The sequence below is a fragment of the Rhinolophus sinicus genome, chromosome 4 (genome assembly GCF_057876585.1).
Source record: "Rhinolophus sinicus isolate RSI-liver-muscle chromosome 4, RSI-T2T, whole genome shotgun sequence".
Lineage (NCBI taxonomy): Eukaryota > Metazoa > Chordata > Mammalia > Chiroptera > Rhinolophidae > Rhinolophus > Rhinolophus sinicus.
In genome coordinates, this window is record NC_142504.1 from 80561991 (window position 1) to 80830773 (window position 268783).

General features: G+C 40.6%; 1 protein-coding gene, 1 long non-coding RNA gene and 1 pseudogene across 5 annotated transcripts; 2 read left to right on the forward strand and 1 right to left on the reverse strand.

Annotated features, from left to right (window-relative positions):
* Window positions 1-38180: 38180 nt before the first annotated feature.
* KCTD1 (potassium channel tetramerization domain containing 1) lies at window positions 38181-206760 on the reverse strand. Of its 4 annotated transcripts, none has more exons than XM_074340207.2 (5): window positions 206604-206760; window positions 78868-79046; window positions 55770-55914; window positions 42802-43107; window positions 38181-39147 (listed from the first exon to the last, which is right to left on the reverse strand). In XM_074340207.2, the coding sequence occupies exons 1-5, from the start codon at window positions 206610-206612 to the stop codon at window positions 38989-38991; spliced, it is 798 nt and encodes a 265-aa protein (XP_074196308.1). In that variant the 5' UTR covers window positions 206613-206760; the 3' UTR covers window positions 38181-38988. The 4 variants fall into 4 exon arrangements, with proteins under 4 accessions (XP_074196308.1, XP_074196310.1, XP_074196309.1 ...); XM_074340209.2 differs by lacking the exon at window positions 206604-206760 and adding an exon at window positions 126179-126199; XM_074340208.2 differs by lacking the exon at window positions 206604-206760 and adding an exon at window positions 124155-124619.
* Window positions 104091-104174, forward strand: LOC141567039 (U4 spliceosomal RNA; annotated as a pseudogene).
* Window positions 123113-178738, forward strand: LOC141573153 (uncharacterized). The gene is made up of 9 exons (XR_012498773.2): window positions 123113-123250; window positions 147094-148218; window positions 152028-152195; window positions 155053-155127; window positions 156381-158306; window positions 159816-159885; window positions 160918-161055; window positions 161453-163392; window positions 175442-178738. It is a non-coding gene; the product is annotated as an uncharacterized LOC141573153 (long non-coding RNA).
* Window positions 206761-268783: the final 62023 nt, after the last annotated feature.

The window sequence follows — 268783 nt, forward strand, 5'->3', positions numbered from 1 at the left end:
TATGGTGTTCATAACTTCTAGATTTGTTCAGTGCTTTTTTTGCGTTTTTCTTTTATTCTTGATATTTCAATTACTGGAACAGGTATAATAAATTATCCTGCCATAAGAGTAGATTTACTTATTTACCCTTGTAATTATGTATATTTTTGTATGTATATTTAGAAGCTATAAGTGTTACACATGTGTGAAGTTGCTATATTTCCACAGTGAACTAAAACTTTAATCACTGTGTAGTGATCCTGTTTATTTCTAGTAATGCTTCCTGCCTTGGTGTCTATTTTATCTGCTGTTAAGTACACCAAATTTTTGATTAACATTTGCCTAGAATATCATTTTCAGTTCTTTTACTTTCGACCTTTTATGTTCCTATGTTTTAAATGTGTTACTTATTAATAGTATATAGACAAAATTTTTTAAACTGAAACTTTGTCAATTTATTTTGATTATGATTACTGATATATTTTCCATTTTATTGAAAGCTTTCTATTCGTCTTACAACATGTATATTTTTCTCTCCTTAGTTGCCTTCTTTTATTTTTTTAGTATTTGTTTTCTTATTTTAACTTTTCATTATAGAAAATTTTAAACACATACGAAAATGGAGAAGTCATCTCTCAGCTTCACGAAAGATCAACATTTTTTTATTTTATTTTATTGGGGCATATTGGGGGACAGTATGTTTCTCCAGGATCTGTCAGCTCCAAGTCATTGTCCTTCAATCTAGTTGTGGAGGGCGCAGCTCAGATCCATGTCCAGTCGCTGTTTTTAATCTTAGTGGCAGGGGGCACAGCCCACTATCCCATGCGAGAATTGAACCAGCAACCTTGTTGTAGAGAGCTGGCGCTCTAACCAACTGAGCCATCCAGCCGCCCCTCCAGAAGCTCAGCAGCAGCTCGTTGACTTCAATCTAGTTGTGGAGGGTGCAGCTCACTGCCTATGTAGTAATCGAACCGGCAACCCTGTTGCTCAGAGCTCACACTCTAACCAATTGAGCCATCTGGCCGCCCCAAAGATCAACACATTTTATCCATCCTCTATATCTTCCCCACAACCCAACACTGGATGGTTTTAAAGCAAAACCAAATCATCATATAATTTTGTTTATAAATTCTTCAGTGTATATCTATAATATTTAAGGTCTTTTATAAAACAAAACCACATTACCATTATTACACCTTTAAAAAATAGTAATTATCTAATATCACTGAATACCCAGTTAGTGTTCAAATTTTCCTAATTGTCTCATGCACATAGTTTTTTGTTTGTTTGCTTGTTTTTTTTTTTTTTTTTAAATTGGATCCAATAACTTCTACCCACTTATTCTTTTAGAAGAAACATTATTTTTCTTATCTTATTTCCCTGTTACTATCTTTGAAATTATACACTTAATTTCAATATTTTTATTATTATTCTAAAAATTCTAACTTACCAATTTGGTCTGAAGTTAATCAGTATTTTTTCTCCTCTTTTTGAACAGTATGTGATTTTCAGAACAATTTAAGTCCTACCAAGAAACCCCTCCTCTAATCTCATATTATATGTTACTGATGTCTTCTGTTTTGGTTTATTAATTCTCACTTTGATTGTATCCAATCAACTTTTTTTAAAAAGGAAGGAGTATTTTAATAGCTTTTCAATGTATTGGGGATATTCTTTTTTATTGTTTTATTGGAGAATATTGGGGAACAGTGTGTCTTTTCAGGGTCCATCACTCCAAGTCAAGTTGCCATCCTTCAATCTAGTTGTGGAAGGCACAGCTCAACTCCAAGTCCAGGTGCCATTTTTTGATCTTTAGTTGCCGGGGCACAGCCCACCATCCCATGAGGGAATTGAACCAGGAACTCTGTTGCTCAGAGCTCACGCTCTAACCAACTGAGCCATCCGGCTGCCCCTCCAATCTACTTTTAAACTCAACTACTGAGTTTCACATCTAATTATCATTTTCATTTTTTGAAGTTTTATTTGGTCCTTTTTCAAATATGGTCACGTATAGTCTCTTGCTCTTTACTCATATTTTAAATTTCTTATTTTATCTTTTAACAGATATTAAACATTTATTTCATATTCTAAATCTGATAATTCCGTGAATTTGATTCTCTGTTTGTTTGTTTTCCCCTGCTCGACTCATTTGTGCTTTGTTTACTTTTGTATTTCATGATTCTTTATTGTGAGCTCATATCTGTGGGAATTATTTGAGGCTTGGTTGATGAGTTTCTCTTAGATTTCTATTTGCCTTTCAGGAATCAGGTGGAACCTCCAATTATAGACATCTTTAAACTAAATATTCAACTTGAAGTTTTATCAGCCTCCTCAATTCAAGGTTCAAGGAGGCAAATTGTTTGCACCCCCTTGCTGGAAGCAGTAGGTGGGTCTATTTCTCAGTTCACTCTTACATGGAAGATAGAGCCCACTGGAGTTCTAACTTTATGCAAGTGGATCTTCAATTAGACTTCATACCGTTTTTTTTCCATTTAATTTTTTTAAAAAATTTAATTACAGTTGACATTCAATATTATGTTAGTTTCAGGTACACAGCATAGTGGTTAGATAATTATATAACTTATGAAGTGATCCCCCCTTATATATCTAGTACCCACTTGACACCATACATACCGTGTTTCCCTGAAAATAAACCAGGTCTTATATTAATTTTTGCTCCAAAAGATGCATTAGGGCTTATTTTCAGGGGATGTCATCCTGAAAAATCATGCTAGGGCTTGTTTTCCGGTTCGGTCTTATTTTCAGGGAAACACGGTAGTTATTACAATATTATTGGTTATATTCCCTTTATATCCCTGTGACTCTTTTGTAATTGCCAGTTTGTATTTCTTAATCCCTTCAACTTTCTCACCCAGCCCCCCAAATCCATCTGGCAACCATCAAGTTCTTCTCTATACCTATGAGTTTGTTTCTATTTTGTTTGTTCATTTATTTTGTTCTTTAGATTCCACATATAAATGAAATCATATGGTATTTGTCTTTGACTTATTTCACTTAGCATAATACCCTCTAGGCCCATCCATGTGTCACAAATGGCTGACTAATATTCTTTTTATGGCCAAGTAATATTCCATTGTATATATGTACCACATCTTCTTCAACCAATCCTCTATGGATGGACACTTAGGTTGCTTCCATATCTTGGCTATTTTAAATAATGTTGCAATGAACATAGAGATGCATATATCTTTTTGAATTAGTATTCGGGATTTTTTTCAGATAAATACATGTATCCAAAAGTGGAATTGATGAATCATATGGTAGTTCTATTTTTAAATTTTTGAGGAATCGCCAAAGTGTTTTCCATAGAGGCTGCATCAATTTGCAATTCCTCCAATAGTGCACAATCGTTCCCTTTTCTCCACATCCTCACCAACATTTGTTGTTTATTGATTTATTTATAATAGCCATTCTACCAGGTGTGAGGTGATATCTCATTGTAGTTTTAATTTGCATTTCTCTGATGATTTGTGTCATTAATCGTCTTTTCATATGTCTATGGGCCATCTGTATGTCCTCTTTGGAGAAATTTAGACTCCCCACCTTGATTGAGCCCAATTTCTTTCACCCAACAGAGCTGAGAAAATCAGAATTCAAGTTCACTGTTCTAGAGAATGTCATCAAGGTATAAGCTGGCTTTAGAATTTTGCTTATATCTCTGGGGGATTTTTATTTTTACTATCACTTAGTTTTCAATTTTGCCATTTTTCTGGCCAAATTCAACAGTGATTTTTATATCAGCATTGTTAATTGTTTTCAAAAGGAAGATATGCCAGTGTATCTTCTCCATCATGCTTCCAGAAATATGCTCCCAATATTTATTTACTAAAGTACTTACTACTCCAGTTCCTATTCCCAGAGTGCTAATTTTTGCTAGACAAAGATTTGGGAGTTTCTTACTTCAATAGACCAAGCCCATCTGGCTGCTTTGCAAATCCCTGTCTCCATCTCTTTCAAATTCACCTTTTAATTTTTTTCACTTTAACCCCTGACCTGCTACTTTCAAGGTTTCTGTGCTTGCCTGCATTACATAGTACAGTGAGATCATCAGATATGACTTCTCTCTCATACTCTGTCCACTCTGCTTTACAATATCTCGTTATCCTGTTTATTCTCCCTACCTATTCTTCCTCTAAGTCCCATTCAGAGAGTTGTTTCTCCTTCAAAGGCCAACTCTTCTTACTATGAATTCCAGCTTTGCAGATGGAATTCCTCCTCCATACTCACACCTCTGCATCTTTTACCAGTCATATGGTTGCTAATCTTCCAAGGCTGAATATGGTACTTCCTCTTCTGTGATGTCCCTTTTGAGATGTCCCTTCCTCTTTCATCCCAAATGTTCTCTCCGAACTTCAATAACACTTTATTGTTAACATGAACGTAGGGTTTCCACCACCATGTGATATTACTATTTGCATAACTATCATCTCTCCTACTAAACTGTGTGCTCCTCAGAAAAGGCACTGGTTTTGTTTTATTCTTATTATTTCATACTGTGCTGACCAAAATAGTTTGCTCGTTTAAGATGTTATCAATTTAACAAGTGACTCCATTCCTGACCTCTCTAGAAATCAGCATTTTACAACGATCTCTTTTTCTTACTTGGTCTCCATCTTCACCAGATCCCTCCCTCCTATGGTCAGACACACTCAAGTATTTCACTTTGAAGAGACATAAAAATATCTTTTATTAGTCCTGCTGTTCTCTTTTCTGTCTTTTCCTTTCTAAATATCTTAAATATATGGTCTATGACTTCTGTCTTCTTTCTTTGCCCGGAGTCTTTCTTTCCCCATCTGTAATCTGACTTCTACCTTCACCACTCTATTGAGATTACACTCCTGAAAATGAGTTTTCTTTCTGTTACCACCACATCCTCCATCAGCTTCTTGTACTGGATTCTGAGCACCCCTGCTGGGAAAGTGTTCTCTGCCCCAGGAGATGCTGCTGTGCTAGGTTCTCCTCCCGCCCTCTAACTGCTCTTCTTTTATGCCCACCCCTCCACCCAAGCCTGTTCTCAGCTTGAAGCTTTCCTCTCTGTACTGGAGGATCCCACTTCCTTCGTGACTTTAGCTTTTATTAATGTGGCTGCATTTCACATCTTGATTCTCTGTCCCTTATCTCTTTTCAATCTAAAATCTTGCACCCCTAAATTCTTCTCAGACATTTTCATTTAGTATCCCTATGCTCAAGGTGGCTCTCCTTCCTAAATATTTTTGCATTCATCTCTTCTATTACATCCTGGGTCATTTAGGCTCAAAATTCTCCATTTAGGTCCCTCCTAATTTCATACTCCACTCTCCCTCGCCGACTATCAAGTTGGTTCAACCCTCACAGTATCTTTTTCCCTTCCAGTTGCCATTTCTCTGGTTTAGGACCTCATCTTCCATATTAGTGTGCCAGGCTCCCTGCCCCTGCCTCTGCTATCCGTTTCTTTCTCAGCTATCTTGTACATCATTGCCTAGTATTCCAGAAATCTGCCTCCAGGATATTATGGAGGGCTATGGCAAAAGAGTATGGATTTTGGAATCAGACAAATCAGGACCTGAATCCCAACTCCACTGTGTCTTGGCTGGGTAGTGGCACTTTGTTACACTTCTATGAGGCTAATATCACCCATCTCATAGGATTTCACTGAGTATTAAATGAGATGATATAGTAATTTTTCTATATTTAAAAAAATGTTAACATATGAATAAGCAGTTTTAGAGCAATTAAATAATTTTCTTTATGTCACAGTCTGTAACGCAGAGCACAGTGTATAAAGAGATTTTTCACACATCTCACAGGTCAAGGTGACTGACTAAAGCCTTCATTGATCTCTATTAATGTGTGTATATTCCTAATGTCCAGAAACAAATTCTAGATCCATCTTCAGGATCCACCAAGACACTGACCGTGATGGGGCTGGAGCAGATCCAGATTGATATCAGAGGCTGAGAGCAGGGAGGGAAGACAAGGCCATGTGGGGATGGTGTGGAAGCCAACAGATGTGAACACTTGGAGGTGGACACAGTGAGGTGAGGGAAGGATGCCTGCCCAGCATGTCCCTGGAGAAGGAGAAAGGATGTGGAGTTCATTGTGTATTTTTATGATGTGGAGTGAATTTAATCCTGTTTTACCTACAGCAATTCACTCTTTATAAGGGTCGTGGGGATTTGGCCAATTGTGAGAATGTGGTGATATTAAAGCTCATTTTATGAGATTGGCAGCCCTAACTTTTAAACCATAAATATCATCCTTTAAAACAATGAGAATGATGGCTTTGAAAAATTCCATTTGATGATGGAAAGTGCAGTCATAGAAAACACGGAAAGGAAACTTGCGATCCCCACTTGTGCCTCAGTCCTGGATGTGGGCTGTGTTTAGGCATCCTGTGCCATGCGAGAGCCTGGAGCCTCCCACCTGGGAGCCTTTGTGATTGATGCTGCCGCCGAGCAACGAAAATACCCAGGGGCAGAAACTTTTAGAAGATGGGAGAGAAAAAGGAAGGGGAATGCACTTCAATTCATGACAACCCACCCTTTGCTTGTCTACATGGATCATGGGCCATGCGTCTCACTCCTTCAATATGGCGGCAATGTCGCCTCAACTTACTTGCCTTTTGCTTGTGTCCAGGAGCTGTGTCTTCTCCCTTTGCCTCACACCCCTAGATCGATGCTTGAGGAAGCCATTCATTCAGAGTTCCTCAAACAAAAGTATTTTGTGGTGGATTTTGTTTGGGAAATGCTGCATGTTGTTCTCCCCTTCTGGAGATTCACAGTGAACATCAGCAGTTGTTATTAAGACTCTGGAGTTGTTTTTTTTATTTTTGCTAATAACCTCCAGAGCCAGGGTGATAGTTCTTGGGTTGTTTCTAGGGCCCAAGTCACGCCCTATAGGAGTTGGGCTTAAGGAGTTACAGAAATTCTCACATCTCCAGAGATCTCCGTTATTTCTATTATTTTTTGGCAATAGCTCACTAGCAGGCTGGTCAGAGCACACTGTGGAAGGAGGAGCAGAGTCTCACCTCCAACCTGCTGAGGCCCAAGAGGTTTCAGTCATCCATTTCTAAAAATGCTTTAAATAATTTTCCCCCCGTTCATTTCTCTCTCTGGTAGAAGGGAGAAAACCCACTTTTCTGTGCGGATGGACATTCCGTTGCTAGTTTAAACTTGTAAAGTATGGTTCCGGGAGGTAAAACTTGAAGCAGTATTTTTGGGAGCTGCTTGCATTGTGATGGCAACTAAAGACATTTGCTGGTGTGCAGTGTGCATGGGGCAGCGGAGATGGTGGATAAGCTCAGGAGAATCAGGGGGAGGGCCATCCACTGCCATTACTAGAGGCCAAAGGACAGATAAATCCAGGACAGTGAGCTCACAGGGGAAAACTGGTGCTATTGGGTGGGCATCCCACAGGGGTTGTTAAAGGGGTAGTGAAGACAGTAATTTTATGAAAAATCAACTTTCCGTTCAGACCATTTCTAACTGCTTGACTGCTCTGAAGCCTCCAGATTGAGAATATTTGCTTTAGGGAATTGGGCAGAAATTGTAACAGCTCACTTTGATTAGACTCTCTCTGTGTGCCAGACACGGGGTTAGAAAATGCTTCATGTCCATCTTCCCACTTCATACTCATGACACCACTGTGACTCGTGGCAACAGAGTATTGTTATGCCCATTTTACAGATGAGGAAAGCGAGGCTTAGTGGAGCTAAGTGATACCCTCCCTGAAACCCAGACATGTTCTGCTTCAGGGTATAGTGGAGTCTTGTGTGGAAACTTCCTCACATTCCAGGCAGAAATGGGAGCACCAGAGAAATAAGAGCCTAATAAATTACATCTCTGTTCAAAAGGCTGCCTACTTATACTGTCCGCTTGGAGAGGGCCTGGCTCACTTCTCAGAAGGGTGGGAACAGGCAGAGTCTTCTCTTTGCTGGGCTTCCTGTGTGGAGAAGGGGAGACTGTGGGTCTGATCCTGAAACCTGATGGGATTCTGCAGGGCACACAGAGCAAAGGGGACTCAGGGTCAAAGGGGAGGTATGAGTGCTCCCAAAAAGAGGGTTCTCACCTACTCTTTTAAATGCAATTTCAATTCTACCTTCTCCCAGGGATGTAGTGAGAGAAATTCTTAGCGAGTTTCAGAATGAATTTGGCTGGTTTTCCTGTAAAATATGTAGAAGAAGAGTTTCAAAACTCTGCTGCTGCCAGAGCTCAGACTTTAGGTGTTGCTACACAAAACAATCAAGTCCACGCGGCCGCTGACCCTGGCAGGGAGCTGTGTGCAGGGCCCGCGGGGAACCTTGGATAACTTCCTTGGGCTGTGGCAGCGAGCCTCACCATCTGGAGAAGAGCGATTTCTGGAAAAATTGTCTCTGAAAGAAGTTTCTGTTAGTGTAATAATTTGTGTATTTATGACATGTAACATTAAAAAAAAGTCAATATCCCATAAAAGATTAAAATATATATATTTTAAGTCCTGTATTTGAAGAAAAACTAAAATAGCTATAATACAAAGAAAATACACATACACGTCCTCTTCTGGCCAAGACTGGAAATTGCCACCTGTTGGGGGTGGATTCGTGCACCCAGAACTGGCTTCCAGGAATGCGGCCTGGCCGGTCATGCTCAGGGCTCACACTCAGGACCCTGAAATTGGTTTAATACTCTCCTGTTGCAGTCTGGAAATTCTGGGCACTCTTTGGGCCCCCCACATTTTCACTTTGTACTGGGCCCCATGAGCTATGTAGCCGGTCCCCCCTCACTGGTTTCTGTCCTTGCAGAATGAAGTAGAAGCCTGTATAGCTCTTAACCCATCCCGAGCCCGCTTCCCCCACCGGGTCTCTCTGCTGCAGCAGGACCCAGGGCTGCTGGTTCCATGGGCAATTCCTGGCTCTCCCCACACAGTTTCTTGCCTCTGACTTTGCTCCTGGGCAGTCCTTTGACCCTGGCCTAGGCAGCCTCCCTTCCCACTCCACCCTCCTTAAGCATCCTTCCTCCCTGCTGCTGGCCTGGCTTGGGTGCTCACATCCCAGTGCAATCTCCCAGCATACCTGCTGTGTTACACCCCATTCTTGGCATCTGTGCCCCACTACCCAGTAGCCCCTCCAGGCAAGCACTGCCTCCCAACCATCCCACCCAAATATCAGGCAGTGCCTGATACGCCTCAGGAGTCAGCCTGTGCCTGAACGATTACAGCAGCTTCATTCTTTCAGGGGCATTTAATGGGAACACCACAGAGGGGCTTGTTCTCTGTCTAGGTAACATGGAAGTTCTATCATCCCCAAATATCCCTTATTCAAACTAAACTCATTTCCTAGCTAAAAACCATTGTCAAACACTAGGCTCTCACCTCTTAAAGTGTGTGTGTGTGTGTGTGTGTGTGTGTGTGTGTGTGTGTGTATGTGTGTGTGTGTGTTTACTAAAGCTACCAATAAATTCAAAACACTTTGCTTAAACCTACCTTCTCTCATTTCACATGGAGTTAGTCTTCTAGTGGAGCTTCAGTTTTTGTTAAAAGGAGGCCATCTCTAATTTCTTACTTCAGCACATGCAGACTTTTGCATGGAGGGTTCTTTTATTCACCCAACTTAACCTCTCAGGGGGATGGTTGGCTCAGTCCAAGGGGCAATGGGCTTTGGGCTGTGGGCATCGCCACCTCTTCAATTGTCCTAGTTTCAGAGCCAACTTATGCACTAGGTACACACACACAGGGTGTAGGACCCAAGAAAATGTTTTAATTTCTTTTGAAATCAGAAGAAAAACATGAATATAATACTATATAATATATAATATATAAATCCAGTCTGGATTATGTTTGTCTTCATGCCAGTGCAGTCAGAAAATACAACTTTTAATATTTTTTGTGTGAAGGAAGGGAGATAAAGGTGACTTGGGCCCCCCAAAAGCAGAATGCGGCTCTACGTGTTTGGCCTCACCTATGTTACCAGACACCTCACCACTTCTGCCTTCGGGGTCTAGCAGCAGCAAGAAGGTAAGACAGACAGTTTAGAGGTTTCATAAGAGTGGGTGGGAAAGTGTGCTGAGCTCCCTCTGCCCCCTACGGCAGCCCTAAGAGAACACTGTGTTATGATCGTGGCTTGAAGGAGGGAGGGCTGCTCTGATTGCTTATCCCGGACAAGCATGACGAGACGGCTCAGCACAGAGACAGAGGCTGGGCGTCGCTTCCTCTGAGCAAGCACCCGCCTAGTGAGGTGTGGAGCAGGGGGCACACTGCCCACTCTGCTTCCCTGGGATGAATGCCCTCTGGTATCCTGGGGACCCAGACAGCTCTCAGGAGTCTTTGCCGGAGTGGATGCTTATCGTGAAAGCTTAATTTGTGCATTTATTTTTTCAGGAAAATTTATTTTAACTCCTGGAGTTTTGAAGGATTGAGAAGCACGTGTTGAATAGAATTGATTCTCCATGCCTCGTGGGTAAAGCCCTTAGCTCCACTGTATCCTTGGGCAGCATGTGCCTTGGGACAGATGCCTATGGGTAAGTCAAAAAGCTACCCAGAGGTCAAGCACATGGAGCTGACAGTGCAGTGGACTTAGGGGGGCAGCCTTGGGTCACTGTAGCTGCTCTGGACCAGCACCTAGGCAATCTGACTGAGATGCCAGCTCCAGTACTTTTAGCTGTGGGCAGTGCATTTCCAAGCACTGAAAGTATGCCAGGTTTGGGGCAAAAGACTCTACATACACTTCCCACTTCAACCTCACCACATTCCTTTCAGGGAGGTGTTATTGTGCCCATTTTACAGATGAGGAAACTGAGATGTAGTGAGGATGTGGAGAGACAAGTGAATTTTTCAATGGATGACACTCAAGTTCCCTGGCAAAAGGTTCTCTGGTACCCGGTGCTCCTCTCCCTGAGGAAGGAGGGACTGTGTGCGGTCTTCAAGTGCTCGCTGTCTTCATGTCCCGGCCCTGGCATTTCCCATACCTCCCTGAAGAGCCTACATTTGTGTTCAAATTTCTGGTACCCTGGAATGATTTGGCCCTCACCCTCCAAGGCTGCTTGCATGCCCAGTAGGAAGGGAGAGCAGTCCTCCCCTGGAGTACAAACATGGCACTCGATGACCAGGGAACGCAGCACCCAGACCCCAGCTGACCCCTGGGAGTACCAGCCTGCTCTCCCCCACCCCATGCCTGCAGTTGCTTGTGTTCATTAGCATAATCGAGGTCAAGCAGAGTTCCCACGGTCACACAGATAGCACAGGGCAGAACCAGGACTTAAACCGGGCTGAGTGATTCTAGAACACGTGAGCTAAACCACGGCATTCTTTCTGCTTAGGCAGTTTCTTCATGAGAAACAACTTAAACAATCCTTGCCCTGGCTTTCTCACTAGGTTTTTGGAAAAGACAAATGAGATAATGTATGTGAAAGCGCTTTATACTCACCCTTCTTCATCTTCAAATTCCTCAGTCAACAGTTGGTTTTGTTGTCTCGATTGGAGCAGTAACAATTTCTGAAAAGCAAAGTTATTGATATGTGCAAGGTCAAAGTCCTTGAGGGGTTGCATTTCAGCCTGGTGTAGTGATAGGAAGACAGAAGGCAGATAGCAGGATATCTGATTTCTAGTCTTGGCAACTTATTTTCCACCTTTAAATGTGAGAACCACCCTGTCATTATGGAGTACTCTAACCGTATTCTGTGCAAGCACTGGGGGCACAGCAGAAATCACAGTTCTGGCCTTCGAGATGTTCGGCCTAGTCTTCCTGGCACTGTTTGGAGAAGTGTGGTAGCCATACTATTGTTTCCAATTAATTGCTGCCCTTCTTGTGAGAGGATGATTTTCTCTACCCTATTGACATTGCTTGGGCATATGACTTACACTGGTCAATGAGATGTGAGTGAACATGGCATATGCCACTTCTGAGCCACTGCATTTCACCACCAGTTCTCTTGTTCTTTTTTCCTTCCTTCCTTTCTTCCTTCCTTCCTTCCTTCCTTCCTTCCTTCCTTCCTTCCTTCCTTCCTTCCTTCCTTCCTCCTTCCCTTCCTCCTTCCCTCCCTTCCTCCCTACCTCCCTACTTTCTTTCTTTATCCTTTCTTCCATTTTTAAAATTCCAGCAAATATTTATTGAGCTCCTGTGATATTTCAAGGCACTGGGCACTAGAGTGACCACAGTGAACAAATCAATGGTTCCTCTCAAGGGGCTGGGGAAATGGTATGGAGTGAGTGGGCAGGGAGGACAACACCCACCTATTTTGGTGTTTTTTTTTATATATAGAAACCTGAAATATTGGTGTAATCTTCGTACTTTTTAGTTATTCTAAATGTAGACCTCTGATTGAAGATGAGATAACATGGAAAGATGAGGAGATGAAGGAGAAAAATGGTAACAGAAAGTCACTAATGGTTTCTCCTGAAAAATCTCTGTAGGTCTATCGGGCTGGGCCCTGGCATCTTCTGAAGGCTGGTGCTGCATGGGGATAAAACAGCATTAGATCCAGGACTCCCCAGACTTTCCACAAAGTGGCCCTAGGGGCACAGCAGAGTGAATCACTGCTCCTGAGGGAGACTTAGACTTAGCATGAAGCTGCCAGATACAAGAAAAATTTCTTTGAGGCATCTTCTGTGATTTAAAAATCGATGTAATTTTTGCATGCTTTTCATAGCACAATTGTTTGTTTTAATATAAAAAACTGTCCTCCCACAACCACATATTGTACGATTCCATTTATATGAAATGCCTAAAATAAGCAATTCTATAGAGACAGAAAGTAGATTAGTGGTTGCCTAGGACTGTGAGAACTGGGGGACATGGGAGGTGATGGCTCTAGGGTACAGGTTTCTTTTTCAGTGATGGAAATGATCTAACATTGTGTGATGGTTACACAATCTTTGAATATATTAAAAATCACTGCATGGTATGCTTAAATGGGTAGATTGTATGGGATATGAGTTACATCTCATAAAGCTGTTTTAAAAAATTGTCCCTCCCAATATTTAAATAAAATTGGAATTCTGGAAAGATGAATAACATAGCTTTTCACCACTGATTAAGCTGGGGTTAAATGCACCAATTTAGTAAGTAAGATTCTGGTCCAATTCCATCAATTTACAGATGTATAGAAACCTGAGGAGGTGACATGACTTGCCCAAAGCCACCCAGAGTAGGGAGCAGAGCCAGATTTCTTGAGTCCCTGCCCAGGACAACAGGGCAAGCCTCCAAATGTACTTTGCAGTGGACTTGCATTTGCCTTGTTTCCCGTTCCTAAACCACTTACTTACCAAGTTGGTTCAGCCACACATGTTCCCTGGTCCATGTTATTTGCCCTTCTCTGGCTATCCACATCCTAGGTGTTCCCAAAACAAGTGGCTAAGCTGCAGATCCCTCACCCCCACCTTCCACAGGGCTGGGTGGAAGTGGCAGGAGGAGGGGCCTCACGCATTTCTGCTTGGGCCCCACTGAGCCAAAGCCCAGCTCTGCCTTCCTTAGAGAAGCTATGGGAGTAGGATCCACTAGCTGTTTAATCATGGAAGAACCAATGGTACCTGGATGGAATCTCAGCCAGGACACTTTCATCCTAACCTGCCCGGCATTGGGCAAGCCGTGAAAGTGAACTGCTAAGATCAGATAGGAGGAGAGATCGTGTAATAACCTGCAATCCCCACGGCCTTGTGTTCTCCAGGTGACCTCATGCCCGGGGATCCATGGATGTGTCCAGAGCACAGACCCTTCCTGCAGGACCTTTTCACTGAGGGGCTGGCTCAGACGCTATTTGGTAACCGTGGGACCTCCCTTCTGTGTGGTTCTATATGCTTCTTGCATCCATTCTTTCATGAGACATTTACAAAGGTCCTGCAAGGTGGGCAAAGTGGATATTATTTACCTTCATTTTTCAGATGTGGCAATCAAGGCTTAAGAATGCAGATTACTTGTCCAAGGTTTTTAAGCCAACAAACGAAGGAGCTGGGTCTGCTCCATACGTCTAGTCCAAGGTTATTTCCACCAGGTCCTGAGCTCAGATTAGCCGCAGTCCTGGAGAAGAGTGAAAAGGTTGCCCATGGCCAAAGGACAGTGTGAGCATTAATCATCCTTTTGCATTTGAAGCCCACCTCTAGGATAGCTTTGTTTTAAATTCATGCCCAGGGCTGAAGTTGGATCGAAAGGATGTGAGAGATAACAGTCCTAAGTGTACTCAGAAGTTTTTCCTAATAACTAACTCTCTCTCCCCTTCTCCCTTTCTTGAATGCGAGAGGATAAAGAATGAGGGGTCATAGGCAGAAATGTCAGTGAGAGATATTTCACTGAGGAGGTGTTCCACCACTGTTTTTCTAGCAGGTTAGCAACTGGTCCTGGAGGTTACTCTAATAGAGAACTAACTAGTCCTTTTACACAGCCCCATGAAGCAAGTGTGGAAAGTTTGGAGTCTGGAATTCTGGGGCTGGGCTATCACACTTTCCCTGTCAGATGAGAACCCCCCCCCCCCCATCCCACTGATTGGAGTTCAGACATCTTACTATCTTTTAATTCAATTCATAGAATTAAACATTATCTGGTTATCTAGTCCAGAATTTTTAAAGCACTTTTAAAACTCTACAGAATCCCTTTTTTATTTTTTCAAAATAAATAAAACATTCATAAATCTGAGAAAAGGAGAGCTGGAAAAAGGAGGTGGGGTGAGCCAGACAATACAAAGTAATCCTAATAGTGTCTTCCAAGTTTGTTGACCATGCAAACTGGGAGTATAAAGTTATTAATAATGTTCCTCAAATGTAAGTCTATTTATTTTTAAATTACGTACATGTGTGTTTGTGCTATTCTACGTTATGTATATTTAAATCTATCCCCACGTAGAAAACGTTAAAGAATGAATTAAAATATATGCATAGAAATTCTACTATTTGTTTTTTTCTCTCCTCAGTTGCGATGTGTTATTGTGTTTCCCCGAAAATAAGACCAGGTCTTATATTAATTTTTGCTCCAAAAGATGCATTAGGGCTTATGTTCAGGGGATGTAATCCTGAAAAATTATGCTAGAACTTATTTTCAGTTAGGACTTATATTCAGGGAAACACGGTAGGAATAGACTTAAAGTGCTCATTTTGGAAAACTGTGGATCAGTCACTCTACAAGCTGGAAAACTTAAGAGCCCTGAGGTCAGATGTTCAGTTTTAGGTTAATTTTTGTTCTGAGCTGCAGCCCTCTCTTATAATATTATTACTTCATTCAATTTTTTATTGTGATAAAATATACATAACATAAAACTTACCATTGTTAAGTGTACAGTTCAGCGGCATTAAGTATATTTGCAGTGTTGTGTAAGCATCGTCACCATCCATCTCTAGAACTTTTTCATCTCCCCAAACTGAAACTCTGTGCTCATTAAACAATAACTCCCACTCCCTCAGGCCCTGATAACCACCCTTCTACTTTCTGCCTCTGCAATTTGACTACTCTAGGTCAGTAATTATTTGTAAGCTCCAATGTTGACTCAGGTGGTGGTTTGGCGCATGGGATTCAGTGGTGAGCAAATGAAGTTCCCGCCCTCTAACTGCCAGTCAAGTCTGCCTTAATTCAACTCACCGAACCTAGCACTGTTTTAGGTTAGTGTCTTTGGAGAGGCAAGGAGGTGGACTATATCCAAACTCGTGGCCAAGTGTGGTAGTCAGGGTAGATGAGATAAGAGCGGGAGATAAGTGTGGGAGAATGAGGCTGGAACTGAGGTAGATGTGACAGATGATTACCAGATAAAAGAGAAATACCTTCTTATGGAATTCCTTTAAAAAATTGGGAGAAAGGTGGGACTTCCTGCGTTATGTAGCTTGAGGCTGTATTTATTTTAATTCAATGCTTTAGGGAAAGGTGATCCCAAAAGGCTGGGGGACATGGAACAATAGGTGTCTCATTATCAGTAAACTTCCGATGACTCAGGCTTCAGGACTTAGGAAGAACAGGTTCCAGGTGTGGGAAGAACAGGCGAGGGACAGGGGCTGTACATCTCAGGGTAAAGCTTTGCTGTGTGGCTGAAAGCCTGGCCACATCTACTGGGTTCCGTATTCTGCCCTTCTTTACCTTACGATAAAATTATTCATTTCCAGGGTGGCCAGTTAGCTCAGTTGGTTAGAGCATGGTGCTGATAACACTCAGGTTGCCGGTTCGATCCCTGCATGGGCCACTGTGAGCTGTGAGCCTTCCTTAATAAATAAATAAAGACCTGCTAGTTCTGCTCTTACTAGAAAAAAAAAAATTATTCATTTCCAATTACAGGGCTGGTCAAAAATCAATACAAAGGTGGGAGAGAACAGATCATTTTTCTTGAGGAAGTAACAGTTTTCATTAATTTTTCATTAGTGCTGCCTTTGTTTTGCTATCCATCACTGGTGGACCTACAGCCTGCATTTCAGCAAGTGTGCGTGATTCTTGGATTCAGGAGATACTGGTTGATAAAGCCAGCAGGTTGCTGCCCAGGACTACTGCCTGTGGAACCAGGTTAGGTGATTATTTTAAGATCATCATCTTGGTTAAAACATGCTTAGAAGCATCTTATTTCTACTCACTGAAACTCAGTCCTAATTCTACTGTGGAAATTCTAGTCATAGAGTAAGTGTGTTTTGAGCTTCTGTCCATTTATTTTCAGGAGATAAGTCAGTCTCTCCCTGGGCACTCTTGGTGTGGATTGCTATGATAGGTACACTTGTCTGAGGGTTGCCAGCTTTATGCCTTTGGGATCTGTGGTCTCGAATGGGGAAGAGGGGAGGGCAGTTTCTTGTGGCTTTGCATATGTGCTTCCCTGCTTCCCTGTGCTTTTAATGCAGTTATTTTATTTTTAACATTTCTCCTCTGTTCCTTAACCTCAGCCTGCCCCATCGTGTCAGAAGCTTAAGCATCTTCTCTATGAAGCCTTCTCAGCTCCGCCCCTTAGCAGAATTGCTTGACTGGTAAACCTATCCCCTTGCCTTACAGTATTAAGCTCTTTCTACCATAGTGTACTGTCTGTTCACATGGGTCTTCCCTAACCAACCTTCAGTTATCTGAAGACAGGGGCAGTGCCCTTTTATTTTTTTGTTTTTAGCACCTAATAGCGCCTGGCCAATGGTAGGTGATCAATGAATGTTTATTAAATGGAAAAAAAAATGACTGAGTTATTCCTGGGTTTTGTAAGCAACAGTCCTCAATAGCAGTGGGAGGTGAAGCAAGCCTGACCCTACCTCCACTGATGTGAAAGAACTAAGTGCTAATCTTCGCTCTGTGGCTAATGAGCTGCGTAACAATAAGTTACCAGCACGGGGTCCGTATCTATAAAGAGGGGGGATTCTCTCCCAGCTCTAATATCCGTAACCCCAAGAACCTCTGCCCTTGGAAGAGAACTCTCCCCTGTGCTCACTCCTCCCGCTGTACGACACATGAGCCTCCTGATGCTGCCTTGCTGAGCTGGCCCCTGCCCAGGCCACTCTCCCTCCTTCTCAGGTCTCCAGACAAGCCTCGGGAGCTAAGCCTATCTCTGGTTGTTAACCCAGCCTCTCAGCCAGCTCCTCAGCCTTGCTTCATCAATTATCTCTGGACCCTTTTTTGTTTTCTAAAATCTATTTAGATATGACTACATGTGGGACAACCACCCTCATAGAAAACATTTTAATTACTCCAGAAAATTCCCTCGCGCCCCTGTCTAGCCACTAGCCCCCACCCCTCTCCTCCCTCCAATTGGGAACCACTATTCTGACTTCTATCGCTGGTGACTAGTGTTGCCAGTTCTGAAACTTCATAAGTGGAACCAAACAGCATGTATTCCTTTAGTTGCTCAGTTTTTCATTCAACATAATCTTGAGATTCATTCATGTTGTTGCAGGTGTCAGTTGTTCATTCTTTTTAATCAGTGAGTAGTAGTATGTTGTTTGAATAAACCACAATTTATTTACAGAGTCTCTTCTTGGAGGACATTTGGATTGTTTTTGAGTTAGGCCTTTTTGTGTTTTTAACTTCTTTTACATTTGGCCATTTCCCCTTTATTTCTAAATCTAATAAAGTCATTTAAAAATTCACCCACTTACTAGCTATGTGACCTTGAGCAGGGGACTTAGGCTCTCTGAACTACAGTTTCCTTACCTGTAAAATGGGAGGATAATAGTATCTTTGCATAAAATTGTGTGGGGCATTGTTTGGGGTAATAGTATCTTTTTTTATAAGATTGTTTTGTGTATTTTTTTCCTTTTTCATATTGCAATGTTTTCAAAGAGCGTCACATAAGAAAACAAAAAAATGTTATCCTCCCCTCATTCTAGAAGTAAATAAGAAGGGCATAAAATTTCTTTTTAAATTGTGACACTTGGAAGGTTAGCACCAGCATCCAAAATGAAAAAAAAAAGGGGGCGGAAATCATTTATTATATATTTCAGATTACTTTGTTTGGGATTCTCCCCATTAATATTTCTTCTTTCAATTCATATTACCATAAATATTCATATTTATATGAATATATACCCAAGTTATAGTTATTAGGTTCATATATTGAAGCACTTAGGATATTACCTAAAATATAGCAAAGATGATATAAATGTTTGCTATTATTATTGAGCTGTTGTGAACATTAAGTGGGTCATATCCTATTCATAGCAACATCCAAGAAGCATGGATTTTGAATCTCATTCTTATCACTTACATCCCTTCTTCTAAACATCAGGTAAGGTCACTTGTAAGTCTAGTATTAATTTTTTTTTCTGCAAGAATAAGAGATGATATGAACAGATACAGTTCTCAAATTTTTAAACTGAAAATCATTATGATCCAAACTTGCTGAGCCTGTACCCTCTGCAAAGACATTGTTAGGAATTGCTGGGGTAAAAAATATTTCTAGTAATTCTTGGTCTGTAGAATGTAGACAATAAAAACTATATGAAATGACTCATGTTAAGACATGCCATTTTAACAAAAGAAAAAGTTAAGAACAAACAAAAAAAGGATCTGTGTATTTCACTCTGCTATTCCTTCTGGCTACTTCCTTGGCCCTCTTTTCCTTCACAAGGTCTTAAAAGAATAGTCTGCAACCACTGTCTTTACCTCCTCGCCTCTGACTCCCTCTCAGTCTGCTGCGTCTGCCTCTGGATCTCAGCACCTCACAACTGCCTTCTCCAGGGTCGGCAATGGACCTCGTATTTGCCTAACATGATGGTTTCAGTCCTATTCTCATTTGACCTCTCTCCGACATTGGATACTTTCATTCTCTTTGAAATTCTCCCTCCACCTGAATTTCCCACCCCATTTCACCCTGGTTTTTCTCCTCTTTCTGGGCCCGTCCTTCTGGGTCTCCACCCATCTGTAAGAGTTGGTGGCCTCTCCAGGCCAGGACCATGCCTGCCTGTACACTCTCCCTGGCGCCATGGACAACCTCTTGCCAGTCACCACTCCAAAGCCACATGTTTAAGCTCAGTTCCTCTCCCGAGTGCCCAGGCTGACTGCCCCGTCTCTGGACCTCTCGTTGCCCATGGGCACATCCCCAGCCACAGGCTGAAAACTAAACCCTGTTGAGAGACCTTTTACCTGCCCTGCCAATGCAGGCTTCTTCCTGGCCTCCATTTCTTTTTTCTCTTAAGGGCTCCCCAACCATCTGGGAGCCTGAGGTAGAAACTTTGGAATCATTCTTGATTTTCTTTTCTCTCCTTCACCACCCACATCTAATTGCTCATCACATTCTGTTGTTTCTACCTTGGAAATACCTCATGAATTTACCCCCTCTCCCGCCTCCCAATTGCTTTCATTTATCATAGCTCCATGAGACAGCTGGAATAATCTCCTGATTTATCTCTTCAGTCTCTGTCTGCTCTACTTCCTACTCCATTCTGCCACAAAAATAGTGTTTCTTAAAAACAAATCTAGTTATATCATTCTTCTGCTTAAAAATGTCAATGATTTCTTGCTTCCTGTGGATGGTTTCTACACTGGGCCCACCTGGCTTCTGGGTCAACCTGGAGATGGAACTCCGGGGCCCACCTCGTGGATTCTGAGACAGGCCCTGGGGCCTGGATATCTGCAGTAAAAAGAGCTTGTCATGCAGGGGACCCTGCTAGCTGCGCCATGTGTCGTGCGGGGCAGCCTGCAGGGTCTCTGGTCCCGCTCCCCACATAAGAACACAGGATATGGTGAGGCCAAAAAGGAATACCCATGGAGCCATAGATGGGGGAGTCATAACACTATATTCTCGCTGGAAGCTGGGTTGGAGACACAGGAAGCAGGAGCCACACTGTCTGAAACCTGCTGTCCACTTCTCTGCAATCTGCAACCCGCACTCCACCATGCTAACTGCAGTCCGCGCTTGCCAGCCACCACCTTCTTGCTAGCCCCCATTTTCCTGCTAGCGTAGCCACAGCAGTTATATTAGTGACCAATGGCTCACTGGTTACAGCGGACGGCCAACTAGCCACAGCTGATGGCCATCCAATCACAGTTGATGGCCATTTACTAGCTGAGCCAGCACCTTTCCACATGAGGCCGAGAGCCTGGAAACTGCTTTCCGGGGCTCTGTCCCCACAGAGCTCCCTTCCTAACTTCCCCGGGATGGTCTCCAGCTCTCTTCCCTGCCCCTGCTTCTGTCCTGTGAGGAACTGGCTATTTTTAGTACACTGGCATCATGTTTGTTCGAACCTTTGTCCTTTGCCAGGCTATTGTCTCTACCTGCAACACCTCCTGCTTCCCACTCCCCTGCCTTTGTCTTCCTGGTGGGATCGTCCTACAAGATTTCACTCTTATCCTGTAATGCAGGGTCTTAGCTCCCACTCCCCGCACAAGAATGCAGGATATGGTGAGGCCAAAAAGGAACCGCAATAGAGCCATGGATAGGGAGTCATACCACTATACTCTCTCTGGCGGCTGGGTTGGAGATACAGGAAGCAGGCTCCACACGATGCACAATCCGCCGACACTTCTTTGCCAACCAACCCACCAACACCACTTGCTAGCTGCAATCTGCAGTCCACTTCTCTGCCAACCAACCAACCCCCCTAGCGTAGCCATTACAGTTACATTGGTGGCTAATGGCTGACCAGTAACAGCTGATGGCCAACTAGCTACAGCTGATGGCCATCTACTACCCGAGCCAGCACCTTTCCACTTGAGGCTGAGAGCCTGAAAACTGCTCTCTGGGACTCTGTCTCCACATATCTCCAGCTCTGTGAAGACTTCTTCTGGCTTCCCTAGGATGAATTAGTTGTTCCTTCCTCTGTGTTCCCAGGGCAGTCTGAACACACCCCCATCAGGGCATTTACCAACTCTGCTGACATACCACAAGGCCACCTACTTCCTCTTGCTGGGAGCGTCTTCCTTAAAGGCGGGACACCATCTCCTCCTGCCTGCGCCCTTGGTGTCTGGCACGGTGCTTGGCACGCCAGCCCCACTAAATGCTTGGCCAATGAGTTAATGAATGAACTTCCCTTTTTCCTTCTTATTTTAAGCACTGTTTGTCAGATGGCACCATTTGGAGGGTGCAGTGGAACATTCCAGGAATGAATTTTTCTTATCGGTGGGCTAGGTCATTTAACTTAGTAGTCAGCCTTGATTTTATTTTATTATTCACAAGAAAGCAGGAAGATCCCAAGGAAAAGTAAGAAATGTGAAAAATGACAAGAAGACTAAAAGTGAAGCATCCAAAACTGTAGGAATTTTGAACGCACACACCAAAGAAAGCTGTTTTAACTTTAGTCAAAATAGAAGAGAAAAAAATAATAGTGAAAATTTATCGAGCCCTGTCCTCTACGTGTATTAACTCATCTATCTAAATCCTCACAAGAGGCCTATGTGGTAGACATTGCCATTACCCCTAGTTTATAGATGAAAACTCAGAGGCACAGAGAGGTTGCCTAACTTTCTAAAGGTCACACAGCCAGTGAGCACAGGGCGGGGATCTAAACATATACTGGTATCCATTGCACACAGTGCTCCTCAAGAGAGGAAGGAGAGAGAGGCCTGCTGCTGAGATGAGTCAGTGCAATGTTATTTGTGGTGCATTTTGCTGCTGTGTTATTTCTGCCTTCCTGATCTCAGAGAAGGGACTTCAAATTGGAAGGAGGAGAACAAATACAGTAAGGAAGGAACTGGACTTTGGGATTGGTGCAGAATGCGGGCAGGCACCTGCAGCTTTACATGAATTTAAGTCTCTTGGTTCAGACGAAATACATTTCCAGATAAGGAAGGGACTTGTAGATGTGTTAACTAGTGAGATTTCCTAGAGAAAGGGGGTGAGGGTAAAAATTGAAAGTCAGTAAGTGTCCATTTATTAAAAAGGATCTAAAACCAGACTATTAATGGCACCTTTTCTGTATTATGTAGGATTTATAAATTGAAAATAACATAAACCAATTTAAGCAGTTTAAGTAAAATAGAGCTTATTATGAGGTTACAGAGCTGTCTCACAGAAATGAGAGGAGGGAGCCACCAGGCCTCAGGAGTGAACCAGAACCAGAGAATCACTTGCTGTCATTGCTGCTTCTACTGTACGTTCTCTGAATTTTCTCTGTGCTGCGAAGTTGGTGGCCCACAGAGCCCAGGTTGAGAGTTCCTCTTTCTGAGATCCTAGGCAAATTGAGACCAGATTCTCTTGGTGGACCCAATTATATATTGGAAGGTAAAGGACACTGGGCTGGTCAGTGGTGGGGAAGGTCCTGGGTAAACAGCTGCATCGCCTGTATTGAGGGTGGGGTGCAGAAAGGGTGCCTGTACGTGGTCAGTTTACAGGGTTATTGGGCAGGGAGGTAGGGAACTGTTCTCAGATGGGGGGTATCTAATCTGATACCCAAATGTCTCATAGACTAAATGTTTATAAATAGTTTATTCCAAAAAAGCAGACACCACCCCTAAACCCCTCAGAATAAAGTCATTTCCCTTTTGATGAACTTACAGATAGACAAGGAGAATGGTGTGGACATGATAATCAGGGTGATCTTGTGGAAAAGCTATAAGGGCACCCACTTCACCTTCTTTTTTGTCTTTGAGTGGCTGATGCATAGTGCAGTGCTGGTAGGTATTCAAGAACTGAATGAATGAATGAATGAATGAATGAATGAATGAATGAATGAACCGTGTTAAGTGATAGCACAGTCCTGTGAGGTCATAGCTGTTGAGACCGCCTGTCCCCACAGAATACTGATTAATGGACTGGTGTCATCCTGGAGAGAGAGCTTTGTGTGCTGCAGTTAGACAGTTACATCAGTGGCTTGAGGGAAAGACGGACAGGCCATGCTTACAGAATTCTCAGGCGACTCAAGACTTGAAGGAGACTGAATCATATCCCAGAGGAGAGATGCAAGATTCCCAAAGCACCCAAGAGGCAGGATGAAACATCAATTCTGTGTAACTTCACTGAGACGAGTGGCAAGTTCTTCATTTGGTTATAAATAATCAGTTGTTGTAGGGATACACGATAACTGGCTTGATGGAAGTTAAGCTCAGGGTGGTGTCTGCTTCTTGGGCTGCACTGAGTATACGGTTGACCTTTCACAACACAGGTTTGAACTGGGTGGGTCTACTTATCGAGGATTTCTTTTTCAATAAATATGCAGTCGGCCCTCCATATCCCCAGGTTTCAAATCTGCAGATTCAATTAACCGTGGATTGAAAGAGTATTTTCGGTCTGTGGCTGGGAATCTGCATATGCGGAGGGCTGACTTTATGCATTGTTCTATACCATTTTACATAAAGAATTTGAGCATCTTTGGATTTTGGTTTCAGCAGGGGGCCTGGAACTAATCCCCTGAGGATAGACGACAACTGTAGGTAAGTTTTTAGGAAGTAAAAAGTAGTAGTGGATTTTTTACTGTGGGGTGGGTAAATATTTGTAATGCCCGGGTTGTCCAGTGGTTAGCTGTAGTCAAGATCAAGGGCATTTTAGTTGAAGAAAATGGGGCTGTGGGGGGTGGGGGGTGGGAGATGAGGGTAAGGGGGATCGAATATATGGTGATGGAAGGAGAACTGACTCTGGGTGATGAACACACAATGGGATTTATAGATGATGTAATACAGAATTGTACACCTGAAATCTATGTAATTTTACTAACAATTTCACCTCAATAAATTTAATAAAAAAAAAAAAAAAGAAAATGGGGCTGTTCAATCTGGTGAAGAGAATATTAAGGGAGGATCCAATGCCTTTCTTCAAACAATACAGGCCAATAGACCAAGGGGAAGACAAGCAAATAACAAGGGCAAGTTGCCTTTGACAACAGCGAGCTCCCCATAATGGCAGCCATGGCTTATGTTTGTGCAGGACTTAGCTGTTAAACCTTCTCTTTCTTGTTTGTCCCCCACGCAGCCTTTGGGAAGACTGAGGCAGATGACAATGTGCTCTTATTATAGCTAAAGAAAATGTACAGCTAAAGAATGTTTAAGTGACCTGCCCAAGGTCACATAGAGCTCAGAAGTGGCAGAGCTTAGACTGGAACCCAGATGTTCTGCTTTCCAGCCTGAGGGACCCCCTGAGTTCCCAACGATCAGGGTGTTGAAGGAGAAGCTGGGAGACCATGGCAGTGAAGCCATGGAGGTGAGTGCGTCCTTGCTCCCGCTCTGAGTGTCTGTGATTGTGAGGATGCCCGTGTAGGATGTTAGGATGTCTGTGTTCCTGACTATGGTATGCAGATGATGAGAGGTTGGAAGCGATTGACGCCCCTCTCCCACCCCCACCCACTGCCAACACCAACATGGCTTGTGAGGGGAATGCTCACGATGAGGGCTGGAAGACAGCGATTTCCCTGACTTCAGGGTCCTGCACCATGTTTCAGGGAGTTATGTCATTTATTCAAAAGGATGATTTAATGAAAAAGGAACAATGTGTCTGATACCTGGGGCTTTACTTCAAGTGTTATTACTTCTAAATTAATTGCAAATGTAAGCTTTCATTTAACTGAAACTTCCTAATTGGTGGGAGTGGCAAATCAGACAGACTGAAAACCCACTTTTTATGGGTTAAAAAGTGCTGGGCAATATGACAATTAAATGCAATGTGTGGTCCTTGACTGGTTCCAAAGTCCACAAACAAAACAGTTGGGAGAATTTGAATTTTGACTCTGTGTGTGTGTGTGTGTGTGTGTGTGTGTGTGTGATATTATTGCATCAGTGTTAAATTTATTGGGACTTATGTACGAGTATGTTCTTTTTCTTAGGAGATTTCATGCTGAAGTACTTAGGGGTGGATTGTCATGATGGTTGCAATTTATTTTCAAATGGTTCAGCAAAAAAATACACACACAGAAGGGAGAGAGCAAATGTTAACAACTGATGAATCTAAGTGAAAAGTATATGGTATAATTTGTACTATTGTTTCAACATTTCTGTAGGTTTGAATATTTTCTAAAGAAAGTTGGGGCAAAAATGGTTAACACAGAAATAAAGGCAAATTTTAAGAAATGCATTTACTGTATTGTGTGCCTGAAAATGAAAAGCTCCAGTGGTAAGTAGGCAAGTTGAGGCAAACCATATTACCTCTTTTCTCAGCAGTGGAAAGCCAGTAAGCTACAGAATAAAACAAAGGCTATTTTGTGTGGTAGATGAACTCATTTATCAGCCGCATTCAGACTGGAGAGGCAGAAGGAGAGATCAGACTGTTTAATTTTCTTTTCTCCACCCCATCCCATCACTCTGATTAACCCTATAGTTACTTCTCCACACTTCTAAGAGGAGGCAGCCCTACCTAAAACTCGAATATAGCAGGATTTAAGTATGATGTTGCCACGCATAAAACATCTTTTAAATACAAGCCATAATCAGCTTTTGTATTTCTGGCAAACACTCATAGTTTTAAAAAAGTTCAGAATCTGAGAATCTATTTTTAAAAGATGTTTTAATGTTTAAATTCAGATAATTTGCAAGTAATATTTTTAAAATTTATTATAAATTTATTAATACAAATGCATCTAGAAAGTAATATTTTTTTTACAAAAAAAAACGTTGCTAAGAAGTGTTTGGGTTGCAAAAGTGTAATTTGGAACGTTATTAAACTTGTTAGAGACACTTTTATAGACCTAGGAAAAGTTACACAAGCAGCATCCAACGTGTTTGTCAATCTGGTGTACCTCTCTGAACCCCGAGATACCTGTGGGACATAAGTGTGATGGTTGGCCAGCCCTGGCTTAGACTCTGGTTTCCTTCACTGATTCACTGTTTAGCTCATCCGGGACACTACTATTTGTGTCCTCTCACTATTTTTACCTCATCAGTCTGGCTAGAGGTTTTCTGATTTTCTTAAAGAACCAACTTTTGATTTCATTGCTTTTGTCTATTGTTTTCTGTTTTTCTAGTTTATTGATTTCCATTCTTTATTATTTTTGTTCTTCTGTTTACTTTGGATTTCACTGGTTCTTCTTTTTCTAGTATCTTAAAGTGGAAAAAGCTGGGGTCATTGATTGGAAACCTCTCATCTTTTCTCATATAAATGTTTAGTACTCCAAATTTCCCCCTAAGTAATCCTTTGATAGAATCCCACACATTTTGATATGTTGTATTTTCATTTTCGTTCAGTTCAAAATACTTTCTAATTGCACTTTTGATTTAGTTTTCAAATATTTGGGAATTTTCCAGAAATCTTTTTGTTATTAATTTCTTTTTAACTTAATTCCATTGTGGTTAGAAAACATTCTTTGTATGACTTAACTCATTTCTTTTTTACATTATTATATAAGTCATCTATATCCTTACTGATTTTCTGTATACTTTTTCTATCAATTCTGGAGAGAGCTGTGTAAAAATCTCTGACAATAATTGTCATTTTCCTATATCTCCTTGCAATTTTATCAATTTTTAGTTCCCATCTTCTAATGCTCTGTTATTATGTGCCAAAAAAAAGCATGGTGTATATTTTCTTGACCTCTGTACAATTATAAAATGTCCTTTTCATCCTTAGTAATATTCTCTGCTCTGAACTCTGCTTTGTATTAGTATAGCAACTCTGACTTTATTTTGATTAGTGTTAGTTTAGTATATCTTTTTCCATCCTTTTACTTTTAACCCACATTTTATTCAAAGTGAGTTTCTTGTAGACAGCATATAGTTGGATGTTATATTTTCATCTGATCTGACAATCTTTGTCTCTCAATTGAGGTGTTAGGCCATTTACATTTAATGTGAGTATTGATATAGTTGGGTTTAATTCTAGCTGGATGCTCGTTTTTTTAACTTATTCTATTTCTATCATACTTTGTTTGCTTTTCTTCATTTTCTACCTTCTTTTGGATAAAATGAGTATTTTTTATGATTTCATTTTATCCCTATGTGCTTATCAGCTATAACTCTTTTCATGTCTGCTTTAGTGTTTATAGTATCATCTTTAACATATCACAGTCTGCCTTCAAGTGATATTACATCACTTGACATGTAATATGAGAACCTTCTACTTCCATTTCTCCCTTCCTTGTGCTATTGTCATATGTTTTACTTCTAAATCCACAATGCAGTGTTATTATTTTTCTTCAAATAGTCAATTCACTTATAAAAATATTTAAACAATGAGGACTAAAACCTTTTATGTTTACCCATGTAGTTATAATTTCTGGTGTTCTTCTTTCTTTGTATATATGCAGGTTTCCATCTGGTATCATTTTCCTTCTAGCTGAAGGATTTCCTTCAACATTTTTTGCAGAGAGGTCTGTTCGTGATGAATTCTTTTAGTCTTTGTATGTCTGGAACAGTCTTTATCTTGCCATTGTTTTTGGAAGCTGTTTTTAGTGAGTATAGAAATCTAGGTTGACAGTTTTTGTCTTTCAGTACTTTAATGTTGTTGTCCCAATGTCTTCTGGCTTGCATTGTTTCTGACCAGAAAGCTGCTGTTATTTTTGTCTTTCTTCCTCTGTTCATAATGTATCTTCCCTCTCCTATGGCTGCTTTTAAGATTTTTTTTCTGTATCACTGGTCTTAAGCAATTTGTTTTTCTTCATGTTTCTTTTGCTTAAAAAGTTCATTGAGCTTCTTGGATCTGTGCATTGATAGTCATCTTCAAATCTGGAAAATAGTCAACCATTGTTTCTTCAAATATAGTTCTGTTTCTCTCCCCATATTCCTTGAGAGAGACCCCAACTACATGTATATTTGGCTGCTTGAAGTTGTCCCACAGCTCACTGATGCTCTATTCATTTTGTTTCAGCCTTTTAAAAAAAAATCTGTCTCAGTTTAGATAATTTCTAATGCTTTATCTTCAAGTTCACTATTTTTGTTTCTTCCTTAATATGTACTCTGCTATAATCCTATGAGATGTGTTTTCAGACACTGTAATTTCCATTTCTAGAAATTTGATTTTGTTCTTTTTTTTATATTATCCATGTTACCATATAACATATTCATTCTTTACTTTAGCTCCTTAAACATATGGAATATACTTTAATAACTGTTTTAATGTCTTTGTCAACTAATTCTATCATCTCTATCATTTCTAGATTGGTTTATATTGATTGATTTTTCTTCTTAATATGGATTGTACTTTCCTGCTTCTTTGCCTGCCTGGTAAGTTTTTTTTTTAACATTTTCTATTTTTCATTTTTTTGTTGGGGAATATTGGGGAACAGTGTGTTTTTTCCAGGGCCCATCAGCTCAAAGTCAAGTCATTGTCCTTCAATCTAGTTGTAGAGAGCACAGCTCAGCTCCAAGTCCAGTTTTCATCTTAGTTGCAGGGGGCATAGCCCACCATCTCATGTGGGAATTGAACCAGCAACCTTGTTGGTAAGAGCTCATGCTCTAACCAACTGAGCCATCTGGCTGCCCCACTGGCCAGCAGGTCAGCGGCAGCTCGTTGTCTTCAATCTAGTTGTGGAGGGTGCAGCTCACTGGCCCATGTGGGAATCGAACTGGCAACCCTGTTGTTCAGAGCATGTGCTCTAACCAACTGAGCCATCCGGCCGCCCCTGTCTGGTAATTTTTTATTAGATGCCAGATATTGTGAATTTTATCTTTTAGGGTGATGGGTGTATTTGTATTCCTATAAATATTCTTGAACTTTGTTGTAGCATGAGGTTGAGTTACTGGGAAAGAGTTTCATCCTTTGGGATTTACTTCGAAGCTTTGTTAGGTGAGATCAGAGCTATGTTTAGTCTAGGGATAATTTTTCCCTACCACTGAAGCATTCTGAGTATTCTAGCCAATGACCCATTAATTATGAGGTTTTCTACTCTGGCTGGTGGAAATAGGAACTATTGCTGGCCCTGTGTGAGTTATAGGGATTGTTTTTTTAATTCTCCTACATACCTCTTTGCCTAGCCATGGGTAGGTTTCTCGGACACATGCACTAATCAGTACTCAGCTGAAGACTCCACAGATACACTCTTCAATTCTTTCGTCTTCTCTCTCAGAGCTCTCTCCTCTCCATTGCTGTAAATTCTGGCTGCCTTAGCTTCCTTAGACAGCAACCTCTGTCTCTTGCACTCAGGAAGACCACTGACCTCTGCCTGGATAACCATACCCTGCACCATCCCTGGAAACTTTCTCAAGGCAGTTAGGGAAACTGCAGGGCTCACCTTGCCAGTTATCCACCTCTCAGAGATCATTTGTCTCATGTTCAATGTCTTCAAAAGCATTGTTTCATGTATTTTGTCCAGTTTTTTAGTTGTTTCAGGTGGGAGAGTAAATCTGTTATTCCATATTAGTCAAATATTAAAGTTGTCTATGACTTTTAATTGGACAAAATCCAAGTAAATATTTAAAAACTCATAGTGCTTGAGGGACTTAATATTGCTAATTAACAATGCCCTATTATATGTTATTTTACATACATTTTAATTTAATCTAGTTCTTATGAGTACTAACAAGTTCTCCAAGTGATGGTGTTAGTAACATGAACCCATATTATGCTTTGTTCTAAAAATAATAGATTTCATTTGCTTATTTCATCTGTCATCAACAAACATTTCTTTAGCACCTATTAGGTGTGACATAAATATAAATAAGTTAGATTTCTCCCATTGAAGATCTTAAGTTTGGCCCTTAGATATAGACATGTAAATAGATATTTCAATATTATGCAGTAAGTGCAATAATAAAAGTATAAATGGGGTGATTTAGAATCACAGGAAAGGGTCAGCGAGCTGAGGGGCACATGGGAAGGTGGTAATAGGTGAAAGAGGACTTGAAGAATGAGTGTATGTGATTAAGCAAATAAGAGGACAAATAAATTCCAAAGCAGGGAGACTTAAAACAGTATGACATGTGGGGGAGCTAAAAGCATTAGGCAGGAGGTCAGGGGTGGCCACAGATGAGGTTGAGGGGTAGGTCGCGTTAGATGAAAAAAGGCCTTGGATGCCTCCTTAAGGAGACGAGATGATTCTGAAAGCATGAGTAGATATTTTGGGGCTTTTAACAGGGCAGTGAGTAAGCTATAACATGGGAGATGTGTTTTAGGGGCAACACTCCAATTCCCAACAGAAAAACTATTTAAGATCTTATGGAAACAGTCCACACAAGAGGAATGGATAGTATGACATTGGGAAGTGGTTGTAGAGATGCAGAGGAAGAGAAGGATTTGAGAAACATTTAAGAAATACTTTCTGTAGAACTTGGTGACTGATTATCGTGGGGAAGGCAGGAAATGGATTCCTGGTTTGGATGAAAGGAAGCATCTTGAACTGAGATAGGAAATCTAACAGGAGGAAGGAAAAGTCTCAAGGCCAAAGTAAGTTCAGGTCTGGATAGCCAAATGAAAACATGCTGCAGACTGTACACCTGTCATTGCTTTTTATACAATACAGTGAAATGATCTGATTATGTCTTAATCATCTGCCTCATTAAAAGTTGAATGGTAGGATGATGTCTTATTTTTCACTGTATCCCCATTGCTGGCTACTTTGCCTGAAGCTCTGGGAGAAGTCGGGCCTAAACCACAGGTGACAAGGAAGCCACTGATGGATGCCATCACCCAGGGAGACAGTAGATCGAGAAGAGCAGTGACACAGAAAAAGATGTCCATGCCGAGAATGTGAGAAATGAATGACCTGTGGCCTCTCATTGTCATGTGGCTCTTCCTTGGGCCCTGTGAAATGCCACCTAGATGCAGTCCTACTGCTTTGTCAGTGTTTTTTGACTTAGGTAAGGCATTCCCTTTGTGTATTTTAAATATTAACACAAAGGCTTTTAGTGATTGTGCAGAAATCATTTTGATTCATCACTTGACTAGCTTTACTTGGAAGGAAAGTTCCAAGTAGTGTGCATGGCTGTGAGTTGGGGGTGGAGGGCAGTTAGTGCAGACTGGACAGACACCGAAATCTATTGAAAGAAAGGATTGGGGGCCAGGGTATATGTAGTCTGCCCCTTGGCCCACAACTATGGGAAATAACTCTGATTGTAAAATTATATTGGCAGTAGGGGAAAGATTATAAGGTCAAAGTACCATTTTAGAAACACATCTATTCTGCTTAAAGTAAGAGGTATAACTGAATGATTTTCATGAATACACAACCTACTTCACATAATTCCATAATTTTAATTAAGAGACCGAACATTTTAGAATTTGACTCATAAGTAAACAATATTTTAAATAATAAAATAACATTTCAAATAAAGATTAATAATGGATGAAAAATATAAATTTTAGTGCTCTCACCATTTCCTCTTGCCAATCCACTTGTCCGTTACTGCTCACTAATAGAAAAACTAGCTCCATCAAATAGATTGTTTAAGTTTCAGGCCTTTAGATGATCCTTTAAGGCCTCCTCAGACAGGATTTAGTCAACTGTCCCTACTGGCCTTGCTTCTTTTCCAACTAATGTGATGCTTCCGTGACAAGGATTTGGTCTTCAGATTCCAGAACAGGCTTTCCAAGTCAAGTTCCAGTTTGAATGGAATGCACAGCAAATGTTTCTCTGGCTTTTTCAGTCCTGCTAATCACCAGCATGATTTAATATCTGTACTGTCTGCTCCTTATTCTGACAAGCGCAATCTAATAGATGGATTGGGAGGAGTGATGAAACACTGTGTTTCACACTGAGAGTGAAGGGGGAAAGGAGAAAGAGAGAGAGGGAATGAACTTGGAGTCATGTGAAATACAGTCAGATTGAGCTCTCTGAATCTAACATATCAAAGCGTTTGCAAAGGAGTTTTGTGGTAAATGGTAAGGGTTTTACACCTCTTATACACTTCTTCAAATTCTAAAGGTTTGAAATCATCATTTAAATTTCAAAGAAACTCACACAAATTAAAATAGGGGGAAAAGGGATTCCTGCACAGCTGTAGCAAGCTATACTTACAGGTGGTAGATGCTACTATAAGTATTTCGTATCTGTAAAGTTTCTGTTGATTCAAGTCTCTGATAGCTTCCTAAGAGGAGGTGAAAGAATTCCGTAGCTGGTGGATTATTTCCCGAGGATCAGGCGGTTCTCTACCTAAGTAGGAAAGGATGAAGGCTCTCAGGTTAAATTTCAAGTAAATACTTCCTCCTGCCCCCACTAACTCCACCTGAAGTGTTTAATCCGGCCTTCAAAAGAAGAGGAGAAGCCAGCTGTTATTTAATAAACATCGATGAAGTCATAAAAACGCATGTCACAAAAGTACCCTCAGAAGATTCTCATCTATGGTTCTTAGCCTAGGTTGATGGAGCACAATTATATTACCCAGTCTTTTCCACACTTGCCTCATCTTAGAGTTGCCTATGATGGGCATTGTTAAAATACAGATTCCCAGGTTCTTCCCTTAGAAGTTGAGATTCAGGACATCTATGGGGAAATGGAGTGAAGAGGATGGTGATGGACTAGAATTTATAACTTTAACAAGTGCCTTTTGTGTGTCTCACAAACAGGCAAGTTTAGGGAACCCTGATATAACCAATGTAAACTTTTATTGAGAAGAGCTGCTTGACAGTTTCAAAGTCAGAGACAACACATCTTCTCAGAGCTTTAGTCATGCATATTAATATTAGTTGGTTTTGAATGTTATTAGTAATTCCTATTCTATAACCAGTAAGTTACTGCAGTGGTATTTTTGTCTAGTGTCTTATAGTGAAGTACATTACAGTTGCCAATCGCAGAGTGTCATGCGGGGTGGCCTGCGGGGTCTCAGCTCCCGCTCCCCACACAAGAACACAGGATATGGTGAGGCCAAAAAGGAACACCCATGGAGCCGTAGGTAGGGGAGTCATACCCCTATAGTCTCACTGGAGGCTGCTGGATTCACACGTCGTGGGACCTGCTGTCTGCTTTTCTGCCAACCAACCGACTCCACTTGTAATCCACGCTTGCCAGCTCAGCCACCATCTTCTTACTAACCCCCATTTTCTGCTAGCGTAGCCACAGCAGTTATATTAGTGGCCAATGGCTCACTGGTTACAGCTGACGGCCAACTAGCCACAGCTGATGGCCATCCAATCACAGTTGATGGCCATTTACAACCTGAGCCAGCACCTGTCTATGTGAGGCCGAGAGCCTGGAAACTTCTCTCCTGGGTCTGTCCCCACACAGAGTAAAATCATTTTTTTTTTTTTGCATGAGTTAGGAAATCAGAAAGAGTGCAAGGTATTAATCTAACGTGTGTGTGTTGTTCCAAGTTTCTTTTGAACTTTGAAAAATTTTTGACTCACCAATGTTCTCATCTATAAAATTGGGCTAGTAATGAATGCCAACTTCCTAAGTTTCTATGAGGACTGAAGGAAAGAACACTTGTAAAGCTCTTAGCACAGTGCCTGGCACATGGTAAGCATTCAAGGAGGGTAGTTTATTGTTGATATTGTCAGTTATATACCAGGATTGAAATCTTTGCAATCAAATGGTAGTATGCCTAAAAGTTTGCCTCAATTTTTCATTTTTGTATAAAAGTTATGTCCTCAAACAATTTAGTTGTGCCATCACCTGTAATTCCACCCAAATAGGATTTTTCTAGAATGTCTAACCTGTTTTATTACTTCATAACTCTCAGAATTACAAACTCTGCGGACGCTTTGTTTGGTCTGTACATTGGAAAAAATGAATTGGTTTTAACATTTGCTTATCTAGAGAGTTCACACAAAAACCTCATCTCTAGTTTTTCTAGAATAACGAGGTTTAAGTGTTCAGAACCCCTTATTCTCCTGCAGGAGAACCTGTGGAGTTGAGTAGGGGCTGCCCCTTTGAATGGGGCACACATTCTCCTGCTTGCTTCTCTCCTAACTGATGTGACTCATCTGAACCTTGTAGATATCTGAGTTTGTCACCCATGGTGATGTCGTATTTTCTCATATATCTTTGGATTGTCAGCACTTAGACAGCTAAGTCATGATGGATGAATTGGAAAAACAGCCACTTAACTGCCCCTCACTCTACAGACTTTTTCCAGCCAATCAAGACAGCACACCCCAGGTGATTACGAGATATGACAATTAAGTTCGAGAACTTGTTGCTACAATGTTGCTAACCTTTCTTGATATCAGCGGGATTATTTGTTATGAATTTGTACCAACTGGACAAGCAGTTAACCAAGTTTACTATTTGGAAGTGCTGAAAAGACTGTGTGAAAAAGTTAGATGACCTGAACTTTTCACCAACAACTCATGGCTCTTGCATCATGACAATACACTAGTTCATATGGCACTGTCTGTGAGAGTTTTTAGCCAGTAAACAATAACTGTATTGGAACACCCTCCCTACCCACCTGATGTGGCCCCCAATAACTTCTTTCTTTACCCGAAGATAAAGGAAATACGGAAAGGAAGATGATCTTGATGACATTCAGGACATCAAGGGCAATATGACGACAGCTCTGATGGCCATTCCAGAAAAAGAGTTCCAAAATTGGTTAGAAGGGTGGACTAAGCACTGGCATCAGTGCATAGCTTCCCAAGGGGAGTATTTCACAGGTGACTGTAGTGATATTCAGCATTAAAGTATGTAGCACTTTTTATAGGATGAGTTCACGAACTTAATTGTCTGATCTCATATCTACCGAGCCCACCTTCTATGATTCTTCAACACCTCCTGACTGAAGTTGAATCCCTAGCCTGGCATTCAATTCCTCTCTCCAGTCCAATTCCACCTTCCTTTGCCCGCCATGTTCCACTCTTCCCCAATTAACGCAGCTGCAGCCCACCCCATGCTCTGAACCCACCTTATGCTTCCCCAGATCTGAGCCTCTGCCCTCCTTCTATAACCCTTCCTTGCAAAAGCTTACCCATCTTTTAAGTGCCACTTTCCCTATGATGCTTCTCTAATTTCCCCAAGCAGATGTAATCCCTTATCATTTAGCATTGCTATAATCTTTGGTTTATAAATATGAAATGGCACATATCCCATAGTACCTTGTACTATGTAATTCTCCTAATTCTGTCGCTTGATGCGCAGGTCCCTACCCACCCCGCAGTACCCTATGGCAAAAACCATGTCACGGTCATCATAGTACCACCAGACTGAGTGGCCAACGTATTGTTAGGGATGCTCAAAATATTTAAATACAGGAATACATTTCCATGCGGAGGAGAAAATGCTATTAATTCATAATCTACCTTCTTCCTAATCCTGTTACAACATGAAAATTTACTCTGTTTGTTTTGAGCCCTCCTGATAAAGCTTAAATGAACACTAGCCTTTATCATCTCATTTATTTGCTGTCTTAGAGTTTTAGTTTCTTTAACTGACAAATGGGGATAATACAACTTCTAGTGCGGTCAAAAGGATTCAATGAGTTAATGCAAATTAAGGTGCTTGGCACAGAGCAAACATTAAGTGCATAGCTGTTATTATTATTTCTATGTAGAAACTCACCTAATATTTAGAAACCAGTTTAGAAGTGGCTTGCTTTGTTCTATTTTTCTAAAATGCTTCTTAGAAAAGGGCAGATCAGAGGTTGATGTTTGTGTGCCCTAGACTAAGGAAATGTATTTTGCTAAAACAAAAATGGGTTGTTCTAAATACCAATGGTGCAGGCAACAGTAGCTTTTTTAAAAGTACACTTTTATAACCACCAGGGTAATGATTGATTCAGGAAAAGATTACCCATGAATGTTCAAATCATTAGGTGAAAGTGTGTCGAGGAACAGAATATTTGCACAGCCTCACGGATTTATCCCACAGATTACTTATTAATTACAAAGGGGAAAGCTACTTTTACATTGGAGAAATCTGGTGGCCGTTATTTCAACCAAGTGGTCAAAATTAGCATCACCAAAGAAAAACCGTAACTGACATGCAATAAAATTTACATTAGCAGAAAATAAAAATAGAAAAAAAATCACTGTCAGTATTATGGGCCAAACTGACCCTTGCGATGTGAGGCAATGAGAAGGACATAACATCACCTATGTTGTACACATATAAAAAAGAAAAAAAAAATTAACCTGACTACCAATGAGGGAACAGCCAGACAAATCCAGATTGACAACAAACTACAAAACAATTGACCTAGACTCTTCAAATAAATCAGTGCCATAGAAGACAAAAAAAAAAAAAAAAAAAAAAAAGGGAGGGTGGGGGGAATCTTTCTAATTTAGAGTCTAATAAATGCAACACATGGATCTTAATCAGATCCTCTAGAGGGAAAGTAAGCATAGCTGTAAAGATTCTTATTGGGACAACTGATGAAATTTGAATACGAGCTGTGTATTGGATAATAAAAGGTAGGGAAAAATACATCTGTGGCTCAATTATATTTTGATTGATCAGCTCTTTCTTGAAGTACTTTGGTATCTAGGAATCCATATGTTTGAAGACCTACAAATGTGAAAATTACATGTGATATGGTTGCTCCCTTGAATTGGATCAGAGTTTTTGTAGGATGTGTAGTTGGGTTATAGTTGTATAAATGGGCATAAGAACTTAGAAAAAAACAAAGTGGATTATAATAGCTAAGGCACGGAATTCGGTGAAATAATTTGTTGGGACAGTACTAAGTGCACACAGGGAATGCTGTGTAAATGTTAACCAAAGACAATAATCAGCAGAAAGTCCCCAAGTGGGGGCCCTTGCTTTGATTTTGGGAAATTCTGCCTAATGAGAATGGATTATAAGTAAAATCATATAGCAATTTCATTCTCTTTTCAGGACATGGATGACCAAGCAGGCGGTGGGAGCAGTCCTGGCTGTCTCCATCAAAGACAGTGCTGTATTAGTCTCAAATAAGGGGAAATTAAACAACTATGTGGAAGATTGGCTGGCAGTCATTAGAGTAATTCAGTATTTGGGCTGCTTCTGTGTTTCAGGGGGTGATAGGAGCTATTAACAGCTTACTTTTAGTTTCAGAAGCCAGAGATATTTTCATTACTAGTGTCCTCAGGCACAGACTTTTTAATTTAAAAAAAGAAAGGAAGCTCTGGATGGAAATAGCCCATCACCACAGGAACGTCTCCATAGCAGAAACACATTATAGTTTACCTGTCAATCTTATCATCGTGCCAGTTTGACTGTCTGGAATGAGGAAGTAGGGAAGAGAGGTGTTGGCAGGGCTGACAGAGGAGCCTCCAGAATCACTCAAGCTGTGAAAAAGCTGAGGGTTTAATTCCAGAGTGGTATTGAAATCTCAGGTTTCTTATCTCTTTGGCTAATAAGAAAGTGATCCTCTGGCCCTGAGATTTTCCCCTACTTCTTCCCAAGCCATAATGCACTACTTTTTGGATGTTTTGGACTGGTGTTATGGTAAGTTCAAGATGGCTAAAAATTCTTTGTCACTGTCTCCATCAGAAGGTGGTTATTATTTTCCCTCCCCTTGAATTTGGGCTGGCTCTGGGTCTATTGAACCAACAGAAGCTCACCTAGCCGTTCCAGGCCTAGCCTTTCAGAAGACTGCAGCTTCTGCTTCCTCCCTCTGGGAACACTTGCACTTGGGACACTCCCTCTTGGAACCTAGCTCCCATGCTGGGAGGGGCTCAAGCCACACACACCCAGAGGCCCACAGGCAGTATCAACTGGCAGCCCCGTGGGGAAGCCACCTTGAACATCCCAGCCAGTCACAGCCCAGATGACATCACAGCCCAGAAGCAGCTCAGTGAAGGCCAGTCCACAAGAGAACCACACTCACAAGAGAGAACAAAATGTTTTTTCAGCTGCAATCTTAGTGTGATTTGCACTGTAGCAATAGAGAACTTGAAATTGTAAACAAAAAGTTCACAAGAAGGAAGATTTATCTTGCTAACCAATGCAGAATACAACGCACATGAGAGAATACTTGTTGAATGGAAACAGAACTGTTCAGAACAGGTGACAACATCCTTATCCTTTAGTGGGTTTTGACCTCAAAACTGGCCTCAGCTTTTAGGCCTCTTTTGGACGTTCAGCACAGAACATTTTAAAGAGGAAAATTTCATTTTAATATAGCCTCACCCCAACATGTGTGTTTCACACAGACCTTGTTTTTTAAACAGAGTTTATTGTATTTAATACATTATAAAATTTGAAAAATTGTAGGAAAGCAGCAGACTCAAACTGGAGCAACTCTAACAAGTAATAATTCTGGCCCCTTTGCAAAACTGATCAGTTTAAAAACAAAGTAAAGTTCACATCTGTGAGGCGAACAAAAAGTGTGACTTCTGTACAAACTACATTTAAAATGTCATGTCTAACATCTTTTGAATGCAACGTGCTCATAAGAGTTTTTCTGACGTCCTGCCCGGTCCCTGCCTAAAGAGACATTAAAACCTCCATATGCAAAGAAACTCAATTCAAGGTATGTGTTTTTTTTAAAAAAAAAAAAAAAAAAAAGAAAGGAAAAAGAAAGACAAAAGAAAAAGAAACAATGGATGGCTGTTGGCAATGGAAACTGTAAGGAGATGCGTCCTCACTGCTCATGGCTTGTTTATTGGTCAGAGGCCTTGGGAGGCCCAGGACACTTCACGGCCATCACAGCACCAACTGTAGCTACCACCTTTTTTTTCTTTACTTTTTTTTTTTTTTTTTGCATTTCCTACCTTTTGACATATATATATATGTATATATATATATATTTATATATTTTTTACACCTTGAGGATATCACTATTCCAATTGTTCCCATGTGAATACAGGTGTGGTCTCTATTGGATACAAATGTGTCTTTTATTCAATTCTAGGTCCAGGACTTGGTTTGCTGTCCCAACTGCATGTAAATGTCCCTTTTTTGTTTTGTCCCCTGTTATTCGTTATGTATGGTTTTTCCTTTTTGCATAAGAAATATGTCCGTTTAGTCCAGAGGCTCTTGTTTTATCCGGATGACAGAGGGCCCACGGGGTGTTCGCCTCAGTTCCCGCCGCAGGACATATTCGCTGAACTGAGACGAGTCCACTCCTCCCCCACAGGAGCCCACGATTTCAAATCCTCTTTGCTGCAACCTCTCGAGGACCTGCGAGGGGCAAAGACAACCATCTGGTTAGGGGTGAGATATGCCCTTTGGCCACATAATCAACCCAAAGAACTGTCCCAACGTTTGAGATCATGTGCAGCTCTGGTTAAGCTTATCCAACCTCTAAATCTCTTTTGAGTTTCTGCTTTCAAATGAAGATTCTGGATTAAAGGGCAGGAGGGAAAGAGTAAATGTTTCTAATACCTAAATTGTGCCTATACATGCTAGCTTTCCACATGCCAAGTTCATTTAATCGTTACAAGCACTTGGCATAATGGGTGGCGTTAGCTCATTTTATAGATGAGAAAATTGAGGCTCACAGTTAGTAAGTGATGGAATTGGGTTTCCAACTCAGATCTGTTTGGCAATGTGTGACACTACCTTCTTTGCAAAAAAAAAAAAAAAAAAAAAAAAATGTTTCACATTTCAAAGCTCACTTACCACAAAAATATATTCTATGAGATGAAGGATATGGAAAGTCAGTGATATTATCTGAATTTACTAACCAGTGATTCACTCTCAACTCATCCACTCTTAACTCTGCCATTGTTCAAGTTTCCCAATACAGAGTTGATATATTTCAGCTTGGAAGATTGATGTCATTTCAAAGAGCAGAACAAATGGACTACTGGAGACAATGGAGGTTTATCTCCAGGTTTTCAAGTTTGTGACATTTGGAATAGATTTATTGCCTTGCATGCATTCAGTAAGGCAAGAATAAATGCAATGGTGATATATTAGAATATATATCCAAAATAAAGAAATTCTAAATGTTTCCTATAAACATAGGCCTAATCTATTCTTTAATTCTGAAATCAAATACCTAATGCCAGAAAGATCCCCGGGTTTGTCACTACACACTCTTAAATGCCGTAAACAGTTCCTACCTACATCTCTTAGATAAGCAAAATTAGAGGAAACTGAACTCCAGCATTCTGTTTCTTTAGGAATCCAACAAATATTAGACTTGCAAATATTCCCTGCCAGGATCTGAATATAATTAAATTACTTCTATACCCATCTAAAGGCAAGATGACAACCATAATTTTATAAAAATGTCTGCCTAATGTTTTTTTGAATGAAGTAAAATGTTATTAAGTAACTTTCAAAATGTAGTCAATGTAAAGTGAACCCTTACTGTTTTTTAAAATTATTATTCTTTTTTGGTCACCTACTTTTACATGGAGTATAATCTGTCTTGTAAAATCGGTTATCTATTGTAATAGATAAAATTAGATATAATATAATAGATAAGACTGGAAAGCAAGAGTATACTTTTGAAAATTAAAACTTCAACTGTTGGCAAATTAAAGCAGAAGTTCTCATGAGAACAAAATGAACCTTCTACCCTGCATGGTTCTGTTTCTGGAGATACAGTCACAGTGCATACCCATGCATACCAGTCAGGGGAAGGACGAAGAAGACACTCCCTAAGTTCAAAATCAGTATGTGCTTTGCTGAATAAAAAGGCAAAGAACAGCTCACTCTAAGATTTCCCCAGTAGAGGCAGGAATGTAGCCTGTCAGCAAGAAAAAGTCCAGTTTGTTTGGCCAAACCATCTTACTGGAAAGGATTCATTGCTGCGAAGAGGACAGGAATTACAAAGGTAGAGGAAGCTTTGAACGATAAAGAACTGAACTCTGATCATGTCTTTTAGTTATAGTTGCTAAATTGCTAATATAAGGAAATCTCTAAGCTTCCCTCCCCCAGGAGTTCAATATGCATAAGATAATTATTCAATATGATCCAATGTTACCTTGGATGTGGTCAAAGCTTATTCCAACAGAATGCAAATAGCTTATGCTCCTTGGCCATTATTTTTTTAAACATCTATAGCAAAGTTCCTTAATGATCATTGACAATATTAAAATCATTCCATGGGGTCTTGGGTCTCAGGTGCCTTATCTGGAAGTCTCTGAAAGCCTAGAGGACGGTGCCTATTGCTTGGCTGGTGGAGCAGGAAGCTAGAGTGGGTCATGGCTGTGTCATATGACAACGATAATCCATGTGAAAATTTCTACATCTCACCAGACTTGAATGATGAGGAAACTTGTCAGGCACATGAATTTATGTTAGTTATTCAGTGGCCTGAGGGGTGGGGCAGAGGCTTTCCGTATGAGAGATGGAGCCTCATAGTTCATCTCAGTGATGAACTGCTGTCCTGGCTCTGAATAGCTCGGCTCTGCCCCTTCCTCCGTGCAGAGGAGAGGAGAGGGGAAGGGCTGTCAGGGAGGTCTGACTCAGGAACACTGTATGGGTGCACTTCTGGACCTGGACACCCCCCAAGAGTGTGCCTTCCTCTGGCATGGCCCAGGCTTAGCTTCTGCCAACAGTTTCTGCTGTTCTGCTCTCAGACATCTGTTCATCAATTTAAAAAAGTATAAATAGTTGTGGACTACTCAAGAGGCAGAATGACAGAGTGGGTGCTTCTAGGCTTTGAAGTTTGGGAGAGGTTTTGCTGGGTCAATATTGATTGAACAAAGTCATGGGCCCATTCCAATTAAAAAGGGGGTGGAACCCCCATTCCATTGACTTCAAATCGTTTTGAGTCATGTAGACCTGGAGTCAAGACTCAAGTATGCCTCGTTTTCTCATCAGCAAGATAGAGGGATTAACAGTGTTCGCCTATCAGGGTTGTTATAAGGAGACAGTGCATGCACAACCCGGAGCCCAGGGCTGGCACACATTAGTTAAGATGATGGCCATGCCCACCAATGTCTGAGGCACGTGGCACCATACATGGTGTAAACCAAACTTCTGAATTCCACCCTTAAGTCTCCTTCTCCCATAGATTTCTCCATCTCGGAAAATGGCAATTCCATCTAGCTCCTCCATCAAAAATCTTAGCTTCCATCTCACAACTTGCAGCCATCATTAGAAAACTTTGTTAGTTCTATATTCAAGATATCCAGAATTGGACACTTCTCAACTCTTGCTTGGACCATCCCTTTCCAACTGGTCCCCTTGCTTGCACTGTCTTCCATATGCTGCTGGAATACTCATTTTCAAATCTGAGTTGCATCACGTGACTCTTTTGATCAAAATCCTCAAATGGCTTTCCATTTTACTCACGCCAGCAAATGAACCAAAACCCAAATAAACCCAAACCAAACATCCCAGAGTGCTTACCACCCTCTATGAGGCAATCCACAATCTGCCCCTGGCTGTCGCTGGCCTCTTGGCCCTTTCTGTCCCAGCTGCACTTTCTTCAAGCCACACTGGCTTTCCTGATATTCCTCAATATGCCAAACATACTCCTATCTCAGAGTCTTCAGAATGTGCTGGTCCCTCTGCCAGATACTCTATCCCAGATATCCTCTTCTCATGACCTAACATTTTTATGTTGGTTATTGTTTACCCCCACTCCATTCCCATAATGTAAGTTCCATGAAAATACAGCTGTTCTCTCTCTTTTTCTTTTCTCTATCTCCAGTGCTCATACCAGCAACCTGGAACATAGCAGATGTTCAATAAACATCTATGGAACAATTGAATGAATGCTGTAGAGGGGTGAATATGTGTATCTACCCAACAGAAGCATTACAACAACAGAGTTTTCCAGTTCTTTGAAGGAAAGATACCATGTGAAGGCAAGGTTAAGTAACAGCATTAAGAATGACATTCGATGACACACAATGTATGACAATGCTATACCTGGACTGAGTTGAGGTGACAGTAGCCATTCAGGGGAAATCTGATGACGTGCGTTGAGTCGTGATTCCAGCCTGCATTGACAGAGTTACACATCACGTCGCCGATCTCTGGAAACACTTCTTCTATCAAGGATTTGTCACCACTGAGTGTGATCCTTTCTCCGAGGTCTGGGGCAACACGTACCACGAGGCACTCACAGGGCCTTGAAAAGCGACCAGTTTCTCTGTCCTGCTTCCATCTTTCCATCTCCAATAACATGGGCTGAAGCTGAAAATATTTTGCCTCTTCATATAACAAAGTGTAGTCCTGAAAAAAAAACCCCACACATTTTACAGTGCAAAATACAAACAGAAAGTACTGAAAATGTCCACATATAAGAGGACATTGATATAACACCCCTGTTATATCAATAATCAAATCTAGGTGTAAATTTTTCACTTATAACACATTTGTACAGATTCAATTTTCATTCATTCATTCATTCAGTGATTATAAAAGGAACTAAGAGTATTAAGAGCCAAGTGGACCCTCTTTTAATTGCTTTACATGAATTAAGTCCTATAATCCCCATCTTTGCCCAGTGATTTGGGAACCATTATTATTCCTATTTTGCAGATGAGAAAACTGGGATGTGAAAGGATTCACCCAAGACTTTTCTCTTTTCGTAGGAAAATGCCTTTGGGTATTTAAAGGTTGGTCTCGGATGGAACCCAACATTGACTGAGGTGAAGGAGGGACAGCTGTGCTCTGTTCACTGGAAGCCTATACTCCAGGTCACCTTCAGGGGCAGCTCCCGAACTTCTCGCAGGAGAGTTGGGGGCGGCGTGAGGCGGCGGTGCGTGTATGCCTGGAGGGTACGCTGCTTTCACCTACACTTGGGAGTTGATCTGGCTGCTTTCACCTACACTTGGGAGTTGATCTGTGATGGTTTCACGGAGCCTGAAGGAGATATGGAGGCTGACACAACACCCTCAGCCACCTATTGGTGCCGCCCATCATGAAGTGAGAGAGGCAAACAACATTAGGCCTTGACTCCTATAAGACAGAGGTGCAGTAAAGGAAGCTAGTCCACTTCTGAAAGCGCCATCACCCAGTCTTTAGGCACGGTTTCTTTTTCTCTTGCCTTTAAGAAAAATCTATTGAATTAAAACAGAAATCTAACAAACAAGTATTAAGACACAAACAAGCCACTGAAGGGGAGGACAAAGCAGGATGGGGGGAGGCAGCCACCTAGGAACACTGTTATCAAGCAGGTCAACATTATGTCTACACGTAGCTATGGCCACAATCATCTCTGGGTGTGAGGTAAGTGGGTACTTGTCCAGACACGTCAACTGAGAACATTTTAATCAACTGACGTAGGCATTTCTGCCTTCGTTCCCCGGGCTGCAGTTGGCAGGCGGTGCCTGGTGGTTGCAGGAAGGCCAGTGCTGTAAACCCAGGGCGTAAGCACTGTCAGAGGCCTCTGCCTTTTGGAAGGGATGGAGCCTGGGGAGAGGATGACCACAGAACTGTTTTTATTTGGCACTTGGCTCTTTCTCTTGCAAATGAAGCAGCAACAGCAGCATTATTGAAGGCTTCCAGAGAAAACAGTGTGGAGAGGTGAGAGAGTACCAGCAGGCCTCTAGCTGGATCATCCACTTTCTATTGAGAAACCTGGGCCCAGCAGAAGACGCTATCATCGATACTCATCAGCGGAACGGGCTGCTTCTTTATTCTGTCCTCTCCTTGCAACTCCATCACTACAGGAGTCTTAGTTCCCTACAGGACAGCCTCCCATTGCTCTGAGCATCTTCATTTCACATATTTCTCCCTGCTTAGACTCCTGACCCACAGAGATACTGTTTGGTTTGAGGACTCAGAACGAGGCTGAGGGGTGGCCACTCTTAAGACAGGGCAGAACTGAGGTTCCCTAGCTCAGCCTGAGGACAGCAGTGGGGAGACTTCAGGTTCCTCCTGGTTGACCTGTGGCCCCCCACTATGGTGGCCTTGCCAACTTTGGAGTACACCAACATCTGGTATGTACCTGACTTTGTCAACTGTGAGATGCTGGCCTCAATACTGTACTTACTTCTCAAGATGACAGCTCTTAAAAAGATTTAAATGCTGCTTAGAACGTTACACAAGCAACAGAAGCGAGAACTCCTGCTACTGCTTTTTATTTTTCTATGAAATTTAATTACAAATTTCAGCACAAGGAAGATTTGGACTCCAGTGAAAATATGTATTGTCTTTTTAGAGTCATCAAGTCCTCAAATCTTAAAGATACTTAGAGCAGTCTTCTTGACCAGTCTTGACCCTATGGAGGAATCCTTTCTAATATCACCAAATAGTGACCATTCAGCCTCTGATTGATTGCTTTCAGTGATGGAAAGTCTCCTACCTAATAAGGCATAGCATTTACTCTGTAGCTCTGGTTGTTGTAAATGTCTTCGCTAAAATAATCTGAATTTACCTGTAACTGCAATTTATTTGTCCTAATTCTGCCCTCTGGGGTTTTAATGATTTTAATCTTCCCTTGACATGTTAATCCTTCAAACATTTGAAGACAACTGTTATGTCTCAATATTATTCAGGCTGAAAATACCCAATCTTTTCAGCTCCTTTTTATTTGTTATGACTTTGAAGTTTTTCAACATCTGGTATGTACTTGACTTTGTCAACATGTTTTCTGAACCCAAACCAGAACTGAACCTAATACTGTAGATGTGATCTAATGAGTGCATTGTACAACCTTTGCTGGGTTAGACACTCTAACCACTATTAATGCAGTCTGTATTAGTTTCCTATGGCTGCTATAATACTTACCACAAATTTATTGGCTTAAAACAACACAAATTTATTCTCTTACAGTTCTGGAAGCCAGAAGTCTAAAAAGGGGTTATTGAAGCTGTGTTTCTTCTGGAAGCTCTAGGGGAGAATCCATTTTCTTCTCTTTTCCAGCTTCCAGAGGCTGCCTGTATTCCTTGGCTTATGGTCCTGCATCAATCAGTCCTACCTCCGCTTCTGTTGCCACATCTCCTCTTACTTTGATCTTCCTGCCTTTTTTCATTCATAACAACCCTTGTGAGTACATTGAATCCACCTGGATTATCTGGGATAATCTTCCTCTCTCAAGATCCTTAATTTAGTCACATCTACAAAGTCCTTTTTGCCATGTAAAGTGGCATATTCATAGCTTCCAGGAATTAGGAAGTGGACATCTTTTGGGGGCCATTATTTTGCCTACCACACAGCATAAGGCTATATTAGCTTTCTTGGCAGTGCCATTACTCTATTCACATTTTGCTTACAGTGAAATCCCTATGCCTTTTTCACAAGAGCTGCTCTTGAGCTAGGTCTTCCTCATTCAAAACTTGTGAAAAATTTTAAATCCTCTATTATTTATCCCTCTTTGAATTGCATACTGTAGGTTCTGAATTGGTTCCAATGCACTGAGAAAATATGGATTCCCTTTCTCAATGTTCTAGGTCTCCCTCTCATTTTTGTGTCATTTTCAACTAGGTGTCCTGTTTCTATACATGAATCATTTCTTAAAGGACTGAGAGGACAGGCCTTTGGTCAGGTTGATGCTCAGGTAACAAATCATGACTCTGGCTTTTGACTGTTCAAGCAGTTATAAAACCTGTAAGTCTAAGATCATCCAGCCCATAATTGTGGCCTTTGCCAGAGTTTTGTTGAAATACCATGTGTTTAGGTGGGACTCCCGAGGGGGAAGGCTGGAGGTGTGAGAGGCCCAAGTCTCCAAATGGCCTAGATAGTCTCCTTGACTATTTAGGGCTCTAGCCTCCTTATCTGTAAAGTGTATTAAAGTAGCTGTCAGCCCTGATATTCTGTGAGTCTACGTCCACGGCAATCCCTGATCTACCAGTTTGTCTAGCATAATAACCCAAGGCACTGAGGCTACCAAGACTTAGGGCTACAAGTCCCTTTATGCTGACTCTGAATCTTCACCACCTTCTTGTTTCCTCTGAGTTCACAAACCACGTATGTAATAATACACTTGGAAATCTCACCATGGACTGACAGAGTGCCTCCCTACGTAATGTTGTTCATAGTCATCATTATGTACTCTTGGAAAACTAGAGAAACACTGGCCCTTATTAGACGTTTTGCCTTGCTCAGTGATTTCTTAAGGACTCTGTAGTGTTATTAAAGTGAAGGTTTAAAAAGGCTCCCCCCAAAGGTCATCTGGCACCTGGGACGTAATCTCATGGGCCTAACCTGGAAGTACTTCAAGTCACCAGGTGTTCGTTCTTTTACTCTCTTGACTACATGGGCTCCATTTCTTTACCACACTGTTCTGTCTAGTCTATGCTGGGGGGAGCGGACGCTAGAGAACAGCTGAGCACATGGGTTTCACTCCTCCATCAGCTTCTGGCGCTGAATTGCTTCCAAGCGTCGGCCAGCCCTAGAACTAAAAAGGTTCCCTTTTGTTGTTGTTACCATTTTCTGCACGGTTAAGTGCATGCTGGCCATTCATTTTCCTGGCAGGCTCCTTTGTATTTGTCTTTCTCCATTTCCCAACGTATGCTTCCAGCCTCGGCTCCTCCAAGTCCCTGCAGAGCAAACTCAGTCCCAAGGCTGCTTTCTTTAGAAACCTCATCCTCCTTTCCTTACTCAATCAGGATCATTTCACTTTATTATCTAAATCCCATATTTTTTAGGGTTTATCATGTTTCCTTTCAGATTTTCTAGTCTTGTGCTCATTTCCTTCTGGCCTCTGAATCTTTTGAAATCTTTTCTCAAGACTCTGTTCTTATCTGACAATGCCCACCATTCTTTTCTAGCCGACTCATTCTTTTATGCGCAAGGTACGAAGTGGAAGTGGGCAGGAATGTATGGGGCAGCAGCAGGTTCTGCCCCAGTTCTTCTTTTAAAGGAAATGAATCCAAAGCATCCACATTTACTTTCAGCAGCGCAACTCCAGAATGTTCTAAATGTCACTCTTCTCTGCTCCCATGCCAATTTTATCTTCTTTAATTAAGAAACCATCGTCCATATTTCTTGCTTAGCCTCATATCTAGTTAAAGGGAAATAGGTTATTCACAGATCTATTACGTATCATGGTTAAATAATTTTAAAATCTTAGAGTATATGTTTTAAAAATAATTATTCTTTGGGAATTTATAATAGTTTTTCAAGGCAGAAAGGTCAAGATCTCACTTTAGAGATGAATAAACTGGGCTTCCCTACGACCCTGGAGACAGGAGATTCAACCACACGTATTTGCAAATGTGATGTAATATGAAGTACACAATATCACTGGAGATATATTCTCCCCAAGATGTTTCACCCCAACAAGTTTTTAGATACAACTTACAGTTTACAGGACATAAGAGGATAGAGTAATGAGTTGAAGTGCATATGACAAGGCAACCAGACAAATCCAGATGGTGGGACATTCTGTAGGGCAACTGGCCCAGTTTCTTTAGCAAGTTAGCATCACATGAAAAGGGACTATGGTAGACAATAAAAGGAAGGGACCTAACTGGATTCAATATGTGATCTTGGATCAAATACCATCTTGGAAAAACCATCTGTAAAGGACATTTTGGGGTCAACAAGGGAAATTTGAATATGGTTGCAGTATTAAACGAAATGAAATTTTACTAAAATGGAAAGGTAGAGATTGTCTAAAATAAGCATAGAAAATTCAGAAGGCTGTGTACTAACGTTTTGTCACTGACAATCTCTGAGTGGTGGGAATATGCTATTTAAACTATTTTTTCCTTGTCTATTTTTTCAAATTTTCTACAATGTACGTATACTTCTTCTATAATATTAAAAGTTATTTAGGGGCCGGCCCGGTGGCTCAGGCAGTTGGAGCTCCATGCTCCTAACTCCGAAGGCTGCCTGTTCGATTCCCACATGGGCCAGTGGGCTCTCAACCACAAGTTTGCCAGTTCAATTCCTCGAGTCCCGCAAGGGGTGGTGGGCTCCGCCCCCTGCAACTAAGATTGAACACGGCACCTTGAGCTGAGCTGCCGCTGAGCTCCCGGATGGCTCAGTTGGTTGGAGCGCATCCTCTCAATCACAAGGTTACCAGTTCAATTCCTCAACTCCAGCAAGGGATGGTAGGCTCCGCCCCCTGCAACTAGCAACGGCAACTGGATCTGGAGCTGAGCTGCGCCCTCCACAACTAAGATTGAAAGGACAACAACCTGACTTGGAAAAAAGGCCTGGAAGTACACACTGTTCCCCAATAAAGTCCTGTTCCCCTTCCCCAATAAAATCTTTAAAAAAAAAAGTTATTTAAAAATAGGTAATAGACTTTTAACTTAAGCCAGGAATAGGTAAGTTGGGGGCTGCCTGCCAGCAAATTTTTCCATATCTAGGAAGGGTGGACATTCATCCAGAGACCACAAAAGATGTTAGCAACAGGGGGGAAAACTTACCAAAGATGTTCAAAATAAAAGGCTAGAGAGAGAATTTTGTGGTTCTCCATCAAAAAGGGAAACAGACATCTGGACTCCTGGTGCTACTGGGAATTAGAACTGTGTGTGTGTGCATGCGCGCATGCATAAGCAGAAAATAAAGCAACAATGAACAAATCAGTATAACTGGTGGGGAGGGGAAATTAAGGGAAGAGGGATAACAGTCATATCCATAATAAAACACTGCAGAGAAGTTCTATAACAGCTTTATCTAGAGAACAGATTCCAATAGCTTTCAGTGGGCGCAGAGCACAAGTGGCTGCCACTTAAGTAGTGTTCTGAAATACAAAATTCCCTAAATTTTGTATTTGTAAACGTCAAAATTCCCTACAAAATACAAAATTCCCTAATTTTGTATTTGTAAATGTCTCATGGGTATCTAGCTCAGTCAGCACATTTGCAGAATGAGATTTTTAAGGGGCATGCATTAGCTCAATCCAGCGTTGAACTGCTGGAGAGGAAAGCAGGTAATCGAGGAATGCTCTCCCTAGCAAATGTTGTAAAAGAAATCCTCTCCACATGCCAAATGCTATGTCCCTTTCCCAAGGTCAGGAAATAAACTCCGACGAGGAAGAAAGAACCTATGATATTGTTCTGGGACAGGCATGCGTGGGAAACTAAGAGCTCACCTGTGCACCTGTGATTCATACAGACTGACTGCAGTTGTTGGTGCAATTCTACCACCAGCCACAAGGGCTGAATGGCCACCTCAGATTCCATTCTCCTGCTGCTCCCTCCTGCAGGTTCCAGAACGCCCTGTAATTTATAGCCTGTCACCCAGAGGTTTCGTGGGAAACATTTCAGGGCCCTGGGATACGTGAGTTTCACTTGACATGCTTTTTATCTTTTTCCCGAAGCATGGGCTACAGCTAAATCCTCAGACAAGTAAAGGGTGTGTTCTGTACTTAGAATTGATGAAGAGCAGGTCTCTCAGGTCTCTGGGATCCTAAGGGAGTGAGAAAGGGTGACTGGGTGAGTCCTCAAGGGACTGTCCTCTGCAATCCACCACTGCTTAACTCCGGAAGTTCTTCCCTCCCCAGCATCTAACCTGAATGTCCTTGGAGGGAAAATAATGCCCGCCATATTTAAATGTATTTAAAATACCTAGCTCCCTTTCTGGAACATAATACAACTGAAAACAACTAAATACAACTGAAAGCTATTATCATTTTTCTAATTGTAATTCCCCACAAATTGCTTTGTATTCACTGGAGTCTGCATCTCTTTTAATTATGAGAATTATAAATTCATATATTACCCTGATAAGTCGCTTAAGATGATGATATTCTATACATACAAGTTTTATATTTTCCATTTAGTTCTGTATGACTTTAAGTAGAAGTGAAGTGCCTTATATTTAGCTTCTGGTCTATTATTCTTTTGATCCTTTTCTGCTGTGTTTAAAAATCACTTTTTCAGTCTCCTTTGCAGCTAGGGGAGGCTCAGTTCTGGCTAAGGAGCTATAAAGGGAAGTTTACTTGGGAGCTTCTGACGAGGACAAAGTATTATTGCCCCTATTACCCACCGTGAATGAGGATGTTATGCCTGGAGCTGTGGCAGTCACCTTATGACCTTGAGGTGACAAGCACGTGGCTAAAACATCCACATAGAAACCAAAAAACCAGAGTCCTAGACCTTGATAACATTACTGAGCAGGTATCACTGCCAACAACCACGGACCTCTGACTTCCTACGTGAGAAAAACAAATCTCCATTCGTTTAAGGCACTATCAACTATTCCAACACTTGTAGCTGAAAGCATTTGGAACTTACAGCTGGGTCTATAGTGTTAAACAACAGAGGTGAGTAATTACAAGTGTACTGTGTGTGACCACAGAGAATCAGGGGGATACAGGAAAACCTAAACTAGACTAGGCACAGGACGTCTCAGTAATGAATACAATGAGCCCTGAGTGACAAATAAAGGCCAGGGAAAGAGCATCAGGCAGATAGAACAGTCTGTTCTGAAGGGAGCAAAAAGATGGTGTGTTTGAGAAACCACGAAGTCCTATAAGGCACATGTGTAGGGTAAGAGTCAGGTGAGGTCGGCAGGGGCCAGAGCCTTCTGGACCTTGTGGGCTCTGACAAGGATACGCTGCTTTGCTCCATGAACAATGGGAAGCCCCTTATGAGTTTTAAGCAGGAGTGAGTCATGATGCATTATTGTTTTTAAAAAGTGTCCCTTGATGAGAGATGCGGTGGAAGATGGAGGAGCGGGAGAGGGAGGATGGTATGGCTATAAACGGGCAACAGGAGGGATCTTTGTGGTGATGGAAATGTCCTGTGCTTCCACTGTATCAATGTTAATATCCTGGTTGTGATGTTGTACTGTAATTTTTCAAGATGTTACTATTGGCGGGAACTGGGTAACAGGATCTCTCTGTTACTTGTTACAACTGCATGAGAATTTACAATGATCTCAAAATAAAAAGTTTAATGGAAAAAAGTGTCTCCCGGTTTCAACATGGAGAGTGGATGAGAGAGTTGGGGGAGGGGAGACCAACCATGAAGCGACTCTAGGTCACCCAGAGAGTGGCTGGGCCTTGGACTGGGGAGGTGGGATAAGGAGAGGATTGATTCGAGAAGTATCCTGAAGGTACTATGGGTAGTCTCACTGATGGACTGTACATGGGAGGTGAAGAAGAGGAAAAAGTGCAGAATGACTCCCAGGTTCCTGCCTGGAGCAGGTAGGTAGATTCTAGCATCTTTTACTGAGCTAGGACACAAAGGAAAGGACCAGGTTTCATGGTGGTGGCGGTGGGGAAGGGGAGGTGGGCATGGCCAGCTCATGTTTGGGCAGCGTAATTTAAGTAGCCCATGAACTATCCAGGTGGAGATTCTGAGTGGGCATTTGGAAATGCAATCACCTGAAAACAGAACTAAAAGTAAAATTTCCCTCCTTCACCCCCTTTCCCATTTCCACTGTCTTCCTTCCTGGAAAACATGAGCGAGTAAGAAAAAGTTCACCGCCCCCTTGCTGCTACATCACACCTTCAACCCTTCTCTCTCTACTCGCTTAATTGCTCTCCCACACAGGACAAACTTCACACCTGATTGGTGAACGCCTGTCATGGGTGGTCCCAGGTTTGATTCGTGGGGCTGAAGTCCGTGCCTCCATACAGCAGGCCCTCTCCAGACTCCTTCTTGTGCCCAGGGCAGGGCTCAGCCTCATGTGGGGTCAGTGCTTGTTTTCTAGAAGCAGTTTTGACTTCCTTCTTAGCCCTCTGTTGCACCTGCAGCTAGTGTGTGAAGCGGTCTGCTGTCCTCAACTATGCAGCTGATTATCCAAGCAGCCTTGGGGCCTGCTGTCTAAGCCCGGCCAGCTAGCTTTCTCTGTGGTCATGTCTGAGCATGTGTGTCCCCAGATTTAGACTGAGGGCTGGAGGAAGGAGACTTCACTTCGGCCTCTGCATAAGATGCTTGCCAGATGAAATGGCATGAGGGGAAGGCTGGTTTGAAAATTGTCATGGAAAGAAAGAGTATATACAGTACAGTACATTAAAGATTATCCTCGAAAACCTTCTAGGAGGGCGCTATATTAGAAATAGACTCTCAGTACGTTTTCCTTCCTAAGGCGGAAGCGATCATCATTGATGAAACAGCTGACTTTCATCTAGGAGCCATGCTGCACAAACCAACTTTATATATCTTTAAATCCTGGAATCACATTCAGCACCATTAGATGCACACTGTTTGAGAGGCTCTGGGACCTGCCATTGACTGAGAAGTAACAAGGTCTCAGGTCTTCCTCAGGCACATTCCAGGGCTGCAGGGGACTGCACACACTGGTTGCAATTATGACTCTTATTTCCCGCCCAATGTATATAGTTGTTTTCATGTACGATAAATGTGTACATGATATGACTTTTCCATTTGGCTGATCATCATTGGTACATGCCTTGTTGCTCAACATCCTGAAGGAGAAGATGGATGAGAGGTCCTCTGAACCCCTTATTAATTTGGGGTCTACTACATCTTTTTGTTTATACGTACATACACATAATATTTTACATAAATAAGCACATACAATACATATTCTGAACTTAACATTTTCACTGAACAACAAAATTTGGTGATTCCCCCCCCATACACACACATCAACAGATAGAGAACTACCACATTCTTTAAAACCAGTCCATAGTGTGGATATTCTATATTTGTAAGCACCTGCCATTGTTGGACATTTTTTTTTTAAGTTCTGTTCAGTGTTTAGTATTACAAATATGGCCACAATAAATATCCTATGCACCTATATCTTTGCATATTTATGTGACTATTTCTAGAAGATAAATCAATAGACATGGCATTGATAGATCAAAGAGTATGGATGTTTGAAAACGTAAATACTACTGCTGAATTGCCCTCCAAAAATGTTTAATAATTTTCAACTCCCAACCACAATGGATATTCCTCAAGATTGTATATTATCAATTTTTTAAAAAAAATTTGGACAATCTGTTGGATAAAAAGGAGTATCTCATTTAAGTTTTGTTTCTCTGATACTAGGAAGATTGAATATCTTTTCAAATGATTATAGGTAATTTCTATGTTTTTCTTTGGGAAATTCTTGCAGGTTGATTTTTAGGAGCTCTTTTATGATAGCTATTGATCTTCCATTGCAAATATTTTTCGAGTCTGACACGTATTGTTTATTTGCATATGGTATCTTTAATTCAAAAAAATTTAAAGGCTACCGTCTGGGTATTAAGTCTTGCTTCGGTAGGCCCTTTCTGCCTCAAAATTATAGTTTTAGAAATTCCTTTACATTTTTTCTATTACTTTTACAGCTTTAATTTTTATCCTTATTTCTGGAATATTTGTGAACTTGTGATATGAGATAGGGCCCTGGCTTTACATTTTCCCCAAATGTCTGAGCACTAATTATCTCAGTGCCAATTTCTGGTTATTCTTTTCCCACCTTTAGAACATATCAAATTCCTATACACACACACACACATCTGTCTCTGGACCTGGTTCTCCACTGGTCTATTTGTAAATTTTATTTTATTTTATTTTTCCCCTTCTTCTGCCTCCGCCCCCCAGCCCCCAACCCATTCCAGTTCAAGCCGTTGTTTCTCAGTCTAGTTGTGTAGGACACAGCTCCCTGGCCCATGCTGGTATTATGAGCCTTGCACCATCCCCCCTCCCCACTGAGGCAGTCGGTTGGTCGGCTGTCATCGGTTGGCTACAAATAGCAGCTCACGGCAGTTCTCGCCCGCTGCTGGCCACTCACACTGGCCACCGGCCACTCATGGCAGCACATGGTAACTCATGGCAGCACATGGTAACTCACGGCAGCACACTGCAGCCCAGCTCCAGGGAGAGCCGTTGTTCACAGTCTTAGCTATAGAGGGCGCAGCTCACTGGCCCATGTAGGAATCCAACCAGAGACCTCAGCAAACCACCTGAGCCACTGGGCTGGCCCCTATTTGTAAATTTTAGCACTGTCAGAATCACACTTTTTTATTACTATAATTTCATAGTATGTTTTGACGTCCAGAAGGACACATCTATCACTGTCCACCACTATTACAACCCACAATAATCTATTCAGCTATTCTTAAGCATTTTTTTCCTCTACACAAACTTTATAAATGGATCAAATTTCATTTTTTTAAAAACAATGTGTGATTAAAATGTGTTTGCATTGAATATGTAGAGCAATTTTGGGACAGCTGACAGCTTAACAATATTGAGGCTTCCTATGCAGGAACACAGAATGTCCCTTAATTTATTCAATTCTTCTTTTATAACTGTAGGTAGACATTCGCAGTTTTCTTAACCAGGCTTTACATTTTTCTTGTTATGTTTATTCCTAGGTGTTAAGAGTTTTTGTTACTGCTGTGAATGGTATATTTTCCATTATATCTTATTTTTCCATTATATCTTGCTATTCTATAGAAGCTATTGATTGTAATATACTGATCCTGAATTTAGATGCTTTAATGAGTACTTTATTAGTCCTAATAGTATTCAGTTGATTCCTTAGAATTTTCTTTTTAAAGAAGTATTAACAGCTCCAAAGATTACATTTTTGTATATTCCCTTCTAATATTAACACTTTCTATTGGCTCTTCTTATCTGATTCCATTGCCTCGACTTGCCAGCACAATGTGGGACTAACTTTAACATTTTTTACTAACTTGAAAGGGAACAATTCTAAAATTTTACTGTAAGTATGTTTCCTTTAAATTTCTGGGAGAAAAAAAGTCTCTATTGAGCTAAGGAAGTTTTATTCTCTACCTCACTAAGATGTGTCAGAAATAAGCTTTGGATTTAATCAACTTATTTTCAATGAATTAAAATGAATTGCAATTCAATTCTTTAACTAAAAAGTGGTCCTCTTGGGTAATATAAACCTTTAATGACCATGTACTCTATTTCATGAAGAAAGTATAATCATGTCAGAGACCTCTGATGCCACTCAAGTTGTTATATGTTAAAAATGTAAAACTAGAAATATTTTGAGGGGGAGCACATCAAAACAAATCATATATTTATGCTATTGGTAATTTAAAAAGAATCCCTCACCTTGAAATCATCGGGAATGAGGAGTTTTGATGTTCGTAGAAAATTCAAGATATATCTGAACATCTGTCCATCTCTGTCAATGAAATAGTGCTGTTTGAGACTGTCCAAAACAATGGGCTCTGTACCATCAAAAAGTCTTCCGATTCTGTGACAGAAAAGAGGGAACAGTGAAGACAATTAGAATCAATTGTTCGGCTACTAAAACTAAGAGCTACCATTTTGTATTACTGTCAAAGGTAGCAGTTTCGAAAAGGGAAGGCAGGAAAAATCACCCCTTAAGTAGTTATAGTTCTTTGAGAAGTACTGGTCCCTGCTCGATAAATATCTCAGGACCAGACAACTCAAAATAGTCTCAGGCTTTCTCAAGTAAATTCTTTTATTCACAGTCTTTTACCTTTAATGTTCCTGACATGATGATTATGGCCAAGTGCTGTCACTGTAATGGAAGACCATGTCTTCCCCTTGTGTTACTTAAAACAACCTTCTCTGCTATTTAAAAAATGTATTGCTCCAAAGTGTCTTTTAAATAGATTCTATGGAAAAAGCAATTTTGTTTTTAAGAAACCTGTTTTCTGAGCTTTTCCCACCCATGAATCCCAAACTTGCCAAATATAAATCAATGCCTATATGCTAACATCTACATTTAATTATAAAAAAGAATAAATGAAAATATCACTCATCTAGGAGAGTATGTTTTCCATCAACAATATACAGTCTAGTTTCTTAGGTCTCAACAAAAATCATTTGCAACTGCAGGCATCATTATAAAAAATACATATTTGACCATCCCCAAAATATGACCTAGTTCTGGAATATAAATGGCTATGCATAATTTTTAAAAACAGGAATCCATATGTTTTTCCCATGTATAGAGTAAACATTTGAACAGTGTGCTACAGTTAAATTATTTTGCATTCACTATCATTTAAACCTTTAAGGAAGGCTGAACCTAGACACTTTAGTATATATTTATCTAATAGAAAGCGGTCACATTTATACTATGAGCAAGTAAAGGGTTGGCTAATGACAAACAAATATCCTCTATCAAAAAATAGAATTTACACACTAGAAATCACTTCCTTTACCAAAAGGTGCCTTTTATTTTTTATTAACAGTGTAGGCAGGCAAATGGCTCCATGTTTTAATGAAAAGGTTTTGCAGAACTCGTAACAGCTGTATCTCTGATTTGGAACATCATTTTATTGCTTTGAAGATGATTTTAAAATCATACATTTTCTAATCTTATGTAGAAATGGGACAGATGTAATGGTAAATCAGTAATTTCACCCCTCTTAAAATACAACAAACAAACAAATAAGAAAGCTGCTCCCTTCCCTCTCAAAAAGAAAGGTATATGCATTTCTGTTTCAATAAAAACCTTTTAAAGATAATTAGAAAACTCCTGTCCTACTTTAAAGTAGTAAATGCAAAGAAGAAAGCAACTAATTATGGTCACGTCACATTTCTAAACTCAATATATTTTTCTCAGCTAATGTTTTAGTCCAACTTTCCATGAAGTGAGGTGATTAACCAGGGTGTGGATTGCAACCATCCTAGGATTGTTGCCCTGCATGCTACCTTGTCACTCATTTCTCATTAACACATCGATCAAATGGTAGGCTACAAACAAAAGAGACAGTGAAACTAAAATATACTTAGTCACTTATTTATAGTGTTTCCAGGATAGTTTGATGCACGATGGGAAAGAATGAGACTGGTTTGCCTATTATTAAAACATTTTACTCCTCACTGTGAATAACATGATAAATTTACAGTTGACGGGGAAGAAAAGGCAGCTATATTTATTAAGTGCTTTCGAGGTAACTTGCACTATCCTAAGCACTTTATATATGTAGCAAAACCATTATTCTCCTTTTAAAGATGAAGAATAGGCTTAAAATGATGACTAACTTGTCCAACTAGTTAAGTAGCATTGGAGGATTTGTGCACAGTCTGTTTGATCTTAAAGGGGCCTCCTTACAACGATTGGTATGAAAAGAATTACCACTACCTAATGAAAGCTTTTGGTCTAGTTTTTATTTCTATCTTATATTTGTTCAGCAAGAGCCTTACAATGAAGCCCAAATGTATATACTGATTATTTTTGTGGTTTGAAATAAATTAGTATCAAGGACTACAAATCACTTTAGCAAAGAGATGAAAAGTAAATATTTTATTCTTAAATAAATCCTATGCTTTTTATACTTAAGTGCTCATTTCCAAAATCTAGATGGATGTACCCTGGCACAAAGTGAGTGATTACTAAATCTCTATGGAGTGAATAAGTAAAGGAGTGACTGAGCAGGGGGTGGAATGAGGCTCAGCCAGTTACTAGTTGTAATCTGGGTGAGATGAATTCTCTGTGTCTCCATTTCTTTTATAAAATTGTGTTTGTTTTTTAAAATTGCACTAACTTATTCTCCGAGTTGGTGAGAAAATCAAATCGGGTCATGATATACTCAAAAACAGTACAGCAATGGAAGGTATCCCAAAATAGCAAACAAAAATTTCTATAAAACCAGTTTTTAGAAGGGTGAAGGCACTAAAAGGAACAAGATTTAAGGAGCAAAAGAGCAATCTTGGCTGAAGTGTATTGTCATAGACCTAAGATAGGAGAGACATATCATTTGAATGGTTAAAATACTAAAAAGACAAAACAAAAAACTACCTCTGGCAGATAGAGGAAATTTGGCATGGTTACAATCAGAAGCACCTTTACATCTGACTTAGACAAAATAGGAAAAGATGCAAAGGAAAAAGCAGGAGGGAAATCTGAAAGGAGGCCCAGTGCGGGAAGGGACTGGTGGCTACAGCCTCTGAATGAGGCAGTGGGAGAAATGGAGTGTCCAGGAGGAATCATTTGAGAAGCTGAGAAAAAAGACTGGACTCCACCACCAGGCAACTGAGAAACTCCAGTCAGACAGCGGTGCTGTGTGCGGAGCTGCGAGGGCCCGGAACCTGCAAGAGACCCCGGAACCTTCGTGGCGAGGTCGCACCAGGCGGGGAAGGGGCATCGTGACGGACCAGGAGGCCTGAAGATGGCGGGAAGTCCCTGCAGGCTTCCTGCTCAGGCAGAAACAGCTGCTGGGGGACCCCGGAGCTGAGAGGGTAGGGGCTGTGAAGAGAAGAGGGGAACGGCTTGGAGAGGAAGGGCCTGAGGACCTCGCCCGATGCACATTCCTGACCGAGGTGAAAGGCCTCTCAGAGAAGGAAGAGCCCCCGTGTTTGAAGCAACCGAGTGTTGGGAGTAATGAAAGTAAACACAGTGCTGCTCATTTTTGCTAACTTTAAAGGGAGGAACGTTTTGAATCGTGAAAACAATGTGTAAGGGACAAGGCCCTGCCAATGATCGTAAAATGGCGTCCCGGGGTGGGTTTTGAGATTGGGCTGAAGGTGCTGTTGAAACGCATTGTTTGGCTAAGCAAATAAAGGGGAAAATCGACACTGGCAGTATTTCTTATGGACATATGAATGGAGTTACAAATCAAAACTGCTGTGATTTGTAAACTCTGGTGCCTGAAAACTATGTGGAACTGATTACAGTTTACTAACCTTAGAGAACATTCCTGTTTTTCAACTGACCAAGACCAAGCTGGCTCCAGATGATGTATCACTGCTTTTTTTTTTTTTTTTTTTTTTTTAACACGCGTTGATGCAAGTGGCAATGCTGAAAAAACTTCCTTCCACAATTTTATTATTTTTATATTTATCTTTTAAAATTTTATTTTGGACCTTTTCAAACTTATGCCAAAGCAGAGAAAATAATATAATGAACCCCCTGTGTGTCCACCTAGCTTCAAAAGTTATCAACTCTTCGCCAATCTTGTTTCACTTATACCTGGATACCTCACTCTCCCCCACTGGGATTTTTGAAGTAAATGCCAAACATCCTGTCATTTTATCTGTAAATATTTCATTGACTAATAGTATTATAAAGGTTCATTAAAAATATGCATGCATTAACAAATATGGAAATAAAATACACTCCTCTTGCTTTTTAATATTAACATTCTGTTGATTACTCTTGTTTATAGAGCAAATAATGCAGGACCAATCTCCAAGGAAATTAATCTTCTTTCGGTGGAAAGTAAGTCTCGTTCCCCCCTATGGCTACTCCTCTCCCTGGCATTAAAGAATGGTCTTAAATGAAAGAGAGTACAGGGCTAGGACCTGATTTACCTGGCTTAGTATGAATCAGTCACTAAGAATGTATTTTTTCTTGTGCAGTCATTAATTTATAGAACCTGGTTTCTCTAATTTACTGTGACTCGGTTCCTTAAGAATTTCTCTTCCTTTCTTTATTGTGTAGTCATTCAGTTATTCAGTCATTCTTTTTGCCAATATTCACTGAGCCTGACTATGTGAAATACAGGGGATGCAGCAGTAAATAAGCCACACTCCTCGCTTTCATGGAATTTAACAGTCTGTGGGGTAGGAATACAGATCAAGTGCAGTGAGGTGGAGTGTCACTGGGTGTATAGAGAGCGCTATGGAAGTACACAAGAAGTGCACCCAACTAAGTTTTGGGGAGGCAGGGAAGAAAGAAAAAGTTCACTAGAGACCTGAGAGATAAGCAGAAGTTGGCTAAGTACAGGGGTGGGAGGTAAGGTTAGGTAAGAAAGGAAAGGGGTAAGGAAGCTACAAAGGCTTGCAGCTGAAAAAAACCTGGCCTGTGATTACTCTTCACTGGGGTATAGAGTCAGGCCCGCTTCTGAGGCTGGAGCAGCAAAAATCAAATCTTGAAGAGTTGTATAATTCAGGTCAATAAGTTTGGATTTGGTTTTGAGGGCAATGGGAACTGCAGTCAGGCTATGCCCTCGGCAATGTCAGGGAAAAGAGCAAATTTAGAAGTGAGAATTGAAATACTGTATCTGAAGTCACATCTCACAGATGCAATTTGTGGCTTATCCAGATTGTTGTCTCCTTTGCCTTGTTTTTTGACTGTGTCATTTGCATAGAGCAGTGGTTCTTAACCCTGGCTGCACAACTGAATCACCTGCTGGGCTTTTAAAAAACACGGGTGCCTGCCACCAGATATTCTGAGGTCATGGCTGCGGCCCAGGCATCTATCTGCATTTCTTAAAAAGCTCCCCACATAAGTCTAACGAACATTTGAGTTGAGAACCAGTGCAAAGGAGGGTGAGCAGAGAGACCGAAGAGGAGCAAGTCACTGTCGTCGACTTGAGATGCTTTCAGTTAGTCATTCTGTCACTTTGAACTGTCACAGCACTTCTTAAACAGCCCACTATACTTTTAGAAGCAAAGGATCTCCAGGACAACCTACTTCAGCCTCCCGTTTTACAAATGGAGAAAAAGACTTCCAAATATGTAATGCTCAAAGATGCACAGCTGGCTAGACACTGAACTGGCTCTAAACCTACCATGCTGCCCTTGGGGTGATGGACATAGGATGGTCACATTCAAGCCCATGGAGGGCAAATGCTGTCATGCGGGAGACCCTGCTCGCTGTGCCATGTGTCATGCGGGGAGTCATGCGGGGTCTCTGCTCCTGCTCCCCACATAAGAACGTAGGACACGGTGAGGCCAAAAAGGAACACCCACGGAGCCATAAGTAGGGGAGTCGTATCACTATATTCTCGCTGGTGGCATCCGCCTCTCTGCAATCCGCTCTTGTTAGCTCAGCCACCATCTTCTTGCTAGCCCCCATTTTTTGCCAGCGTAGCCACAGCAGTTATACCAGTGGCCAACGGCTCACTGGCTACATCCGACGGCCAACTAGCCACAGCCGATGGCCATACAATTGCAGTTGATGGCCATTTACTACCTGAGCCAGCACCTGTCTATGTGAGGCCAAGAGCCTGGAAACTACTTTTTGGGGCTCTGTCCCCACAAATGCTCTAATGATAGTTACTATTTATTGAATAGTATTATCTGCCAAAGAGTGAGCTGGCTATTTTATGGGCTTTATCTCATTTCATTCTTATAATGATCCTAGGGGGTGGCCATATTATTCCCATTTGACAGATGAGGAAATTGAAGCCCAGAATGGTTGTCACTTGGCTTAGGTTACAACCTAGGTCTTACGCTAAAGCCTGTATTCTTGACTACGAAATATATTACCTTTTCATTTATAATTTAAACACACACACACACACACAAACAAACAACAACAAAAAGACAACAACTGAATAACTTCCCTTGGGAAATGCACAATTTTTACTGTTCAGAAGAGTCTGCTAATAGTGTTGTATGTTATACAAGAAAGTTTGGTTATTATCAACCTTGTAAAGAAACTACTTAATAGCTGGGAAACAACAAGTTGAGGCTCAGGGGCTTGGTGTAGTTGAGGTCTGGGTATACTGAGAAGATACCCTAAACTGAAATGAACCAAACACCCCAAGACTTCAGAGGTTACTTTCAAACTGTTGGTACAACCTTGAAGCGGTATAATAAGGGATAGGAAAGTGAGGATTCTTAGTACAATGAAAACTTTTCTGAGAGGAATACACATGAGATTCCATCTCCATTTACCTTGCAGCTTTTGTGTTCTATTATGTGCTGTGTCCCTACATTTAATCCTGACAAATCCCTGTGGGATTTGACACTTCACGGCTAAGGAAATTTAACTTAAAGAGGTTTCCAACCCTTCTGAGACACCACACACCCAATCCTCCCTATGCTGCTCGGTGAACACAATGTCCTTGCCCACCCAGCACTGTGGCATGTAACACAACCGCAGGTCCTGCTTTACCAGAGGCAAGAGTTAATCCTTTCCACTATCCAGAACTGGAAATTACACAGGCAAGGGGGGTGGTAAGAGAAGGGCTCAGCTGCAGTGCCCCAGGGAGGGTGGAGAAGACCCGCCCAGGGGTGGGGTGGAGAATGAAAGCCAAAGACAGACTAAGGGATAAAGATGGTGAGAAAAGGGCAGGACAATGGTTGTTGGGCCTCTTCACCCATTTGGCACTTCTTGGCCAAGACGTACCTTTTTGCTTCACCTCTGGACTTTCAAGCCATGGAAAACATAGTTTGGACTTGAGGAAAACATTTAATTTAGTTTCTGGTCCAGATTTATTTTGCTAAGCAATTCAGAGGCAACCTCTAAATTACCTTTTTAGCATCAGTTTTTGGGGATAATTTTAAATTATAAAAGTAGTACTTCTTCATTGTTGAAAATTGGAAAAGTACATAGAATGAAGCAGCAAAACAGAAAAACAATCTTATGAGTCCAACCAGTAGAGCATTACTTAAACAAAAACATCCAATTTAAAGAGTATTTTTCTGTTGAATAATTTTGTTTTCAGAAGCAGCTATAACTTCTTATTTTTTTCTGTCTAATCCAAGTTAGTAGATTCCCAATCAAGTTTCTGTCCTAATATTTGAAACCTAAGAAAAATGGCAAATGGGGTAGAGGCCTGGGTGAGGATGTGTATGTTTGTGCATGCACAGCTGTGTGTGGGGTGGGTATGTTTGTGCATGCACAGCTGTGTGGGGGGTGGGTATGTTTGTGCATGCAGTCGTGTATGGGGGTGGGTATGTGTGCATGCACAGCTGTGTATGGGGGTGGGTATGTTTGTGCATGCAGTTGTATGTGGGTGTGGGTATGTGTGCATGCACAGCTGTGTGTGTAGGGTAGGTGTGTATGTGTGCATGAACGAGAGGTGTGTGCAGAGCTGTCACTGTAGGTGGAACATGGACTTAAATAGAAAAGCAGGGGAGGAAGGAGACAGGAATACAGGGATAGCAGTGCAACCAATGGGGACCTTTTCCTCTAAAGAGGAGAAGAAAACAAAGTAGGTAGACTGAAAGAGGAAAACTAGGTTGGTATCTGAAACGTTTTGAAATGTGGGGGTTCAATAATGTATTCTATTTTTGCATATATTTTTAAATGCCCATTGTAAAACGTTTTTATTTTTTTTAAAAAGGGAATGCTATGCTGGATGTTATAATGTAAAAGAATAAAAAGAAATCACCAGTTAACTTACTGTTTTAGAAGTCTGAATGATCATAAACAGCGTTTAATTTGCTTAAAGTATTATAACTGTTTAAAAGTCTTTATAATTCTTTATAATTTCCGCACTTGGGAAATTTCATCTATGTTTCATGAACACAGATAAAAATTAATTCAGAGCTTGTTACAGAGATGGATAGAAGTAATTTAAGAGAAGGAAGAACATACCTTCTTAGTAAAAACAAACAAAATAAATTATATCTACTTATGGGGAAGTAATGTTTCCAGTACATGTTCCCTGAGGCAGCATCATTTTCTTAAATGATACACCGAACTGAGGAACGTAAGGGAGAAAGGAAAGGCAAGTTTAAAATGTAAGAGAAAGTCTGAAGAGCAAAGCTAACTCAGGAACTCAGCATTTTGGAGAACTGCTCATGGATGGTGATGCTGATGGCGCAGGCAGAGCTCAAGGCCACTCCGGGGGCTGCTAATCCTTCAGGAAATCCATGAGTCTTACCCATGACTCTTTGGCTAGAAACATATTTTAAATTAGGAGAGTTACATTGACTGTTTACTATAAACAATGTATTATTGTAATTAACCTGATTAAAAAAACACACCAGGATTTACATACGTAGGCTTTTTATTTCTACATTTATTGAATGCTTACCATGTTCCTGGTGCTCTGCCAGGCCTCTTAAAATGAGCACCACACAGTCCCACTGGGAGCCATGGAAGGGCAAAAGGAGAGGGACCTAACCAGCCCTGAGGCAGGCAGGGAAGGCTTCCTGCAGGAGGCAGTGCCTGCGCACGGCTTCAACAATCACTAGGTGTAAGAAGAAGGGCACAGAGGCTTGGAAAAGGGATTTCGACAAGAAAGAAAATGATGGGTGAGATCCCCATCAGCAAGTGAAGAGCATCACTCTCAAAGAGCTGGCCTGAGCAGAGCCTCTGAGGGCACCATCATTCACAAGAGTTTGGGCACAGTGTTTTCAGTGATGTCTTAGGAGTCCCTGGCACATTCAGCTCTAAAACTCATAAACCTGGGTTTGAATCCTGGCTTTACCATCTTTAAGACTCAATCAGTTTGAGTTTTGAGTTCTTCATCTGAGAAATGGGTAATACTAGCCCAAAGACTTCTTATGAGGAATAAATGACTGTAATAAAAAGCTACATCTACTGAGTGTTCACTACATGCAGGGCACAGTACTAAGACTTCATAACAACATTGCCAGATAAATACTGTCACCCCCATTTTATAGGTGAGGATGCTGCAGCCAGCTGATCACCGTTGAGGCCAGCCCAGAGTCACTCCCTTATTGCCTGCTGTGCTCCTCAGTAAAGCGCTGGGCCTGCTGGCATGGGCTCAGTAAACGCTGACCGATTTTCACCCTCTGAAGAGTATGTGCTATGCTAAAACAGGGTCTTGACTGTATATAGAATCCTATTGTGCATCTGGAATTGGAGGAAAACTTTTAAGATAACCTAGTCCTGCATTCTGGTTGAACACGTGCCTGCTTAAAAATGACTTCTAGGGCATAGGGCTATTTTTCTATGATCAGTCCAGGGTCAGACCATCGTAACCTCCCTTGGGAGCCCACTTTGGTGTTTTCAGCTCCAGTGGTTTCTGTTTAGGTTTTGTCTTGCTTTCTGTTTGGGCAGGCAAGCATGCACATGTACACATGAGCCTGCCCCCCACAGCCTGCCCCCCACCCTCTCCCAATAGTCTGCTCTGTATCTGGAGGAATTTCTGTCACATTCCATTTTTCTCTTGATTTCAAACTCTAGAATATGCTTTTCATTAATAATTACTATTTGGAAAAAAGTTATAATAACTTTTTGTTATAATAATATAATCATGTTATAATAATTTTGTTGTAAAATGTTACAATAGCTAATATTTTTTGAGTTTGTATTAGGCATTCTGCTTCCTTTATGGATGATCTGATTTAATCCTCACGACAACTATATAAAGTATTTACAGGTAACATTTTTTTCCGTCTTATTTTAAGGAGGGCGCAGCTCACAGCGGCCCATGCGGGGATCATTCCAGGTATTAGCACTACCCTCTAACCAACTGAGCTCACTGGCCACCCCTTACAGGTAACATTTTGAATTTACTGATGGAAAAGAAGGCACTGAGCCGTCAGGTAACTTGCCAAAGGTTGCTGAGCTATACAGTCTCTCTTCCCCAAAAAGTGAGGGCCAGCCCATCCTCCACGCCATCCCTCACTCTCAGTGTCCATCTGTGCCAGAACGTCCAGCTCCTTTCCTGCCTTGGCACCTCCTGCCAATCTTTCTTCATCTTGCAGTTGCACTCGTTTTCTAGTTACACAAGCACACTCTTTTGCATGTGTTCCCAATGAATTGACTCTGTTTTTGAGTAATCGCTCTTATTCCTGGGCTTCTGAATATCAGCACCCCTACCTATTGAACTAGTGCATCCCTATCTGATGAACTGTTCCCGATTCTTCCATCTGCACCATCCATCTCTCTACTACATGGAATGGACTCTCGGCCCATCCCTTAAGATAACTGCTCTTCCAGTGGCCCCTCTCTGCCGTACTTTGACATTATCGGTGATAACAGGATATGGAATGGAACCTAGCCCCATTTCCTTTGGTATTTACTATTCCAGATGGTTGGAATTCACTTACAATGTCATAACAGTCACTTCAAATAAAAGCATCATATTAATTATATGACACTACGAGAGGACTATGGCAAAGCCAGCTGTCTCAATTTTCAATGTATCAGTTTCTTCCTACTGGTAATGGGGCCAGCAAAACAGCAGTCTACAATGAAGTATTTAAATCTTTTGCTTAATACCTATAAGTGAAAAAACCTCACGCTTAACACAGTGCTTAATAAAAAAGAAAGAACAAGAAAGATATAACTTACCTAGAGTCTAGGTAAATGCTTTTCAAAAACCTAACAGAAGATGTATGGAAGAAAATAAGTGAATCCACCCTGACTGCTTTCTACCCCTTCCCTTCATCCCCCACCCCCACACATTACTGATACCATTCAAGGTGTTACAACAGCAACAGAGAATCATACAAATACTCACGAGTATGGAAAGGTAGTTGGATGAACGAAAAATGAATGAATTATTCTGTCACTGTATGACTTCAGAATGACTAGCTAGCTTAAGAATGCTTTCAGAAACTAGGCTTTACGATGACAAAGCCAAAGGGAGGAGATAATAGCCTCAGGACTGTGAGTTACACCTCCTTAGAAGAAGGAAGGAAAGCTGAACATTGGCGAAGAGTCATATTTATACGGCTTCAAAAGTACATAAACATCTTAAGGAATATATAAAATGTCCATACCACCCTTGTGTTTGAAAAAATGTCTAATTGCTTCTTCAAATCATGATGGATGATGTGCCTGGTTGGCTTGAGAAGCTAAAGATTTCTAATTTATGTCGAAAGATTGCTTAATTAAATTGTCACCAAGTCAAAATGACATGTGCAAAATATTAAGTATATATCAGCTCATGATTCAAAGACAACATTCTCGGTGTGTGTGTGGTTGGGAAATAATGAAAGAGACTGCTGACAGCATTTTGCCTTTGGCAGCACCATGGCCAACAATACGCTGTCGTAGGTGTGTGTCTTGTGTAACTGTCTACACCCTTGTGGGGCTCAGGCTCGGTTTATCATAGTGCAAGAATTTACCCAGAGGCACCAAGCCAGTCTCTAGACACACTGGGCGGTAGGTGTATCTATTGATATTTCTCCCTATCCTTTCAACAAAAAACCCAAACCAAGCCCTAATCTGCAAAACAGTTAAAGCAACAAAAGTTTCCCAGCTAATAATAAGAATTCTTCCTTTTTTTTAATTCCTTTTTAGATGACCACATACATAAGTAGATAAGATTTAGTAGTCATTTGATATCATTATTTCCCATACTTATTATTCCTATAACTTTTCATTTGAAGTCCTGGGTGACAAATCTACTAAAATCAAGTATCATCTTCCAAATAAATACTTTTGCTAAATTTTAAAATCTACATAAAAGATTACAAATGGGCTGGCTCTTCAAGAGTCTGATAGGACGTGTACTTGGAAATATAAACTGCGTCATCACTGTTTGGTTTTCTAATCATCACAGACATCTTGCCATGGTGAAGAACGGAGCTTTGCTCATATTTAACATAGTTGCTAGGTTTGCTTGGTTGTTACAACCTTATTCCAGTCTATTTTAATGTCTCCAACATTTTTCTCTGAATTCCACCCTTCATGCCATCTTGTTCCTTCTGCAATGTATCATCAAAATGGTGATGTTTTGATGAAATACCTTCCTTAGGGCCCGAGATTATGGATCATGGGATACACTTACGAGATTCTTCTTTTTTCCTTTGATATTGACTGTTCGCACTGCTTTGAGACTAGAAGAGTTTTCATTTTTTAGGTAAGCTCTAAAGCCCTCAGGGCTTTCGAAGCTGTTGCTTAAAAAATCAATTTTCAGAGGGGTGGCAGGGGCCTAGCCAAGCCTAATGAGGCTGGGTGGGAGTTCTGGAATACAATTCAGCTCAAATCACGGAAACAAGTTTGGGCGAGCTCAGATTCACCTTTCAGTTATAAAGCTCCCTCAGTCTGGCAAGGTTTGCCACTGTTTGAAAGTGGTGGGTAGCTGTTATGCACAGTTGTAATTTATCTTCCGAATATGGGGAACACAATAAGAAAAGTTGCACAAGAGTAAAAATAATCATTACCACCAAAAAAGATAAACAGCAATATCATTATGAAGCAAACTGACACATGACATTTATGTAGCAAAGGGAAGCCATTATCCAGTGACAGTGTGATTTCCACTGACACTGCATCTTGATTAGATTAAGACAGTCCCAAATAGCCAATATAATTGTGGATCTGAACTGCAGATTTTTAAAACAACACTTTCTTTTGCAAATGGGATTGCCACCAGATTGGAGCATCTGGGTGTCTGCCTTTGGAATATGAATACGTGAAATGCGCACACCTTGAAAGAGTACAACTGATTTCTCATCCTCCACCGCCAATCACACTCCCTCGTTCTCCCACCAGGACCCCCTCTGGGCACATTCAGAAGACCGGCAGGTAAAGCACTGCACACCTACTACAGCACACTCTTTGGGGACGAGGTATTGCTACTTTGTATCTGCAGGCATCTTGAGAGTAATGTTCCAGAAGCTGGATATTGATAATTCATCTACTTGAGGCCATAAATCCTGCATTTGTAATGAAAAGAAATGGCATTTTAATGGATTACTTATATAATAATAGACTGAACTGTCTGGCAGGCGTAGTGAACTGGACTTTTCTATGAACACACCTCAGGTTTCAGCAGAGGGCATTTGTGTGTTCAGTGGAGCCATAAGGTATCCTTCAGTGTGACTTTCTGAATTTTGTTTTAAGTTCTCAAAATTCCAGTGCAAGTTACAGCATCATGGGTTTGGGGTGTGAATAAATGCTTCTTTTTGGAAATTAAGGAGGGAAGTTTATTTTCTGTGTTGGCTTAATAAAAAGAGATTCCCTCAACTTGAGAATAACTTGCACATTGTTTTATTCCAACAAGAATATACACAAAATGGACAGCTCACCGTGTCCTGATATAGGGGTGCTTCCTTTCCGATATAAGATTTCCTGTCTATATGCAGTAGATCATGGTGGGCTGGGGAGATGATAGCAGAGCTATACAGCAAACACGGCAGTAACGTTGTGGGGTGTAATTTTCCTGCCCACGAAGCTCTCTACATGGCCAAAGTGCAGTTTGTCTTTTGGAAATTCATCTAAAATGTTTTAGTGTTGGTCCTCATTCGCCATAAAGAAGCTCTCAAACAAAATGCTAATCCTGAATCAGAGTCATGTGACTGACAGAAACTCCAGGGTTTGAGGGGCCAAAGTTAATGGGATTTGTGAGGGGCTTGTATGAAACAACAATGCCAATTTTAAGCCCTTTTGACGATACTGGTCTCAAGAACACAGTAAAGTGGAGCATATTTTTCACACACTTTACCTTGTAAGAGGTCACTCGAATCTTCTATAAAATACCTCACTAATTCACTTTTCAGACAAGTAAATAGAACATACAGTTTATTATTATAAAAGTACTTCCTTGTGTGATGAGGGGAAGCACGACAATATGATTTAAAAAAAGAGCAAAGTGACCTTGGCCTTGCTCTATGACACTATTTATCATGATAGATCAAAATGAGTACAGCAGTATTATCGTCCCAAGGGATAAGAATCAAGTCACAATCAATAAGAAACGCTTCACTTTAAGAACCTGCCCCACCACACCAACATACTGCATGTAGACAAATTTATGTTTCATCACCCTTCTCTGAAGATCTGATGCCCAAACTCTGAGACGCAGGTGAATCGCCTGGTGTTGCAGATTTCCCTCACATCCTGAGATACAGATTATGTAAATGGTGGATAGAGCTTAGGAATCTGCATTTTTAAAGCATTTCCAGATGACCCTGATATGGAGGGATTAGGGACAGGGCATGAATTGGAGGAAAACATTCTGAAGGCAGGTGTCACCATTCTGTTCACCTGTTCCCTTGGTGTCTGGGTTGTAACAGGGTTAATTTATTCCCTTCTCCTTACTTTTTCCCTTCAGGGTAAATAGACTAGAAAATCCCCTTCTGGGCTCTGCCTTGAAGAAAAAAGGATGTAAATCTTTGTGGCCCAGATTGGACTAGGCCTGTCATTACGTCCCAAGGTCAGCCCAGCACCTGATGATTCAAAATGCTTGAGCTTCATGCTGCGTCAGCCCTGTGGTGTCTGAGTTGTTCTAGGTCATAGCAAAACTCATTCAACTAAACTAAGCAAACTCATTCAACATTCAACAAATATTTATCAAGCATTTGCTATGTGGCAGGTACAGAGTGCAAGGCATTAAAGACTATTGGTGGGTCTACTATTGTTTAAAAACCAAGGGGATGGCTTTAGAGAGCAAGTTTTAGAAATGAATTTTTAAAAATCTCTGTAATTTTTTTCTGATTGGTGCATCCATTGTTTTGTGCACAAGTGTGAACCCTCAGATAGTTTGCTGCGTTGGTGGACACTCTTGGGTCTGCAGTTCTGTTAGCAACAGGAGGGGAGGAGCCCAGCAGGCAGGGGGTGACTAACGCATCAAGAGCTCAGACACCCCCAATGTGGTGAGCAGCCCTCCCTATCCCAGTGTTACACTGTGTACCGTTCCTCTTGGTGGGCTCAGCCTGCTAGGGCCAAAGCTGGTCATTGACTCTTCTGCTAATGATTTTCTCTTCAAAGGTGTAACCAAGCAGCCATCCCCAAGTGGCAAGGTCACTGGTCCAAAGCTAACTTTGTCTCGTGCTGTAGGCAGACTTTGTACCCTGGACATAGGAGGCTGCAAAGAACTTCCTGAAACCCACAGGCAAATAAGAACAAGGCTTTATCCCATTGGCCATTTAAGGAGGTGCTTTTCATACTTTTTAAAGTTATGACACACATAGAAAATGACAGCACTGTATTTGTAAGATACTGGGGGAACAAGAGAAGGCTGCTTGTGGCCGGAGCTGACCAGCCTGGATGCACCAGGTACCTCAGGGGCTGAAGGGATATTAGGTGAAGGCCATTTTGAGAATACAGTGGCTTGAAATACCTGCTCTCTTGGCTAAAGACCACCTTGAGAACATAGTTCCAGAAGGTGGTAAGATAGACTACGCAGCTGAATATGGGAAGCATTAAAACATCCCATGGCCAGGCCCCGCCTTAGACCAATAAAGTTGGAATCTTTGTGGGCAGGGCCAGGCTTTTTTTCCTAAAGAGTCCCAGTGGATTCTAACATGCCGCTGGGGTTGGGAAGCAAGGCTATAAAAGAGGGGAAAACAAAGTTCCTGGAGTCAGAGTAGGAGTTGGAATCCTGGCTGTTTGCAGAATAAGCCTGAACACGGTTGCTTAACCTCTGTGTTCTCATTTGTAAGTGGGGCTAAAGAACAGCCCCGACCTATGAGGTTACTACAGCACATCAAATGAGATAACATGTAGGAACCCAGCCCAGCCTTTACACTTAACTTTCTATTTTGAATAGTTCTACTCAGATATTTACCCTTCATGGTTTTGAGGATCTGGCCTCTATCTACAATCTTTTACCCACTAATTAATTAGCATATTAAGCAAACTTTTGAATGCTCTCTCTGTGGCAGGTACAATACTAGGTACCAAGGATACAAGGATGAAAATGAAGTGAGAAAGAGGTCTCCAGGGAGAGGGTTTCTTTCTAAGTTGAGATCGAATTCTTGGTAAGTGAGAAGTTAATACAAATCAAGAACATGACCCACAGTCCTTCCCTGATTTGTTTTCATGCAAGATACCCAGTGTTGTCCCCACGGTCTCACCTTCTTCCTGCTCTAACCTAGGAGTGGGCGAAGGGATCAACCAGCCTGGTTATTACTGGCCTCCAAGGGGCTTCTGCCCACATTTATTTCAGCATCTTTTAACTCTATTTTGGTCAAAACCAAATATAACTTCAGTGACCAACAAATATAAAATTAAAGAAAATATACCAGAAATAGTATTGCGGTTAACGTACTAGGGAGGTGATCTGAAGATGATTTGGCCTTGAGCTGTTCCACATCCATGGAAAGATCACTATGAATTTCCCTCCCACTGAAATGCAGGGTGAATATATATGAATAGATTCACATATATTCGCCAAACATCAGGTAACGGGCGGTGAATAACAAAACAGGTAATTGATGATAGATTAGGGGTTACTTGTGACAAAAATCTGCTTCTAAATCTAAACTAAAATGTAAACTAGATTTTGTTTTGAAAATTCAGATGCACAAACAAAGACGTTCCCTGAAAAAAAAATAAAACGAAACATAGGAATGAAATTATCTTTAGGCTGACAATAAGGGGCAAACTACATCCCAAAGTGGGCCTGTTTATTCTGTTATTTTTTTCTTACTTCTTACTTCACTTGGTACTAACTCATATACTGAGTTTATTGATTGTTTACTTGTTGATTATCTGTCCTCCCCCTCCCCCACATATATGGCCTGGCTGATGGGGAGCACAGAATCAATCTGTTGAATGAATGAAAGAACACAACAGGGAAAAACTAAAGGCAACGGCGTACGGCTGCATTTTTCTTTGAATTATGCGCTAAGACAAGACTTTATGAGTTAGATTACTTGAAAAGCCAGGCTTATTTTCTCTCCAAGTGGCAAAGGAAGTTTGCTGAATCCTCTTGTAACTCAGTGTAAGTTACCAAAGGACTGGTTTTTCAGAACTAAACAGAAAATCCAGTTTCATCATTAGAAAAAAACAACATAAGTCTCTTGAAGTTGGTTTCATTTACTCTTTGTATAACTGAGGAATAATTTTAGGAAAGCAATATTGGAAGATGAACGGACAAGAAGAGGAAAGTTTCCCCTATTACCCAAGAGAAACTTTCCATTTTTCATTTGCTGGGTGCTTTTTCTCCTTTAAATCTCTCCATAAACGAATTTTCTTATTTTTAAGATCAACTGATCTTAACAATCAAAACTGTTTACATTAGGTAGACTGTGCTCATTTTACGCATTTCCAGAAGCGTTTTTCACAGCAGCAGGAATATGCCTTCCTTATCCACTTGTACTGAAACAATAGATTTCAGGTTGACTTCTACTCGTCTAAACCTATTCCCCCAATAACCTATTCCATGACTTTTTAACTTGATATAGACATTGAATTATAAATCATGCTGATCTCAGGAACAGGTTATAATGAAAAGACTTCTATTCAGTGCCATGCAATCATTCTGAAAGAAAGCTCAGGGAACTGTTTGGCAAATAGGATGCATTTCTTTTTTGGCATTTTTGTTGAGATCCTGAAATGTGGACCTGTGTGATGACGCTGCTGGACCTATGTCTAGGGATGGTAGTGTTATTTAGATCTGTGAAGTCATAAAGTCCCACATGGAATCCTCAACCCTAACACAGGATTACAGAAAGCTCCCTAGGCCAGCATATGACAATCACGTGGAAATCCAAATGTTAGAATTCAGTCGTCATGAGAGTGTGTGTACCAATCCCTTAATGTTGCTCTCATCCAACTTTCCTTTCAATGTAGCTCCACATAAACCATTCCTTAATGGCTGACACATCTGAGAGTGAAGGAAGCCAGAAGCCGGATCTCTGCTGGCAAAGCATCTCCATCCTCCAGCTCCAAATACACACAACCCCTTGGGTGGCCATGGGTGTCGACTGCAAGGCTGAAAGCTGAGTCTCTTGAATTTTGCAATTACCTACATATGCCAGTGTGCTTAGTAACTCTGCTACTATTTAGGAGAGACCAATTTAGCATAATCTACTTATGTGGGAGTTAACTCATGTACTGGGTTTAAAATATACAAAAGCTCTGTCAAGCTGTCAGATTGAATGGCTCAGGGGATTGTAACATGAGATCTTGTCTTTCACCTCTAGGTCTCTGGCTGGCAGTCAGCTCTTTCAGCCAAGACCCCTGCCTTATTACCACCCCATAGGTTTGGTTAATTAGCAGTATCAGCCCACTTTCTGGCTTTAAAAAATCCACATCTGAATAACCATCAATACAGCTACTATTAATATTGTTTTTGCTTGAGGTGACAATAAAGGATAAAATAGACCTAACTTTGTCAACAGATTTTAAGAAGACCATGTAATTTGGTACCAATCTTAATTACTTACGACAAATTATTCAGATACCTAGGTTGTTTGTTATCAATGATACGAAGAACGATGCCTTGGATTTTTGAATCAGATATATCAGACCTGTCCTTAAAATTTGCAGGGCCCAGGGCAAACGTACAAGTGAGGCCCACCTCCTCCCCATATGTCTAGATATTTACAACGTATAAATCAAGCTAACAAACTGTTAAATAAAATACATTCCATCTTCTTTGTATATCCACTTAAAATTTTTTCATGATGGTGATATATTTTTCTTGACTTTTTTTGTTTTATTTATTTAATGTAAAATTATTGCAGATCTGAAAGGGTTTTTTTCTTGGCAATTACAATTCAAAACAGCATCCAGAACTGGAGACTCATAGGCTCCTCTAAAAAGGAACAGTGTTTATCACTGAGGTGGTGTGGATCAGCCTCTGTCTCATAAACACCTCCAAAGAGCTGTTTTGCATCTTACACGAAACATTGGTAAAAACAGAGCACATCACTGATGTATGCAAAACCTCAGTTAATTTCAAAACATCAGTCCCTTTAGCGGGAAATAAAAACACCTGATGTGTGATTAACCTTGTGAGATGTAAAATTAACTTGCTTACTGAATCCCTACTCAGGGCTTACAAGCCAACAAAGACAATTTTTAAAAAGCACATGGTTACACATACATGGAACCAGGTAACATTGGTAATCAAAGAAATGAAGACCAAAGGTATTTTCTTTTGACAGAATGGTCATTATGATATAGAAGAACTATTCATGAGGAAGAGCCTTCTATTCGCTTGGCAGGACCATACATTTTAGTGTTGTTCAAAGCCAGATGGTGAAAATCAGGATCTCTTAGGAAAATCGCAGAGATTCCTATTTTATTTGTCTGGGGCAGGGCCTCGGATGGCCTTTAAATGCTTCCCAGGTGCTTCTAATGTTTAGCCATGAGGTCCACTGTACCACTTTCTGGGGAAGATGTTCTAAAGGTGGTCTTTAGCCAAGGGGGCAGCGCATAGAGACAGAATAAAAAGTCACCTATAGTATTTCAAAACGGAGTCAAAGCCCTTTGAAGGGCTTTTGAAATTGTAGAAAGACATTACATCTTTTAAGATCACTTATTATAAAGAAATGACACTACAATTCTGCCCTTGAAATCCTAGAAAACCAAACCAAGAAAAAGCCCTCTTCCCCTCTGGGCTACACCAAGGAAAAGGCAGGTGAGAGAGGAACCATGGTGCTCTTCAGGGGGTGGGATAAGGCAGGGTCCCATAGGGTGAAAAGGGTTCAATGTACCCTAGAATCTAGAGAATTCGAATTGGAGTCATTTGTAATTCTATGGTCATGGGCATTCTAACATCCTAGGATTTATCCCCAAAGGGTTGACGATGTGCAACAGATTTGTGCAGAAGTTAGAAGAAGCACCTGACATCTATGGGAAAAGCATGAAGAACTATTTCTTCCTGGTATGTTTGACTACTAATATTTGCATATGGATCCATTAAATTGATTGTTGCTTGGAAACGAACATTTAATTACTTACCAAAAACCAAAACCAAAATACCAAGAGGGAGCAAAGCAACACATAGTGGTCAATTAAATATCTCAACCTGTGTCATCTGCTCTAAGTGTAAGCAGACTTTACAAGGCTTGTTTCGAAGAGTCTTGGCATATGTTTCAAAAGATCTCCTAATGATAAGACGATCTGGGAATGCTCGGCAGTGCTGCGACAGGTGGGGGTATTTAGACAAAGGGCCAGAGGTGCAGGTGAGGAGTCCCTTGGCCTGTAGTAATTCAGGCAAGAATCCAGAAGTGAGGCTGTTTCCATAGTCTGGGAAGCAAAGGAATGAAATATATCTGGAATTTGGAGGCAGTTTGAAAAAAAGCAACTGCTGGGTTTGGCAGAAGATTAAGTACAAAGGTAATACTATGCGTTGGGCGCAGGGCCATGGCGTGCTTTTCGTAATCACATTTAATCCTCCCAATAACCTTGCAAGAAGTTACATTTGTGTCGACTTTACAAGAGAGAAGACAGGCACTCAGAAATTGGACCTATCCCTGGCCAAACAACTATCAGATAAATGGCAGCATCAACATTCAAACCCGGCACTAATGAACCACCAATTATGTTTGATGTAGCTCCCATGATACTGTGGCCTGTTGGTGACAAGAAAGCATAGGGAAAAGGAAGATAAACAATTTTATCTTGTCTCATTAAGTTGGCGAAGGGGATATTCAATTTATGATGCATATATGTATCAGGTTGGGGGAGGAATCGGCTTATTCTCTTTAAAAATCAGTGTATACTTCAGGACTTTCCAACAGAAATAAAAGGAAGACACATATGTCATTTTGTGTTTTCTAGTAGCCACATTAAACAAGTAAAAATAAACAGGTGAAATTAATTTTAATGACATATTTTATTTAACTCAATATATTATCATTCCAACATGAAATCAATATAAAAAAATATTGAGAGTTTACATTTATTTTTGTACTAAGTCTTTAAAATCCAGTGTATATTTTACACTTAGAGGACATTTCCGTTTGGACCAGCCACATTTGCAGTGCTCATTAGCTCACCTGACTAGTGGCTGTCATGAGACAGTGCAGGTACCAAGAGTACTGAGATGCATGGAATGTGATGCACGTCCCGAGGTAGGGCTAGTGAGGGTCACAAAGTAGTCTCTTAGAAATACCCATGGAGAGGTGGCCAGAGGAAGACTCTCCCAATGAGACCCTATTCAAGGTCTTTAATAATATGAAGCACCAGAATGATTAAAGTGGCAAATAATTTGAGAGAGAGGAACTGAATAAACAGAGTCTCTGACACTACCTTCTACCACTGCCAATGGGCCAAGTGATACCAGGGAGATTCCCCAAGGCCAAAAACCCCATAGGGCCTCAGTCAGTGGGAAGAGACCTACCTAGCTCCAATGAACACTAGAAGGAAACCTGCTGCTTACGTCACATGCAAATGGTGTCGTTATTAACTTCCCTCCTGTATGTATCAAAGTTTTAACATCAGATAGAAGCAAAAGGTCATCAGACCAGACCAGGGAATGTTGTTACAGATGAAGATTTACTTTTCAACTCTTATATATGTTTTCTGACTTGCCGCCTAGAATTAAGTGTTCACCTGAAGAGGCACAGTGATTTTCTATTATTGTTGCTGGTATTAGCAGGTTAGAAGAAATGGGAACAGACATTTAAAAAAAAGAACATTACTTATATAATGATATTCTTGCAAATTTTAGCTATCATGTAACATGATTTTGTAGCACCTACTACAATGCACTTAGGGAAGGTGGGGAATCAATGATACTAATAAGTGACTGATATGATCATTCCATTTAAGAATATATAGTTACTTTGGATAACTGAATAGATATCTATTTTTAAAAAATCATTTCATTTTGACTGTAGAAATTGAATCTGGAAATCGAGAGGGAAAATATTTCATCTTTTTTCTTCTCAACCTTCACATTCTCTCATAAAATATCAGGTAGTGGAATGAGATTAATCAAACAAAAACAAAACTCCAATCTTCATGCAGTTATCAAGATGACAGTGATTTTTATGTTAGTGCTATCTACTTAGGCTATAAGCTACCTGTCACTTCCTAAGAGGGTCCTGAAAATGCAATTGGTGCCCTTCTGAAGCCCAAGCGGTGTGCTTCCATTTCACATGAGCAGAAACAAGTACAGAAACACACTTTTTCCTGACACCAGGCCATGTGAGCTCATGCCGCCTACCCTATCCACCAGCAGAGCTGGTGAGGATAAATTCCCCTACAGGATCTGGGCATGGCCTCCAAATCTAGGCAGAACCAGAGGGGTTGTCCTGGGGTACAAAGTAAATTGTTTGCTTGGAACTCCTTTAGAAATGAGTGTGTGGGGGCATGGGAGGGGGTATTTCATAAGCATGGTGTATACTGCCTATTTGTAAACCAATCACCGTCTTCATACAGTTTCTATATTTACTTACCTGCCTTGAACTCTCGTGAGTTCCACTGCCCTTCATTTTTTTTTTTTTTTTAAAAACAAGACTATCTTGGCTTCCTGAACTTTTGAATACTGCTTTAAATATATTGTCTCACTGGTAAGTCTCTCTTACTTTTCTTTTTCTCTCTAGTTCACGAGATAGTAGGCCAAGTGACCTGTACAATTCTAAGAACTGATAAGAAAGTATGTTTTAGAAGAAGAGGACAGAGAAAAGGTACGGGGTAGCAATCACTGTCCTTTACGTACTACACTAAAAACATGTGAAGATCTTTGCAGAGTGAAATGTCCCAGAACTCCATTCTTACGTGACATTTTTACGTGTACTTGACTAAGTTATGAGTCAAGCCCTGACTCGTAGAAGGTTTACAGCATGTCCAGGAGCAGCCCTGGTAGCAGGGTGGCCCGCACGGTGCTTTCATGTCCTAAGCCTGGCCCTGGTGAGGCCAGGCTGCTATGCTGGTCAAAAGGAAAACAGTTAGGTCATCAAATACATGCACTCCTGAGCGTGACATTTCTGTTTTTTGGATTACCTTGATTCAGGGTATTTGGTGAGGGTGGCCAGGCTGCTGGTGTACATGTGGCCGCCCACATCGATGTGGACGGGCGCATTGGATTTTGTGAGTTGTGCTGGAGTAGGAATGCCTTGGTTGTTCAGCGGAGATGCAGGAGATCTAGTGATCAGAGGTCTTGACATATTGGGCCGACTGTCCTACAGAGAGACAAGCAAGTTAGACATGTTTTCTTTTTTCAGTGGAGAGAAAGGAAACACATACATCATCAAGAATAAGCCAGTGACTAAAGCTGATATTCATTTGGCAATAAAATCTGGAAAATCAGGAAGCTCTCACTTTTATTATAATGAATGTTAGAAAACCAAATTCTGTAACAAAGAAAAGGAAAACTTCTCATGCTCAGAATCAAGAAGCTGGACTAGTGTTCATTTCAAATCATCCTGAGTCCTATGGTGAATTTTACTAATGGATTCTCACACTTACCAACTGGCAAATGGCATGTAGAGAAGTACCATTCATTCCAAATGAAAAGGTAATCAACACTTAAAGCACATTTAAATAAAACACGTGCGCTTTATCCTTCTCTTTGAAAACTTCCTTATTGCAATGCAGTTGGAATACAGACTTTTCAACCCTCGTGTTCTACAAAATGTTTTCCTCGTTTTCTATTTTTCAAATCAGGAAAAAGTGGGGATGACTGGTCTAGCCATCAGCTCACACACGTAAAGCAGGCTTGTAAATAGATACCACAAGTTTCTAAGTCAAAAAATTAAAAAAAAAAATCTATCCACACTCTACCCATTAGTTCCCTGTTTCTCTCCCTGAAAGACTGTGGGTCTCGGGACGCTTTCAAAAGAGTGTATATTAGGACCGGCCTGGTGGCTCAGGCAGTTAGAGCTCCATGCTCCTAACTCCGAAGGCTGTTGGTTCGATTCCCACGTGGGCCAGTGGGCTCTGAACCACAAGGTTGCTGGTTCAACTCCTTGAGTCCCGCAAGGGATGGCGGGCTCCGCCCCTTGCAACTAAGATTGAACACAGCACCTTGAGTTGAGCTGCCTCTTGGATGGCTCAGTTGGTTGGAGCGCGGGCGCTCAACCACAGGTTGCCAGTTCGATTCCTCGACTCCCGCAAGGGATGGTGGGCAGCGCCCCCTGCAACTAAAATTGAACACGGCACCTTGAGCTGAGCTGCCGCTGAGCTCCCTGATGGCTCAGTTGGTTGGAGCACGTCCTCTCAACCACAAGGTTGCCGGTTTCGACTCCCGCAAGGGATGGTGGGCTGCACCCCCTGCAACTAGCAATGGCAAATGGACCTGGAGCTGAGCTGCGCCCTCCACAAACAACTTGAAGCTGAATGGCACCCTCCACAACTAAGATTGAAAGGACAACAACTTGACTTGGAAAAAAGGCCTGGAAGTACACACTGTTCCTCAATGAAGTCCTGTTCCCCTTCCCCAATAAAATAAAATAAAAAAGAGTATATAGTAGTCCCCCCTTATTCATGGTTTCACTTTCTGATGTTCCAATTACCCACAGTCAACCGCAATTTGAAAATATTACATGGAAAATTCCAGAAAGAAAGTTCATAAGTTTTAAACTGTGTGCCATTCTGAGTGGCGTGATGAAATCTGTTGCCATCCTGCTCTGTCGTAATGGGACGTGAATCATCCCTTCGTCCAAGGTATCCAGGCTCTAGATGTTCCCCACCTTTAGTCCCTTTATCAGATGGTCTATTATCAGATGGAGTTATGCGGTATGGCCATGCCCGCGTTCAAGTAATCCTCTTGTACTTAACAATGGCCCCAAAACACGAGAGTAGTTTAAACCTTATCATAGGTACGTGTGTATAGGAAAAACACCAGTACATATAAGGTTTGGTACTATCTGAGTTTTAGGTATCCTGCAGGTAAGTCTGTACCCTCTAATGATAAGTATGTGCTCATGAACCCCGAGCGAGCTGCTCTTCTGTATGCTGGACTTCTTGAAGACACCAAGTTCCCAAGTGGAGCTGAGGCAGATGTCAAGGTACAATGTTTCGTTCCACAGGCAAAGGTACAACGTGAGCCAACGGCAGGAGGAGGAGATCACATGCTGGCCGCAAGAACATGTGAAAGAAACCATACTCTTGAGAAAATGAAATATCACATCCTTCCCATGGACATAATATAAATATTTCAAATACTATCCAAATATAGTTGGCTGCTTCGAGAGCCCAAACCACAGACAAGCCAGGTCAGGTCTCCGGCACTCAGTGAAGGCGTCAAATATTTAGAATCCACAAGTGAGGAATAAGCTAAAATAGCCTTTATGACTGAATTCTGAACACCACAAATATATGCTCAGATTTATAACTTAGCCAGAGAATGTTTTCAAACATGCACACAACGTGTGCCAAAGCCAGTGATGAGGCAGAATAAAGGGATTTTGGAAAATGCCTTTGATGGAGATTACCAAGGGGAAGTCATCTAATTTTTGTGCATAAAACCCAGGACGATAAAATATAAATCTGCAAAACATCATAGATTTTATGATCTGAAACAGCTTTAGGAGTTACCTGGGGTACAACTGTTAGACTACTTAGCATTAGCCACATGTCCAGGCAAGACGGTGAATGCTACCGGGCTTTCTGAAACCCCGCATCTCCTGTGAATGGGGTGGTGTCTGGGTCTTTCCACAAAACGCTGACCATCTGTGTTGTACTTTTCTCCATGCTGAATTAAACAGAGCCCAGAAGCAGTCACAGAAAACGAGTTAAGATTTTATTTCTTCAACTGAGTGGTGGGTTCATGGGTGTTCAATATATTATTCTTTATATGTTCCTGTATATTTTAAACAATGGAAAATAGATATTGAAAAACACAAAGGGATATGTGCAACATAGAAAAACGAAGTCAAAGAGGTACTGGGTAGGGGGAAAGAACCGAAAAACAAAGACACCGTTGGTAGGAAACGTAAAACAGTTAAGGGTCAGAAATGTTAAAAGTTGCATTTTACAATGTGGATGACAGAAAACACGTATTTCCTTTGAAAAGGCAATCATATAACGTCTACTTTTAAGAGATACATACTACCTGACTTCCTTTTAGAAAATGATTTCCTGGCTAAAGACACACACCCCACACACATCACCCTCCGTTATAATTCAGCCCATCACAGCACTGCAGGGTCTGTACTAGTTGTTCAATTGGACGCATTCTATATCCTGCCTGAGGGTGCTTGGGCGAAAACGAACAGATTTGCAGGGTTAATAGTGTAGTTAGACTGTGACCTCATTCAGCACAGCTCTAACACTGCAAGGTCTATCTAGCGGAAAAAGCATAACTGATCAGTTGAAGGATTCCAGATTTGTCAGAATATACACCGTTTACATTGTAAATCATAAATGTATGGATATTGTTAAATTTAAAATCAAAGCAGTGTTTCTTTGGCTGGGGAGTGGGGATTAATCCTTAAGGGCAAGGAGGGAGTTTCATGATGGCTGGGCTCGGGCTGACTCTAGTAAGACTGTGAAGTATTAGAAATGGTCTCTGGTGAGCTTTCCCATCTCTTCTCCTAGACTCTCTCTTTCCATCCTAGTCTGTCTGCATCCCCTTAGTTCAGATCATTTCTAAGGCATTAACTGGTATTACCTAACAGAGTCAAGGGTTTCCCAATCATTATTTTCTGTATTGGGGTGGGCTGAAAGCACTTTTAAAATCCACAGGCTGGGGTTGGGGAGGCTATTTGGGGCTGGAAGGTCTTGGTGCTTATAGCAGCCACCTCAGTAGTTACTGCATCCACTCTAGATGCCTCGCTGAACACACTTCTGGAACCCCCTTCCCTCACCTGTGACTGGAGCTGACACTTTTCTTCATCTGGGCACTGAGGTCCCAGATGGGATGCCTGTTCCTGCAGCAGTCATGTCCCTACCAGCCGGAGGATGAGACCAACGCTCAGAATGGCTGACTGAGCATTGCAGAGAACCTGGGCTCTCAATGACGTTGTTGAGACACCGAAACAAGGGACTTGGAGCCTCCTAGTCTAGATTTCCTGTTGCTTGGGCAAATACATTTATTTTTAAAGTGAATTTGAGTTAGGATTCCTGTTACCTATTCTGAAAGAATACCCTGCCTTCCCATGGCTGCCTTTCTGTGAGATCACTTGGCTTGGTGAGACCTGGCCCGTGATGCCAAGGACAACTGCCTGATGATAGATGCAGCAGAACTTTCTATCATATTATCGCCATTCTTCAATTCTACTTTCCCATCTGTCCTTCCCTAGAATCACTCACCCCTTAGCATCTCAGTTTGCCTATGTCTTTCAGTATTACTTCTGATTAAATGAAAACCACGAACTTTAACCAGAAAGGGTGTGCAAACATCTTAGATGTGCCATCATCACTACGGAGGAAACTGCTCAGAGCACTGATGTATACTCTGAAAGGTGTCCAGACAGAAAGTCGTCTCTAATAAACCCCTTTCTGGAACAGACTCCACACTCAGGCGGGAGGAACCCTGCCCTAACACTAAACTACGGGGTTATTGCCCCTTCCTTGTGCAGCCCTTGGTTCCTTCCTTCCCCATTATTTATGAACAGCTCCTAAGTGCCAGGCACTGTACCACGGGGCGGACATACAACAGCGAGCATGTCAGATGGCTCCTTGGCCTTATCAGGCTTGCTGTTCAGTGTGAGAGAGAAGCCAGAAAACAAGCAACTACTAAGAAGCCGAGGAAGGCCAGGTTACTATGGTAGCTTAATTGAGAAAACACATAACCCAGGCTGGAGGTCAGGGCATGGAGGAGAGTGGGGCAGCTTTCCTGGAGATGGTCTGAGCTGAGATCTGATGGATGAGACGTCCGCACACAATGGGAAGCTGGAAGGAGAATTCCAAGCAGTCTTGCCAAAGCCCCAAAGTGAAAGAGCACGTGGAACATTCTAGAAATTAAAAGTTCAGCAGATTGTGAGAATGCTCCCACTTATTTTTTTCCCCAAGGGGGGGGGGCGGTGGCGGCTAATGCAGGGAACAGAAGCTTATAACATCATCTGAGAACCACAGAATTGCAGTTGATCTTTGAACAACACGGGTTTGAACTACACAGTTCCACTTATATGCAGATTTTTTTCAATAAATACCTGCACTGTGTTTGATCTGTGGCTAGGAGTCCGCAGATGCAGAGGGCCAACTGAATGCACTGATGTACGCCATTTTCTATCGGGGACTTGAGCATTCTCAAACTTTAGTATCTGTGGGGGATCCTGGAACCTACCCCCTATGGATACTAAGGGACAACTTAAGTTTTGGGGGGGTCAAAAGTTATACTAGTGTTTTTGACAGAGCAGGGGTCAATGCCCCTAACCCCGACCTTATTCAAGCCTCAGCTGTAAATGATAATTTACAGTGAAAAAATAAATAAAACACACCATAACATCCTTATGTCTGGAAAAGAGGAAGAAAAAGAGGAAGAGAGCTAACAGCCACCTTCCTAAATAGCACTGTCTAAGAGAACTTTCTGCAATAATGACAAAAACCTTCTATATGTGCGCCATTCAGTATGGTAACCATGAGCTATATGTGGCTCTCTGAGCATTTGAGGTATGGCTAGTGAAAGTGAGGAACTGAATTTTTAATTTAATTAATTTTAATTTTAATTTCAGTAGCCACATGTGGCTAGTGGCTATCATACTGGACAGTATGGTAAACTCTGCTTGAATTTTTGTTAATACATGGAAACCCAAGTGATGACAAATATGAACTGATCACTCGTGGAAATGGAGAGGCAGTGGGGTTTTAGAACTGAATACAAATGGTTTACGACCCCACAACACATGCATTTGCCTCTTTCCTTCCAACACTATTTCTCCTTCTTTACTGATTTTATGAAAATAAAAGAAATTAATAGCCACACAGTGAGGAAAAAGAATGATGTTGCACACACAACATCTATGGGTCTCACAGAGAGAGAGCTGGGACAAGACACCAGACCCAAAAGCACATTCTGTAGGGTTCCATTCACACAAAGTTCCAGACAGCAAAATGAATCTGATGACAAAACTCAGAACGCTGGCCACCTGTGGTGGGTAAGGAGCCTTCTGGAGAGCCAGAAAAGTTCTACATCTTGATCTGGGTGGTGACATAGTTGTATCCACATGGGCACCTAAGATGGATTTACCTTGTCTAAGTTCTTGTCTAAGTTCTACTGAAAAAGAAAATAAACCAAAAATAATCCTGGAAAAAAACTCCTCCAACAAAACATTTTACTGTTAAGATACTCATTTAAATTTGTGTGAAATGTTGACTTTTTTTAAAAGCCAAAAAGATGTTTATTATTTCCTCTCATAGGAGTCACCAAATGTGACTAAAATACTCTGACATGAAACAGTGCCTGAAATTTTATTTCTAATTCTTCTTTACCCCATTTCTATCCTGGATGGATTTTCCAGGCCTGTTGATCAGTTTACCTTTAACATTCCCATTTCCCAGCTGCCTTCAGTCTGTAGCTTCCTTGGAGCTTAATCATCCATCTCACCTACCTAACAGAGAGGCAATGATTTTTTTGGTAGGAGAATCCTTCCAGGGATTTGACTCCAGGCATCTTTCAAAGAAGCTAAGGAAAAAATTTGCCTCCTAAATCTAACCTAGCTGTGTGCTGTTCAAACAGGAGCCCCAGGGGCACTGCCTTGAACAAATGAGCTGAAGTTTGAACTGAAAGTCTTAATGACTTTATTTGTTAAGAATGTCTTACTACACGTCTTCACTATCAAGTTGAACTATATTACCTTTTTCGCTGGGAAAAGAAACAGATTTCTTAGGGATATTTCCAGAAAAGCACGTCAATAGTAAAATGCTTATGTATATTATTTTATATTGTAATTCATATCATTCAATACAGCAGCAAAGGAATTTAATATAAATCATACCTTTCCCACAAATTTCAACCTGGGTTTAAAACACATGTATTTATCTCTTTCTCTCCCCCCTCTGCCCCCACACCTCATACTCAAGTAGCGTCTATATAATTTGGAATGCTTGGAGAATGCAGTGTTCTGATTAATTATATTTTCTGATAGTAGGCCAACCATTTTTAGGGCATGCAAACTGTAATCAAAGTATCATAGGCCAGGATCCTGCTTCTTGGGATGGTAATTTGTGGTTGCCTTGGGAATGTTATTTTAGGACTGACACAATCCTATTGGACTCACAATAATGGCTCTTGTAGAAAAACATCACTATACTGACCAGTTACCTAATCGTATAACAAGACTCTCAACCACAATATCAATGTATTTTGTAAGAGGCCTCATTTGTTTCTTTATTCAAGTAATACTTATCGGGCTCCCATCATAAGTCAAGCTCTACGGTCTCTATTGACTAAATAGAATAATGACCCTGAAGAAAGAAAAAAAAATTTTCTTATAATTCCACGAATTAAAAAAAAAAAAAAAAAAAGCCCCAGCTGTGCTTCAAAATTGATGAGTACTGTACATATAATTTATTTAGAGAAGGGTTCCTGTCAACTCTGAAGTAAGCAGAGAATTAGAATGAAAAGTCTTCTGAGCATCCAAATTTGATATCTTCAATTCACTTTATTCACAGGAGCCCCCTTCAAACTCATAGAACCTACTTACTCTTAATTCATACATTCATAACAAGTGTGGTCATTGGTTTCCTAGGCCATACAAAACTCATCCAAAAGTAAGTCATTCCAAAACCAAACCCCAGACTAACAGATCAGAAAGTACATACCATAGAGAAGAAAGATTTCTGCCTGAAAATAGTAAAGCAAAACATTTTTTTTAAGGTAAGACAACTTTCACACTAGATAGCTGGAAAAGTCACCTATGCACAACACTCAGCGGGTACAGGAAAAGGAGCCCTGGTTTTTGGAATCTGAAGACCTGGTTTGAGCTCAGGATCAGCCTTGGCGTCATCCTCAAGAAGTTACCAAACCTATCGGACTTTAGTTTCCTCATCTCTAAGACAGGGATGAATCTTCCCACCCTACACAGAGGGAAAGCCGGCAGCTGGTAAGTTATTTCATTGTGGGGTATAGATAAATAAAAAGAAAATAGGACAGAGCCTAACAAGATGCTAGTTATGGGCTTTGGACAAAGTATGTGAAAGGAAGTAGAGGATGAAATCATTACAGCAGGTTCAGAAAATGAAATGGCGCTTGAACTGTATTGATCTTTCTTTTCAGGTCAAAATCTTAATTTCACAGCTCTGAAAAAAAAACCAAATAAAAAAATAGGTGGCTTTAAAGTTTCAAAATGACTAACAACTGTGTTAAATTAATCAGCAATTACTTCCTAATCTGAAATAGCAAAATGTTACTCTTCTTACTACTGTTTATCTATTTCAATGGACAGTCTCTGCCAGATCTGAAGTGAATGCCCTCAATGTGCCTTTTTGTTTTTATTTCTTTTTCATAATGAAATACGTATCTGAGAAGTTCCCTTATTCACTTACCAAGCTGAGACCATGAAAAGAACAACTATTTGCCAAAATGTCTCTGCTTTTATTCCCAAAAGGAAAGTGAACTTTAAAAAAGAGAACATTTTGATAGAATTTTGCTGTGTTTTCTGTAGCTGGGTTAATTTTTAAATTAGGTTTCTTGGATATTTTTAAATGCACTTAAAACATCACAAAATATTTTTAGATGCATACTACAGCCCAAGTATAAATGTTATTAATTTAAAAAAATTAAAACATTAAAGTGAAAACATGCTCTGTAAAAGTTCTATGATCCTTATAATGTGGAATTCCCAAATATGAAGTAAGTCTTATTTAAAAATAATGTGCCCTGGATTCATATACTGGTGCATTCCTGGCTATATCAAAGTATTATCTGCCTCCCCCTCCCAATGATTTGTTTAGAAGTGTTAATAAGTAGTTCTCAGAGCATTTAAGGCACAATTTGAGTTAAAAATTTTTTATTTACACAGGAAAAGGCCATTTTTGCAGAAGCATGAGTATGTACAATGAGAAATTCTGGAATTAGATGCCATCGAAATATTAAAAGGGCTAGGACTGGGTGATGATGTTACAGGTAAATTTTGGTTTTGTTTTTATTCTTTTGTATTTTATAATGTTGAATATTTATTACTTTTGAAATAAAAAATGCTATTTTAGAAAATGAAAAAACTTATTGCCCAATTAAATCAATTAGAACATACTCAGCATGCTGCTATATTTTACCTTCACAATCAGGATTTTTCTGGACATTTTTAAATGAAGGACTGAATGAAGAAATACAGAAATGGAACTGAACTTAGGGATAATGCTTTCTTTCCCTTAACTTTCTTTCCAGGGAGGAAATTGTGCAGAAAAGAAAATTAAATGGGCCTCAGGTCATGGTATGTTCATATTTAGCTGACACAGAAGTCTATTTAGTTTGATACTGAAAGAAAGGGGCAGGAGCCTATGGTTTCCACACTGTTGGGAACTATCCAGCCATCAGCCTCCTCCCCCCCCACCCCACCCCTAGCCTCAGGTCCCCTCCATTGCCAGATCTGAAACACAGCAAGAGCAAGATGATGAAAGCTGTACAGGTATACCTCCTGTGTTTCCAGAAGCCGATGTTCTGCATGTGCTCTCTTGGAGGAAGGTGCACATAGCAGCAACAGTTGGCAATGAAGCAGTCTCTAGAGCTCTCAGAGGGCCTTCTAGTCTGAAACCAGAAACCTCTGCACAATGTTAAGTATTATCACCATTTCACAGAGAAGGAAGTTGACGCTGAGGTCAAGTGGCTCAGCCTATAATTATCTCGTAATGAATTTACTGTGAGAGTTACATGCTAGCCATTGCGTACCAGGATAGGGTTACCACTCTCCATTACTAGGCTACCCGCGCTCTGGCTTTCACAAGAAAAGGGATAGATTTGCCTTGAATCATCCGCATTCTTTCACTCAGTCTGTTCTGAGATGAACCCAACTGGTTGGACGGTCACTGGTCAAGCAGAAGGCAGGAGCCAGCTGGCCCAGGAAGTGAGCTCCTCCCCACACCATGGACCCTTTATTTCCCCACCACAGAGAAGTGGCATTTTATTTACTCCCCTAACTGCTACTCCTAGATGTTAACAACAGGACACATCTGCCTCTAAATAAGACAATAAACTTGACTTATTGACTTCTTGGATGCGGTCGTAAAAATTCCTTATCCGACAGTGTCAACAGCTCAATTCCTTCTAACCTTAAGTGAGTCCCTGGGAACTTCCTCTTAGGGATTCTTAGATGTCTATTGGCCTGAACTTTTTGCATAAAAAAAAAAAAAAAATTAAGATACACAGGTTTGTAAATATACTGGCTGACTCTAACTTACACAGTAGCTGTGTTCAATAAGTTCATTTGCTGTGGTTCATTCATTTAGAAAATATTGGCTGGCTACACTATTTGGTGCTGGGCTGGACACTGCAGAAGTAAACTATTCCGGGAGTTGAGTCTAATTTGTTATTAGCCATACGCACAGGGAAATCCTGATGACAAGAGATCCCTATGTAAATAAAAAAAATAAATCAAATTATGCTTTAAATGCTCTGAGAACTACTTATTGACACTCCTAAGTGAATCATTTTGGAGGCAAACAATATTTTGGTATAGCCAGGAATGCACCCTTCTTGGTTATATGAATGCAGGACACATTATTTTTAAATAAGACCTACCTAAATTTGGGAATTCCACATTACAAGGATCATATTCCTAACTTTGACCCAATTACCTTTTAAAGAGGAAACTAGCTGCAGTGCTTCTCACAGTGTTGATATCAATAGAGGTTTCTAAATTCAGAAACGTTTTCCCCAGGATGTGAGAAGGCAGAGACCCAAGTTTTAGCTGGGGCCATGTCACTGATGAGTTATGTGGCCTTGGCAAATTATTTCATCTTTCACTGCAAGTTTTCCCATTTATAATATATGCAGTTGAATCAGTTGGTCTATAATGCTTTTTGCAGTCTGGATTTTTTTTTTTTTAATAATTCTGTGATTTTAAAAAGTTTAAATGATAGAGATTCAAATGTCTTAAGAAAGTTAGCATTTTAGGAGGTCTGCATTGGACTTTAAAATTCCTTTGTATGAAAGGAGAACTGGTCATGAAATGAAAGGCATTCCAAGAGTATGAGTGAAAAAAATAAAAAGATACCAACAAAGAGATACTTCTTAACAATCACAGCATTTTCTCTAGCTGATTAGGAAGATTAAATTTTAATCACTACTGCTTTTTATTAGCCTTCACTGACAAGAGGAAATGGCCAATAAAATATGGTACTTAATGAGCCTACTTCAGAGAGATTCTTTACTTAGTATTGTTTTATTGGAATATTATTTATTTATATTTTGCATTGTTCTAAAATACTATTGTGCTCTAAAAGCAGCTTATTTTAGATTCCCCTACGAAATAGAAAAAAAAAATGTTTTAGTGCTGAAAAAAAGGATGCTTTTTAAGAAAGTGAGAATCTCTTATAAGCAGACTCAGTGTCATCTTTTCAAAAAGACATATTAAGTAATAAAAAAAAATTGGGACGTCTGAGGGAAGTAGTCTCTGTTTGAGCACCAGTTCCAGTGGGTGGTGTGTCATGCTGAGCGGCATGCCAGAGGTCTAGTGGTTTGCCAAAAATGCTTCTCCTAGGTGAAATCTGGTGTTAGGTGGGATCTTTATCCTCATAGATGCAAACTGATTTTCTTCTGGCTCTTTGGGTCATCCTGGTTCTAAGTTACATTATTTCCAATTGAATTACATTATTCTCATTTGAACTGGTACTAAATAAAAGTGGAGGTAAATCAATGGGCCACTTTGGCTCTGCTCCTGACGTGGCCAAAGCTGGATCTGCCAGCAGTCATCTGTGGCCAGTGACCCTGGGTGCCCAACAGTGCCTGCAGCTGAACTGCTGGCCCTGGAATGAGCACAGTAGACTTGTTTCTCGGATTTTTTAGAAGGGACATTGATTGATGAAACTTCCTGCTTATAAACTGATGGGGGGAGGAGATAGCATTGAAAGCACAGATTAGGAAGAAGGCAAATGAGCAGTAAAGACAGCAGCGAGGCAATCATCCTCTTTGGTATTTTATTGCAATGAGCTATACTTTACAATTTTCACCCTGTAAAGGAGACATCTGTGTTCTTGGAGAAATATCTTAAAATACCAACAAGAGTGAAAAAACAAACCAACTTTTTAAAGATCAATCTGAATGGTGAGAAAAGGATGGTACAAAAAATGGAAATGCATTAGAAGAAAACCATACCTGGAATTTATATACCACACGCCACCTTACTGCATACGAAGTAGTTATCTATGCGATACCAGAATTCCGAAGACTTTATGAACAATCGTAACCATAGTCTTTTAAAAGGTCCAGAGAGGGAGGAGAGCAAGGAAAACACTGCCTTTTGCAAAAAAGGAAAACTGAGGCAGGAATATTTCGATTAATTGCCCAAGGTCAAAAAAGTTAGTTGATTTAAAGTGAGAAGGAAAATACCCAGGATCTCAGCCTGCATTCTCCTGTCTCAAATGTGCTGTCTGGGTGTGCGGCACTCAGGGAGTGTCTGACCCACTAGGGGTTGGATCACTCTGAAAACAGGCCTTTCATTTGCCCGTGGCAGCAGACGGCATTGCACTGAAGCATTTCCGCTCCAGGAAGTGAAATGTGCAGCAGAAGGCCTTTGGTATTCTTAAAAGCCCCAGCTTAATTTTATTAGATGGTTATTTAACCACAAGCCACGGTATATAATGCCACCATAATGGTGGGGGTGATGGGATGAGATGGGTAATGAAATTTTGTCTAAGGAGAAAAGCGGCCAGTGTTAGAGAAGCAAGAGAGGGACAGAAAACAGCCCAAGAACAGAGGCCAAGAAGAAATGAGAAGATAAAAAGGAGCAGAAGTGGGGCAGGAAGTGAGAAAAGGCCAGTAATGTGGGAGGGAGAAGGGAAGAGAAATTAATGGGAAGGAAAACACAGGAAAGACAAGAAGACAGACAGAAAGAAACGTGTGTGGGGTGGATCAGACTAGTTTTATCTCCTCATTTTCCAACCACCTGTCTACTTCCATACCCAGGAGGTCAGTTTCTAGTGCCTGTCAGCTTACCCATAGCTCCTTCTGTTTATTCTGCAGTAGAACCTTACGTGAGTAGGTAACCCTGAGAGAGGTTTGGGAAGAGGGCGTAAAGGGTTCCCCAGCTCTTGCCATTTGCTGTTGTCTTCTTGATAACAAGTCTGAATGATACCTGTATGGATTGCTTCCTTCTGAAGATCGTGGGGCTGAAGCCTAATTTTTAGAGAACCTTGACCTAGATGGAAAATGTGCCAGTAAATGAGCTCACATATAAATGGGTCTAGCCTGTAGAATGGAAGATCACAGGCATCAACTGAAAGCCTACAGATACAATCAGAATGAAATCCGGGGGTAAGCACTACTCAGTTATTCTTCCTCTCAACCCCCCACAGTACTTAATGAAATACTTTATTTTTGTACACAGTAGAAAATGAATAAACAGCCCTGATGATGACAAAGCCAAGTCTATAAGGCTCTATAATTGAGTGCTCTGATCTCCTTCCAGTAAATGAGCTCAGTGATTTTTTCCCTTAGGGCAGTGGGCCTCAAACGCCGTTTGTTACCTACCCATCCCGCCCATCAAATAAAAAGAAAAAACAAAACCCACAATCTCATGGCATTAATAGGCATAAATGTCAACTAAGGAAAAATTAGATTCTAGTGAAGTGAAAGAGATTTTGTGGAAATAAACGCCTAATACTTCCCAAGGCAGAAGCCCGACGCTGCCACACTGCACAGTAAAAACACCCATGCTGTGAGGAGCTAAGCCGTGCCAGGCTCGCCAAGGAAGCTCTGGGGTTCGCAGTCCACACCCTGAGAAGCAGGGAGGTCGGTAGGAGTGTTGGTGTTGCTGAGGTTTAGAAAAATGACAAGGTGGCGGTCACCCAGCCCTGTGGAGCTGACTGAATCCTGCAGCTCTGAGGGGCAGACGGGCGGTTGGTGGGGAGGGGGTGGTCAGCACCAGAGTCAAACTCCACCAAGTCCCAATCCAGAAGAAAGCATTTTCATGTACTCAGAATCACCCTTGGAAATCAACCAGGCTGCAGGCTCCGTGAGGATGGGAACTGTGTTTTGGTCACTGTATCCCCAGTCTCTGGCACAGAACCTGGCGTTTAGTAGGCACTCATAAACATTTGCGGAGTAACTTAACATTGAATTCCAGAAGCACATGGAAAAGGTGGGTGCACCGCAGCTCCCCTCTTCCCTTCCTTCACAGATTTCCTTCTCTTCTCTCCAATAACCATATAAGGTATTAGATACACTTTAGTGTAGGGACTAGGAGCAGAAGGGGAAACAAAAAACTAACCTGGGGCTGAAACAGGCAGAATACTTCATGTAACGTAATATAGCAATACAGCTGCCCATTATTTAAACACAGAGACGGCGAGAAATGTTACAAATAACTTAGGTGGACATTTATTCCAGTAATAAAAGTAATAACATTTTTAAATGAAGTATTTTATGGTACAATCTTATGAACTGACAACTACTCTTTATAAATTCTATTTGGGAACATGTTACTGACGCATTAGTAATGGTACACAGAGGCAAACCGGGATCATGAGCTCCAGGGCCACGGTGTTGGGCTTCAAGCCTAGTGCTACCATGTGCCTGCTGGGCGATTTAACCCCTCTGTGCCTCAGTTTCCCTATCTTTAAGATGGTCATAACGCCTTTTATGATTATTGTGAAAAATCAGTAATTCATGTAAAAAAGTAGAAACTTATGAAAAGCACGTACCTAGTGCCTGGAATAGAACTAAAAAATGTAAGCTATTATTTTTAATGATGGTTTTAAAGATTTAACAAATGATAATTTATTTTAAAGGATTTTAGTGATTATTTTTAAGGGATACTTAAAAAATACCAGCCTATACACATATCGCTTAGACAACCTTTCTTATCTCTTTATGTCCTCTGTTTTCCAGTGGTTCTGAACTTGCTGTGATATCCCCGCTTATTCTACGTAGTAGGTCGTGCTATACAAACACTGTTTGGCCCTCCTGTCCATGGGTTTCGCAGTTGGAAATGCACAGGTGTGGAGGGATGCCTGTGTACGTTATTCTACGCCATTTCATATATGGGACTTGAGCGTCTGCAGATTTCGGGAACCAATCCCCCACAGATAGAGGTGTACCCAGAAACTTGAACTTTACAAAGTATTACCTGATATACACAATGTGTATCAACAAACTGCTGATATTAAGCACCAAGAATAATAAGCAGTAAATTCATTTTTTTCCTGCTTTTCCTTTATTCTCAAATATGTTTAAGTACAACTTCCATCTCAATGAAGACAGTTGGTGGATGATAACTTGTCAGACTTTCACAAAAATGTTAAATCTCGTTAAGTAGTGTTTTTAACATGTCTTCAGAAACTCCTAACTCTAATGTGGCCTTAGGTGGCTACTACTTAAAGAATTCCCATGTGAATGCAGATGTCCTCAGAAATACCCAACACTCCTTCTTTCTGTAGTTCTTCTGTACGACAAATATGCACAAGATGAGACTCTGGCACACAAGTGATGTTGAAATATTAACTACTTTTTCTAAGTCAGTCCCGTATTTTATGGAAAAGCGTTTTATTGAAACAACAAAAATCTGTATCTTTACATTTGAAAATCAGCTGGTTTTCTAATGGAAATCCTAAACTAAAAGGTAAGCAAACGAAGTTAATAATAATGGCACTTAACTTTCCGGCTTGTTTATCACCATTTGGAGAAGGTGATCTGAGTATTAATATTCACTCAACCATTTATACAAACTAAGACTCAAAGGAAATTCCATCACTGGAATTATTTTATCTGCTAATAACGTACTTGATATACTGTTTCATGTAGTTGGGATAAGGAAATTAAAATGTTAAACAAATTATTCAGTGATTACCTCTTCTCTCTCTAAAGCTATCTTTGGTTGCATTAATATAATTTAGTTGAATGGTAATAAAGAAGGAGATAGGAAGAGGTAAGGAATTAGCATACTTGAAATGTAAAAATAATTGTGGAGAAGGACGGTAGCTGTTCTAGGTAAAAGTCTAATATTCGAAGCCAATTGCCATTTCTTACTCTTAATTTAAGAATCTGTAAGAAAGCATCAAAATCAATTCAATTCAGTCTTAATGAGACAGCTCCAGCAGGAGCCTATTCACTATACCTGTTCTAATTAGCATGAATATGTCCTCAATGTCAAATCTGACAATACGCTTAACTAAATTAATGTTAATCCCGTAACACAGGATCATACTTGAGTTAGCAGCTCTAAAACAGAATTTGCATATTAATATTTTGACAATGAATAGCAAATGAACTCAGGACTGGAAAAGAGCTGGTTCTTGACTGTTTCCCAAAAAAGGGAAACTGAGGCTCAGGGAGACTCGGGAGCCTGTGCAGGGCCCACAGCTGAGAAGCATGGCTTCAATGCATGAGTGTGCCCAGCCATTTTCTCTCTGCCATCTCTCCAGAGAGACCTGAAATCCTGTGTAACTTTGTAAGTAAAGGAAGTCAGATGATATCCCACCCTAAATTATTGATGACGAATAGTATTTGTTAGGACTCCACAACAGAAGACCTCAGGTACCCCCATGGAAGTTATTAAATATAATTCCTGCTTTTTAATTGCTACTTAAGCTGAAATTACTACCTCTTCAAGATTTATATGAAGATAATATGAAGATTTAGTTTGAGGTGGATGTCAGCACATACTAATTGACCTTCATTCACACGTTTCAAAAGTGATATGAAGGAAGGATAAAGAATGAGGAAAATACGGCAATTGGAACTAAAAACCCCCAAAACTAAAATAACTGCTAAAACAAAAGATGGTGCTAGACAATTCCATATCTTAGCTTTAAAATGTTTAATATGTTCCAAATAAGAAACTATAAAATGATTAACTTTCAATTTATTCCTATCAATGTTTACTCCAGCCTGGCTGGCACTGGAAATATTGAGATAGGTGAGACAGTCCCCGCTTTGAACTGGATGACATGAAAGCATCTCTATGTTGGGCTGGCATCTCCTGTGTCAATTTCCTAAAGGCTGGAAGTTTGGAGAGCTGGGTTCCAGTGCTCCTGGACACACTGGCTGTCCGAAGTCACTAAACCTTAACCTGCCATAAAATGAGGCATAACTGCTCTCAGGAATGCCCACGTTTGTTCATGTGGAATCTTCTTTTCAGGGAAAGCTTACAATTTAGTCGTAGATGAAAAGCATAAAAAGGCAGTGCTGCTGGGGGAGGGGGTTAAGGAGGTGGACAGGCCCACCCTCCCCTGCCAGACCCACCCCTCCTAGAGGAGGGCAGACTGTCCAGGGCGATGGCGGGTGAAGAGCTCCTATCTGGATGGTCACAGAGGGGTTCCAGTGGTGACAGCCTCTGAGTCCACCAGTAACAGTAATGACAAGTGGCATTTTGGGGACCCTTGCTAAGCACCATGCTGAACACCTGACTTGCATGATCTCATTGAACCTTTACAATAACCTGGTGACACTTCACTAAAAATACCATTACAGGCATATTCCAATATTATGAGGCTCTAATCTTGGCAAACGTTCAACTTTCCTCAATTAAACCCATTTTCCAGGTAGCAGTAATCAAAGACAAAAAAAAAAAAAAATAGCCCCAATAAACTGTTCTTTTTAAAAATGGGGAAAATAATATTTCACAAGGCTGATCTGAGGATTTAACGAGCGTATGAGGTGTCTAATATAGGACCACAGGCACAGTAAGGAAATGATAAATGTTTTTATAAAAGATCTGTCAAACCTATGCTCCCATCTAGCTACAGAATTCTAAGGGCTGGGTTTATAGTTACTAAAACTTCTATACTAGATTTCTGTGGATTAATGGTTTACTTTAAAAGCAGACACAAGCAAAAAAGAAAGCCAGCACAGAATATACGGGGGTGGCGAGGAGTGGGGAAGGCAAAAATATGTATATACATTTTAAGAGACGTTATCTATGTGTTACTTTTTGAAGTTGAATTGACTTATGGTAGCAATGTGTAGTACGACATTCGCTCAAAAGATGGTGTTAATCAAATGAATGCTACCCTGTTTCCCCCAAAATAAGACGTAGATGGAAAATCAGTTCTAATGCATCTTTTGGAGCAAAAATTAATATAAGACCCGGGATATTATATTAATTATATTAATTATATTATATATCTCTTATATTAATTTTTGCTCCAAAAGACGCATTAGAGCTGATTGTTCGGCTAGGTCTTATTTTCGGGGAAACACGATAGCATCACTATGCGACAGGCAGGACAGTCAAAGAAAATGGTGAAAGCATGGTTGTCGTTGGAGGAGCGCAAGACCATTTTGAAGTGGTATTTGAAATACGAGAACGTTGTAGAGGTACGACGACAATGGAGGCGTGAGTGTGCAACAGAACCTCCAACACACCTAACAATTGCACGCATTCGTGATAAATTTGAGACCCATGGTGCTGTGTGTGATGTGCACAAGGGAAGATCCGGGAGGCCTCGCACAGCAAGTCCTGCTTCTTCTGCTGTGGTGTTGGAACAGTTTATGCTGATGGTAACCACTTTGAGCACCTCTTGTAATCACAGAAGTCAAATGTGACTGGTATTCATCTTTTGTTATCGGTATATATTGAGTATTACAATTTTAATACCGTTTTTTCCTTTATTAAATTGTGTACACATTTTTTTTGGCACCCTCTCTAGATATACTGTATAATTTCATTTATACGAAATGCTAGAAAATGTACAACTACAACTAACTACAGAGGCAGGAAGAAGACCAGTGATTGTCATGGGAGGAGGGGTTGTCATGGGGAGGAACAGGAGAGAACTTTTAAAATGATAGAAATGATCTATAGTATTTTGATTGGAGTGATGCTTACATACGTCTATACATTTGTTAAAACTCACTGAACTGTACACTTAAAATGGATGCATTTTGCTGTATAAAGGTGATTGAAAAACTGAAAACAAATAATTCTAAGAAAAATAAAGCAAGCACAAAATTTCACAATTGGATGTTTAATCAAATCTCTTTTCTCTCATGTTCTTATGGGGATTGACGTACTATACTGCTGTTGTGGGTAGAATTGTGTCCCCCCCAAATATTCATATGCTAAAGTTCTAACCTTCAGTACCTCAAAATGTGACCTTACTTGGAAATAGGGACCTTGCAGATGTGATCAGGTAAGATGGTCACACTGAGTAGGGTGGGCCCTATTCCAATACAACTGGTGCCCTTCTCAAAAAGGGAAACTTGGACACAGAGCAGAGCAGCACACAGAGAGAACGCCACATGAAGGGCAAGGCAGAGAGCAGCGCAATGTGACTACAAGCCAAGGAACACCAAAGATTGCCAGCAAATCACCGGAAGCTAGAAGCAAGGTCTGGAAGAGACTCTCCCTCACAGCTCTCAGAAGGAACCAACACCTTGACTTCTGGCCTCCAGAGCTGAGAAACAATAAATTTCTGTTGTTTAAGCCACTTACACGTAGTCTGTGGTATGTTGTTATGGCAACCCTGGGGAACTAATACAACAGGGTACATTTTGTTTCTAGTTACATGAGGTTTGGACGCTTTAGCTAACTGTAATTTTCTCAAGTGTAATCACATCTAGATGGCCTCTATCCCCAAGACAAGAATCTACCACACTCTACTGAACAGCAAATCTGCATGGAGCTCATGAATAACACTTAGTGTTTTCTGAGCACTTACTATGCTCCAGGCACTGTGCCCAGTGCTTTGAGTCAACTCATTTAATCTCTGCAATAACTATAAAGTAAGAATGAATATAACTCCATTTTCCAATAGAGAGGCTGAGATTGACAGAGGCTAAGTAATTTGGCCAAGACACAAAGCCAGTAAGTGGCCGAGCCCTACAGTAGATTTCAAGCCTCTCTCGGGGGGCCCGTACACTGCTCCACAAATCTGAAAACAATACTGCTGGCTGACAGCCATGTGGGTAACTACTGCAGTTTCTAAATTATTAGAGCTAAAATTATTAGAGCTAAAATTATTTTGAGTAGTGCCAACAAACTTTTACAGAGATGCTTTATTTTTTAAAGTTACTAAAAAATTACATTTTTTCCTGGTGATGTTGTAGAGTTGTGTTTCCCAAAATGTTATGAGACATAGCACTGCTAGATATTACCGGGGGCAGGGGGGGGGGGGGCAGGAGGAAGGGGAAGGTGGCAAGTTAGTGATCAAATAAATTTGGAAAACACTGAGTTAAACAGGTTTCTTTACACAGAGTTCCCAGGATGATGGCATTGTTCCCCAAACTTACCAGACCCAGAAACCCTGTGTTTATAGATGCCTATTACTGCAGGACCCGTGTTTCCCCTCACTTACTTTGGGGAAAGTCAACTGCGCACAGTGACTTACTTTCTATTTGAACTTGCCATGGGGTTTGGCTATTGTAAGATCCAGTGTTTGCATCTATAAGATGTGGATCAATGTTTACTATCTCAAAAGGTCGTTGTAAGAAAAAAATAGGTAATATACATGAAAGGGTATTAAATCTGAAAAGCCTTGTGTAGTTTGTGAAAATCGTACTATTTTACATAGTTTTTGAGATTGGAAAAACAGTGATGGGGAGCTGCCCTTAACATATGCATATTGCTGACTCTTCTTTGTTCGTTTAAGAAAAGCTTCTAACATATTGGAAAATGCAATTTGTGGAATAAGGATTAAGATTTAAGTGACTGAACTCTGGCTGGAGCCATTCAGAACCACTGTCAGGCTCCGTGGTCTGAGCACCCTCACTAGAAAACCAGGCTGAGACCAGTGTGGCTCCAAGCAGAGAACAGACTAGAATCCACAGTGCAGGAACACCCTGACCAAACAGAATCTGAGGGCTTCAGGAGTGGCAGTAGACACAGGGTGTAGGGTAGGCAGGTGTTAACTCAAGGGCTTCTCAACTGTTACCCCTGTGGCTTCTAATGCAAATCCCTGAGGCCCCCTGCCTCCCTTGGGCATCCTGCCACTGCCCTGTTCAGGACGGTATGTCTAGGAGCCTGCCTTGAGGTGAGGCACTCACCCAACAACTGGATTAGGATGCTGGACCTCACCTGTGCAAACTACCTGCTGTCCAGCAGGGGGGCCTGCTTGTCGCTGGGGACAGCTCCCAGGACCATGTCAACCCTTACCCATGGACCACATTTGCCTGCTGGGAGTGCCAAGATGAAGGCGCTCACAGGCTTCCCTTATCAATTTTAGACTTTGGTAAGGGAGGAAGAAAGACACCAAAAGATTCCCGTAGAGTATAAATAACGAGAATGTTCTAGGTCCCATTGTATTTCCAAAACACTGTGTCTCTGCAGATAGAATTAACTACATGATTTTTATTTTTCCCTTGGCAATGATTTGTATTATTTATGTGAGGCCCCAAATTCACTCATGCTCAGGAATCAATATCACCATGACATGAGTCCATCTTCTTTCTATATTGTCCTATTCTTTCCAAACCTTTGAGCAGCTACCATACACCCACGCTTTTAAGAAAGCTCTACCTTTCAAAAATTAGGGAGGAAAATGGAGAAGTGGGGGTCAGAAGTAGGATGTAAGATTCTTTATGTTAAATTTTAGCACATACTGTATTAAATCACAAAACATTTTATACTAAAAAAAATCTAAAGGTACAAAACTACATATGCCCTTCTGGAGTTATTTGTTAGAGCCACAACTTTTATTTGTCCTCTAACAAAATGCCTTGATCTCACGTTTGTATGTACCGCCTGGATGAACTCCACCCAAAAGGTCCTCTGGAAAGGATGCTAAATATCAAGAGCTCATTTCCCTAAAAAAAATCTCTCCAATCTCTCAAAAGGCCCATCCCATCCCAGCCTTCCTTTGATGAGTCCAGCAAAGAACAGAATTACCCCAAAACCAGTTTCTATCATCTTGGCTTATTTCTCACATGCAACTCTCTTCCTACCAGTAAGGACTTTCCAGAAGGCCTTACGGGTTAAAAGGAAGAGACCGCGAGCTAATCTTCAGACTGTGTTGCAGTGTGCGAGGCATGATGCTCAGGGTGGTACAGACACCCCCCCACCCCCCTAACCCCCCTTGTGAGGCGGGGCTGCCAGTATGGCTACCTCGTAAATCAAACGTACTTAGGGTAAGTAACCTGCTTCAGGCCTCACAACAAAACACAACGACCCATGTGCTCCAGTGCGCTCTGCAATCTGCTTATTTCCAGGGCTGAATTCTGTGATAAGGTCTGTGTAAGCCAGTGTTCATAACTCATCACTCCCAGTGATATCCAAATGACTATTCCACCTCATTCCCTTCTTTGTGCCCCAGAGTTACCGTGTTTCCCCGAAAATAATACCGGGTCTTATATTAAGGTTTGCTCCAAAGACGTATTATGGCTTATGTTCAGGGGATGCCATCCTGAAAAAATCATGCTAGGGCTTATTTTCCAGCTAGGTAATATTTTCGGGGAAACAGGGTAGATTGAACTAACTTGGTATTTCCCAAAGACTTTCTAAAACTTTTGCACAAGCTGTCTCTTCTGCCTGGAATGTTCTTCCGAGGGTAGACCCCTTCATGTTTCTGAGATTTCTTTCCGGAATGCTGCATCTAAGCAGCCCGACTCGCCCATAACCACCTGTCATGTCCCCTTGTTTTCATTTTCTATAGAACATTTACTACTACTATGTTATATTTTCTCGCTGTTACCTAGTTCTCCTTTTTTTCCATCTTTCATCTCCTAGAATACAAGCTCTGAGAGGGCAGGGCCCGAAGTCAGTCTGGTAGATCACTGCCATTTCCAGAGCCTACACAGCATTTGTGTTAGGTGTTTACTGAAGAGTAGTTGAGAAATGTGGAAATTATTTAGCTATCTCTAACACCCCATCCTCCAGGCCAGGGGCTTACAGTCCTGGAGGCAGGAGGCCAGTCCTTCACAGCATTTTCCTCTGGGTGGAAAACAAAAATCCAAGGATGCACAAAATTGTGAGTTAGTTGAATGAGAGAAGAGACCAGCAAGGAAGCAGCCCTTCGCTGACATTTTCAGCACCCGGAGCCTGGAGACCACCTCTTGCATGCACAATGAACCTCTGGGCCTCAATCCATGACCTTCAGGACATCTGGGGGTTCCTTCTAGCTCTACAAGGCTGTGGTCTGGATAGGCATGCCCAAACAGCGGAGGTGCAGGATTATTTCAGGGACTCCACTGATGACTATTTTCTTATTTCTAAATAGTTATAATGAGCGTGTTTTAGTAAGTATTAGAAAATATAACTGTGCATCAAACGTGTCATTTCCCCTGGCTACTATCTCTGGGGATGAGTCAAAAATAGTGAATAGAAAGTACTAGGTATATATGAATACGGGCAACGCGGGAAAGAGCACAAGTCAGCACAGTGGTGCACAGTGACGTCGGAGGAGCAATTCCTGTGTTACTCCTGCTCCTCCAAGGCCTCCAGAGGGATGCTGGAGACAGAGGAGAGCTGGGAAAAGTCTGGTCCTGAGAACACTATGTAGCTAAAGAAGGTTCACGCCAGGGGCCCTTCCCTAAAGAACTGGTATTTTGGTCCAATTCACCCTGCACATTTCCCAACAACTTTTAAAGAGCACAATTTATAGTTACCAGTTTCCCTGGCTTTAAAGCAACATAGTTTCTGTACAGAGTAGCAATGAGTAAAAAGCAGAGCCCTGAACCTAGTGCTTTAACCCCTTAATCGCCAAACTACCTTTCTCTGTCTGTTTTAAGGTCTCTGGCAGGAATATTGGTCAGTACCTTTGAGAAGCCACAGCTTCTCTTCCTTGGCCTTTTAGGAACAGAAATCGACTCTGCAATACATAGGAGCGTCCCAGAACACATCTTCAGTTGGACGCCAAGGTCAAGGGAGGCTCTCTGCCCTCTCCTCCATCATCCAAAGAGGTAGGGAAAAAAAGCTTCCGGTGAAATGTTCACTACAGAGAAGTTACAAAGGGGGGAGGGGGCGGGGAATACTTACAGAGAGAAGAGTAACGCTGGAATTAGATGTCATTGGCTTTAAAGTCATAATTCCAGGTCAGTGACTGACTGCCTTTTCTTTTCTGTACAAAAGTACTCAAACCAAAACAAAGCTCTTATTAAGCTTCTATGGATATCTTTAGAAAGGAGAGACTGAAAAACAACTTTTTATGTTTACATGGAAGAGGATTACTGCAAACAAATAGAGGGAAGGGCGAGATGACTAGGGGGACAACAGAGGACTTCTGGGTCAGGGAAACAACTCTGTGTAATACTATTAATACAGTGGTAGACACAGGTCATTGTACATTTGTCAAAATCCATAGCATGCGCTACACCAAGAATGAACCCCAACGTAAACTATGGAGTTTGGGTGCTAAGGAGGGAGCAATGTAGGTTCATTCATTATAACAATGTACCACCTCTCTGTTGTGGGTATGTTGCTAGTAGGGGAGGATGAACCTGTTTGGGGACAGGATGTATATATGGGCACTCTCTGAATTTTCTGCTCCATTTTACTGTGAACCTGAAACTGCTCTAAAAAAAGAAAAAGTTTATTAATCAAGAAAAAAGTGAATTTTAAAAATCACAGTTGTTGCCAAGTGACAGTAATTTTTTTCCCCAGAAAAAGCCAACAAATAAAAGCCTATCTTTTTCCCTTCTGAGCACCTACTTTACTCAAGCCCAACTCAGACTGAAGTCTCTGCAAACTTGCAAGATACTTAAAATCAATTAAAGTGATGCTAACAAGAGCCTGTCGGAATTCCAAGAAACGCAAGACACAGCACATTCATTGCACAAAATTCAACTCGCTCTTCTCTCCCTGGTCGGAGAAACATTTTCAGACAGTGTTTCTAGCTTTTCTTTCAATGGGCCCCTATGTTGAATTTGCTCCTTGCTTTGTCACTGACTCCACTCAAATACAAAGAAAGGATGTTGTGTTCTCCTCCTTAAATGGGGAGGACTTGAATGAAGACAGCCCTTTAAATGGGAAGCAAGAGTCTCTTAGGACCATGAATTCAGACTCCCCAGGGAGCATGTCCAGTGGAAGTTAGAGGGGACTCTGAAGACCCCCCAGGGAGCTGAGGCTGCAGTGCTGTCTGGGTCTAACCTGAGTCTCTTTTCCTTCAGTGGTTTTATACAAGTACATAAAACACCCAAAGCCAGTCACTCACCTGTCATGCAGATCCTGCCACCACCTGTCCCTATTCTCTATTGTCTCTCTCCTCCCCACTGGCATGCAAACATGTCCGGGTCTCTCCCACCTTAAAAAAATATAAGCTTTGCGCAGTGGCAGTATCGCAGCCAATGAGGTTTATCCGAGGCGAGATTATTGCTAATTGAAAAAAATACAAAATCCCCCACAAACGCTTCTCCAGCCCCCACCTACCTCCAGCTGGCTCCTGCTCTCCTGCTCCCTCTTACTGTCAAACCTGAAAGAAGCCCCCTCCCTTTCTGCTGGCTCTTGTTTCCTCACCTCTCATTGTTCCCTCAACTCACTACAGTGTGGCTTCTGCCCCCTGCACGTCATCACCCCATGAAACTGCTCTGCGAAGACGACTAAAAGCTTCCCTGGAGAGAAGCCAGAGGACATACACTGAGGCCTCATCTTACTTGAAGTGTCAGCTGCATTAACAAAACCAACCACTCCCTTGGCTCCTGGTACACTGTACCCCATGAGTCCCCTCCTTCTCTTCTGGCCCCTGTTGTGGCTCTATGCCAGCAACTCCTCTGCCCTGCCTCTGAATATTCAACTTTCTTGGGGGTCTTCTTCTATTCTCCCATTAAAATTTCTTTCAAGCAAAACAATCCACCCCAAGGAGCTTCAATGATAATCTATAAACTGGTTAAAAATTCAACATCTCCAAAGCAGAACTCACCGTATGCTCCGGTGCTCCTCTAGCCGTGGCTCATTTCAAACAGCACCTCTTTCGTCTTTTCCACTGACAGAACACCTTCCATCCCCCCTACGTCAGTATCCAAGTCCTGTATATCTCACAACCATTTACTCCTCCCATCCCCACCGCGACCATCTTAGTCCTTACATACTACAACTTCCACCCTTGCTCTAGGATTCCTTTGCAATCCTTGGCCCACGTCTCAACTGAAGAGAACTTGTTTAAAAAAAAAGAAAAGAAAACACAAAAGCAAGTGGAATTCTGTCCTCATCTGCTAAAAGTCTTCCATAACTGCCCAGACCACAAGATTAGGTCTGAAACCTTTAATACGGTCGCGACACCACAGGGCCCTTGCTAAACCCTTTGGCTTTCTCTCTCACCACTTCCCCACCACTCTCTATGCACAAAGTCCACAGAGTTCCTTTCTGTTCTGGAATATTCCATACTTTTTTCTGTCTCTGGGCCCTTAGTGATGTACTTCCCTCTATTACCATGTCTCTCAGATCAGAAGCCTTCCTTTCTCTGTTCTCTCTGTACCCCCCGAAATGAAAAAAAAAAGTAAAGCCCCAAAGAGAATAAGAACCAAGAGGGTTAGACCGGTTGAAAAAAAAATTACCTAGAAGGAAAAACAGAAGGTAGGTTTATATCCTTTTCCAAACTGCACTTTGCCTTCTCAGACCATGTTCTTTAAGTTTAAAAGAAAATGTAACCCAAGGAGGTTGTGACTAAACCAGAACAGACCTAAGTTCCCAAACAGTATTAAATAACTGTGAGAGTACTGACTCTATTTTCCATAGCTGTGAACAATAAAAAAGGAGTCATGTCCATGATAGAATCTCATAAAAGTAGAATGCCATTAGTGTCAACAGTCATTGATGTTTCTCAATACTGTATATGATATATCCTATAGTAATAGAATTAACACAGGAGAGCAAGAAGAGGGCAAATAAAAACCAGAAAAACCCAAGGTAGACAGCTGGATAGGCAGAGACAAGTCAAAGGAACTCTTTTCTGTAAACTCAAATTATAACACTAACCCCCTAAATTTGGAGTTCCCTCCCTAAGAAATTCTCAGTTGTGCACTGTCAACTCTATAATTTGAGCAAATACTGTATATTGGATGATTCTGTGAAATCAAATGTATAACTTGTAAGACGGTTTCTCTTGGTTGTTATGGGGTTCGAGGTTGAGCCAGAGAAAGGCATAAGAGAAATACTGGTTATGGTGAAAGGAGAAAGAAAGAAAATCTGACTTAGGCTGGAGGTAGAGAGTGAAGAACGCTGGTGCAGACCTAAAATCCAGGTTTGGTGACCTCGGGGCATATCCATCTTAGTCTTGTCTCTCCCTCATCCACAGAGAACACGACCTCGCCAACTAGACCCACACCTCCACTAGGAGAGCGCTGCTATCATCACCACATTTAATGAGGCTGGTGATTTATCTGAATGTATATGATTCCCGCTGTCGCTAAGAAATCAACAGAAGAGAACAAATTAAATTTGGAACATATGCAATAGAGAACTTGCCTTAATCTTCAGGAGCACTGTCTTAAATCATCTGACCCTTCAGAGCATAGCGCAATGCCAGGCACACAGCAGGTGTGCAACAAATATTTAAGGTTTTCTTTTTCCTTATGTCCTATTGGAGGAACTTTTTATTTCTAACCTTCGTAACTAAGGAATTCATTTTCATTTTTTTCAAATGAGGGTGAAATATTAGATCCTTTCTGCTCAAAGGCTAGGTGGGTAAAGATTATAAATTAACTTTAAGATGTTATTATAAAACATCTGTATTTATTTCCACAAATACTTTTGAGCACCCAAAATGTGCCAACCACTGCGCCACGCACTGGGAACAGAGCAGTGAGCAAAAGAGGCGACGTCCCAGGAATGGACCTTATGTGAAAGGTAGAATGAATAAAAATCATGAAAATATTAACTCGCACTCTTAAAAATATTCAACCATTCGTTTTTAAAGGGCTACTTTGCATACAGCAAATAAAAGATAAAATAACCCTAAATCAATTAGAAAATTTCAACCACAAGTTGCAATACATTAAATCAGACACATCACTTTATATATATCACATTAAGTCAAATACTGCAAAAATAGCATAGAGTATATAGGTATACACATATACATAAATATCCTTAAAACATATCAATCCCAACCAGAAATGGCAACAGATACTGTAAGTATACCAAGGTACGTTTAACTTTAAACAGTCTGACCCAATATCATATCAAGGACAAACAAAGGCTCTAAAACAGAATTTCCCTCAGTGTATCTACACTGCGATCTAATTTGCAAACATTTGATTTGTAAAAAATTTGATTTGCAGATCTTTTTGCCAGAATAGAATCATAGGTTCTTTGGGTGGAAGGGATTCTAAAGGTGACCAGACCAGATATTCCTGTAATAGCTGTCTTATTGAGAATGGCTTCTTGCTAATTGGTTTGAGTTGGCCAGATTAATCCCCAGTGAGGTTAGGACACAGTTTAGCACTATTTAGCCAGCAGCAGGCATGCCAGCTGATCCCTCATTCTCAAATGCTAATCCTGCGATTCTTTAGCATCACAAATACAGACTGAGCATTTCACAAACAAGTACCTCCTTGTGCTAATATTTTCTTTTGATTCCATCAATAATACCTTAGCCACTTTCTTTTACTGGAGGTGGGGGAAAAAAGCATGGGTTTTCTGACAGACCTAGTAGGCAAGGCCGTTTGGGGAAGTGTGTACCCAAGAGAAAAAAGACCTCAGTCCTTTAGCCACTCATGCAGCATTTGATGGCGTGGGAGAACCATGCCCAAGATTAGAATCAAGACTGAAGCGATCTCATGGTAAAGGTTACACAAAACCTTGCAAGTGAGGAGAAGGGGCTTTGTTTGCCAGAAAAGACACATTTAGCCTGTGAATCGGGATCAGTTCCCAACTCGGGATCAGATTCTGCTACTCAGTCTCTCTCTGGGCTTCCAGTTCCTCCCCCCCACCTACCAAGTTGAGGTGGTCACTCTGAGTTTTTAAGAAAGGAACTATACTAACACCCATTCTATACAGTTTCCCCATCTTTCCACTAATATTTTAATCAGGGAAACTCTAAGTCTGATGTGGCTCTTCCAAAAGTGACCACCTTTCTCTAGAAGAGTGGAGAAGGCCAGTCACGGCTCAATCTGCCCTGGGTTCACGCAGAGCCTTGTCTGTGATGATGGCAGCAGGGCTAGTCGGGGTGTGTGGCCTGCTTCGTGGGACCCAGCTGAGGGAGGAAATGGCACATCAGGAGGAGGAAGGAGCCATCCCATCATTTCAGTCTACTTTAATGACAGTTTTGTTAGTTTTAATATCCATCATTTCCCCTTGAATGTCAAGTCCATGAGAAATGGGACCTTCTGTCTTGTTCTTTACTGGGCCATCGGTGACTAGCACATAGTAGGTGTTCAATAAATATTGGTTGAATGAACGGACACGTGAGAGACCTGGGATACAGTCCTGGGACTGGCTGCTGAATCTCTCTAGCCTATAAGAGTGTTATGAGGATTAGATGGAATTATGTGCACTGGGGATTGACGGGAACATGTTACATATTGTTGCAGCCCACGACAGGCCACCCCAAAATATCCCCCAGTGACATATTGATTACATCGAATTCAAGTTACTTAACCAACAGCCTGTGCCACAAGGGTACCTTGACCCTCCCTTGGCTCCTCGAATCCAGGAAATAAATCTTCCATATGAAAAGTGTCCTCCCTGCACCTGGAAGACACCCCTCATTGTTAAATACCTCCAAACCAAAAAGTGTGTGAGCAGATCTTAGTGCCTCTTTTCTAATTTACTACTTTGTTTAAATTCCCCACTAACAGATACCCAAACCTTGCTTAGATTCCTTTCTAATGAGCACTACCTTTTCTTTGTCCTGTCAATTTCTTACAAATTTATTGTTTCTTTGTCTAAAAAGTTTAAAAAGGTGCCAGTCTGATTCCTGCTTTGAGCCTCATTTTATGATATGAGCAACACATTGTGATTCTCCCATGTGCATATATGAAATTGATTTTTCCCGTTAATCTGGTTTTGTGTTCATTTTATTACTTCATTCCTAGTCCAGCCCTAAGAATTCAAGAAGGGTAAGAGAGGGGAATTCCCCCCCTCCCAGACAGTATCTACGTTAGCTATTGGACCAGGCGGAGTTCTTCGGAAGTGAGAGGTACAGCCCATACCAAGCAATGCATGGAAAGCTAACAATCTAATTAGAAGTCATACTTCATGGTGCAGATATTTACTGACTTTATTTTTAAACAAGTTGGTATAAACTAAGACCAAAATGCAAATTGTTTCATGATTTATGTCAGTTGAGGAAGTATTTTATTTGTCAAGAAGAAGAGAGTGAAGAGAATGACATAATCTCCCTCAAATTAGCACTTTAACACAAAGAGTACTACTGTCCCATGCAATCCACTGTCAGAAAGTTTCATACTCTTTATTGTATCTGGATGACATCTTTTCTGGTTGTAAATTGGCCATGAGAATGTTTTTAAAACTTATTTTTTTAAAAATCCCTGCAATTTATCATCTGGTCATACGTAATGCTTTTAATGATAGAAGTTTAAAAGATCCTAGTTGTATGTTCTATCCAATTAAGTATTTGTTTGTTCAAACAAATTATAATATGATTTGCTAGGATCACAACATTCTAATGAAAATTATAAAAATATCAATTTCTATAAATTCATTGCTTATAATTAGGAAAAATCAAATTTATATTTTTTAATGAAATGAATAATTTTGTTAACCATTGAAGACTTATGCTGTCGATATGTGTAAGTCATTTCAACTATTTTCTGTTTAAAACCTACTTAAAAGTTAATCCAAAATTAATCCTTTAAACATTTTATATAAAGGATATTTAAATTATCCTCTTCATGATATAACTGAGGAGAGAATAAAAGCTTGAGGATATAATTTTATTTTTATATTTTAGTGAGTTATACACTGGTTCAAACAGGGATACCTAGAATATGCATCTTTCTCAAACTGTAGTTTTCATTATTTGCTTTTCAATTACTGTTATTTTACTTTTACCATAGATGTGGGTTCTCCATCTGGTTTCTTTGCATATTTCCATTCTTGCACTTATTTTTATGAATTTTGGGGCTCCCGTCTTAGCTTTAAAAGAATATTGAAGATCACTTGTAAATTGTACATAATCCCTCTACTTTTCCTCTAGCCTGTCAATAATCTTTAACCAATAGAATTTTTTTTTTTAAAGTTTATTAGTTACGGAGCACTTACTATGGGCTTTTATTAATCACAACAGTCGTAATTCCCACTAACCCCACTTAACAGATGAGAAACTAAGTAACTTGCCTAAGGCCACTCAGGTTCATTATTCAAGTAACTTGAACTTGGTCTATCCTTTGGTGAGTCTAGTTAGAATGGACAGAGATTATGTTTTGCTCCAAACTTTGCATAACACTGGAGGTGCCTTAGTTCCTTACCTCCCCTTTCCTTTTGTTCCTACTGTCTTTTCCTCATTTTCCTTTTTGTTCCTGTGTCACCAGTGTCCTTTATCCCTTGTGTTAACTGTGTATCTGTGGTTGTCACTTCCCAAGGATGTGTTTGCAATAAGAAGTCAGGTAACCCCAGGACAACAGAATCAGCTTTGCTTGCCAGCTAGGCAAGTAATGCCTGCATCCAGGAAAAGCCTCTGCAGGAAGCCCTGTCATCCTGTGCCAAGGGGTAAAGCCTTGCCCCACAAAGCACCTTAGTATTATTAAACATATTCTATTTGTCAGGCATTTTATAGTCATTTTTATTGGCTCTTTTTACTAGTCATAACTCTGCATCAGAACTGTATTCACTTTTCTTTTAATTAAGTGCTCTGAGTGAAGTGGAAAAGACTGAAGGCCTTGGGGAGCAAGTCTTCAATTGCCAAACAGTCGGGGAGCAGATACAGAACCACAGAGACCTGCCACCTGCTCCCAGGGCGTGTCAGACCCAACCAGGAACCAGCAGGCACTCCACCACTGCAGAAAGGGCTCCCCACAGAGCTCAGCTTTATATTAAGAAAAGACCCTCAAATTACTATAGCTTTCAGCCACTGATGTCTTGAGCAGGTGCTGACATTGGGAAGACTGGGCCATCTATGTCATCCTAATCTAGAATGTTCCCTTTTCTTTTCCTGAAAAACCAAGAGCACAAAAACTCATGTCCTTTTTTTTTTTTAAATGCCTAACTACACTGCTTTTATAACTTTAATTATAGACTAAAGTTAAAAAAGTATCACTGTATAAGAAGGCTAGACCTGAAGTTGGAACTGGAACTTTTAACTTTGCTCCTCGGTAGTGAATTTGAGAAATTGCTTAACTTCTCATCAGTTTTTCTTATCTGTAGAATGCGTATAATCACAGTTACTATCCTTCCCCCTTCAGCTTGCTCATATTGTGTGTGTACAGAGTATCACAGGACTTACCCCACAGTCAGGGTTTATTCTTCAGGTTGCTTGTCTACCTGCCCACAAGACTGAGTGTGTCTCCAAGGGTGAGGATTATATGTATGTCTCCACCGTCTATCTATCCCAGTACCTGACACCAGGAAGTACCCTACAAAGTTTCCTTAGCATGAAATCACATACAAGAAAGCCCTTTGTAAACTGTAAAGTGTTATTCACAAGTACCTTAGTAATTGATTATTCACAGAATGGGCCCACAGACCAGAGATGTGGAAGAAATAATGCAGGGTATAAAAGGAGCCAGGCTTTCAATAATCATAAAAGCTACAATTAAAATGTAAACTGTGATACAATACCAGTTCTGAATTTCTTTGGGTTACTGCACAATATTCAATCATCCACTATGTAGATTAACAACAGTGAACATTTAGAGGGGGTGATATGTAGGAAGATGTGGCAGCCTACCTCATGCTGGGACACCTACAGTTGGAGAGCACTAAGGCTTTCCCAAGAGGTCTCAATGTGAGAGCAAAGAAAAGGCTTAAATTTTTGAGAAGGCAACACTTTATTTTTTTCCAAGTTTTCACATTCTCCTTACACACTTTTAAAGTTTAAATGTTTAGTCTTTCAGTTTGGTTCATCCGACTTTGGTCCCATTTCATAGGTAGTATACACACTGTTTACTCGCCAGGGTTTATTTGTGAGCTGTCATTAAACAGGATAAGACCCCCTTCTTCCTCTCCAACAGTCTTCTTTCTGGCATGCCCTAGGTATTCCCATGCAATTTCTCTAGGTCACCTCTGAACTATTTCTAAATTATTCCTTAGCTCCAAATTCCTACCGTGGTACACAGGAAGAGCTCAATAAACGGTTTTGTAAATGAATCCTGTGTTCAGAGTGTTTCTGTATAGGATTCTCCTTCACCTTGACTTTTCACTTCTTAGATCATCATTCACATCCCAAGAGGTGGTTCTAAAATAGCTCATTCGAGACAGTAGTTAAATGCCAGGCATAGAATCTATGATTCCGTGATTCTCTTCATAAGTTAAAACACACACACAAAAACCCTTAGAAACATACCTGGAACTTTACCACTTCCCCTCCCTTATAAAATAATCCTGAAAACACTAGCACTATGAATATCCTACTGCTAATTATAAAAAATTAACATGTTAATAAACACCAAGTTGAGGGGAAATGAAATGATGTCAGCATAATCAATTTTCTAATATTGTTGTTATACTTTTATTTAGGTCTGTGTGCTTCTGCAGCAGCATGTTTTTAAACTGCTACCTCGAACTACTGAAAAATAAATATTCTGAGTCATTTTTTCTAGAGTAAAAAAACAATGAGATATTTGTTCAACATGGAATGTCAAAAACCTATCTATATGTAATTGTCAAAAAGAATGTCACAAAATAGAAAATGACATTCCAGATACGCTGGCTTAATAAAATTAATACAATTATTAGTTATTAATTATTAACTCATAAAATTCTAAAAGCCCATGAACTTATCCTGTAAGGACTATGGTGGCTAAGTACTGTGAATATTTGAACGGCAAACTAAATTAGAGGTAATAAATCCTGCATCGTCATATCAATCATTTCTATTTTATAGGAACATCCTGTCAAACTAAAAACAAATTATAAGTGGCTAACTGGTCTGTAATGTTGCATCAAAACACCAACTAATTACTGATTCTGCAGTCTTTTGAAAACACATATTAGTACACATCAACTTGAAGTGGAACTTCTACTGATTTATACCGTCTCCAAGACGGTAGTCAAGTATTAGAAAATCATAGCCCAATTATGTATGCACCAGGGAAATACAAATACCACAGCATACGATCTAGCCAAATACAGGCCCTACTTCTAGAATACTTACATTAGAACTTACAAAAGTTATTGCTATAATGACCCTCATAATGTTTTAAGAATCCCAGTATTATGACCACTCTCCTAATCCCAAAATATTCCAGATAAAATCTAATCATTTGTGAAAAGCTGTTGATTTCATTCTAAGTCAACTTCCACGAATCCGCTGGAGTTTAGGCAGCAATTATGCCCATCAGAGCTCCCCTACCTCCTTTAGCACTTGAAATTTTCCAAGGCTCTGTAAAGAGAAATGGGAAAGGTCTGCAGAACAAACCTAGAAGCAGATGTGGACATAAATCCAGCCTGGGCCACAGCATATGCAAATCTTAAAGAAAAATAGAGGAGAGAAAACCAGGCTTTGGGGTAAATGGAGCATCTACATAGATGGGCTTTCTGAGGTAACAGTGAGAGGGAGGAGGGCCTGGGTAAGCCAGGATGCAAGAGGCCTCGGGAGATTTCCTAGCTACTAGGAGACCAGAGGAAGGGCTACTAAGTTGAGGCAATGGACGCCCCAGAAGAACCAGCAGAGAGGCCTTGCACAGCACCTGGATAAGATATTTATAAGAGAAAATGTGAAGACAGAAACTGGGACTTTATCATCAGATCGGTAGTTTCTCAAATGTAAAACATTCTGTGCTAAGATAATAAAATGACAGAAAATGTTTTTAGCACTTTTCATTTAGCAGTTCATTTAGCACTGAGGACCACAGACTCTACGAAGTAAGTATCACCACCATCCCCATCTGATGGAGGAGGAAACTGGAGCACAGGAGGTTCAGCGCCAAGCGGAGATCTGGCCCGGTAAGTCCGGCCTGCTCTTAACCACTGCAGGACAGGGCTTCTCAAAAGAGACTGATACAGTCTCCAGACTCAGTAAAGGCCAGAACCACATACAGCAAAACAGAAGCATTACATGCTGGTAATATATTTTTGTGTTCTCTGCTTTTTTTCTTGTCCTGTATTTTAACAAGTTCTCTCTTCTTACATGACTCTAGGAAAGTATCGAAGGTAGTGACATGAATCTAATGTTATATCACCTACTCTTTACTGGATTCTTTTGTTTGAACAGTTGATAAGAATTTGGGAATCAACAGACCACGGATTTAAGAGCAGAGACTCTGGAATCAGACAGGCCTGGATTCAAATCCCCACACGGTTACTTACCAGTTCCTAGACTTTAAGCAAGTTAATCAACCAACCCGTTAACCTTAGCTGCTTCCTTTGGAAAATGGAGATAACCATAACTCCTGGAAGGGCTGTGAGAGGATTAAGTGAGAGAACACAGACCTCGGCTCATCAGGATGTTCTGTGCATATCGATTGCCTGGGAATCTTGTCACAGGCAGGTGCTGATTCAACCGGACACACTGGTGAGAGCCTACATTTCTGATAAGCTCCCACGTGAGGTGGAGGCTGCCAATACGGGGACCCCTTTAAAGTCCTTGGTACATGTTGGCTATTACTAATGATTACACTCCACTTCATAACTCCAGAATCAGTGAGAGGACGGCGGAGTTGAGGACGGCAGAGTTGACACAAAAACGCTGCCAAGAAGGGAATCACGTTAATCTCTAGAGGCTGCAGCCCACTGAAATGAGCGCCTCATGGCCCCAACACTCCCTTCACTTGGATCTCCATTCCTGGCTGGATCGGGTCCAACTGTCCACTCACTGACTCAGAACAGCTAGGAAGCTAGGAATGATGACATAGTTCACACTTCTGAGTTATGTTCCTGAAAAGCTACATGGCAAAAACCATAACAAGTCCACAAGCTCAAGAAACTCACCCTGAACACTTATTTCTCAGACTACAAAATGAGGATTTTTCTCATGGATCAAATGTGTGTGTGTGTGTGTGTGTGTGTGTGTGTGTGTGTGTGTATGAATATATTACCCATGAGCATTTTATCTAAACAGAAGGGGAGGCAGAGAAATTTAATTATTAAGTTAGAATATATATTGTTTACTTACTAGCTTGGTCCCTGGCATGCTTCGGTGAAAAACGCCCAAGTGGATAATGGCGCTATAAATAATAGTTTCCTTTTTCTTGTGTTCAGATAGGAAGGAAGGGGATTAAATGATGGGACACCTGGCTAAACTGGGTTAACCTGGACGGGGGACATGGAGTAAAACTAGAAACTGATGATTACCATCTGCCAAACTAGTCCTGACATTCTAATTTGGTAACCGAATTACTCACAAAGGAAGTGACATTTATCTCTGTCATCCTTCAGCATTCCTTTCCAAATTCCTCTCCTTTTCCCCAGAAGGCTACCACCTAATGCTCTCTTAAATCTGTCAGCCCGTTCAGGTAAGCACATTTTCACCTCCTTCCTCATAGAAAGGCTCAAAATGCCCATCCTCCAGTGTTCACTGCCAGGTGATCAGGGAAAAGCAAGAATTAAAGGTGTGACAGAGTTGAGCTACTCCCAAGGAAAGGATTGCATTATAAAGATGATTTTTGAATGTCTATCTTTGGGTGGAAACGGAGCTGAAGGGGTGAGAGGCAGAGAATGAAGTCTCCCCAAGTTCCCTCAGTTTTCCAGAGTTACAAAATGGACTCAACATGGGAGCACTTCATCCTCACACTGCTCCTGCAGCACACTTTGGGACTTCTTTGTACCCCACATATTAAAGACAACCAAACTTACTGCCTGGCGAGCCAGCAGGAGCTGAACTGTTTAAATCACTAAACAGGAGTCACAAATCTTAGAATGTAGAGGGTTTTCAGAAAAAGGAAGTTCCCACTGGGGTTCCCACTGCAAACTGCTGTGATGAAAACTCCAATTAAAGCTCAGACATTCTGGACTTACAATACTGTAAGATATCTCCTACTTCCATTATTTCTGAAAAATCTGTTACCCAAGACTTGGGCAAAGTTAGGATGTGCTATGAATAAAAATATATCAGTCACTAATGAAAGTTTGCTGTCATATATAAATGTACCTTTTTTAGGGAGAAGAAAAAGGCTCTGTCAGGTTGTTAAAACACAACCTGAAAGGAGGAAGTCTGACTGTAAAGGAAGTGTTGAACAGAAGGATGTGGAGAATTACTGAAAACCTAAAACATGTCTAATTAGGTTAGGCCTCCTATAGTACTAAGGATATATTACTGTGGTCTGCTGTTTATAGCCATGAGCGTGAAACAATACAACCTCATATGCAGGTTTAATCTCAGCCCAGAGCCCTTGCTGTAGTGAAGTATCTCAAATGGCTTAAACACTCTTTTATTTCTAGACCATACAGAATAGAAGCTCATTCTCTGTTATAACTCGACACAATTCAGAGCCCACCCTCTCTCAAAGTTGAATAGGAGGCAAAGAGAAACTTCTGTAAATCTGAAAAACCACGGAGCCTAAAACTTTACAGAGCTTAAAACTTTAAAAGTGCATCTGTTTCCACTGTGATGATCATGCATCAAGCAGAGAAGCACTTCAGCTTGACGTCCATGAACTTGCCCATCCTCTGCAAACCCCTACTGAGGGCTAGCAGGGAATCCTGCTCCTCTTGGCAGCACTTTCAAGGTACAAAGAGACTCAAGTAACAGCGGTTGAATTGAATTCAGCATCTTTAGAACACCACTAGTGTTAAATTAAAAACTGAAAAAAAAAAAAAAAAATGCTTATCGGCACAATGCTTCAAATCCTGAAGTTGTATTTTCTTTCTTTTTAGTTTATCAAGGTCAATCAATATCCATTCTTGGACCAATTAATCCCCACTTCCCTATCGCCTACTTAAATTCCCTCAATGAAGTCTTTACAAAGGTATCCAGACTGATTGGTATAATGCAGTGAAAGATCAATCACAAGAAGTAAAATAGGCCCTAGAAAAATAAAAGTTTGAGCATATGACAGACCCACAGATTACTAGTGTATATGTTTAGTTTATATGTTTAGTTCTAAAATTTTCAACATAGGTAACCACAAAGCAACTCCTGTATCAATTTTCCTTTTGAAATGGCAGTTAAGATACATACGGAAAGATAACTTGAAACTGAACTTTCTTTTTTTTTTTGGTTTATAAAATGTAACTTTATTTCCTTATTCTGCTACTACGTAGGGCAAAACTGAGCTTTTTATTAAATAACTGAAGTGGAGTTTTGACTGGGCAAGGCCAAGGTGAGGCCCTGCCTAACTGGTCTCACATACAACTAGTGGCCCTATTAGATGAAGGGGCTCTTCTTACTAGAAATCCATTTTTGCAATGACAAGAAGATAGCCTTTTAGGTGACATTTGTTAGGGAAGCCAGATTTTAAAATCAGGGTGACAAAAAGATTTAAGTTTTAGATGAATGGGTTCCACTTTCTCTGTGGCAGCAAATACTTCTATTTCCTGGATCAGATTTAGTAGATAGTGAGCTGACATACATGTGGGTTTATATCAATTTAAAATAATACACCTGAGTACTGATTCCAATATAACATCCAAGAGTAAAAAGTACAGATTTCTTTCCCAAATGTGACTGTTGCAAAACACTGAGCGCATACCTTTTAACTTTCTTTATTTTGATCTAGTTTTAATACTTAATGAGGCCAAAATCTTGCCAGTGAGAGTACTTGCCAAGTGGAAAATAGATTAATTTATAGAGATTCCTAGTACAAGAGCCAAATTAGTAGGTGCTCAGTAATTGTTTCCTGAATGAATGAAAAAAGTTACATAGTTAATGTTAATGACATTTAGTTTCTCCACCAATTTGAACTTTCCATAAAGGAGAGCAAACATTCCTGCAGCAGAAAAAGGAATTTAGCCACACAATAACATTAAAAATCAGGAAAACATCCATTTTGAACAGAGCAGTTAATCCTAATAACTTCAGATAACCATTGCAAAAAAATGTTTTCTCACAACTGCTGTAGCTGTTAAACACACTACTCCATTCACATTTATAGTTTGTATCCATCTTTACGCAGAAAAGAGTATCCATCCTCCTAGTCTCCAAATGCAGAATAAGACTGGCGATTATTTCAATAATACATAAAACGCATGTTTTTTTTTCTATTATTAGGTTGGTGCAAAAGTAATTGCGGTTTAAAAGGTTAAAAATAATTGCAAAAACCGCAATTACTTTCGCATCAACCTAATAGAGAGATACAGTATTCCTTCTCCCTTCCCACACTGCAGCACCGGAATCTGAATGAAAGCTGGTTACTTAGTGCTATCAGCATCTGGCTTCCCCTGAAAGCAAGGTCATGAACAACTCTGTGTGCCCCACAGGGAAGCTGCTCCAATTGTCAGCTTGGAAACTGTTAAGGACCAACTCTGACTCCCCAGTGAAGACAATGAAACAGAAACAATGGATGTGCACCACTGACTCCAGAATCTTTCCACTAATAGATTTCCTACTTACAGAGTATATCTGGAAATAATCTGGGTTAGGGTCAAGGAAGTGAATTACTTGCAGCTTTGTCACTAGCTTACTAATGCTTCTATGTGTATTTTAGGGAGCTAATTTTCACTTTTTTTTTTTTTTTAAAGACGGTGCAGCTCACAGTGGCCCATGCGGGGATCAAATTGGCAACCTTGGTGTTACTAGCACCATGCTCTAACCAACTGAGCTACCCGGCCACCCCAATTTTCACATTTTTGTTTGGTACTGGAAAGAGGCACAATCTATAAAAACTTAAAGTAACAAACTATGATATTTAGAACCTAAATTCCAATAAAATATAGCATTCTCCTTTTGTGTAAATGATAAAAACCAAAGTTACAAATCTCTATCACCTACCTAGCTAAGCTGAAGTACTATTCTCTGAGGCAGGCAAAATGCTGCATTTTCATGCAAAGAGGCTAGCTATGAAGATGTAGGATAGGCCTACTACACCTCTTAAAATGATCTCCTCCTGTTGCACTAATAACTGGATCATCTTAGATCACAACAGCAACATGAGGAAAAAGGGAACTAAAACCACCCTTTACTTTGAAAGCCATTCAAGAGAATTAAAAAGTGAATCAATTAAAGCAACCATCTCTACCCCCAAAAACAAAAGCCACATACATCACATGAGTAAAAACACAAATTCCATAATATCTGTTAATCCTTGAGTGCATTCATTTTTAAATCCGTCCCATAAATGACACACTTATTAACACCCTCAAAAAGTAAAGAGTCAATGCATTTGAAGTAACAGGCTCCTCATTTTTTGAGAAACTTGCGATATTAGAACCATCACGGTGTGACTGTGTTATCAAGAAGTCTAGAATAATATGATCAATAGTGGAATTCAGTGTCACACCACTTTGATGAGGTCCAGTCAAAATTAAGGGTAGATAACCTATGTTTATAATTAAGTAATAATGACTGAAACTTGACATATACGTGGCATTTCCTGGGGATTAATGTCCAGCTAGAGGAATTGACAACGCAGGGCAATGCCCTGGGACAGTAACCCCAGCCATTAATCCCCAGGAAATGCCCTGGACCTCAGTTGTTACAGTGACTTTAGTAAATATAGGAACAAAAAGTTTAATATCAGCTTTCTACTTAAACATTTGTTTCATAATTAGAATGCTCACATTTCATAAAGTGAGTTCTACAGGAGTTACCAAAGAGTTCCTGTAACCTTCTGAATGCTGATTAAAAAAAAAAAAAATTTACCGGGCCAGCCTGGTGGCTCAGGTGGTTGGAACGCCATGCTCTTAATGCCACGGTCGCTGGTTCGATTCCCACATGGGGCAGTGAGCTGTGCCCTCTACAGCTAAGATTGTGAACAACAGCTCTCCCTGGAGCTAAGCTGCTGTGGGCTGCCAGGGGTTGCCAGGAACGGCCAGTGGCCATCGTGGGCTACTGTGTGCTGCCGTGAGTGGCCAGCAGCCATCGTGAGCAGCTGGCAGCAGGCAAGAGCTACTGTGAGTGGCCAACCAACGGATAGGCGAATGACTGCCTCAGCTGGCGGAGCACAAGCCTCATAATACCAGCATGGGCCAGGCAGCTGTGTCCTACACAACTAGACTTGAGAAACAACAGTTTGAACCAGAGTGTGGGGGTGGGAAGGCAGAAGAAGGGGGAAAAATTTACTCTAACATTAACTGAAAACATTAACTCTAACATTAAGCGAAAAGCTTGCTATTAAATAGGTGCAAAGAGAACAACTTTTTGTAGTATTTTTTTACAGGGGACTTAGCTAAGATAACCTTTGAGAGCTACAATAATAATGTAACCAACATATGGACACTCAAATCTATATTTAGCTTGGGAGTTAACTGACAACTCAAAAAAATAATAAAAGAATCAGCATTCAGGTTTATAGGACTGATTTATCTCATTCAGTTAAAATAAAACTGAGACAAAGTGATGGCATTACTTAGAACAAAACAAAACCAACAAAACAAACCCACAATCATTTTGTAGACTTTAAGTCATGATTCTATGTAACACTAGTGTCAAGAAACTAGCAGACAGATAGATGCCAGTTGACAAACTGTTTCATTGTTATTCTAAGTAGATATATACTTTAATAAACTTTCTTAGGCTTTTAATTCTTAATCAGATGCTATTCTGAACCGACATTTTAAGGGTTTTTACTTTAGCAAAAGAATGTGAATATTTTTGCTTTCAAAAGAAAAAACAAACCCAAATTCTCCAAAGAAGAGAAAAAATTTTCCTCTTCACCCTTTTAACTCCCTAAAGCAATCTCCTGGTCTGTCAGAAATGTACTACACACACTAGAAGTACAGAAAGGAAGACACAAAGCCTACAGGTCTTGTGTATTTTAGAGAACTTTGGTGTTTATATTACCATTCACAGCCCCTTTCTCAGTTGGCCTTGAGGCTTGCTGATTAGCTGGTAAACGTTTGAAAGGGTCAGTTTGTCCAGAACTGGAATTTCCACTTTGGAAAAAGCACAGAGGTACCTGACATCTGTTCCTTGAAGGGACTGCACTACACCTCCAGACTTACAGCTGAAATTCCTACTTCTGCTTGATGGCAGGGAGGTCACAATTGTAAAACCTCCAGTGGCTACTCCTGCCTGCAGAACAGAGCATACTCCCCCAAAACCTCTGGTTTCTGGCTCCTAGAGTATCCAAAAGATGAAGCATCCACTTAAGCCCTCAGTCTAGACCTAGAATTTGATACTGCTCAGAATAAACTAATTTTAATGTTGAAACAAGTTCCCTCATCTTTGATGAGGACACTGAAGCCCAGAGAGGTGAACTGATTTGCCCAAGGTGCCTCAGCTTCTGAGCTACTATTCTTACTTGTTCTTGCCACACTCCTGTGCTGTTTGTCTTAATTACCTATATTCCTAAGTCTTATCTGCCCCCTAGATGGTGAGCTCTGTAGGGCTAAGAGAAGACAGCAATGTTCAGTGCCCACAGTGCTGGGCACTACAGGGCATGCTCTAGTTTGGAGCCTGGCTGGTAGGGCAGATACCCTTTCCATCTAATGTTAACAACTGACTTAGTTTATGGAAGCTTCCCCCAAAATAACTTTACATTCAACTACATGTTACTGGCACTCAACTGCCAGTCTCCCCACTCCCCGCCCCCTTACAGGAAGTGGAATTGGCATGTTTTCTATTTAATAACTTATAACTGCTTTTCTAACTTCATAAATTATGGTGAATATGTAACAGAGTATTTTAATGGTTACTTTATTCAAATATATTTTAAGTAACTGCTTCCTTTATATGTGCCCTATTCCTGCACTCTTTGCTTTATAAAACTCATGCATTCAATGGAGAGAGGCTGCAAGGGCTGAGCTAACCCTTCTTGTTCTGCGAACTTTGAAGATTTTAGCGTTACTGCGCAGCCGTGATTGTTAGGGCGCTTGCCCTCTCACATCTTTTAAGGTGAGGAGTAAACTTTTCTGAAAAGCACCAAGAGAGTTAAGTTGCTAAGGGTGAAAGCGAATCCGATTCAGTATATTTGCTACTTTTTCAAACTTCCCCCAAACCCAGACCTGCATTAGCACAAGTTAGTCCCGAAGTGGTACCACAGAAACATTTCATGCATAGAGTTTAGTTTGGTTACCTGGGTGGGGGAAACAATGGCAGGTGAAACTACTGTGGGAGAATTGGTGCTTCTGTGCCCATTGGCTTCTGGAAGAAGAGGCAGGGGGTCGTGTTTCACGGAAACCACCACCACCGCATCCACAGGCTCCGAGGGGCGGATACAAAGTCTTTTGGGGGAAGAGGGACCGCAGATTTCCCCCGACCCGAACACCGACTCGTACAGGGCGCGCTTGGGCGCAGCCTCGGATTTAACGTCGGGCCCGATCTGGCTGTCTTTGGGGAGGATATAGGTGTTCCCCAGCGAGGGCGGCTGGGGGCGGTGGTGGTGGGAGGGATGTGTAGGGGGGTGGTGGGAGTGGTGTCGAGCCGCCCCATTCAGAGCCTCGGCATAGCAGCCCTGCGGGGGGGGCGAGCCCAGTTTGGTGCCGATGCCCGCGATGCTGTTGAGCGTGGCGATGGAGACGGCGCCGATGCAGTGGTTGGTGTAGGTCTTAGAGAGCTTGGCCGCCTTGGAGAGCATCTGCATCCTGGTGCCCAGCAAGTTCTTGCCGATGGCTTTGTTCTCGTACCAGGTCACATCGCCCTCGCTGCAGTGGTCCCGGGGCCGCTGGAAGAACGCCTTGCAGAGGGGGTTGCGCTTCGATAGGTACTTCACGAAGCTGGCGTAGGGGCAGAACTCGGTGCCGGTCTCGTACATGCGGGGCAAGTTCTCCTCGTCGCTGCTTTCGGCGCGCTTCTTGCTCCACGACGACGAGCGCGACTTGTGGTAGGGCCCGAGGGACTTAAAGTAGACGAACTTGCGGCCGTCCTCATCCATGGCCAGCCCAAAAGAGTCTTCCTCCAGCTCGCGCTGGTTCTCGCGGCCGCGCGTGCAGAAGTACATGCACGTCTCGAACCAGACCTTGTTGAGCAGCCCGAAGGGCGTGTTGGTGCTGAAGACGCTGGAGGTGTAGAGCTTGCGCAGGTCCGCGCGCGTGATGGCTTGCTTCTGCACCACCGGCCCGGCGCCCTGCTCCTCAAGCTTGCGGATGACTGCGGCCAGCGTCAGGTTGGCGCTGCGCAGCTCCGGGTCCTTGGTGAGGTCGAGCGTGCGGCAGTACGGGGGCTCGTTGAGGTAGCGGTTGAGGGAGCTGCGGATGCTGATGAGCGAGGACTTGCTGTAGAGCTGGCCGCTTTTGGAGCGGGCCTCGGCGTAGAAGGAGCGCAGCACGCGACACAGCGCCCCCTTGTCCATGGTCTCGAAGTCCGGGCTCTGCGCCTTCTCGCTCAGGTACTCCCGGAAGATGCGCACGGCGTAGCGGGTGGCCAGCCGGGTGTTCTCGCTCAGCCGGGCCCGCTCGGGGCGCTGCAGCACGTCGGGGTCCAGCTCGGCGCCGTCCCCGGGCGGCCCACCGCGGGCCCGGGGCGCCAGCAGTCGCGGCGGCGCCTCGGGCTCCAGCGCGGCGCTCTGGTCCATATTGATCATATGGACCGGCTCGGGCTCCAGCTCCTCCCCGGCCGAGTCCTCGGGCTCCAGGGGCTCATCCCAGTCCAGCCCCATCTCTTCCTCCTCCTCCTCGTCCTCCTCCAGCCCCCCACCTCCGTCCTCCTCCTCCTCGTCCCCCGTTATCTGCACCTCTTGGATCTCGTCGTCCTCCTCTTCCTCCTCCTCTTCCTCCTCCTCTCCCGCGCTGCAGTAGTGCGGGCGGCCGTGGCGGCGGCCGCGGCCCCCCGCTCCGCGCTCGCCCTCGCCCCGCTCCCCATTGTTCTCGGCGGCGGCAGCGGCGGCGGCGCTGGCGCTGCCGCCCGCGCTGGTGTTACAGTCCCCGCTGCCAGGCATTCTCGCCATATTGCCGTCTCTCTGCCAGTCCTCGGGCAGGGCGCATGCGCTATATTGGACCGCAGCGCTGAGAGCTTTTGTGTTTAATGACCTTCAGCTACCGGGAGGCAAAGCCGGGCTCTTAAAGGAGCCGCGCTCCAATTGTCAGTTCGGAGCGCTGCTCCAGAGGGGCAGCGACGCGCAGGGGATGGAGGGGAGGCGGGAAGAAGTTAGGCAGGGAGAGGGTAAGGACGGAGGCTGGCTGGACCCTCTTCCTCCCCCATCCCTCTCCCCACTCCTAAGAAAACTTGGAAGGGAAAAAAAAGGGGGGGCGGGAGGGAGAGCTGTCGGTGGGGGTGAAACACTCCCAACTTACCCTCTGGCTGAGTGGCGCGCGGGCCCGGGCGGGAGAGAGGGTGGGCCGGCGGGAGGGCGGGGCGGTCTCGCTTCTCTAAGTAATGCCCGAGGAGCAGTGCCCCTTCCACCGCCCCTTCATTGCCCCCCGGAGCCGGGGGTTCAGGGAGGCGGCTGCGCCTGGCGGGCCTCGGGTGTTGCTTTGAGAAGCCCGTGTCTGTGGCCGCCCGGAGCGGAGTGGAGCAGGCAGGTTAATGAGCAGGGTGGAGGAGGCACTGCGAGGCCCCGCACCCTCTCTGCGCCCGCGGCCAGGGCGCAGCGGGCGAGGCTTGGGAGCGGGATTGGGCTGGCGGCGGCGGCGGCTCCCCCACCTACTTGCTGGCGGCGAGGCGCGGGGGCCTGGGGCCAGCCGCACAGCTCCCAGCTCCCTTTCCGACTCTTGCAAAGGAGCGAAACACGCCCCACCTCAGCCTCTTCCCTTTCGACTTATCCAACAGCCACTTTTAAGCTGTCATTAAAGACCTGGGGCGCTCCCCGTAGGTTTGGGGCAAGTCCGCGCGGGTCCAGCCAGCCTGGGGAAGGAGCGAGAAAGAAAGACTTGGGAGGGGCGGGTGGGAGGGGAGACGCGGGGAGAGGCTCTCGGGACCCCAGGGACCCCTCCCCACCCGCCCAGGCCATCGCCCGCCCTGCCTCGGAGCAAATTCACACAACTCCCTCTAGCGAGGCGCTCCACCTGGTAGGAGCTAGAGCAATGCCGGTCCCTAAGGCCCGCGAGGCGGGCGGGCGGAAAAAGTGAACTTGGGTCTCGGCCGCCCCCGCTGCCGTCACAATTCCGGCAATTCGGATCACCAGCGCTCTCTCGTTCCAAGTTTGCCAACCGCCATTCGTTCGCCCTCCGGGCTGCGCTGCCTCCGGCGCGCGGGGGCGGGCACCTCCGAAACTGGAAAAGCAGCCAAAGAGCTCGCCGGGTCCCGCTTTCCCATAGGAGACACTGTCCCACTTCCAGCCAAACGCCCGCCTCCGGCGCGCCCAGGCTCTGCGCGCGTCCTCGCGTCGCCGCCTCCTGCTCTGCGGGCCCAGGGGCAGCGTCCCCAGAGACGCCAGAGATCTCGGCTGTTTACTTGGCGGCACAGCCCGGCCACCTCCGGAGCTCGCACTGCATCCTAACTTTCTCCTCTTTCGGGCAGCCTGGCGCGCGGGCCAGCTCCGAGCCTCAGAGACTAGGGGAACCGATGGAGTCAGGTCCCAACAGCGCGACCCCGGGCCGGGCGGCCCTTCTGGGAGGCAGCCTTGCCAGCACGTGTGCGTCCTCGGATTTGTCTCCCAGTCCGAATTCTCTGCAGTTCGTCTGTGGGAGTCTTGTCAAATGTCCATTTCCCTCTCCCCGGCCCTGTCTTGCTTTCCAGCAGTTTATAATTTTACGCATCAATAGAAACGCATCCGTCAATTTGTAATTTTTTTTAAAAAAAGGGAGGAAGGAGGACAGGTCTCCGGGCCGCGTGGGCGTCTAAGTGGGAGTTGATGGTGTGTTCCCCAGCTATCAGTCCTCGCCCTCCGCATGCCTCCAGGCCTTGGACGCCGAGGAGCGTTGGGGAAACAACGCCAGGTGAGAACAAGTTACAGCAAGTCCCTGCCTCGCGGGCCCCCTCCTGCTCCTCGGGGAAACACACACACACACACACACAGACTCCCTACTGCTCTGCGCAGAAAACCATCACGCGAGGCGAGGAATCCGGAGGTCACACTCCTCGGGAATCGTCCCCAAGGTGCAGCGGCTTTGTTCAAACTGCACTGCCCACCGCACCCCTCAAAATATGTAGAAAGGCGTGTTTTGTTTTGTTTTTTCCCCCCCGGAGCCCAGGGCAGTAGGCAGCTAAGTTACACATGCGGACCCGCGCACACGAGCTGGCACACACCAGTCGCACACGGATAGTTCTGGAGGGCTGGCCCTTTGTCCCGGGATGCGCCTAGGTTTTCTGGCCGCCGGAACGCTAGGGCGAGAATTTCAGCGAGAGAACTCCGGTGGGCGCCAGTCAAGTTACCTACCAGGGGCTGCTCCCCCGCGGCCCTCACCGCGAGCGCAGTGAACCAAGGGGCTGTGCTCCCAGCTCCGCCTGGGGACTCAGGCCCACGCTCCAGCCCAGGAGTTTGAAGCCGCTCCCCGGGTCTCCCCACTTCCGCGGGCAGTGGGAGTCCCTCCGTCCCCCAGCTCCCTCCCTGCCCCGAGAGCTGCTTTGAATTGCTCGCAGTTTGCCGGAGGCGGTGTGCTGGGTTGGACGCTCCGGGAAACAAAGCAACCAAAAACAGCTCCCAGTTGACGTCAACTTATTTCCAGAAAAGAAAATAGTTTTGTGCTCCCAGGACAAAATAACCCCCAGGGCAGGTCTCCACTGGAAAAAGTCAGGGGGCGGGGGTGGGGAATAGCAGAACAAGAAAACCCCAAGCATAGTAACTTTTTAACGGACTTGGAAAAACAACAGTTTCAGATGCAGCCTGAACAGTTTGCAAACCACCGGCGGGACCTCCGCTTACGTTAGATACGAAAAAAGCACCTTGGAAAGTGTGCCTCGGCCTGATTATAGGGCGACTGTGAATCTGTTTCGTGGCACCACCTCCTGCAACGCTACCAAAATTCTTTGCTCATGATGATACTTCATCAAATATTGGGAAAGACCTCTTCAGATTAATACCTACAGTATTTACCAGGAAGAACACTCAGGGGGAAAAAAAAAAAAAAAAGCAGTTCTCCGACCAAAAAAAAAAAAGTTGCTTAATTTTTAAAACACAATACAAAATTACAGTTGAGTTCATAAAGGTTTAATAAGTGATCCCTTGAAAACATCCTGTGGTTCCATAAACTCAATTCCAAACTAAAAGAAATCACAAAAAGCTTTCTTCTTATTTTATTAGAGAGGCACCATTGGTTGACTTCTGCCTATCAACCCCATCCAGGATTCCTTCACTTTGATTCTGCCCTATCATGAAGTCCATTCAGCCCACCACTTAACTGACAGCTGCCAGTCACACCTTTGTAAGGAAGCTTTCTTTATTTCTTGTGCAGAATGCAAAGCTTCTTTGTATAAAAAACAATTCCAGTACTGTATGGAACATTTATTGAATTTTTTTTAACTCTCAGAAGTCTTTAAGCTATGCTAAGATGTTTACAATTTCAACAGGATGCTGCACATTTTTTGTCTCTTTCGTCATTATAAAGTAGCCATTATATATGTGTGTTTCTTCATTTCTTAGATTACTTGAAAGTAGTGACATGGCTATTTTGGAAAGAAAAACTGCAAATGTTTCGTCCTCAGTTTATAACCCACCTACTCCCATTTTCAGGTTCACAATTTATTAAAGGTTATGCTCTCAAGAAACATTCAGTTCTTTCTCCTTTTGGCTTCCAATCTTCTGAGTATTATCTGTTATGTAATTGATACAGTTGCTTTTCATCTGCCTGTTTCCTGTACTAAACCAATATACCTTTGTGGTTTAGGCTGGTACCTGGGACCTGGTGAGCACTCCAGTTGTTTACCTTGAACAAATGAATGAACAGGATCTGTGTTTAGTGAAATCCTATATTTAGCAAGAAACTTTGTGTGTGTGTGTGAAAAACCTAAAATATCATGGATCTGAATTTCTATCTTAAAAATCAGGAAGCTACCAAAATTCTTGGACAAATATATGGTGATGGAAGAAGAACTGACTGGGTGGTGAACACACGATGTGATGTATAGATGATGTATTACAGAATTGTACACCTGAAACCTATATAACTTTACTAACCATTGTCATCCCAATAAACTTAAAAAAATTTTTTTAAAATAGAAAAAACTCAGAACAAAATCAGAACAAGGCAACATTATTGTTTGCAAGTGAAAATGAATGTGATGACTGCTTTGGTTTATATTTCCCTACCGTGAATTCTCTTTCTAGTAGTACACACTGTAGGAAATTATTGCAGAAACAGAGTGAGTGACCAGGGAATGGAGGTATCTATGTACTAAGAGAGGTGGGTAGGGGAGGATTTAAACTGATAAATTCAAGGAATTGAGTGGGTTGTGGGGAAAAAGCATTTAGTTCATCACTTTAAGTCCCTTTTTAGTTTATAACTTGTTTTTAGTTCATTACCTTTAAGTCAGGCTCTCTTGATCACTGAAAGATTCATAAAGTATTTTGGAGGTAAAATACGAATTCCAATTGAAGCTATTATGACATATCTTTGTTTCAGAGTTTCAGTACTAAATTGTTCAATACAGTTGAAGACCATCTTGAGTAGTTTTTCTGAACTCAGATGACAACAAAACCTATGTAATCTAATTCTACAAAGTGGAAGTAAACAAAACTCCACAAGAACAGAAACTGTGTCTTATTTATTACTGCACCTCTGATTCATTTCCAGTACAGTTCCTTAGCATATTTTAGCAGAGAGCTGGCACACAGTAGACACTCAATAAACCTACAGATGTTTATGTGTGGAGAGAGAGCCTTGGACGTGGAAAGGTATGTCCACAAAAGGTATGTTGCAGACTGGTTAAAAGCCGTCCTTGAAACCAGACTGCCTGGGTTTGACTCCTTGTTTGGTCTTACCCGCCACCCTCTTTTATATCTCACTTCTCTCATTATTTTATTATCTGGATGATAATAAGAACCCCTACATCATAGGATTGTTGTGAGAATTAAAAGGGTTAATATGAGTAAAGGACGTAATATAGTGTCTGGAACATTAGTAAGCATCCAATTGTTAGCCTTTCCTTTTTAAGGCTCTAGTATTTTCCAGGCTTGATTATAAACAAGCAACCCAAGGCCAGAAGGCTCACAAAGTTTAAGGCATTTGCCCAAGGTCTCCCAGACTACCCTCCCAGGTAAGGCAGGAAAGTTTGGCTCCATATCTCACGCTTGAGCCACTTACCCAACCACATTCAGCTTCTAGGAACCAAAGAATGAAAAAATAAAACAACAACAACAACAACAACAAAACAAGGGAACTATTTGCCATCTTTAAAATAGTTCTGTATGTCATTTGATTTGGGAATCTTGGAAAGCCAGAATAGTACTAAGATAAGGCCTTAGACTTGTGAGCACAGCAGAAATGGCCTAAGAAAGAGTGTCACCTTTGTCACTTGGCACCTGAAAACACTGGTACTGTTTTCCTGGACTATTGGAAGTAGGGACCCATTTGTGTCTTAAAAGAATGACAGTAAAGAGTTTAGAGGCAAAAGGAATACCCACAAACCCAACCAGACTAGAGGTGTTTTCTACTAAAATCCTGGGCTGTTCTGCCTAAATCTCCTGGGGGCAAGGAGGGTAATACCTATTTTTATCTTTGATGCTTTGTTAAAAAACAGGTCAGCTTGAACTTAACACAGTGATTGACAAGAGTAGAATTTTCAGTTTCTTATTGCTACCTGATAACTATAATTCTTGATCTTTTTACCTAATAATCACCTACCCACTCGCCTAGGTGTTTTGAAAACAAGTAATGTGTGAGGGGAATGTAGTTTTCCTAAGTCAATTGTGTTTTCGTGTAGCTTAAAAGTGTGCTATCTCTCTTTGTTATAATATTCTGATAATGAAACTTTACTTGGTTAGTAAAGAAGTCAAATGTGAAGGCTGTCAAAGTTAAATGTAAAATTAATAATGATAATGGTTTCTTTATCTCCTTGTCATGTATTTTTAAAGGGTATGTGGTATTAAAGCAGATGTTAGTCCTATTATTAAAGAGCATTTATTTCAATGCCATTACAATACTAATTAAGATGGGAAAGGAAATAAAGATATGTGCTAATGTCATGTAACAAATACATATATTTTAAATAATGGAGGAGACTCTTACAATTGTCTCAGAACATAAAATATTCCTGAAACTACCCGCTACATTTTTTTAAAGCCTATTAAGTTAGTAAAAGCAAATAAAACAAACAACAAAAATGTAAAAAAAACCCAACACTTTATATTCGAATAATGGTATGAAAATGCTATTCTCGTATATTTTTTTTGTTGTCAGTATCAAGTAAGGTAGCCTTTTAAGAAAGCAATAGGCAACATCTCAAAAACCATAAAAACATTCACATTCTATGACCCAGAAATTTGTTTCTGGAAATTCATCTTCTTAAGGAATATCTTATTTGTATTTTGGTAAAGTTTGGTTTATTGCATCTAGATAACTTTAACAAATGAGTTTTACAGTACACATCACACAGTGTGCTCTAGAACTACATTTCACAATGCCTTGGAGACCTAGCTTTGTTTACAAAAGTTTAGATTGTAAGTATTTGTTGGATGAAGGAAGGAGGAAGTTCAATTAGGGAGAGTCGTGTTGTATAGCAATGTCAAGTGCTCTTTGATGAATAGCGATAAATGATGGTGAAGATAAAAGGGCAAAATAAGATCCATTTTAAATCTCCTGTTTCAATATCTTCATGACTTTGAGAAAGCTTAAGGACCAGATTTTGAAGCTCTAGATATCAGAAATTAGTATCTAGGTATATCGTGGCAATTCACAGGATGTACTGACGAGTGGGTATGTACCTGCCCCGTGGCTATGTTTCTAAATGAACTAAAACAGAAAAAAAAAAAAAATCCCCTTTTAAATACCCAGAAGCACTAACCCACATTTTGAACTAATTGACTTACTTTTTCTTAGGAAAGCTTAATTTAACTGGTAGGGGCACATGGGTTTATCTGAATATTTAAAGAAGCCCTGGGATGGGTTTGTTCTATTTCTTTAATTTGATGCCGGAGATCCAGGCTTTGTACCTGATGGAAGAGGACAGCCTTGGAGTGGGGCAGAGAGCAGGACACATTGTGACCTATCCCCTCTATTTTGGGATCTAAATGTGCAAAGCCAGGGCACGGTTGATACCAATAGCACTCATAATTTTTTATGTTTACTCTTCCTACAGTCTTTGCTTTGATTAGGGTACCCTGAGGGTCACATGTTGTCATTACTCCAAATAAAAACAGACTCCCTTGACAGTGATTGCATCTATTTGTTTTCCTATCTTTTCTCTCTTTATGTCTTAGTCCCTAAAACATAAAAAGAAAAACAAGGAAAGCTGTGGTTTATCATTCTTTTCTGATTATAAAAGAAGTCAGTCTTCATTGCAGAAGGTTTGGAAAGTATAGAAATCTGGTGCATATATATATATATATATATATGCACCATATTTCTTACTTGTTAACATTTAGTGAGTACTTGCTGCGGGTCTGGTCTTTTATGTTAACACTCTTAAGTCATTCTCATGAGTATGTGTGAGGATTGTTCCTCTTTTCCAGATGAGTAGAAACCCTGAGAGATTAAATAACTTGCCCAACATCACACAGCTACTGAGGGTGGGACTCTAGAGCACATATTTTCTTAACCAGACAAGTCCTTCAGTTCTATTTCCACTGCCCAGGAGAAAACAAAAACAAAAACAACACTCTTTACATTCAAGTGTATTTCTATGAATTCCATCTCACATGATTTACTGTTTAAGTACTACATGTTTCAAAACCCATAATTCAAAATATGTAATCAGTGGATTTTTGGCAAACTCTGCGAAGCACATGCAAAGAGGCAGGAAGAGCCGAAGATTCTCTCCAGGAACACGCCTGGCCTGACTCCAGGGAGGGGTGAAATTTCAGTAGGTCCATGTGGTCAATAGTTTGCCTTCTGCCTTTCTCGTAGTTACCTTATTTCCATCTGCTACAGAAAAAACACATTAATCTCTTCTTCACCTCTAGGAAGTTGAGTTGAACTGTCAGAGTTTGAGGAATGAACCTCAATTCAGGTCCTTTTTGCTGTCCATATGGTAAGGCATATAGAATACAGCTTTAAATGGATGATCACTGAAATGCCAGGCAAGTGTTTGCTCGGGCTAATGTTCCCAGTTCTGTGGTATTTTGGTCATTGAAAGGCTTTTTGTGCCTCAGCTCCATGTTTTAGTGGCTCACATGCTTTCTAAATTCACTATTAATTTAGCTTTCCTGGAATTATTGGCTTTTTAGATTAAAGCCTGAGGCGGTTTGTGTACTTGAGAGTGCATCAGAACCAACCAGAGTCACCTAGGGAACTTCTTTTAAAATGCAGATTCTTAGGGGCCAGCTCCAGAGATTCTGATTTAGTAGGTCTAAGGTACAAGCCCAAGAATGTACATTTTTTAAACACACAGCTCAAACAGTTTCATACTAATCTGACAACGCACCCCGAGAAACGGTGCCTCAAAAGCTAATATAATTTAGCAAGCAATAAAATAGTTTCCTCTCTAGCAGTGATTGATTACTAAATCATTTGGGGGCCATGAATTATTTGAAAATTGAATGAAAGTTATGAAACCTCTTCCTCAGAAGATGCACAAGCACAATTTTGTCTACAATTTTGAGGGGGATCGGGGTCAACTTGCATTCTTAAAGTGCTGTTATGTGGTCTCCAACACCATTTTAATACTCTTCCTCCCCCGGTCAAAAAGTCACCACAGCTCCTTTCTTTAGTTTCAAGTGCAAATTCCCAGGCATCTTGGCCCCCATCTAATTTCCCAATGTTCTTCATTGCATCTTTCTAACAGGAATCCAGCCCTCTGTGGGAGTGGGCTCCAGAGGGAACAGTGCTGGAAAGGGCAGAAACATGGCTGGGAGTCCCCAGGACACTGATCCTCAAACTTGAGTGTGTATCAGAATCCCCTGGAGGGCTTGTCAAAACACAGTGCTGGGCCCCCAGGATGTCTGAAGCAGCAGGTCCAGAGTGGGACCTGCGAATGTGCAATCTCTCAGGTGATGGTGATGCTGCTAGTTCCTGGAACTCCACTTTGAAAACCACTGGCCTAGGAGAAAGATAAACATATCCAAAGGGAAGAATCAGCCCAGGAAAGGAGGAAAGATGAGGATAGAGGTTGAGAGCATGGAGTCCAGTGAGCCTCATTGAGTCAATTCAGTAGGACCAGGGGAAGGAATCTTTCATATGACTATGGCCGAGCCTGTGATGGAGGAGTTGTGAGGAGGCTTGAACCAGCCCTAACAACCAGCTTCCTTTCTGACTAGAACATGTCTCCTCTCCCCCCCCCGCCCCCAAATTGTGTTGATTCTTTAATGCCTAGCTTCATGAAGCTTCCTGTTTCTTCATGAAGCGTCCTCCCACCATTGCAGTGTGAAGCCAACTATCACTGCTTCTGACCCTCATGGCCAGGCCCTACTGTCAGTGTCATCCACAGGATGGGGCACTGACCTTTGTCGTTTGGTGGTAAGTGGCAAGTTCTCAGGTTGCATTTGACTTTTCTTCCTCTACTCTTCACCCCTGGTTTCCTTCTGTTTGCCAGGCTTCACACTGCACAGTGACTCTCAACCTTGACCACCCCTTAGAATCACTAGGGGGAGCTTTTATAAAGTACCAAAGCCACTGAATAAGGGAGAAATGTTAGCACTCGCCACACCCTCCCCAAGAAAGAGAGCAAATAAGGTAAAATTCTAAAAAGTGTTTAACTTAGGTCACGTGGGATTCTCTCTACTTTTGCGTTTTGAATGTTTTTCCAATGAAAACGTGTATCGATGCCAGATCCCCATCCCCACCCTCTCTGACTCCTTAAAACAAAAGTGCCTGCAGCCATGTCTGAGGCCCCTGAGAGCCACTTGTACACTCTCTGGTTTTCTGTCTCTTAATTACTTCTTTTTACCCTTCTACAGGCCTCTCCTAAACTGCAGTATTCTTACCATTGACTGCATGTTAGAATCACCTGGAAAACTTGCAAAAAATACTGATGCCTAGGTCCTTTCTCTAGAGAATCTGATCCAATTGATCTGGGAAGTGGCCTGGGCATGGGGATTTTCCTAAGCTCTCTGGGTGATTCAAATGTGCAGCTAAGATTGAGAGCCACTGTTCTAGACTGGGAGGCCCATTCACACACATCTGTGAGTATTCAGGGGTCCTTAATATAAAGTCTTGGGGTTCCTGGGTGGTATTCAAGTGGTCTGTAAAGCTGCAGAAATTGTGTGCAAAATGTTCTATATATGTACATCTGTATATTTTCCTGGAACAAGGATTCATAGCTTTCAGCAGAATCTAAAGGGGAATAGTTTAAGAAACATTTGTATGAATATGAAAAAATAAGCACATGCATCCTCTATTGCTAGAAGTATAAATTGATAGTCTGTTTAGGGGACAATTTGGCAGTAGCTGTCAGCACGCAAAATGCACATCCCTTTCAACCCAGCAATTCATTTCTAGGAATCTAGGCTGCACACAAAGAAGAATGTTTGAGGATGTTCTTGAAGCATTATTTGTAATAAAGCATCATCAGATCCAATCTAATTCTAGAGGTGGATGGTGAATAAAGAATGTCTCATCTATTCAAGAGAATAGTAGCTGTAGATACAAAGTATAATGCAGGTTTGTGAGTACTGAGTGGAATGAGCTCCAAGGCCTTTTATTAAATGAGTAAAGAATATAAATGTAAAGTAGAGGTCACTTGTTGAAAAATACTGAACTAAAATGATTTATGCATATTTTACAAATGTACCTAACAAGCCTAAAAATACACAATAATGATCTTCCTACCACTCCCACCCTCCATTCTAGATATTTCAGTTATACTGCCAGACCTTCTAAGGAATGCTGCCTTAGAAAGGCAGTGGATGCTCACAGCCACTGAGGAAGGGACAGATGTCAAGTTCCATCACATGACCACCAGCCCTAACTGATTGGAAACCAGTCTGTAGGCTAATCAGAAGCTTGGATTTAAACTCCTGAGTCTGTTTCTCTAGGAATTATGACTAAAGTTAAGTCAACCAGTCGTAGTGAGAAGTCTGATCTCCCCATAATCTTGGCCCTCATCTAAATTCCCAACATTTGGGGGTGACCAGTTAGCTCAGTTGGTTAGAGTGTGGTGCTAATAACACCAAGTTGCCAGTTCGATCCCCGCATGGGCCACTCTAAGCTGTGCTCGCCTTAAAACAACAACAAAAACAACAACAACAAAAACAACAACAACAAAAAATAAATTCCCAACATTCTTCATCGTGTCTTCAGAGCCACTGAGGCAGCCCAGTTGTGCTCCTGAGTCCTGCTCCTGCTGAGAGCCTTGGTGGTGGGGGTGGTGGGCAGAGGCAGGCACTGCTCTGCATCAAGACTCACATTCCAATCTGGCCTTCAGGAAGCCTGATGCTCCGAGAATCCTGACCTTGGTTTTCAGTGAGGTTCCACTTCCATTATAGTCCCCGTGCAGCCCTATAGTTAACCACCCATAACTTAAATTTCTCTTGCTTACAACCAAGAAATCCAAAATATGCCTTCAATGTTTGACCAGGTCCATCTCCCAAATTTCAGACTCAGTGAAAGTCACTGCAATTCACCCTTTATCCAAGATTGAAAACCGGACAACATCTCTTCCTTCTCCTCCTTCATACTCCTTCGTACCTGCTACTTCTACTGAAGCACCAATTCTAACTAAAGACTTGCTTTAAATCCATCTATCATATCTTCATCCAAGTATGAATTGTCTTTCCCTTCATAATAGCTTAGACTGCCATAAGAAAATACCACAGACTGGGTGGATTAAACAACAAAAATTTATTTTTGCACAGTTCTGGGGGCCGGGAAGTCCAAGATCAAGGTTCTGTCGGAGTTGTTTTCTGGTGAGACCTCTCCTCCTGGCTTGTGGATAGCTGCCTTCTCTCTGTATCCTCACATGGCTTCTTCTCTATTTGTGTGTGGAAAGAGAGAGAGATATCTGGTGTCTCCTTATAAGAACAGCAGTTCTGTTGGATTAGGGCCCACCCTTAAGACGTCATTGAACCTAATTATCTCCTAAAGGCCCAGTCTCCAAATACAGCTACACTGGGAGTGAGGTCTTCAACATATGGATTTGGGGAGGGGGAACACAATTCAGTTCATAACCTCCTCCAAACCTGCTCCTCCCTTTGTTCTCGTCTCTGCAGTGCAGCCAAGCTAGGAACCCAACAGTCACCTTCACTGGTCCCTCATGTTCACGTCAAATTAGTCCCATTCAGCCCCTGCTCTGCAGCACCAATGGCATCACCCTGATTCAGGCCACCTCCACTGTTCTGTGACTCAGGGAACAGAGTGGAAGCTGAGCATGAAGCATACCTCCCACAGAAGAGGGAGCTGCTCCACATGCATCCAGGCTGTGATTAGTTTCTTGTCCTTGGAAAGCCATGGGATGCCTATGCATCCTTGAACTCTTGTGTCTCTTCCTTGGAAACCTACAAGCCCAGATTCAAATGTGCTCCCTGCCTACTCTTTTAGTGGCGCTCATCATCATCCCCCAACTCCCACCCCAACCTCTAGCTACCAGAAGTAGCCGTTTTTCCTTGAAACCTTTCCTCTTTTAGCCTGTATACCTTGGCTCATATTCCCTTAGCCCGACAACCGCTTACTCAATGGCTGAACTCCGAGATCTTCTTGGAATGTTACTTCCTCTCAGAAGACTTTTCTGACTTCAGCAGGTTTGGAGTTCCCTTTATAGCGAGAGGGTATTATGTAATGGTTAAGTGCTTGGGCTCTGGTACTAAACAACTTGGATTTGAATTCTGGCTCTGCCACTTCCGTGTTGTGTTATTTTGGCAAAATTCTTCACCTCTCTATGTCCATGTCTTTGTTTGTAGAATGGGGGATTGTTGTGACGATTGAGTTAATAGAACAGTGCCTGTCACACTATAAGTGCTTAATAAATGGTAGCCAAGATCGTGATCCTGTGTAGTACCCATAGCCCTGCCCACTGAATTGTAAGCCTTCCAGTCTCCACTCAAGCCCTCTGAGGCACTTTCTCTGACTTCCTACAACCAGTCTCCCCTATGCTTCCTGGCATTCTAGACAGACCCATGTTTTAGCAGTTGCATGTATTGTTATTGCTATTCTCTTCTTAACTAGACTCTTTGGCCTTCATAAAAAGAGAGGAGCTTAATTTCTTTTCTTTTGTGTTCACCTTGCCTAGCATAGTTACTGTTACATAGAAGGTACGCAATAGATGTCTGTAGCATGTGTTGCAATTGTGAATTTATTTGCTGGCATCACCCATTAGTATGTGAGTTCCTTGAATCCATCTTATTCTTTGTATAAGGAGGGGCAGCGAGGTGATAAGTTAGACTGAACACAGACTTGGAGCCAACAGCCTTTAAATCATGGCTGTGTCACTTCCTAGCTGTGTAACCTTGAAGAAGTCACTCTTTCAGTCTCATTCCAATGAACTTGACCACGCCCGTAGCCTGGGCTCTAGCTCTCTGCACTGTGCCTTACATCTGGACCATCAATGCCCATTGACATCCTGGGCCTTTGTCCATGCAATTCCCTTCTGCTTAGGATGCCTTTCCCTCTTACACACTTGACACATTCCTATTTATCTGTTATGACTCAGCTCACATGTCTTAGAGGCTTTCATGAATCACCCCTGCTCTTTGTCCTATGCTAATACTTCTATATTATTTTATTATAATAGTATTTCCACAGAGAGGTGTCAGTGTGCCTGTATGTTTTTTTTTTAGAACAGCTTTACAGGGTCATAGAATATACAAGGTCAGACAATTAAGATCTCGAACTCATTCTAGAAAAAGTGCTACATACCTCATTGCTGAGTATCACTATGGTCACCTTTGAAGTACTCCCCTTGGGAAGCTATGCACTGATGCCAGTACCTAGTCCACCCTTCAAAGCAATTTTGGAACTCTTTTTCTGGAATGGGCATCAGAGCTGTCATTGTATTACCCTTGATGTCCTGAATGTCATCAAAATGTCTTCCTTTCAATATTTCCTTTATCTTCGGGTAAAGAAAGAAGTCATTGGGGGCCAGATCAGGTGAGCAGGGAGGGTGTTCCAATACAGTTATTTGTTTACTGGCTAAAAACTCCCTCACAGACAGTGCTGTGTGAGCTGGTGTGTTGTCATGATGCAAGAGCCATGAATTGTTGGCAAAAAGTTCAGGTCGTCTAACTTTTCCACGCAGCCTTTTCAGCACTTCCAAATAGTAAACTTGGTTAACTATTTGTCCAGTTGGTACAAATACATAATGAATAATCCTTCTGATATCAAAAAAGGTTAGCAACATTGTTGCAACAAGTTTGTAAACTTAATTGTCAGACCTCGTACAATATCTATTCAAACCAAGGCAAAAGGAAACATCTCAAAACATCAAAAGGAAAGAGATACTTGTGATTGGATCCTAGAATGATATGATAATGTCATTCAAGTCTTCTCAAGAGTTAGACCAACTTTTCTTTAAAGAGTGGCTATTTCAGGAGTAGATGAGAGGACAGGAGGTGAAGAATTCATTAACATTGGTAAGGTCCTTTGAAGATGAAGACCGCCAGGTGAAAGTGCTAAGTATCAGATTACTATGTAATTAGGGATCAGGTCTGTTCCAGATCATCTCCATCTCTGGCAGAGTCTCTTTATTTTTGCAAACAATTGAATTCTTTCATCCATAACCTTTCCCTTCAAATGCATATGGTTCTGAGGGAACCATCAAAGGACTTGGGGATCCTCAGCTGAATCAAGTTGCCTTTATATATCATGTTATGGAAATTAAATCTTTATCTTCCTTTCTGTTTGCAAGACAGGAGGAAGTGATTCCCTCTTTGAAAATGAAGCAAGCCATCCCAGAATGTATGCTGGACCTTAGAGAGAGAGAGAGAGAAAAATCCAACAAGAACGCCCAAAGGTGCATTGAAGTTTTCCAAGCCCACCTGCAAGAAACAAACTTGCACTTCTTTTTTCAGTGACTTTCATTTTGTGGGCATTGGTTTGATTCTTCTGGGTCACAGCTTACTTTTTGGAATAAATTAGACTGTCTTTAATTTGCTGCTTGATGCTTGGGAGGGGGTGAGCATGCTTTGTTTTCAGAACTTCTTCCCTGTGCGATGCTGAAGTGTTAGTGCCAATTTTTCTTTTTTTTCAAATGAAGATGGAAGAGTCAGGTTTAGTACTAAGGATTAACTCAGCGGTGATTGCTAAACTCTTTGAAATCATTAGATGAAAGGCAAAAATAGATCTGTACTAAGTATACATGTCATTGCTGTTTTGTTGTGATTGGGGGAATTTGCCATTCAAAGAGTATTTTATTACTGAACAATTTTCTCTCTGAATTTGTGACTTCTTAAGTTTTATTTAGGAAATATATGTTTCTTTCACAAGTATTCTTTACATTTCTTACCCAAGTTAGCTTTTTATCTTAGTAGAGTAAGAACCTTGTGGGATATAGTTATATCTGTTTTTTTTTTTCATTCTATACCCAAACAAATCTAACACAAACCCAGGCACATAGGGACCAACAATCATTGGTTGAACGGATCTGACTTTAATGGCTTGCCACTGTGAAATGTGATCAAATAGCTGTAATTAAATATTGTTTCCTCTTCAATTAAGTCAATGTAGGATTTTGGCATTTTGAACCATTTCTCTTCCTGACATTCCAATTTTCAAGGTTTCACGGACTGTGCAAAGATCCTAGCACTGTATCTGTGGCCTGAGCAGGGAAGCATGAAGCCGGATTCCATAAGGACAGCCATGTCTGCCCAGGCTCCTGCCTGTGTTTTCCCTGGCTGCGCTTCCTACCCCACCAGGTCCACACCTGCACTGCAGAGGCACCAGACCAGCTTCGCAGAGCTCCTTCTGGCTGTCCTGAAACAAACCAACAAAAGCTTGCCACTCCGGGTACACTGCCAGGCTCTGAGTTGTTTAACAATTCACCGAGAAGACAGCTCTGAAATTGCTCCTGCCTACAGAGGGTGAGGGTGGGTATATATAGAGATTTCTAACTTGACAAATGCATTTGGGAAGCCTGAATTTGCAGTTCGGGGAGGCAGCTTGCTCATGGAGCATCTGGGTGCCGAAATCCACGAGGCTGGCACTTGGAGGTTCATCTTGACTCTACAGGTTCTGTGGTCTCATCTCAAAGTCACAGCCCACACAACTGGGCATTTCCCCTGGTGGCTTGGAGAACTGTGGTAATCTCTGAGATAAACCACAGTCCAAATAATCCCCAAGTTCTGTTTTGGAGGCAAGATCTTGAAGGGGAGTGGGCGGGGTTGTGAGGAAGTGATCTGTTCCTTTCCATGCAGGAACCTGGGCCCCTATGTCCCAGGGCTGTCCCTATGTCCTATGTGCAGGCATCAGCTTTGAGGTTGTTGTCACAAAGGGCTTCCTGAGATAAAAGAACGAGGGAAAGGCTTCTCTGCTATAAGAGGCTGTGTGGGAGCAAGGGAAGACGAGAAATGACTCAGGGTCTGCTGCAAACCCTCTCTTTCTCAGTAGAATCCAAATGCTGATCAGGCTTCCCTTGATACTAGTTGCCTAGTATTCCACACATTTTTAAAAGAGATATATCCAAACAAGACCAATGTCTCTATCTTTTAGTTCATCCTATAGGACAGGGCATTGGATGGTTTCTGCTGATCTTTATGTTAGGATAAGAAATCTTCAGTCATGTCTCACTGTTTCAAGAAGTGTGTTACTAATTCTAAACTGTTGAAATCAGAAAATTAGTTACATACAAATTATATAATAACCACCCTGGAATCTATTGTAATTCCCATGTGATTTCTTGAGAATAACAGGGTAGAGTGGTTGGTGTGGCTCCAAAGGAAGACCCATTTTAGGGGTGATGTGGGAATGAGAGGGAACCGTTGTTCTAGAGACACAGACCATAGCAAATTGGAACTGAAGACACACTGTGAAGATCATTGTGACTTCTTCTAATCTATGTAAAACAAGAAAAAAGCAGTTTCCTTTCTGTCTCTCTGTCTCTCCCTGTCTCTCCCCATTAGAAAATAACCATCAATTTTCAGAAAATATTGTTTATGCAACCAAAATCAAGATAACCAAGACCTTACTTTCTTAAACATTTGTAGGATTTTAAGTTAGGACATTTTAGATCATTTTCTTCTCAGGCCACTTGAAAATTCATTCCTTAACCTGTTTCCTCTCTACTTCACAAGGCACGATGAACAGATTCCATAAGGTGATGTCAAATGAAACCCCCCCAATACAGCAAAAGAAATGTAAGTGGAATTATTAAGGGGAAAAGAGTGGAGGAGTTAACAATAGAAAGCAGACCAGCTCATGACGTTTTAAATAATTTTTTCCATCGACATAAAAAAAAGATAAAGAAGAAAACCAGGAAGGTATGTGTAAAGTCAGTCATTTATATAACCATTGCATTTAAAACCATTACACTGTGAGATAATACAAGTAAAAAATGGAGTAATTAACATGATCCATTGAGAGCTTAATCAAGGCCAACATTCTGCTCCCTGTTCATTTGTAAGTGATTTGCTGCTACTAATGCATTTTTGAGACAGAGCTCTATAGAACAGAAGCAGAACCCTGGAAACCCAACAAACAGCCCTCATGTCTTCTTGTGCTCAACTGACCATTGTTGGTACACTTGAAAAATTTAAAGTTGCATTTCAAATGTATTTTCTTGGTGAAAGTGAAGTGTTATTTTTCTTTTCTTTCTTTTTCTGACATGAAAATTTGGTTTGGGTTGGTGGTAAGGGAGAGGAATTACCATGTAACATTTTTTTAAAAAGGCAATTAGCCTGTTAATTGATCCCATCTCCACCGCATAAACAGCATTTTAGCATAAGAACTGAGCTGAGCCATCTTTAATAGTATGCAATTGACCTTTGTAGGGAGATTTAGAGATTACAAAGCACTTTCATATGTATTATCTCATCTAAACGTCACAACAAAGAATGGAGAAGTGCTATTGTTATTTCCCACTTGACATTAGAAAATTGAGGCAGAAAGCATTTAAATAACTTGCCCCAAATTATTTAACCCAGGATTTAAGATGCAGAGTCAAGAATTGAACTCAGTATCTCCATCCCAAATCCTATATTCCTTTACTACACTACAGCCACCACCAAAAAAAAAAAAAAAAAAAAGAAAAAGAAAAAAAAAAAAAAAAAGAAAAAAAAAAGTAGCACCCTAAGGGGCCTCTGAGAAATAAGCTTAGTGCTTTGAGCACAGTTTCACTCAGTAACTGATAAAAACCCACTCAAATCTCTCCTTTCTTGACAACTCACAGCCAAAATGTCATGGAAAAGAAACACTTCCTACCTCCCTCGCTTTTCTCCCCCACCCAACACTCTTCTATTCAGGCTGTCAGATTCTTCTTGCAAAGCATTTGGGACTCAAATCAAGACGGGAGGGGGCACTTTGCCTTGATTCTCATCAATGACAATCAAATTGTTACATTAATTGTTGAGGGGGAAGTAGGGACACAGATTATTCACAAAGAACAGATATTAGGTTGGTGCAAAAGTAACTGCGGTTTAAATTGCAAAAACCGCGATAACTTTTGCACCAACCTAATTCCCAATTCACCTCTCGTTATGAAATACCTCCTCTAATTTGATCATAACTGTCTTCAGGTTCAGACCTGAAATTGCCAACTGGAACTTAGTTTTAGACAGAAAGACATATAGCTTATAAAGTTATTCACTCTCAAATAACTGATAGTAGTATATTGTCTGAGAAACTGAATTAATTAGATATCGGCAGTCAATTAAGGAAAATATCATGTAGATTTGGCACTGAGGCCCACCAAAATCATGTGCAAGGCAAAGTTAGGGGAAAGCCAAGGGCTCATGAGTAAGAACAGACAATTGGTTTGCAGCAAGAACTTATCTTCTCTGTACTCAAAAGATCCTTGACTACAATACTGAGAAAAGACTTATATTAGTAAAAATCATTGCTCAATAACACAAATCATGCTCTACTCACACGTGAGGTAGTAAAGCAACTAAATTCCAAACAGAAAGAGCAACCCAGGAGGGCTTCATGGAAGCAGGGGTCCTTTGTGTTACCTTTTGGGAAGTGTTTGCTTAGCCTGGTGTAGCTCTCATATCAAGGCCAACACTCTGCTCCCTGTTAATTTGTAAGTGTGCAAATTAACAGGGAGCACACTTTGAAAAAGTGTTCAGAGAAATTTGGCAAAGAAAGATGCTTAGGAGATGGAGGCCAAAATCTGAGGAACATTGGAAAGAGAGGCTTCTAGAACGGACAATTGATTAAAAAGAATCCCACAAGGACGTCCTCACCAGGGAAGCGGGCTCTCGCTTGAGCCCTTCTTATTTACTATGAGACCACTGACTACAGGGAAATCATCCAGACTTTCTGGACTAAAGTTCCTTTATCTGAAAACAACCAAATCGCCTTCTTTCTCTAACATGAAAGACTTCTGTGATTCCAGTAATTCTCACCTCAGGGACAGGGAAAATGGTGCTTTAATTGACTGAAATGAAGAAATTAGGAAAATGAGGAAATTTTGAAATTTCCTTCATTGGGGGATTATAACTTTATTCTAAGAATGTTCCAGTCTTACTCTCTATTACTTTCTGAGGATGCCCCGGTATACTCTGCATGTCATTTTCAGTGTTTAACGCCATTACTCTGAAGATACCCAGTCATACTCTGGGTATAACTCTATTATATTACTCTCTGTGCTCCAGGCACTTCCATGGTTGTAAGGAGTTTTTTGCCAGATGAAATTTCCAAATTCTTCACTTCTGTGCTACTAATTAGAAAATATTTTTACTGGAAAATATCCTTTGCATCTAAAATTCCTCAGCTTTCTTTTACAAAATAAGGGCTCAACAGTAAATTTCCAAGTAACACCTGAATATGGGGGAAAAATTCTTTCTCTCACTAGTTGGAGGGAGGGACTGAGTCTCATTCATTTTTTTCATTAACAGGAACCAGTGTTGCCCCTTGCACATACTAGGCCAGTATACATAATACACGATAAATGAATGAATGAATGAATGAATGAATGAATGAACTAATTAAGTAAATAAATGACAGAGTTCCAATTCTTAAAACTTTGGAAAAACTGCCATAGCCTTAACAAAAAGAGGAGAAATAATCAAGAACACTATATATTACAATTTTTTAAAATGCCTATATCTGAGTGATTGTTCAAGGATAGTGTTTTATGTAATATATAGGTAGGTATTCTGGAATCACGTATGGTGATTGTGCATATTAACTGGCAGTCATAGGGTAACACATTTCAAATAGACAGTCCTTAAAAAAAATATCACAGGGCAGCAAATGTAAGCTTTGCTAAAATGTACCTACATATAAAATGTTCCATGTTGCCTCTTTAAACAAGAGCATGAAGTGTTTGGCGTGGTAGCAAAGAAGAACAAATTAACCCACTGAGTGAGTTTCCTCTGTTTGAATGCGAAATAGTAGATGGTACCTAATTCTGCCTCTACCTTTTAAATTGCACCTAGTGGTAAGGTTTTTTATTCTTAGCTAGCACCATTACACAATGACAAATGAGATTTCTCTCGGTGTGAGAAAATTACCTCAGGTAATTCAAGGAAAGAGAAGGCACAGGCATGGTACAAACCAGTACATAAGTCAGATTATAACAAGGTCTTGTTATTGGTTTTGGGTGGTATTTTGTTAGGGCCAGAGTTATCAGAATATGTACTATATTTCACTTTCAAGTATGCCATCATCTCACGATCAATGAAGACAAATGTGAGTCTGAGGAAAGATCAAAACTCTTTATGGAGGTTACTCTTCCCGTGATTTCATTGTAGATAAAATGACAGTATGGGGCTCCCATTAAAATCTATCAATGTGTGGGTCACGGCACCAGGTGAGGTGCTTGGCTGCTTCCAGAGGTAGGAACTGCAGTGTGGGATGTGGAACACTAGTGATGAGCCACTTGGGGTGGGGCTGCCAAGCACTCCTGTTTTCTTCACTTAAAAATGTCTTTCAATCAAGCAACCAACAATTATTTATTCAGGAATTGCCCAGCATGGTGGTAATCTCTGAGATAAACTACAGTCCAGGTGAGGAGCTCCCATTTTTGTTGCCTACAGTAAATTCTATTTCATGATGGTCGTCATGTTTCTCAGAGCTGGTCAAACTAGAAGGTTAAACAATATTGAAAAAGCTCAAGTGAGCAAAAGCCCTCTTCAAATGGCTATGGTTTGGAGGAAATTATTTTATTTTATCTTAAATATATTACTAAGTTAAAGGGTGATTTTCTAAGATACAGATCATTCAAATGTACTGTTAGCTGATGCATCGATACCAGTGGTTCTAACCCTATCAAACTCAATGCCTCCTTTTCAAAACAAATATCTTGTAACTCCTCCATACTGTCCTACAATGAAATTCATAGACACTATAATCTATCTACACATGGATGCTCAAAAATCATTATATTGTGAGTACTAAAGTAGTCAAATTCATGGAGACAGAGAGTAGACTGATGGTTGCCAGGGGCTGGGGGAAGAAGGGAATGAATGGGGATTGTTTAGTGGGAACACAGTTTCAGTTGTGCAGAATGAAAAGAGTTCTATGGATGGAGGGTGGTGAGGGTTGCACAACTATGTGTGTACTAAATACCATTAAACTGTACACTTAAAAATGGTTAAGGTGGTAAATATTATGTTACATATATTTCACCACAATTAAAAAAAATCATATTGATCTTCTTGTAGTATAAAAGAAAAATAAAGGGAAAGTAATTTATTTCCAAATAATATGAACAACACAATATGGATGCCTGGGCACAACAATGCTAGAAGACACAGGTGTTGGTTAGAAGCTGGCTGGCTTCTAACCGTGAATGTGAGCAACACAAATATAGTCTGATATGTGTGTTTCTAGAGCAGTAATACTGAGGATGGCTTTTATCAAATGGTGAACAACTTTTGGGAAGTTCTGCACAAAACAAAGCACAGTTTTCTCTCGATGTCTATGGTAGTTGCATTTTTGGAAAGATTCAGCATATTCAGAATTGTGCAAAAGATACATTATGCTTATATGTAAAATACGTTAGATTCTTAGATAATTATAAGCAGATTTTTCACATAAATACTGGGTTGTGAGGGACACAGGACATGTCTTCGTGGTTCAAGACTTGTAGCACTGCAGGATATCTTCCATCCCTGGCCCCTGACCACCAAACACCAGTAGTATCCCAATCATTGTGACAACCAAAAGTACCCCAAATTTTATCATGCCCCTTCTTGAGAGCTACCGACAAATGGTGACCCAACTTCATGCCCTAGATCCAATCACTCACTCTCTCATTAATGCTGCCTCAGATTTCTCATTCCACAACGATTTCCTCATTCTTGGAACTCATTTGCTTGATCCATTTATTGATCCAAATTAATAAATCATTAAATGGCTTTTAATTGTGTTGCCCAATTAGCTGAAAAGCAAATAATAGAGAGTCTTAAACATTTTTCCTCTCTCTACTTTTATAAAAACTGACAAATAAACGAGCTGATATCAGATATTGGTTCTAAAAGTTAACCTCAGTGCGAGTTGCCATGGGACCCCTCACCACTGCCTTTCAGGCAGGTACAGTGTCCTGGAATACCTCTAAGTCGTTTAAGAAAGATTAACTCACATTCAAAGTGGGTCTGAGTTAACACATACTTTTACCATGTAAGGTCTTGTCATGGAAAAAAGTTCACAATTCTCAAGAAGGCAAGTGCTTTGAGGGCAGGCCTTTGTTTTCACATTTGTCACAGTTCCTCCCATGTGACCATTAGCACAGAAGGCACTCAATAAATACCTGTTGAAATGAATTGAATTTATCCATGTAAAATATTTATAGTAACTACCAATATTGAATTAATCAAAACACCCTCACTTCAATCCCTCCATATCGATGGAATTTTCGTGTACTATATTTCACTTGCAAGTATGTCATCATCTCACAATCAGTGAAGACAAATGTGAGTCAGTTGTAGTGAAGATCAAAATGCTTCATGTAGGTTATTCTTCCAGTGATTTCATTGTAGATAAAATGACGTAACTTGAAATCGGCAGAGTAATTACGTCAGATAGCCTCACTTCATTATTTATTCATTCCCAGGATAAAACTGTTTCTCCTGGGCCTTCTAAGAAGCACGTTTGGCTAAGGCAAGCAACCCCCAATTTTAGTGATATCTTTGCTGTGGAAAAAAAATAATAAACATGTAATTAAATTTTGCAGGTGCAACAATCCTGCCACCAGGAGCCATGGAGGAAACCTGTGAAGTTATCCTGAGCAATTTTCTCTACTGTAATTTGGAAATTAGCCCACCTGGAGACATAAACCCACAATTTCCTCTGCTATTGTCTTATCATGTTTATCTTGTCTTAAATGCTGAGACTCCTGTTGCAAAAAGAAACAGGTTTGAACACTGAAATCTCAGCAACTGAGTAGAATATTTCAGAAGTTTGAATTCCGAGCCCATTGACCTTCATGGTGGCTGTGAAGACCATAAAAACCAACCGAAAGTACTGCAGGGCAAAACTAACCTGCCAGAAAAACACTGCGGAGTGCTGGCAACTCGGATACACGTGCAGACTTGAAATGCTGCGTGCTGTGCCAAAGCCTGCCTCCCTCGGAAACCACAGGCAGCTTCTCGAGAAGAACACGGCATGAGTGTGTACATGGCTTGGGAGACAAAGTCTGTTGACACCAAATTCAGAGACCCCCTGAGCAAAACCATTTGTAACTTTCCCCTCAGTCTCTTCAGTGGTGGAGGGAGGGGCCGATTTCACCAGAAGAAAAAGACAAACCAGAAACACTGTGGTCTGTTTTGTTTTTGCAGGTCCCTATCTGAGTGACTTGGGGAAATGGCTTTCTTAGCCTCAGGCTCGCCACCTGTAAAAGGAGAGTCTTTATTTGCCAAAGTGCTTTAGGATCTTCAAAGGGATGACTCTTGACCATTATTCACGTATTTGTACATCTTTTAGGCTGGGTTGGTCATACTTGATAGTGCTCCCCTATTTTCTCAGGGGGGTTGGATCATTCAAAAACTTGAGAATGTGGTCTTCCCTTTCTCCTCAGACCTGCCCCAAAGCCTCATTGAACACACCCACGCTTTGATTATTGGAGCTCCTGAAATAGAGCCAAGGGTTGAGGCTCTAGTGTCAGTCATGGCAATATTTGGTGTCACTTTTTAACGTGACTTGCTTTCTTTTACTTCACACAAATATTTACACATAAAATACCTACAGAAGTATACACTCCATACATGCCTTGACACCCATGTACTCGCAGCTGTCCTCCATTTGGATATCATGGCTTCCAGGAAGCCTTGCTAACACTGCCCCAACCACCTCAGTAAGGGTAGGTGTCCCTTTTATACTCTTCTCCAGCATTCTGTGCCTACATCTATCAGAATATCACCCTGTATTGTAATTGTATTTATTGTCTTTTGAGCTATTTGACTACAAATTCCTTGAAGGCAGAGATTGTATTGTTTATTGCCCTTTCACCCATGATTAGTACAATGTATTGCCTCCGGTAGGAATTCAGCATATTTGTTAAATGGACAGATGGATACATAAGTGTGTAGACCTATATTAAGATTTTAATGTATTTTTGCCATTCTCTTGATTTCTTTAATTTATTCATTCTTATTAATTGTTTTTAAGCTTTTAAGAGTTATAGTGGCTCCTGGTAACCATTTCAAATAATTCAGAAGTACAAAGAGGAAAAAATGAGTCTCCTTTCATACTTCCTCGTCAATCCTACTCCCTTTCCCCAGAGGAAACCACTGTTAAAGACTTTTCTTTGCATTTATGAACACATATTTAATATATCAACAAAAATATTTTTGAAAACAGAACAGAGTTATATTTTAGGTATTTTTCTGTGTCTTGCTTTCCCCCCCCCTCCTGAATATGTAAAATATCTCGTTCTTATTTATTTATAGGCTCAGAATATTTCTTCGTTCAGGTATTCATCTTCTTATTTGTTCATTATAAAAATGTTCAATACACTAATTTTAAAAATCAAAGAGTGCAGAAGGTATAATATAAAATGCTTCTCTTGGCAGTTCCATACGTCAGAGGTAAACACTTATAATTGTGTCTAGTTTTCCTACTTTTGGTGTTTATCTCAACAACTCCAAATTACTTCTTGATTTCTCAACACTAGATGTTATCTGTCAACTCCTTGATAAGAAAGTTGAAGAATTTAGTGTTTTTACTCCAACTCCTTCTACCTTTCACCTACTGATTTTCTTTCTGTCCTTTATGTTTAGTCATTTTAGTGGTTACACTGTTGACCTTATATAAAGTCCTTAAAATTCTATTTCCCCCATAAATCATAGCCAGCAACTACTGGTATTCTGCTGTGTGTTTTTCAGATGTCAGAGCATTTACACATCCCCTCTCCTTCTACTTCTTCAAACTTCTCTCTGCTTACTCCATCACCAGCAATATTTGCATCTGGGCTTTAGCAGTTTCCATTTCTCCTGTGCAATGCCCCTGCTTTTGGCATCCAGAAATTAGTTGAGATTTCTTGTCTATTAATGACACCTACCTTGTTGTTAGAGTTGTTATCAACCAATTCTTTTTTAGGATATCTTTTTAATGATCTCAATGGGGTTTGGGGAGGTAGTAGAGATACTTAGCCCTTCATCTTGAACTGGGCTCTTCCGCTTCTTTTGAATGTGTTTATTTCTTTCAGATAAACGCATTAGTATTTCTTAATTCTGACTGCTCTTAAATACAATTGTGTATAGGATTTGAACTGTGTTAGAAAGAATATAAAGATTTGGAAAGATGTCAGTCATGATTATTATTTCCATGCTATCACTGTACTCACGTCAGTCTTTCCTATTTATCCATCTCTACTCTGTTTCCCAATAAGCAATGATAGCAAAATTCTTCTGTAAATAGTCATATATTTTTGCTCTCCCATAAATCACTTTTACAAACCTTGGTAGCATCATGTAGTTTAACAAAGATCTGAACAGGCTTTAATGAAAATATATTTACGCTAAAATTAAAACTCTATCAAAGAGTTGAAATTGCTTACATCACAAACTATTGTCACCATTTGTTCTCATGTCCTATTTTCCCAAGTAGATAGTAAACTCTTTAATGAATTACAAAGAGCTTCTGAGGCTGCATTTTATTTTTTTAAAGCAAAAAAGTGTACCCAACAAAATACATGTCATATAGTTGGTGTCCAATTAGGTTTGCTGAACATAAATGAACTGACTTCAGTTGACTCGTCACTGCAGAATTCTGGGCTCTGTGCCATGGGAATAGCATGACTTTACCCATTTCCAGCCTAGATCATTGAATGAAGGAGCCCTTGAAATGCCTGACAAACTCCCTTTTAATCATAATTATACATGACTTCTCTCCCCCTTCCTGGTATGGCAATATTAAATGCCACAGGGAAACTGATTTCAATTACGGTGATGCCTTACCCTTCTGGTTCATCAAATTACACACACACATACCACTTCCGTGGAAGTTATCCAGTATAATTCTTAGTAGTGGGGAGCATGAACAGGGTGCCAAGTACGTAGGAAGTGCTTATTAGGAGTTAGAAAGCAATATAATTACCACATGCCAAATGTATAGGAAATAAGAATGCTTTTCAACAAAGCCAGGCTTATTTTATTTGTCCCATATAGCTCCCACAGGATCTGTTCTTACCTGTTTCACTCACTCCACCAAATACTGACTACATATGGAAGACAAAAACTTAATTAAGAAGTAGGAAACACTAGACTACAAACTCCTTATTTGTCTTACTCTACCCTGCACTCCATAGGCACTCTAAACTTATTGGATCTTTTTAATAGCTAGTAGAAAGGAAGTTAATTTTTTACAATGTGGGCTTTTTCTTGCCACCACACACACACACACACACACACACACACACACACACACACAAATAATAAAAAAAATTTAAAAAGCATCCAAAGTCCTGGCTGTGCTAGGGTGGATTTAAATTTATAAAAAGTTTTAGAGCTGGAAATTGACTCTGAAGCTGGAAGGAGAAAACCAAATCTCTCAGCTTCAGAGTTAAAAACAAAGCACGTAGGTGCCTACCTATCTTTCCAAGGCTTTGGTTTGGCCATTTCTGGACTATTTCATCATTGGTGCTCAGGTCTCTAGAGGTGGGAAGGAACCTTGTTCATACTTTGAGTCACGGAAGAAGTGCAGGACAATGAAGGAAATGTGAGCTGCCCCCATATTTGCCTCTTCTCTATCTAACCAGCCTAATGGAGGTGTTGGCCAAGAGTAACTTGGTCCTCACTGATTCTATCTGAAGCAGGTAAGTTCCATTTGTAGTAAGACTTTCCATGTTTATGAGAGTTCAGGCTCCATCTGCCAATGCCAGTGGGTGACTTGAGAAGAGACGTGATTCATTTAGTCAACAAATATCTATTGAGCACCCACCAAATGCCACGCCCAGACCTATGCTGTGGGAATAAACAGTGAGTAGGGTAGGCAAAGGTCCTACCCTCATTCTGGTGGGGGAGACAAACAAGAAACATGTGAATATACAATGTAATGTCAAAAGTGTCCTGAGTGCAATGAAGAAAAACAAAGCAGGGTTAGCCAATAGTCAACAAGGGACACAGCCTTCAAGGCCCAGAAAATATAGAGCTCAGTGAGCCATGATTCCAGAGTGAAACTGGTGCCTGAGTTATTCTACCAGATCTATATTTTGGTAAGGACAGGTCACACTGTGATAATCAACACTGCTGGGACAAACAGTGGCTGGGAGCAGGGCTTTGTTTTTTGCAGTTGAGGATGTGATTTATTAGTACTGTTATTACTATAACGATTATTACCACTGTTGGCCTTGGCAATGAAGTTCTCATTGTTTCCTAATCTGATTCTAAAAGAGGCCACTGAGACTCATAGCTCAGAGGGCATTTGGGAGGCAATGCAGCAGAATAGTGTAGAGTAGAGGTTATTGAACTGTAGCCCACATGCCAAATCCAGCCTGCTGTCTGCTTTTATTAAAGTCTGTTTTATATGACTATGGGCTAAGAACTTTTTGTACATTTTTAAATGTCTGGGAAAAAATAAATATAACATTTTGTGACATGTGCAAAGTATGTGAAATTCAAATTTCAGTGTTTATATATAAACTTTTATTGGAACATGCTCATTTTTTAGGTATTGTCTATGGCTGATCTTGTGCTACAACAATAGAGTTGGATAGCTGTGATGAGCCTGTCTGGCCCTTGAAGCCTAAAATACTTATGATTTGGACCTACAAGAATAAATCTGCTGACCCCTGGGTAAGAGTATGGACTCAGCAAGAAACTGACTGTAGCATTTATGGTATGTACTAAAAAAAAAAAAAAAAAAAAAGAATACTACAGCCATGAAAGAAATTAGATAAATCTCTATATATTGCAACAGGAAGATGTTTGTGATATAGTAAGTTAAACAAACAAAAAAATTGAGTGCAGTGCATTTGGCTTCTCCAAATATTCCACTGTGATATAACTGCTGTTTTGTTCATTGTCATGTCCTCAGTACCTAGAATCTTGGGACCCAAGTTACTCTCTCAATAAATATTTGTTGAATGACTATAACACAACATCTAGGAAGGGAGCTATAAAATAAAATGTAAGTTTGGCGGTATAAAAACTAATATATATATATATATATATATATGTATATATGTGTATATATATACACATATATACATATGTATTTTTTCCTTTCTTAAAATATATATATACATATATATATATATATTTTTCCTTTCTTAAAATGTGTACACATATGTGTGTATATATATGTGTATATATATATATAGCCAAAAATATGTGTACACATTTTAAGAAAAGAAAAATAAACTATTAAAATTGTAATACTCAGTATATAACAATAACAAAAGATGAACACAAGTCACGTTTGACTTCTGCAATGATAAGAGGTGCTCAAAGTGGTTACCATCAGCATCTAGACACTTCTGATTCCAGTGAACTACTGCTTGAGCAACGTTGACCAAAGTGTCCATTTGTATACATTTTTTTGGCACCCCTGATATATGTATGTGTGTATATATATACATATATATACACATATATATGTATGTGTGTATGTGTGTATATATATATATGTGTGTGTGTGTGTGTATATATACATATATATATATATTTCCCCCCTCTTGGCATGGCAAAATTACCATGAGCTAGGTCAACAGACTAACGATAAACCTCAAAAAAAAGCATGAAGAGTTTGTCCTTAATGAGCTCCTACCAATCAATAAGAAGATCAACAATAACCCAATAGAAAAGAGGGCAAAGGATATCAACAGGTAATTCCCAGAAAAGGAACTGCAAATGCCTCTTTAACCTATGAAAAGATGATCAAGCTACTTATAAGAGGAAAACAAATTAAACTAAATGAGAGTATTTTTTCCCACCTCTCAGCTAATGAGGACATATTGTATCAGTTTAATTGTGCACTAGCAAAACTTTCTAGGGAGTACTATTTGATAACATCTAACCAAAATTTAAAGTGCACACACCCTTTGACCTAGGAATTCTAATTCTAGAAAGTCATCCTCTAGAAATATTCACATTTGAAATGATACAATTGCACAGTTACTTATTGTGACATTGTTTTTAATCCTAAAATATTGGAAATAACCTAAATGTCCATCAGTAGGAGAAGTAAATTGTGCAGCCTAAAAAATACCATGCAGCCCTAGAAAAGAAAGAGGCAGATTTTCATGTACAGATATGGAAGGATCTCCAAATTATATTAGGTGAAAAAGGCATAAAGCATGTAAGTAGAAGGATACATTGGTTTTAAAAAAGAATTATATGGAGTTCCTTCCATAGATTATCTTTAGAAAAATACAGAAGAAAGTGGTCACAGTGGTAGCCTTTGAAAAGGTGAACTGTTTGGCTGGGGAACAGGGAAGAAAGGAGCCTCACTTCTACTTCACACCTTTTGGTCATCTTAATATCATATTTAATAAATATTACTAACATTGAAATACGAATTGTATGAGTTTGATTTTGAAAAAAATGCTGAATATACATAGGAGAATTGGAAAGAATACATACAATTAACATTATAGGAAACTTTTAAATCATACATTTCTATAATGTTTAGTAATGGGTAGATAGTAATAGAAAAATAAACCATAATAAAGATACAAGAAAGCACAAGTCAGCTGGGCTTCTATTTATTTATTCAGAATGTAAGGCTTACTATGACAGCTGCTAAAACCACCAGTCATCTAAAATCTGTAATTTGGCTCCCTGTGACTTTATTCTGTGCAAATGGTTACTATCTGATGCACTCTATTGTACCTTACAGGAATTCAAAAGCACTTGGCCATAGATAAGTTGAAAAAAAAAAAGGATAAAAGTCCTTTCATCTCATCCTGTTATCGTCTAAATCTCAAAGACACAGTGAGGTTACTTCTCAGTCATTTCAGCTATCATTTTGATTACATGACATTTTCTTAACAGTTGTTTTTAGGAACTTTTAAAATATCCTTTCTGTTTAAGACAAGTTATTTAAGAAAAGTATATCAAAATACAAAATCAACTCCTAAGGACCCTGGGGGAAGAGTATGATAATCACAGAAGTGGTATCAGAAGTGGTATCTACTGCACAGGACAGCTGCCCAGTTTCCCTCCAAATGAATGCCAGCCTTACCTCAGTTTTAGTCTGGTTTGTTATTTTACATCCTCAAGTTAACATCAGTCCAAAGATCAAGGGACAAATCCTACACTGTGGCCTCTCTGTATTTTCCAGATACCAGATGGGTTTGCTGTTGGCCTGGAAAGTTTCGTTTAACTGGAGGCCATACCTGGTCTGGAAGACCAGGATTCTGAGGCAATATTAGGATTGGAGTGACAGCCATGATAAGCCATGATGACAAAATCCTGGACAGAAATTTTCCTGGAGTTGATCTACCTACGTTGTCCAATACCATAGCACTAGTTTTGAAATGTGACTAGAACAGATTGAGATGTGTTGTAAGTGTAAAGTGCACACTGGGTTTTGAAGACTTAAAAAACTAAAATAAAATAGAACATATCATTAATCATGTTTTATATTTGAGTAGATGTTGAAAAATAATATTTTGGCTATAGTGGGTTAAACAAAATGTATTAATAAAATTAATTTCATCTGTTTCTTTTTACTTTTTTCATCTGGTCACTAGAAAATTTAAAACAGCATATGTGGCTTTCAGAGTCCAGTAACCGATATCTCACAGATAAAGAATTACCTAACTAGGGTAAGTCCAGGTACAAGGGCAAGAAGGCAAAAAATGGGATTGTATTCAGTTTAATGGTCTAAGTCAGAGAACTAATTACATATTTTGCAACTATTATTCAAAGTGTCATATTTTATTGAATTATGCCATGTGATGCATCTGACTATTTTTTTACAAAGCAAAATTGGCAAAATGAGAGCAATAAGCACCATTTGGACAGACTGTCCCTGATGATAATTTTTAATCTATCAAATTTGATTAACCGTGGTTAACACTTAGAAAGTATTATATTTCAATAAAAGTATATTATAAAAATATTAAATAAGCAAACAAAACTAGCACAATTTTGACCTAGTAGATTTTCTAGGAGCTTTGGAGGCTTTTCCAGCCCAAGTTAGTGGTCAGCAGTCATCACAGAGAGTAGAAAAGTGGTTGCCAGGGGTTGAGGGAAATAGGGAGAGGTTGGTAAGATAGTGCAGACTTTAAGTTTAAGATGAATAAGGTCTGAGGAGCTAATGTATACATGGTGAGTAAAGTTGATAGCACTATATCATATAATATAATTTAAATTTGCTTAGAGAATAGAACTTAAATGTTTTCACCAAAAAAATAATAATATGTGAGGTGATGGATATGTTAATTAACTAGATGGGGGGAATCCTTTCACAATGTACAAGGTGTGATAAAAAGATACAGTGAATTGTGCTGCTGAGTACCATCCAACGGAAAGTCAGGGATACATGGTACCTCGGTTTTCGAACGTTTCCGCTGATGAACATTTAGGTTTACAAACTCTGTAAATTTTATGGATCTATGGTATCATTAGATAGTAAAATTCGTTCTAAATTTGCAGTTTGAGAGGTTGATTTTAAAGGTCTGGAACAGATTAATCCATTTTGCATTACTTTCTATGGGGAAACCGTGCCTCAGTCTTCAAATGTTTCAGAACTCCACCGGTCTTCCGGAACGGATTATGTTAAAAAACCAAGGTCCCACCGTATTCAATATGGGAAGTAGCACATTGAATCTTAGTAACGGTGTGTGGTGAGTTTCACCTTGTTCAGTGCAGTCAGTCGGGTATGAGTTATGGTTGAGAAAAGATGTGTTTTAAAGTGTGCCGTAGATCATGGATCACGAACAAATGCATTAACATGAAATGGGCAAATGTTTTCCTCTGTCATGACAACATTCCATGTCACACATCGCTTCTGGTATATGGCAATTTCTGCCAAACAAAAACATTACAGTGTGTCCTCATCCACCTTATTCACCAGATCTGGCATTGCACCACTTCTGGCTCTTCCCCAAAGTCAAAATGACCATGAAAAGTAAACATTTTGAATCGACTCAAGACATTGAGGCAGCCACAACAGCGCAACTAAAGACACTCATGAAAGAGGACATCCAGAACTTTTTCAGAAAGTGGCAAGAATGATGAGATAAGTATATTTAAAGCAAGGGGGAGTAACGACAATGTGTCTTTTACTGTAATACGTTTTTTTAAAATTTAAACATTCACCATAGTTTTTGATCACACTTTATATATATCAAATCATCACATTGTATACTTTAAATATATTACAATTTTGTCAATTATACCTCAATAAAGCTGAAAGAAAAATATTTTTTTTTTTTAAATTCTGAAGTAATGAAAGCCTTGGAAAAGTTATTTAGATATCGTCCTGGTATTGGGTATTATATTCTTTAAAACTAATCAATGTTCACATAATACTCGCATCACATTTCTGAAATTCTCAAGAAAAAACTAGTCATAGAAAGTTTTTCAGACTTTAAACTTCAAAAGGTTAATAAAACATGCCAACAACGCTTTCAAAATTTCTTGGTCACTATGGTAGTTATGAATGGCCTACTGATTAGCTATTCCCTTTCTTTCTTGCTAACAGAATCCCAATTTTGTTCAGGCATCTGGTGGCCATGTGTACCAAGGGAGGCTGGGCCTCTTCCTGGCTCTAGAGGGTCTGTCTTGACTGGTTTAAGCCCAGCAGGGTGATTCTATCCCCTTGCCAGCTCAGAAATGGGCAGGCAAGGCAGTTCTGACCAGTGAGAGATGAGGACAAGTTTACTGGGGTAATGTTATGGGCTCCTGCTGATAAAAAGGTGCATGAGAAGAAACAGCTCCTTTCCCCACGTCCTGCTATGTGTGATACCTGGATCTGTAGCAGACCTCTTGTGACCACAAGGGGAGCCCATCTGAGAAGGCAGAACTGAAAGGAGGAGGCAAAGCTTTTGTTGTGGAACTCCTGAATTAGGAAACCCTGAAACAACCCAACCTCTGTACTTCTTCAGTGACAATACGTTTTTCTTATGTATTAGAAATGTGTTAGACCATTTTTGAGTCCATTATTATTTGCAGCCCAAAGCATCCTAAATGACGTTACTTATGTTGCTTATCTATTTAGAAAAGTAGCTGATCAAGCAATACCTTAAAATGTACAGTTGTTTTGTTTTAGCAAGGCTTCTCTTAGAAAATATAAACTCAGTCAGGCTTTCTTTTCTGCTTGTCTGGCACCACTGTACCTGCTGAAAAATGAATAGCTATTTGCAGGGCAATGTTAAAAGGTAACATGATGCAGCTGCAAATATTTACTTATTTAGGTTACTGTTTATGTTCTAGACAAAAATGCCTATATGCATTTTTGTTTTTCTAACTCCAGAAATCTGGATCTATTATAACATCAAATACAGGATTTTGTCATATGTTCAATAGATTTTTGGCTAGATCCCATATTATCCCTCTCACAGGGATCAATTTAAAAAGAAAACCATCTAAATAACGATTAAAACAACAACAAAAAAAAGACTTCCATGTCCAATAGTCCTGATAGTAAACTCATTGTTGGTTTATTTGACAGACCAGGAGAGTTAATGATCGATTATCCATACTAAGGGGAATGTAAAGATCAATGGCTCTGATTAGAAAATGCACATGAAAATACTCTGAAAAACTAAATGATTTTCTATCTCTTTAGCCATCTGTAAGGACTATTTTATCTTCTTGCAGAAAAGATAACTGAAGATGAATGATACAGCATATTGCCCAAGGTCTCCCCAGCTGGTAAAGAAGAGGCCCTTAACTGGGACTGAACCCCAGGTCCACCTCATGGTCGAGCCCAGATGCAACCCAAATTGCTGGAATTACCCCTTTGCCTTCGCCATGGCCACCTGCCTGCAAAAATTGTGTAAGTAGTAAATTGCTCAAAAGGTGTGCAGAAGGAGAGGGTAGGAGTCAAAAACTTCCATCACCTCCACACCTAGAAATCAGCTGTACAAATTCTCTGATTACTTGTAAGTCTTCTCAAAGCAATTAAATAAATATTCTGGAACAATGAATTATATATAACATTAGAGCCTAAAATCACACACTTACACAGGAACCATAACTACTGGTTACTTTGGTACTCACTAACAAAGGATTAAGCTCTCAGTTACCATCCATTAAGATTAGAATTGTCGGGGTCGGCCTGGTGGCTCAGGCGGTTAGAGCTCCGTGCTCCTAACTCCGAAGGCTGCCGGTTCGATTCCCACATGGGCCAGTGGGCTCTCAACCATAAGGTTGCCAGTTGAATTCCTCGATTCCCGCAAGGGATGGTGGGCTGTGCCCCCTGCAACTAGCAATGGCAACTGGACCTGGAGCTGAGCTGCACCCTCCACAACTAAGACTGAAAGAACAACAACTTGAAGCTGAACAGAACCCTCCACAACTAAGATTGAAAGGACAACAATTTGACCATTGTTCCCCAATAAAGTCCTGTTCCCCTTCCCCAAAAAAATCTTAAAAAAAAAAAAAAAAAAGATTAGAATTGTCTCCATTCTTAAAACCCAGCCTTTAAAAAATCCTTTCTGTTACAAAAACTGAGAAACATGGTTTTGTTCCATTTTGCTGGAAAAACAATTTAAACAATCCTGCAAAACTGTTTAGTTCTTCTGCCGTGAAGTATATGAAGACGCCTGTGGTCCTGTGAAACTGCAACATATCTTTTGCAGAGAAAAACATGAAAAGGATAAAAACCGAGAATTCTACAGTTACTTTAGGATTGTTCATTTACAATATTTCCATGGTGACCATATCACCCAGCTGTAATGGTCTTATGCCTATCCTTCCATGCTTACCAATCTCTAGGTCTCTCTCCAACATCTGGTTGGGGTTTCTACCTGACATCCTTACTCTACCCCTATTCAGACAAGCCTCCTAGACAAGTTCACAGTCCGTGCTGATGGTCCATTCAACAGGAGCCCCATATTCTCCTGGCCTTCGCTACTCCCAAGATCTTGACCTCCACGCCACTTCAGCCACCCACCTCCATGGCCGCACCCTTGACTTTATCTTCACTTGAAACTGATACAGCTCTAAAAGTTTAAACATTAATCTTTTTTTCTCTGCAATTTCTTATTTTCTAGTTTTCTCATGGCCCTGGAGGCAAGCTGATGCAATGGGCAAATAAAACACAGGGTTTGGAACCAGAGAGATCTGAGTTTAAATATTGGTTCTGCCACTTGATAGCTGTGGGACCTCAAGCAAATGACTTTATATTTCTAAGTCTCATGTTCTTTAGCTGTGAAAGAGGGATAACAGCACCTCTTTTGCAGGATTATAATGTGGGTTCAATCTGGGACTGAAAGCACCAAGAAATGCACTTAGCTGATGCTCAACAAAACTAGTTTCTCCCCTCCCTTTCCCTTTTTTCTAGTTCTCTGAGATCTCAAAGAGAATGCGAGTCTCTTGACCCTTCCAGTCTCTCCCCCTCTCTGGGCTTTAAGGTCAGTCATTTTATTCGCTCTCCCCTGTGGTCCTCTGATGTCCCTCCACATGGTCCTTGTTAACACTCAGCCCTGGAAAAATGTGACCCTTCCATGGCTCACTCTTGCTGAGGCCATTCAGCTTGGCCAGGAGGCCATGGGCATTTCTGTTTTTGAAACGTCTCATCTATTTACTTAAGGAGTAGGAGAGGGGTAGGGGTAGGAATAAAAGGATAAGGAGCAGAGGGAGGAGGGGAGAAGAAATGTGAAAAAATTGGGATCTATTCAAGTGTTTCTGTTTGGGGGAAATACTTTATCGCTGGCCCTGAAACCATTAGCATAACAAGTGGCCATTAATGAGCTGGGTGAGTTGGCAAGCTGAAAGTGGACCAGCATAGCTCCTCCCCTTCTGTCCTTCAGGCATTTCCCTGTGCTTTTCCACACCATAGTCTTAAAGGGTTGCTTCCTCTCCTCCAAGGGGGAAGGCCTAGGTCAAAGGTTGCCAGCGATAGGGTGGGTAAGTTTGCCTAAATCAGTATTAGGAATCCCATTTCCCTGTAGCTGTGAGCTGCATTCTCCAACAGAAGCTTATTTAGTAGTAAAGGTTAAATATTAGCATCCCTATGCTGACTCTTATTTCTTAATTGATGTTAGAAGTCAGTGAAGAGAATAATTTTTATTGGGTTCCCTTAAAAATCCTAAAGTTTGTACTTTACAAATTAGGCTTTTAAAGTTAAAATATTGTGCATTGTGACTGTGCTATTCGTATGACAGAGAAATTGAAACAAACCACAGTGTACTCTAGGTAGTGCAAACTGGATGGCTGCAGCACAAACGCTGTGGGGTGAGTGTATTTCAATGCTGTCACTATATCGTCATGATCCTGGGATGGTTAATTGTTTGTGTCATCTTGGCTGGGCTGTGGTGCCCCGCTGTTTGGTCAAACACCAGTCTAGGTGTTGTTGTGAAGGTATTTTTTAGATGTGATTAACATTTAAATCAGTGGACGCTGAGTAAAGCAGATCATAACATGGGTGGGCCTCATCCAATCAGTGGAAAGCCTTAAGAGAAAAGACTGGAAGAAGGAATTCTGCCTCCAGACTGCATTTGGACTCAAGACTGCAACATCAACTCCTGTTGGAATTTCTAGCCTGCCCTGCAGATTTTGAACATGGCAGCCCTCACAACCACGTGAGCCAATTCCTTGGTGTGTGTGTCTCTCTCTCCATTGATTCCATTTCTCTGGAGAACCCTGAGTAATAATAGACCCTGTATATAGCTATCTTTAAACACAAAGTTGAAAGTCTAAATTTGAGGACGTTCAAGACTGATGTCAGGCCTGGCACAGGGGTCTTCCCCTCTCCCCACACTGCATTCCCATGATAAGCCCTGAGTATCACTATATATTTATTTCCATCTTCTGTTCAGCCCTTAAGTTCATTAGGATTCCTTCATTCTTCTCTGGGGTGGCAGAAGCCCCTAGTGTACTGCCAATAATCTTTCTCTTACTCTTTGGTAGAAACAGAATCCTCACTTTTTAGGTGAACACTTGGCGGCTATCTAGAATCAGAACTACATTTCCTTGCAGGTAGATGTTGCCATGTTATTACATTCTGGCCAATGGGATGTAAGAGGACGCAGTCTGCGCAACTTTCAGGCACTGTTCTTCCTTTCTCCTTCTTGCTGGCAGGATACAATTGTGATGGCTGGATCTCCACGAGGTAACTTTGGGATGGGCAGCCGTGCACAGGTAGCAATCACAAAGAAGCCTGGGCGCCAAGGACTCCGTGTCCTCACCGACCTGAGCTCACTACTACTGGATTTCTTGGGCTTCTATCTACTTTTAATTAAACCCTCTTAAAGTTCCAAGCTTTGTGTAATAAGGGAAGCCTTTAAGATTAAACACGTAATGCAACCTAATCCTGACTAATGTACCCAGTAGGGGATTTCTAGCAAGGGAATTTAGTGATTAAACAACTGATGCTTTGAATTCAGATAGAGCTACACTTCGGTTCCACCTGGCTTTTAGGAACTGCCAAATTGATTTCAAAGTAGCTGCATCATTTTACATTCCCACCAGCGGTGTAGGAGATTCCAATTTCTCCACATACTCACAAACACTTGTTATTGACTCTGTTTTCGATTATAACCATCCTAGAGGGTGTGAAAAGGTATCTTGTGTTTCAATTTGCATTTCCCTAATGACTAATGATATTGAACATCTTTTCATGCGATTATTGGCCATTTGTATATCTTCTTTGAAGAAATGTCTATTCACATCCTTTGCCCATTTTTAAATTATTTGACTAAGTTTTATTTTGTTGAGTTCCAAGAGTTCTTTATGTGTATTCTGGATACAAGTCCCCTATCTGGTTGTGATTTATAAATATTTTCTCCTATTTTATGTGTCGTCTTTTCACTTTCTTGACAGTGTCCTTTGAAGCAAAAAAAAAAAAAAAAAAAAAAGCTTATAATTTAGATGAAGTTCAATTTATCTATTTTTTTTAATTGCTTGTTTTTTTGGTGTCATATCTAAGAAATCATTGCCAAATCTGATTTATTTCTATATTTCCTTCTAAGAGTTTTACTGTTTTAGCTTTTATACTTAGGTGGAAGAATTAACTTTTTGTATGTGGCATATATATATATACACAATTTTGTATGTTGTAAGGTAGGATACCTTTTATTTCATTTTCTAGTCACATGTTTTGCATGTGGCTATCCAGTTGTCACAGCATCATTTATTAAAATGACTATTCCTGCTTCATTGATTTGTCTTGCCAACCTTATTGAAATTCAATAACAATAAATGTAATGGCTTATTTATGGACTCTCCATTCTATTGCATTGATCTATGTCTTCTTCTTAAGCCAGTATAACACTGTTTGATTACTGGAGCCTTGTATTAAGTTTTAAAATTGAGAAGTGTGAGTCTTCCAACTTTATTATTATTCTTTTTCAAGATTGCTTTGGCTATTCTGAGTTCTTTGCATTTTTACATGAATTTCAAGATGACTTTGCCAATTTCTGAAATGTAAGCAGCTGTGATGGGGGGGTAATTTCAATTTTGTTTTACATTTTTACTTTTTCTCATAGATATTGCAGAATATATTGAATTAAGAGAACCTAGGGAGTGATAACTGCCTACACATTTAGTGGCACAACTAGGGACAGGTAGACATGTAAAACTTGCAATTGGAGGAAAAACTGCTTCTACAGTGAACTGAGATCCTTGGTTGCTGACAGAATGCCCCCTGGCTTTCAAACACTAAGTCTTTGTCTGTATACAAAAACCAATTGTACAAAATCCCTGTCAGGACAAACAGTAGCAACGGGATGCATTGAGTTATTGGCACATGCCAATCTGTATGGTGGGGGCTAGCCAGTCTGAAGGGAGCAGGACCGGCAGGAGGCTGGAAATTTCAGGATTTAGGGTAGAATAGCAGTCTGGGAAGGTCAAATGGTTAGTGCACTCCTCAAAAACCTTCGTTTTCCAAACCAGGTCTTTGGATGCTTTTCTCAAACATGGTAAGCAGCTGTGATTTTGATGGAGACTGCGTTGAATCCATAGATCAATTGGGGGGAGGGAATTTCAATCTTAACAAAATTAAGTCTTCCAATCTCTGAACATGGGGTGTCTATTTATTTAAGTTTTCTTTAATTCAAAATATTTTGTACTTTTCGGTGTACAAGTCTTGCACTTTATTAAATTTATTCCTAGGTGTTTTATTTTTTGACACTGTTGTACATTAAATTGTTTTCTTAATTTCATTTGCAGAGTATTCATTGCTAGTGTATATAATTGATTTTTGTATTTTGAGCTTATATCTTGTGACCTTGTATAACTTGTTTATTATAATATTTTTTGGTGGGTTCCTTAGTATTTTCTATATACAAAATTAGGTCATCTGCAAATAGAGATAGTTTAACTGCCCTTGCTAGAACCTTTAGTATAATATTAAATAGAAGTGGTGAGGGGAGACATTTTTGTTTTGTTGCTGATCTTAGGAAGAAAGCATTCAGTCTTTCACCATTAAGTATGATTTTAATCGTGGGTTTTTTTTTTATAGATGCCATTTATCATCTTGAAGTTGCTTATTGCTTTCATTATGAAATGGTGTTGAATTTTGTCAAATGATTTTTCTGCATTGATTGAAATGATCATGTGATTTTGTCTTTTATTCTAGTAATATGGTATATTACACAATTGATTTTCATATGTTAAACCGCATGCACTCTTGGGATAAATACCACTTGATCATAGTTTTTTTTATATGTTGCTGGATTGAGTTTGTTAATATTTTGCTGAGGATTTTTGCATCTGTGTTTATTAGGAATATTGATGTAGTTTTGTTTTAACGTCTTTTGTCTTTTTTGATCTCAGAGTTAACACTGGCCTCGAAGTGTTTTCACCTCTTTTATTTTTTGGAAGTATTTGTTATTTATGCTTAACTAAAACAAGCAAATGTTACAAAATACATATCAAAGATATAAAAGTGTTTTAGTATAAGTCTTTTCAATGCCCTTCCCTAAGTTCTCCCGAGAGGTAAAGATCTTTATCTGTTTCTTCCCCAGGCATTATAAATTTATCAGCAACATAACAGAACTCATGAACTTCCCTTGGAGACGTGCTCCTCCTCCTGGTCTAAGAATATCATGATCCAAATAAATCTTATAATCTCCTTCCACATTTGTTATCAGTTCAGATTAGGCTCAGCTGTGAATAACAGAGACCCCAAGTAACAGAGGCCTAAAGGTGATAGTGGTTTATTTCTCTTTCACTTAAAAGTCAGGAAGTAGGCAAGCAGTCCAGGGCTGGTATGCGGCTTCATTCTATTAACTCTCTAGGAATCCAGGTTCCTTCTAGCTCACCACTCTGCCCTCCCCCGGGTGCAGCCCTTATCCTCCTGGCCCCAAAATGAATGTTTGCATTTCTGGCAGTAGGATTGAACAAGGAAAAAGAAGCAGGAAACTGCAGGCCTCAGCTTTGTTTTAGTGAAGGTTTCAGGAAACTGCTTTGTAACACACCTGTTTACATCGCAGTGACCAGATCCTGTATTCACATGGTCTCCTTTAGCTGCAAGGGAAGCTGGGAAATGTGGGCAACATGGGCTCATGAAAATTTGGAGGTTTATTATTATGAAAAAAGAGGAAAGATAACAAGTAGTTATTACCACACCTTAGATCTTTCATTTGTCCCCAACATTTTTCCAAATTTGTTACCCCTTTTTCTTTTCCATTCCTCCTTTCTTTGTATAAACCCTAATTATTTCTCACCTACATTACCATAGTGGCTTCTTAACTGGTCTTTCTAACTCCAGTCTATCTTTGCTCTAGGAAATTTTCATATATGTATATATTTTAAATGAAGATGTAATTACGTCAATCACAGGATAACTTTCCAATTACCTAAAAAACAAAAACAAACCAAACTCCTAAATGTGGTTTATAAGTGCTTCCGTGACCTAGCTCTAGTCAACTCTTACAACTTCATTTCTGTCCATTTCTCCCTTTACTTGAACTTTATGCTCAAGCCATGCATAAATCCTGGCTTTTTCCTGAATATGTAATATTCTTTTACATCTTAGTAACTGTGGATTGATTGATTGATTGCAAGTTTTTAAGCCTCTCTGTTTACAATATGACTTTGTAGTTCTTCCCATTAAGAGATGGGGTCTATTTCCCCGCCCCTTAAATCTGGGCTGGCCTTGTGACTTGCTTTGGCCAGTGAAATGTGTCTGAAATAATTGTGTGCCAGTTCTGAGCCCAGACCTATAGAGCTGCCTTGAGCACCACTGCTGTCTCTTGGAGCTCTGTTTCCCCCTTTAGAATAAGCCTGGACTGGCCTGCTGGATAATGAGATAGTATCTTGGTAAGCAGAGTGATGCTGAGTCATCCCAGCCAAGGCCAACTCCACTATCCAGCCCTCAGCTGACCTGTCAGCTGACCTGTGAGTCAGCCCAGCCAAGATCAGCCGAGCCACACTTGGATCAGCAGAATGTATTCACTGACATGTATACTCATGAGACATAAATAGTTCTGTTTTAAGCCACCAAGTTTGGGGAGGCTTGTTTGCAAAGTTCATTGTGGCAATAGCTCAAGGATATAGTGCTTTTATATGTTATTCCTTTGCCTTGAAATGCCCCCCCCTTTCAGTCTAATAATCTTCTAAATCCATCTATTAAGACCCAGATCAAAAATTATCTTAATTGGGAAAGCTTCCTGTCCCTATCTGGGCAGATCTAGCTACTTTCTTTGAGGAGCTTCATACTTCTACTATAGCCTGCAACCTAGTTACTTGTCCCCATATCCATCTCTCCTTTAGGCTGAGCTACTTGAGGGTAAGAATGACCTTTCATATCATGTGCACGAAAAATATTTTTTGAATGAAGGAATAAATAAATGCTAGGATGTGAAGCACAATCCTTTGCCGTTTCTCTTTCTTCCAAACTGTAAATATACTTCCTCTTTTGTCTAGGCCCTTCCTTCTGTGATGCTTTCCCAAATTTCAGTCATATATCACATATTGGCTGATGTGTTTATACCTCTTTTCTTTCCCACATGTGGCTTTTAAGTCTATGCAGTGTTATATTTTCCTTGATTGATAATCTCCCATATTGGACAGTCATGTAACTTGCAAATACTCTGAAAATTTCAAATTCTTAAAAGTTTCTCAATTGTTCAATTTAATTTTTAATCACATTCACTGCTAACCTTGTAAATGGACTAAAAATTTACCTATTTGCTTTTAATGTCCTGTTGTCAGCTTCCTTAAATGCGATTAAAAGTCACCCTGTCTCTCATCTTATTTGCCTCAGTAATTTTCTGTTGTTAAGTGAGAGTAAAGATGGCTGAGTAAATTGTTATAGTCACAGGCTTATTGGCAACTATGTAGGATTTTGTGACCTGTGGTTTCCAGTTCTTCACATTTCAACCCATTCACTGAGATATCCATTTGTTATATGCCAGTTGGACATGGCTCAATTGTCAGTCCTTAGTGCAAAATGATAAAGTTGTGACAGAAAGGACCTGAAGACAGGCACAAAAATTATTTTTCTGATCACTGTAGCATCCTGGAAGGAGCCTGGGAGATGACAGCAGACCATTCCTGGGAAAGGCTTTTGCGGGTTGTTCTCCATCCTTTGTGCCACCAACCCCAAACTACTGACCCTTCATTACCCTTTATTGTGCTTTATGTGTCAATCCCCAAATGTCTGAATGTGTAATTATTCATATCCTGTCTTATTGTGCATAGTGATGCCTCACTGACTTTATATTGAACACAGTATACTTAATTATTTTGAAGAAGGAAATCTACTGGCAAGAAGTATGCAGTGTGCCTCTTGCAAGATCTGATTTTCATCAGAGAGCTTTGCTGTCATGAGCCAATTGTTTCTGATGTCAAAGTTAACAATCATTTACATAATAACACAACAACAATAACATTTAATGCCTTTCATCAAACCAGACTGTAAACACTAATTAGTTATATTTCATTGTATTCTGGTGAGGCTCAGTAAATTATGATGCTTGTTTTACAGATACTGAAACTGAGACAAGAGATGAGTGACTTGCCCAAGGCTGCCAGAAGACGATGTCAAAATTAGGGTTATAACTCTTGTGCCCTGTCCGCTAGACCTCTGGGTCCACAGGATACATTTTTAAAGTAGTACCAAGACCTCATACAATGCAATGAAAAAGTCCTGCCACGTCAGCCATTGCATTTTGTACGACACATTTAAATAAAAATCCATAAGCATTAAATATTTAAGAAGAGAAAATTTTAATGAAAAGAGTAAACATTTCAAGTGCCTGGCAGTAGCACACATGGCCTAATTCTCTTTAATGGGCTCTGATTTTAAAATGAATCCAGCCCCAGCTTTCTGATGCAGTACACTGCCATGATGGGCAAATTAAGCCACTGCATGGAGGCAGAAGGATTTCTGCTTAAGCACCAAGTTAAGCCCACAGGAGGTTAATGGGGCCATATTACCAGTGATGAACTACCGTACCTAAAAGTGGTGTTTCACCAACACCTGAAAGGACAGGGATGCCTCACTGTAAAGTTCTTTGCTCTTTAAAATTCTGGGTACAATTTGTTTTTTAAATCATTGACTGATACCCACCCTCCCATTAAGATTATTTCTCAAAATTGTATGGAAAGCTTGCCTTTGAGCTCTAATAGTGACTCCAATGCTCAGAGTGTTAACATGCCTCCTTGTCTAATCACCAACAAAATTTTATGTTCTCTTAGTGGCTGAAAACTACAGCCTTCAAATTCTAGAAAGAGCATTCAAAATGTGACTTACACAAGCATAAAACCAATTGTATTTCATCTGGAATATTCAGTTAAATTCAAAGGTTCCAATGGTCAACTTTTAAAATAGGAGCTTCAAATGTGAGCCAGATTTCCTTCCTAAAATACATAAAGGATGCCAACTTGCTGATTTGGGTCTGTGATCTGCAAAACGGGAATATTTGCACTGTATTCACCTTGTGAATATTTTATCTACTAAACATTTAGCAACTTACTAAAAAATGCTTCATTTAAAAGTTGATTTTGAGAAGCCAAGAGGATGAGACATGACATAGAATGTATGCGGTGCCTGTCCATATTTACCTTGTAACCCTATGAATAAGTAAATAGAAATGTACATTGGTGAGTGTTAGGGAAGGGATGGTGTGGTAGATCAAAGATGATTAGAAGTTCTTTAGTATTTATCCCATTAATAAGTGGGGTCTATTTTCCTTTCCCCTTGAAATTGACCTGGGCCTGTGACTTGCTTTGACCAAAAGTAGGCTGCTCAGAAGCTGCATGACTTTTGAAGCTAGATCATAAGAAGCTTCGCTGTTTCCACCTGCATTTCTTGACTCTCTTGTTCTTGGGCTGTTCCCTTTCAGAAGTCAGCTTTCATGCTGTGAGAAGCCCAAGTTACAGGAGAGGCCATATGGAGGCACTCCAATAGCCAGCCCTAGCTGAGCTCCCCACAGCACAAGGAAGCCATCTTGGATGGTCCAGCCCTAAGAATCCCCCAGCCTTTCCAACATCTCAGCCCACACCACATAGAGCAGAAGAACAACCCATTCAACACACAGAATCATGAGTAATAACAAATGGATGTTTTAAGGCCCTGAGTTTTGGGATAGTTTGTTACACAGCGACAGATAACCAGAACAGGAGGAGAAACAATTTTTAGAATTGTAAAAATAGACAATTTTTACAATTATGGGTATAAATCACCATAATTATAGATTCTGACTTTATCTTCTATGTGAGCACATATACAAGGTGTGATAAAAAAAAACTACAATGAATGTTTAAAAATTTATTACATTAAAAGACACATTGCCATTAATCCCCCTCAAAATATTTCCCCTCACTTTGAGCACAATTATCCCATCATTCTTGCCACTTTCTGAAGCAGTTCTGGAAATCCTCTTTTGTGAGTGTCTTTATGAGCATTTATGAAACAATGTGCATACAAAATGGCCTGAGAATCGGGCAAACAGTTTCATCTCCATCATGACAATGCTCTGTGTCACAAATCACTTCTGGTATATGTCAATTTCTGTCAAATAAAAACATCATGGTGTGTTCTCATCCACCTTATTCACCAGATCTGGTACCCTGGGACTTCTGGCTTTTCCCCAAAGTCAAAAGGACCATGAAAGGTAAATGTTTTGAATCGACTCAGGACATCGAGGCAGCCACGACAGCACAACTAAAGACACGAAACAGGACTTCCAGTACTGCTTCAGAAAGTGGCAAGAATAATGGGATAGGTGTGTTCGAAGTAAGGGGGGATACTTTGAGGGAGATTAATGGCAATGTGTCTTTTACTGTAATACATTTCTTTTTTATTTAAACATTTACCATAGTTTTTGATCACGCTTCACATTATATCCTCACCAGAGTCCCTTACAGAGACAATGAATAAATACTCCTTACTTCCCTTCCATCTTTGCTTGTGCTGTGCTCCCTGTCAGAAAGCCCCTACCCCCTTTATGCCTATACAAATCTTACCTACCCTTTAAGGTTCCATCTCCAAGGTTCCTTCCCCATTCATTCTTGTCCTCAGCATTTTCTCTTTCTGACCCCTTCTAAGGTTCATTATCTGGACAACTCATTTGATTTGTTTTTAAACAGCTTTATTGAAGTATAATTGATATATCATAAACTGGACATATATAGACTGTCCAATTTGATAAATATCTCCATACGTTTATGCTCATTGAAAACATTATCACAGTCAAGATAATGAACATATCCATCACCTCCATTTCCTCATGCCCGGTTGTAATTTCATCTTTACACCCATCTCCCCACCTCCACTCTATGCAATCACTGATCTGTTTTCTGTCACTATAAATGAATTTGAAGTTTCTTCAGATTTATATAATCATACAATATGTATCTTTTTGGTCTGGTTTCTTTCACTAAGCTTAATTATTTTGAAATTTATTCATTTGTTATATCAATTGTTCATTGATTTGTTGTTGTTGAGTAGTATTCCATTGTATAGAAACACCAAAATTTGTTCCTCCATTAACCTATTGATAGCATTTGGATTATATCCAGTTTGGAGTTTTAACAAATAAAGCTACTATGAACATCCATATATAAGTCTTTATATGGTTACAGGCTTATTATTTCTTTGGTAATTATCTTGGAGTAGAATGGCTGATTCATATGGTAGGCATATGTTTAACTTTTTAAGAAATTGCCAAACCTTTTTCCAAAGTGGCTGTGCCATTTTACATTTTCACCAGTGTTGTATGAGAGTTCCAATGTCTCCACATCCTTACCAACATTTGGTATGATCAATCTTTTAAATTTCAACCATTGTAATAAATGTATAGTGATATCTGATTGTGGTTTTAATTTGCATTTCATTAATAATGAATGATATTGGGTAACTTTTCAAGTGCTTATTTGTCATCTGAGTATCTCAGTTGGTGAAGTATTTTTTTCAGATCTTTTGTTCTATTTTGGGGCTTCTTTGTTTCCCTGTTCTTGAGTTTTGAGATCGCTTTATATATTCTGAATACACTTCCCTTATGAGACACATGCTGCACAAAATCTCAAGTGTTATTTTGAAAAATCAAAATTTTGAAATTTTTTTCAAGTTCAATTTATCAATTTGTTTTTTATGGATTTATCTTTTGGTGTTGTAGTGAAGAAATCTTTGCCTAACCGAAGGTCACAATGATTTTCTCTTGTCTTCTTTTAGAAGTCTACAATTTTAGGTTTCCTATTTAGGTATATAATCCATTTTGAGTTACTTTTTGTATATAGTGTGAGGTATGACTCGAAGTTTCATTTTTTGCATATTTTTCATTTTATACAAGTTTTTTAGTCCCATTTGTTGAAAAGACTGGCTTTTCTCCACTGAAATGCCTTTGTATCTTTGTCAACCATCAGTTGTACATACACATGTGAGTTTATCTCTGTACTCTCCGACAAGCAATCTCTGTCATCCTTATCTTTGTTCTTCTGTAGTAACGTGTCTTTTTTCTCTGGCTTCTTTTAAGATTTTCTTTTTATAACTGATTTGAGCAATTTGATTAGGACATGTCTTGATGTAGTTTTGTTGTCTTGTGTTTGGGGTCCATTGATATACTTGGTTCTGTGGGTTTATAGTTTTTGGAAATTTTTGGGCATTATTTGGCCATTATTTCTTGAATTATTACATCTTCTGTACTTTGGCTCTTTCTCGTCTTCTTTGGGGACTCCAATTATAGGTATATTATTAGGCTGCTTGAAGTTCTCATATATCTCATTGATGCTTTTTCATTTTTTTAAAAAAAATTTATTGGGGAACAGTGTGTTTTTCCAGGACCCATCAGCTCCAAGGGAAGTTGTTGTTTTCAGTCTAGTTGTGGAGGGCACAGCTCACTGGCCCATGTGGGAACTGAACTGGCAACGTTGGTGTTATGAGCACTGCGCTTTAACCAACTGAGACAACTGGCCTCCCCCTTCATTTTTTAAATTAATTTTTGCCCGTGTATTTCATTTTGGATAGTTTCTATTGCTATGTCTTGAGGTCAGTAACCTTTTCTTCTGCAATGTGTAATTTGTTACTAATCCCATCCAGTGTAATTTTAATCTCAAACCTTGCAATTTTTATTTCTAGAAGTTTGATGTGGGTCTTTTTTTATATCTCTCATGTCTCAACTTTATGGACATGTAGAAAACAGTTACAATAACTGTATAAATGCCTCAATTTGCTCATATAATATCTGTATTAGTTCTGAGTTGGTTTTGATTGATTGACTATTCTCCTTATTGTAGGTCATGTTTTCCTGCTTCTTTGAATGCCTGGGAATCTTTCATTGGATGCCAGACATTGTAAATTTTACCTAGTTGAGTACTGGATACTTCTGTATTTCTATAAATATTCTTGAGCTTTGTTCTGGGATGCAGTTATTTGGAAACACTCTGATCCTTTTGGTCCTTGCTTTTATGGTTTGTTAGGTGGGTCTGGAGCAGTGCTCAGGCTAATTATTCACTACTAAAGCAAGACTTTCCTTAGTAATATACCCAATTGTCACATGAATTATGAGTTTTTCCAACCTGGATAGTAGGAATCAATCCTACTCCTAGCCCCGTGTGAACACTGGGCACTGCTCCCTCCAGACCTTTGAATGGTCTTTTCCAGCCTTGTGTAATTTCCTCACATGCACGTGTTGATCCTATTCTGCTAAATACAGCAGGATACACAATGCAACTCTCCAGTGTCCTCTCTCTGTGCAACTTTCTCTTCTCTGGTGTTCTCTTACAAATGCTAGCAGCTTTGGAGTTCCTAAACCCTTGGTTCATCTCCTCAGCTCAGGGAATGCACCAAGCTCTCTCTGGAGTCCCTCTCTATTATGAGCTGAATTGTGTTCTCAGCAAAAAATGTTGAAGTCCTAAGCTCCTGCCCCTCGGTATGTGACCTTATTTCGAAATATGGTCTTTATAGTGGTAATCAAGTTAAAATGAGGTTATTAGTTTGGGACCTAATCCAGTGTGACTGGTGTTCTTATAAGAGGAGGAAACTTGGACACAGAGGCCCGTACAGAGCAAAAATGATGCAGAGACATAGGAAGAATGCCATCTACAAGCCAAGGAATGCCTGAGGCTACCAGAAGCTAGGGGAGAGGTCTGGAACAGATCCTTCCTCACAATCCTCAGAAGGAACCAACCCTGCCAACACTTTGATTTTGGATTTCTAACCTTTAAAACGTAGCCAATAAATGTTTGTTGCTTAAGCCACCAGTTTGTGGTACTTGGTCATGGACACTAATATATCCTCCTTGCACTGTAGTCTGGGAACTCTCACAGCAGTAAGCTGGAATAATCGTAGGGTCCATGGAGCTTGTTTTCCATCTCAAGGATCACAGTCCTTTTTTATCTGATAGGCAGTGTCTTCAAAACCAATGTCTTTGATTTTTGTTGCTCTTTCAGGTGGAAGGGCAAATCTGGTCCCTGTCACTCTTTCTTGGTTAGAAACAGAAGTCCTTGCTCATTTGATCCTTAATTGCATGGTATCCACTATCACTGTTTAATATTCTTGTGACCGGGTCTTGGCTTTTCAAGGGGATTATAAACCTTGAGATCAGAAGTCATGTCTAATACGTCTTCATACTAACCACAATGCCTGGGCTAGTGCCCTGCACACAAAGAGTGCAATACATATCTGAGCTAAACAGCATATTTTTGGGTTCCTTGGATTCAGGGATTCAGCATACTAAGGATTGACTCGTGATAAAAAAATAAAAAAATCAATGGATGTGAAATTTCTTATTCAACTTGATATTTTTAGTGAGTGAAAAATAGCCTGAAACCAAAATATTTTTGTTCCTATCTTGTTTTCAAAGAAGTGACATTCTCACTAGTTCCTTTTTAAATTAACAGTCATGTACTTTACAGCACAGAGCTGTGGAAGAAATTCTAGGGCCCAAACCATCCATGCTGTGAAGTAAAACAAACACCTATCACTGCTCATCTGGATTTCCTGCCTGTCACTTTGTTGCTCTTTCAGCTCTTTTCAAAGAAGGATATAACACTATCTGGTACCCAGGCTTTCCCTGACAGGGGCATGAAAGGAATAACAGCGCATCACATTTTTTGTTTTCATTCTAGAGATTCAAATTAACCCAGTTTTTGTACTGCTAAAGGACGGTGTCCACTGAGATACAGAAGATACACAAGAAACTCTAGTTTAAGATTTTCCAAGTATAAACTGATTGAGATGTAGGGCTATAGATTCATGTCTTTAACATATCATTTACAAGGCAAGCAGGAATTTTTGTCCTGCTTTGAACAAAGAAAGAAGAGGCATTTTCATATGACCAGACAGCCGATAGAATATGCTAATAATATAATTGTATACATACATCCAACAATCATCAAGAGTGTCTCTACCTCAGGGCCTTTGTATGTACTATTCCTTCTGGATTGCTCTCCTCTCAGATATCTACAAGGCATACCCCTTCATTTCCTTCAAGCCTATGTGCGAAGATCACCTTCTCAACAAGACCTTCCCTGAGGACCCAATCTAAAAGAGCATTGCAGCCTCCCTCTCCTCCTCCATGTGACATTATTTTCACTTATGCTTCTTTATTTTCTTCACATCATTTATCACTCACCACCTGACAGTTGAGTAAAATATACACGTTTATTTAAAACATGCGCATTTATTTATTGTCTATGCCCCCCTCACTGACAGCAGTATATAATTCAAAAGAATAGAAACTTTTTCTGCTGTATTTTCAGCATCTAAAACCTAGTGCACATTATGCATTCAATAAGTATTTATTAAATGAATGAACACATATTTGCTGATTTCCTACTCTGTGTAAATGCACTGGAGGGGACTATGGTATGACTCACTCCAGTCTTTTCAAGGAGTTTATCTTCTATGAGGAAAACAAGCACAAATATCCAGGACTATACTACAAAGGCAAAAGAATGGATTAAATAATGTATTTTGAAAGCACTAGGAAGGAGGGGTGAAGAGAGGCAGAGTGGCTGTTGAGATGACCCTTACAACAGAAGTTTGATGACCCTTACAACAGAAAGGGGATGGCTGGGGAGTCCTGCCTGAAGGTACAGAACGAGAGACATTTGGTGCCCTAGGAGAAACAGGCCTGTTTTGTACCTGCGAGGAGAAAAGCGTGGCCAGGATTGTGAAGGTGAAGCAGGAGATGTGGCAAGAATGGAGGTTTTAGGCCTGATCGTAGAAAGCCAAAAAAGGCTTTAAAAATTTATCTTAAAAGAGTTAAGTAAGGTAGTGTTTTAAAACCATCGTTAGCTAGTCTATCTCCTATCCAGGAAACCTGGATGTTTATCAGCATATCATTGAACTGAACTCATCAATGTGGTTACTATGCTTATCTTGTTCCCCTAAATATATGAACTGACCCTTTATCCTAGTAATTATATTAATAATATATACCCTGAGAGTGTTGCACCACTGTGAGAGTAATTAAGAGCTTTCGCTGACAATTTGCTCATTGATTCATTTAGTTGTTGTTGTTTTTAATAATAAACTTACCTTACATGGGATCTTCATTTACGTTTCTGTACAAAAAGGAACCCAGCATTTTCCTGAGGAAACCTGTGGATCTGGACATATGTGCCCAATGAATTTGATGCAATCAGTAGAAGAAGGAGAGAACCGTGAAGTGGGACATATTCTCTGCACTTGAGCAGAGAAACATTCTGGACCAGTGGAAACCTTAACGATTATCAAAGCTTTGTAAACAACTTCCCATCCCATCCCATCCCATCCCTTCTCACCCCATCCAGCTCAAACCAATCCCATCACTTTATAGGTGAGAAGCTAAGGCTCCACAGATGGAATGACTGGGTCAGTGGCTCCCAGCTGCACAGTGACGGAACCAAACCTATGAGTCACGTCAGAGCTCTTTCTACCCCTCTCCTCTCTGGACAAAAGCAGGTTATGTCAGGGCTACTGGAAACCACAGCATCATTGTGGCCACTCTGCTAGTCTGTCGAGTTTTGAGGAAGGGACTGTTGCTGGAAGAAGAGAGAGAAGAATTAAATAATTGAAGAAATAAATAGTATCGAACATTTTAATGTTCAAATGATCTATTGTGAGTAGAGTGCAAAATCGACTGGGGTTTTAAAGCTGAGCCAGGAGACGTCAAGAAAATGTCTGCTTTGGGTGAGCTCCTCCAGCCTCTGTACCCTGTCCCCATAAAGTGCTGGTCACTTACAAAGTTTGAGATGACGTTTACTACCCCACTGTGACTGGAATATGAACACTTATCTGTTCTGAAATGAGAGAGTTTTTGTTGGATGGAAACAAAAGGAGATCTCAAGGATAGGAACAGGAGTCTAAGGAAAACAGTACAGCACTAGCTTATAGAAGTAGGAATTTAGATCCTAAGTGCTTTCAGTTGTCATGGGAGATAACAATTTATTCTATTTTTAAACTTCTTTCCTCCCCCCTTTTTCTATTTGGACCTCAGGTGCTGAGTTGGAATTAATCACACTCCTCAACTCATGGCTTATCATCCTGGCTCTGTGCCAGGCCCTCACACGATTCAGTGACTGATAGATGGATCAAGTACCTTTCATTCCCATCCACCCCTCCTCCCCCAGAGGTTCCTTGTCTTGGTTTCATTGTGAATTTCTTTCTGGTACATAGTCTTGCCAGATGTGGATTGTTGCTTTAAGTGCCCATTTCTTTTTTCACTCTGTACTATTCCTTCAAGGCCCACCAATGGTATTACATTTACATCTAATCCATTACTTCTCATGTAACCTAGAACTCCACCACGTTTGCTTATCCATTCTCCCAGTGATGACATAGAGCTTGCCTAGTGGGAGGCTATTTCAAAGGGAATGGGATGCTCAGTCTAGTCCCATAGGGTTTTACATATAAATTCAATTCTTTGTATTTCACCAATGTGGGCAACAAGCAAAACTTATCTCAATTATTATTAGACCGTTAAGTATACTCTGCCTGACCTTGATTTAGTGGGATAAAGAAGGGAAAGAGGATGGGAATTGTGGAGTTTGTTTTTCTATGCCCACTTAACACCTTTGAGTGGTGGACCCACTCATTTTATACAAATTGGCCATTCCAAGATAATCTTTCAAAATCATTTCTGTAGGCTGAGTCCATTCAAAAACACTGCTCAAAAAATAGATTATGTCTTGAGTACTGTTACACTCACGGTCAAGGAACAGGCATTGCAATAATCCACAGAGCTAGTTATGTCAGCCAAGAGGAATGCATGCTGTCAAGTGCCCGTACAAAGATGTGTATCATAGCTGAAGCTTCTCAACATACTTTTCCCCCGTGCTTTTTCTGGAAAGGAAAGTCTTTCAATAGTCACGGTAACTAACAATTTAGCTTTTGAAATACGATATGGGAAAATCAGGATAAACAAATAAGAGTCTTTTGGATACTTACTAAGCTAAAAATATGAGAAACCAAATGGGATACTGTTTTATAAATGATGAGAGGTATTTTAAGTAGCCAACAATATAATTTTAATGCATTTATTTTTTCGAACTATGCCACAGTCTCCTGTGTGGTAGAGAATGGCTTTGGCATTTAAAATGTGGTGTCCAAGTCTCCCACATGTTGGTTATAATAGAACCCAAAGTTGGATAAGGCAAGAGAGGGTGTGGGTGGAGGAGAGAACTTAGCTTAATGTATTGGTTTTTATCCCAAACAGCTGAGAACTTGGTGTTAAACACTGAAGGACAGATAGACAAGGAGGGAAGGAGGACGAGAGGGAGAGATGAAAAGAGAGAAGAGAGAAAAAAAAGTAAGAAAGAAAAGAAAGGAGGAAAGACAGAAAATCTATGTGAACTTTTGAAATACAGCGCTTCTTAACACAGTCCAGATTCGCAGTGCTTCTTTGTTGACTGCTTCTTCCTATGCCTGAGTATCAAGACTATCTTATTGAGGAAAAAACCTTGAACTTGGATAAATATGAAGACCTCAGTTAAGAAAAATAGACCCTGGGGTGGCTGGATAGCTCAGTTGGTTAGAGCGCGAGCTCTTAACAACAAGGTTGTCAGTTCAATTCCCACATGGGATGGTGGGCTGCAGCCCCTGCATTTAAGGATTGAAAACATCGACTGGACTTGGAGCTGAGCTGCACCTTCCACAACTAGATTGAAGGACAACAACTTGACTTGGAGCTGATCGGCTCTGGAAAAACACACTGTTCCCCAACATTCCCCAATAAAAGAAAAAAAAGAAAAAAGAAAGAAAAATAGACCCTGACACTCAAGGCCATGTGACCTTGAGCAAGTCTTGTGATCTTTCTAAATCTTATTTTTTTCTCTTGTACAATATGTAGGACAAGCATCTTACAAAGGATTGTGCAGACTAGGAGAAGGCTCTTGGAAATTGTTAAGTGTTATACAAGTATAAGGGATTCTCACAGGTTCAAAAGAAGTTCTACCTTCAAGGAAGTTAACTGAATGGAGTAGGGAGATGAGCAGCGTACTTTGTTTTAGTACTGCTCTATGATGAATTATGTTGTCTGTGTGGTTTCAGACAACCCTGCCAAGTGGACTGGAGCTCATGTTTCGGGGACTGGGTGAGTTCCACTTACCAACTCCAACTCCATCTTTAGAGAACCAGGAGTCAAGGACTCAAGGAAACACATTATTGGAATAAACAATACCTCACTTCATCTTACACACTCAGCTCCTCAGACAAAGATAAATGCGAGTGGGAAGGAACTTAAGGCAAGAAAGTATTTCCAGACTGACCCTGTTGACCCATTTTATTTACCATCCTGTACAAGACCTGATGTACTGCAAATCCACTTAGTGTTCTGTTTCAATTATTTTCCAAATTGGTGTTATTTAGAATTAAAGTAGCTGCATTTCAATTGACATTTGGGAAGTTATACATAGAAGAAATACATTTTTGTTTGGATGGTTCCCTTTTCAGTGTTTCTTTAAGATAGGAAGATCAGCACTTTACAATCCTCCATAAAAAGCCAGTGCTTATTTCTTTTTTTGCCATAGATGGAAGTTCTATATATCCTCTGCCCTCCTTGAATTCTTGCATAATTATTGCCTATTTCGAAGAATTAGCTTCATTGATACTGTCTTGGTCTCTAATTTTCAGTACTACAAAAAAAAGTTAGTCTAGCTATGTGTGAATATATGCATATGCCTTTGTTGTGATATTGTGATTTATAAGAAATATATACAGTAGTGGTCTTCATTCCCATTTCTGGCACAGAGCTCCTAAAACCATTGGAATTTCTTAAGTGTTGAGAACAATAACGGTGCCCTGTGTCATATTAATGAGGTGACCTTTGGACCTCACTGAAGGATAGGAGGCTGGTTGCCAGGAGAAGCAACCATATGATTAGAGGGTTGGAACTTTCAGTCCCATCCCCTGACCTCCGGGGAGGGAAGAGGGGCTGGAGGTTGAACCAATAGCCAATGGCTAATGATTTGATTAACCGTGCCTAAGTAATGAAATCTCCATAAAAACCCAAAAGGACAGGGTGAAGAGAGATTCTGGGTTGCTAAAGGTGTGGAGGTGCTGGGAGAATGGCTCACCCAGAGGACATGGAAGCTCCACCTCCTGTCCCCATGCCCTGTTCTGTGCATCTGTTCCATCTGGCTGTTCCTGAATTATATCCTTTTATAATAAACTGGTAATCCAGTAAGTAAATCTTTCTGAGTCTGTCAGCTGTTCTGGCAAATTAATCAAACCCGAGGAGGAGGTCCTAGGAACCTCCAATCTATTGCCAACGTGTCAGAAGCACAGGTGACAACCTTGAAATGTGACTGGTGTCTAAAGGGGAAAGGGGAGTTCCGTCTTGTGGGACTGAGCCCTTCACTTGTGGAATCTGATGCTATCTCTGGGTAGATAGTGTGAGAACTGAATCAAATTGTGGGACAAGCTCGTGTCCGAGAGTTGCTGATTGGTGTAGAAAAGCACCCACTCCCCCCACACACTTTGGAATTGGGTGCAGAAAATTTTGGTTGTTTACAAACTAGTTAGTGTGCCTGAAGTAGACGCTAAACTCCTTTTGGATAGGAAATTGAACTGTGTGGAACTGTAATTTTTCGTCGGGTCAAAAATATCAAATATCAGCAATTTCATATGGTCCAACCCATTTTATAACATCATTTTTAATGATACTGTAGTCCAACTCTGCCATGAGCTATCCAAATGCATTGGTCATGGTTCCAGAAAAATTCCCTTTGTGGAACCTGGGCCCTCCAAGGAAATGCTCCTTTGTAATGAAACGTATCTGTGATCACCTGACTGTCCCCTAAATTAGTGGTGGTAGCAAATTATTTTTTAAAAATCATTATGCAATTTAACATTTGTTTGAATTTAGGCTTGGATGCTGCTTTTAAATTTTATGCACGTGACTGGTTTTTAGTGCTATGATTTGAGAAGAGTGATGTCTTTTTAGTGAATGTGTCACGTAGGCCCAAAATTACTGGCCACTTTCGATAGAAGTCATGACTGTACCCAATTACTCATGAAGGAGGCACCCCTAGTCATCCATTTTGGCCAGGAACTCGCTGGTGGAATTGTCTTCCTGTGCCTGACTGAACGAGGAGGACAAAGCAACGCTCCCCATGGATTCTGCTGCCATCCTGATGCCAGGATGATGAACTTGGCCCCCAAACCACTTCCTATCATACTATCTAACAGGAGTGGTGAGAATAAGAATTTTCCCTGGGCTCAGGGCCTCCTTGCCTTCCAGAATGGTAAAGTGGCTGTAGATTTTACTCAATGTAAAGGCATACTTTTCAGTTAATTGTTTATTTTTCATCTGGACGAAAACAGGTTACTCTTTGTACCTCACTTTTTTCACCTGTAAAACAAGGACCCAGACTAAACAATTTCTAAGGTCATTTTTAGCAAACACCATATGGCTGACCAGTGACTTTTCGTTGGTAAGGTGTTAATACACCTGTTACATACGTGCACGTGCGCGCGCGCACACACACACACACACACACACACACACCTTTTATTCATAACTCTGATTTTAATTATAATTTCCCATGTAACATCTCCATGCAAGTTTCTTTCAAAGAGTGAAAATAAATCTTTGTATGAGCAATACACATTTTGTGAACAACTTCATTACAGCTAAACCAAATTTCTTTTAACATGCCAAAGGCACCAAGAAGGACGACTTGAAAGTTCTAAAGGAAGAGTTTGCATTTGGAAAAAAAAAAAAAAGTGAAAAAGTATCTGAGTGATTTCTTAAGTGGTGAAATCCCCCTTTTGCCCCTTTTCTTGAGTTTTAAAAATAGCATAAATGGAATCTTACTCAACTTTCTATAAGAAAACATACCTTTAGGCTGAGAGACTACATTAGAAATTTCATACTAAAGAATTATTTTTTTGGTGTGGGGGGAAGTGTGGGGTGGAGTTATAAGAGCCTCAAGATAGAGGCTTCTAATTAAATTGCCCTCTCAACCAGAACTGCAGAGTATACGCTATAATCACCACAATTCGGTTTAAATCTGGGACAGAATGATAATTTTGTTGGTTCAGAGGTTTTTAAACTATGTCTCATAACTGCTGGAGAGTTTCCGATGACTTTTCAAAGTTCTGCAAGGCGTGTGTATTTGCTGGGGGACCAGGGGACTTTCGGTAAATGAATAAATAAGAAAGATTTCACAGTCTCAGGAAGTTTAAGTAGGTCTCCGATGACCAGGAAGTGCTGTCCTTGTCTTTCTGGCTTTGCACATGACAACAAATCCACAACAGATTATTAGGGAGGATGTTTTAAATGCCTTCCCTACTAATGGTAATGGATTTGTCCTTATTCACCTGCACCCTTCATCCCAGTTTATCCGCAGGGTGGGCTTAGGAAGTAAAAGCTGATACCTGAAGTAGGAAAGGGGAAACGGATGTGACAGGTCCAACCCAAGAGCTTGGCCTCAGCCCAAGCCAATGACCTGAGCTAACCAGTCAAAGGCAAAACAGATCCTTCACTCATTCATTTACTCAATAATCTTGATTGAGTTCAGTGTACTAGAGGAAGGGGATACCGAGGCAGAAAAGATGCACAGGATCAAGAAGCTTACATTCTTGGGGTCTTGGGGGGAGTAGATGTTAATGGATACACTTAGACGAAATATGTTAATTAAAATTGTAATAAAAGCTATGATAGAAATGTCAAGATTTACTGAGAACGTAGAACACGAAAACAGAGCCTAGTTAAGCAGTGAGCCCAGGATAAGCTTCCCTGTAAAAGAAGCATTTAAGCTAGGACCTCAAGGATGAGAAGGAAAGTTGACCATGCTGTGGGACCAGCATGGACAAAGTCCGGGAGGTGGGAAAGACATTGGCTCTTTCAAGGAACAAAAAAGGAGCCCCATCTGTCTAGAGCAGTGGTTCCAAAGTGTGGTCCATAAAACCCTGAGAGTCCCCAAGACCTTTTCAGGAGGTCAGCAAGGTCAAAACTGCATTCATAATAACACTGAGATGTTATTTATTCATTTATTTTTAATTAAAGTTTATTGGGGTGACAATTGTTAGTAAAGTTACATAGGTTTCAGGTGTACAATTCTATAATACATCATCTATGTATCACATCGTGTGTTCACCACCCAGAGTCAGTTCTCTTTCCATCACCATGTATTTGATCCCCTTTACCCTCATCTACCACCCCCCACCCCCGAGATGTTATTTTGTTTGTTTGTTTGTTTTTACTGTGTTGACATTTACACAAATGGTGCAAAAGCAAACAGTGAGTAAAACTGCAGGTATCTTACTGATAGTAAAGGAAGGCAATGACACCAAAAGGTAGAAGTGGTTACTGTTTTTCACTGCCATGCCCTCAGTTTTAAAAAATGCCTGTTCACTTAAGAATGTCCTTGACGAAGCAGTAAAAATTATTAGTTTTCTTAAATCTCAACCCTTGAGTACATGCCTTTTTAACATTCTGTGCTGCTAACTGGAAAGTATGTATAAAGCACGTCTGCTGCATACTGAAATATGAAGGTTGTCTCAAGGAAAAGCATTTGTGTAAATGAGTTGTGAGCTGTGCTAGCCACTTTTCATGGAATGCCGTTTTTACTTGAAAGAACAATTCAGACACAGCATTATTATTAAGACTTGGGTAACTAGCAGACATTTTCTTAAAAATGAATGGAGGATGCTTACCACTTCAAGGACAACTGACAGTATTTGTTGCTAAAGATAAAAATTAAGTCTTCAAGTAGAATTTTGGAAAGGTTGTGATCTGCTACGGTGATTTTGATATCTTCTCCATACTTATACTTTCTGATAAGATTGATGGTGATAATATTCTAGGTACCTGTCAGACAATATAATCACTAATTGTTCCACAGAAATTTATCAGAACCTCCTTTGTGAAAAACTGCATTTTATTTATAAATATAGATACAAAGATTCTAATTAGACTAAAATCAAACACCATATCAGCAAACCAGTTAGGGCTTATTTCAGGAATGCATAAGTATTTCAGTATAAGGAAACTAGTTAACATATCATTACTTAAATGAGAAAATGAATATGAGTTTTTATCAATAGATGCTTAAAAGATATTTGATTCAATACAGCATACTAATAAAACTCGGGCTAAAATATGACTATAAAAAAACCCACTTAAATATAATAAAAAACATTTCCAAAACCCCTCCACTAAATGTCTTAATGGCAACACTAAAACCATTTCATTTAAAATCAAGATCTAGACAGGAAAGCCTCTTATGACCATTACAATTTGATTGTGTCTTGGGAGATCTAGTGAATATAACGAAAACAGAAAATGAATAACTGGAATAAACACTTGAAAAGAGAAATAAATACTGTGTATTTTTGCTGGTATGAAAATCTAAGAGATCCTAGTGTTTTTCTTTTTAAATCACTAGAATTAATAAGAGAATTTAAGAATCAGAGAATATAAGATAAATACACATAAATTATTACCTTTTGTTTATTCTAATAATAAGCATGTAGAAATTGAAAAGGGGAAATATTCTATTCATAAAATAGTGAGCAAAAATATCAAGAAATACAGTTAATAATAAAGGTACATCTACATGAAGAAAACTAATCTTATTAAGGGTCACAAAATAAAGTTCGAACAAATGGAAAAAATACCACATTCTTGGATGAGAAGGTAAAATATTATACAATTATTAATTCTCCCAAAAGAAGTATACAAATATAATCCATTACAATTACAATTGCACAGTTTTCCTTTTTGGAGGGGGGAGGAACTAGATAAAATTATTTTAAATAACATAGGGAAGAATAAATGCTCAAGAACAACCAGGAAAAGAATAGAGTAACAGCAACAGGGGAATTGCCTTAGCAGACATCAGCGTATACTATAAAGCCATTATGAAACAAATATAGTATTGGTATGTGAATGAGAAATAAATCAGTGGAAAAGAAATGAGAAGCCAGAAATAGTCTTGTACATGAGAATTTAAGACACATTATACATCAAATGTGGTAGTTCAATTTAGTGGGACAATAATAAATTATTTAAAAATGATACCAGTATAACTGGCTATCTATCTGAAATAAAATAAAATTGCTATTATGTTTCATACCATATACAAAAATACATTCCCCAGAGATTAATGTCTTCAGAGTAAACAACAAAACCACAAAGTACTTCAGCAATATCTAGGAGACTTTGTGTACAATCTAGGGACAAGGACACTTGAACAAGATTGGAAAACACAGAGACTACAAAAAAAAATATATGTATCTGACCACAATAAAACTGTGTATGGCAAAAAATATAAACAAATTCAAAAATATATATGATAGAACTGGTTAAAATACTTGTAATGACCAGTATTTATAATATACTATGTATATTAATTTATATAATGTAGAAATTAATTATATGGGAATAAATTATGTATGAATATAGGAATTAATTTATATAATATAGAAAGAGATTTTATAAATTGGCAACTCAATAGAAAAATGATCCAAGAACATGAAAAGGCAATTTACAGAAGCACAAATCTACATAGCCAAAAAATGTTTGAATTTGCCATAGTTGGCGAAATACAAATTAAAGTAACAACAGGACATCACTTAATGATCAGCAAGCCAGTCAAAATAGAAAACAATTATAATATATATTATTAGTGGAAATGTAAATTTTATAGCGTTTGGGGAAAGAAATCTAGCATTACCTATTAAAACTTAAAAATTCAGAAAAACAGATAAACTGTGGTATATACATGCAATGGAATATTACTGAGCAAGGAAAAGGGATTATTTTACATGCAGCAACATGGTGAAATCTCAAAAACACACTGACAAAATAATATAGACACACAAAGGTCCAGATTGTGTGATTTGATATATTCCAACTTTTAGAACAGGGAAAACTAATCTGCAGCATTCAAACATATGTTATCAGGATGGTTAATTAAAGCACTATTCAGAGTGGCAAAATACTGGAAACAAATTGATTACAGAATGGGTAATTATAATCCATGTCAAGGACTAGTATACTGCCAATGAAAAAGAAAAAGAAAGGGATAGACGTATACCAGTTGGCTTGGAGGGAATTTCTACCAAGTATTGTTTATAAACAAGGTGCAGAAAAGCATAACAATATAATCCCATGTTTGTGAAACAATGACTCCCATCTCTATATCTAAATGTGTATATATGTATATATATGTGTATATGTATGGATGAAAATATGGAAGATACATATTAAGTATGTTAACATGGATTACAAGGGAAGGGGAATGGAAGAAGGAAAAGAAGGAAAAGGAAGCATCAAGCTAAAAGAGTAAAGGCTGAGCTAAAAACATACGAGGTGTGATCAAACAATACAGTGAATGTTTAAATAAAAGAAATTATTACAGTAAAAGACACATTGCCATTAATCCCCGTCAAAATACACCTCCTCGCTTCGAACACACTTAACCCATCGCTCTTGCTACTTTCTGAAGCAGTTCTGGAAGTCCTCTTTCGTGAGTATCTTTAGTTGTGCTGGTATGGTTGTCTGAATGTCCTGAATTGATTCAAAACATTTACTTTTCATGGTCATTTTGACTTTGGGGAAGAGCCAGAAGTCGCACGGCGCCAGATTTGATGAATAAGGTGGATGAGGACACACCATAATGTTATTTGACAGAAATTGCCATATACCAGAAGCGATGTGTGACACTAAGCCTTTGTGTTGTGATCACAAAATACAGTGAATGCTGCTGCCAAGTGCCATCCAGCGGAAAGGCAGAAATCTCTAATACGGGAAGCGGTGTGTGGAACCTTAGTAACAGTGTGTAACAATTTTCAACTTGTTTAGTGCAGTCAGTCAGGTGTGAGCTACGGTTGAGAGAAGGTGTGTTTTAAAGTGTGCTGTAGATGATCCTCCATCATGACAACGCTCCGTGTCACACATCGCTTCTGATATATGGCAATTTCTGTCAAATAAAAACATTACAGTGTGTCCTCATCCACCTTATTTACCAAATCTGGCGACTTCTGGCTCTTCCCCAAAGTCAAAATTATTTAGGACATGCAGGCAGACACCACAGCACAACTAAAGACACTCAGGAAAGAGGACTTCCAGAACTGCTTCAGAAAGTGGCGAGAACGATGGGATAAGTATGTTTGAAGCGAGGGGGGAGTATTTTGAGGGGGATTAATGGCAATGTGTCTTTTACTGTAATAAATTCTTTCTATTTAAATATTCACCATATTGTTTGATCATACCTCATAGTATATATGATATGATTATATTTATGCATCTGTGCCTTTAAAATCTATATTTATAGAGGATTACTCAAAGAAAATGTTGTCTATTTTGTAGATATTTTGAATTTGATCCTTGGATTAAAGTAAACCTTCAGAACTGTGTATTCAGACTACATCATACTGGTGCTTCTTTATTTTTACTGAACTGAACTTTAGCTTTCTCTATTTAGAAGAAACTATAGCTGTAAAGCTTAATTGACTTCCGCAAATGAACACAGCTAGAAAGTGGCAAACCAAGGATTTGGACCCAGGCAGCCTATCTTAGGTGCAAAATGTAAAGGGGTACTGACAAACTCAGAAAACGAGGGAAATAATATTTTTTTAAATGAAATTAATGCAACATTTAAACAAAAAGATCAAAATTTTCAATAAAGACAGGATCTGACCCTGCACTTGCATGGCTCGGCCTCATTCCCCTCACTCTAATCTTAGCCCCCTTGGATCTTGTCTTTATTGAAAGTTTGATATTTTGCTCATAGATTTTTCATATTGATTTTTATTTCAAAAATATTGCATTAAAACATTATTTATCTTGCTTGCTGATTTTTTTTGGCACCTCCTTAAATGCTGTGCCCAAGTTAAATGCCTCACTTGCCTCACCCTAATCCTGGCCCTGCTTCTCTCTCCGTCATTAGGCAACTATGTGAAACTAAGCCAAATGCTGTATCTCTGAGGTTCAACTTTCTCACCTATAAAGTGGGGATAATCATTTCCCTGCACACTTCATAGGGCTGTGGTGAGAAACTAAGAAGATATGAATAAAATAGGAGTATTGCTTGTGGAATGTACATATTTTTGCTATCAGAATTGCTCATGAAGGGATAAGGAAGCTGAATCCCCCAGACTTGGATATGCTCCCATGCACTTGGCCTGCTCAAACCCATTGCTGGAAAATCCCCTGTAATTCTAATCTTTGTTTGGATGGCAGGGGCGGTAGCCTTCATCAATTGTGCTGCCCTGTGTCTGAGTAAGTGGCACGAGAACATCTCTCTTAAGCTAGAGCAGTGCTTCTCTAACTTGAATGTGCACACAGATCATGGAGGATCTTGTTAAAAACCACATTCAAACTCTCTTGGTCGGGGGTGGAGCACGAGCATCTGCATTTCCAACATGCTCCCAGTCACCAGGTGACTGGTCCATAGACCTCACACACTTTGAGTAGTGAGAAGGTACTGGGCAGGACACACAGTGAATGGGTCAGAGAGATGGAAATGCACCAAAATAATGATAGGACACTACACATCAGCATGGCTGTGAGCATTTTAATCCTTACACTAGCCTTGTAAAGCGGGTTCTATTGTGTTGCTGCCTACTACCTAAAGACTACCAAGAACATACCTCTAGTCACACAAAGTTAGATGTATTCAGCTTGCTGCAAACAAGAACACATACCAAGGAACATGAGGGAGGTAGAGGGGTTTGTTACGAATTTGGGCTTGTGCTGGGGGAGTCTTAGGAGCGTTAAGGGGTGGGGCACCGGTTCTGGCCTGGGTGTCATCCAGGCACAAGGGCAATTTGATGATTGGGCATCTTCTTAATTTTTTTTTGCCCAGGAAGACCAAGGATTAAAGCAGATAGAACTGCCACTATAGACAAGCAGTAGTCACACAAGTTAGTCCAAAGAAGGGGGCATTAATTATGTTTGTGGTTGTAAAGTGTCTTTCTCTTTGTTTTGTGTCATACATAGTCATGAGTGGCCTTGTGGCTGGTTTATTCCAACACGGTAATGGAATGACCTTGTCTGATTATTGTTTTTATTCTGTGAGTGATGTTTATATTCCTTTCAGAGCACTGCAGCCAGCACTGTCCAGATCTGAGCAAGCCAGGCCTTGATCCAGGCCCTGTGCCACAGAGGACCCTTCACATTGGAGCAACTTCTCTGGAATTTTCTAAGTCCCTCCCCAGTGCCCGAGATTGGCCAAGCCTGGCAGTGCCATCATGCCAGGGTGCTCTGAGCCTGGACTGGAACTCATGTGGGCTTCAAGCCCCATTTCTTACCTTCAGAGCACTTTCTGAATCTCTACCCTGAGCATGAGGTAGCCCTAATGCCCTGAGCAGCCCAGGATGTGTGCCTCCTGGGTCATCCCTGGCCCTGTATCTGGATACTTGTGCCAAGAGTGCAGCCTGTTCTCCTAAATGTGGAAGATGCATGAAGATTCCCAAGTACCATGCAGAAAAAGACATCAAAGACCATGTAAGCAGATTGTTCCCACTGGTTGATTCAGTGTTTCTTTTGCAGAACCGTGTGAGACTGAGCTGCCAGAATGGTGCTGACGTGCTGATTTGGAGTGCCTCAATTTTTCAATTTTTACATTTAGTAGTGTATTTATTTTTATGCATATTTTTATTTTTATTCAAAAAATGTTTCGCTCTATTGAGGTGTAACTGACAAAATTGTAAGATATTTAGTGTACATTGTGGTGATTTCATATACGAATACATTGTGAAAGGATCCCTTCACCCCGTCTAGTTAATTAACACATCTATCACCTCATATATTTACCTTTTTTAATGAGAACATCTAAGATCTACTGTCTTAGCAAATTTCAATTATACAATACAGTGTTATCAACTACAGTCACCATGTTACACATTAGATCCGCAGACCTTGTTCATCTTTTGTGTGTGTGTATGTGTGTTGCGTGTTATTAGTTTCAGGTGTCAAAACAATGCAATAGTTAGACATTTCACCCCTCACAAAGTGATAAACCCCTCTCCCAAGCTATTGTCCCTCTGACATCGTATATATCTATTACAATTCCATTGGCTCTATTCCCTATGCTGTACTCCATATCCCATGACTATATATATTAAATTATAGTTGACATACAATATTATTCAACTTCGGCTTCAGGTGTACAGTGCAGTGGTCAGGCATCTACACCGTCCATGAAGTGGTCTCCCTAATAAGACATGTTCCCTTCTGACACTCTACAAAATCTTTACAATATTATTGATTATATTCCCCATACTGTCTTTCATAGACCTTGTTCATCTTATAGTTGAAAGTTTGTACACTTTTACCAACCTCTCCCTACTTCCCCACACCCCACTCCCCACTCCTTGGCAACCACTTTTGCACTCTGTTTCTGAGTTTGACTTTTTTCATATTCTACTCAGATTTTTATATAGATGGGGCTCTATAAAAAATATTTGCCTGGGGCCCCACCCATCCAAGGATTGGACCCATCACAGCCTAGCTGGGAGCTGCCAGGGCCATTTTCTACCTTGTCAATTATTATCAACTCCCCTTTACCCCCATAAAGAAGAGGAAACTGAAGCAACTTCCCCATAATGCCATAGCTGGTGGGTGGTGAAGCTGGGACTCAGGTACTCTGATGAGCACGCTCCTGAGGCTGGTGCTCTAGCCCACACACTCCCTCGCCCACCTCGCCACCTTGGGTGACTCCAGCTCCATTGTCTAGGCTCTGTATACTGATGGTGTTTTGAACATCGATGCTTTTCAAGGTGCTTAAATGGTCTTTAATGTCTTTTCCTGCATGGTACTTGGAAATCATCACGCATCATCGACATTTTGTTCTTTCCCTCCCTCCTCTTCCTGACTCTATCCCTCCTTTGGGCTGATATCGGTCAGGGGTCCCTTGTGCTCCTCTGGAACCCCAGTCTGGATTTGTCACAGGATGATGGAAACACTCCAGAGCATTAACCTTGGTTTTATGTGAACACCAGAGACTGTGAACAACTAAGAATGTTCTCTCAAATGGCACGGGGCCTATCCAGATTGCTGGGGGTGGTTCTGAGGTTAGCTGTGAGGAGGAGGTGCCTGCGTGTGGGCAGGAAAGCGCAATGTGTTAAAGTCTTCTATTATGGGGGCAGCCCACCTAGTGTGGTCACCCTTCCCCCTGCTGATTTCAAGAACTAGAAACAGAATGAGGGTGGGCCATGACTAAGAGGCTCAGCATCCTTTCAGCAGCGAGAGGTAGCCCTGTAACTTCTGTGGGATGAGCCCTGTTTTCTTCAGTTGGAGAAGATTCCAGGACACCAAAGTATAAGGAAGGCTCCTCTGTGCGAGTCCAGTGGTCAATCCACCTTATAGGCAGTATCTACAGTGGAAAGAGTATTGACTTTGGAGTCTACTGACGTAGGCTGGAATACCGGCAATGCCAGTATGTGAGCGATGCAGCCTGTGAAAGTTACATAAGCACTCTGTGCCTCAGTGTCCTCATCTGAAGAGTGGGGATAATAATTCCTCCCTCAAACGGTTGTTGTGAGATTTGAATAAGAGGACACCTGTACAGTGAGGTACCGAGTACGCTGTAGTAATTGTTATCATTCTTTGTGTCTTAGGCTGCTCTACTGAGGACAGTCTGAGATCATGGGCTGACTCTCCCCAGTGTCACTTCAAAATGTTAGGGAAATCTCTCCCACACATATGTAGTAGTTCGATTTGAAAAATTAGTTACAAATCAATCATCCGTCAATATATCCCAAACCTTTTGCACCCATTTTCTATTTTCAGCCTATCATGAAGTTCAAATGCTGTGCAGCCTGCTGGTAAAACAGAAACTTGACTTGTCCAAAAACTGCCTCTCTCACAGTTCAATGATGAATTGGTCCAAGTTCACTCTGTTCCTAACCTACATAATTTCGTCGACACTTGAATATCTTCTTTTTCTTTTTTAACAATTTATTTATCTCTCAACACAGTTTTTCTGGTAGCATTAAGACTTTCTTAAAGTGAATCTGCAAGAACATTTCAGGGCTGAACATACCCTCCTGTTTTCTTTCTCACCCTGTGTTTCTGTTCTGATGGTGTTTTGTGGACTATTTAGGATGTGGAAGCTTAGCTAGCAGCCCTTGTTTTGGGGTCCCATGAATCTGGGTTTGAGTCATATCTCTACTCTTATCTGTCAGCTGTGTGACTAAGTGTAAGATGGGTGTGACATTAATACCTGCCACTAGGCTGGTGGGGGTCACAGAGCCCTTTTTGGGAAGTGCTCGGCAGGGCGGCACAGGGCAGAGCCCAGGCACAGGAGCTGTGGTGGCCCTGAGAGCTGTCTTCACTGGCCAGTCCACTTTAGAGCAAAGCCACATTTCCTCTGGCCTCAACTCCTGCCAACTGCCTCTTACCTGACTTCTTGGCCTCCCCACACTACCCATTTTGCACACTTTTGTTCTTAAAATGTGACTTTAATTATGTTGTTCTTCTACTCAAAAAAGTGTTCAAAAATCCCTCTTGATTTATTTTGCGTTTAGAGCCCTGCATGGAATAGCTTCCCAATTTCCTCCCTTCCTCTTCTCACCCTCCTTTACCTCCACATCCTTCCACCTGTCTTCAAACATCAGAGGATCTTACAAATATCTGGATGCCAAAAGGACTGTGACCTAGCCCACAGGCTTGGGGAGTTCTCTGTCCAGTTGGCAGGGGATGTGACGAGGCCCAGAGAACCCAGGGAACCCAGGGGGAGAAACACAACACTGCCAGGGAAGCTGAAATCTGAACTGTCTCCACATGTGTACGGGGGTCCAGGTGGGGGTGTTTAAGTCAGAGGAGATGAAAGTTCTTGGAAAAAAGGACACAAAAAAGAGAAGATGATGGCAGAACACACCATTTGGGGGCAAAGAAGTCTGGAGAGGCTGACGCCAGGGGCATAAATGGGATAGTGAGAGGTAACACCAATAAATGAAGCCAAGGTGCAGGGACTCCCTAGGCCAGCCCACGGTTTTGGGGTTAGCCTGGGGGCAGTGGGAAGTTACTGAACTTTCCTAAGCAAGGATGTAATACCATGTAACTTCCAAAGAAAAGATCAGTTTAATGATCATAAAAGGATTTTGTGGTTATTACAAAGAATTGAAAAAATATAGAAAATATAGAAAAGTGAAAATTAGAAAATAAACATCCTATGGCCCAGAGGTAAACATTGATGACATACTGTATTTACTTCTTAATCTCTTGTGACTACTGTGTAATGAGTAGTTACTATGTGCCAGGCTTACTATGTGCAAGACTTACTATGTGCCAGGCATTGGCTTGGCATTCTGCTACTAGAACTCTCCATAGGCAGTCCCGGAGCTGAGACTCATCTATTCACTTTCCTTTTCTCATTTCTCCACTGATCTCTATTGGTTGTCCCTCCATCTTCTTCACTCCCAATTAAAGACCATCCCCTCATTCTAGAACTCATGGTGCAGTCTTTTCTGTATGCCATGTTTGCCTATCCATTTATCTCTTTGTAAGTATTCACTAATCTGGTGGGATTAAAATGAGTATAGCCTGTTCCATGTCCTTTCTTGCAGCACGGAACTCAGCAATGTTTCACTAGTCCTCTAGACAACTATAATGGCAGGTGACACATCTCCTCCAAGAGCGTCACAACTTCATCTTGAGTTCCTTCAATCCTTGTAGGTTTCATATAGAGCCAAAAAGAATCCTTATTCGTGTGTGTGTGTGTGTGTGTGTGTGTGTGTGTGATGAGCAACAGTAATAATTATGATGACAATGGCATTGGTATTAGTAACTACCATTTTCTGAGCACTTAATGTAAGCCAGGCACTATGCAAAGTGCTGTATAGACATTGGTCCATTTAATCTTCCTTTCCCTGCCTGTTATTTTTCCATGCTCTGTGAAATCTTGGGGTTGCTCTTAGATGACTGCAATGCTAGGTGGAAAGCTTTGGCCTTCCCTAAGAGGGTGTCATGGGAATAGACTCAGGAACTTTCCATGATCAGCACAGAAGCTTTGGAAGAAATTTCTGGCAGCAATGAAGTGACATGACCCAATCCTGCCTTACTTCTACCTGTTATCGCCTCTCCCTCAGAAAGAGTGACTGGGGTCTGGATGCCACAGGTCAACTTGGGGAAGCAATGACACTTGAACTGCCCCCAGAGATCCAGTGCCTGTGGAGCATGTGTCTGTGACAATATTCTAATACATAAGCAATGCTTGATGAGATTCTAATTAAATTAAAAAGAGAAGACAAGAGTTCAGGAAGGAAAGTTTCCTTAAAAAGAATAAAGCATCTTCCCAATCTTGATTTTTCCAGTTACACTCCTGCTTAGGACTATTACCATTTCAATTGGAAAGTCGTAGAAAACCAACTGTGTTGATGTAGAAACATACAAAACAGAGCAATAACTACTCCCTATTTCCCTAAATTGTTTGCAAAAAACATTTAGTTGAGAAAATAAAAAAGGGAATTTCACTGAGGGAAATGATTGGATTCAGGAATGAGCAGAGATTAAATTTGTTGTTTTAGGTCAGTTAAGAGGCATGAAATATGGGAAGACTACAGAGGTTCCGGTCCCAAGAGAAGTTAGAACACCCTAGGTTTTGCAATGCTGCTGCATTTTGAAACAGCACAGGAACACACACTAAAATAAAAGGTGATTTGAAAAGTACAATCTGCGAGGGAGGGGAGGATGCCAGGGAGGTGAGAAGCCAGATTGCGGTGGACATGAGGCATGCAGAAGTAGCTGTGTGCTGGCAGTGAGGGGAGACTAGGGAAGCAGAAGCATGGGGCAGAGAGATTGTCTGTTTCATGTTGAAGGATGGCATCTTAGTCAGTTTGGGATGCTATAACAAAATACCACAGACACGGTGGCTTAAGCAACAGAAATTTATTTCTCACAGTTCTGGAGGTTAGGAAGTCCAAGATCAAGGTTTTGGCGACTTGGTTTTGGCGATTTGGTGAGGGGTCTCTTTCTGGCTTGTAGATGGCTGCCTTCTAGCTGCACGCTCACATCACTTCTTTGTGCCTCAGAGGAGAGAGTGAGCTCTTTGGTGCCTTTTCTTATAGGGAAACTAATCTTATTGGATCAGGGCCCTACCCTTATGTACCCCCTTGACCCTTAACTATACCCACAAAGACACTATCTCCAAATACAGTCACATTGGGGGTTAAGGCTTAAATATCTAAATTTTGGGGGACACAGATGGATTGTTTTGCAAATGGTTGAAGGCTAAAGGGAAGAGGCCAGTGGAGAGAGGAAAGTGAGACACTGAGGAGGGTCAAAAGGAAAGGAAGAGAAGACTAGAGGAGCCATGGATGGGATTTTTGGTTTCAGGGAGTGGAACTCAGTAATTCATGAGGCCAGTTTACCTGATAAGTGGGAATGGACTTGGAATTTGAGAAGAGTAATAAGATCCAGAACAGCCTCTGTGGGGAATGAAATAAATTAATTGGGGACTACTGTGCAATATCAAGGAACCAGCCAAGGAGAGTTAAGACGACTGCCATCCACATAACACATTTAACGTCACCTTTTTCTGGAGGTCTCTACTGACCACACCTTTTAAATTTTCTGCATAGCACTCAATCATATCTTGATTAAGTTCTTATTTCCCTACTAGGATGGTAAACTCCATGAGACCCTCAGTCTTTTTGCCTTGCTCGTTGCTGTATTTCTAAGGCTTAGGGTAGTGCCTGGCACAGTAAAAACCAAAGAAGTCTCCACTGAGTAAACAGATGAATGGCTGCAATGGCACCCATGAGAAGAATTATGTGACATACTCCTCGTGTCATTCAGGCTCCCAGGATTAAAAGTGTGTGTGTGTGGGGGGGGAGGGGGTGTTATGCAGGACTGAGCTTTGACAAGGTGGAAATGACAGGGCCACATGATGCAGGAATTAAGGGTGCTCGTGAGCACACTGGGGACATGGTGGTCCATTGAGCCCAGGATGAATGAGGAAGGAGAGATGATAAGAGAAGCAGGGAGGGAGGGAGAGAGGGAGGATCACAGAGCTGGGAAAAGAGGAAGCAGGGAAGTCAAAAGGCAGGTTTAGTGGGAATGAGTAAGACTGTAAGATGCTCTGGTCAAAAGGAGAATGCTGGAGGGGGAGACAGCTGAGTCAGAGAAGTGCTAAGTGATGAAAATATCCAACTCGTGTCCATGGCAGGTGGTTGCCAATAGGAAGTGGAAGGTGAAAGGTACTGAAGTTTAGCCCATGAAGGCATCATGAGGCAGGGCAGCCTTCCCTAATGTGTTCCAGGAATAGTAATTCTGAGAGTTGATTGGTATTCACAGAATAAAGGGCTTTGTGGCCAAATATGTTTCAAAAACATGAGTTAGAAAAACGATTCACATATTGTAAGGCTTCTACAAAGCCTTGAAAAGACTTTAAAAGAGGGTACAGTGTTTCCTAAATTTATTTGACTGATGAATTATTTTTATGTCCCTCGAGGAGTATCTCTAAGGTTTACTGTTCCGTGTGAACAGAGGTTCTCAAAGTGTGGTCCTTAGACCAGCAGCATCAGCATCCGTTCGGAACCTGTTAGAAATGCAAATTCTCAGGCTCCATCCCAGACCTATGGGTATCTAATCAGAAACTTGGGGTGGAGCCAGGTATCGGTGTTTTAACAAGCTCTCCAGGCAATTCTGATGCATACTGAAGTTCATAACCACCAAGCTAGAAAATACTTTGTAGAAGACTAATTCATGTTCATATTTGGGAAAGACTATTGGCTAAGGGGTGTGATAAGTCATTCATGTTAATGCTGAAGTCATATACTATGACTGCATGAGCTGAAATGGAGAAGAAAAATGTGTATCCAACAGTAATGTGCAAATGAAGATTGAAAAATTTAATACTAGCCTAATTAACAAATCACATCAAAATATTTATCACATCAAAATATTAATAAAAATGACTTTGCATTACCTATTCCTTTGGATTATTCATACTGTTAGGTCCCTCTCTTAGCATGAATCAAGAGTGGATGTCTCTCCAATATACTTTCTCAAGTTGTTGGTGGGGGGGGCGAGGGAAAGAAAGAGAAATGAAGTTGAAATTTATTTCCTTTCTTTTCCTTTTTCTATCCTTTGACAGAGTTACAAAAAAGTAATTATGAGGCCAAAAGGTAGACATCGGTGGAAATAAGAGACGATAGATCATAGGGAAACTATATCATCAGATCTTGAATAACCAAAAACTGACCCTAAGTACCTGTATTATATGTGTGTCTATATATATTCATATTTAAAAACTGATTTTAAAAGCAATTATTTGCAAAGAGCTTTATAAATAGATCAGCTCAGAAGTACTTTATCCACTTCCATATAAATGGTTATTCCATTAACACAAAGTTATCAAAAGGTGTAATTTTCAAGCGTTAAAAAAAGTATCTATCCTACTCCTTAGCAGAATAATTTGGAAACATGTTTATCATACATTTATAGTTTGCAGAAGAGCAGTAAAAAATAACTCAGATATATACATGCTTTGACTGTAAAATTAAAAAAAACAGTAAGACTCTAACAGAAATCTGGGTGCAGACTTTCAAAAGTGAAATCTGAATCTAAGTCTAAATCTTAAAGTGCATTTTGACTCTGAATTTTAACAGGGATAAAGAAACAAAGACACCCCCTACCCCCTGAACAATTATGTATAGCTAAATGATGGAGCATTTGAAAGTACTTTAGCTAGAAATATTCTTAGTTTCTAATGCATTTAGACATAAAGACATATCAGAAACGAAAGAATAACATTTGCTAAGATTTGCGTGGACACAAAAGCTTAATTGAAAGTAAAAATGATAAATGTCCCTGATTTCTTAAGGTGTAAATTTGTAGACCTTCTCTTCTGTCTTTCACTTACTTAGCCCTGGTTCAATGCTCAGCAATATACATGACAGGCAGGGTCCCCTCGACTCCATTGGTCATGAACTCTTGTGGCTATTTCTACCAAGTGGAGATGAGCTACTCTGCAGGTAGGTCTAGATTAAAACCTGTTTTTCCTATAGAAAACCACCTGCAGTTCTCATACAGTTAGTTTGACTTGGGCAACCTTAGAATGACCCATTTCTCTGATACTTTCATCTGTGAAATACAGTACTATACTGCCAGCCACCGAGGAAAAGCTTCATTCTGAAAATCTGGCCCTCATTTAGAGAGTTGTCTGGGCATACTGCAGAAAGTTTAGTCCAAAGTCATTAGACTCCAGATTCGAAAACTTGCCTTCAGTGCCAGACTTGCAGTGTCATTTTTGATCATAGAGAAGCTGAGTTAGTTCATACTGCAGGTGAATTTCTTTCACCGCTGTGCGTTCCTGGCTGTGCTGAGAGCTGGCCCCCAGGTAGGAGAGGAAGGCAATGGGCAGTGAGCAAAGCACCTGGATCTTGTTACCTGCTCGTTAAAAGATGAGTGATGACTCTCAGAAGAGGAAAGCAGTGGTAGACAGGAGTGGGACCTAACCCAATCTTTGCGGGCCATTCACCATTTCTGAAAATGGTTCTGAGGCTATAAATATCTAAGGGACCTGACATAAATTTTAAAGCGTAAGGCATTTAACATTTTTTCCCATACCTTATTTTATACAATTGGAACATAACCCCCATATACTGTACTCTCGTTGATTTATCTCTAAATAACTCTGACGGTTACAGAACGGTTCACCCTCTAGCACTTTAATATATTCGAGTCTTGCCATTAATTTGTTTTCCTGTGTTTCTTACAGAGTGGAGCACAGAGTAAACATTTTTTCTTTATTTGGTAAGATGGGGAAAGTAATAGCGTCCACCTTATAGGGTGGCTGAGAGGATAAGAGGCGTTAACATGTGAAGTTCCTACTAGTACAAGGAAAGTGCTCCATAATTACCAGCTATTAATAACAATCATTATTAATAAGAAGTAGAAGTGCCCGGGTTAAGAGCATAGACTTGGAAGCCTGAGTGCATTGTCCAAATCCTGGCTCTGTCACTCACCAATGTGACCCTGGGCAATCTCTCTCTGCCTCCATTTCCTCATCTCAGAAATGGGGATACCAATATAGTACTGCCCTCATAGGTATTGAATGAGGATTTGACGAGACAAGGTAAAGTCTTTAAAAAAAAAACAGCCTAGCACTGTGCTGAAGCATTGTACTGTTACATGTATCTAATTCTCACAACCCTCTGAGGCCCTTGTCATTCTCTCTATTCCAACAGATAATGAAACCAAGGTTTAGCGTCAAAACAGCTAACAGTAGGGCCACAGTTCCAAGCAACTGGAAGACCAAGCTCATTTTACCACCCCACACAAGAGGATTCCAGATGGGTCTTCAGTTGCACACAACACTGTTCCATTCCCTGGCAGCACTTGCCTGCTTAAGATAGGTTATCACCTTTACCAGTACCCCCGATTTCTAACTGGCAGCAAGTGCTCTCCAACCCAGAGCAGGTGGTAGCATTCTACACGCTGGAGGCTGATAGCATTTTCTTCTGTTGATTCGCTTAAGTGCACAGGAAAACAGACCCTTTACTTATTGTTAGTATCTCTGGCAGGAAGTGGATTCTAACAGAAAGCGCCTGCTTTCAACCGCCGCCCTACCCCACAGCACAGGGCGAAAGGGCGACTCCGAGGTGTGCATTCTTCCAGCTGACCCTATAGAAACCCCGTTTTTCCTGCAGAGGAGCCAAGGGGGGCAGTTTAAAGTTGGCTCAGACTTTTCCACTGAGGGTGGGGCATTCGTGAGAAACTTAAAAGACCAGAGGCTATGCTGAGAATTTGCTAGTGAATGTATACCGCTGCCATCTGCTGGATGGAATGGGTATCAGACCTGCTCCGTTGTTTCTTTGCTGTATGATAAGCAAATTCACTAGGGTTCAGAACCTAGCGGTTTCATCATTTCACAACATCAGTTCTAAATGTCTGCAGATTTTGGAAATCTCATGACAAGCGTGCACAGGAGGACCTTCCTGTGAGTAATCAAAGGTAAGCCGACGCTGTCTCTGAAGTAGCATCCCGTTTAGCATCAGTAGTTCCCCAGATTAAATTTGGTCTGTTCCCAAATGTTTGATCTACCGGTAACTGGTTAGAAAAAGCCATAACTATCAGGCAATGGCATCTGGATGAATTTGGACCCTCTTGTCAATGGCAAAAAGTACTTACCATCTGCCTTTATTCTTGTGTTCTCTGAAATTCTGTGTTCATGTATCCAATAATTATTTACTGATCACTTATCCTATAAGCCAGGCACTGTATTATGAACTGAGGAAGCAAAGATGAATAAGCACAGTCCCTGCTCTTAATAATATTAGATGAATATTTTCTCAGTGCTTACTGTGTACCAGGCATACATCCTGTTATATCTCATTTAATCCTCAGAACAATCCTCAGATCTATTATCTCATTTACAATGATCTCATTATCTCATTTACAATATTCTCATATTATTGTCTCATTTATAGTCGCTATCTCATTTACAGTTCAGAAAAGTGAAGCTTAGAGAGATTAAGTAATTTACCAAAGATAATACAGTTAGAAAGAGCTGGAGTGGGATTTGAAGATGGGATAGGTATTTGGGGTGCGTAGGTAGAGGACGGACATATTGACAACGTGGACCAATGTACTTTTTTCCTCCCACATAGAGAGTCTGGTCTTTCGTTTTATACACATTTTCTGTTTATACACATTAGTTACAAATTTCCTGCAAAGTGAAAGTGCTACAAAACAGTAAGTGATGATAGCAGTAAATGCTTTGGAAAGATTTATCAGGAAGAATATCCCTTCCTCTAGTAAGCATTTGAAATCTATCTAGTTAACATTCTCTTCAGTTCATAACTCTTCTTAATAACAGCCTTGGTGTCAGCAGCAGGACTTGAATTGTTCTCAGTTCTTATTGGATAGAAAACAAATCCGTATTTTGGTTAGCATGACAGAGTATGTGTGAGCGAATGATTTGCTCAGCAAGAGCTTGAGAACAATTCAGATGTCTGTTTTCAACAATCTCAAACCACTGTTTATTTTTTTCTTTCTCTCTTGGTGTAAGAGTAGGATGCCGGTGCTGGTGGGGAGATACCAGGAGTGGATGGAAAGGAAGGGGAAGAAGAGAGGAGAGGATGAGTGGAAGCTGCTGGAAGGGAAGAAAAGCACTCTGTGACAAGTGCCTATGAAAAGTGCTCAGATAGTACCCGCTGGTCATTACGAACTGGAGAGCACGGGGACAGTAGAGTGGCTAACAGTAGGTAGGGGTTAGTAGTCAGCCTGCTGGGCTAGGGTCTCTGTTCTGCCACTAGCCTAGTCTTTGACTTCAGGCAAGTCACATAACCTTTCTAATGCTTAGTTCTTTCACCTGTATGCTGGGGGGTGGTTGCCTCACAGTTTGTTTTGGAAATTCACGGAGGTAATCCAGACTGGCCTCTGCTACTTGCAGCAGGGGCTAGAATTCACGCGTGTCCTTCAGAAAAAAATGCCCTTCAGTGTTGCTTGATGCTCCTTATTTGCACATTAGTTTGCCATACATACTCTTGTGTTTCCTCTCAACAATCCTATAAGGCAGATTGGAGAGATATTATCATTCCCTTATTTACAGAAGAAACGAATCCCCAGGTGACCTGGCTAAAACCAAGAGGTTTTTCCAACCAGAACCTGCCCTCAGGGCCACCCCCATGAGAACCACCAAGTAAAGCATCTTATGAATTGAATATACGTGTCAAACCCCTATGCAGAGTGATGTTCAAATTATTTCCTGCAAATAACTGAAATCCTAATATCTGGGCAGGAGCTCCAACCTGGAATTTCCTGGGAGGAGTACAACCAGAAAGGGGAAAAGCTACTAGAAAACACTCATGGCAGATTTCTTTTACTGAAATTCTTTTCCTAATAAGTTTTGATGTTGAAAGAAAAACTGAATGTCTAATTTTAGGTTATTTTGAAATGAATCAACTGTTTACCAGCCAACGTTGTTTGGGTGGTGAATAAACACTTTTACTGGGCAAAACACTATTTTCCAATGGTTATACATGTTTGTGAAGCCAGACATGGGAACGAGTTTTAGAGAAAAGAGAGTAAATGCAAAGAATGGACAAGATATTAGAAATACCAAAAACAATGTCCACTTAAGAAACATATGAACATGTTGCATTGAGACAATACTAGGCAAGGATCAGTACAGAAAGTTAGAGACATGTGTGGGACAGATGCACTAAAATCTAACTGGGAGGAAGTAGAGATGAGTATACGTAAATCAGACCAAACTTGACCATATTAAGGACCTGAAAAGTTTTTTTCAGTGACTGATTTGCAATAATTGTGCCCATTATTTGTATGTAAATGGCCTTTAAAAAAGCACGGTTGGAAAGTTAATTTTTATAGTTATTAAATACATGTTTATAATATTTTTAAGCACAGTTAATTTGCACTAAAAGGCACAGAGTTGATTTTGCCCTAGAAGGTTAAACACAGGCCTCTTCAAATGATGAATCCAATTTACTGGCATTGGATAAGTGAAATATCACGGTACAGTTCATAAACGAATAGGCATCGTGGATAACAGGATAGGAGCAGGGAGATCAGTGCCTGACACACAGTAGGTGCTCCATACGTGACTGGGGAGCAATAGAGGGATTAAAGAATGACCTTGGTTTTCCCTTGTTAACTAACTCAGTTACACAGGATGTGAATGAGGCTTATCATTGCTCCTCATTCTGGCTACTAGAAATGAAGTGAATGGTATGAAATCTACCCAGTCTTCAGAATCCTAGTGTCCATTCAATGGAATATGTCAGAAACCTAGCCATCTACTTGACATTTCTCTCTTTCCTTATTGGCCCATAACCTTTACTATGTAAATCCTTTACTATGTTCTATCAGTTTTAACTTCTACATAGATCTTGGATCCTCTTGTTTCCCCTGCCACTACCCTAACCCCAGCTATATCTCCTCTTGTCTGGAGGATTGTAATAGCCTTCCAAGGGCTATGCTTCCCTTCACTCTGGGTCTCTCTATTCATTGCCCACGGTGACACCAGAATTATCCTTTCAAAACACAAATCTGATTATGTCTCTGTTGCCCCCTCCCAACCCCACTAGCCCACCCCTTCACACAGCTCTTAGGGTTAAGACCAGGGCCCTGTCCCTGAAGCCTGCTCTCATCTCTGCCTCCTCCCTCCCTCAACTCCAGCTAGTTAACCCTTGAGTTCTTCTCCCTTTGCTATCTATGCTTCTCCCAGCTTGGCAAATGCTATAGCCTCTTCCCTTCGCCTGGAACTTACTCCCTATTCTCTCTTCTTCCCTTGCCCCTGCCTATCACCTAAATCTGTTTGTCACACTTCCTCTAGAACCCTGACCCCAGTCTTAGCCATTTTGCCCCTCTCTGATTAATGCTAACATAGTCCCAAGTTCCTTTTCCTTCAAAGCACTAACTAATCTCTGTGTGTTATTCAACTGATTGATTAACGTCTCTCTCCCAATCTGAATCATAAACTCCAGGAGCTTGGGGACTTTGAATACTTTTTCTCATCATTGTGTCTTGGGCATCTAGCACAGTGTCTTGCATACACCGAGTACAAATAGTTATTGACTGAAGGAATGAACTTAATGAATACTGGCTTGTTATTCTGAAAGGATAATCTCTATTTTGTTTTCTCCATGATTTTCTCAAACCAAACTCATCAACAAGCACCACAGGATTTACATCTAGTGCATTTTTATGAATGAAAAGCCAGAGCACTATTACAGTGCCTAGGAAATTGAACTGTTTCTCTCTTCTGCATGAGTAAGCTATTAAAATAAGCATACACGCTTGCATCCAAAAATTTCATTTTTATTCCCAAGATGGTTCATCCTAAAGATAGAGAAAATAAAAGCTCCATTTGCTTGGGAAATTATAAATGACAGTTCCCAAGAAGGTTCAGAAATGCATTTTAAGATCCAACTAAACAAAAGCCTTGGTGAACTAAAGTATCACAAACAAACACCCTTTGAATGACTCAAAAGCAATGTAAATGAAGATATTAGCATAAAGCATCATATTTCAGAATTAGAAAACCATCACTCTGATTTTAGAAATGTCAAGACAAGAAAGCACTTGTGCAAGCCACTTATTGCTAAACCTAGAGCTAAATGGAAATTTAATTTTCAGAAAGTTCTCTGATTTAATACATCTTTCACTGATTACTTTTACATTTAAAAACAGATTGCTTCGGATAAAGAATTGTATGCCAAAAGGTCCATAATGCTATTTAACAAATTGAATAATGTTTTCATCATAATCTAGAAGTCTTATTGCAGTTACTTTCCTAGTACTTAGTATAATTTGTACAGTGATTATTGAATATTCTCCAAAATAATACCTCACATCAGAGTAATCTGAATGGTCAGTAAATCACTAGTACTTAAATAAGTATGAACCAAGCTATCATTGCGCACCCCTACCATGCAAGCCCTGGCAAAGAATTACAAACAAGAAAATCTTACAGCTAGAAGAGAGACCTCTAGTGTGTGTTAGAGAACTTTATATTGCGCTTCGGGCATAATTAATACAGCAAAATCACTGCAGTCATTTTGAATACTGCGGTGGGAGATTTTTTTGCCAACTATCATTCACGCTCAATTCATGTCAAAATTTCTTCCCAGCAAATGTCTAATATTTTTGCCTAATTAGTTATTTTCTTTTCAATAAACATATTGCCTAAACCAATTAAGTTTTCTCTGTGATGTAAAGTTTTAATATTCAATGGTCACCTTTGCAACCTAATTAGTAAACATTAAATCTACTGTCATCATAACAATGCTAACACTTCTTTCCATTCAAGCAGCAGCAGGATTCCTGAGCCAAATTGTTGCTGTTAGTAAGCAGTTTCCTGAACACCAGCCCCTCACTGTAAGCCAAATGCCACACAAATATAAACAGGAGGAATAGATCGGCACATTGCCCATTATCCAGGAGACAAATGGATCCATTACTATTTCAAATTCACCAAGTAGGTTAGTTATTAGTTTCCACAGACTCCCATATATGCAGGTAAATTCCTTGATGTAAAATCAGACTTAATGAATCATTCTATGGCATCAGCCTCAGCCTTTAAAAATCCTTTATTTTCTCCCTTTTCACATTAAAAACACATTTGAGATACACATAGAAAATGTTTCTCTAAAAAACACACACATACACACCAAACAGGAGGTCTCTTAAGGAGTCTACTGCTGAGAAGGTAAAAGCATTTTGCTCATTTTTAATTTGCTAAAACAATCCAAGCATGCTTGGTACCCAGAGGGTATTCTCAAATAAACTTGTATCTCTAGCTGCCAGCTTAGTTGATTGAAAACAGAAGGCAAACGTTTCTTAAAGAATGAGTATGTTAAACTGTTATGTCTCTCCCAGTTCCACCAAGGTTGGATACACACACACACACACACACACACACACACACACACACACGCACACGAGTCAAGGATTTGCTTGAAAGCAGCCAGTTCTATGATCTAAAAGGTAATGCAGCAGTTGTACCAAATTACTTCTGCCTACTGAGGAGCGCCCCTTAGCCAGTGCCACGGGCATAGGGACACTTCCTGCGTGCTGTTCTCCACGCACAAAGCCGATAGCCCCATTTCCAACTTTGCTAACTTAGTTGGCTCCCGCCCAGCCGGCCCCCGAAGTACAGTCACGGTGAAAATGTTTCGATACTAGAAAATAATTTCCACGACAGTGCAAGTGTTCGAAAGCACAAAGGCAGACACTGCCGACCCGCGCTAGCTAGGAAGTTGCGGTACTCCGGCCGCTGTGCTGAGTACGCGTCCAGGTAAGGGAGTCCTGCACCATAGGTCTGTTTTCCTCTTCCTGGATGTTTTGGGGGATCCACCGCACTTTTAACGCGAATTCACCAGAACGCGTTCCTCCACCCCACCCCGTTCTTTTTCCAGGAGGCGCGGACTCTTTTATTTTCCAGCCAGGTCTCTCTTGGGGGGCGAGAGATGAAGCACATTTCACGTTTCAACAGAGGGGCGGCGGGGGTGGGGATAGGGGTAGGAAAGAAGTCCGAAAGGAGCCAACTGCATCCCTCCCGCCCACCTCTGTGCCCCAAACGCTGGTTCAGACGGCAAAGACGGGAGGTGGCCAGGAAACTCTGTCCCTTTAAGGGAACCTCGACCGCCAGAAGGGGAGGGAAGGATGCGGGCTCTGGACTCGGCGCTGCAGGCACCGCGGAGTGGAGGCGAGCGCAGCAAAGCCACAGCCATTACCTGCAGCGCTCACATCCTTCCCTCACCCTTCTGCCCCCTCCCCCGTCCCCGCCTCCCAAGGAGACTTCTAATCCGGAGCATGTGCCGTGCCCTTTATCTGGGAAGGAGGTGGGGAGGAAGAGGAATGAGAGCTTTTAAAAAATAAATGAAACGTTGGCACCCAAGGTGGGGGCTGGAAAAGGGAGGGAGTAGTGGGAGGGGGCTTTAAAGGCGCCCGGGTGGGCGAGGCGGCGAATCCGGATCAGCCCGGCCGGAGACGGACGGCGGACAGAGCTGGGCACCCGCTGCCGCTCACAAAGGGGAGCGGCACGGTCCCGCCCCAGCAAAAGGGGAAGAAAAAACCGCCCCGGGGCCCAATCCGCTCCGCAGCCACAATGGCGTCTTTCACGGGGTGTCCGGGGGCGCCACCGAGGCTGCCTGCGAGGAGGGGGCGGTGGTTCCCTACCCCCCTCCGGCAGGACCGGAGCCCCAGGGGCCGGTGCGCTCGGGTGAGGGCGCTCCAGCCAGCTGCGGCTGCAGGTCAGGGCCCGCGGCGCTGGGAGGCTCCCGACGGGGCTGGTTTGCAGACGCCGAGCTCCGCGTGGGGGAAGAAAGGGACGCGCGCGGTTCGGGCGAGAAGGGAGGGGTGAGGGGAGGGCGGGGGGAGAGCCGCTGCAAAGCTGCCGCCCGGGAGGCTGGCGCGCGAGCGGCGGGCGGGCGGCGTTGGCACAGGTTCCGAGAGCCGCGGCGGCTCCGCTCCGAGATCCGGAACCGGGCCCCGAGTTCCGGAAGCCCGGCCCCGGCCACGGCGCGCCGGCTGCCGGCCCCCGGCTCCCGCCGGCCGCGCCCGCTCCTTCTGCCCGCTCCGCCCCGCTCGCGCCCGCTCCCACTCGAAGAAGAAAGCCGAGAACCGGCAGAAGCAGCCCCGGAGGAGGAGGCGGCGGCCGCTGCCCTGCCTCCGGTCCCAGCCGATCCCGAACCGCCGCGGCGGGCTGTGTGTGTGCGAGTGTGCCGCGCTCTCGCCCCATGCCTGGCACATGCGTAAAAGCGAGTTGCGCCCAAAGTCCCAGCCATACCCTCCTTAGCAAATAATAACAAACCCAAACCGTCAGATCTTACCTGAAACATTGAAGCACAAAGTCTCTCTCCAAGTCCCCTTTTCCTTTTCCTCTCCCCCCTTTTCCGATTTCTCTCCCAGCGATCTGCTCGGCTCGCCACACCAGAGAGAAATGCAATAGCTTGGCTAAGGTAGACAGAACAAAATACAGAGAAGAGTTGCTCCAGGGCTTTGAAACCCCTCAAGGCAAGGATCAGGATACAATTAGCTCATGCCTCTACCTCCAGTCTAAATCAATCTCCAAAATAAAACTTAAATCAAATTAACATCACAGGGCACACAATTGATCTCCTTCAAAAATAAAGGTCTACCCATACGTATAAATATACATATAGGAAATTTTTTTCCAGATTTTTTTTGGTGGAAAAACAGTCTTATTCCAGCCTCCAACTTGCTTTTTACTCTCCTCTTGCACAGAAAAGCTGATTTTAATCGTTGTGATTAGTTTTGATGTAACGTTTCCGCGGGCGATTTCTGCAAATGGATGGAGTGTTTCTTTGCCAAAAGAGGGAAAAGCAGCAGATGATGATAATTATAAGGATTGTTGGTTGTTTCTTTTTATTTGTGTTTAGAGCTCTCTCTTCACTTTCTCAAGTTGACCTGACATTGCTGCTACACTAAGGTCGCGCAACTTGTTGAGGAGAATCACCGCCCTGTCTGATCAAAGGATAGGTGATAATTTGGCAATAGAACAGCACATTTTTGGTTCTTTTGGCGACATAACGTCCCAAATGACGTGGATAAAAATAAGCACATGCAGTCTGCTTTGCCCCAATCAAGTCTGAATCAGCGCCTGGGGGTGATACACAAACTCATTTCAAATGTTCAACCATGCAGAATTGCAAAAAGATTGAAGGAGTTACACTGCCTTTTTTTTTAATAGCTAAATTAAAAGAAAACAAAACCTACATTGGGTGCAGCCAAGGACCTACCATTTAGGTTTATTTAATCAACCTTCTGAACATACCTCCCCTGCTCCCTTTTCTTTGCTTCTCTCCACCTGGTATCTTTTACAGGGAGGTTTGTATAATTCCATTATTTGACGGAAGTGCTCAACAGAGCCAAAGAGACTCTAACATAAACACATTTCCCCCGACTGCTACTCCAGTTCTGACCTCCCCCACTCCTCATCACTTCAGCTTTCTCTCTAGGTCTTTGTTCAAAGAGATTGTGCCTGAGTCAGTTGTTATCTTAATTCTTTTTAGTTAGAGTGGGATATTTGGTTGTAACTCAAGGGTCACCTCCCATTAGTGTTATATCCTTGCAGGATACTTTTTGAAATGGTATGTTTTTTGAGCATTTCACAGTTCATTAATTCAAAGACTTCGCTGACATTTCTTCTGGAGAAGACCAGGCTGTAAGGCCGAGGATACTAAAAAAAGAAATCAAGAAAGAAACAAAACATCTAAATAGAACCAGACATATCCTGTGAATACCTGCAATTGGCAGCATTTCATAGGAGGTATTTTTTTAACCATCATTTTACCTTAAAGATAAGCAACTTCCGTAATACCAGCAGAAAAGGGAAGAGCCAAGCTTTTTAAAACATATAGTCAATCAGATCAGTGCTATAATGGCATAAGAAACTAATGTCATAATGAGAATCAGGGGTGTTGGTAGATTTTTTAAAAAACATAAGTTCATGTGACAAACGTATCTGGTTTGAAAAGATCAGTCTTCTATAAGAAGAAAAAAAGAATGGCTTATAAAACAGCACAAAACAAAATCATGTTTTTCTTTGCACATTCTCCCCCCACACACAAGATAGATATATCCTTTGATCTGCTAAAAAATGTTTTTAAATATCTAGAAAACTCCAGATTCAATTGAATAAAAACTTTGTTCTTGCCCCCAAATTGCACTAAATGTTAATATATTAGGGTGAGAAGAAAAGAGACCATGGATGATACATCCTCAATTATTGATATGACTTAATACGTGGAAGGTGTGGCCTACAGTGATTTTTAATCAAAGTCTGGGGAACATTGAATCATGTTAGAACTGAAAAGATCCTTTGTGAGCATCCAGTCTTTCCCATTATGTTACAGATGAGGAAACCAAAGCAGCTTGCCCAAAGTCACACAAGCTAGCCAATGACAGGGCCAAGACTAGGCCACAAGAGGCAGGATGAGAAGAAAGTTGAGTGGTGTCCCCTGAAGACATTCACCCTGAGAAACTTTGCACAGCATTCTAAATTGTGCTGACATGACTTAAAAACCATATGTTTGGAATTCCCTTTCTGGAATTGTCCTAGAAACCTGTTAGCACATTATTTTAAATGGCAGCAAATCCTTGTCCTTTGATGTTTAACTTTTGCCCCCCCCCCAAAAAAAAAAAATCAGGTCTGGGAATAAGTGAATGATGAAGATGGCTTATGCTATTTAGAATCAAAAAAGGACATATGACTAAAAACATTGAGGCCAGTTTTCTTATTAGTTCTTAAATGGACTAAAGACAATTCTCAAAAATGTTGTAAGCAACAGAATTGCCAGGACTTTGCTTTCCAAGATAACTGCACTGAAGGGAATAATATTCATTTGAACAAATTAAGTTCTGAAATGTTCATTTTTAAGATGTTTTAATACTTTGGAATGGCATCACTTACAAAAGGATGCTCTTTTTAAGCTTCAGGTTATTGAGATTTTAAAGTGATCCAACCTATTCAGTTGATCAGTAAATCTGTGGTAATCTCATTGGCAAATACACTGCAAAGTAAGGTCTCCTTTTGTTGTGGTGAGGATCTTAATTTTCTTTTAGTTTGAAAGAGACCCAAAGTTGAGACTGTGGGGACTCAGAGTGAAAAACTTGTTTTGTACCATGCAATACGAAGAGATGAATAAACTTCACGACCTTCAGATAAAGGATGATGGTTAACTCATTTTAAAATTTAAAATAGATTTCTAATGAAATGGCATGTGAGAAGCAGGGTGCATATCTTGCCAAGTACAAGATACAAACTTACCAACTTGACTTCAATCAGCCCCTGCAGTCATAAAATTACCCAGAAGTACTTTTTATCTAATTAATACCTGTGCAAGTGAAGTTGTGCATTTTGTGATTTCTACAGTGCTTTTTTTGCCAACCATAAAGAAGTTGGAGAAAAGAGTATATTAAACACCCTTCTAAAAAAAAATCCTTCTACCCTCCTTTTTTAATAAATAGTGGAAGTGAGATCAGCAGCCTGAAAACCATTAGCAACATGGAAGACACTGGCAATAAAACTGCCAGCTAGAAAACAATCAGAAAGAAAGCACAGACCTCTGTTGCCATCTTCCAGAGTCTCGCTATCAAAATGCAGTCTACCGCTTTTTAAAGGCATAAAAACAATGATAGGATACTTTAAATTGAAACCAGGAGCTTGATGGGGAAAGGTTTAGCACTGTGACTGTTGAGGAAGAGAAAATGGGATGTTCTTTAAGGGGAGCAGCAGCCCTTTCTAATGTTAACGGGACAGCTCATGTCCTTGCGTTGTAGTCATTGAACCCTCAAATTACAAGTTCTCATGGCATATCGCGGCTTTGTCCAGGGTAGCCCTGTGGTACATTCTTGGTGGCAATTTGACAAGATGTGGACGTTACTTGTTGATATAAAATGTGAAATTGAAGAGCCCTTCACTGAAGAAGCCAGACACCAGATCGAAGTTAAAAATTCCACTGCACTTTCCATCAGGAAGGAGACAGAAACCTCAGTGCTTGAGTTCAACCTGGATATGAGTGGCTGTCATTAGCTCCTGCAAGGCTGCCACTCTTTTCTCCCTATATGTCACTAAATGACAGTGTTTCTATCACTGCTCCAGCAGGATCCACCTATAACTACCATGAGAGGCCCTGCAACACAGGAAGGCAAATGATGTTGTTTTATTTTATCTTTGAGTCAGTTTTTGGGAGGAAATTACCTGTTTAATATCAACCAACCTGAAACTCCCTATAATACTCTGGAAGGTGCACATTTTTCTGGAGTGGAATAGAAGCATTAATGAGCTCAAACAGAAATGGGTTTGGGATTCCAGGAGGTTTGGCCCCACCCACCGCCTGTTTCTAATTAGTCTCTGGAAAATATATTAGTTTTCTATATCACTGTCAATGTTAAGAGTCTGTAATATCTCACTTTCTGAAAAGGTAGATCTTCTAACAGTGGCAGATCTGCTGATGGGTATCAATTTCAGCTCACCCATAATTCTGAATAGAAACAGATTCCAAGTCCTGGCACTGAAGCCCTTCATTCAGTTTGGTCTTTTATCAAAGTTTCTTCTGTAGTTGTGCAATGTGAATACTGGTTACAATCTCGCATTATAAAGCAACATAGAAGGTTGAATGCAGAAATAAAACTTAATTGTGGTGAGACACCCTGACTGCGTTTTAGATAGTCTTATTCAATAGAGAAATACATTCATTGACAAGGAAATAGATATGTGAAGAAAGAGTTGTTAAGCACCTATATTTGTTATTGGCATTTAATATTCTTTGGTGGACATTGTATATTTAGAATAAATAATTGCAAGTAGGTTTTATGACTCTAATTGAGTTACAATCATAACTCTGCATCTTAACTTCCAGTGTGACCTGATCCTTACTTTTTTTAGGCATAAAATATAAATGACAACTTCTATCTTGAAGCATTAAATTTTGAGGTTAAATGGGACAGTATGTGGAAAATATTTAGAACTGTGCCTAGCATACAATGAGTTCTCAATAAGTGATAGCAGTTATTGTCATTGTGGCTTATCATAAGGTGGTCCCTAGCAAAATGTTACTGTTTAAATTAATAGCACAGAAGAAAAATATTTATGCAGTGAGAGATACCTAATATTTTTGTGGCTGATCTTTTTTAAGGACAATAACTAAATCTCATTTTATTCTTTCCTCTAGAAATCACACAGACACCTCTTGTAAAATAATGGAGGAAATAAGATTTTTGCTGAGGTAAATTCTAGCTGTGAAAAATCATGCCTCTATGATGTTGTTTACTAGGGAACAACACTCTTTTTGTTCCTTTGAGGATCCACGATTTTTGACAAGACTGCCTCACACATATAAAACAATTAATTAAGCATTTTGTATAATGGCTTGTACAAGAAATGGGACTCAGCTAGAATTCTGCCATGAACCTCTTTTTCATAATTATTTACTGTTTGCCTTTCAGGAGTTACAGAATCAGTACAAGCAAGTGCCTTAAAAACAAAATTTAAAAAACATAATAGTTTTGAAAATCAGAAGAAATGAACTTGAAGGCTGATTCAAATCTTTAAGAAATACTCCAGTCAATCAATTATGTATTACCCAATTTTCTACATTCTCCAGTTTATGTAAAGTCTTTCCCAAGTTTTAGACCTTATCATTTTCAGATTGTTCCATGTCATCTGGTAGGTTATCCATTTTAAATGTATGAAATGGTTATTTTAAGGAAATATTTTTAATAAGATAAACATTTCATTAGATATTTTGTTCTATTTCATATTTCAGTTCCTCAATAGTAACTAGTTGGCATTGAAAGGTACTCCTATTTGCAATGTAATGCGTCTCATGCACAGCCCATCCGGCAGAGAACCACTTAGCTGTGCTTCACTGTTCTTCTGTCTGAACCAAGGCCATTCATGAGAAACCCCGTAATACAATCTAGGCCCCTCGGGGGCACCATATACATTTATGTAAGTTATCTCTTCGTGCATCCTTTGGGTGTCAGAACCTCTCAGCTTTGCTAACCATAAAATATCCGCCTTAAGCATATTACTAACTTTAAAACTCTAATGATATGGATGTCATATTTCAATTTTTAAAAAAACCTTTCCCTGCTCCACCCCTGAAAAAATCCTATGAAACTTATCCAATGAATCATCCTATGGTTAAAAACATAAGATTTACTTAAAAGAAAAAGAAACATGAACATGCTCTAGTTAAAAACAAACCCAAGAAGAAAAAATATCTGGTCAAAAAATAATAATTAAACAAGAAACAAACATATTACTCTTCAAACTGTTTTAAGTGCCACTATACACAAATTGCTACAGGAAGCAAGAATCTGTGTACTTTCTTTAAAGTTATCAAGAGAGAAAGCAGTTTCTAGAGTTTCAATGAACATAGAAGCCTGAACAGTTACAATGGGCACCAGGAGGTGGAAAGCAAATTGACAAGACTATTCAGCATGGGTGTTTAAATGATTTCAATATTGTTCTTAATAATAACATTAATGATAGTAGTGATAAAAAACAATTATGAATGATGGTAAGGAACTTCCATTGTGTAAAGACCATATGGTTATGAGAGTCAGACATGAAATTCTAAAATTCAATCCTCAATCTGTCCCTGTAAGGTTGCTTTGTAGATAATGGATATCTTAATTTTTAAAAAGAAAAAAAAAATATATCCATTGTACCAAACGAACAGTGGCTCCTGCTGAGAAAACAAAGCCTGTGTGTCTATTTCTTTTCTAGTGTTGATATCTCTAAACAAAACAAAGACTCTGAAAGAGCTTATAAGATAATGATAGTCACTCATCAGACTTTTATTTTTTGCTTCTGAAGATTTTTGATAGGTAAAGCATTATTATAATCTTATTATTCCTCGTCTTCCCAAGTGTGGGGCAAGAATTTCTCCCAGGTTTTCTCCTTACAGTGAAGTATGCTGAATGAGATTTTGGGGGGTGGGAGGGCCTAAACTTTTGGTCTGCAACAAACATATACTTTAAACATATATGTATATGTTTATATAGGAAAGAATCTAACCTGGAAAATGGTGTGTTGGTAGATACATCATTTTAGTTTCATTTACTATACCCAGGGTTTAGCTATTGCTAGTTTTTAGATTCTCTGGCCGTGTCAAAATATAGTGGGGACAAAAGGACAAAAATTGTCTGATTCCACTTATATGGAGCATCTACAGTAGGCAAATTCATAGAGATAGAAAGTGCATCAGTAGTCACTAGGGCAGGGGGAAAGGAGGGAAAGGGGAATTAGTGTTTAATAGGTACAGAGTTTCAAAATGATCTGGGGATGGATGGTGGTGATAGGTACACAACAACAGGAATGACTTCACACCACTGAACTGTATACTGAAAACTGATTAAAATGGTAAATTTTATCTTTTTTATGTTTTACCACCACCACAACAAGAAAGAAAAAAATACAATACAAATATCTAAAAAATATGGAGAGTGGATACAATATGTTAAAAACCAAAACTAAACAAGGCATCTGGTTCTCTGATCTTCTTAACTAGTGTTACATCCATAACACATGGCAAATGAGTTGCACCTGGTGGTGGCTACTTATCAAGAAGTTGGGCAGAAAACCCGACTCTGTGTTGGCCATGGCATTGCATTGAAGACCCACCTTGAGTGTGAGCTCAGACAGACCGCTTCACCATTCTGTACCCACCTCAACTAAAATGCCCCATTCATTGAAGATTCCTTCATTGTGTTATGAAAACTTGAATATTCTGAGTCAGGTCAAATTCCTGGAAATGGAAATTTCCCAGCTTTTTCGCCTTCTGTAAAAGCCTACTTAACAAAAAAATTTGGGGTGGGTGGGAGGGGCTAAACATTTGGTCTGCAACAAATAAATAATTTAAAACTTTATGTAGTAAAAAAGATATCAAAGACAAAACATCTGTGTCTGGATACTTAGAATTATGTAGGCAAAACAGCCGACTGCTTCACAATAGTTTAGATGTTCCCTATATGTTTGTCATTGTGTAGTCATGACCTTGTACCTGAGAAATGGGAAATCTAAAACATCTTATAGATTAGTAAAATAATTAAACTGAATCATTTGTCATGTGTTATGGATGTAACACTAGTTAAGGTGGGAATCAGAACTGGATGCCTTGTTTTGTTTTGCTTTTAGAATTCATGAAACTAAAAATCTATGTTTTTACTTTTTAATTCCTCTTGGGGTTTGGGTTGGGTTGGATCAACCACATATAGCCACAGCCTTAGTTTTCTTGCTTAATTTCTTGTGGCCATCTAAAGATGCTTAGATCTGTTCATTCAGCCTAAATACCACTTCCTTTGGCCTCATAGTAACTTGTTATAGATTTGTTAATGTCCTTTTATTTCTGAGAAATTGATTTTTATTTTTATTCTGGAAACAAGAAAAACCTTTAGACTTTAAAGCGTGAGAACACATCTTTTCCCTGTTTCCTTCATTTCCTATAGAAGTGTCATTCTCTGGTTTTTAAATCTGTTTAACTTAAAAACTGGTCTCTATCTACTGTTCATCTTTTATTATTTCTTGTGGTTTCGTTGGTGCTAATGGCAGAGTGGCCTATCAGAATCACATTTAGAGACATGCTTTTTCTACATTTTGATATTATTCAACTTGTCCTCCCGGAGTTGTATCTTGGGTCTCCTGGAAACTTGTCTAAGTAAAAGGGAGAGTCTTGAACAGAATGAGAAGTTTCTTCCTTGTGTTTGATCTAGAGAAAACTAAGCCTATGGTAGTAACTTAAGAAAAAAATTTAAATGGATAATGAATCAATTAAGGGACAGACTCAATTCTTTTTTTTTTTTTTTATACCCCATTGGGGAAGGGGAACAGGACTCCACTGGGGAACAGTGGGTACCTCCAGGACTTTTTTTTTCTATGTCAAGTTGCTGTCCCCTCAATCCCAGCCATGGAGGACGCCATTCAGCTCCAGCTGCTGTTGTTAGCTGCAGGGGTCATAGCCCACCATCCCTTGGATGGGAGTCGAACTGGCAACCTTCTGGTTGAGAGGACACGCTCCAACCAACTGAGCCATCCAGGAGCTCAGCAGCAGCTCAGCTCAAGGTGCGGTGTTCAATCTTAGTTGCAGGGGCAGCCTTGGGTGTTAGGAGCACAGAGCTCCAACCACCTGAGCCACTGGGCCGGCCCCGACAGATCCACTTCAAGCCGTCCACTTCTCTGCAGGTTTATGGGAAGGAGGATTGGGATTGTGTGGTGGAGAATGAATAAGCTTACTTCTCCCTTTCCTTCTTTGATCTCTTAGAAGTCACAAGTTCTTATGGTCATTCCCTGAAGAACTAGGAAGAGTAAATTAAGCTGATAATGTTAATCTCCATTTTTAGGCAACATATTTAATTTCAAAGCTTCTTGACATAGATTTGAGTCTATAGTTTAATCTTTGATAAATTTAACCTTAACTGGCTTTGCCACTATTCCATCTAGTCTTGTTATGATGTTTCTTCTTTTCTAACTTTCCTTATTCAGACTAAGACAATGAGAACTTATATTTGTACAATATACCAAATGCTGTCACCTCCATTACTTTATTTGATCCTCTCCACTGGGATAGTAATCCTAATTATATTGAAGATGAGGAGAGGAAAGAGTGCTCCCCCAAAGTTGCGTAGCAAGAGGAAGAGCCTTATTTTGACTCCAACACCAGTGCTCCTTCCACCAGATGAGAGCTCACATTTGTATTAATAATAACCTGTCATTTTGCCCTCAATTCTGTCTCTTCTGTATCTATCTTTGGCTTCTTAGACCAAAACCAGGCTCTTGTAGGAAGCATATATAAACTGAAATCGTGAATGAACATTTCAAATAATTTGTTCTATGTCACAATACTCTGTAAGTAAAACAAGAGAAATCAAGTCAACCAATTTTTTTTATCCATAGGGTATCCATCTCCTAGCTTGAATGATGAAACAGGAAGGTGACTTCTTCCTCCTCCTGTTCCTCCTTTTTCCTCTGTCTCTTTCTCTGAAGACTTTGACTCTTGTAGTAGTTCTGATATCATCCCCTTGTAACGCCTCCTGAGATTCTGTGATGATCTCTATACACAGAGCCTGGTTCCTGGGAAGAGTTTATATGCTCTGAAACATTCGTGGGTTAGTCTAACCTGTGTCTCAGATATATCAAATAGGTGCAGCTATCTTTGGAATCCTCAGTAAGACCATTCTGTCCTGTGGGTGAGCAGGAAAGGAGTTACTTTGCCCCAACGGAAGAGAAACTATTAATGGTGCAGTTGAGCCTTTCTATTGCTCATGCCCACCCTCATTTTTTTTTTTTTTTTTTTTTGAAACAATAAAGGAGGCAGGCAGGCAGGCAAGTATCAGAAAGTATCTTCCCCATGTTGCTGTGCTGAAAAATACCCCTGTAACGCTGTGCTGAGGCATGCTCCCTGTAACTTGCCTTTGCTCCCAGGGTCCGACACAGGGATGTCTGGAGGCCAAATGGGCATAGATAAGAATTGAGAGGGCCGAACAGAAGGTCTTCATTCTTCAGATACCCCATTCATACTCTTTCACCATTTTTAATCTTACATCACATCTTTCTTCTTCTCAGCGCTTCCCCTCATCCTGTGTTGGTAACAAACAAACAGAAAGGTGTTTCCCAACAACAGTTCTAGAGGAACATCTTCACAGCCTAATCGGCTGGCTCTTAATTTCAGAGAAACTTGACTGTATATGTTTCCTAGTTAGACTAGGAAACCCTAATATGAGTGCGGACACTGCCTCCCTGAGGCAAGCTGTGTACACAGAACAGCTACTATCCAAAGGAAGCCATGGCTCTTTCTCTTTGTAATGACTACCCCCAACTCTAGCTTCAGTTAGAATGGAAATTTTTACAAGATCAAAGCTTGAACCTCCTGCTCAGTTCTATGCATCATGCATCAAATCATAGAAAAATCCTGCAGAGGTCTAAATTTAACACTTTACAGTTGTCAGATTCTCCCAGTTTTCTTTTCTCTGCCTGCGTCTCTGTGTGCAATTTCATATGAATTAAGGTAGAGAAATGCATATTTCCTTTTGAAAAAAGAAAAGGAAATGGTTCCTACAAGTGCAAATAAATTCCATTATTTTTTAATGAATCTAAGATTTCCCAAACTGAATTCGACCCTGAACTGGGTAGTCAGGTACCTTGCCTCTGGCAGAGGCCACAATGTAATAAATACTTCAGGGTGAGGGAGAGGAGAGCCCCGCACACAGAAAGCCAATTGTACCATTTTATATAAAGAGGAAATCTCTCTCCCAAGCCCCGCGGGTGGTCTAATAGCCTAAAGCATCAGAATCGATTACCCTTGACTTGCTTAATTCCACATGTCCTTGGTAGTCAACAAAAAGCCTGGCTGATGTGGAATTCTAAATTCCACGTTCACCGCTATAGTAGTTAGTTGTCTGGACAAAAACAAGAGAAGGTTTAAAAGAGTATGACTTCAAGCAACTCCTAATATTGAAAACAAGCCAGTCAACCACTATCCCCACAGCCTTTGGTGTTATGCAGAGAGGTTGCTTCCCCCCTTCACACTCAGGAAAGATGCTTCCTACAGTAGAGACCCTCCTCTTCCTGTGCTTTCTGATAACATAGACTTCTCTTGTTGATAGAAAGGGCCTGGCCTTCTGAAGTCTCTTAATAAATAAATACATCTCTAATGTTTTCTTGGAGTAAAGACCGAAATTTCTCAAGGCCCTGTTTGATCTAGCCCTTCTTCCTCTGCACCCAGGGAGGCTTCTCTCTCCCCACTCTGGGTTGCGCCTGATACTTGGGTCTCCTTTAGCCCCTCCCACTCAGCTCACTGCCCCAGGACCTTTGCACAGGAGGCAACTCCTGCGCATAGAATGCTCTTTCCCTTTTCTAGCCTAGTTACTCCTGCTTATCCTTCAGCTCAAATACCACTTCCTCACAGAAGCCTTACTTCCCCTCAAGACCAGCTCAGTGCTCTGTGTTATAAGTACTCATAGTTCTCTGGACTTTTCCTTTAGAGTATAATCAGTTTGCAATCGTGCATTTGTTTATTATTTGATTACCATCTGTTTTCATAAAGTAGGAACTATATCTGCTGTTTCTCATAAGTGTCTCCAGCACCTAACATAATGCTTGGCACACAGTTGGAGCCCAATAAATACTTGTTTATGAAGGAAAAAATGAATGATGAGTGAATGAATATGAAAGAAAAGACACATTAGAAAAACAACTGAAAGGAAAAAAAGACCGAGATTGTTAACAGGTAGGTAGGGGGAGGAATAAGTGCCCTTGGGATTTGGTGATTTTATGAGTTTGGTATTAGTGCTATTTGTTTGTTTGTTCAATGTTTATTTTATCATAGGTTTCCAAGTTCCTGGGGAACTTACTCTAAAATCTAAGTTTCCTACCCAGAAGAATGGAGAGCAGAGACTTAATCAGGTATTTGTATACCAAAGTTCATAGCAGCATTATTCACAATAGCCAAAAGGTGGAAACACTCAAATGTCCATCGTTGGGTGAACAGATACACAAAATATGGTATACATAAAATGGAATATTATTCAGTCTTAAAACAGAATGAAATTCTGATACATGCTAAGCATGGATGAACCTTGAAGATATTATGCTAAATGAGAGAAACCAGAAACAAGAAGATAAATATTGTGTGATTCCACTTATATGAAGTACTTAGAGTTGTCAAATTCATAGAGACAGAAAGTTACTTGGTTCTTGCCAGGAGCTGGCGGGGAGGAAGGAATGGGGAATTAGTATTTAAGGGGTATGGAATTTCAGTTCGGGAATATGAAAGACTTCCAGAGATAGATGGGAATGATGGTTGGATAATGATGTGAATGTACTTAATGTCCCTGAACTGTACACTTACAAATGTTTAAAATAGTCAATTCTGTGGTATGTGTATTTTACTACAATTAAAACAGAAAAGCAAGGATATGCTAAACAAACACACACACATACACACACCCCTAAGACCCCTTCAACTTCAGAGTCCATTTGTTTAAAATGAAGTCTCATTGTATTATACCTATATGATTCTGCTTAAAACATACCTGTTTATTACCTTTCATTTGTATTTTCTGTTTTTAAAATATCCAGCTCTTCCTCTTTGTCCTCATGTTGAGTGGTGATGCAAGGATGAGTATACATGTAGTGTATGCATCAGTGTCTTTTTCTGCAGAGGTACCTTCTCCTTTGATAAGATAACACAGAATATCACGCCTCCTCAACAAAACATCAGTCCTGAAGTTTGATCCCATTTAAACTTCCCATAATTAAGCTGTTTGCAAATTAGAAGCCTCTTTAGGAGAAACCAATAGTCTTATTTTTGTACTTCCTCTGAATTTGTATATTTAATTGGCTCTCAGATCTAATGTGTCATTTATCTATAGAGATGAACAAGTCCAAGAAACAATTACAGCATTTAAAGACAAATCTAGACTTTTTTTAGGATGATACACAAAGGAGTATGGGTGGTATATGAATCTCTAACACTGGTTCTCAAATGAAGAATGATCATCTAGAATGTAGTTAAAAATCCCCTGTAGATTTCCCGGACCCTGGTCTTGGAAAGGCTCACCCAGCAAGTCTGGTGTGTGATGGTGAAAATCTGTATCTGAAACTGTCACTTAGGGCCATTTTGATGCAGGAGAGCCTCATGACACACAGAAACACTGGTCTACCTCGTTCACTGTCTTAGAGTAGGAACTTTTAGAGAACTCAGCTAAGTCTGTATTTTTTGTCTAAATATTTTGTATGACTTTGTAAGGAGAAGACCTTGAAATTGCCCTTGATCTGAATTCAGTCCTCTGTGGGAAATGATTCTCCAAAATCACTTTTCAGTTCCAATTGAGAGCTAGTAGTTGACAAATTTGGGAGGTCTCTTATTCTACTGAGAATCCAAGGAAACCATGAATCCTCTCTCTTCCAATATGAACTTGCAAAAATTTCCATTTTCCCTCCAAGAAGTTCTTGTCCCCTTGAAGTACATCTATAGATTCCAGGCACATTACCCTGTTCTAAGTCCTCTTTCTCCCACAGGGGCCCCTTCTTCGTTATTAAAGAATCATATAATTTCATATTTAATGAGAGATTTAGGGATCATGTAATTCAATCAAATAGGTTTTTTTTTTTTTAATAGTATAAGAAACAGAGGCCCAAGGAGATTAAGTGACTAATGTCACGCTAGATTAAAACCAAGCTATCTAGATTTAGTTGAAGGTTCTTCCAATGATGCTTATTCACATTTGTCTAGGAGACATAACTGAGAACATCACCAAGCTGTCTCCATTTTAATTTGTGGAACCTGTTGTTTCTCTCCCCCCACCCACACACAGGGTTTATTGGGTAACATTTTGGAATCCATTGAGGCCAAGCATGTTTTTAAGAGTTTATTTCAAAACCATCCAGTCCTAGCGCATCATTTCAAAACCTAAAGACCCAGGCCCGTGAACTCAAACTGCACCTGCTTCTTACTCGAGAATGCTTTTATGTAAACCTCTGGGGTTTGATCAGGATGTTTGGATATAGAGGGTATAGTGATAGGAATGCAGGACTAGATTACACTGAGCTGGACTGTGTGGTGTAGGTTGTGGTGGCCACAGGGTAGGTGCTAGAAGAACATAAGAGAGCAAACTAATGGAGCCCCATGGCCAAGCTACATGGCTCCTTCTTGGACATCTGAGAGAAGTAATGCAGTGTAGTGAAAAGAGCATCAGCTTAAGGGCCAAAGTTAGCTGTCATTTACTACCTGTGTAACCTCGGTCAAATGAACTTGTGAGCATCAGTTTGTTTATGTATAAAATGGGGGTAATTAATACCTGCTTTGTGATAGTGGTAGATGGATAAGAGAAAACATACATAAAGCACCTGGTATTTAATACACATGTAAAAAATGCTCATGTCTATGCACTTATGTACGCATATATATGTATATGCATGGTGCATGTATCTTGGGTTGCAAAGGAAAAGCCAAAGCTATCTGTTATAAAGTCTTGCTTTAAAAAATCCCAAGTGACACTCTCCAAAACACAAATTTCTAGAGCGTTTTAGGTGTTATGAGAGTTTCTGTGTAAGCATTGTCATGGTCTATTCTTTCTTGCTTCACTCAAACATCCTGAAAACAAGCTGAAAGGGAAATCATGTGTCTTCAACTTATCTCCCAAATCTCAGATAAAAGAAAGCAAACATGTTAAATTCTCAAAAAATGGTGTAAACTCATTAAGTGTTTTATTTCCCCAGTACAAAATGGAGAAAGATGAGTTCCCACCAACAGTGTTTACTGCCTAGTTGGGAAAATAATGTTTTTTACAGGAAACAACTAGAGAACAATACCAGGTGGTACGCAAACCATTACTAACTAGTGCTCATTTCAGAAGAAGAAACAATCTTAGGAGCTGGGTTGGCCAGGAACATATCTTGGGAGATTACCTAGGGTAGAATTTGATAGTGGGCTTTAAGGCAGGCAGATGGGGATGCGTCCAAAGCCCACTATCAAATACGTGGGGATGCGTATTTTTGTTCAGTCACTAAATTGTAATCCTTGATCACTTCACATGCAAAAAGAAGAAAATGATATTTGCTTCTCAGGATATTGTAAAGATTAAACAAGATAACATATATGGAACACTAAGTACAGATGCTGGCACACAGTAAAAGATCAACAAATTGGCTATATGAATGTTTCTTATTAAAAGTGAATCTTACACAATAACAATTGTTGCCAAGGATATGGAAAAACTGGAATCCTCAGACATTGCTCGTGGGAATGTAAAATGGTGCAGCCATTTTGGAAAACAGTCTGGCAAGTCCTCAAAATATTAATTGTGGAATTACCATATGACCCAGCTGTCCCACTCCAAGAGAAATGAAAACATATATACACACAAAACTTGTACACAGGTATTCATAGCAACATTATCCATAATAGCCAAAAAGTGGAAACACCCCAAATTTCCAAATTAAAAGTAGATTTATGGTTGCTAGAGGATGGGGTGGGTCGTGGGAGGAAGAGAAATGAACGCTAATGAACTTGAGGTTTCTTTTTGGGGTGATGAAAATATCCTGGAATTATTCTGGTGGTGATGGTTGCACAATATGGTGAGTGTACTAAATGCCACGGAACTGTACACTTTAAATGTGTGAACTATATGGCATGTGAAATATATTTTAATAAACATGTACAAAAAAAAGGTGAATCTTAAAAAGACATGTGGTATTTGGATAGGTCGAGAGGAGCAGGAGGGCAGAGCAGATGAGAAATAGACCATGTGATCCAAGCATGTCAGCATGGGTTTGAGAGAATTTGCACTGAAGAATTGTGGGAGCGGTTGGAGAGCTAAGGTGGGTCATTTAAAATAAGGTGTAGTAGTTCAGAGTTAATCTTAGAGGCAATCTGAGGCCTCCCTGGGTGGTAGGAGGGCAGAGATCAAATTTTTCAGATTTCTCAATGTCATGGACTGGAGTGAGCAGGGAAGAAAAATTGAGGGAAGGAGAACTATAGTAGCTTTTGACAAAAAAGGAGACAGCTTTGTGGGTGTATGTGTTCATGCTTTGGTTGGGTCTTTAGTCCCAACAGAAAATGCTTTAGTCTGAGGATCATGGCTGAGCCTCTTGAGAGCTGTAGTGTGGGGGTCGGGCATCCAATCAGCGATACGAACCGTGGGTGGAACAGCCCCGTTTGGGTTGCTTGGCGAACATATAGAGGACCCCCATCCTCCCTCACAATTCATTTTGCTTTCTGTGAAAATTTTCCTTGAGGTAGGAAGATCCTCATTTTCGGTACAGAACAAACACAAATATGATATTTCATATCTTCTCTGCCATTTTCACCCTTCCCTGTAATTGGAAACTCTTGCCCCCAGTCTCACTTGTAGGATTCTGTCTTCAAATGTAGAATTTTCTTCTCCCCCTCATCAAACCCTCCCTGTCTGTCTTTTTCTGTCCTCCTTCAAATTTTCAAGATCTTTTATTTTATTTGTCAGTTCTTTTGATTAGCGATGGTAAAGGAATAGAAGGGAGGAGAGAGAAAATTCTTTCATTAGTTTCTGATAAAGTGTGCAGTTTTTAAAGGCTGCTTTCATAAATCTACACACTTTTCTGTTCAACAGTCTCCAATTTACCTCCCTCTTTCAGACTTTGGTTTTGTGCTCAGAGGCACGGAGACCTTGATCACCTCTACGTGGTGTCTTAACTAGCCTCCAGCTGATTCTGAGGGTTGAGCCTCTCTTTGCCCTTCAGCTTGCTATTAACCATTTTCTTCTTATTCCTGGATTTTGCCCTTTTCCCTCAAGTTCACTGTTACAAACTTTTTTCTGGGGAGTCACCCTCAATTATAATATCAAACCTAGTTCTTGTGGTGATTTAGCTGCCCACTGCAGCTCCCACACTCAGACTTCCACATGTTATATAAGACTGAATGAATTCTCTCCTCCTCACTAGCTGACACCCACACAAGCTGTATGAAAAAGGAGTCATTTCCAAGGCATCGGCATACCACCTTCCGTCATAGCACCTAGAATAATGGTTTATAGGAAAAACCCCAGAGTATCTTTGTTGTTCTAGTTACTATTATTGTTTTAACAACTCAAGTTACTGTTCAGTGACTAGGTGTATATATGTTTCTATAATATTTAAAATAAGAGTCTTTGGGGGTGATTGGGCTTTGAAACCTAATGTATTTCTTTTTCATTTTTAAAAATTACTTCCCCCTATGAGACACGTACAACTTGGGCTGTTGAGGTTTGGGAAAAAGGTGAAAGGACTTCAGGGTACTTGTCCTTGGGCAGCAAAATTTATCATAGGTTGCTTCGTGAACAGTCTTCTTCATTCTATGGGGGACTCTTCTTCCCTCCCTTCCTTTCTTCCTATGCTTTCATTTCCCTTTTGTAGAAGTGTGACAGTTGCTCTTAATTTCCTTTCAAGTGGAAGTGAAAGTGTGTTTATCGCTCTTAGGCTTTCTTTGCCCTTATCTTTCTAATTGCCTGTCTTCATCCACTGCATCCAGACTTTACTCATTCTTTAAATATCAAAGTAAGCTGAAAAACCAACCTCTGCATTTGATTGTGAGCCTTTACAAATGTCATTGGTCTTCCCAGAAAATACCTGTCACTACTTCCTACTCCAGCAGCACAGCTCAGCCCCAAACCAGCCTGAAGGTTTCTTTCCATCTTTCAATCTATTTCACATATATACAGAATATTCAGGATTTCCCTGGAGTTCTTAAGGCCTGAGAACATTCTGGAGATTTTGAACCACTCAGGTCCAGTATATAATCTATTGCAGTCATGAGTACGACCCTGCGACTACACCCTAAAGTCAACCAGAAGTCCCTGGTCCTGGGCCATCAATGATCTCAGAACACCTGATCCTTCTCTAAATCAGAACACCTGCACAGCCTTCTCTCAACCAGTTCTTGTCCTGGACTTCTGGGGCTTTCAGAATATTGCCACGAGGTCTGCCAATTAAATTCGCGAACTTGCCACCGTGTGTTTACATTGGTAGCACTGTAGAAACAGCTTGGTAAGGCTTCATAACCTTGGTATATCAGTGTCTCACAGATGTGTTTGTGTCGATGTGTGGCGATGTCTTGCTGAGTGGCATTCATGATTGTTGTTGTGTGTTTTTGTGTGCTATCACGAGAATGTCTGAGCTTGAATTAGAGCAATGAACAAACATGAAATTTCTTGTTAAACTTGGCAAGAGTGGAAGTGAAATCAGGGGCATGTTAATCCAAGTTTATGGGGATAATGCCATGAAAAAAAGGCAGTCTACAAATGGATTAAATGTTTTTCTGAAGTTAGAGAACGCGTCACTGATGAAGAGAGGTCAGGGCGGCCAGTAACAAGCAGAACTGATGAAAACATTGCAAAAATTCATTGAATTGTGCGTCAAAATCATTGGCTGAGTATGAGAAGCATAGCAGACCAAGTAAACATAGATAGAGGAACAGTGTGGAAAATCTAAGCTGAAAACCTTGGCATGAGAAAGGTGTGTGCAAAAATGGTCCCGAAGGAGCTCACCGATGAACAAAAGCAAAGGACAGTTGAAGTCTGCCAAGACCTTTTGGAGAGGCCATGTTTTGGGCCATGTTATTGCTGGTGATGAAACATGGGTGTACCAATACAACACTGAAAAAAAGTGTCAAAGTGCACAATGCAAGTCAGCCAATTCTCCACGACCAAAATAGTCTGTCAGTCCAAATCAAGAGTCAAAACGATGTTGGTAACATTTTTTGATATCAGAGGGATTACTCATTATGAATTTGTACCAACTGGACAGTTACCCAAGTTTACTGTTTGGAAGTGCTGAAAAGGCTGTGTGAAAAAGTTATATGAAAACAACCTGAACTTTTTGCCAACAATTCATGGCTCTTGCATCATGGCAATGCACCAGCTCACACAGCACTGTCCGTGAGGGAGTTTTTAGCCAGTAAACAGATAACTGTATTGGAACACGCTCCCTACTCACCTGATCTGGCCCCCAATGACTTCTTCCTTTACCCAAAGATAAAGGAAATATTGAAAGGAAGACATTTTGATGACATTCAGGACATTAAGGTTAATATGATGACAGCTCTGATGGCCATTCCACAAAAAGAGTTCCAAAATTGGTTTGAAGGGTGGACTAGGTGCTGGCTTTGATACACAGCTTCCCAAGGGGAGTACTTCAAAGGTGACCATAGTGATATTCAGCAATGAGGTAAGTAGCACTTTTTCTAAGATGAGTTTGCGAACCTAATTGTCAGACCTCATATTCATCTCATCTCATTCATTCATTCATTCTTCCATTGATTCATTCTTATAGTCAGTCCACAAATACCCGGAGAAATACTGTGAGGGTCTGTGAGGTGTATAACATAAGACCTAAATTATAGTCTTAGGATATTGCCTATTCCAAATCTCATTCTCAGGAAAGAGGCATCGGGAAAAAGGAAAGATCATGGATGTAGGCTGAATAGACCGATGTCCAACTGCTTCCTTATTCAATTCACTTTTCCGTGGGTCTCTATCACGTATAATTATTTTCTCTTGATGTTATATTGTATATTGTCTTTTCCCCCGGTGTTAAAAACAGATTGTTTTCTTTCTTTGAAGTGTACATTGATCTAAAATTATGAGATTATAATTTGGTAGTAAATGCTATACATTGAAAAATACATTAACTATTGCTGACTTGTCCTGATAGTATTGTTTTGCTTTCTTTCTATCTCTCTGAAAAGCCATCTAGCCCTTTAAAAGAGCAGTGTTGCAAATTTGTTAAGGCATAAATTGGCTAACTTGTTCTCTTTTGTATTATGACTCCACCATGGTGACCTCAACCAAGCAGAAAGAAGATATTCACAGTAACTTGGTAGGGCTTCATACAGGAAAATACTAATAAGGAAAGAAAGAAAATAGCACTGGAAGCCCATAGATTCTCTATTTATTCATTGACAAAGAAACAGCCACTTAAAAGTGGATTTTCAAAGAGGAAAAATCAAGTGAAAATAAAAGCTTGTTTTAGAAATTTTAGTTTAAGTTGAAGATTGCTTATTCGCTCATTCCTTTTTTTTTTAAAGAGAGACTTTTAAAATCAGAGAAAAGTATTGCTCAGCCTTTTAACTTAAAAACATTTTAGCATTTTAGTTGGCTCATTCTCTGTCATGTTTTTTGCTACAAAACAAAACAAGCAAACAATCTCATAGATACAGACAACAGAATGGTGGTTAACACAGGGAAAGCGGGGAGGGGAGAGGATGAAGAGGATAAAGGGGGTTAAATATATGGTGATGAAAGGAGACTAGACTTTGGGTGGTGAACACACAATGGAACATACAGATATTGTATTATAAAGTTGTACACCTGAAATTTATATAATGTTATTAACCACTGTTACCCCAATAAATTTAATTTAAAAAATAAAATAAAATACATTTTCAATTACAGTTGACATAAAATTTAAAAAAATTTAAAAATTCCCTCTATCTACTTTGAGACTGATGTATTCTTTCTTATTCCCCTGGAGTGGTATTTTAAAAAATCTGATTTGAAGCCACAGTCATTCTATCATTAGAACACTGGACCCAAATAATAATTTCATTTCATCTGCTTCACAGAAGATCACTAAAAGTTACACTTGTCATCAAGGTCTTATTGGTGTTTTTTATTCTATCTGGTACAGAGTTAGCAAGTTAAACAAACAAAGGAAAACACACTGGGATAAGAAAACAAGTTTGTTTGTTGTATTTATATTGTGGCCTGGTTGAAGCAGATAGTAACTAGAGAATGATATGTACTGCCATTGACTGGGAACAGACAATGTGCCACATAAACTTCTGTGAACTCTATGGGGCTAGCCCTGTTAGCCCCCATCTCTCTAGGATGTGGGGGTTATGACTCTCTATTTTCGTAAGAGAAATCTGAAGTTCAGAACTATTAAGTAAACTATTCCAGGTTACACAAATTTAGTATTTCAGTGAAATTTAGATATCATTGGTTATTAAAACCCATTATGATTTTACATACCACTGAGAAAGGAAGAAATATATCCACAAGTGTTGCACGGCTCATCCTCTCTGCCATCAAGACTATTGGTGATGTAGCATTTCCTAAGTTTGCTCCACTGTTGTCGCTAGGATTCCCTTCTGAGCCATTCCACAAGTCTTATGCTGTGTACAGACAATGACACAATGGCCAACTTCTGCTGACCAACAGCTTTTGTAAGATGTGTTCTGATTTCTGCAATATTAAAATGTGAGTAAATATTGTCCAACCAGCCAAAGACAGCCTCCTTCCCCACATGGCCTCTATATAAATGGATCCCCTCCCTCCCGGAAGTTACCACAAAGTTTCAACAGGAAGTCAGGACTAGAGAGTTAACAAGGGGCCCACCTCCACCCATAGTCCTCCCAGCTCTATAGTTAGTCATCACAAGATGCCATTTCACTTTTATCAACACAAAGGACACTTTTTTCTCCTAGTTGGAGAAGTCAATGTTCACAACAAAGGGCAGGAGCAGGTGCTCCAACTTCTTCAGCTCCTTACCTCTCACTCAACTGCTAATTATCTCGTATATTCCTTTTCAAACTGATGAAGGCGGCTTGGTAAATCTTTGTGGCAAAAGGAAAAGTCAAAACCCAGTGAAGACCTTGTTCTGGTCCTGTTTCTGTTTTAACACTCCCTGATGATTTCAGCGGAAGTTCTCTGGAACACACGATTCCATAAACATCAGAGTCTCTGGAATGTGAAGATTCTGCTCTTAGATTTTGTGCAAGGAGATTGGTGAAGAAAATCGTGAAGTATCCAAGTACAGTTGACAGCCGCTCTGAGGAACCGATTGTACTGAGCCTCCTTGGGACTCTGCAACTGTGGCATCCATTACCCTCTGCTTGTAGCTAGGTTGGGCTGAAAAATACTACAACCTGTTGTGGGAAAAAACCTCATGTCTATAGGATTTAGGGGGGAATTTGTATTGTCATAAGTCAATCTTTTTTTAAAAAATAAATTTTATTGGGAAACAGTGTGTTTCTCCAGGGCCCATTAGCTCCAAATCATTGTCCTTCAATCTAGTTGTGGAGGGTGCATCTCAGCTCCAAGTTCAGTCGCCCACCATCCCACGCAGGAATTGAACCAGCAACCTTGTTGTTGAGAGCTCATGCTCTAACTAACTGAGCCATCTGGCTGCCCCTCTGGCTTAGTGGCAGCTTGTTATCGTCAATCTAGTTGTGGAGGGCACAGCTCACTGGCCCATGTGGGAATCAAACCAGCAACCCTGTTGTTCAGAGCTCACACTCTAACCAACTGAGCCATCCGGCCGCCCCATAACTCAATCTTAACACATAATTCAATCTGCCTGGAGAGATGACCCAGAAGGATAGAATCCACTAAGGAAGATCACCCAAGATGCTCATGTTTTGTGCATGAAAAGACATCTGTACATATTTTCCATTTTGCCCTTTTTCAGTTTTCTTTGAGCAATAGAGTTTGTTTATTTGATTGTTTTATATTTTGGCAGCTAGGGACCAAGATATTTCTTTTCTGTTTGTTTCTCTAACTCTTTTTGCAGTTTAACAAGTCAAATACAAAACTCGAGGGACTTAATAAGCCTCGCAATGGTGTTGTGCATAGCATCACGTTATTGATTGGAAATACTGCATTGGAATGCCCTAGAAGAGCCCCAAACCAAAAATTTTAGATGCCTAAAGCTTTGAGCTTTCCAATTAGGCTGAAAGCTTCCCTTGATAACCAGTAGTGCTGAAGCTTTTAATATTGTTTAGCTCTATCAGTTATAAGCAACGTTTTCTTTACAAAGAAATGTTCCGGTTACAAAGGAAGGCTAGTGGATCACTCGATGTCAGAGAAGTAGCTCATCTAACCCACTTGCACAATTTCTGATCAAATATTCTATCTGAAAAAAATTTTTCAGTTTAGCGTAAACTGATCATAATTGGGAGCAAATGCTTCTTTCCCTTCCTCAATGCTATCTCCTCCTGTGCAGCCTATTTTGCATCCAAAGATACATTTGAAAGTCGAAATCCCTTAGAGCTAAATATTCTAAACTGACAGAAGAATTTCTAGTGGCACACCAGCCTAGAGCCATGTTTTTATGAGGACATCACTTTCTATTTCTAAGCTGCAGCATGCACTCTTGCTTCCTTATTGCTGGGAGCCATGCCCCATCAACTTGCCTCCCTCTCAGCTTTTAATGTTTTTTTAATGGAGTCCAGTTTTCCGCCTAAGTTATGGCTAGCTTTCTGACAAACCATCAGACACCTAAGTAACCATAATGGAGGTGTCCAGATGTGACATGGGGAAAAAGCAATAGTAAACTTTCATGCCTTTAAACAAAACCACATTATAATAATTCATTTTTACCTGGCTTTTGGGTTAGCCTTCAAGGCTAAAAGGGGCTTAAGAAAACATTTTAAAAATTAATAGGTGATCTGAAGTCTTTTCTTGTAAGCCAAAAGCTAAAGTAATCATTTCTAAATCTGGCTGGCATGCTGCCTGAACAGTGAAATCTCAGTACTGCTGCGTTTTTTTCTCAAGCATCAAATTACTCATGTAGCAATGAAGTTAGTTATCTAATGACATAATGCAAGCCTACTTTGCAAGTATCTGGTTGTTTAGGAGAACTGAAGAAAATAATTGCAAATTAAAATGAATGATGAGTCCTCGAAGATGCAAATTCGTCAGGGAATATAGGCATTTCTATGAGAAAGGAAGAAGTATATACTCTTGAAAGTCAGCAATTTAGATGGCTTTATCTGTACAATTTTGGAAGACACTTGCAGAACAGTTGGTAATTAAATGTGCCCTCAGCTGAGAAATAATGCCTGGGCTTGCCCTTATGGTAAGTAAAAGGTAAGTGTTCTTGCTTTGCCTGGGCTTTAAGATTTCTGCTTGGCATCACATGAGTTTTTTGAGACACCGGTTGTGAGGGTTTACACACTCTATACAATAATATGAGTAAATGTCGTGACTAAGAAACAGGCAGAATTCATCTTCCTAGATTCCCAACAACTGGCTCTTTCTTCGCATTCGGGTTTCAGTGCAACGTCTTCACTTCCCCAGTGGGGCCTTCCCATCATGTCCGCTCATTCTATATCATCATGTTCCTTTATGGTTATTTCACTAAACGATTGCCTTCATTTGTTTGCTGGTTTGCTATACCTTTGCTTGGTAGAGAATAAACTCCTTGAGTGAGGGATGATATCTGTCTGCTTCCCCAACTCCAGAAGCAGTGCCTGGCATATCGAAGATCTTCAATGAGTAGTGATTGAATGAATACCTGAATGAATGAAAGAAAGTACAAAGCCAAAGAAAGTGATAGAACATTGCATGGCTCATAGGCTTGGTATAAGATACAAGCATATGTGGAGGCTAAAATGTAGCCTAATGAGGTAATTATCTTTATACCTGAAAAAAATCCCTATGACATCTGGCACAGTATCTACGATTTTACACTATTGAAGGTTTAGTCATGGTGAGGTCTTGGGGAGATGAGCTGGTGTTGCAATTCATCCCATTGAAGATACGGAGGATGTGCTGCAGGGCTGGACCTCTCACGGTGCCCACTGACTGGGCCTCCCAAGTTTAAGACCCACAATAACAAGTGACCTGGATTGACAGGGACCACCCTGTCCAGTGTGGGAGTTCTATTAGCTCAAAATTCCTTGAATGAAGACCTTTTCCTTGACAAAGAATGGAAAATTATTTTACCACATGATAAATATTTTAGGTGCTTTCTGTTAAACCAGTCCTTGCCATCTTTTACACAGATAAAATCTGTTCTTACCAAAAAAGAAGTTTGGCTAATGGAGTCAGAGATTCATTAGAAAGATTAGTAATTTTTAAAAAGTACTTCTTTGAATTTGAGGTATTTTACAGGAAAGGGCCTAGTTTGATGTTGCCCAGCTTAGCTTTTCATCCAAATTGCCCTAAAGGAGTGTTTTTTAATCTGATGTATTTTTATCCATATCTTCTGAAGTGGCACTGTTTCTTTCTTTCCTTTTTTTTTTTTTTTTTTTTTTTTTTTTAAACAGGAAAGTAGAGTAACATGGAAAGCAGCTTTTATTCACTCCAAGGACAACTAACTCACATACAACGAAGGGCAGAATTAGTCACTAGGTGCGTATATTAGCTTAAGGGTATCATGAGTGTGCGTGTATCTTACTCAGGAACTTCTTTAAAAATAATTACCTTGTGATTAGTATCTAATGCTAATGATATATTTTCATTTTTAAAGTCTGAAGTCTTTATTTCCTTGAGATAGTAAATGAACTTCTTTTCACCTTGTTCCTGGCCGCTTTTCCTCCATTGTCTTCATATAGACACACGAACCCAGGCCTGCAGGCCTGCAGACTGCCCCCTGCGAATGGTAGATTTTCCAATAAAACAGTTTCTCTTCATATTATAACTCCTGTCAAATTGAATTAGAAATATTTACTAAACCCTTATTTATATTGAAGGTGTATATTTTCTACCAGGTGGTGTATAAATAGAAAAGGAATGAACATTTTCTTATAGATTGTATCTAACGTTTCTGTTGATAATGGCTATCAATGGAAGCCATCTAGAGGATGAGTTTACAAGTTTAGCTAAATGTGGGAAACAGAGATACAATCATGTTCTTCCTAGCCAAAGCTCATTAATAAAATTTTGGTCACATCCAAAGACTTTTCAAAAATGGGGTTTGGGACAATTTTGTGTCCAGTCTTTAATCACAACCCCAGCATGTCTCTCTCATCACTTCAGTGGTTTCAAGAGGCTAGAATATAATGTATGGATTATGGCAATGACTGCTTTGAAAACCACATATAAAAAAGCCGTAATTAATGGCTTTGATGTCATAAAGCCACAGCCCACCAATCTGATGTCAGTGTGATGAATTAGGAATTGTCAGGCTAAAAGTTATTGGCTTTTAAAAAATAAGGAGTCAATGAAATCTTCTAAGGAGGGACATATATATTAATAGGCTCTGGGGTAAAAGTTAATGTAAATCCCCCATTGATGGAGTTATTTAAAGTATTTCATACAATGCTTTCTAGAATAAAAATGTGTGGAAAAAAAGGGCAGGTTGGAAGCTAGTAAAATTAGTATCTAGAGTTCTCATAAGGTATGGCCTTCTAGAATTTGTCACTAAAGCATTGTATTATGTTTCCCCCCAAAAAAGGGTGAGAGAAGGAAGAACCCAGAATGAGGGAGATGAGAGAAGGAAGAAGGATGGGGAACAGGAATATGGCCAAACTGGAGTCTCATCTGTAAACTGGGGAAGAAAGGGTTCCCTGAAGAAGTTTGCATGTCATATTTAACTGGTGCGTTCTTATAACATCTTGACTTAATAAAGAGACTAGCAAAAGGAAAAGAAAAGAAAAATGAAAGAAGAAACCCGAAGCAAGACAATAAAAAGTTTCCTCCTCACACCCACCGCCTTAGGGGTTTTTCCTTTGCTCCTCATAGCTTATTCCACTGAAACTCATCAATTTTTGCTTTTGTGCTGGAAATGCCCGAAAACATTTGAAGCTTCACAGCCACCCCTTGGAGTGAGAAGGTTTCACAATGCCCGCTGAGCCTCAGGGCGGTGTGTCCCCAGGGAAGGCCAGGGGGGCACAGGATAGGGGAGAGAGGCGTTCTTTCTCTTAGTCGGGGATCAAGTGCCCTTCTCCCTGCCAGCCTGCGAACAAAGGACAGAACCTCAAAGCTCCTGCCCTAGCTCGTGACCTCGGGGCCCAAGGCAAAACATTTTATCTCTGGGTCCTAGTGACATAAGCTCCTCAGGCTCTGCAATTGTGGTTCATGATGTGACTAGAAACCTTTGATGGAATTACTATTGCCTTCTATTTCTCTGCCCAGCCATTTATTATTCTGTATATTTTTGAGAGCTGTGGGAAACTTTCATAACCAAGCCTAAGCCAGGCGAAAACTTGTCCTATTTGGAATTTGTAATGAAGTCAAAACATGGCCTGGATTTTCTGAAAGGCTCCCTTTGGCTGCCTGCAACAGCCCGAGGGCACAATCAGACAGGGATGGAGAAGGCCTGGGAGCAGATTTTGTTACCAAGAATAGGACAGAACAATATTTGCCTCTAAAACACTAGGGCAGCTAGTTACCTTCTCAGCTGGAAGAAGTGAGAGATAAATGCGTATTTCATATAAAGTGCAAAAACCAATTCTTTCTTTTCTAATTTTCAGGATTTCTCCCCCTCCTTCTTAATTCCCTCTAAACAAAAGGCAAGGGAGAATTTTTAGCATATTTGATTTCCTGACCTAAGGGAAGAAATTCTTTATTTCAGACCTTTTGACCTCCTCAAAGAGCTGTTACTTTTCCTGAAATGAAAGTATGGTGGAGATTGAATAAAAATTCTAAGACATTTAAAATGATGGTGGAAAAAAAAAAAAAGGGATTGTGCGTTTTGAGAATGCCTTCTTTTGTGCACTGTGCATGTTGGTCGGTGTCGGATTGCAGAAAAATACTATGAAAAACCAAATTTTGCTCTGTTTGGATGGAAATCTTCGCCGACTTTTCAGAAGCTCTCGCAAATTATTTACTGGCGTAAAGCTGAACCCCTCCAAAGGAGCTTTAGTCCCTAACAAAAGGGGTCAGTTGTAAGATGTATTTCCTAATTTTTATTTAAGTCAAAGGTTAATGGTAAAAGGGGGTTTGGTCCCTCACTGTTTCAAGTTAATGTTTATTTTTCGCCATCATTTAAAGAATTTCCTAAGGCCCTTATTGCACTGCTGAAAGCAGAGTAAGAGAACTGAAATTTCATGCCCTCAGGCTTGAATAAAGGAATAAAACCAGCACAACATTTGCATCTATTTAACAGTCTCAGTTCCAAGAGCCCCCTCACAGTGAGAGGGGAGAACCATATCTCGAGGTTAAATGAAGCTATTCTGAGATATTTGTCAAAAACACAATTCAGAGAAAGATAATCATTGTCAGAAATGACCTAGGAATTCCAGGCCTTATGATGGAAAACACAAAGCTTAGAAAGGTGCGTTCTCTTGCTTCCCTGCCTGCCGGGATATCAGTGAACATCAGCTAAAGGTGGCTGAAGAACCAATTTCATGCATCTACTGTATGAGGAAATGAACTGAGCCAAGGGCAAAAATAAAATTATACAAATGTTATTATAGACTAGCCTGCTTCTGTCCTAGTTTAATTCAAATTTTAGTGCTGCAGGCTGTGCTTCTGGCAGTAGCCTTCCTGAATAAATCAACATTTGCTTACATCTAAATTATTAGGGGAGCATGTGACTTTGTTTATTGTATAAATTATACGCAAGGTTAAAGCATTAACTGTTCAACTGGTTTTGTTCTGTCGGTCACCTCACCAACACTCCCCCAAATCATCTCTCCTCAAAATAGGAAATAAAAATTGGAAATTACTCTGACTTTTTTTTTAGACAAACCAAATAAAGCCGCAAAGCATCATGAACCTGAAGTATTGGACAGGGGCACTGCTAAAGGTGAGATGGGAGAGAGTCTTAGCATTTAGGAAAAAAGAAAAAGAAGAGTTAGGGCCCAAGAAATTGAGCTCTTACATTTAAACATGAGCTCTTATATATGCTGTCTGCACAAAGTGAAATGTAAATAATCAGTTAAGTTGATTAAGGCAGCTAACAAATGGGATAATTTAATACAAAACTAAAGAAAGCCTTTTGGCTAACTAGGCTTTCAGTAGGCAAGGAATTTTAAACTATACGGCGATATCGGATCCAAGCATTTCTTATTGATTTTATCTATTAGAAAAATAAAGTTAGACATAGACCTCGTGAAAGTGCCCTTACAAACAATAGTATTTTTTGGTCTTTGCACCTCACTCTGAGTGGCTCCTGAAAGCCAACTCACACGTTTGGGAAATAAGCATGAGGCTTTGGTAACTAGACAATGTGACTTTCTGATATCAGGTGTGTCCTGCTCTTGCAACATCCGATTTAAATAAATACCAAGGGTTTGAAGTAGACCAATCAGAAGCAAGTATTTGTTTCACAACCGGTTCTTCTTTTTCTAAGGTCATCCACAGTAGGCTTCTTTTAAACTTTGACCTTTCCCACAGTAATAAATTAATCAATTAACTTATAAAATTGTAAATTAAATTCAGTTGAAAATATTGAATTCAATCTTTTTCCAAGAAAAGGACAATATGTTGTTTGTTTGTTTGTTTTTCTCAAAACCCTTTCTAGAAACACTGCAGGTCAGAAGATTTTTGTACAGAATGATCCTCTCCCATTAATGATTTAAATCTAAGGTGCTCACGAGGAGAATCAATTTCCTATTCAGCTACTCCTGATTCTTCCTGCACCCTAAACTGGGCTGTGAGATCTTGGACAGTGATTCTCCAAATGTGCTCAATGGGCCACCTGCAATGAGGAGTGGAGCCCAGTTACCAGCACTGTAACCAGCTTCCACGTGATTAGGATGCGCAGGAACTAACACTTTAGAATGACTTTTGCAGGGTCTAATAAGCAAACTATCCAGATCTATATACTCTTTCCTTCATGAATCTGCATCATCTTCCATGCATGTTAACCAGGAGGCCAGCAGCTCTACACCAAAGAGGGGGGCCAATCCCTGTCCTGCTCTCCTTGGCCCAGGGAGGGTGTCTTTGGCACATACTCAGTGACACCATAGTTAATCTTGATGTAGTGAGACAGTGCACTGATGAAACATCGCCCCACATAACTGCAATTCTATTTGAAATAATTTACCGCATGTAAAAATAAATTGCTTTTCACCCAATTGGTATTTTTAAGAAATGGCTTTTTTAATAGCAAACATATCTAAGTGGAAAATGCAGAGACTTTGGAATCAGACAACGATGGTTTCAAATCATTTTCATTGTTCACCCTCATGGGATGTTTGGCAAAACTTTGAATGTCTCTGAGCTCAGTTTCTTTGTCTGTGATATGGGAATAGTAATTGTAAACATGCTAGGTTTGAGAGAAAATAAACAATATGCAAGTCATGTTTGGCATATGGTAGATGTTCAATGGATGCTAGTTATTAATATTTTTTTCTCGTAACTCAGATATACCCATCTTTGATGATTCTCATTCACTTGTGCTGATTATCTTTATAAAAAATATGGAAATATATTTAAAAAATTTTTAAATTAAAATATAGCTAACATACAATATTATGTTAGTTTCAGGGGTATACCATAGTTATTCAACATTTATATACCTGAAGGAGTGATCACCATGATAAGTCCAGCAACCATCTGACACTGCACCATGCTATCACAATATTATCGACTATATTCCCTATGCTGTATATTACATCCTCATGACTTATATGTTATACACCTGGAAATTTGAATCTCTTATTTCACTTCACCTTCTCTCCACCTTTAAAATTTTTTCAATTACAGTTGATATTCAGTATTATTTTACATTAATTTCAGGTGTACAGCATAGTGGTTAGACATTTATATAATTTAAAAAGCAATCCACCTGACTAATCTAGTACTCTCATGGCACTACACATAGTTGTTACCATATTATTGACTATATTCCCTATGCTTTACTTTCTATCCCCAAGACTATTTTGTAACTACCAATTTGTACTTCTTAATCCCTTCACCTTTTTCACCCTGCCTCCTATCCCCTCACCCAGCTATCAGTCCGGTAGTAAATCTAGTACCCATCTGACACCATACATACTTATTACCATATTATTGACTATATTTTTTATGCTTTACTTTACATCCCATGACTACTTTGTAACAACCAATTTGTACTTCTTTATCCCTTCCCCTTTTTAACCTGTCCCCCAACACCCCTCCCATCTGGCAACCATCAAAGTGTTCTCTGTATCCATGAGTTTGTTTCTGTTTGTTTGTTTTGTTCTTTAGATTCCACATATAAGTGAAATCACATTGCATCTGTCTTTCTCTGTCTGATGTACTCCACTCAGCACAATAACCTCCAGGTCCATCCGTGTTGCCACAGATGGCAAGAACCCATTCCCTTCCATGGCTGAGCAATGTACTATGGTATAAATGTGCTGCCTCCACTTTTCCATTTATTTATCAATGGACACTTAGGCTGCCTCCATATCTGGGCCATTGTAAACAATGCTGCAATGAACATATGGATGCATTTGTTGTCTCCTCGGAGCAGCATTTTGGGTTTCTTTGGATAAATACCCAGCAGTAGGATTATGGGGTCTTTCTTTGTCTTTTGTTATAGACTTTGTTTTGAAGTTTATTTTGTCTGATATGAGTATTGCTACCCAGCTATTTTTTTGTTTGTTTGTTTCCATTTTCATGAAATAACTTTTTCCATCCCTTTATTTTCAGTCTGTGTGTGTCTTATAGGCAGCATATGTAAGGGTCTTGTTTTCTTATCTATTTAGCCACCCTATTTTTTTGATTGGAGCATTTAATTCATTTACATTTAAAGTAATTGTTGATGGATATGTAGTTATTATCTTTTTATTTTTCATATTTTTAATTTTATTTTATTTTTGTCTTAAGGATGTCCTTCTAGGATTTCTTGTAACACTGATTTGGTGGTGATGAACTGCTCTAGCTTTTTCTTGTCTGGGAAGCTCTTTGTCTATCCTTTGATTCTAAATGATAGCTTCACTAGGTTGTAATCTTGGTTGTAGGTTCTTTCTTTTCATCACTTTGAATATTGCATGCCACTTCCTTCTTCCTTGCAAAATTTCTGTTGCAAAATTGGCTGATAGTCTCATGTGCTCTCCCTTATACTCACAGATAACTAACTGCTTTTCTCTTGCTACTTTTAAGATTCTTTCTTTGTCTTTAACCTTTGGCATTTTGATTATGATGTGTCTTGATGTGGGCCTCTTTGGGTTCATCTTCTTTATTTTTTAAATTTTTTTTAAATTGGGGAATATTGGGGAACAGTGTGTTTCTCCAGGGCCCATCAGCTGCAAGTCATTGTCCTTCAATCTCGTTGTGGAGGGCACAGCTCAGCTCTAAGTCTAGTCACCATTTTCAATCTCTAGTTGCAGGGGGCGCAGCCCACCATCCCATGGAGGAATTGAACCAGCAACCTTGTTGAGAGCTCGCACTCTAACCAATTGAGCCATCTGACTGCCCCTCCGGAAGCTCAGAGGTAGCTTGTTGTCTTCAATCTAGTTGTGGAGGGCGCAGCTCACTGGCCCATATGGGAATCGAACTAGCTCTGTTGTTCAGAGCTTGGGCTTTAACCAACTGAGCCATCTGGCCACCCCCAGTTCATCTTCTTTGGGACTCTCTGTGCTTCCTGGACTTATATATTTATTTCCTTCACCAGGTTAGGGAAGTTATCAGTCATTATTTCTTCAAATAAGCTTTTAATTCCTTGCTCCTTCTGGTACCCTTATGAGGTTAATGTTGGTACACTGGATGTTTTCCCAGAGGCCCCTTAAACTGTTCTCTCTTTTATTTATTTTTATGTTTTTCGCTATTCTAACTGGGTGTTTTCTGCTATCTCATCTTCATAAATTGCTGATTTGATCTTCTGCTTCATCTAATCTGTTGATTCCCTCTAATGTAGTCTAATGTATTCTTCATTTCAGTTATTGTATTCTTTATTTCTGACTGGTTCTTTTTTATGTTTTCTATCTCTGTTTTTATGTTTCCTATCTCTTTGTTAAGTTCTCCTTGAGATCACTGAGCATCCTAACCAGTGTTTTGAACTCTGTGTCTGGGAGATTACTTGTCTCCATTTTGTTTAGTTCTTTTTCTGGAGCTTTGTTCTGTTGTTTTATTTGGGACATGTTTCTTTGTCTCTTCATTTTGGTAGCCTCCCCGTGCTTGTTTCTATGTATTAGGTAGGGCTGCTATGTCTCCCAGTCTTAGTAGAGCGGCCTTATGTGGTAGGTGTCCTGTGGGGCCCTGCGGTACAATCTCCCTGGCCACCTGACCTGGGTGCTCAAGGTTTGTCCCTTGTGTGGGTTGTGTGTGCCCTCCTATTGTAGTTGAGCCTTGGTTGCTGTTTGGATGTCAATGGGATGGATTGACCTTCAGTATGACTTGTTGTGAGGACTAGCCATGACTACAGTGGAGGAGCTGTTGTACAATGGCTGACCCTTTGCAGCAGGATTTGCTTTAGCAAGGTCTCTGGTACCTGCCCAGTCTGCCCTTTGAGTGTGTTGTCCTTGGAAGTGGTTGGGTGATGCTCCTGCTAGGTTTAAAATTGGCCACCAGGCATACCATCCCCCAGGCCTCCTGGGAGGTGTCCTAACAGAGGCCAAGTTCAGCTGCAGCCTGTGCCCTGCTCAGAGTCACTTGGCATGAGGCACAAAGCAATCCACAGATGGCCACCACCACTCTGGTCTTAGAGGTGCCTTGAGAGACCAAGCCATGAACTGAGGCTGGCTGCTGCTGGTGCCTGGATTGGGGCTGTTCTGTAAGAGGTAGGAGGTATACCAAGCCAGATACTACTTGTTTTGGTTTTGTGAAACTGAGAGAGTTTAGAAAAGCTTACAACATGAGCCATGACAAGCCATTTATATGGAAAAGCCACTGGAAGCAGTTTGGGTGTGCTGAAAGTTAGGTGGGGCTAGGTCTCATCAGGGTGAGGTGGATGAACATTGTTAGCTATGTTGATGGAGACTCAGATATGGTGGCCACCTGAGTGGGTGGGGGAGATGATAATTATTATTATTATTCACTATTTAAAAATCACTGTTAAATCCATAAATATTATATAAAAAGCTAAACTTTAAAGTGCTGATTCACTGATGCTAAGAAATATTGGGAAGTTTCTGGTAGGAACAGTTAGGGTGCCCTGAAAATGAAAACTCATTTCCTACCCAAAACATGGAACCTGTAAACCTTTCCCCAAGTTTCTCTGGGGAGGAGACAGAGAGGAATACTATGCATAGGAATTACAGAGGGAAGTCATTCCAGATAACTGCTACTGCTGGCATTTTTATAGAGACTCTGTTGGAAGATAGTAAATTCACGAGATGAAGATTGTACATGAAATGAGAACTTTAGACCATTGAAGACAGAGGAGTTAATTATTCTCTAGTATTAGTATAAACGTTTTCAGAAAAGAGATGTAACAGAGTAGGATACAGAAAAGGCTCAGCAGGTGAAACAGACTTCCAATGACCAAATGAGAATAGAATACAGAGAACAGCATAAAGACTTGGCTTTAGAGTCTCACCAGTTCCCTAATGGACGTAATTGAATGCCAGGAACAATAATGATGATGATGACAATTTTCTAGTGGCCTAATCTGGCAGAGCAGATAATAGTAATCCTCACAAAATAGTATCTTAAGTTTTATCCCTGTCATACTATATATTTTCAAGTATATTATATCATTTAATTATCATATCAAGCCTCTGAAGTTAGTTTTATTCTTAGCCTCAGGGTCTTGGGAATGTCTTGAAAAGTGGTTATATCCTGAGTCATGGAAAATACCAACTGAATCCCACATTGTGTGTGAAATATGTCTCCATAACTCAGATTTGCTATCTTCTCAGTGTCCATTTACTATTTTTAAGGTAAAACGATATCCCAAATTCCCTTGGGGAAACCACCCATTCTCAGGCTACAAAGTCTAAAAGGCATCAAATCCATCCCTAACACCAGGAGTGAGTGCTGATTGGGCCAAAGGCAATCAGCATGCTGCTTTCTTCTTGATTACAGTGATTGGTTCCCTCATTGGCCATGTGACCCAATCAGAGCCATGTACAATGAGACTGTTGCTACAATTGCCATCTTGTTACCACATATAGACCAAGAAAGAGGCCAATGAGCAGAGAAATGCAGAGCAAAGTTGAGAGATGGACAGAAAATGGGTCTTGGTGGCATTAGTGGAGCTCAAATCAAACCATTCCTGAAGAGAGTCCCATTTTGGACTTTTCACTTAAGTGAACCCATCAACTTCCTATGGCTTAAGCTCATTTTGGTGGAGTGTGTTTTTTATTTTCAACAGAAGAGAGTTCTACTTGGGAAAGAATCTCTTTCTACCACTCTATGCCATGGGATTTTATAGGTAGAGTTTGTTCATTAGGAAACTATTATGTAGAACAAAGGAAAAATGTAAAACTGGGAAATTATGGGCTATTTTGTACTCTGAGAAAATATGGACAATGTCCCCAACATAGAGAGCATTCTGCAGAGGCTGCTAGTTAACTACTCTGATATTTGTTCTTCCCTCTCAAACTCCTGATTATAACTGGGTTTTTTTTAAAGACTTTGTCAGATGTTTTAGCGATTCAACGTGGTCATGTGACTATACCCTGAACAGTGGGATTTAAACAGTTTCTCCAGGTAACTTTTTGGCATGTGACCTTTTTCTTCATTTTTTACTTCATCCTGCTGCCTAAAATGAGGATGTGATAGCTGGAATTCTAACTACCATCTTGTACCATGAAGCCAGAGCTCTATCTCGGAAATGGCAGAAGTATGATTTGAAAGAAGCATGGGTCCCTAAGGACTTCAGGGAGCAAGCCATTTTATTGTCCTGGCTTACCTACACCTGAATTTTCACTTGAGAAATAAATAAATCTCTGTCTTGTTTAAATCTTTATTGTTGAGTTTTTGTTAGTGTCAAGCCTAATCCTAACTATTACTTCCTGATAGCAGCTTCAAAAATATATTTTATAAGACATTAAATTATTTTCTCAATCTCTCTTTGACTATTCTGAAGCTGAAAATGGGTGCAGTTAATGTATGCAAAATCCATAAGATGTTGACATATTCTTTCAATATACGTTATATAAATAACTACCACAATGTTCAAGTTAAATTCAATGCAAGACAAATGATTCAGTTCTTCCTATATGCCCAGTGCTGTGCTGGGATTTGTCAATGGTAAAGATGTGAATGTAATACACAAATTTAATTTAGATTCAAAAACCAATTAAACCTCATGTCCAAAGATGAAATTTTGGGATATCTTAGGGGAGTAATAAAAAGTAAAGTGTAATGTATATTATAGTTTGCATAAATGTTATCTAATGGTATAAACACTGCCCCATATCCCCTGTCTCACAATAGCTCTGATTCAGCTTTTGCAGGTATTTGTCAGCGTTGAAATTAATAAAGTACATGGGAATCAATGGAATCGATTCTATTTGCCTCACATTGCTGGGTGAATTTGAAAGAGAATTTTCAGCTTTAAAACTGGGAAACGTAATGAATGTCATGTAACCCATGAAGAATTTTGAATTAGTTTTTTAGTAACTTCGCCATAGTAGGTAAATAAAATGTTCATTTCTATGTTAAAGTATATTGAGGCAGGAAAGGAAAACTAAAAATGCCCATGGGGGTTGGTGGTGGTAGAAATTGGGAATAGCATTTATATCGCTTTACCTTGGTGACTACCCATCTACCCACATGTTTATATTTGGGAGTTAGTGGTAATTAAGATTTGTTTGGTTGGTGAGTGTCATTTTCCAAGATGTGCTGGAATTCCTGGAAGAAAAGTGTTCTGTCAGATGTGAGGAATGCAGAGAAATAGAGGAAAACAGACAATATAAATGTATCAGTTTGCTGTTGCTGTGTACCAAACGACCCTAAAACTTAGTGGCTTAAAATGGCAAACTACTTAACATATGGTTCTGGCGGTTGGAAATTTAGGCTTGGCTCCATTTTGGTTTTCCTCATGTAGCTGCTGCAACCTCTGGGTTGACCAGATGGGACTTCTGGGGGTTGGCAGCTCTCTTCCACATGGTTTCTCATCCTCTAGAAGGCTATCATGAGTTTATTCCCACATCGGTGACAGGCCTTCAAGAGAAAGTGGAAACTCACGAGGCCTCCTGAGGATTAGTCCTGGTCTACTGGTCTAGTCTTTGGTTACTTCCATGGCATGCCATTGGCCCAAGCTAGACCTCTTGAGAGAGGGACTGCAAAGTCACATTTCAAAAGGCATGGATGCAGGGAAGGGAAAAGTGTGGCCATTTTTAATCCATTTACCAGAATGGACAGTATTAGGAAGCTGACAGAAGATAGGCTTGATTTGCTGTTGCACAAGTGAACAGAGAAGTAGGAAGAAATAGAAAAGGATATAAGCAAGGGAGACAGAAGGGCATTCAAAAGCAATGAGTGATTAAAATGTGATACAAATAGCAATAGGGAACCCCAGAAGACCCTTAAGCAAGACAGAAATGTAGATGAAGCAGAGGGCATGTATTAACATCCACAGAGTTGTAGGGGACTTCTGGCTAAGGGCCTAGCAAGATAAGTAGAGCATTCGTATCTCTGGGTTTCTGAGTTAATGATGCCAATAGTCTCTGGACCAGCCAAATTGTGGCGGATTTATTATTTACATTACATTGAAAAATGAAAACATATGTCTACATTTTCAATGCTTTGACAATACCATTGAACATGCTGTAGAATTTTATATCCAGTAACAGGATGCAATTTTCCTATCAAATAAAATTGCTGTTTGTTTTCTGTACTCTTTATTATTATGGAAATTTCACAGTTTATCAGCTACAGTGAAGTCGACTGAAATAAGGAGGCCACTTATGTAAGCTATTTTTTCCCATCCTCTAAATATCTCGATTCCCTTTCTATTAATGTTAATATTGTTTTACGTGAATAACATACTTTTTGTTTTGTTTTGATGCAATACAACCTGATCCATAGAAGAAAGGCAAATGTTTAAAAAGCTCTCCGGTGGAATTGATAGTGAACTGAAATAACTCTAGCAAGGGAACATCTTCGTGGCATCCTATCATCTTACTTTCTTCCTCCTGCCTCTGTCAATAATACATTGCTGAAACCAACAAGTAAGGAATTGCTTAGGGCCTGGTTAATTTTGCTGACTTCTGCAAAGTATGCCTGATTTTGTTGCTAGTGACTGTAAGAGCAATGGTAATTTATGGCACAACTGGACAATTTTGTGAAATACCCCCTCCCCCAGGAACAGTTTAGATCCCCTTCTCCTCCTCCTCTTCCTCCTCCTCCTCCTCCTCCTCTTCCTCCTCCTCTTCCTCATTTTTTTTTTTTCCAGTTGCCAGTGTGACAAGAGCAAGTACCCAAATACTGTTAGCAAAGAATGTTATTTCCAAGCTTGAGTTCTGGAGTAACAATGTTACAGGGTGTGTGTCACTAGCAATGAGATGAAGTTAATAGGTGCATGTTTTGAAGACTATCCAGTGTTCAGGTCTGGTACTTCCTGTTTTCGCTCCAAGTGGTCTTCAAGTTTTGTCCCCATTTTTTATTTTAATTTGTTGTTAGAGACTTGGCTGATTGTGGACTCTGAGCAGGAGGGTAACATTGACTGGCAGAGCAAGAAATATGGTGGGAGGGTCCTTCCCTGGTTAGGGACTGAAGAATGGTTGTTGAACTTATCAAGTCTGACAGTAGGGAAAATCTTCAGAAAACATCCACCTGCTTAAAAGAATATTTAAAGAACAAATGAATGTTTCTGGTAGTGTGTCTTTGTTATGAAACCATGTCAATTAATCCTTGTGGCTAAGAGCATGATCTTTGAAGTTAGTTTCCATCCCTTTCTAGCTGTATGACTGTGGGCAGAATATGTTAAATCTCAGTCAGTCTCAGTTTAATAACATCTCATAAGATTGTGACAAAAATTAAGTTAGATAATGCATTTGCTGCACAATGAGTGCCACACAGTAAGAGCTCAGTGCTGGTGTCCTCACCACTGTCATTGTCATTAGTCGGACTCTTCACACCCGTTTTCGTATCCTGGCATTCAAGGCCAAAGTCCACCAATCTGGCTTCATCCCTTATATGTTAGGCACATAGTAGACCCTCAACAAGTTCTTGAGGAAGAAGAGAATGACTCCATCAGTACAATTATATTTACAGTGGTGTCTGTGTGCATATATGTGTGTATTTGTGTAAAGAAGGATTTAGCCCCAATAAGTTGATAAGTGCCTTGATGACACAAATGACTGGTCACCAAGGATTTCTTTACATCAGGGATTTATTCATGTGTTTGAAAATTCTAAATGGAAACCAATAACAAGTGGGGAAGAGGAGAATCACTTTCAGGTGTCCAGGCCCTCACTGTCTTATCTCTATCTTATTTCCCAAGGTGGCCCCACAGGCCTCCTGTGGAATCTTAGGGCTCAGAGGAGCCAGGGTGACAACAATTACCCTACAGAAATCATAAAAATGAATATCGTTACTGTGTTGTTGTTTTTTTTTGGGGGGGAAGGGGAACAGGACTTTTATTGGGGAACAGTGTGTATTTCCAGGCCTTTTTTCCAAGTCAAGTTGTTGTCCTTTCCATCTTAGTTGTGGAGGGTGCTGTTCAGCTTCAAGTTGTTGTCCTTTCAGTCTTAGTTGTGGAGGGTGCAGCTCAGCTCCAGATCCAGTTGCCTTTTCTAGTTGCAGGGGGCACAGCCCACCATCCCTTGCGGGACTCGAGAAATTGAACTGGCAACCTTGTGGTTGAGAGCCCACTGGCCCATGTGGGAATCGAACCAGCAGCCTTGGGAGTTAGGAGCATGGAGCTCTAACCGCCTGAGCCACCGGGCTGGCCCCTGTCTTTACTGTTTTAATAATGCTTTTTTTTAAAAAAATTTTTTTGAAAAAAGTCCAGTGTTTATAGCTAACAAACTAAATTTCAGGCAAGGTATATTTCACAAAACTCCAGACATCTCAGACACCAGGACATGGTGATTAATATGCCCTGTTTTTCAGGGACTGAATCGAAGGGAAAATCTAAAATTATGAAGTACAGAAAACATCAAGATTGTGTTCAAATTTGACTTTCCACACACTCTGGTCTCTAATCACTCAATTTCCCAAGACTTCCCAGGGTGTTATCTTCTTTCTAATTGGTGCTGTCTCCTTAGTGTCCCTAATTATACAATCTCCTCTTGCTTTTAGTGACCTCTATCCTCTCCTTGTTTAAATCCTATACATCTTTCAAGTCCTAAGACAAATTCTGTCTCTTCTAGGATATAGTTTCCTACTACTCTCTCCCTTATTTAGATCCACACAGTGTAGCATTTAATTGTTTTTTTGTTAGCTTTTCCTTCCTAAATAGGTCACGTTCTCCTTGAGGGCAAAGATTATGCTTTGGTTTCCCTTGTTTCTCACTCGGAGCCTCTCCAAGTGATAGATACTGAGTAGGTGCTGATTAAATATTTGTTGATTGATTTCCTGCAAAGGGGTGGCTGCAAACTAAAGTTAAACACTAAACAAACCAACGCAGTGATCTGAATCTCCCTTTGGGGAGATACTCTTATGGGAATGGAAAAAATTCTTCAAAGAGCCCTGTCAGCTAATGTTCTTCTTTGAATGCCCTCTTAATGAGGTGTCACATGAGGGAGGTGCAGGTGGCAAGAGTGTCTGTTCTCCTCTCCTGAAGGGCATGGGGTGGGTTACCAAGGACTTCCTAGGGGCACAGGGCTCTGGGGCACCCAGCATGTGAGTGGAATGTAAATAGAAAATGGAATTGTAAAGCTTCTATATTTCTGTTGGCACCCAAGTATGTGTAATATACATTTCTGACCCACAAACCAGGATGAAAAAGGGTTTAATTCTGATGACTGACAGCTAAAGAAGAAGGGGGGGAGGGAGGGAGACAGGAAGGGAGGGAGAGTAAGAGGGAGAGAGGGAGAAAGAGAGAGAAAGTGAGTCTCTTATGGGGGTTGATAATATTTTCTGAAGTTGGAGTGGAGAGAGCTAATAAAAAGTGCTTGTCTGAGCTTGGCAGTGGTAAATGGTGACTGAGCATTAGCCCCAACCTGCTATGTCTAGCCTCTTCACAATTTACCGAGAGTTTAAAGGCGTCTTTCCAGGGCAGAGACTGGGGAGGATGTCCATAAGCAATTCTTTATAGGATTAAAGCTTCAGTGCTCTAAAAAAAGGGAAACAAATGAGAGGCATACAAGCAAGACTGGATAAATGTGTGCAAGAGAGAGAAAGGATGTGTGGATGGAGGTCTTTGTGAGCATGCATACTTCAGAGTTTGATTATGGTGAGTGGCTGAGATACTTGCAAACATTAAAACCACTGCTGTGAGTTGACTCTCATACACTTCTGACAGCTAAGCAATCATACTATATAGAGAATTTGAGGCAGAAGCGAATAGCTTTGTTTGTTTTATTTGAACAAGTATCATTCAGTCATTTAGCTAAATATTCAATAAGAAGGGAAAACCAAGGATTCTCAGGTCTGTGAAAATCAGTGATAACTTCCAACAGACATAGACACCAGCTATAGTGTTAGGGGATGCTGGTGAGAAATTCGTATGACTTGCTTGTCCATTGGCTGACTTTGGCAAGAGTTACCTGGGAACTCAATACAGATTGCTTTTTGATAAGACAAAATGGTCCCTAACTTGGATATTAAAATTCCTAAGTAGAGTTTTTATTCCCACTCTGGACCCAAAATGTTCCTTTTATAAAATTATTATTTTCAAAAGAATTCCCTTGAAATATGATGGAACACATGAAAAACACACATACACATGCCCTTTTCCCCTTATCTCTCCTCAGGTTCTTGACTTTTGCTTCTGCTTAAAATCTCTCAGGATGGTTTCTGTAACTCTTTCTGGCGATGAGTGTCACCAATGGGTTCTTTTTTTGTTTGTTTGTTTTAAATAAACAGAATATTTTTTTTTTTAAAGAAGGGCGCAGCTCATAGTGGCCCATGTGGGCATTGAATGACAACCTTGGTGTTATTAGCACCACGCTCTAACTAACTGAGCTAATTGGCTACCCCACCAATGGGTTCTTAAGTACTGTAAAACCACCAATGTCCCCTAGGCATATCTGGGTAGACTGTTGGGTGATACAAAGAAAGGAAAGGCAGATGAGAAGAAATGACATTATTGATGGAAGAAGGCATACCCAATGTTTGGATGGTTGGATATGGAATAAGCTGCCTGCTGTTGCCATGGGTTCCCAGGGGGTGTTTATTAGCAGGGGATATTACAGGCACATTGCTAGTTTGGGTTTACCAAAGTCCTGCTTGGCCATCTGTCAGTGGTGGGTGGGGTGGCCTGCCAAGTGGAAGACACTGTCAGATGTGACTTTTCCTCATTGTCAGCTTTGAGAAGGAAGAGAGTAAAACAGAAAGCGATGGAGATCAAATAATACAGCAAAGAGAAGAGATGGTGGTAGAGAGAACCTTGCCTCCTTTATGATTTCACTCTCCTTTATGATTTCAAGAGTCCACTAGTGTCATGGTTTCTGAGTGGAGTCTGGGGCTTCTGGAGGTCCCCAAGACCCTCTTGGGAGTCTATGAGTTCCTCCCTTTCCCAACTATCTATGTGTGTGAGGCTAGATCTTCTTCAACTACATCAGTTAAACCAACTAACTACAACTCAGTGAATGCAGAGGCAGATATGAGAATCTAGTTATCTTTTATTAAGGCAGATATTAAAGAGATTTACAAAAATGTAAAACAGAAAGCGATGGAGATCAAATAATACAACAAAGAGAAGAGATGGTGGGAGAGAGAACCTCGCCTCCTTTGTGATTTCACTCTCCTTTATGATTTCAAGAGTTCTTACTAATTTCCTGTTTTGGAAAATACATTTAAAAAAATGAAACATGCTATTTATGTTATCTAAATATTCTTTTTTTTAAATTAAAGTTTATCAGGGTGACAGTTGTTAGTAAAGTTACATAGGTTTCAGGTGTACAATTCTATAATACAGGTGTACAATCATCTATATATCACATAGTGTGTTCACCCCCCCAGAGTCAGTTCTCCTTCCATTACCATATATTTGACCCCTGTTACCCTCATTTACAATCCCCCTCCCCTCTTACCCTCTGGTAACCACTAAACTATTTTCTGTGTCTGTGAGTTTTTGAGATTATTATGCTAAGCGAAATAAATCAGACAGAAAAAGTTGAGAACCATATAATTTCACTGACATGTGGTGTATAAAACTGAAAACAACAAAGGAACAAGACAAACAAATGAAGAAACAAAATTTATCTAAGTGTTTTTTTATGTCACAATGTAATAGCTTTATTATTCTTTTAAAATAAATTACTACCTGAGTATTTAAAATTTTTCTGTTTTAATTTCTAATACAGTCAATAGAGATAGATATAACTTACATAAAGAATGGAGTTCACAATGACTGTTAAGAATGTAAAGAAGTCCCAAGACCAAAGAGTTTGAGAACCACTTCTCTAAAGAAGACCTATGTGTTCTGGAACCAGTGCGGGAGTAGTGATTCTTGCAGAAAGTGAATACATTTCAGAGATGTGTTCACTCTGGAAAGATCATCCCTTCCTCTTTAAACCAATAGCTTGATTTTTACTCTCAAGTCAAGTGTCCCATGTGAGTCCCAGGTAGTTTACTTTTCATATTTTGCAGGCCTGTTTGATCACAGCACATTCTTCCTTATTGACTCTAACACAATGGCACCACCTACCTCATGTCTTCCTTCTTCCTGTGGGTCTCTACATGAAGCGCTCCATCCGCCTTTACACACTATAAACAAGGAGGATGTGTACTTAGCCCAGAGGTTTCGTCAAGAAAGGAAAGCGAAGGGACTCAAGTTTTGGTCTTGGTCCTTCTATTGGCTTCAGGTGGAGCATAATTAATATAATGAAGAGATGAATTCATGTCTTAAAAATGAATAATTGTAGGTCATTTTGCTATAAAGTTATAAAGAAAAAGAACTCTTTATATGTAGATACATTCCTGGCCACAATGCTCTTTAGAGTGGAGCCAGAGAATTCCTCCCCCTACTTGACTGCTGAGAAAGAGGTGCTGTGATATAGATATAGTTGATCCTGGGGAGCATGGCTTCATTCTGTGGACAAGTGGGCTGGAAATACTGAAACCCAGGATTTAGCAGGTTTATCCCCAACACAGGTGTCTCTGGAAAAAACAGACCTCCTTTCTCAGGTACACACTTTTACCACATGGCAGAGAGAGAAGAGTTAAGTCAACATCCCCAGATGATTTCCCAATTAGATGTTTTAGTCTTTCTTTCCCGGTGAGAACTGACAAAGAATGTGCAGAGAGGCTCAGCGTGTTAATGCTGGTGCAGTTCCCTCTGAATGGGAATAGGTACAAGCATTATCCCCAAACACCTTCCTTCATCCATTCAGGGGGTACTGAGTGCCTGTTATGTGGCAGCTGCTGTGCTAGTTGCTACTTCTGAGAGAACCAGCCTGGAGCAGGGAGTTTCTATTCGGGAGTGGAGGAGCCAGGTGGCACAGGGCCAGCTTCTTTGCAGTCTAGAAAAACCGAAGGCTTGATATCCAGGATTACATAATAAATACCAGATGGGAAGGGACCGAGGTGGGCATCAAAGTCCAGCCTATAGATCCATGAGCTCAGAGCTGGGGTGATAGGTCACACCTCACATTGTTAGGAACAAGAAAGGGGGAGTGATGTGTACAATAGTTTTTCTCCCTGGCTACACACTTGCAGCTTACCTCTAGGAGCCAACAGGTGTTTTGTTGGCAGATGAGTAAGATTTGCTTAAAGGGCCAAGGATAGAATAATCAGAGTTGGATTTCAGAAGGAGGATTGGTTACCTACCTACTACATGCTAGATGCAGGCACTTGTCCTAATATGGTTCCTGGGTCTCCAACTTTCGAAATTCCCCAGGACTCTCCCTTTCTGGAGGATAGAGTTAGGGGTGCTTGATAGTCTTCCTCAGCACCCATGGTAGCTTGACTACTGCTATTATCTGTCATCACAGCTGTGGCCAAATCTAAGCTTCCTCCAGCACACCTGCCAGCATGGGGGGTGAGATCGGCTCTCCCTGCACTTCTGTTTCTCGTGCGGTTGTTCCTCCATCTGGCTTGTCCTCTTCTGAGCACCACTATCCTAGCTCCAGACTTCTCGGAGTTGGAGGGTATCCCTCCTCATCCCAGCTAATTACAACTCTTTGATGATGAAAGGGTCTTGCTCTTGGCATTTTGTAATGGCCTCCACTGAAACACTTAGAATGGGTTCCCCATAATCAGAGCTGGCAAGTCCTCAACGGGCACATTTGGTGACACATCAGCTGCATTCTTCATGCACTCTGAACCAGGGTCTGAAGGTAGGTCACGTGAAAGGTGATCACATAATCTATGGTCCAAACAGTGACAATTTCGACAGTGAATGGAAGTGCTATGAATAATTATACCAGAACAAGGGTATGTCAGGATTGTCTTTCTGGTCTTTCCTCCAATGTGCCCAATTTTTTTAGGGGTGGTGCTGAGATGCCCAGTTATTCATCTTAACAGTTTCCTTCTTATTTTCTCCCAAAAAGGTCTAGGGAATTCTCATATAAATTGCACTGCTTTTGACTTGCTCTGATAAAATAAAAAGAGTAGATGACATCTATATAGAATTTACCATAAGTTAAGGACTGTTCTACGTGTTTCTATGTGTGTTAACTTATTCAATCCTCACATCCTCCTGAGGCTGGTGTTCTATTTTTATTCCCATTTACAAATGAAAAAAAACAGGAGCACAGAGGTTAAATAGCTTGTCCAGGTTTGCGTAGCCAGTAAGTAGCAGAGCCAGGATTTGAATGGAGGAGGCTCCAAGGCCTGGGCATATAAACACTGCACTATCCTGTTGCCATCGTGCAGCCTTGCCATTTAGTCCATCCCACCTTTATTTATTTATTTATTTATTTATTTATTTATTTATTTATTTATTTATTTATTTATTTTTTAAATATTTTATTGGGGAAGGGGAACAGGACTTTACTGGGGAACAATGGTCAAATTGTTGTCCTTTCAATCCTAGCCGTGGGGGGGTTCCGTTCAGCTTCAAGTTGTTGTTCTTTCAGTCTTAGTTGGCCGCAGGGGGCACAGCCCACCATCCTTTGTGGGAGTCGAACCGGCAACCTTGTGGTTGAGAGGACAGGCTCCAACCAACTGAGCCATCCGGGAGCTCAGCGGCAGCTCAGCTCAAGGTGCCGTGTTCAATCTTAGTTGCAGGGGGCAGAGCCCACCATCCCTTGCGGGACTCGAGGAACCGAACTGGCAACCTTGTGGTTAAGAGCCCACTGGCCCATGTGGGAATCGAACCGGCAGCCTTCGGAGTTAGGAGCACGGAGCTCCAACCGCCTGAGCCACCGGGCCGGCCCACCATCCCACATTTATTGAGGGCCTTCTATGTGCCTGGAAATGTTCTGGGTATGGTGATGCCAAGGTGAATGGATCTGACGCCTGCTTATGGTTCAGTTCCCCAGCAGAGAGCATCAATCATACTCACCCTTGTATAGTGAAAAGAATGTATAGGGTCTCCTATAGAGAGAACCAGCTATATCCTCATGCAACATGCAGTTTTACATTCAGCTCACAAGCTATTCTATTTGGAAGGCTACCACCAAGCTACCTTCGTTCTCAATTCTCAGACTTCTTAATTACGGGTTGTCCTTTGAACCCATAATCAAAATCCTTCAATCAGAGGTAGTGGTCCCAAAACAATAAGCACTATTTATGAAACTGCCAAGGGAACATTCTCAACAGTCAAGGAAGGTTAATCAGAGCACGCTGGTGGCTTTGTCTGTGATTGCCAATATCCATGCTTTCTCATTTGGGGGGTGCTCGGGTTTTGCAGGAAGGAGGATAGAAGCAGAGTCTCCAGGGACATTTTTTCAATATACTTTCCACAAAAGTATGGTATCTATGATGACTATATACCATTTGGGACTATCTTGGTTATGGTTTCCTCTAAGAATTCATAATGTTGAAACACAAGCATTTGCATAAAACAAGGGGTAGGTTTTAATCTTGGCATGGCACAAAGAATTTTTTTTTTCTTTTTCTTTTGGCAGGAGCACAGTTGTGAGCAACAGAAAGCTTATTGTTCAGCTTGTCAGGGCCCTGTGCCGGCCAAGGAAATGCTGATGAAGTAGTTACACTCTGCTGAGGGGTGAGGGGTGGGAGGTCCCCACGAGAAAAGAAGACAGCAAATGGGTGCCCTGCAAGGCACCCTTCCAGTAATGCAAAGACAATGGTGTGCATGTGCCTGTGTGTGCATTTAACGGGAGAAAAACTACGAAAATGAACACCGAGCGCTGCTGCCCTGACTGCCCCCAGCTCAATGGTATTGTTTCGTCTGCTTTGATCTATCTAGTGCTGTGCTCTGTATAAAGCATACGGACATTCCTTCCCATATGAGTCCCACACCACCTCCCGATTGTTGTATTTGAAAAACTCTGGAGGAAGTTAGGATGTGAAAATGGTGTGTTCTCAAATAGTACATTTCTCAAGCATGGTTTTCCCTCACTATCTAGCACGTTGAAGTTCACCTGTTATCAAACTATATGGAGTGCTGCTGTTGAAGGCCCAACCTGATGACAAGTCCATATATTGAGCACTTTGTAGGGGTCAGGGATTGGCTGGTGACAAGGTCACCACAGTCACCTCTGATCCTCATACCAACTCTCCGAGAGGTAGGTAATGATAAGCCATTTACAGATGGGACAAGTAAGGCTTAGAAGGTGTAGACAATTACTTTTAAGTAGTAGATCCAGCATCCAAGCCTAAAGCTGGTCAGACTGCACCAACTTGCCATGGGCCTACCCTATATCTTATGCTTGCTGAAAGGAACCTTAGAAAAAATTCTTAGTGATATGTTCATATTCAAATTAATGAGCTTTAGATCTGGGATTGGAAACTCCTAGAGAACATGGTAGTGTGTGTGTGTGTGTGTGTGTGTGTGTGTGTGTGTGTGTGAGAGAGAGAGAGACAGAGAGAGAGACAGAGACAGAGACAGAAAGTAGAGACAGAGACAAAGACACAAGGGAAAGATTTGCTAATAAAGATTGAGCACAATCTTAAATTTCAAAGAATTTGTCCCCTACTTTTATTATAAAACTTTTCATACATACAGTAAAGTTGAAAAAATTTTATAGTAAATATTTGTATACTTGCCGCCTAGATTCCATTAATATTCCTAGATGCCATTAACATTTTACTATATTTATTTTAGCATCCATCCATCATCTACCTATATCTCTATCATCTATGAGTCTCTTTTTTTGATGCATTCCAAAGTAAATTGCCACATCAGTACTCTTCCATTAAATACTTTATAATGCACGTATTTAACTAAAGTTCAATATTTGTTTACAGTTCTTTTGATGTAAGATTTACATGCACATTTGCTGAGTTTTGATAAATGCATGTATCTGTGTAATCCAAACCTCCCTCAAGCTATAAAACATTACCATCACTGCAGAAAGTTCCCCTGTACCTCTTTCCAGTCATTTCTGCCTCCCCTCCCCCACTGACAGAGATAACCACTCTTCTGATTTTTCCACCAATGTACTCTTGGTTGAGGCTTCTTCCACTCAGCATATTTTTGAGATTCATCCATGTTGTTGTGTGTAGCAGTAGTTTCGTCCTTTTTATTGCTGAGTGGTATTTCATTGTATGAATATGCTGTGGTTTGTTTATCCATTTTCTCACTCATGGATTTTTCCCAGTTTTTGTATTTCACGAATAAAGCTGTTAGGAATATTCTTGTATACGTCTTTTTGTCTTTATATGTTGTCGTTGCTCTTAGGTAACTGCCTGGGAGAAACATTGCTGGGCTATAGGATAGATGTACCTTTAGTTTTGTAAGACACTGTCAGCCCCTTTTCAAAGTTGTAGCCCCATTCTATAGTTCCACCAATAACAAATGATCGTTCTGGTTGTTCCATATCCTAGTTACCGACTCGTGTTGCCTGTCTTTTAAAATTTAGCCATTCTAGCGGGTATTTGGGTGGAAAATTGATGTTGATAGCAATGATGATAGTTATAATGGAGTGAATGATATCCCTTTAGCATCAATTACAGCTGATATTCCTTAGATTTTGCGTGGCAACTCATGACTTTAGCTCTCTAAGTACCCGCCTTAATGTTTTCTGATTGACAGATGGGAGTGCTCGGGGCAGTACCGATTTTCAGGCTAATGCTCCTAGTACAATAAGCTCACTTAGGGTTTCTTTGTGTAGCCTGGATGTTTAGCTTTAACCCTTGTGACATTTCTTAGCTTTGCTTCTTTGTCAGACACACTTCTTAGTCCAGATTGCAATTTCTCTTCCTTTTCAGAGTTGTTACCCAGCAAAAGGTTGCTGATTTAAATGTCAAAAGAAGCAGACTCCAAATAAAATGCAGAATAAACAATTTTGAAGACTTAGACCTTTCATTTCTGTCATTGTTACTTTTCAAGCCTCTTCTGATTCCCACAGAATGGTATGGAAAAAAATGAGCTAGGAGTTAGCAGAGCTGGCCTTCCCACTTAGCTGCGCGGCTATGCTGCTGGGTCATTTCATTTATCTGGATTGAGTGCCTTGACTTTTTGGGGGCTCAGTTTCCTCATTCGTAGAACAATAAGGCTGAAACAAATTATATTTAAGGTTTTATGTCATTTTGAAATTTCAAAAAAAAAATTCTTCTAAACAAATTTCTGTTTTATTTAGAAGTTAAGAAAAAAATTAAAACTATAACATATTTTAATTTAAAAGATTTTAAAAGTGATTTTCTAATATTTTCTACATCCCCTCCAGCACCTTAATGATACCCTGATATATTCATGGAAACAGGTCTCTCTTTTATATTTCGATTGAAAGGTTTCCTTAATTATGCCCTGGACTGTTATCAGATGCTACAGTTCACTCACCAGGAAGGATTCTACCTCAAACTGCAGAGGTGCTGGGAGAACAGGTATGTATTTTGCATTTGCTCTGAGATCCTTTTTGAGCAGACTGGGCGTTTGCACTGGACATGTTGATTCCACCCCCCCACCCCCCCCCCTTATATTGTTATCCTGAGCTGTCCAGTTGTATTTTGCAATTGGGTGGTGGTGGTAAAGAGAGAGAAGAGTGTGGTGGTAAACAGAAAGAATGTCTTCAGGCAATCATTTTGGAACAGGAAGGAAGGGAGATAGGAATAGCTAGAGAGGATTGGCTTAAGGGGAAATAGACAGCCCAAATCTCAGTTAACGCAAGATAAGGGTTGGAGAGATAGAGTCTGCTGATAAAGGTGTTTTCCTTTGCACTGCTACTAATGCCTTGAAAGTATTGGAGATTTTCTTGGGTTTTTTATTCCCTGAAGCCCCAGGAAGAGAAAGTATCCTGGTCACAGAGGAAACCTTCAACTATAGACAAACCATAGTCCTCAAATTCTCTCAAGCTATAAGGTTTCAAGCACAGAATTCTTGAGCAAACACACCGGGTGCCTCTGCATTGATTCTGATTTTTGGTGCTAAACAGAGAGACTGCAGATGATGCTGAAGGTCAAACGAAGGTAGAGAAACCGCAAAACAGCACGACACACCACCCAACTGCAAGCTAATTGGGGAGGAAATGGTTTCAAACTGACAGACTGTGGCCTGATAACCAAAATCTCATAGGGACAAAAGGTTCTTGTCATTTAAAGGGGTAGCTTTGCCTATTTCTATTGTGCAAACAAAAGAAATGAAAACCCCCTCGTGGGATGGGAAGTTCTATTAGCAGATATTACCATCCTTGCTTTTATGCCCTCCTGTGTCACAAACCCTGAACATGTGCTGTGTGTCCTCAGGCACTCATTGGTTAATTTACTTATTCAAAGTAAGGCAACAACAACAAAAAAGCAACAGAAAAACCCCAAACAAATTACATACTGGGGCACAGACGGCATTAAGATGCAATGCACAATTTTGATATGTGGGTTTTTAAAAGAAATGTGTTCGGTCTGAAATTGTACATATGTTAAACTCCAGAGAAAGTAAGAAGCCTACAACAGCTCTTCTGGGAATTAAAACAAAAATTCTTTCAAGGTATTGCCCTATTGAGAACTAGGGACACTTGCTATAATATCAGGTACTACTCTGTAGCCTACAACAGCCATTTGGGGCTTGCCTTTAATCAATGTTCCAATAAAGGCCACTGGAGGAGGCCAATTTTTCTATCATATGGATGTGGTAAAAGTTAATTATATACTTAATTATATCCTTTGGTTTTGAAGTCTTTATAGAATACCTACAAAAGTAACCTTGTATATATTCCCTTATACTTTAAAGCTGAAATGTAATGAGTGGAATAATACAAAATAATTAATACTTTAAACTTTGTATTTATTTGGGTCTTCAAAAAAGACCATTCAGCTAACTCTTATGACACTACTTTGTGGCTGACCAGGCTTCTCTTGCATTTTGCTAACGGGAATAGTCTAATCCAGAAATATGAAAGAACTTATTTATGTCACAAAAGAAGTTGTGGTAACATCCAAACCAACCTTTTCCTCTTGTCTCAAAAGTTTATTCATGGGTTCTTCTGCCGTGGACTCGGATAGTCCTGTGTATTTTGTGGATCATTAATGTATTTAGCTCATTGTCAGTCATATCACAATATTTAACTTTGGTTTGAAAAGTACCTGTGTTTAAAAGAAATCAATGTGAACTGGAGTAAGAAAATTGTAAATACAATCATAGTTACTTCCCATTTTATGTTTCTGAATAGAACATATGGAGAAAAAAAAAGGAAGGAAGAAAGGAGGGAAGGAAGGAAGGAAGGAAGGAAGGAAGGAAGGAAGGAAGGAAGGAAGGAAGGAAGGAAGGAAGGATTTCCCAAACTTGAGAGCATTTAGAATTAAGAAACCCCAAAGAAACATGTTATTGTTTAGTGTTTTAAAGTATTTAAGGGACTTTCTCCAACTGTCCAGAAAGGATGACAAGTCTATGGCACAAAGGACAGTACTGGATGGTATAAAGTTATCATTTGGCCTGTGGAGAATTTAGAAAAATGCCAGAGGTTTATGAATAAACGTTACTTACAAACCTATGCTTTGGGTGCCTGGTACACGAGTATCACTATTCCCATGAGAAATGTGACTTACCAAACAAATGAGTTTTATTAAACTCAAAACCCTTAGATGAGCACCAGCTCTACATGCAAAAAAAAAGTTATTTCACAGAAAATGAAAACTTACCTGCCCTATAATTTCTCCCCTACCAATTTATCATAGTACCAGAAATGATCAGTAATTATAGCCATTACTTTTAAGGCTCTGTCCATAAAGTCCCTATTAAAATGCAAGTATGCTACTCAGCAATCCACTTGCACTTCAGTAAGAATTCATTGATCAGATCAGAGGAGGAAAGGGATCAGAGCAACGAATGGGAAGTAGGAGGTCTAATTTGATTGGAAAAGAGTCTGGGTAAAGGGTTTTCAATAGACCCTGTTGTCTTCATTGTGTGCCTTTGTGAGTGTATATTGTATGGCTTTAAATATACCCCTGACATTCAACTCTACCTCAACTTCCCACTAAGTTCTTGTCCTTTCTGCGGCAGTATTTTCTGAGCAACCTGGGAAGAAGTGAGCTCTCCCCCATTTGAATTCCTAACATTTATTACTTCTATCATTCATGTATCAAATCTTGTCTTTGTTGTGGTTATCTTTTCATGTGAACACACCTTATTCGCCAACTTCAGTGTCAGTTCCTGGAACCAGTTCAGGAACCAGGTTAGTGACCTAGAGGAAGACAGAGAGTAACTTGGGTAGGAGCGAGAAGCAATGACTGCTGCCTCTCCATGTAGCGCTCTGCATTCTGTCATGATGCGTTTACCTGGATTCTGCCCTCTGCCACTTTCCTTCAGGTTGATGTCTTCCTGGCTTTGGTTTTGGCTGTCTTGTCCAGATAGTCCTCAATCTCTTGATCCAACAAGGTGTTATCCATCGAGCACTAAATCATTGCAGGGACATTTTGTCAGGTAGGGTAACTGTACTTCTATTCTGGTGCAATGGATAGTGTGGTACCAGTACCACTCTGGAAGTCACTATGGCTCTGGCTCTTTGGTCATAAAAAATGTGCCTATTTCTGGCAGGACACTAAGTATCAGGTTCTGGCCTCTAGATTTGAGGCCCTGACAGAATTAAGTCATTGGAAAATGGTCCGATATGTGGACAGCAAATCTAGCTACTCAACCAACTCAAGGCTTGGTGTGGATGGTATGGTAAGCATGATCTCCAATGATATATACCTTTGTATAATTTCCTCCCCTTGAGTGGCGGTTAAGACCTGTAGCATGTTTCTGACCAATAGACTATGGCAAAGGTGATGGGGTATCACCCCCATGACTATGTTACGTTATATGGCAAAGGAAAACATCCCTACTCAGTTGACTCTGAGTTAGTCAAAAGGGAGATTATCTTGGGTGGGCTTGACCTTGGTGAACCCTTTACAAAAAAGACTGGGGCCCTCCCTGAGGTCCGAGAGATTCTCCTTCAGGTCCTGAAAAAGAAGCCAGCCGTAATGAGTTTACAGCCATAAGGAAATGAATTCTTCTAATAACGACATGAGTTTGGAAAAGGGCCTTGAGCCTCAGAAGAGACCTAAGTCTTGGACAACACCCTGGTTGCAGCAAAGGGTCCAGCTGTGGTGTGCCCATTGCTGTGGAAATTGAGATCATACATGTAGGTTGTTTTAAGCTCTAATTTTATGGTAAGTTATCACACAACAATAGAAAAATAATATAGATGGACACTGCGGACAGTTACTCCACCTTTAGGTCAACCTCCACTGATATTTATGTGGATGAACATATTGAGACAGTGATGCTCTGCTTTATGACACCATTGAGCAATACTACATCACTGTTAAACAGGATGGGATGGACTTGGTGGTGATGCAGGGTGGATGACAATCTCACGGTAACTGAGGTTCGAGTAAATCACGGACGTACTTGGACTCAGAGAAAGCCTGTGTTAACATCCAGAAGGGGAAGAATGAAAGCTGAAAACCTGCTATCTGCTGAGGAAAGCCAGTAATCTGTCAAAATGATCTGGGACAGAGTTTTCAGAGGAAAACAATAAATGAAGCCAGTGGAGAGGCAGGCAAGGGAGTCCCATGTAATCAGAGTGGAAGTGTTTCCTCTTGATTGACAGCCCCACAAGAATTACATAGAGTAGGGAAGAGGTAGGTTCCCAAAGAAAGTGATATAGAGAAGCCAGAAAAGTAACAGATGTCCAACTCACCCTATAAATGCTTTCACATTATCAATATTCTACTAATGTTTGTAGATAATGATGATAAAGTGTTTCCAGGAGAGCGGAGAGTTGGTCTTCAAAGAGGGGAATTTCGGACATCCCTGGGGCAACATGAGGCATTGCTGGGGGTGTGGAAATGGCCGAGGCTACTGAAAGGTGAGAGAAGTTTTGCTCAAAAAGGAGACTGGGGTGAAGGGTGTTGCTAATAGTGAAGATCCAACTTTTCCTACTTCACGTTTTTGCCTGAGGCTGATCCTGGCTTACTCCAATGTACTGGCCCAGCTAAATGACTCTATAAAAATAACACGTTTTCCATCAGTTTCCTCTTGTGAGGGGTGACAAGGCACACTTTCTGGCTTTGATGAATCTTTTCAGATAGCAGGAGGCTTTAGTCTGCCTCGATACTAGATCAATTTCAAGGCCTCAAGCTGTGTATTATAATTAGCAGTGCAAACCTCCAGAGAATAATCTTAGTCTGAAGAAAATATTGAGTGGACTTGGTGGAGGGTCCCTGTAAGCTTTTTTTTTTTTTTTTTTTTTTCCTTTAATGGGTTTTGGTGTCCAAGCTGAGTGAGGAAGCCACTCTTCAGAAGGTGGTGTCTGATGCTGAGATGACCTTTATTAAGAAATATAGGCCAAATGGTAGCAGAATTCCATGTTAAATGGCCCTTTAGTAATTAGTCTTCAATATCACAGAGAAAATGAAAATATGACAATATTTCTATGGAAGAGGGAAAAAAAAACACTGTTAGGCCAATCTGAGGCAGTGAGACTCGATTCTCAGACTCTTGTTGGATATCTCAGAGAAGTGTATTCTTACTCTTCTCCACTGGTTTTGAAGGTGAGAGTGTGTAAGGTCTGGAATGGGGTGGGTCTCCATGAGCACAAAGCCTCCATGGAGGAGAGAACAATCAAGAGATAGAGAGAATGACACCAAATCTTTGGTGACATTTTTGAAGCCCTGATCAAGCCTGGCTGAAATTCTACCTTTGTGCACTAATACATTTCCTTTTTTCATAAGCTAGTTTGAGTTGGGTTTCCTCTCGCTTTCAATCAAGAGTTCTAATAAGTCACAATATTAAAAAATTGGCCTTAACTGACAAAACAGGTGCTATAATAGTGAGGAATTGTTTCATGGGTTAAGATTCTGATAATTAAAATAAGGATTTTAGGCACAGCATTTATCTTCCTCTAAATGATAACTCCTTGCTTTCTCTTGACTTTTGTATAATTAGGGTCCAGCTCTGTTTGAACTCCAAACAAGTCCTGAATGAGTGAAAATTTATGTCTGCGCTACAGCGGGTTCAGAGAGGGTCGGGCTTGACACAGGTGTTGGGACAAATGTATTTTGGCCATGTTGAGCACAGGATTTCTACAAATAAGAAAGGACTCTTAGAGAAGCAGTGTGCTGGGTTAAAAAGAGCCCTGGGCAGGAGGCAGGAGAGAATGGGGTTGTGCCTCTATTAGCTTGTGACTTGGGGATAAGGTATTTTAGTGCCCAGGGCTCAGCTTTCTCATTTATAAAACAAGGGGCCTAAGCTAAATGATCTGGAAGACCCTTCCAGCTCAGAAGATCTATGACTTAATGCATTGAAGCACCCAGCCGGCCCTCCTGGGACAGTGTGAATTTCTCAGCTTCCTGGGTGTCTCTGATGGAGGTACATTTCCTTGGAAGGAGATTTCAGGTGTGCAGCTGTCTACCTTAGAACTGCCAGGCTGAGTGCTAACGGACTTTACATTCTTATCCAATGGCTGTTTGCTTGATTTTTAGTATTACCCAAGGTTAAGTAGGCAGCTGGCACTATATGAGAGGAGAAAAAAAATTGGATAAAAACAATCCATTTCCTCCCCATTCATTTAGTTAAGGCAAAAGTCTGAAGAATTTATCCTATTTGAAAGAGCACTAAGACTTGTCTGAAGTCAAGAAGCAAGTTAGTGGCTGGACTGGGACTGGGGCCAAAGTCTCCCAACCTGTGGTCCAGGGCTGGCTCAGGGAAAGGATACCGATAGCCAGAGAGACAAATGTCACCTGCTTCAGAACCCTGCCAGGGGCTCCCTCACAGCATCTCTGCTTTAGGGATGGGGTAGTTTCCCACAGAGTGACCTCTGTTCCTTACAGTGAGTAGCTGAAACGGCAGGAGCTGACAAAGTGGCCCTTCAGTGAAGCTCTTCTTGGGTCATGACTTAGAGGGGGGGAGGAAGCCAAATCCTCATTGGCATCTTGACTTGTCGCACCCCACTCATCTCTCTTTAAATTGAGATGTCATTTACAGACCATAGAAGACACCATATTAAAGTATACAATTCTGTAGTTTTTAGTATATTCACAAGGTTGTGCAACCATCACCACTCTATATAATTCTAGAACGTTTCATCACCACTTTCAAGGTTCATCCACCTTGTAGGATGTATCAGCACCTCAGTCCTTTTTATGGATGAATAATATCCCATCATGTGGATAGACCACATTTTGTTTATTCGTTCATCATTTGACAGATGTTTGGGTTGTTTCCACTTTTTGGGCTGTTAAGAATAATGCTGCTACTGACATTCACATACACATTTTTGTATAAAGAAATGTTTTCATTTCTCTGGGTATATCCCTAGGAGTGGGATTGCTGGGTCATATGGTAATTATGTTTAACTTTTTGAGGAACTGCCAAGCTCTTTTCCACATCATTTATCTCTTTTTAACCACAGCTACACAAAGAAAAATAGAAATCTCTGTCATCTTTGGATGGAAAGGATGTGCTATAATGTTATTCACGTTATTCTTTATGTATCTTTCTTATATCTTATCTTTTCCTTCTAATGTTATAGTTGTTAGTAAGCTGGAAGAAATTTCAACTTTGGATTTTAGAAAGGCCTGGGACGGTGCCTTCAGTTTTCTGGGGCTTAGTTTTCTCATTTGTAAAATGAGCCCAGAATTGCTGTGAGTCTTGAATGATTGCATAGAGCTCTTAGCAAGAGCCTGGCACTAAGCACACATTGACTCAGCACTAATACTTCTTGACCTCCAAGAGAGGAATGATGTCTTTGCTCTCTGTATAGCCAACACTGGGCAAGGTTCCTGAACTAAGTAGTTGTCAATACTTGGTTGTTAAATGAGTGAATACATGATAAGGGCATGAGAGAATGCATCCATGTGCAGAATAACGCCTGTATGTAGTAGTTGTTCAATAAACGTCAGGTGATGGAATGAATGAATAAGAAAGAAAAGAGCATTAAAACTGTAGAAGAAATGCTATTCTTTATAAAAAGGGTCCTGACAGAAATAGCTTTCCCAGCATTTGGGAGACTGCCTAAGATCACTCATAGGCAACATATGTGCAGCTGTCTCTTCCCCCTTGAAATTAATAGGTCTGTGCTCAGGCTGCTGCTTGTCTCTATATGGGAGGAACGGCCTTCTTATTTTTGGAGTAATGATCACGTGACAGTTTCCTGTCTGTCATCACTGGGATCCCAGTAGGGAGAGAGCCAGAGAAAGCCTGTCTGTCCTGCTCGAATGCTCCCATTTGTTGTTTTCATGCACTGGCATCCAGGAATGCAGTTCTGGACATGCCAGGGACAGCCTGGCACACAAGGAGATAAGACAATTTAGCTGAACACAAATTGAATGATTGCAGCCTCAAGTCCCAATCAAAGAGATTTACTGTGTTTTTAAAAAGACACTGATGTTGACTTGACTAGTGAGAAGATGCATGAAGACGGCACAGAGCAAGGAGCCTTATGTGAACCATGAAATAAATGTGGCTGCAGCATCTTAGTCACGATTGCCTAGGAATATAAATCAACCCTGTGCTCTGAGATTAAGACATGCTTTCCAGATAGCTGACACTTTTTTGGAATAGTGCAAGTGTTTGTTAAAAAGACTTTAAAATGCACAGACGATAGATGGATAAGAATCCGGAGACATTTCCGTTCATGAACAGGAGTGATTTTTCTCTGCTGTAGATTTTTTTCTACAGAAGGTCAGGAAAAGTGCAATTATTTAGATAACTCAGGCAGCAGAATCCTGTGGAAGGGACGGTGGGAAGGAGTGTAGCATCATAAATTCTTATAGATGGTCTGTTCTTATTGATCTGGTTTAGATGCCTGCCTCCCATTTCTTTTTTCCTGTTCTATACAATGGCACTCACTTAAACCTACTTATAAATTCACCATGAAATATATAGCGTGGACTGGGTGTGTGTGCTCCTGGTGACAGGAGGCTGGAAGGCAGGGCAGATGGTGAGACTAAGGTATCTTTTTGAGAGGCTTTGCAGGCTGTCCTAGACGGACTATATATTGAACCCCCCCAGTTGGGCATCTCACTGTATATGTGAGAGAACTCAGGGCTAATGGTGAACCGAATCTCTCCTTGTCAAGGAGCTCACTGCATTTTTTTCTTTTTAGCAACACTTCTGAATCCATGGAGTCAGCATGGAGCACCTGCCTGGCTAAAGGGGAGGCCCCCCCACCCGGGGTCTGTTCTTTGTCCACAATAAGAGTGTCTCTAATCAGTGTTTTCCAAATTGTGTTCTGAGGAGACAGGTTTCCTGCGAGAGCAATCCTGTGGCGTTCTGAGGCAGTGGGGAGGACAGGTGATGGGCGCTGGGCCCCAAACCCTCCTTCAGCACCGTTTTGCTTTTCCTGTCCTATACACACACACTTACTTAAATACAGTATTTGCAAATGAGATGTGCTTTTCAAACATGTTTGAAAAACCACTGGACTTGTGTGTCTCTTAAGTTTCCTTTTCATTTTAAAATTCAGAGACCTGAGTCTCCAGCTCTTCCCGGCCACCTGGATTCCCTTCTTTGTGTTGGGAGAGGTGAGTTGTCAAGACGAGTTTTAGCTCAGTGCTGTGGTGAGGGCCTACTTCTACAACTCAGAACCTGGTCGGATTTACATGGCCTAAACCCACGGAACAGGGGCTGAGAAACCTCCCAGGTCTAATGATAAGTTCCACACACTCTGATGATCTCAGTTAGGAACAGGTGAGCTTCGACATTTGCATCTGGCTATGTTGCACAGACCCAGGAACTTGTCACTCCTCTAGGGTTTCCTAAAACACCTCTGCCTGTCTCACAAAATGGGTCTCCAAAGTGGCCTGAGAAAGTTCTCCTTTCCTTAAAATATATTGCCTGACAGCCTGAAGGCTTGCACAGGAGGCGGAGATTGGTAGGCAGCTCAACACCCTTCTGCAAAGGGCTGCTTGGCGTGTATGCTAATGAAGTGACCATCTGCATCAAATAATTATAAGTGGTCTCTCCTGACTGCTCTCCATGTGCTGGCACAGACTGAGGGGAGGCGTCCCCTTTATGGCCACAGGAGCCCAGGGAGGAGAGGCTGGGGACGAATCATGCATATTCCTCCACTAGAAGGCACACAGCCTGCTGAGTGGACAGGTGCTGGCAGTGTGATATCCACGGGCAATAAAGCTGGCCTGTCCTAGGAGCTGACATCTATATCTCCATCTCGCTGGATTTTAGCATTGACACAGCATAAGGAATGTCACTCTCTATTATTCGATATTCAACATGTGTCTCTTGCATTGGAAGCCATGGGAGCAAATATCTTGGTTACAACGGCCCTCTCACTTCAGCTTGATGGGCTAAAACCACTCAGTAAGACAGTGGTGGGGGTCACTAATCTTGTGTTGTCTTCTGGTTGTGAGCGCTGTCCAACATCTACTGACACGTTGGAATGATTGAGACTTAGTTTTTATGTTTGGTCATTCTGGCCAAGTTCAACCTTTCCTTTGTTAGCTACATATGGTTGGCATTTAGACCTGATATTTGCATGCCTTTGTGCATGACAAGTTTTACCCCTTAACGTTTTAAATGGTTAGTGTCACTCTGGACTCCATACTTTAGCACGGTGCAAAGTGTAATTTGGGTCTGCCCACACCTCCTTTACTTGTCTCGGGATGTCTCTGGTTCTGACATTGGCTTCCTGCCAGTTCTTTCTCCTCTGGCACTTTCTCTTGTCCTGAGAAAACCTCTGGCCAAGCAACTTCAGGCCTGACTAAGCAGACACCATCAGGTGAGTGGTGTGATTTTGTTGTATAACTAGGGGCAGAGAACCCACTTCTATTTGCTGAGAGAGGCTAAAAAAGCATCTAGGGATTTTGAATATGTGTTACATGATGGAGAAAAGATGACAAATGTATTTCCAGTTGTGTTTTAAGGCAGAATTCTAGAAGGTCATTCCAAGGGAAGGAAGGTTTTCTTATGTGGCAGACTTTAGTTTCATCATTTTTAAATAAAGACACATACAGGTATATTTCATATTTCTTTAAAAACATTAGAAAGTAAGAAATAACATCTCTCTATCTATCTATCTATCTGTCTGTCTGTCTGTCTGTCTGTCTGTCTGTCTGTCTGTCATCTATCATCTATCGTCTGTCTCCATTTACTACCATTCTAAAAATCCAGCACTAATTTGTCTCTCTGGGTAAATGTACTTTTGGATTTTCCTGGGAACAGCAGAAAACCTCAAGTATGGTGTATGTAGACAAGAAAAATTTATTAGTAATAAGTTAAATTCTTAATGAGAGATTTCATTTTGTCTTTTAATTTACTCTAGAGAGAACATTGGCTTTAATTACAAGCATTTTACGTACTTCCCATTTACACAATTCTTTTACATCTTTATGTTATTTGGTTCTTCTAAAAAATGGAGAGAAGACTATATTGTAATTTTTAGATCAGGAAACTGAGCTCTGAGAGATACAAGAAGAAGGCAGAGTAAGCACACAGTGTCCTGTCCCACACCCTTAGAAATGACAGAAAACACACACACACACACACACACACACTCAAAGACAAGAGTAGGAGTCTTCCCAGTGGACTATAAACTATAAGGAATCCTAGAAAGATGGAAAGCAGACAGATTTAAAGAAAGAAACCCAATTTGAAATGCTTACAGAGAGTGCTTTTGCAAAGGATTGGAGAAGTGGCAAGTGGGGGTAGAGGATACTGGAAGCAGGGGGGATTTGGAGGCACCTAAACTAGCACAGCGCATACCCCTCTAGTGGGAGGTGCTGGCTTCAGGGGTGAAACCCTGGCCTTTTCTCTCTGATGCCTGTGTTCTTGTAACAACTTCTTATATAGGCACAGGAGACTTTGGACTTGGCTGGGTCTAAACCGTACAAAGTGAGTAGAAATTTGGCAGCAGTTTGTTAATTTGAGCACTGTGCATCAGTGAAGTGTATAATTTAGGTTTAATCATGACTTGCTGTTTGATCTCAATATTTTTGTTTTCTGCTTTAAAAATAATTTTTTTGTGGCATAATTTACATGTAATAAAATTGACCAATTTTAAGTGTACAGGTAGGTAATTTCTGACAAATGTATATAAATACAGTGTGTAACCACAACTGCAATCATGATATAGTACCTTAAAAAGTTAAACATAGAATTATCATACAAACCAGCAATTCCACTCCTAGGTATATACCTAAGAGAAATGAAAACATATGTTCACACTAAAACTTGGACACAAATGTCTGTAGTAGCATATTTAATCACCCCCAAAAGTTCCTTTGTGTCCCTTTGTAGACATTTCCTTTTTTCTTCTTACACATGACAATCACTGATTTGTGTTTTCATCACCATAGTTTTATCTTTTCTAGACTTTCATATAAACAAAATTACACTATATGCAGTCTTTTGTCATTGTTGTCCCGTGTTTATCGTACATTTTTGAGATTCATCCATATTATTTCATGTATCATTAGTTTGTTTATTTTTATTGCTGAGTAGTATTTCATTTGATCAATATACCACAATTTGTTTATCTATTCAACAGTTGATGGACATTTGTATTATTTCTAGTTTTTGGTTATTATGAATAAAAGTGCTATAACCATTTGAGCACAAGACTTTGTGTCAATGTATATTTTCATTTTGATAAATACCTGAGAGGGATCGCTGAGTCATATGGTTTGTGTATTTTTAACTTCATAAAAAACTGCCAAACTGTCTTCCAATGGATCTCTACCGTGTTGCATTCTAACCAGTGATGAATGAGGGTTCCACTTCCTCCACCTCCTGTCAGCATCCTACTCAGCATAGTTTTCTATGGGTGTGTGATTGTATCTCACTGGCTTTAATGTGCGTTTCCGTAAACACTAATGGTGTTAAATATCTTTTCCTGTGGCTTTTTTCTTTCATTCTTTCTTTCTTTTT

Coding starts and splice junctions, on each gene's coding strand:
- KCTD1 (XM_019741228.3), bottom strand. CDS start 123,808: ATGGCGAGAATGCCTGGCAGCGGGGACTGTAACACCAGCGCGGGCGGC. Junction 55,915..78,867: donor ACCAAATACCCTGAATCAAG/GTAATCCAAAAA, acceptor TTTCTGTCACAG/AATCGGAAGACTTTTTGATG. Junction 39,148..42,801: donor GTCACCTCAACTCAGTCCAG/GTATAGCATTGT, acceptor TGCCCCTCGCAG/GTCCTCGAGAGGTTGCAGCA.